We start from the raw sequence: 210,862 nt of genomic DNA, 5'->3' as shown, positions 1-210,862 counted from the left end.
TTGGTTTGGTTTGGTTTGGATTGGATTGGATTGGATTGCGGATCCGCCTTACGTGAATTTTTTTTTAATAAGCCGATTTGGTTTGGTTTGGATTGGATTGGATTGGTTTGGTTTGGTTTGGTTTGGATTGGATTGGATTGGATTGCGGATCCGCCTTACGTGAAGTTTTTTTTAATAAGCCGATTTGGTTTGATTTGGATTGGATTGGATTGGTTTGGTTTGGTTTGGTTTGGTTTGGATTGGATTGGATTGGATTGCGGATCCGCCTTACGTGAAGTTTTTTTTAATAAGCCGATTTGGTTTGGTTTGGATTGGATTGGATTGGTTTGGATTGGATTGGATTGGTTTGGTTTGGTTTGGTTTGGTCTGGTTTGGATTGGATTGGATTGCGGATCCGCCTTACGTGAAGTTTTTTTTAATAAGCCGATTTGGTTTGGTTTGGATTGGATTGGATTGGTTTGGATTGGTTTGGATTGGATTGGATTGGTTTGGATTGGTTTGGTTTGGTTCTGGTTTGGTTCCGGTTGGGTTTGGTTTGGTTTGGTTTGGATTGGATTGGATTGGATTGCGGATCCGCCTTACGTGAAGTTTTTTTTAATAAGCCGATTTGGTTTGGTTTGGATTGGATTGGATTGGTTTGGATTGGTTTGGATTGGATTGGACTGGTTTGGATTGGTTTGGTTTGGTTCTGGTTTGGTTCCGGTTGGTTTGGTTTGGATTGGTTTGGTTTGGTTTGGTTTGGTTTGGTTTGGTTTGGTTTGGTTTGGTTTGGATTGGATTGGATTGGTTTGGTTTGGTTTGGTTTGGATTGGATTGGATTGGTTTGGTTTGGTTTGGTTTGGTTTGGATTGGATTGGATTGGATTGCGGATCCGCCTTACATGAAGTTTTTTTTAATAAGCCGATTTGGTTTGGTTTGGATTGGATTGGATTGGTTTGGATTGGATTGGATTGGTTTGGATTGGATTGGATTGGATTGGATTGGATTGGATTGGATTGGTTTGGATTGGTAATTGGTTTGGTTCTGGTTTGGTTCCGGTTGGGTTTGGTTTGGTTTGGTTCCGGTTGGGTTTGGTTTGGTTTGGTTTGGATTGGATTGGATTGGATTGCGGATCCGCCTTACGTGAAGTTTTTTTTAATAAGCCGATTTGGTTTGGTTTGGATTGGATTGGATTGGTTTGGTTTGGTTTGGTTTGGTTTGGTTTGGTTTGGATTGGATTGGATTGGATTGCATATCCGCCTTACATGAAGTTTTTTTTAATAAGCCGATTTGGTTTGGTTTGGATTGGATTGGATTGGTTTGGATTGGATTGGATTGGTTTGGTTTGGTTTGGTTTGGTTTGGTTTGGATTGGATTGGATTGCGGATCCGCCTTACGTGAAGTTTTTTTTTTAATAAGCCGATTTGGATTTGTTTGGATTGGATTGGATTGGTTTGGATTGGTTTGGATTGGATTGGATTGGTTTGGATTGGTTTGGTTTGGTTCTGGTTTGGTTCCGGTTGGCTTTGGTTTGGTTTGGTTTGGATTGGATTGGATTGGATTGCGGATCCGCCTTACGTGAATTTTTTTTAATAACCCGATTTGGTTTGGTTTGGATTGGATTGGATTGGTTTGGTTTGGTTTGGTTTGGTTTGGATTGGATTGGATTGGATTGCGGATCCGCCTTACATGAAGTTTTTTTTAATAAGCCGATTTGGTTTGGTTTGGATTGGATTGGATTGGATTGGATTGCGGATCCGCCTAGCTTACGTGAAGTTTTTTTTAATAAGCCGATTTGGATTGGTTTGGATTGGTTTGGATTGGTTTGGTTTGGTTCTGGTTTGGTTCCAGTTTGGTTTGGTTTGGTTTGGTTTGGATTGGATTGGATTACGGATCCGCCTTACGTGAAGTTTTTTTTAATAAGCCGATTTGGTTTGGTTTGGATTGGATTGGATTGGTTTGGATTGGTTTGGTTTGGATTGGTTTGGTTTGGTTCTGGTTTGGTTCGGTTGGGTTTGGTTTGGATTTGATTGGTTTGGTTCTGGTTTGGTTTGGATTGGATTGGATTGGATTGGATTGGATTGTGGATCCGCCTTACGTGAATTTTTTTTTAATAAGCCGATTTGTATTGGTTTGGATTGGATTGGATTGGTTTGGTTTGGATTGCGGATCCGCCTTACGTGAAGTTTTTTTTAATAAGCCGATTTGGTTTGGTTTGGATTGGATTGGATTGGTTTGGATTGGTTTGGATTGGATTGGATTGGTTTGGATTGGTTTGGATTGGTTTGGTTTGGTTCTGGTTTGGTTCCAGTTGGGTTTGGTTTGGTTTGGTTTGGATTGGATTGGATTGCGGATCCGCCTTATACGTGAAGTTTTTTTTAATAAGCCGATTTGGTTTGGTTTGGATTGGATTGGATTGGTTTGGATTGGTTTGGATTGGATTGGATTGGTTTGGATTGGTTTGGTTTGGATTGGTTTGGTTTGGTTCTGGTTTGGTTCCGGTTGGGTTTGGTTCCGGTTGGGTTGGATTGGTTTGGATTGGTTTGGATTGGATTGGATTGGTTTGGTTTGGTTTGGTTTGGTTTGGTTTGGTTTGGTTTGGTTTGGATTGGATTGGATTGGATTGCGGATCCGCCTTACGTGAAATTTTTTTTAATAAGCCGATTTGGTTTGGTTTGGATTGGATTGGATTGGTTTGGATTGGTTTGGATTGGATTGGATTGGATTGGATTGGATTGGTTTGGTTTGGTTCCGGTTGGTTTGGTTTGGTTTGGTTTGGTTTGGTTCCGGTTGGGTTGGGTTTGGTTTGGTTTTGGTTTGGATTCTAAATGCTCTGTGGTGCGATCTGAGGCAATTTCTGACCCCAATTTTTTTTAGGAAAAGATGGTGGTGTACTCATTGCCTTCCTTTATTGCGATGTCACATCAAAAAAAAAAATTGGTTTCGTTTGGGTGGGGGGGGGGGGGGGGGGGGCATGGCCCCCCTTTGGCCCTCCCCCCCCCCCCCCGGATCCGCCTTACGTGAAGTTTTTTTTATCAGCCGATTTGGTTTGGTTTGGATTGGATTGGTTTGGTTTGGATTGGTTTGGTTAGGTTTGGGTTGGTTTGGTTTGGTTTCAATTGGATTAGATTGGATTGGATTGGATTGGTTTGGTTCCGGTTGGGTTGGGTTTGGTTTGGTTTGCATTGGTGTGGTTGGTTTGGTTCCGGTTGGGTTTGGTTTGGTTTGGTTTGGTTTGGATTGGGTTGGTTTGGTTTGGTTTGGGTTTGGATTCTAGATGCTCTGTGGTGCGATCTGAGGCAATTTCTGACCCCAATTTTTTTTGAGGAAAAGATGGTGGTGTACTCATTGCCTGCCTTTATTGCGATGTCACATCAAAAAAAAAAATTGGTTTCGTTTGGGGGGGGGGGGGGCATGGCCCCCTTTGGCCCCCCCCCCCCCCGGTTCCCCCCCCCCGGATCCGCCTTATGTGAAGTTTTTTTTATCAGCCGATTTGGTTTGGTTTGGATTGGATTGGTTTGAATTATGCTACCACTTTTCATCATGTCAATTAAGTTTTTAGGTCGTAAATCGTTCAAGTTCTGATGTAGTGTGTATCTTCAAGCTGTAGCGATAGTGTCACTGTCACATACAAAAAGGTAGCGGCGTCAATTATAATTAATTTATAAGTTTCCATTTTTGAATTGAAAAAAAGCAAATGAAAATAAATTAACGCTTGCAACGCGCGCGTGTTGTTTCACACCATTTGAAGTTGGTTTGGATTGGATTGGATTGGTTTGGTTTGGTTTGGTTTGGTTTGGTTTGGTTTGGTTTGGTTTGGTTTGGATTGGATTGGATTGGATTGCGGATCCGCCTTACGTGAAATTTTTTTTAATAAGCCGATTTGGTTTGGTTTGGATTGGATTGGATTGGTTTGGATTGGTTTGGATTGGATTGGATTGGATTGGATTGGATTGGTTTGGTTTGGTTCCGGTTGGTTTGGTTTGGTTTGGTTTGGTTTGGTTCCGGTTGGGTTGGGTTTGGTTTGGTTTGGGTTTGGATTCTAAATGCTCTGTGGTGCGATCTGAGGCAATTTCTGACCCCAATTTTTTTTTAGGAAAAGATGGTGGTGTACTCATTGCCTTCCTTTATTGCGATGTCACATCAAAAAAAAAAATTGGTTTCGTTTGGGTGGGGGGGGGGGGGCATGGCCCCCTTTGGCCCTCCCCCCCCCCGGATCCGCCTTACGTGAAGTTTTTTTTATCAGCCGATTTGGTTTGGTTTGGATTGGATTGATTTGGTTTGGATTGGTTTGGTTAGGTTTGGTTGGTTTGGTTTGGTTTCAATTGGATTAGATTGGATTGGATTGGATTGGTTTGGTTCCGGTTGGGTTGGGTTTGGTTTGGTTTGCATTGGTGTGGTTTGGTTTGGTTCCGGTTGGGTTTGGTTTGGTTTGGTTTGGTTTGGATTGGGTTGGTTTGGTTTGGTTTGGGTTTGGATTCTAGATGCTCTGTGGTGCGATCTGAGGCAATTTCTGACCCCAATTTTTTTTGAGGAAAAGATGGTGGTGTACTCATTGCCTGCCTTTATTGCGATGTCACATCAAAAAAAAAATTGGTTTCGTTTGGGGGGGGGGCATGGCCCCCTTTGCCCCCCCCCCCCGTTCCCCCCCCCCCGGATCCGCCTTACGTGAAGTTTTTTTTATCAGCCGATTTGGTTTGGTTTGGATTGGATTGGTTTGAATTGGTTTGGTTTGGTTTGGTTTGGTTTGGTTTGGATTGGATTGGATTGGATTGGTTTGGTTTGGTTTGGTTTGGTTTTTTGGTTTGGTTTGGTTTGGATTGATTGATTGGATTGGATTGGTTTGGATTGGATTGGATTGGTATGGGTTGGATTGGATTGGTTTGGTTTGAATTGGTTTGGTTTGGTTTGGTTTGGTTTGGTTTGGTTTGCTTGGTTTTTGTTTGGGTTTTTTTTTTTCGTTCATTTTCTTTTCATTTTTATATTTTTATTTGCATTGTATTCTTCTATTCATTTTCTGTGTAGACAATTCGAGCATGGATAGGCAGGCCTTAGGGCTACAGTGTTTCAGTACACTTTTGTTTACCCTGGTCGGTTTGAAATGTTATTTTGTTCCTATTTTCCGTCCCTCTATCTCCTCTCCCCTGTCAAACTGTCCACCTTTCCTTCCCTCCCTTCGCGGGGACGCGTCGACAACAAAATTTTCGACGGTCAGTCTCATATTTGATCAGGATTTGATTCCCCCTAGTAACGTACGTACCGTACCAGCGGCCACCGAAAACCGGGGGGGGGGGGGGGTCACAGCTAGTGTGTGGCGCATATGCATCGGACCAATTGGGCTCAGTTCAAGCATGGAGGTATTCCTCCATGGTTCAACTTTGGACGGCTTCGCTTGTGACCCCCCCCCCCTCCCCCCCTTCAGTCCCCTCGCCCTGCAATTGTGCAAACAGTAGGGCGGGGGCGCCTACGAGCGAATTTGGACGGCTGGCTCTGTGGGCCGGACTGGGCATATTGGACCAGAAGCTGGCGCTATTGAAAGGTGGCCAGTATCTGAATCATATTTATTCTACCTCCATGCGTCAATAAAGAGTCAAAATCAGTCTTTTCTGGGCATCAGGTCGAAAATGATATTTTTACATATTGTTAACATATGTTCTTTTTCCTTTAACACGTGGTTTAATTTTTGAAATCGGTCATTGCTGTGTAGAGTTATGCTATTTTGAAGTTCATTGTGTCGAAAAGTAGAAAACGGAGAAAATGGCCACGAACGTCACAAAACAGTTATTTCTTTAACTGATAATAGTGATATACCTTATCAAAATCATCCAAATAGTATATGTAGAGTTCAAATTAGGGTTTCAAACTTTTATAATATATTTTAGACATGTTCAGGATTACGAATATACAAAAAATTGAAAATCGATAAAAATCACCCCCACAGCGTTTTTTGGCCCTTTCTCAATTTCAACATCTGCCCAGAAGCGTCTGCTTTTGACAGAACAGGTCACAAATTTGGCTAAGATCTAAATCTGAAGCCTAGCCGCGTCAACCTCGTCCCCAGTGCTTACTTTATTTCCAACGGCGTTTCCAATAGTAAACCCTGGATAGGAAACTTTCTTCCTGTATCCTGATTGGATACCGCAATTGGCTAGTAATGGATTTTTATCGTGTACTTGGTGCTATATATTCACAACGTGCAGTACGTGTTTTCGCGATCATTCGTCCACGCCTTCTCGAAAATACTAATTTCCTTTCCAATTTGCTCATATTAATATGAAATATGATACTGCATGTTGTCTCGATAAGATCGTAACAGTTTGATTTCAAAAATCGTGTTTTCGTAACTCACGCCGTGCTCGCGCTGCTACGAATTGACTCTGTTTTTACCCCAGACACCGCATACAAAAACAAACGCTAATGTGTAACGCATATCCAGGCACCTGACTGTTCCTCATTTGCATACGTGTGCAAAAATCTTGCACATGCAAATGATCCAATACTAGGGTGAGAGAGCAGGTAGTGGTGGGCGCGTACTGCTCGACACCCTGGGGACGAGGCTGTATCCGCGTATGCCGAATAAAGCCGGAGTTTAAAACCTTACCGTATAGCGCCCTCAAGAGAGTTTTAAAAATCGATCGATACCCAGACGTCTCGAGTACTGAGAGGAGGTCATTAAGGAAAGAAGCCCAATCATTTCTAAAATGACACGACTTCTTAACAAATTACGGCAATATGTTAGTACCACCTTTCATCATGTCAATTAAGTTTTTAAGTCGTAAATCGTTCAAGTTCTGATGTAGTGGGTATCTTCAAGCTGTAGCGATAGTGCCACATACAAAAAGGTAGCGGCGTCAATTATAATTAATTTATAAGTTTGACATTTTTTAATTGAAAAAAGCAAATGAAAAGGAAGTGTCACGATAGTGGTAAATTAACGCTTGCAACGCGCGCGTGTACGCGTGTTGTTTCACACCATTTGAAGTTGGGTGCGTAGAAATAGGACTGCGTATAGGGGGTCTGACGATATATTTTTAATGGGCTTATTTAGCCGCTTTCTTTCACTACAGTCATGACACTTGACACTAATCATGCTAATGACAGTGCATAATTTATGAAAGTTATTCCGTATAGGCCTAGGCCTAGTAATAGGCGTTTTATCGGAAAATAGAAATAAAGTCCGAAATTGCAAAATGGTCCTACGGTAGGCTTACGTGTGCATCGTATCAACGCTTTCCACCCAAATATTCACAGATTCACCCAATTAACCAACTACAAATGGAAATTTCCAAAAATGTGGCACTTGACACATCTTTGGAAATAACATCCCTTTATTGTTTTCTTCAAAATGACAGCGTGCCAGAAGGAGTAATTTCACAGGAGTTTAGTGTCATTACTGTCTCTAAACCAAGTAAGCTTTTCAACAATAATTTGGTCGGTTACTTTTTGATAACTTCAAATTGTCCACCCTACCTTCAAAAACATGAAAAAAATCTTTAATTAATGTTGACATTTATATAAAACTTGTCCTTCATCCTCGCGTTCTTGTTACAGTGAAACAGTCTGCAGGGTTAGCCACTGATGATCCTCAACAGCTCTGTGTAAATCTGCATAAATCTGCCTGTATTGTGTCTGGTAGGATTAGCTGTTAATCCTAATCCCTTTGTGGCATCAGCTTAAGCCAAATCCAACATAATCTGAGGACTCCCAAATCGTCCAATCAGGATGAGGCGAGCAGGTCGTAAGTACTTAAAGGAAACATGCAGTCCAAAATTTTCATAACGTATTTTATTTTATATATACATTCATTTATGTGTATTAAATGTGAATTAAAAGCAGAACTGGTTCTGGTGTACGTTTAGTGTGGTAATTTGCCGTCCAAAATTGAACCCCCCCTTTTTGATTTTCGCGGCAACTCCAAATGAGGGCGCTGTTCATGACATAAACAAAGGCAGAGAAATCCAGGGCCCGTAAATGACGTCTGGGTACGAGACGGATTAGCGAAGCTACTGTGCTGTGTGTGTATGTGCAGCCGCCGCGTACCCGTACGTGGCATTATATGCACACGTACGAATGTGTCTACATGGGATATGTACAGTACACGTGGACGTGCCACGGTGCCACCGTTGTCGAATGAACACAACGACGACCGTCATGACCGTAAAAGTTCCGAAGACCGTCCTCTTCTTTCCTTAGCGAATCCAATGAAAATGGTACAGATTCGTCCGATTCGAATCAGAGTTCTAATGATTCAGACACTGACTCGATGTTTTTTTAGGGGCATGCCCAAGTTGCTGTACAGACCAGCATCAAAGCACGACGGCTCAAAGTGCAGCGCAGAGGGCAGCGAACTCACTGGGCCCGGACCACTTTGCTCTGGTATTTACCTTCACTTTGGCTCTCCAAATGCTCCGATATTTCGGATTTACTGGAAACAAATGAAGGCTTACTCCATCCTTGGTAGTTTTGCTACACCCAGCAGCCACACACCTTGTCGGCATGGCCGAAAATCGGGTGTTATTTCTCCTCGATTCCGAACGAAACACCAGAAAAACTTTCAGTGCCGCAATGTATATGTACATGTATTATGATGCACGCCGCAATGCCGGTGCACCCGCAGCGCGGCAAGTCTCTGCCTCCGCTTGCGTCATACCCCTCGCGAAGTTTTATGTTAATGAAGCTTCCCTTTGTGGGGCGGAGTAGTTTGACCAAACATGTTCACAAATTATTTTCCCCCATTTATCTTAGAAAATAAACACCGCCATACACAAAATATTGTTAAGAACATCATCCTTTATTGATTTAAGCAAAAAAAATGCAATCAAAATTTTATTTCATGTTCCCTTTAAACTGTACAATACTAAGAGAACACAGTACAGAAGCAAACATTTGGTTTAGTACAGTAATGTATCCGGGGGGGGGGGGGGGGGGGGGGGGGGCTCGATCTCCTTGCCCCCCCCCCCCCCGGCCTGATTTTTGTGAAAGCCATTTTTTCAGTAACTATTTTCATAAATGGTTAAAGAAAAGAGGAAATCACAAGCTCCAAAACCATTACAATGCGCCGTGAAAATGGGCATATATTTTCCAGTATGCATCATAATGGTCAGTTTTGATATTTGGCAGAAGGGTACCAGCCGCCCCCCCCCCCCCCCTCCCCCTCCTTTTTTGATTTTATGGAGGCCAAGAGTCCGGAGAAAAAAATGATTTTCGGAGCGGAAGTGCGGTTGAAATTGAAATCATTCACTTGGCTTCACTAGTCTCAGGTGCAAAAAAATGTTGAAGAAAGTCACTTTTAAAATTTGAATTAAAACCTCAAACTTGGCTGGTGAAATACTGAGGACCTTGTCTTTGCCTTATTAATATTGATATTTTGGAGAATTTGTCATCAAAAGAGAGAGTAAAGTTCAGGGATCCAACTTTTCCGCTGATTTCCTCGTTTTTTACTTCTCATGAATGCCATTACAAATTGAAAAACACTGTACAAAGTCTTGTGTGGTTTGGAATTTCCTTGTTTTTTTCCCCCCTAAATTTCCAGTTGCACGCCTGAAAGTTGGCCTGATTTTTTTTGGAATGTTTTTCTGCACTCACGGTCTGCAACTATTGTGAAGTTGTTTCTACACGGTTGTAAAGGACATGTGATGGCCGAAGACCAAGACAATACCTTTACTTCTTAGTTTTATTTAGAGGGTTTTCAATAATGTATTTGTGTTGGTCTTACAACATATTTACTTTGAAAAATGTGTGCCGAAACATTCACCAAAACACAAACTAAATTCCATTTTTAATTTAATTGTTGTGATGAAAGTGGAAGCCAGTGGCAATCACACCTACTCAGACTACAACGCAGTCGAAGATGAAAACGAGCGACTCGTGGACAGTCTACATGAAAAAGTCTCCACGCTCAAATCGGTAAGTTGACGGGATCACTTTGAATCAATTTTAGGTAAAAAAAAAAAAAATGTCCCGTGCAAGATTTTAACCAGTTACCTCAGGAATTGACCTATCACCGTTTGTGAGTTTAATAGCCCACCCCTTATTAGACAACCCTATGGAGTTTTTGTACACTAAGTTTTGTTCGTCTCAGATTATGCGCGTTCCGCGTCCATTTGTATATCATGTCATTGGACAATATTGCGCGAGCTGCGTTAACGCGATTCTACCGCGATAGGTCAATACCACAATGGCAGTACAACTGAACAAAAACACAAAACTGTAGTTAGTTGACTGTGGATAATTTCGATGCAACCGCAAATTTCCATGTGAAAGTAAAAACAAATGTGCTGTTGGGGGCGGAGATTAAAAACTATACTAGAGGGGGCTGCTTTTTTTTTGTACGAGGTTTTCGTTAGTAAGGGCAACAATTGAAATATCAAGTCAAACATTTCCCTGATAAAATATTGTATCAAAAAGATGACGAATACTTTATATTATCTACTAGAATTTTGAAAGACGTGTCTGCCATTTTTTTACCAATTTGTTGTTGGCTTTTCTGTGCAGCTTTCCATCGATATTGGGACTGAAGTACGAGAGCAGAACAGTTTCCTCAAGCAGTTGGTAAGTTTATGCTGAAAAGTTTATTCGACACTTTTGAGACTTGGGGTAGGCTGGCTTGAAAATCAGGTTTTTGTTTATCATGAAAAGTTTGAAGCATGCATGGCAAGACGAAGCTCACACAAATTCCAAGTTGCAAGAAAAAGTGTTCTGCAAATTGTTCTGCCTGATTTGTTTTGTTTGGGAGGGGTAATTGTTCATTTCAATCTTGTCTCCTTAATGTCCATCTCTTGTCACATTTATCAGAAATAAATAAGGAATTTGGCTTTTGTGCACCCCTGGTGCCTTTTATACACTTCTGTTGCCTTTTCTATGTCCCTATTCCCTCTTCTACACCCCTGTTGCACATTCTACACCCTTTTTACATTTTCTACACCCCTGTTGCCCCTACTTTACCCCTGTTGCCTTTACTTCACCCCTGTTGCCTTCACTACACCCTGTTTCTAAACCCCAGTTACCTTTTCTACACCATGTTGCCTTTTCTACACCCCAGTTGCCTTTTCTACACCCTGTCACCTTTCTACACCACTGTCACCTTTTCCACACCCCTGTTGCCTTTTCTACACCCTGTCACCTTTTCTATACCCCTGTTGCCTTTTCTACACCCCAGTTGCTTTTTCTACACCCTGTTGCCTTTTCTACATCCCAGTTGCCTTTTCTACACCCCTGTTGCCTTTTCTACACCCCAGTTGTCTTTCCTACACCCCAGTTGCCTTTTCTACACCCCTTGCCTTTGTCTACACCCCTGTTGCCTTTTCTACACCCAGTTGCCTTTTCTACACCCAGGCCCTGTTGCCTTTTCTACACCCCTGTTGCTTTTTTTCACACCCCAGTTGCCTTGTTTAATGCCCCTGTTGCTTTATCAACACCCAGGACACCTTTTAATAGACTGTTTTCCATGGTTGTTTTTTAGGATGACACCTTTGATACGTCGGGAGGCCTGTTGTCCTCCACCATGGGCCGGTTGACCAAGATGGCGCGGTCCGGCCACAACTGCTACCTGTGCTACCTCCTCCTCTTCTCCTTCTTTGTCTTCTTCGTCATCTACTTCATCATCCGGTTCAGATGACGTCACACGAGGGCGCTATTTGGAGCCTTCGGGGATTCGATCTTTACGCACGGGGTTACTGGATCCATCGAGTTAGATTGTGGATAACAGTGAAACATGGTTCAACATCACAGAATATCAGCAATGAACAATTAAGGTGCTGCGAGATTGAAAATGTGTTGCATCTTGATAGCGCCAGCTGTTGATTTGAGATGTCAACATGGCAGGCAAGAGGTCTATGAGTTCACGTGTACTGTCAGTTGATCTTGCTTTCATGTAATATCTTCACATCTAATTAACATTTTGCAGATAATGTTCCCCTCTTACAAAAACAAAACATAATGGAAATCACAGAAAAACTAGCCGATGGTAGATAAAAATTTTACGAGGCCACAAGAATGAATAGTGCCCATCTGCCAATTGGCGGCCACAATTCAAGAGTCATGGCGTAAGGGCCCGTTTCAATTCATATCTGGGACGAGTTCCGGACGAGTTGCGGGTAGAATCATTCACTTTGTCCGGAAGAAGCTCTGCATTTGTCCCGGACATGTTCCGGGGGAAATTTTCATCAGCAACTGCTTGACTCACCAATACTGATAACTTCATTGCGGGAAGATTGCGGGGAAGTTGTTCAGAATCCTGCAACTTAAAGGGAAAATACAACATTTGCAAACATCAAAAAATAAAACTACCAAATCATTTTGAAATACCTTGCTGGACTGTTAGTGAATGACAGTGTAAAGCATCCTGTAAAATCATGGCACCTGGTATACTGTCATTTTCAAGAAAAGTGGTATTTTTGTATCAATTTCCAACGCTGGTCGGCCGACCCGCGTTGGAAAAAAACTGGCTTTTTTTTCAAATACTGGCCTCAATTGACCATCGCACTTGTTTGCAATCGATTACACACCTATGAACGGGTACAAGCCAGCTAGACTGGTTCCCTGACCTTACAATTCCCCAATGTATGTAAACTGCTGTTTCTTCTTATATGGAGTCAGGGAACCAGACTACAGGAAAACGATTGTTTTTCTTGGTTTTTATAGCATTTTCGAACCCAAAACCTCAAAAAAGTCAGTCAGTGTAACTATATTTGCTATATATTTCCAACCCCCAATTCCATCCATTTCTGAAAATTACAGCAAAAGCAAATGATGTATATTCCCTTTAATATACTCGATACAATGTGCGGAACTTGTCCAGAAACGAAATGAGACAATGTCACATTAGAGACATTGTCACAGGTCATGTTTTAGTTCTCAAGGGAGAATTTCAATCGGCATTCATATTTTTTCCTTCAAAATGCTCTATTTTCAAAATGAGTTTCACATGACTGCATCGAGGTACTCTTTTTCTTTTCAATATTGGACAGTGGTTGGCAAGTTATAAATAAATAGTTATAAAATTGTAAATAAACAAAAGACACAAATTATAATATTCAAAACATATCAGTACAGATATACTGATAGGATGATAAATTTATCAAACTCTTTGACAGTTCTAGGAAGGGTATAAGGTTAGGTAGAGGTTTTGGATGTTTTGGGTTTATTTGTGAGGCAAAATGAGACAGAACTGGACAGAGGTCGAAATGAGGGTTTGCAGGTACATTGTACTAGGGAAGAGAATGAAAATCTCCTTACAATACTGTTTTATGAGATGAAATTTTGCGTCGGGGTGATATAAATCAAATTAGGTTTTGCCCTTCACCGACGTTCATGGGGTCCCGGCTGCTATGTACATCAGATTAGAACCAGCAAACCGATCCCGTTAGCTCGGTGGTCGAGTGGTAAGATGTCTGCACTTGAAAGCAGGAGGTCTTGGGTTCAAGTCCCACCCGAGTGATTTTTTCCATCTTTCACTCGGGAGGTAACACACTGAGTATACAGTGTTTAAACGTCGGTGAAGGGCAAAACCTAATTTGATTTACAATACTGTTTGTTGCATTTCAATCAGACATTCCGTTGACAAGTTATGGTTTTTCAAAGTTTGCATTTATCGACATGTTAAAATAAATAAAATACTGACAGAAAGGGCTTCATAGTTTTGAGTTTTGTAGCCGTAAAAGTGGAAGATGCCTATTGTTTTTTTTAAACACTTTTATTCCACGAATTTTATACTATTTCTTTAACATATGTGTAACAAACATCAAAGATTACAAATGTCAATACATTTGTACAATAAAAAATCACCCCAATTTAAAAAAAAAATTGAATTTTTTCTGCTACGTTTTTTTTCTCCAGTTTCGTCTCATTTTGCCAGAAACCCTTAGTTTTTTTTCCTTTCTTTTTGTTTTTCTTTAATAAATATTCTTCATTTAATTTTTGTCTTTAGAGAATAAAACTAAGCCAACCCTAGGGGAAACACGCAGCCTTGAAAATAGGCAAAAAGTGTGGCTTACCCATTTAACAAACATGGCTGCAAAATGGTGTTCCTTCAATCATGTACGAATTCACTGTGTATATCATCACAGCTATGTAAATCTGGTTTTATAACTAATAGAAATGTATATGGTGTATAATTCTTACTAATAAAGATTACATTGAAAATGCTAACTGATTAATTACTTTCTCTTGTGTTGATGTCACCGTTTTCATAGACTTTTTACACATAAATCGATTGAAATTACGTTTGATTTGACTCTTTTAATACATGGACATTTTTTCTTTAATTGAAATTAGTAAAATGCTGGAAATTGATTTTGTAGGTATGTCCATCACTGAAATAATATCAGTACTCTTTATAAAACAATCGCCTGCAAACTTTTTTTTGTTCAGACATACTACTGAGCAGTTCTCCCTTTGCTTCCAACCTCTTGAATTTTAAGTTCTGTCTTTCTTTTGTACAGATTTTATTGAATGGGGCAAGAAGCACGCCTACTCTGCCTTTATAAAAAAAGTACTAATGTCATTTAAATACAAGACCCCGCCCCTTTCGCCTACCTCCAGTACCTCCAGCATGCAGGGGACAAACTTGAGACTGGGATACAGTCTAATGTTAAAACCCATCACGCCAAAAGAGGGCGGTATATAGTTCGACCGTTCATCCGCGCGCTGCACGTGTTGTATATTTTACATGTTGATGACAGTATAGAAAAGAGCATCAAAATGACCAAACCCAAATCGAAGATGAGTTTGGCGGAGCAGATTGCTGCGCTGAACGATCCTGCTCCAAGTTATGACCCAGAGGATGCTTCAGATACAGGTTTGTGCAAAATTAAAATGGGCCAAAAATCGACTGTCGATAATTGCCATCAAATACTGTGCAACTTTGCTTTACCAGTAACGATATGGACTGAACACGCTGAAGGGTGCATACCTGCAAATAAACTCCCATAGACACTAGTGCTAAATGCCCGTACTTCAAAATTCTTTTAAAAATACTCAAAACTCTCACAGGTATTCAAGCTGCACAGAAAAATGATGATCAATGTGTCATCTTTCATTTTCTTTTCAATTTATGGTGGGTTGACCATTGACTTTTCGAGATATTTTCACGCAAAGAAGACGACCCCTATTTTCCCCAAAGCGGAAAAGTAGCCATCTTGAAAAACGATCCCTCCACAACATGGCAAAATAGCGCCACTTTCGAGCCCAATAGCATCCAAAATGCTCAGAATTGGAAGCCCCAAGTCCGGGCTAGAGGTTCACTACCATATCTCTTCAATTCCCCAATTTTACGGCGCTCAGAACTCTCTAATATAGAATATTTTGAGGGTATAACTTTTATTCATGAGCTTGGCGGATCGATTTACAGGTGTGTACCCTATAATAGCAGGCAACTTTTAAATTTTAACACAAAATCACATTCAGGACAAGCAGAATATCTCCAAAGTCAATATTTTGAAAAAAAAAATGAAAGAAAAATATTATCCGAGGTAGATATTAAGCCCGAAAATAGTGATTGTTTTGCCCCTGCTAAGCTGTAGAGCGCCCCCAGCGACAATAAATTGAGTTCCAGCTACTTTTAAGCTCAAAATGCCCCCCCCCCCCCTTTTCAAGTATCAATTGTTGTAATCGGGTGATAGCCTACTGCTCCCTTATGATTTGGAAGCATCCGTTACGGCAAAAAACCCTTGTTGATACCTTTAAAACACTTTTTCCCCCTCCCCGTAGGTTCCGCCCACTGAAAAGACCACTGCCGCGGCACAGCGCATGCGCGAAACGGCCATCTTTGTGATTCTTTATAGGGTGCATACCTGCAAATAAACTCCCATAGACACTAGTGCTAAATGCCCGTACTTCAAAATTCTTTTAAAAATACTCAAAACTCTCACAGGTATTCAAGCTGCACAGAAAAATGATGATCAATGTGTCATCTTTCATTTTCTTTTCAATTTATGGTGGGTTGACCATTGACTTTTCGAGATATTTTCACGCAAAGAAGACGACCCCTATTTTCCCCAAAGCGGAAAAGTAGCCATCTTGAAAAACGATCCCTCCACAACATGGCAAAATAGCGCCACTTTCGAGCCCAATAGCATCCAAAATGCTCAGAATTGGAAGCCCCAAGTCCGGGCTAGAGGTTCACTACCATATCTCTTCAATTCCCCAATTTTACGGCGCTCAGAACTCTCTAATATAGAATATTTTGAGGGTATAACTTTTATTCATGAGCTTGGCGGATCGATTTACAGGTGTGTACCCTATAATAGCAGGCAACTTTTAAATTTTAACACAAAATCACATTCAGGACAAGCAGAATATCTCCAAAGTCAATATTTTGAAAAAAAAAATGAAAGAAAAATATTATCCGAGGTAGATATTAAGCCCGAAAATAGTGATTGTTTTGCCCCTGCTAAGCTGTAGAGCGCCCCCAGCGACAATAAATTGAGTTCCAGCTACTTTTAAGCTCAAAATGCCCCCCCCCCCCTTTTCAAGTATCAATTGTTGTAATCGGGTGATAGCCTACTGCTCCCTTATGATTTGGAAGCATCCGTTACGGCAAAAAACCCTTGTTGATACCTTTAAAACACTTTTTCCCCCTCCCCGTAGGTTCCGCCCACTGAAAAGACCACTGCCGCGGCACAGCGCATGCGCGAAACGGCCATCTTTGTGATTCTTTATAGGGTGCATACCTGCAAATAAACTCCCATAGACACTAGTGCTAAATGCCCGTACTTCAAAATTCTTTTAAAAATACTCAAAACTCTCACAGGTATTCAAGCTGCACAGAAAAATGATGATCAATGTGTCATCTTTCATTTTCTTTTCAATTTATGGTGGGTTGACCATTGACTTTTCGAGATATTTTCACGCAAAGAAGACGACCCCTATTTTCCCCAAAGCGGAAAAGTAGCCATCTTGAAAAACGATCCCTCCACAACATGGCAAAATAGCGCCACTTTCGAGCCCAATAGCATCCAAAATGCTCAGAATTGGAAGCCCCAAGTCCGGGCTAGAGGTTCACTACCATATCTCTTCAATTCCCCAATTTTACGGCGCTCAGAACTCTCTAATATAGAATATTTTGAGGGTATAACTTTTATTCATGAGCTTGGCGGATCGATTTACAGGTGTGTACCCTGAAGCCAAGCTTTTCACGCACGATATGGGGAGTTCGGATTTTTTATCATTCTTGTTAAGTTGTTTAAAGATTGGAAAAAATGAAGTATGTTGGTGATCATGGTGATTGTGCACAAAAAGTAGCCCCCCCCCCCCTCCCCGTTGCGCACTGCCCATGGCGCCCAGCCCCTGCATTAGGCCTAACATTTCCAATAAAAATCGAAAAGTTTTTCGGCCTCGATTTTTATAATTTTTTTTTCAATATTTTTTAAATTAGGCCTAACGCTATAACATTGTATAAAGTGATGTCAGATAACTTTTTTTAAATTGTAGTCCTACCTAATCATGCTAATTTATGGTTCAGGGAATCTGTTAAAAAAACCTAAATAAATCACTTGTCACTACGCTTAATTTTTTTTCCAGAGACCAAAGCTAAACTTGCTGAATTTGAGGAAGAATTTGAAGACATCTCGGACATAAGGCCAAGCCAACTACGCAGGAAAGCTGCGGGAGTCTTAGCTGACGAAGACAAACGCTACGCTGGACGAACCACATCCAGGCAGACCTTGGACTTGTGGGATGGTAAGAAGTCCTCAACCCCAACGCCCAGTAAAAAAGGAAACAGTTTCTCATCCCCACCCGCTTCCTTTTCTGCCTGCCTGCTCTTTTATTTTGATTGCAAGATATTTAGCAAATTTGTCAATATGTTGTCTTTTTATTTGTTTCCAACAAAATTGTAGTTTTGTAGAAAGGGTGATGGCTCCTTTGGACACAATTTTGAATTGGCAAAAAAGTTGAGAAAATGGAACAATCCAACCGCCATCTTGGAAAATTCGCCATCTTGGGGGGAAAAAAGGGGAGGGCGCTGCCTCTTCCATTTTTCAAAAAGCCTGGTCCAATGTGTGCCTGTAAAGCCGAAGTGTTGTCATGTTTTTCATCAGACAGGGCTCTGGAGGCTCTGAAACGTGCAAAACTAAATCAGGTCCACTTTACTCACAGTTTAGCCAGCAAATTTCTCCAAAAATTCCACTGGGGCAAAGAAAATGTCCTCAGTATTTCACCAACCAAGTTTGCAGACTGAATTCAATTTTTAAAGGAGACTTTTCTTCAACATTTTGCACATGAGAAGGAAGTTAAGTGATTCCAAAATGGGGCTAAAGACTAGACTGGTACATGTCCAACCATGGTCCAAGCCGTCCAACTATTTGGAAAGACTGACCTCTTCATTCAGTGTCAATAGTCTGGTGGCTTTACTAAGGAGAAATGCGTAGTAAATCGAGACTAGTTCCCGCTTTCTTAAATTCTTTTGGCATGGCTGATTGATGCAGTACTGCAGCTGTGTTGGACTGGTTGTTTTAGGTGCCAGTCTATTTTCTTGTTTTGCATGTTTTCAATACCTTAAGTTTTGGGACTCTCATACACAGTATTGAGAGTCCCAAATTTTCGGACTAGATTTTCACATGCTCATTTTCTTCTCCCCGCAGATGACGTCGAACCGAGCTCCAAGAATGTACGCAATGTTATCGAGAGTGATGATGACGCTGTTGATAGTAACGATGACCAGACGTACCCAGAGTCCGGCGACAACACGTCCGACGAAGAGGAATTGGATATTGGTGATGAGAAGCGCAGAACGCGGTCCATCGAAGACGCCTTCAAGAAGATCCAGAGAGAATTGGATGAGGAATCCTCAGATGGCGAAGACGTTGATGATAATGATGATGCTGATGATGATGATTTGGATAATGATGATTTGGACGACGGCACTGACGGGGATGATGACAGTTATGATGGTGACAGTGAAGATGAAGATGACGATTACCATAGCGACGAGGAGGCGGCGAGCGGAGTGCAAGCATTCTCTTCAGTGAGCGTCGAGGAGGAGGTCGCCAAGGGCAGAGCCACCAAGGCTCAACTGAGTGAGTTGACTCGTTCCCATCAGCCGTACATGTACGGTACAAAAATGCAGACCCACAAGTACATCAATCCAATGTGCCTTCAGGACCATAATTGCCGTGTTGGATTTTTTGTAGATTACAAATGGTTCCGTGCAAAATGCCAAAGATTTACAGCATAAAGTACTGGAATGAATTGAATTGTAGAGTGGTTAGATTTTAGAAAGGTAAGACTTGCCCACGACAACCTACAAAGCAGGCAACGGGGAGAGAAGCCACCTCCCTCCCCACCACGAAGTGGGTCTGGGGAAGCCTCGCATTTCTCTGATCAGGTGTGTTTTTTCATTTGGCACAGCATTATGGGACACGTTCATCGAGAACCGGATCAAGCTGCAGAAAGCCCTGGCAATAGCCAATCAGCTTCCAGTGCATGACAAGCAGGCGGCCTTCGTCCAGACGGGGGGCCAAGCAGTTCAAGAGACGCTGCACTCCAGTAAGTTCCTGTTACCTTTCAACTAATTTCAACGTCGGTCGATTTAAGATTTTTTTTCAATAAAAGAGTCCTCCTCTCGTTATGTAAGATAGCTTTATTTTTCTCCTTCTTTATTTCAGTTTTTTAGTCGTCATCAGATATTACATTCCTTCTTTGTAGTATTTTGCCGTCAGCTTTTGTCTTGTCTTTTCTGTCTCGTCTGTCCCGTCCTTGTTTCGTTTGTAGTTGTTGTATTGCTCTTTTGTCTGTACGGGCTGTTTTTTTTTCACAAGCGTCGGCTTACTTAAACAGTGTCATGCTCTTTCTTTTCTCGCATACATAGATCGTAATTCTTATTATGCCCCGCGGCGAAGCCGAAGGGGCATACTGTTTCCGCCTTGTCCTTCCGTGGGTGGGTGGGTGGGTGGGTGGGTGTGTGGGTGTGTTTGTGGGTGGGTGGGTGGGTGTGTGGGTGTGTGTGTCCGGACAAATCTTGTCAGCACGATAACTTGAGAAATACTTAACATATGAACTTCAAATTTGGTCTGTGTATTGTTCTTGGTAATCCTAAGAGGCCTATTGCATTTGGGGCCGAAAGGTCAAGGGTCAAGGTCACAGTGGCTGAAACAATAGAAATTTTGTCAGCGCGATAACTTGAGAAATACTTTACATATGAACTTCAAATTTGGTTTGTGGATTGTCCTTGGCAATCCTGAGAAGCCTTTTGCATTTGGGGCCGAAAGGTCAAGGGTCAAGGTCACAGTGCCTAAAACAAAAGAAATTTTGTCAGCGCGATAACTTGAGATATACTTTACATATGAACTTCAAATTTGGTTTGTGGATTGTCCTTGGCAATCCTAAGAGGCCTATTGCATTTGGGGCCGAAAGGTCAAGGGTCAAGGTCACAGTGGCTGAAACAATAGAAATTTTGTCAACGCGATAACTTGAGAAATACTTTACATATGAACTTCAAATTTGGTTTGTGGATTGTCCTTGGCAATCCTGAGAAGCCTTTTGCATTTGGGGCCGAAAGGTCAAGGGTCAAGGTCACAGTGGCTAAAACAAAAGAAATTTTGTCAGCGCGATAACTTGAGATATACTTTACATATGAACTTCAAATTTGGTTTGTGGATTGTCCTTGGCAATCCTAAGAAGCCTATTGCATTTGGGGCCGAAAGGTCAAGGGTCAAGGTCACAGTGGCTAAAACAAAAGAAATTTTGTCAGCGCGATAACTTGAGAAATACTTTACATATGAATTTCAAATTTGGTTTGTGTATTGTTCTTGGTAATCCTAAGAAGCCTATTGCATTTGGGGCCGAAAGGTCAAGGGTCAAGGTCACAGTGGCTGAAACAATAGAAATTTTGTCAGCGTGATAACTTGAGAAATACTTTACATATGAACTTCAAATTTGGTTTGTGGATTGTCCTTGGTAATCCTAAGGAGCCTATCGCATTGGGGGTCGAAAGGTCAAGGGTCAAGGTCACAGTGGCTAAAAACAATAGAAATCTTGTATTTAATCTGAGATCATAGGGATTAGGGATTAATTCATATAAAACCTACAGAAGACACTAATGCTGTCAATGAACGTTCCATTTGACCAAGGTACATGTAAGTTGATGTTAGAGTGGTGTTATGTCATGGAAACAGTCACGGTTGCGGGGCATTTGTGTTTGTAAACACACCTGACTTGTTTTATTATTAGTTCCAAGCGTACATTATTTTGTTTATTATATGTTCGAAATATAGTGATTTGGTTATTTTCCTATGCACTAATTTGTTTCAATTATCGATGTATTTCCAAAAGGAGTATGGAATAAATGTGTTCTTGAATCTTTTTGAATCTTGACCAGTCTTGACCCAACTCTGGTTTTTTTTTTTTCTTGAAAATTTAGCTTGAAAAATAGGCGAATAAAAATACAGTGTCACGATAAAACAAAAACATACATGTAATTTCTATTGAACGTGTTTCATATCATAGGAATCAAATAAAATTGCAAAGTGATTGAATTTACTTCGAAATTGTGTCCTATTTTTTTTGTACAGGCAGCCAGCAGCTGAAGAAACTCTTGAAAAAGCTCATCAATCTACAGCAGGCACTGTTGCTAGGCAACCAAGCAACCCGCCACGTCGTTGAAGGTAAAGATGCGTCTAAAGAAGACAGGTAAGCAGTTCTTCCTTTTTTTTTTTTTTTTTTTTTTTTTTTTTTAAATTACTCTCGCAGTAGTGTACCCAAACTCTCCCTTTCTTACTGTTGAGGGGGTACCATACGGAACCAGCCTATCAACGTTCATTTTTTTTCTTTAATTTTTTACGATAGCGACGAGGAGATCTCAAGTTCTGACGAGGACGAAGAACTCTCATCCCCTCCTGGCCGTTCCCACAAAAGACCGACCAACCAACAGCGCAAGAGGAAACCAGACATCGGCGACTTGGGAGAGTTTCTGGCCAAGAGGCATAAAGACTTTGAGACGTTCCAGTACGACACGATCCAGAAATGGCACGACAAGACTAGACTGGCGACGGGCAAGAACAGTGGGAAGGTAAAGATGAAAAACATTAAAGCTAACTCCATCAATTTGCAGCTATCAAAAAAGTAACTGACGTTTGTTGAAAAACATACTTAGTTGAAAGATAGTAAGGGAACTAAACTCCTTGTGAAATTGTTCTTTCTGGCATGCTTTCATTTTGAAGAAATCAACGAAAGAAGGCCTTTCCAGTGATGCGTCTAAAGACACTTCGTTGGAAATTTCCGTTTTAGTAGTTTATTTTTTATTGGGCGAAGCGAGCGCAAGCGTTGACACGACGCACACACGCGCACCGTTGCTATAATTTGTCGGATCAGTGCGCGGCATCGCGTAGCTGCAATTGGCCCAGTGAGAACGTGTCTCAGACGCTGAATTCAGGCCCAAATCAAAACTGATTCAGCAACTTCTGATTTGAAATCGAGATCCTAGATTGTTGTTTTCTCGAAATATACAGCTGAAACTGAGCTGAAATTTCATCAGGTTAGTTGTTCAGCACCCTTCTTTAGATTTTGAGCACTTGTGTCGCTTCATGCGAACAAAATGCACAAATTACAAATGATGGACTGTACCTTTAAAGGGTTTTACCCAACCTCGTTCCTGTGGGTATGATCTTGTTAAGCGATCTTGTTAGTTCCAACCATGCTTTGCCCGATCTTAACCCCCGGTACTTTGTAATTTAAATATCCTTGTTTAGGACAATAGTCAATGCGTTTAACGCCCGACGCAGGGCTTTCAATTTTGAAGAATCAAATTTTAGAATCCATCCTTTTAAAGATGAGATTTCAACGCCATGTTGCTAGAATTTATAATGATACAGGTATTTTTATTGCATAAACAAGCCCTCCAGATTTTCCCTGTCGGAGATTAGTCGCGCAGTCTGGAAAACAATTTTGGAAGTGACGTGACGCGAGCACATGATGTAGGGCGTGCTGCCTTCAAGATACGCGCGCAGTAGCTCTGAAAAGCCAACTGATGTTGTTTTCGTATCATATACCAATTATATATAATTATATTCACCAATTTTTGTATGTCTATTCCGTCGCAGTCATTTTCGTCGTTTGAGAAATCGGCCGTGACACAAATACACCAGGTTCTGCAAGACAAGCCCAGGCTTATAAAACGGACCCAGTTGCGGCGAACGGTGTACACGCGCCTTGGAGACACAGAGGGAACAGACGATGCTGCAAACTCCTCGCAAGATACCCAGGTATAATCCTTGTAATCTCTTTGTTTTACCTAGCCCCATAAATGTGGCCTATTTACGGGACTGCCTGCGTAAACATAGGCCACACATCCACATGTACAAAAACGTGTCGCACTTTGCCAAATTTTGATTTTCACATTTAGGCTTAATTTGTAGGGTTTTTTGGCTTTAGAAGCATACTCACCCTCTTTATAGGCTAATCAGAAAGTGCTGCCTTTTTCAGATGTCTATTTTTCGTGAAATTTCCAGATTCATTTGCACACGTTTGCGTATCAAAATTTCAACATGAAATTTCACAAAAATTAGACATCTGAAAAAGGCAGCACTTTCTGATTAGCCTATACTGATTTCGTAGAATGCATTGGCCTTGTGTTGTTTATGCTCAGCCGTGCGTACATTTAGGCCTTGATTATGCTTGAAATCCTCCGCACTGCTCCAGGATGTCACTGGCTCTGCCTCAACATATTGACAGTCACTGTTGCAGGATTTTGCAGGATTCAGGCAGTGGTCACCCCTCCACGGACCATATTCAAGAAAAAATGGAGCAATTTGCAGGATTGAGGCTATTTGCAATGTTTCCCATGAGGCCAATTGGAGGATTTTGCAGGATTGAGGCTGCATCCTTGCACAAAGGCCTAGGGAGTTGGATTAATATATTATTATGCCAGTTAGCTTGATTGCCGATATGTACCCTTCACATAAAGGTTTTTTTTAACGACTTCATCACCCTAAACAAAGGCTAGGGTAACCCTCTTTATAGTGTAAAGTCAAAATTCAGAGCAATACGTAAAACCCTTTAAAACTCTGCAGGTCAGTTTCAGGCGAAGGGATATGAAGTGTTAAAGTAACCGTGTCACACAGAGAGTCACTGAACACAAAAACAGCACTGTGGAGAGCAGTGAAGCGTGACTGTATCTGCCTGCTTGCCCTGAGCTTAACCATACACAAAAAGTTTGCAGGGATTTGAAGTGTTATCCATACTCCACAGAAGATTGCCTCAAAGGAATTTGAAGTGTGGGTGCTAACCCTATGAGCGAATTGCAAAACTTGAAGGTTGTAAAATGCAGAAGACTAGGAGGGTTAACCCCTTAAAGGGAATATACATCATTTGCTTTTGCTGTAATTTTCAGAAATGGATGGAATTGGGGGGTTGGAAATATATAGCAAATATAGTTACACTGACTTTTTTGAGGTTTTGGGTTCGAAAATGCTATAAAAATCAAGAAAAACGATCATTTTCCTGTAGTCTGGTTCCCTGACTCCATTTAAGAAGAAACAGAGCAGTTTACATACATTGGGGAATTGTAAGGTCAGGGAACCAGTCTATAGCTGGCTTGTACCCGTTCATAGGTGTGTAATCGATTGCAAACAAGTGCGATGGTCAACTGGGGCCAGTATTTGAAAAAAAGCCAGTTTTTTCCAACGCTGGTCGGCCGATCAGCGTTGGAAATTGGTACAAAAATAGCACTTTTCTTGAAAATGACAGTATACCAGGTGCCATGATTTTACAGGATACTTTACACTGTCATTCACCAACAGTCCAGCAAGGTATTTCAAAATGATTTGGTAGTTTTATTTTTTGATGTTTGCAAATGTTGTATTTTCCCTTTAACGCCAGTGTTCGGCAACTGACAAAGCAACTTTGAATGGAATGCATACATGCAGGCATTCAGCCGTTGTCTATGAATGAACGCAGCCATGCAGCAGGAAGGCGGCAATGACAGTCCCTGGCTCATCGGCTTTCATCGAGCTGCGTCTATAGCCGTTACCCGGCGTCAAAGGGTTAACATTTAGCATGCCAAACTTCAAGAACAGGCATTTATTTTTTCCCCCAAACCAAAGGCTTTGAATGTGAAGTATATTTGACTTTTACTTTTATTATGTCCTTTTCGGGTGAATATTATTTCAGGATGGAGCTTTCCCTGGAAATTCTCATCTGAAAGATTTTGATGAAGAAACATTTGATGACGACGACTTTTACCATCAGGTTAGTAACTTGCAAAGAAATTGTTGTTCCGTATTTCGGTAAACTTAAAGATGATATACAACATTTGCTGTAATTTTCAGGAATGGATTTGGGGGTTAGTATTTATAGCAAATATTGTTAAAGTGACCTGTTGAAAGTTGTATGTTCACGGATGCTGGAAAAACCAAGAAGAAAATGTTGTTCTTGTAGTCTGGTTCCCTGACCCTACATCAGACGAAACAGAGCAATATTTGGACGTTGGGGAATTGTCAGGTCAGGGAACCATGACTTGCACACATTCACGGATGTGTAAACGATTGCAAACAAATCGTGGATAAAACTAAATTTGGGAATTGCGGGGCAGAGGTTGGAGAAAAAAGTTAGCTTTTTTTTCCAACGATGGTCAGCTGACCATTGTTGGAAAAAAAGCTAACTTTTTAAAGTGATTCTTAAGTGATTCTGTGACATTTTTTTTTTCAGTTGCTACGGGAACTGATTGAGAAAAGAACGTCCTCAACCACAGATCCTGTTCAGCTGACAAGGTACACGGAGAATTTTCCTGTCTCCTCCGATCCTCAAGAATATTAATTTTTCAAATTGTTTTCTGAAATCCATTATTAACTCAAAAACCTGTTTCTCAAAAGACATCTGATGACATCTTAAAGTCGTGAATCTTTGGATTTGATTATTTCAGGCAATGGTTAGAGGTTCAGAAGCTTCGACGGAAAATCAAGAAAAAGGTCAACACCAGAGCGAGTAAAGGAAGGAAAATAAGGTACGCGGATTTGCAGAATTTTTCACCGCCCTACAACCCAATCAGCTACAACCATAGAGAAAGAACGTGATATGCAGCTTTCTTAATTTTTTCGATATTCTGAAAAACAAGACATAATTTTCCATATAAAACAGAGATCCATAGGCCGCCACCTAAATGTATGCGCCAAGTATGTGACACATTTAAAGCATTTCTACAATGATGTACATGTACATTCCCTTTAAATTTAACCATTTTTGGGTTGTTTTTTTGGACTGGGCATATAGATATGACGTGCATCCTCAACTTGTAAGCTTCATGGCTGGAATGGATGCAGGAACGATGATGGAAAGTGCCAAGTAAGTCAAGCTCATGAATATGTATTACAATTAATTGTGTCTCATGAATATGCATACTTGAATATTCATGTGGCAATGCATTATTCATGATTAGTTGTTCCTTGCGAACTTTAAAAAAAACATTCTTCTGTGCGATTTCTTTTTCCACAATCAAGAATGAATTAATATTTGCTATGGACTGATTAATCATTATGGCGATTATCATGAATATGCATGAATTTTCATGCTCACAAGTTTGTACAGAAAAAGTGTGAAATAACTTTATTTGCAGTAAGTAAGATTTGAGGCTTTGCATGGTGGAGATACTAAATAATGAAAGGTTTGCGGAAACACCATGTGCGAATAATTTCTCAACTAAGAGAATGGTTCTGAAAAGAACCAGAGGTATAAACTCTGGTTCTTTTCAGAACCATTCTCTTAGTTGAGAAATTATTCGCACATGGTGTTTCCGCAAACCTTTCATTATTTATTTGCAGTAAATAGTTGGTTAATACTCTTAATTTGCCAGTTGTGTTGAAAGTCTGCAATATTCCCAAGACAGATTTTATTTTCATAGGAACATTTCCAGAGTTTTCCTTGTTGCCATCCTGTTCCCAAATCATCAGCAAGATTGACCAGATTTGTATTTTCTGAATGGCCCAGAATATACACAATATTATGATCATTATGCAATAAATTCAGAACATGAGTTAATCAAACTTTGGCATATTATTCTTTGGCATATCATTATTCTTCTTCTTCAATATTATGACCTTTATATCTTTTTTTTTTTTTTTTTAAATTTCAGGAGCGAGTTGTTCAGTTCCTTGTTTGGTAAAAGACCAAACCCAGCTCAAGATGTTCTTTAAGATGTTACCAATGTCGCTGCAGAAGTGCCTCGAGGGTAGATTTAGGGGATGGTTGGGGCGGCTAACCACAACACCTCCACAACACCCCCCCCCCCTCCTCCATCTGACCAATACTACTCATTTATGAACTGCTGGATAAAATTACAGTCGACTGCCGCTAAATATAGATTCAGTGGAGACTACGCAGAGTCACAGACGTGGCTAGAGAGGGCGAAGGGGTGTGGGAGTTTGTGATAACCACCCCCAACCCCCCCCGCAATTAAAGCTATAGTCCATCTTTTGCAGCTATCCGAAAAGAAACTGGCGTAAATATTGTTGAAAAACATACTTGGTTGAAAGATGGTAAGGGGACTAAACTCCCTGTGAAGTTATTCTTTCTGGGAAGCTGTCATTTTGAAGTAATCAACGAAAGAAGGCCTTTCCAACGGTGCTTCTCAAGACGCACCGTAGGAAAATTTAAATTAGTAGTTTGTTTTGTTATTCGGCGAAGCGCGCGCAAGCATTTGCACGACGCACACGCACGCGTCGGATCAGTATGTGTGACATCGCGTATAGCTGCAATCGGCTCAGTGAGAACGTGTCTCGGATGCTGAATTCAGGCCCAATTCAAAACACGATTCAGCAACTTTTGATTTGAAATTGAGATCCTAGAATGTTTTTCTCTGAATATACAGCTGAAGCTGAGCTGAAACTTCATCAGGTTACTTGTTCAGCATCCTTCTTTAGATTTTGAGCACTTTTGTTGCTTCAAACGAACAAAATGCACAAATTACAAATGATGGACTATATATTTAATCGTTATTGTTGGCAAAATTGTTGTCTTGTTAAAATTGTTTGTCTGTAGTCAATGCCACAGAAAGCGCCGCCTATTGTCCGATGGTGTCCAGATTGTCTAGGGTGTATATAGGGTACACGGACATTTGGGGGGGGGGGGGTTCCACTTTCAAATATCGTGTATGGAGTTGAGCTTGGGTGGTACCACAGAATAGTCACATTGACATATGTAGCGCGATATGTGACAGAAGGAACCCCCACTCTCTTTTGTGTTGGTCATTGTGTTACCAGAATCTCAGGAATTCTTTTGAGATATCTGGGGGGTGCCGGGTAGCAATAGTCTAGGGTGTGTATAGGGTATAGAGACACGGGGGTACCACTGTCACAACTCGTGCTGGGTATACACATTGAGGCACACAATAAGGCAAATTTTATGAGCTTATACATTATTATTTTATTGCCCCTGTAAGATTATTTAATATAAATTTGGTAACGCACACAAGTAAAGGAAAATTCCCCGTTTTACTTTTTTTCAACATCTTAAAATTACATTGTAAACTCTCCCTGAAGTTCTTTTAACTTCTTCAAAAACTATAAAACTACTTACATGCAGAAACAAAGCAAAGTTTTAATTTAGTATAAAATATAAAGATGTTAGTATTACAATTTTATTTTATTTGGTATCAAGGGTGCTAAAATACAGTGAATTTGTTTTAACAAATCCAAAAATATTTGCGATCTACAACAATAAAAATCAGAAATAATGCACCGAATTGTGTGTCTTTGAGTGTATTTTTTTTTTCTAATAAAAAGAATGACAGTTTTACATTGTCGCTTCGTTGCCTGTTAGATGTTCAAGTCAAGAGCTTGGTAACGAGAATATAGAAGAAGAACTCTTGCTGAAAAATGGCCATGAAATAAAATGTGATAGTCGTAGTGCAATCGTAGAACACTGCAGTTGTACTTTTTACATTATGCAAAACAGAAATCCATGTAATATTTCTTTGTGTTCTGAATAATTGACTCATTGGTAATAGGCCTTGCTCTTGAGCTAGTGAGTGCGCTGTTTCGAAGTAATTTTGGTTTACATGTTACAGCCGAAAACAGAGATGCCACTTTTCAGGTTTTCTCAATTCAGGGGTTTTTTTTTCTTCAAAAAATGTGATAAATTAAAAGTGCAGAATTTGGTCTGAAACGTCCAGAAAACACATTTTTGAAAGGGATAAGCGTAGTTTCAGGTTTTTTTTAGTAGTGTTTCAGGCTTTTTATTGATATTTTGATGGCATCTCTGCGAAAAAAGTACTCTTTTAACCTTTGTGTTCAATACTAATATTCAATAAATGGGATTTTTCTACATTTAAAACAATGTAGCGTATTACAGCAACAGCAGCTCAACAGGATTCCTGATTTTCACAATGTGGAAAAGATTACATTTCAATATTTGAAACTCAAACATTTAAATATAATTTTTCCCCCATAAAAAATATTCTACACATTCCACAACACATAAACTGATAAAAAAACACCATTTTATCAACAATAAACAATTATTTGGCTAATAAGTCCCTAAAATAGGCATAAACACTGTCTCAAATTATACCTCAGAGTTTTAAAATCAGGTCACTATGTTCAAATAAAGAACGTTCTTTACATCCAACAACTAAAAACTCGACCCCTACAAAGCCACAAAGAGCACCATATATTTCATCTCACAACTTCCAATTCCATCATACTATGAGCGCACTATATTGAAGATGAGAACTCTAAAACAACAAGTTACTGTGGTAAAAGAAATAACGCTCTGTCACATTTAAAAAGATTTTTTTTCAAAAAGTTTCTTGCAAGTTCTGTTAAAATCGATATTTAAAAGACTAAAAATGATCCGCAATATGTGTCTTATACACTCAACCAAAAAAGAAAGTCCCCCTTTAATACCTTTTTTGTCTAACTCAAAAACTACTGGGCACATCTTGATCAAATTACGAATGATCAGTGCAGAAATTCCTTAGCAATCCAGACATACTCTTTGTTTGGCCGAAAACAGTGATTATGTGTACAAAATTATGCAATTTATGACAACTGGTACCGAAAAAAAAAGTTGCACTTTTGTACACTTGCAAGGTGAGTGTGAACCGCAACATGCACGTATACAAAAGTGCAACTGTTTTCGGTATCATTTGTCATAAATTGCATAAATTCGTACACATTATTACCGTTTGGGGCCAAATAAAGAGTATGGCTGGATTGTTAAGGAATTTCTGCACTGATCAGTCATTATTTGAGCGAGATGTGCCCAATAGTTTTTGAGTTAGACAAAAAAGTGTTGGAATGGGGACTTTCTTTTTTGGTTGAGTGTACAATGTACATGTATACCACTCACACACGTACACCCAGGCTTGTTTATGGTGTAAATCGAGGATTTTCAATTGTTCATTTTCCCTTTCCCTTTGGTTATACTCCTTTTCCAACAGCTCTCATTGGTTTTGTAAACGTTTTCTAATCGAGGTCGTCCTCGATTTGGTCGTGGTCGTCCTCGACTTGGTTCCTGTCCTCAGTTCATTGATGATGTTGCACGTGTGTGTCCTCAATTTACACCATAAGCGAACACACAGACACGTTTGTTGATGGTGTAAATCGAGGATTTTCAATTGTTCAGAAAAGATGTTACAGAAAAGTTACACATGCGCAGCATTGGTAGTGTTCACTATACAGTAAAAACTAAACCACAGAGTCAAAACCTTCCTCTTAAACCACTATTAAAACTTTTACCTATTAAACAAAATTAACTGTGAAAGCAATGTGATAGTTACTGCAACACATTTTCCCTATTTTCTTCCCAGAAACAATGTTTCACATCAAAGTTTTGCATCAAAAATGTTTCCTGCAAAACAAAAAGGTTAATGCCTCGCTTGAAATGATCTTGGTGTTGAAATAAATTACTGGCTTAAGTAGGCAGATTTAAACGATGTGCCGTGACATTGGTCCGATAAATTGGCTAGTCTCGCACAGAGAGTTGAAAATCTGGAATTCTGGTAAACGTATTTTTAAAAATGAGTAAATATAATTGTTCTTATCAGTGAACATTCGTGTTCCCAAAAAATATGTATTTGAGGTTTTCAACAGATTATCATAAACCCTCACTGCCCTGAATCCTTCAAAATCATCTTTGCCAAAGTGGAGGAATTTGGAGGATTGAGGTTGCATAGCAAAAGTGTGTTACTGATTTCGCAGGATGCACTTTGTCGAGGTCTTGGGCCAGACCTTGTGTTGTTTTTGCTCAGCCATGCATAAATATAGGCCTGGATTATGCTTGAAATCATCCCTACTGCTCCAGGACGTTACTGGCCAAGCCTCAACATATTGACAGTCGCACTGCGGTAGGATTTTGCAGGATTCAGGCAGTGGTCACCCCTCCACGGAATTTGCATATATGCTTTCTTCCTGTTTTGACCTCAGGAGGTAGTGTTAACATAAAAAAATGTCCTTTCATTCTCATGTGTACTGAACTGGCTATGGCCTTTGAGACAGAGTTTTGGTCAGAAATTGCAAAATTCGATAGCAAATGAGTTACCACTTTACAATTTGTCTTAAGATTTTTTAAAGATTTTTGAGGTCATGGCAGTTTTGGATGTAAATCAATTGAATGGAATGTATCATTTTGATATAACGGATTTCAGAAAGCCGCTCCCAGAAAAACAACTTGGCACGTTGCCAAGTTTGAGCTGTTGTTACCTGCGCTATTTCAGCTACAGCCGACTTTGGATCTTCGCTCCCAGGAACTCCGCGACCTTGTCGATGAACTCGAAAGTGTTCAGGTAGTCAGAGCGCTGCACACTGCATGAGCGAAATAAAAAGATTACGAGACGATATTTTAGTCAGGTCCCTCACAAGTCCAGTCATAAGTACATTGGTGTATCCAGAGGGGGCAGGGGGCACCATGCCGCTGTATGGTCTGACGTTACCATTTTCTATTAAATTTTTGTCTCGACTATCAGAATTTCTCAAAGAATGTTCGTGTCAGTTGAGATCGTAAGTGGGTGCTGAATTCTCAAGCCTTATGGCCTTACTGAGGTCACCTCAAGCTCCACCCTGAAGGATATTTGTGAGAGTTTTAAGGGGATCGAAGTGTCATCTGCAACAACAGCCAACATTTGAGGAAGAAAAAAAGTAAGGGAGAAATAAAACCCTGCGTCGCCGCACCACTTTTGGGGCAAGCTCCATACCAGAAACCGGAGACTTTTTTTTTTGCCTTAACAAACATACACCACAGACCCTACTTTGCTCATCTGGGGCCAGGCTACGCAACCCTCAAATCCTCTGGAGATTATTTCTTGGATTTTACATTCAATCCCCCCGTCCACCCACCCCAACATACCCCCTGGTAATGATATTCTTACGAGTTATACATACCTGTTCATTCCTTTGACGCATATGGCCAGGTCTTTGGTCATGAAACCAGCCTCTATCGTATCCACGCACGAAGCCTCCAGATCCTTGACGAATTTGGCCAGCTGGGCGTTGCCGTCTAGTTTGGCGCGGTGGGCGAGGCCTCGTGTCCAGGCAAAGATAGATGCTGCAATAAGGGTTGAAACGATATCTTGATGAGGGTGACAGACAACAGATAACGTCAAAGTACCATCAAATGTGACCATCCATGTAGGCAAGCGTTTGGTTAGCAACTACGTCGTGCACTGTAAACTAGACAGTAGGGCTTATTTTCGCGTCAAATAGGGTCTGATCGTAAGACATAAATATGTGACCATCCAGTTTCCCCGTTATCGGTCACCATTGCAGTAGGCATGTGTTTTGTTAGCAACGTCGCGTCCCACATTTGTAAACTAGAGAGTAGGGCTTATTTTCATGTCAAATAACCGCAAATTCTTTTAATGGCATAATGATCGCTACCTATGCCGTGTTCGGTTGTCATAACTGCCCACCCAACATTGGGTGTATCCGCTCCGTTCACAAGCACCCCCTCACCGGCAAAGGAAGTACAGTTGGGGGTGACCGACCGACGCCATCTTGCCTGACTGCAATTCATTTGCCGCGAAGCACGGCCACTGCGTGTAAATAGAACAAATCCCCTGGTGTACACGCGTCACACACAAGGAATGGTGCGCGTCAACCAGCGAAATGTACCGCCCATGGGACGTCGTTGTTAGGTAAAAGGGCGCCCTCTTTTGGTAGCGCACGGAGCTCATATAGGCTCTGTGTTTTTCCCACAGTTATTTGCCATCCATTACAGCTTTGAAGGGTTGCCTACAACCTACTCCATGCGGCGCTATGCGATCTTCACCTTCTACAATGGTGACGCTGACTATCTAGTGAGTAAGTACAAAGTAAACGGGACGAACCTGTGTTCACAGGAACGGAGTGCTTATCTCTCTTTCATTAGCAATGGGGCCAGACTCATATGCCACTGTAGGGGGGGGGATCACCACACCTCCTCCACAGCGAGTCTGTTACCTTCCCAGCACTGAATAATGCCGGTACCCATTTAACACCTGGGTTAAGAGGAGTATTGTGGTAAAGCGCCTTGCTCAAGGGCACAACACGCATGGCCACGGCGGGGCTCGAACCCACAACCTCACGATCGTGAATCCTGTGCTAGACCACACGTGCCCACATCTAGGCCCAACTTCACAGCCCTGCTAAGTACAAAAATTTGCTTAGCACAAGAAAAATCTGGCTTATAAAAGCAGCTAGTTACCAGCCAAAACTCCATGTGATTTTCATGCTAAGCAAACAACAGCTGAATACTAATCACAAGCAATATACATCACGTGGAGTTTTGGCTGGTAACCTGCTTTTATAAGCCAGACTTTTTTGTGCTAAGCAAATTTTTGTGCTTAGCAGTGCCTTGAAATTGGCCCCTGGTACCCAGGTGTAGGCCAGATCACATAGGTGGATCGGTGAGACAGCCCTAAAGTTTAAGTACAGTTTTTCAGGAAATACGCATTTTGAGAACCTCAAAGCCGTTAATAAGTATACTCACCGACTGAATTGGTGGACGTTTCTTGGCCCTTCTCGTGTAGCCTATAGTGCCGTGTGACTGTGCCGTGTGCGGCCTCGGACTCGACCGTCTTCCCGTCGGGACAAACCAATACACTTGTCATCATGCCAAGAGAACCGTACCCTGGGAAGGAGAACAACGTAGATATTGGACAATGTAAATTCACGTTACTTGGCCCTTAAAGAAAAAATTACTTTTTCGTAGGATTTTTGATTAACTTCATTTTTTTTTAACTGCTGGAGTGCCACAATGTTCTAAATGATACCATTGTTCTAGTTTGGATGCAGATGTGTCTATTATTAGTTATCTTGCGAGCGCGAGTGGAACACGGACTAATGTAGTGCGTATGTGTCCCACATACCACGAGGCCGGAGGCCGAGTGGTATGTGGGACACAAGCGCACTACATTTTCCGTGTTCCACGAGCGCAAGCGTGATAACGAATTTATCTTCAATCAAACTTGACGCACAGTAAAGTTGGAATACGCATGCTGTGTAACCTACGCGCAACTTTTGAATTCACAGTGAATTGTGCAGCACTAATCGCGTCACGTATAGGCTTAGAATAGCGCAATACGCGGAGTGCGGTATGAACCGTGGCCGTGCGGTATGGTTATATGTAGCACGGCTTGTTGCCATGGATCGACCAATCAGGATCGAGGATTCAAGTTTGCTTGAAGATAAAGTTTATTATTATCATGGTTAATCATCCTGCTTATGGACAAATATTGTATCAGTGAAGTGGAATGATCCATTCTCAACAGAGGGGTGAGCACTCACCTTGTGCTACGCTGTCTGATTGCACATCGCCGTCGTAGTTTTTGCACGCCCACATGAAACCCCCCTCGGATTTCATGGCATAGGCCACCATGTCATCGATGAGTCGGTGTTCATACCAGATCCCCGCTGCCTCAAACTTGGATTTGTAATCACTGAAAAAAAATTCAGATAAATTCAAATATCTCGTTTATGTTGTCATTAGTGAACTAAAAATCAAATTCTTCATTAAAGTAAAAGTAAAGATTGGCACGAGCCAATATGGCCTATCAGGCTAGTGTATATTTCCGGAATTCCTTTGCATGAAACGACTGAGAATATTTCTATTTTCCCTTGGATTGGATGCTAGCCCATCGCAGGTTACTCCCCAGCTAATGCCGGTGCCGATTTATACTCCTAGGTGGCCCTGGAGAGAGAAAAGTGAGGGTGACGTTGAACACATTTCAACTCTGGTGAAGTTCGCAGCAACTGTTTCATGATGTCAAGTTCCCCACACTTCACATTCGCATGAAATATGAACTACATACATGTAGCCTTTCGTTGGCAATGCCTCTTTGCTAAAAATAGTTTCACCACGCACCAACTTGACCCCAGAAGTTGAATGGTAGAGAAATGTGAAACTAAATCACCTCCGATCTGGGGTCAAAGGGTCACTGTGGTGAAGTGTATCACACCAACCTCTCCATCCAACTCACTGAAAGAGAAGTTGTCACCACCGTGACTCCTGACCTCAGGTCTGGGGTCGAAGGGTCACTGTGGTGAAGTGTACTTCACCAATGTCTCCACCCACTCACTTCACAGAAGGTATATCACCACAGTGACTCTGGTATCCCAATGCCTTACAATCTCTATAAGAAGGTCATGCTGGTGAAATGACCAAATCACCACGCTGACCTCTTTTAACCAGATTTAGCATCCATCACTGACCTGTCGTATATCTCTTGGAAGATGTCCTTGAATCGACCATCATACTTCTTGAGGATTGTGTTCTTGGTGCTGTAAAAGGAACAATCCAAAATAGTCTTCTGTCAGTGTTTCTTTTTTCCTGAACAAAACATTGAAATTGGCTATGCACAGGTACAATTCTGGACTGAATTTGAGTTAAGAAAGATTCTTGCATGTAAAGTTTGTAATGTACTGGGTCGGCATGATTATGGCAACCGTACACTATTATGGCAACTGTACACGGTATAGGACATGACCATTGATATAAAATTTTACGTGGAAAATAACATCTACTAGCCATCTCATTTACAATGCACATTGGTGGCCCATCATGTGGAAGTCAGATGGTCCATTGACATCATACGATCGGACCCTTTAAAGGGACACTAGGTCCTGAAATCCCCGACAATTTAATGTTTTGGATTGTTTACTTAGCCTATTTCAAACATCTGGTTGAAAGGAAACCAACTTAATGTCTTACCGTTCCCGAGAAAAGACGAAAAAAAACCCGCTTGTTCACATCGGACACGACGGAGTACGAATACGTTTTTCGTGTCGTTCTCATACAGTGTACGATATACACGTTGTGTGTCTCGGAAACAGCGGTGACCAATCAGATCACCAATGCAAAAAAAATGGTTTCTTCAACGTCCGCAAAAGGCGAACACTTTACGAATGAAATCACAACTAGCATCCAAACAGCTCGAATTTATGGGGTCGCAAAAGTGGACCCCGAAATTCATTCAGTTTTGAAAGGATAGTTGTGTGGATGTTTATATCCTACTTTTAAATGTTATTTCCGATTAACATCATCAAATTCAAAGCGCGTTTTTTAGTCCAATTGGGCTGTTCCAGGACCTAGTGTCCCTTTAAAGTTACAAACTGGGAGACTGTCTACACATGGCTATACCACTGGAGTTGCATTCTAGAGGTCCCAGGTTCTAACCCTGCCTCTGCCAACCTACCTCAGGTACAGCGTGAATTTCCTCTCCAGCGCGTACTTCATGGAGCAGTGCGCAAAATCGCGGATGGATTTGTCGGTGTTGTACATCGCCATGGCTACACCGCCGCCATCTTTGAAGTCGTGCACGGTGAAGTTCAGGACCTCGGTGCCGTCGGACGGAGTGAATTTGATCTCTACCTTGCCGCAGCCGGGAATGACGAAATCTGTGGCTTTGTACTACGGAATAAAAAAAAATTATGAGTTTTAAAACTTAATGAGGAAATCTTTGATGTTTACCAGAAATTTGATGTTTCCACGAAGTTTGGGCTCTGCAAAAATGATCCCACTGCAAACAAAAATGTAATTGTTGTGAAAGTAAAGTCTGTCCACAGCCCACACATCAGGCAAGTGTGTATCATTAGGCAAGTGTGTATCTCCGGTTTCCCTGCCACTGAGAATATTTCTATTCGCCCTGGCCTGGATTGGATGCTAGTCCACCGAAAGTTACTCCCCAGCTAAAGCCGGTACTCATTTATACTCCTGGGTGGAGAGAGGCAAGTGGGGTGAAGTGGCCTGCCCAAGGACACAACATGTGACCAGCGGCTGGATCCTAGCTGGATTCGTTTACCTGTGGTTTCTTTAGCGTGAAATGACTGAGAATATTTCTGTTCCCCCTGGATGGGATGCTAGTCCATCGCAGGTTACTCCCCAACTAATGCAGGTACCCATTTATACTCCAGAGTGGAGAGAGACATGTTGGGGTGAAGTGGCTTGCCTGTGGACACAGCACACAGCCAGCGGCTGGATTCGAACCCCTGAGCCTTTGATGGGACAAGAACACCAACCACTAGGACACGCCCCACGAAGTTGTTTAGAAATGACTCAACCAACAGTTTTCCTGTGATAATTACCATTTCTGGGACTATACCTATTGTTGATTGAATGTTTACCTGATCTGCATGCGCGTGACGACCAATCACGATGGGTTTATTCCAGCCAACCACCAATCGGGGAATGTTCTTGCAGATGATGGCTTCCCTGAAGACTGTCCCGCCCAGGATGTTACGGATCGTGCCATTGGGTGATTTCCACATCTTCTTCAGGTTGAACTCTGTCGAGTAGACCAATCAGAAAGCTTGACACAGATATTTGGAGTCATCACAAGTCCATCACAAGTCCATCACAAGTCAAATCACGAGTCCATCACAAGTCCATCACAAGTCAAATCACAAGTCAATCACAAGTTAATCACATGTGAATCACAAGTCAATCACAAGTCCATCACAAGTCAAATCACAAGTCCATCACAAGTCAATCACAAGTTAATCACATGTCAATCACAAGTCAATCACAAGTCAATCACAAGTCAATCACAAGACAAATCACAAAAGATCACAAGTCAATCACAAGTCCATCACAAGTCAATCACAAGACAAATCACAAGACAAATCACAAAAGATCACAAGACTAATCACAAAAGATCACAAGTCAATCACAAGTCAATCACAAGACAAATCACAAAAGATCACAAGTCAATCACAAGTCCATCACAAGTCAATCACAAGTCCATCACAAGTCAATCACAAGACAAATCACAAAAGATCACAAGACAAATCACAAAAGATCACAAGTCAAATCACAAGTCAAATAGAGAAACACTTCATTTGAACAGCTTGTGACTTGACTTGAGACTGGACACCTTATAATTGAATTGTGATTTACAAATGGATTGCTTGAATCAAACTCCGACCTTTGATCTTCTCATTAAATATGCACTCACCTTTGACCCGCTTCTCATCCGGTGTTATCGTTGCGCATTTGATTCCCACATTGTGCTCTTTGATGGCTTCTGCGCATTCCACAGTCACTGCATGGAGGAAAATGTATAAATGTAATTATATGTGTATTAAAGATGTTTAGCGTTAAAGCAAAGGATTATTATTATTATTAATCATTTCTGGTAATGAAACCAAGGATTCCTCAAAAGTGCCCTAGGCACTGTAGCTCGCAAGCCTGAAGAAACCTGTGGAGAGAAGACAACGAGAAGAAGTTACAGTTTTAGAGGTGGGAGGAAAAGCCCAGAAGAATATTCTGGGGAAATCCTACGGAATCAGGTAGGGACTGAAAACCCAATCCACATATTGGCCCAGGCAGGATTCGAACCCGGGTCACAGCGGTGGAAGGCGAGGAAAGTACCGCTACGCCAACCTGACTCCCTTCATATGGTATTATCGCTACCATATTGTGTGAGTAAAACTTTTGTGCATTTGTTGTTACTAAATTATAAATGAAAAAGAACAGTCTATGAGATAAGGAGCTAGGATTCCTTTACTTAGTGACAACTGAGTTTGGGGGGCTTATCGTCCTTATTGCAGCAGCAGCTGAATTGTGAAGGACGCAGCTACAAGGTGGTTGAACTAAAGGCTTGTAAAGGCGCCTTAGGCTGCCGCCATACGACCCATGTCTAACTACCACTGAGCGCAGCCAGAGATTGAAAGTGATGTTTTTGCAGAGGGAGGAAAACCAGTGAACCCGGAGAAAAAACCTCAAGGCACAGGAGAGAATTAACCAACGAACAACTCTGCTCACTTATGATCTGAGCCGGGAATCGAACCCAGCTAGGCCACAGCAGTGAGAGGCGAGCGCTTTAGCGAGCGCTTTACGCACTGCGTCACATATGCCACCAAATTAGCCTTGTTGAGAAATAGTGGACACAATACAAGGGCACCTTTTGGAAATCTGTTGTATTTGCCCAAACCAAATTGCGCTTTAGTGCGCCCGCTTTATCTAAAAAAAGCCATGAAAATGAAAATGGACGACCCTTCTTTTGCTATCATTACCTCTGTCTTCAGTCTCATCTCTGTTCTGTATGCTCAGGTCGAAACTCTTGATGTCCAGGTCCACGTAGGGCAGGATCAGTTTCTCTTTGATCGTTTCCCAAAAAATCCTGCCATCCAGAGAGAAAATCAAGAATGAGAATTGAATCAAAACTTGAGACAATACTTGCATCTTATCAAAAGCTAAAGGTGGATGTCCAGCCAACTATTTGACAAGTCATAAGTAAGATCAGGGGCTGAACATTGACCAAGGAATACAAATGTATGTCTTTGTCACAACCGCTTTGACTAGCTTGTGACTTGCCTTGAAAGTGAAGGATATGAGGGCTTAATTGTGATGGACTTGTGATGGACTTGTGATGGACTTGTGTGGACTTGTGATTGATTTGTGAGGACTTGTGATGTACTTGTGAGGACTTGTGATGTACTTGTGAGGACTTGTGACTGACTTGGGAGGACTTGAAACTGACTTGTAAGGACTTGTGACTGACTTGGGAGGACCTGTGACTGACTTGGGAGGACTTGTGACTGACTTGAGAGGACCTGTGACTGACTTGAGAGGACCTGTGACTGACTTGTAAGGACTTGTGACTGACTTGGGAGGACCTGTGACTGACTTGGGAGGACTTGTGACTGACTTGAGAGGACCTGTGACTGACTTGAGAGGACTTGTGACTGACTTGAGAGGACCTGTGACTGACTTGAGAGGACCTGTGACTGACTTGAGAGGACTTGTGACTGACTTGTGAGGACTTGTGACTGACTTGAGAGGACCTGTGACTGAGTTGGGAGGACTTGTGACTGACTTGGGAGGACTTGTGACTGACTTGAGAGGACCTGTGACTGCTGACTTGAGAGGACCTGTGACTGACTTGGGAGGACCTGTGACTGACTTGAGAGGACTTGTAACTGACTTGAGAGGACCTGTGACTGACTCGGGAGGACTTGTGACTGACTTGAGAGGACCTGTGACTGACTTGAGAGGACCTGTGACTGACTTGGGAGGACCTGTGACTGACTTGAGAGGACTTGTAACTGACTTGAGAGGACCTGTGACTGACTTGAGAGGACCTGTGACTGACTTGGGAGGACCTGTGACTGACTTGAGAGGACCTGTGACTGACTTGAGAGGACCTGTGACTGACTTGTAAGGACTTGTGACTGACTTGGGAGGACCTGTGACTGACTTGGGAGGACCTGTGACTGACTTGAGAGGACCTGTGACTGACTTGGGAGGACTTGTGACTGACTTGTAAGGACGTGTGACTGACTTGGGAGGACTTGTGACTGACTTGGGAGGACTTGTGACTGACTTGGGAGGACTTGTGACTGACTTGGGAGGACCTGTGACTGACTTGGGAGGACTTGTGATGGACTTGGGAGGACTTCTGACTCACATGTGAGGACTTGTGAGGATTTGTGAGGATTGAATGCAACTCTGTAAAACTCAAAAACATTTAAGCTTACAAAAAGATGTATTCTCCATTTTCAGGGCTGGGTGGTGGAGGCTGAAGGGTGGAGGCGGGTGGTGGGGGCCGATGGGTGGAGGGGGGGGGGAGGAACGGGGACAACCGGACAAGCAGAGAAGGGTTCTGAGGGGAGGACTACTATTATAAAACAACTTACAACCCTGAGTGAAAGACAAAGCTGAACCAAAGTCATCACTTCACATACAATCTGTAAATGGTATTTGTGCAAATACATTCAGTGAGTCACTTTTGATGTATTATCAGCACCTTGACTTTACTGAATTTTACTTTTTATCATTCAGTGCAAGGACAACATGCGACCAGATTAATAACAGTAAACAAAATGTACTGCTCGGAGAATTTTGGTATGACTTAAAAAAAAAAAAATGTGCTGTCTGGGTTCTGGGAGTATATTTGGCAGAGCTAGTAATACACACTAAATGATTTATGAAGAATAAGGAGGATTCAGAGTGCAGTTGTCTTCAAAATAAGGGTAAAAGTTAACCAGTCATTTTTCTGTGGCGGACTTCCATGAATTTGCAATAACTGATAAGAAGGCAATTGTACCTTGCTCTATGGTTAAACCATTTGACTTTTTTATCATCACAAGGGCAACCTGTTCAAAGTTCAGTTCAATCAACAAATCTCAAGGTCCATAGTTTTCAACAATACCTTGGGCTAGATAGAGTCATTGTCAGAGATTATCGGTGATGATTTATAAATAACATAACGAAATGGAGAAGAGGAAATAGCAAAAAGAGCAATGTATGCTCTTCCTGTAGTGTGCAATTTGTAGTAAGAAACACGATGTGTATTTGGCATTTGATCTAGGCAGACAACCACATGTACATGTAGGATTTGGCTAAATGAACTTTTGGAATGATGAGGCAAAATAGATTTAGAACAATTTATAATTACCATTTAAGAACTAGGCCTAAGTGCATTTAAAGTGACTCATTTACCTTGTCATTTCATCTCCCTTGGCTTCAACTACTGTTCCTCCTAAAAGTGAAGAAAATAAACTGTGTTTGTTTGTGTGTTAATACGATCATCAAACATAGATCATTTACATTCAATACTAGGTTTTGCCCTTCACCGACGTATATGTTTCTGTATACTCAGGGTGTTACCCCAAAACCTAATAATATTGAATTTTTATCACCCCAACGCAAAATTCAATATTATGAATAAACATAGATCAGATAAATTTATAATTATATGGTAGAGAAACCAAATAGGCAGCTACAGTTACTTACAGGACCCTCCATTTTTTTTCGCTTGATGAAATTTTTACAGAAATCAATCATCGTGCACATGCAACAGTTGCAAACCAAATGATTTTGGACTTTTACTTCCCTTTATTTAACGCAGTGGCTATTGTTACGGCAGCCGTAACGCATTTCCCATTTTCTATCGTTACGGTAGACTGCAACCTGGCAACTTTTATAAAAAAACATGACAAGAAAATATAAAATTAGAAGGAAAAAAGTGAATTTGAACTTTATTAAATTCGGACTTTATTTCCCTTTTAAAAAAAATCCTCCAAAGCCTCAGGTTAGAAAAGGAAAAAAATTCGAGTGCAAAACTGAGATTCGAACCCGCAACCTCGCGGTGCAAAATCCTACCCTCTATCGGCTGAGCTGGCGCACTGCTCGATAAAACGTGGGGAAACAAATAATTATATACCTGCGTGCGTATCAAAAAAATATCGTAGAGGGCGCTAAACAACGAGTGCCGTAACGATAGCCACTTCGTTTATTTAAAGGCAGTGGATATTTTGCCGGAGACGGCAAACCTTCAGTAAACGTTAGTTTGCCGGATATGCACTGAACATGCGCAGTTACTGTTTTTTTGTACTTAAAACATTTTCCGGTGACAAATTTTAGTCTGGCTCCATGCCAATACTATCGTTGTATTTTTGTATTTACAAGATGGGAATCAGACCATTTTATAATTTCGGACTTTATTTCCCTTTAAAAAAAATCCTCCAGAGCCACAAATCTGAAAAAGAAAAAGTTATACTCTGCAAGGGCGGATCCAGGGGGGGGCCAAAGGGGGCCATGGCCCCCCCCAAAACGAAACCAATTTTTTTTTTTTTTTATGTGACATCGCAATAAAGGCAGGCAATGAGTACACCACCATCTTTTCCTCAAAAAAAATTGATTAAAGTGGTCAGAAATTGCCTCAGATCGCACCACAGAGCATCTAGAATCCAAAAATTTTTCGGGGCCCTCACGGGCCCCGAACCCCACGCCGTAATTTTTGAGACCCACTTTTTTTGGGGGGACCAAATTTTTTTTTGGCCCCCCCCAAAATTGTGTTCTGGATCCGCCCTTGATACTCTGCAATAAAATGTTTGAGACATATTAAAGAAGAATATTCTTATTTATTTGGGGATGGGAATAAAAACCTTAAAATAGTGGCGGGGATCAGGATTCGAACTCGGGACATCCCACTCTCTAGAGCCATTGCTTAACCACTGCACCGACTCAACTTTGGTGGGAATTTAATACATCTTATAATTCAGCCCTATCTTAAAGAGTACAGCGCCCTCTGTTGATATGGATTGCCACAGGCAAACAACTTTGGTGGGAATTTAATACATCTTATAATTCAGCCCTATCTTAAAGAGTACAGCGCCCTCTGTTGATATGGATTGCCACAGGCAAACCTTTAGTAAACGTTAGTTTGCCGGCGTTACCTCCGGCAAAATATACACTACCTTATTGAAACATTATCTTTCAGAGCCACGAATCTGAAAGAAAAATTTAATCAGGTTTTTGCCAACTGTTTTAGATGAGTTCAAAACATGAAAGACTCAAAGAGGGTCCTGCTAGCTAATATTAATAATAATAAAGTAAAACTATTTTTCCAATATATATATTATAAAATATGTTTTAATTTTGATTCCCCTAGGGATAGGCCTATTTCCTAAAAGTTCGAAGCAAGATAAATTAAATACTATATTTTCTGTGGGAATTGACAATTTCTCTAGATCCTAAATTGTCTTACGCCTTAATTTCCAAATCACGGACACGCCCACAACCAGTAGGCCTACAACATTGGTACAACTACAAGTACAACTGCATTAGTGTACTGTCACGGTAAATATCAAGTGAGTCAGCATTTTTCCCACACCGTCAATTCATCAAGTTCTGCCGATTAAACCACCGAATGTCAGCTCTGAAAAGGAAGTGAAAAGTGATCAAGTGTCCTACCTGAAATCTTCGACATGTTGGTACCGACTGCTGAATTCAAAATGAGGTTTTTAGGTTAAAACTTCGTGTCCTGTTGAAATGACCCGAGACAAAATCAGCTAAATGCGGATATATGCGTGTACCCTGAATCGACGACGCGTTTTTATGGTGTACACAAACTCATTCATCATTCTTTAATCAAGCATTTGGTACAGAACATACAGTTCGTACTGATATCCGTAACTATTCAGATAAGCGACGCACATTCTACACGTTCGTACAAAAATCGTCGCTAAGATGGGCGTCGTCCATTCGCTGTGTTTTGATTGGTCTGCATGCAACTAAACTTCATCTAGTCCACTGATAGTTAGGTAAAAATTTAATCGGAGAGCTCAATTATTAGAAACCTAGAATTTGTCATGATTTAAACTAATCCAAGCGTCATACTTAATACACTCTCGTAAAGAAAAAAACATTACGAAGCAGGAACAAATAATTATGTTCTTGTAAATCACATTTTCTTAATCATACAAGAACAAAATCCTGTGACCACAAGCTACCAACCACCCCCCCCCCGGCAAAAAACAACAACCTGGTATACCAGCATACCTGTGATTGCATCAGCTATTCAAACAGATCCAATCACTGCTAGCAATCCTTGATTCAGAGAATGAAGTCATGAAACAAGGACAAACATTGCGGGACACAGTTCACATGTCCATGGAGGGAAAATGATTAGAACAAGGCCTTGGGGGGGGGGGGGGAGGTAACGATGTTGGGGGTATTCTACACATATGTTGCTTTTCTACGTACATGTAATTACTTTAAATACAGCGTGCTCATTGAGCCTCGTGTGACTGACCATTCAATAGTGTTCATTGTAAGTTAATATTCCCTTCTCTTGGATTGGGTTTAATGAGCATGCCTGTCTGGGGCCCATGCTTAAAAGCTCTGCTTCTCAATGGGCCCATCTGCAGTGTCCCTAAAATATCACTTTTGTTGTATTATTTGTAATTCTTTTCTGTTTTGTAATTATTTCATGTCATTTATTGATTTGATACTGTGGAAAATAAATGAACCTTGAACCTTGTTATAATGATCCAAAGTGTGACTTTTTGGCTGTCTCTGTTATCTTGGTACTTTTTGATTTTCCATTCATGAAAATGAATTGGATTCAAAGGAATCTTTTAAAGGATTGTTTTTAGTAGTAGGGTAGTTTATTCTTTTACTATTATTCTTATTACTATCTATTCTTTTACTCCACCCGCCGCCTCAAAAGAGAGAGAGAGGGTAGTCTGCTATTCCTATATTGTATCATTGATGTAAGAGTAACTAGTGACAGGAACAAAAAGTGGACCCCAAATTTATTGCCTAGTGACCCCGTGTAGTTGAGTATAGACCTTGTGCATAAGGCCAAAGAAAAAAGTCTCCGGTTTCTGGTATGCGCGCGCGTCGCTGTAGCCATGCGCGTCGGCAAAATGAAAAAGTTTTTTTTTTCAATGAAAGATGATGTCTCAAAACCGCCAAACTCACTGGTTTGACTGGAATCGTGCTGCTGCACATTTTTAACGTGTTTTTAGATGGAGTTATGGTCGAGAATAAGCTTTATGTGGCCTCTCTAGACTCCCAATCCCATATAGGCCTATTTGTACTAAGTTTAGTCGGGCACCATTTGCAGTCATCAGCCGACATTTGAAGCAAAAAAGTCGGGTAAAAACCAAAAAAAAAGGCGCGTCGCCGCACCACTTTTTGGGCAAGCTCCATACCAGAAACCGGAGACTTTTTTTTTTGGCCTAACAGCCATCTTAGAGGGCAATGCCTTTGTTTTGCTGGGTATAGCTCCATGGGTATAGCCACGGCATAAACATGTTTGAGAACTAAGCAGAAAATGCAGGCGATGTTGTTGGCCAAAGAATGGAAAACCCTTTAGGTCATATATTATATATATTTTTTTAATACAAACTTTGTGTGTTTAAGAAAAGGGGATATGGGCAAATGACCTTATTTGGCTTCTGAAATACATGTATTATCATAATTATGCAAGTGCCCTAATATGTTTGTTTTTATGAAATAACATTAAAGGACTTCAAACACATTACTGTCTGAATGTTTGTGCTTCACTTTATTTCTATCAACGTATACCATAAATGTGACATCAACCATTATAAAGTCAATTTTACAGTGACTTCAACTGTTACAAGCAACATGATTTAACTGATGTTTTAAATGGCAAGTGATATTTGTGGAAGCTTATTTGTTCCAAGAATGCCTCGCCAAATTAATGGCATTTTTCAGCAAATAAAGACATTTTCTACAATAAGGCATGTATCTATAAGTTTAAGCTAAAACCCTCCTTCCTCCAAGTACATATATGTCAAAATCCACATATTGCCTTTTTTTTTTGAACAATCTTTTTTTCCTACAACTTTGAATTTTTTTTTAACAATCTCGGTCAAGTTTGCTAAAGAATAATTTATGAAATTGAATCATCTATTTGGGTACGTCTTCATCGGAATCAAACTCCACATCTTGGTCTTGCACCCAGCCTCCCTTCCAGTCTGTCTTCCAACCTGAACTGCAAAACAAATGAGAAAAACCAAAAACTCTTATCATTCCCGGACAGTCTGGTAGCTGTGCATCCTATTTCAAAAGTTTAAAGATGTTCTGTCTGTTCTCTTCAAAAAAATCGAGGTTTCTCTCCTTACAAAGTTTGACTGGTGTTATTATTGTTGCAAAGCATACTTGGTTGAAAGATAGTAAGGGGACTAAACTCCCTGTGAAATGATTCTTTCTGGCAAGCTGTCATTTAAAGAAAATCAACGAAAGAAGGCCTTTCCAACGGTGTGTCTTAAGAAGCACCGTTGGAAATTTGCGTTAGTAGTTTTTGTTTTGTTTTGCGAAGCGCGCGTCAGTGTTGACACAACGCACACGCGCGCGCGGTTGGTTTAATTTGTCGGATCGGTGCACGATATCGCATAGCTGCAATCGGCTCAGTGAGAATGTGTCTTGGACGCTGAATTCAGGCCCAATTCAAAGCATGATTCAGCAACTTTGGATTTGAAATCGAGATCCTAGAATGTTGTTTTTCTCGAAATATACAGCAGAAGCTGAGCTGAAACTTCATCAGGTTGGTAGTTCAGCACCCTTCTTTAGATTTTGAGCACTTTTGTTGCTTTAAACGAACAAATTGCACAAATTACAAATGATGGACTATATCTTTAAATGCTTCCATTGGAAATGCTGACTTATGAGCACACATGCATCCTCTGTAATATTGTATTCCTTCTCATTTAAACGGGTCAATGATCCCAAGGGCAGAATGCACTAAATAAAAAGGCAATATTCCCTAGTTACCTTGTGAGCTTGAGGTATTTCTCCCTGTCCATTCTGCTGGTGTCTTCGCTGACGCCGCTGGAATTCTTGGACCTGGTTGCTGATTTCGAGATCTTTTGAGAGCTCTTTAAGTCTTTGCTAGGAATCGGATGGGTTTGTTTTGTGCCTGGGTCACATTTGATATTGCCCGAAGCTCTAGCGCCACTAGCGGTCTCCTTTCCAGATGTACAAGATTGCAAAGCTGGTGGCGGTTTGGCAGTTCTAGACTCGTGTTCAGAAGTTAATGACATCTTTGTGTTTAACTGATTGTCACTCTGGGTGGTTGAGATTGTGACTGATTCGGAGTCTACATGTGCCTCATGTACTAGCCCCTTGTTTCTCTGACATTTTGGGATGTAGGGCTTCAACTGAAACAACGTCAGGCATCTCTTTTCGGTAACTGTCAAAGGTTCTGGCGGCCCATTTTGATCGCTTAATTTACTCAGTGAGTCTCCATCCGAAACATCATCTGTGTGTCCAATGGCATTGCTTGTCTTATCCCGACCCTTTGTATCATTGGAAGAGGGGCAATCTGCTGTCATCTCTGATTGGCTGATGGAGGAGTGAATCCTATTCCCTGGTAGATTACCGACGTGGGTTGCAGAAGTGGCTGGTCCCAGACATGATGAATCTTCTCGGAAAGAATTCTGTGACACTCTTTGGAAAAATGACCCTGTCGTCTTGCCCTGAAAACTGACAGTAAAAGATGCAAAACACTCAGCCTTATTGGATCTGGCACACAGGTGATTCTATAAATTTAGGGTTTAAGGTGCGACATTTCTCCTGTCCCTGTTACCTTGGAACTTCGTAATTTGCCTTTCAAGTATCATTAAAAATGACTTCAAACAATTTTGTATATATTGGGTAGGTAGTTCGCTAGTCATAATCACTCTTGGAGGATGACTTTATTAGGGAGTGTATCAGAATAACAAAAATCATAAAAGTTAAGAATGATTAAGAATGACCTCAAACAATTTTTTATTTATTGGGTTGGTAGTTTGCTAGTCATAAACACTCTTGGAGGATGACTGCATTAAGGAGTGCATCGGAATTTAAAAGAAATCATAAAAGTCACATGTAACAGGGACAGGAAAAGAAGTGGACCCCAAATTTACAGAATGACAAAAACACTATTCAGTGTATTTAGTGAGGATTAAAGGGATCTGTCAGTTTTTCACTGTCAGTAAATTGTCTTGTACACTGTATGGAAATATCCTGGCCAAACTCATTGCCAAAGTGTCCATCCCTTTAACCTTTACCTGTGACTGCTGCTCTCTTGTTTTCTGCTTGGTCCGCCGTAGCCTTTGTAAGGAGCTGCTTTCAGCAATGCATGATGGGTAGCTTTCCTGGTCTTCGTCAAAAGTGGTGCAACATCTTCAACCTTCAAATAAAACATCGTAGATTTCCTGAAAGTTTTTCAAATGTTTTTCGAAACCTTTGCTCCAACTCCTGTGGTTTTCTTCCATAGAACCTCCTGGAACCTCCAAAATTCACAATTTATCTGAAGCCCAATCTCACAAAGTTAGGAGGGAATGTGAAATTAAACAGGCAGCAACTCCAGGTTTACCTCACGTTTTTTTTGCGGTTTTATGGGATTTTGTGGGGTACCTCGAAGTTAAATCTCGAGTTACCGCTTGTTTAATTGTGCATTCTTCCCTAATAAATGCTGAGGTTTTACCTTCTTCCACCCCAAAATCCTCAACAACCTCTTGATGGGTTTTCAAGGATCGGGGAAGGTTGCAGTAAAATAATTCTTACACATTCCTCTACATTTCTTTCAAGCTTCTTCCAGTTCTTACATTATCAACTGTCCACAATTTACTTTCCATCATTCCAATAACTGTGGCTGGAATCTACCTTCTCTTTCTTACAAAATCCTTCAAAACTTCCCGATAGATTTTGAAGGATCTCGGAGGGTTGCAGTAAAATAATTTGTACACGTCCCTTCACAATCTTGCAATCTTATTACATTTCTTACATCATCCACTTTCCATAGTTTATTTCAATTATTTAATTAACTCTATTCCCAAATGCTCCAAAATCCTCTTTGCAAAATGGAGGATTTTGCAGGATTGAGGCTATATGGCAAAAATGTGTGACTGATTTTAGAGGATGCACTACATCAAGGTCTTGGGCAGAGCCTTGTGTTGTTTATGCTCAGCCGTGCATACATTTAGGCCTACATTATGCTTGAAATCCTCTGCACCGTTCCAGGATGTCATTGGCTTTGCTTCAACATATTGACAGTGATTGCTGGAGGATTTTGCAGGATTGAGGCAGCGGTCACCTCTCCAAGGACCACATTCAAGTAATAATGAAGGAGTTTGCAGGATTGAGGCTCAATGCAATTTTTTTACATAGAGGCAATTGGAGGAATTTGCAGGATTGAGGTTGCATCCTAGCAAAAAAAGCCTTGGGAGTTGGGGTTCATAGTAGCTGGCATCTACCTTTTTCCTTCTGCAAAACTTCCATGACCTCCCGACAGATTTTCAAGGATCTAGGATGGTACGTGGTTTAGGGTAAAAGACTTCTTATCCACCGTTCTCATCAAATCGTTGAATATTCTTTACAAACTTGTTGTCTTGTTGGTCGAGCCATCCACTCACCTCTTCCAGTGAAGAATTGTTTTGTTCTTGATTCATCAGGTACAGATGCTGTTTCCTCTTCTCGACTTCTTTCATCAGATGTTGTTTCTTCGCATAGTAACTCTTCACATCTATAAATGGTACAAAGATTGATCAATCATTATCAAGCCAATTGTGTAGATGCTGAGAGGAGCAGGTATGTAACTGGGCAGTCACATACAAAAAAGAGGAAATTTAAAGCTTTAAAAGAAAACAGAAATCTGATTCTGAGCTGTTCCTAGGAAAATTTGCAAATGTGTTGACTATTATGGGATGAGCAGAAAAAAGCGGAACCCAAACCCCAAAAATTATATTTCATATTTAAACAAATATGTAGCACCAAAAATAGTAATGACTGGAAAGCCAATTTCGTAAGCTACTTTTAGATGAAAAAATTACTGAAATTGCTCAATTCGTTCAAAAGAATATCACCATTTAAACACAATGACCATAAAACCTCTTTCATCCAAAATGCGATTTCAAGAATTGTTGTCACAATTGTCTTCAAACATCACCAGCGATAAAACCAAAGTTTCAAAGTTAAAAAATATTCAACAAAGTCCTTTTGAAGGCCCATCTTTTAAAAAAAAGTGGATTTTATAAATCATATTGTTTGCCTAACCAGGGTTGTTATTAAATAAAGATAATGTGTACTACAGTTGTTGACAGTTGTTGAAACGAGTATTCTGTGTCATTTCCTTTGTTGTTCCAAACAGTCAGAATACACAATAATTTATTTTGGACAAAACAGGTTTTATTTAGGGTCATTGCGTTCAAATGGTGATATCTCTGAACGGATTGAGCAATTTCAGTAATTTTTTTTTCATCTAAAAGTAGCTTATGATATTGGCTTTCCAGTCATTATTTTTTTTGGTGCTACATATTTTTTTAAATATGAAATATATTTTTTGGGGTTTGGGTTCCGCTTTTTTTAAATCACCCTTTATAAAGCCAATGTAGTAGCTGTTCTAGTTTTCTGTTCCGAGTGTTTTGCCAGTTGAAGCAACCAGAAAGCATGTGCAATAATTAGGATTAAAACTAGATCTCTCTGTATATGATGCATTGCACACATTTGTTTTTTTTTTGCCCAGGAGTTTAATGGGATATGTTCTATCCCAAGTTAAAGTACAGCTTATGTGACTGGAAGTCCTACAGCAAATATTTACATTAGTTCCTGTTAACCCCCCCCCCCCCCCCCTCTTCACCAAAAAAAGGACTTCATGGTTTCCTGGATTCATTTGGTACCAATAAAACAAACGCAGTGGCTATTGTTACGGCAGCCGTAATACATTTCCCATTTTCTATCGTTACGGTAGACTGCAACTTTTATAAAAACATGAGAAGAAACTATATAATTAGAAGGAAAAAGTGAATTTGAACGTTATGAAATTCGGACTTTATTTCCCTTTAAAAAAAAATCCTCCAAAGCCTCAGGTTAGAAAAGGAAACAAATTTGAATGCAAAACTGAGTTGCGAACCCGCAACCTCGCGGTGCAAAATCCTACCCTCTATCGACTGAGCTGTCGCACTGCTCGATAACACGTGGGGAAGCAAATAATTATATACCTGCGTGCGTATCAAAAAAGTATCGTAGAGGGCGCTAAACAACGGCTGCCGTAACGATAGCCACTTCGTAAAACAAAATTTCAGACTTACAACTCTGATGCTTCTTGCCTTGTCGATGCACTAATAGCATGGCTATCGTGTCCAACACAGGCCGATGGTGACAAACTGTGCAGGCATACCTGTATTAAAAGGGTGAACTTTGTGATCTTCACATTAAAATAGACGTTACTTGGAAGTAGAGTTTGCAAATGATGTGAAATTTGCACAGTTGCTAGTCAATAACACGTACTTATTATGACCGTTTTTTTAATGAAATGGTGGAGTCACATATTTTTTTAATATTTTCTCTCATTCAGTCACTTTATTTTTGACTCACCCTGGAGTGCGCTTGCACTGTTGACAGGTTTTGTTATTTAAATTCAGTGACAATGAAACTACATTGGGGCTACTCATGCGTATCGCTGAGGGACAAAGTCAAAGACCTGTCCACAGCGAGGGCGCTCCGTGCAAGCCCTCTATTGTTTGGCCCTACATTGAGTACTTGTTACCTTCCATTACTCATCAGGAATGCTTCATCCTCCGGTACATCATCGGCCAGAAGGTCAGATACGCGGCGTTTCTGAAAACAAAAACCCAAGAAATCCTTCAAATTCATTAAAATATTAAAAATGAGGAAATCACTATAGTATTACTGTCACGCCCCAACTATCGCATCTGTCCCAACTGTAGTTCCACAGTTGGGCTGGCCCAACTATAGTTGGGCCTGTCCCAACTATAGTTGGGACGGTCCCAACTGTAAGTTCCATTGTTGGGCTGGCCCATCTATAGTTGGGCCACTCCGATCTTTTTATTTTGCGGTGTCCCAACTATAGTTTACATTGATGTACAACTGTAAAACGTTCCCTTCAGCTCTGATACACGTCCGACTTTACTGGGGACCACTGAAATTAGTTATTGATGGGGCGAATCTATAGTTGGGCCACTCCAATCTTTTTATTTTGCGGTCCCAACTATAGTGTACATTGTTGTACGATTATAAAACATTCCCTACAACTCTAATACACATCTGACTTTACTTGGGACCAATGAAATTATCTATGGGTGGGGACCATCTGTAGTTGGGCCACCGCAATATTTTTATTTGGCGGTCCCAACTATAGTTTACATTGATGTACGACGACTATAAAACATTCCCTACAGCTCTGTTACATACTGTCCGACTTTACTTGGGACCTTTGACATTAGCTATGGGTGGGGCCCATCTATACTAGTTGGCCGGCCATGGCAATGAATTTTGCAAAATGTTGCTGGACAATCAACCCAGCAGCTGGACAACTCATCCAACTAGGCAGTACCACGTGACCGGCCAGCCTTGCGGCATGCATGCACGACGAATACACGGTGCCAGCGCCGCGGAACATTTAATCCAACAAGATCTATCAAGCATGAATTATCCGGCGCAACTCCAGTCCTAACTATAGTTGGGCCGACCCAACTGCCGCACTATAGTTGGGACAGTCCCAACTATAGTTGGGACCGATGCGATAGTTGGGGCGTGACATTTACTATTACTAGGCCAAGTACAAAATAATCCAGTTTCTCAAAAAACACCATCACGAATCTATATATTTATAACTGCCCTACCAACCAGACTGCTTTGGTAACAAAATAGGAAATGTTTCTCAATCTCCATGATCTCACAATCACATCTCTCAGTCCCAGATTCATATCTTTTCATCATTTTTGCAGTAATTCACTACACTATCTCAGTAACTGACCTCTATTGAGATGACATAGGCCTATGATAAAAAAAGGTGGTGGCGAGGAATGTAACATTCTTTCCTGACAAAATTTATTCCGAGGATAAGATTTATTTTGAATAAATGAGCTGAGGTAACCTATTTTGTCCGGATTCTGGGCCAAATGCATTCATAATGTGCAAACAAATGGGATCATTTTTTATTTGGCAATTGTTAAAGGTCATTAATTTAGGTAGTTGGTGGTGCTTACTTTCAGCAAATTTAGCTGACTTTGGTCATCTCCCTCTCTTTTAAACGACATATTTATGGACAAAGTCTAATCTTCCCCATTCAGTATATTTTGTTCACAAAATGAATTGGACTGTTCTGACTCATCGCTGCGTCGCTGGGCGCGGCCATGTTTTACCCACAATGCTTGTGCCGTCATCCGGGAGATTTCGTACTGCGCACGCGCACTAGCAACAACCCATGATCTGTTAACAGTTCCCGCTGTTGTACTCCAAAATTTATCGTAAGTAAATTCCGCCTTTTTTATTTAAGAGTATTCATATTTTTCTTTAATACTTAAATGGGTTTGTCATATTTAACCAGCGCAGTTGAAAAAAATAATATTCTGTGTAATTTTGGTCCAGTTCATTGAAAGAATTTAAGTTCTTTTTTGACGTATTCACTCCTTCAACTTTCTTTCTGTGCGTAGGGCCTATGTGCAGATGTGTGTGTATGTGTAAGAGGGCTATGACATACTCGTCAGTATTTGTACACACAGACAGTGCAACACAACTGTGGCGATTATGTAGTTTCGGGCCCTTTTAGTTTTTATCAAATTAAAGTCAAGAGGGTTTATTTTGTCATTCCAAAATGATTTTTCAAAAGCAAGGCATCCTTCTCTTAATCATGTTAATTCTAGAATGACACCATTTGTTTAATTAATAATGGCCTTATTTTGAACAGTTTCTTGTAGTAGAAAATGTGATTTTCTCACACGACGGGGGTGACACGTTACAGACGCTGTTGGCATGGTTGGTGCGCGATGCAAATTAATGCGGGTTTTTTAGATATTTTTTTGTACATCGCGGTGATCGTCATCTTTATTTCTAGTTGCGTTTTGCGTCTTCATTGTCGTTTTACCCCAAAATGTCCCTTAAAAAATCAAAACTATATATTTTCATGTTTTTAAAAACAATATTTGGAGGGCCACCAGTCAACACACATGGTAGGCTACATACATCAGTAGATCTCTGCTTGTCACTCAGAACTTTGTTATAGGAAAGCCTTCTTGGCGAAACCAGTTCTTTGATAAATATTGACAGGTGACTGTACAAAGTTTTTTTCAAAAATTATATGAATGTTGTGTTTTCTACATATTTGCATTAAATATCACTACACATGTCATTTTGGTTACACATGGTGAAAAGGAGGTATTAGGAAACTGCGGTGTCTCCCGACAAAATAAAAAATCCCGGAGTACTTGCAGAATACCCCGCAACTCGGAAATACACCCCTAAAATCTCTGGCTACGCGGTTGGAATCACTGGGAAAAGAAACAATTCAAGTCCATTGCCAGCTACGCGGATACTGAGTGGGGGTCCATTATTTGAGAACGAAGCAACACAAAAGGAATGGGAGTTGCTGAAAATAATTGTAAGTCCAAACCAACTACCCTGTTGCCGGCTACGCGGATACGGAGTGGGAGTGCAGTGGAGCATGACGCATAGTACATACAAGTAGCGCTGAGAAGGTTTATTGAGGGCAATCAACCGTGACTCCGTAGCCGGCTACCAGGTGGATAGATTGAGTGGCGGGGTATTCTGCAATTGTGCCGGGAATTTTCTGATTACTCATTCAAAACCAAAATCCTGCTTTCATTCACAGTAAATGAAGTAAACAATTTGGGGGAATCCCCTTAATGACTTGCACAGAGATTGCGCAACCATTTCTAGAATGACATTTCCTGAGAAATATAGGCCTACATGAAAATGTCTTTACCACAGCCTGGTACATGATGGCAAAATGGAATTAGCTTCCCACATCCCCCCCCCCCCCCCCTGTAATCTCTCTAGACAAGCATGATTTGTCATGATTTTTTTTTCCCTGTGGTTTTTTATTGTTTTTTAGAGTCAAAACTCGCAAGTACTTGTTACAAAGCACACTGTATTCCTTCTACTCTGTGGAATCCAAGAACGACAACAAAGATCACCAAAAATGAAGCCAGAAGCAGCCGCCAACAACATGAACAACATTCACGAACCAGACGATGTAAGCAATTATGTCTGTACTTTCTAGCAAAGTCTTTATTGATCTCAACTGAGATCCTTCACAAATTCTATTAAAGACTTACAGAGGGTTTGTAGGATTTAAATATAATATTCAACATTTGTTTTTGCTGTAATTTTCAGAAATGGATGGATTTGGGGGTTAGTATTTTATAGCAAATATTGTAACACTGACCTGTTTAAAGTTTTAGGTTCATAGGTGCTGGAAAACCAAGATAAAAAATGTTGGGAAAGATTTCCATATACGAAGTTCACTCAACACCCTGTGTACAAACCCTATGAGATTGGACTGAAAAATTCTAAGTGTTTTCTAAGAAAATGCTTGTATTTTCTCACTGCTCAAATTGACTTTGATGACACAAAATTGCTATCTGGGGGCTTGTTAGTCAATACAGAGGAAAATTAGTGAACTTTGTATGTATGGAAATCTTTCCAAATGTTGTTCTTGTAGTCGATTTTCTTGACCCTACTTCAGACGAACCATAGTAATTTATAGACGTCGGGAATTGTCAGGTCCAGAAATCAGCCCGAAAGGAGCTTGTTCCTGCTTTGAAATTCAAAGTACTTATTATTAGGCATGCAAGTTTTCCGCGGATCCGCTGATTTCCTCGTTTTCTTGTACTTCTCATGAACGCCATTACAGATTGAGAAACATACAAAGTCTTGTGTGGTTTGGAATTGCTAGTTGCATGCCTGTATATTGTGCCCTCGGGTTCCCCAACATATGTTGTCATTCTTTGTTTTGTTGTTGTTGTTGTTGTTGTCAGTGCCCACTATGCATGGAGCCACTGGAGATCGACGACATCAACTTCTTCCCTTGCACCTGCGGGTATCAGGTAAGCCAGGCATTTTCTTGAAGAATTTTACAGAAAATAGATGTGATGTTGTCAATCATAAACTGACAGGGGCCAATTTCATAGAGCTGCTTAAGCACAAAATTTGCTTAAGCACAAAAACGTCTTGCTTAATAAAATCAGGTTACCGGCCAAAACTCCATGTGATTGTTATGCTAAGTAAACAACAGCTAAATACCAGTCACAAGCAATGTTCATCACATGGAGTTTTGGCCGGTAACCTAATTTTACTAAGCAATGTTTTTTCGTGCTTAAGCAAATTTTCTGCTTAAGCAGCTCTATGAAATTGGGCCCAGGTCTTGGTGCATAAACATATATGACTTGAAGCTTTGCATGGCGAATGACATAAAATAGACAACATTGCGGGCCACGCCATGTGGAAAGAAATCTCTTCTTGGAAGAAGTGTGGTTCTGAAAAGGAACCGGTTGGTTGAGTGTAGAACTCGAACTTTTCGGACAGTGTGCTCGGTCCGCCCTGAGGGCAGCAGACTGTCCGAAACGTCGAGTTCTACACTCAACCAACCGGTTCTTTTTCAGAACCACAATGCTTCCAAAAAGAAATTTCTTTCCAAGTGGCGTAACCCGCAATGTTGTCTATTTTATGCAAATAAATGGTCGAAGATTTATCCCCTTTTTTTCTATGTTGTGAAATTGTAGATCTTCCCCTTTTAATACGCTGACAATTTCATTTTTTGCAGATGGGCTTTCCGTGACATAGTAATGCCTATTTTAAGTTAATGATGTCACAAAGATAAAAAAGAGAAAGAATGTCTGTTGAAATAAAAAAAAAATTAAAAATCACCTTTATAGGCACAATTATAGTCTGACAAATGAAGTACCACTACTTTGTAAAATCTAAAAATGGATTTAAAAAAAACAAAGCTTGGGAGAAGAAAGTTGACTTTACGTTGTGATCTCTCCTCGGCAGATTTGTCGTTTCTGTTGGCATCGGATCCGGACGGATGAGAACGGCCTGTGTCCCGCCTGCAGGAAAGCCTACCCAGAGTGCCCCGCAGACTTCAAGCCACTAACGGAAGAAGAGTGAGTCCAAAACGTCTGTCTGATAATACACTAGACTGATTCAGTAATCCCTAACAGAACTCAACCCATCAAACCCCAACGGCATGTTTAGTTGGAATCTGTCAGGATGGGTACATACCCGTGTTATATTTTATTTCCAACTTGGAGAAATTACATAATCAATACTTTTGTTGACTTGTCTTTCAGGCTACAACGAATCAAGAACGAGAAACGTCAGAAGGATCACCAACGAAAACAGAAGATCACAGACAGTCGCAAACACCTCGCTAGTGTCAGGTAAATGCACATAGACTCATTAGCATTATAGACCATTATCATGTTGCGGCCATCTTGATTTTTTTTTCATTCAAATCAACATAACCAAAGCGAGGCTGGAAGGAAAAATAGTCTGGTTCCTTTTTGCACAATAAGAAATTATTCATTCAGTACTGTTATTGGATACTGGGAACATGACTGAAATGGTGGCAGCATGATAAAGGTCTATCGACTGTAAAGAAACACTCGCATATGTGCCAAAAAGTCAAACGGTTCCGAAAAGTCTTTCAAATTGAAATTTCGTTGAGAATGCCTGCTGAACTTGAAATGTCTTTGAGCTTGCACAGACTCGCGCAATGGGCCTCACTATATCATCGCATCAGTGCAACAAGGTCGTAACTCCATTCCGCAACAGAGTCATATCTTGCGCGAATACGCCCCGTGCAACAACGTCCATTGACTTTGTGTGTACATCCGGGCTATTTTAAGTGAGATACGAACATTTGACATTCTGGAACTCTTGTTCTACGTACGGCCCATTTTAGGAGATACAACCTTGCTGCATGGACACGACTTAATCTAAGGTGCAGCTGCATGTGCATGTCACTATGTTTGCAAGAATGCTGATTAATTACGTTGATTTGTAATTTGTTTGTGAATGTCTTTGCAGGGTTGTCCAGAAAAACCTGGTGTTTGTCGTGGGTCTCTCTCAGAGACTTGCAGATACGGAGGTAGGAATACCGTTTTTAGACCAGAGATCGATTATAATAATCGTAAATGAAAGTTGTATAATCTGTTGATGGCTACTTTAGAAAAGAATTGAGAGAGTTACTTTTTTTTCTCTCCGTTTTCTTTTTCAGGTTTTGAAGAAGCAGGAGTATTTTGGCAAGTTTGGGAAGATTGTTAAAGTCGTCATCAACCAGAACACTTCCTACGCCGGCTCACAGGTAAAGCAGCCGTTAACCATAACTCACTCCAAATCCGGCCAAAGCTGTTGATTGGTCAATAGCTGTCATGTTTTTCTTGTATAACATTGGGTTACCGAAGACCCGATAGAAGGCGCCTGCTGATTGGTCAGAATCTGGAGGTCCAGACGCAGTGTTGTTTTGCATAATCTAAATACATATCGTAGACACGTTCCGTAGGCAAGCGTCTGTTCCATAGACTACTGCTTCACATGGCGTAGCTGCAAACTTCTTCCAAGTTGCACTCCTGACAACTCTAAACCTCAAGCTGCGATAATCCTAACTCCCTTGGGTGATTTACTAGGAACCTTCCTCATCCTTGCAAATCCCAACACCATATGGTAAACTGTGCACATTAACAGTTGGACTCTGTTTATTTGTGGTATGCCTAATCCCAAGTAAAACACAGTAAGTTTAGGGCCCGTGACCATTCAGCCCCGGTATGAAAAGGGCCCCCCGGTAAGCTCGTCCCCTCCCAAGAAGTCCTTTCGTACCGTCCCAGCTACCGGCCCAGGAGCTGGTCCGGTTGCTAATCAGGAACTCCTCTATCCTGGGGTCTGTTGTTTGCAAGTTTTGACACATGTAATATATTCCAGAAGAAACCTGCTTGTGGTTTTCATCTCTCAGCGCTAAACAATAGAACAGTAGGAATTTATCTTTAATCCGGTAAGTCTGCTATTGTTCTGCTCTGGCTGGTCTCTGAAGGGCAATAAATTGATGCGCCTGACTGACTTCAAAACTTCTGGTCAGACAGGACTATGTACCGGACGAGACTGGGCTGAAGACCGGACTGGCTCTGGACCGGACGAGGTACCGGGGGGCCCTTTTCATACCAGGGCTGAATGGTCACGGTCCCTTACTAGTGCAGTACTTATCCTAACAGATTCCAACAAACCCTGGTGTTGGAGTTTGACTGGTTGGGGATCTTTAGAGTTAATCAAAAAGTCAGGTTTGTTTGTTTTTACTTTGAAGTTTCACAACTCTCTGTCGTTTGAATTTACACTCAGGGGCCCAGTGCAAGTGCCTACGTAACGTACCACAAATACGAAGACGCGCTGAAGGCGATTCAGGCAGTCAACAACGTGCACGTGGACGGGAGAACCCTCAAAGCCTCGTTAGGAACGACCAAATATTGCAGCCACTTCCTCAAGAACTCCCAGTGCCCTAAACCGGTAAGGCTGACCCCCCATCCGACCCCCGCCACCCCCCTTCCCTCCAACTTCCTGAATTTGCCTGAGGCATTGTGGATAACCACTTAAAGGGAATATACATCATTGGCTTTTGCTGTAATTTTCAGAAATGAAGTATTTGAGGGGTTAGTATAATAGATCAAATATTGTTACACTGACATGTTTGAAGTTTTGTGTTCGATAATGCTGGAAAAACCAAGAAAAAACAAAACAGTTCAAGTAGTCTGGTTCCCTGACTCCACTAAATATAAAATGGATCAATTTATAGATGGCGGAAAATTGTAAGGTAAGGTTACCAGTCTAGCTGGCCTGCACCCGTTTATGAACATGTAACCAATAGCAAACACAATTTGAACGGAATTAATGGTAAATTTGGAGCAGAAGCTGGAAATCTTTAAAAAATACCATTTTCTTGAAAATGACATCACACCAGGTGCCATAATTTTACAGGATGCTTTAGACTGTCATTTACCAACATCCAATTAAGGTATTTCGTAAAAACCTGGTAGTTTTATTTTTTGATGTTTGCAAATGTTGTATATTCCCTTTAATGTTTCCTGTAATTTTACCTTTTTCTCAAGATACTTCAGTTTCTTTGACCAGTAAGGCCTACCCCCCCCCAATGCTCGACCCCCTCCACCTTAACCACTTCCCCTACCCCATCTCCACCCCCTCCCCCAGGTATGTCTTTGTAATTGTTCATGCCCCGCCCTGTTCCTTGTGAACAGACCTGTGACCTAGCTGACCTGTGATGGTCTTGTGACATGTGTTGTGATGGACTGAACTGCAGCGCTTGTCGTAATTTTTAATTATCTCGATTTGATTTCAGGACTGCATGTATCTGCACGAGTTGGGCGACTCAGCGGCTAGCTTCACTAAGGAAGATATGCAAGCAGGGTAAGTGCCGAGGAGAGTCTTCATTTTCCCAAAATCTTCACGAAATTGTCAGAGTTTTGTTCAATAAACAGAGCTGTCAACTGTTAGGGTGATCAGGAATCCTTAGTGTCTACGATTTTCTACATCCACAGAAAATAGGATGGACTTAATGTTAGTTTTACTTCTGAAATGGAGCACAGATTCAGTGAATGCACAAAGAAAAAGACAAAAGTTTAAAAATCAAATTGTAAGAACTTTGTCAACTTCAGAGATGCTGTCTTCAAAAGACCATGGAATCAGCTGTGTCATGGAAGTTGGTCCAGAAATCACTGACTTATAATAAATTTTCCCTTTTGTCATACCCTTAACAGGAAACACCAAGAATACGAACAGAAACTGGCCCAGGAGGTGCTAGGCGGTGGTACGAGTCAGTCTTCGCAATCAACACACACACCTGCAACAGCAGCAGCAGTAGCAACGCAACAACAACAACAACAACAACAACAACAACAACAACAACAACAACAACCACAGCAGCCATCACAACAATCACAACAGCAACCACAGCCACAGCAACAACAGCAGCAACAGAAACGGCAAGCAGAGACACCGCCGTTACCCCAGCAGCAGCCCAAGCAGAAAACGAGCGGCAGCTCCAGCAACGAGCACAGCAAGAAGCATTCGAAAAGCTCAAGGTACTGTCTCCAATTCAACCCTTAAACCTAACCCCCCAGGCCCTTTTTGCTAAGAACCATCCTCAGTCCTCCAAAATCCTCTCAACATTGTCAGACAGTCCTGCTACTCAATATGCATTGATCCTCAATCCTCCAAAATCATCCGTTTTCTTCAAACACCATTCATCCTCAACTCTCCGAAATCCTCATGTGCTTCAACACCATTCATCCTTAATCCTCCAAAATCCTTGTTTTTCTCAAACACCATTCGTCCTCAATCCTCCAAAATCCTCCAAAACTGCTAGGAGGATTTTGGAAGATTGAGGTGGGTTAGGGTTAATTACCCCCGCTTAATTCTTCAAAATCCTCGTTGCACATTTTGGTCCTAGCAGTATCTTGCAGGGATGTAGTCACGTCCATCACAAGTCCCTGAAAGTCCCCGCAAGTCCCAATTCACCTCACGAGCTGTTCAAATGAGCTTTGACAAAGGCATTCCTTGTATTGTTATGGGCTCCGTGCACCGACAAAAGAGGGCGCTCTTTTACCTAGCAACGACGTCCCATGGGCGGGACATTTCGTTGGTTGACGCGCACCGTTCCTTGTGTGTGACGCACGTACACCAGGGGATTTGTACTATGTACACGCAGTGGCCGCGCTGAATTGCAGTCAGGCAAGATGGCGTCGGTCGGTCACCCCAAAGTGTACTTTCTTAGCCGGTGAGGGGGTACTTGTGATCGGAGCGGATTCATTCATCCACTGTTACTTTCTTTCTTGATTTGTGCGCAGAAAAAAGCCTTCAGCCTCGCCTGCCAGCAGCCAGAATAACTCGCCCCCGACGAACCACGCCGACGCCTGGCCGGCCACGAACCACGGGGACCCCTGGCCTACTACGAACCAGGGGGACCCTTGGCCGGCGCTCGCCACCCAGCCCAAGTCCAACGACGTGTACTCGCAGTCGCCGGTGGACACGCCCCCGATCGCCAACAGTCACACGCCGGACAGTCTGAGCGAATCCCCACCCAGGGGTATTAACACACAGACACAAGGGGTCAGACAACCCCCGACAGACGGTGAGCCATTTGAGATATTTTTATCCCCAATTTTCGTACAACCTGATGTTCTTCGTTATCTCTGACCCTGCCATATACAACAGTGTGCAACAGATGTCCAGATCTGTTGGACATTATACCATTAATGCAGTCAACAATTAAAAAAAACTACCTGTCACACGAGGTTCTGGCATCATACTTTTCATGAAATACCTTCTTCTTTTTTTACCATAACATGCACATATTAAAGATCTATGCACCGTGCTCTTTTTGAGTTTCATCCTGAAAAAATAGATTCCTTTTCTAAATTGCTATTTTTAAAGCAGTACAAAAGTTACTCGCTTTTGAATGAGATATCCACTGAAAAAAATGGGCCCATATTGAGTTATTCAGGCATGCAACTTTTCCTCGGATCTGCCGATTTCCTCGTTTTTTTATTGCGCATGAATGCCATTACAAATTGAAAAACACTGTACAAAGTCTTGTGTGGTTTGGAGTTTCCTCGATTTTTCGAAATTCAAAGTTGCATGCCTGCTATAACGAATTATTACTTTAAAATTTCAAATTATTGGCTGTCAGACAATAATTCCTGTTCTTGCGGGGTTGGCTGGTTCCCACCCCACAATCAGTACGAGTCTTGCAGACATCAAAAAAATGGGGGAAAAAGGGAGGGTTTTTGGTTGAAAATTTCGAAAATTTATTAAAAGAAAAAATTGGAATTTGTTCAAGAGCACGCGGAACACACAATTTTAAATTGATTTATTTTGTTCTTTTCTTTTTCCATATCTAGGCTTACCCCCTCCCAGTTCCGTGCAATCACAACCAATTCCTACAGACGGGGTGTCGCAACCGAAACAGCAATCGCCGTTTGAGACGGACGAGTCGTTACCGTCGTTCTTTGCCGCTAACGGTTTCATGGCACAGGGCATCATACCGGGCCTTGTACCGCCAAACCCTCACGTACAGGCACCAGTCAATGGTAAGCTTCTGCACTTCCTCGGAAATTTGCTTAGAACTTAGAGCATTTTCATTCCTTTTGAAACATTCCAATTCTAACAAACCAATTCCAAGTGGGCAGAAAGCAGTGTTTCCAGCTGAGACCCAGCTTTAATAGGCTAGGCCCTCTTTTTATTAAACGCAAGCGAAGAACCTTTATTAAACTACAGCAGAAAAGTTTGAGGTAGCACTACAGAGAGGTCCCCCAAAAAAGTTTACACTTTTTCAGACGCAGATTTCTCCAAATAGGGGAGACATGTTGAAATTGTTTTAAGATATTCCTAAACTACAAGATCTTGGTGGCATATGGTAAAAAATGACACTAAAATTAAAGCTCAAGATAAGAAATAGCGGCCATTTACAGAAAATGGTCAATAAAACGCATAAGTCTATGGCAGTCATGTAAACCTAATGACATTATTGCAGCTCTTTTTTCACACGCAGTGCTATTGTGTTTACCATATCTCTTGAAACGTTTTTAACATGTCTCCCTAATTGAGATCGCGGTAGCATTGCGTCAACGCAGCCTTTGAAATATTGTCTAGTTACATGTTATACAAGTGGACGTGGCACGCGCGAAATCTGAGACAAACAAAACTTAACCTACAAAATTCCATAGGGTTGTCTAAGGGGTGTGGCTAAGTCGCAAACGGCGATAGGTCAATTCTGAGAAATCTGCATCTGAAAAACGGGTAAAACTTTGTATGGCTAAGGTTTGCAACAAGTGGCTGTAGCCACTTCCCATAGACATGTGTGTTACTCCTAGCCGTAGCCAATAACTCGGATGCGGCCTACTATTGATTAAAACCAAGCCTAGTCAGGTCCCTATAATTTTGTGTTTATTTGTCACTCGTTGCTTCTAGGTACCGGTTTTCAGGGTGGTAGCTCCATGCCCCCGCTGATCCCCCCTCACCAAGGCCCAACATCAGCAGGAGGCAAGTTCTACATTAATTTTGTTTTGTTTGATATTGTACCGATTTGTCTTGCTGTATTCTCTAGTGGGTCATTCCGTGCCAACTCAACCATGGCACGGCAGTGTCCGACTCAGATTTTGGCGAATTTTTTTTTTTTAAACACACCAAATTTTGGCAAACAAACGGGAGTTGAGAGTCAAGATTTGGTGTGTGTTCATTCCATCCATAAAAACCAGAAAAAGTATCTGCCAAACCTGAGTCGGACACTGACAAATTTGTGAAAATTTGGGTGAGTTGGTACGAAACAACCCAACTTTATCACTTGCCAGCTAAATGGTTTGATTGGTTCAACGACTGCACTAGTAAGCAATAGGTCATAGGTTCGAGTCCCACCCAAGGAAGCCTGTCAATACTTTCATGCAAGGCCTCAAACAACACCGTGTAAAAAGTGCTTTAACCCTAACCTTCCCAAATCCTCCAAATCCTCTTTGCAAAATGGAGGATCTTGCATGATTGAGGCTATATGGCAAAATGTGTGGCTGATTTTGGAGGATGCACTGTGTCAAGGTCTTGGGCCGGACCTAGTGTTAGGCCTAGCTTACACTTGAAATCCTCCGCACTGCTCCAGGATGTCACTGGCTCTGCCTTAACTCATTGACAGTGATTGCTGGAGGATTTTGCAGGATTGAGGCAGTGGCCGCCCCGCCAACACGTCCAAGGACTACATTCAATAAATAACGGATGATTTTGGAAGATTGGGGCTGTATACGATGGAGGCAGTTGGAGGATTTTGTAGGATTGAGGTTGCATCCCAGCAAAACTGCCTAGGGAGTTAGGGTTAATAAATTACATCTGTGAAGGGCAAAAATTCCAGTAATTTTTTTTCCAGTTTGTAATTTCAGAAACTTTCTTTTCCCATCACAGATTGGAGTGAAGGTGTCATACTGAACAACGACCTGCTGCCTGTGGCTAGTCACACCGACTGGCAAGCTGCGTTCGGGTTCAGCTCAGATACAAAAGACCTACTCAACGAAGACGACTTAGGTGGGTACAAAACAGGAAACACATCCCTATGGCCATCTCCAAGATGCTTATAATCACGTCTGTGATTGGTCGAAGTTTCAAGGGGCAGGGCTTAAGAGATCGGTCAATTATTTACATTTCATTGAAACAGAGCCTTTGTTTTTGTAGAGATTTGTTTTGTTTTTTGTAGACTCGTGTCCATGGCATTTTACAAGTTTCAGGCATGCAAATTTTCCTCGGATCAGCTGATTTCCTCTTTTTTCATTTCCCATGTGTGCCATTGAAAATAGAAAAACACTGGACAAAGTCTTGGAAAGATGTAAATTTCCTCTTTTTTGTTGACTTCCCAGTTGCATGCCTGAAGTTTTCTTTCTGCCTGGCATTTTTGGGTCTTGTTTAGGGGTGTGCATTTACGGTCAGTACAGGAATCGGATACCCGATTGAAGAAAACATGGGTACCCATTAAAGAAGGCAATCCCAAAATGTCAGTCTCGGAAGTTCCTGTATAGATTGTTTATAAAGGTCCGCACGATAATACCGCCACATCTGTGGGTCGATACAGCAAGATACAAGTGCGTACAGTCAGCTCAATACATGTAGCTTCATGGTGTAAGCTGCATTTTCGCAAGCGTCGTGAACATGAATCTGTTTTGCTTTTCCATGTGGACTTGTTTTCATTTTGAAAATTCTCCACAAATGACATTCGAAACTTTCTTTTTCATTGTCTGAGAAGTTACTAAGACTAGTAATATGTCAAGTTGGTTACGGGTACTCAATTTCATATTCGGGAACCGGTTCCTGACATCAGTGGTCGGATACTTCGGTACCCGGTTCAGATGCACAGCCCTAGCCTTGTTCTATTAAACAGGCATGCAACTTTTCCTCGGATCTACTTATTTCCTCATTTTTGTACTTCTTATAAATGCCATTACAAATTGAAAAGTACTGTACAAAGTCTTGTGTGGTTTGGAGTTTCCTTGCTTTTCCTAAATTCCCAGTTGCATGCCTGTGTTAAACCCTCCAAAATACTTCAGTAGTCACTTAGATAGTCTGTCTTCTCGCATACATGTCAGGTCAGACGTTAATCACGGCTGTAATTGATCAAAGCTTCAAGGGGGCGGGGCTTAATGGATTAATGTGTTTTTTAAAATTCCGTCAGATGTTTTTTCTGTTTATCTTTTGTAGGATTTGACCCATGGAACGAATCGAACAAAGGCCTAGCAGACTTACTGGAGAAAGAGCTGCAACTAGGAATAGCCATGACCTCTGACCCCAATAAGATGACGCAACCCCCTCCCGGTTTCACTACCCCGGCAAACCACGGCTTGAACTCAGGTCCGTCTCTCGCATATCGCAACCATTTTTTTTCCGTTTATGAACAAAACAAAAAAATAGCATTGCAGTATAGAGGACATTCACATTTGATTTGTAACATTGCATATTCCCATGTTCTCAAAAGGAAACATCTAACAGTATTTGAAAAAAAGGTTGTAATTTCTTTTCCATCACAAGTAGTCCAGTCTGAATTCAATTAGCAAGCTATTCAGATGAACTGTTCTGAAGGCATTCCCTGTTTCATTTGTGGCCTGACTCATGAGTTAACTTGTGAGTTGACTTGTGGTAGACTTTCTTAAAATCTGATTAGAACAGCTCGAGACACTGTTAACCTAAACCATAGTTTAACAATGATCGAACCATTTGTCTTCTTGCAGAAGTTAGCGGCAGTAAGATGCTGAATTGGCTACAGATGGATCGACCAGCAGACTCCAATCCACAGAACATTGCTCACCCTCTCGGCTTCAATAACCACAATCCCAGACCGCACCATTCACCCTCGCAAGTAAGACGTTGAGCCCATTATGTCTGTTTGTTATTCTGATGACGATTCGCCAGTTGACGATTTCGTCACTACAACTCTTTATTTCCAAAAAAATCAGTCAAGTGACTGATCGATGGAAATCACCAACATTTCTTGCTTTCTTCTAAATGACAGCAAGCCAGACGGAATAATTTCACGCAAGGGATCCTATATGCCTTTAACCCTAACTCCCTAGCATGATTCACTAGGAACCATACCCATCCTGGCAAATTCCAACACCATATGGAAAACTGCATACACATGACTTTGATTCTGGCGGTGTGCCAACCCAGTGTACTAGACAGTAAGTTTAGGGGTACTGTTAGGGGAGTGTGTGGCCTAGTGGTTAGGGTTCGTGACTCATGATCAGAGGGTCCGGGGTTCGAATCCAGCCGCTGGTCATATATTGTGTCCTTGGGAAAGGCACTTCATCCCCACTTGCCCCTCTCCACCCAGGAGTATAAATGGGTACCGGCATTAGCTGGGGAGTAACCTGCGATGGACTAGCATCCCATCCAGGGGGAGTAGAAATACTCTCAGTCGTTTCATGCTACTGAAACCGGAGATAAACACCGGCCTGATGAGCCACATTGGCTCGCGACAGACTTTACTTTTTTAGGGGTACTGTCAGTACCCATCCTGACAGATTCCAACAAGACATGCCGTTGGGGTTTGATGGGTTGAGTTCTGTTAGGGTTACTGAGAAGACTCCTATTAAAGGCGAATGTTGAAGTGTTTTTGGAGGTTACAGCACAGCAAGGGTTTTAAAGTCTTTACTGTTTGTTTTTTCCAACAGCAGACCAAACACCCAGAGTCCGTCCAGAGTTGGCAGGACGGCCTGAGGGCGCTGCTACCCAACATCAACATCAGCTTCGGTGGGGCCAACGCTGCCACAAACTCCGCACAGTCAGCCACACAGAAGAACTCAGGTGTGTGATTTAACCACACCCCCCCCCCCCTTCAAGCTCCCCCCCCCAAAAAAAAAATAATATCAAAGACTATTGATTATAAAACACTGATTACTTTGTGACATATTTTGCATCTGTTCACTGATGTTACAGTACCAGATTTCACAAAAATTCATTGCAAAACTTGTTTAAATCAAATTCATACAATCACCTGTACAGTACAATTCCGATTATTAATTGGCAAAAAAAGACGAGCAAATTTGGTGAAAGATCGTTGGTTCGTAACATAATCTCTGCACTGATAATACAGTGGCGAATTGGTCCAGACTATGGTTCAAAATCACTGCAAAACCTGCAAATACCAACTCCACACATTTCTTGACAAAAGTCCAGTAGTGAATTTAGTCAAAGAACATTGACCAAAAGACCTTTTCTTGTCCCGTTTGCAGAGGTTTGGCCCGGAATTCAGTCCCAGACCTGGATGGTGCACGACCCGGCAATTATCAGCGTCAACTCCCACAATGCACATGCGCCCGGCTTCACAGAAAAAGAAGGTCAGTTTCTCTCTGTCTTTCTGTTACTCCCATTAACACCTGTCCTACATTGTATTGCATTGTATTTATTCCTTGATTAAAGCATAGAGTGCATGGGGCAGTGTTTCCCCTGGCTAATGAACTGAGCGAGGTGGTAACAATTCAAGTTGATGATTGAAACAAAACTTACAGTCTGCAAACTGAAAAGAATGCAGCGCTCACAAAAATGCGCGATGATTCCAAAAACACATCAAAATTGTGAGTTCTTGATACATGGAGGTAAAGGAAAATGCTCATATATTACACAAAATGAAAATTTGTCAATTGATAATTTCTTTTTTGCCAATCTTCACAGCGAGGTGGTGATATTGGCAAAAATTGAGCGAGGTGGTCACTGAAAGTAGCGAGGTGGGCCACCTCACGTTTGAATGGACAGGGGAAACACTGGCATGGGGTGTTTTGGGGTGTTGCAGGGACGAATGGTTTTAATGTTACACAGTGTATCAATCTGTTATATCGTCACAGTTCCCAAAGAGGAGACATGCTTCCCTAATTATAGTACATTTGTCCCTGCACAAGAAAAGCAATGATCTGTGTGTTTAGTTTCTATGTCCACTTGAGTTCCCGTTTTCAGAAGCGACGTCATGTAGACTGGCTTCAACGCATTGCTAATCTTTAGAGATGATCCATTACTGTGGCCAGTTACTTTTGTGGTCTTGTTTGTCGAGAGAATGTCTCCACAAGCAGCTAACATTTTTCTTCTGTCATTGATTATATTTTTTTTTATTTTTGTTTTATTTTGATCTGCAGTTCCCACAGAAGAACAGCCACACTGGTTAAAGTCATTACAAACGTTGACAGATGGAGACACGCCCACTCACCCCTCAGCCAATCACCTATTCCCAGCTCATGCATATGCAAACAGAGGTAAGGAATGCAATGCCTTCATAGGTCAGTAGTGTGCCAACTTGTGGTATGATAAGTTTTAAACGTTCAAAATGATTTGTGGGTTGTGACGTGGCAGAAATTTGTTGTCAAAAGGGAAATAGATATTAGAAGAATTTAAAACCATTTGAACCAAATCCTCAAGCATCCACCAATCACCCGTTCTCAGCTCATACATATTCATATTTTAGCTCATGCATATTCATATTTCTTTTGTTTGTTTTCAGGTCCAGCCTGGACGACACATGCCCCTCCCCCCGGCCTCAGACCCCCTACAAATTCCTCCGATACACACAGTCACACATTAACAGAGAGTAAGTAAGAATTCAAAGTCTGAACTTGATAAATTATGTATTAAATGTAACTAACATTTCGGATCCAACGCAGCGGTTCATTAGTTGGTATAGAGTGCCGAAGTGTGACGTCATTTAGAACCAGGTAGCGCATTGCAAACGAATGGAGTACGCACGCGTATTGGTTCACGGACTGAATGACGCGCTAACGTCTTTGACACACATATGTGTGCGTGATGTATTCACGTCGGTACTCTATAGTGTTGTCTGTTGTCCAGTACTACTTTTTGAGTGGTCAGGCACAACCCAACCAACCAAACCACTGTTTAGAATTGTTTTGATCAATCTTCTTTCTTTCTTTCTTTCTTTCTTTTCTCTGCGGGTTTTCTCCTAAACGGTTTATGGTGTGAACTTGTGACTTTCAACATATATCGACCCGATCTTGAGAGGTGCATGTTACTCTGACATCATAATGATGTCATCAGGTGTCAAATTACAAGATTTAATCTAATAACATAGATTTAATCTTTGAAAATCAATGTAAAATCAACCGTGAGAGACCTGAACTTGAGTTTTGCAGGAATTGATAGAAAAATCCAGGATCTTCATTTTATACTGTGTACCTACATGTAATCATGTGACACTTCCTTCCGGTCTAAACCAGATGTGCTTTTATAACTTAAAAGTGGAAAAATATGTGAACTTGCTTTCGATGATGATAACCTCTGGCTAGGTTGTACTTTACCAAAAAATTACAGGTGAAGTCATGAAATGTTAGAGTGACCTCTAGCGGCAGGTTGAAAATGTTTAGAACGAATTTTCAGTTGATATTTGTGGCAACGTTTATGACATTTGAAATAGATGTGAGCCCGACCTCTCTGCATTTGTTTCTCAACAAAAGCGAACCTCTAGTTATATTGTTTTTATTTCTTTTTTTCTCCCACAGATCATGCAGTTTAAATCCCAGAATGTGTTCAAGAATGCTGCACTATAGCCACAGCAATGGTATCTCAACGTACCCTAACGCTAAGATTTCGTGCAAAATTAATTTTCATTTGATTGCTTTTCACTGTTAAATCCAGAGGGTTGAATTCATCGATTAAAATAATTTATGACTGCGAGACCGTTAATTATTTAAACTATATCATTTAGAACATTGAGACTAGTCACACGCATTTAAAAATATATATTCTATTCATATAAAAAGAAAGAAAATGCATGATTTTTGCATGTTGTGATGATTATTTTTTACTATAACTCCAACTACGGTATTTATTTTTTCACTAATTTTGATTAAAAATTGGAAGGTTGAAATATTATTTTAAAGAGACTGCCTTTTTTTCCCTCCATTTTCCTTTTCTGAGATATTTCTGAAATGAGATGTTTGCAGGTCGAGCCCTATTGTCATAGATTTAGGATTATTTGTCAAAAGAGTTTGCCACGATTTTACCGTGATATCTTTATTGACGTCTTATTGACGTAAATAAAACTAATGCTAGGACACAATATCTCCCAGAAAATCATATATATACATAAGACATACAGATACATGTTTAGCTGCTAACTTTTCAATTTGGATTTACTAACACTATCTCATAAAATTTTTTGTCGAATTTGTCAGTTGGCCATAAAAATAAACTTTTTATTTAAAAAAGATTATTTCAAAATTCCCTCTCAATATAAGAAAACGTCGCCCTCCATTGTAAAAAAAAAGTAAAATCTTTGTTCCTTCATAAGATCAAGCTATGGAAAGTTGTATTTGTGTGAGTAACATGGTCCAATAATTTGGGAAGAAATATATATGAACATTTAAACTTTATAAAAAATATGTATGGAAGGACAGTAGAGATTATTTTTTTAAAAGAAATGAAAAGGAGTGTTTTTTTTTCTTTGGATTCATCTTTTATCAAAAAAAGTAAGGTGGTAGGTAGATTTAACATTTGTGAGAAGGAGAAATGAACTTCTCTGTGTGTGGCTAGTTTCAAAGAATTAAACCCTCTGGATTTCACAGATTCTAAGCAAGTTGGTTAGATTCCACAGGCTTAAAGATATAGTCCATCATTTGTAATTTGTGCATTTTGTTCGTTTGAAGCAACAAGAGTGCTCAAAATTTAAAGAAGGGTACTGAACAACTAACCTGATGAAGCTGTATATTCTGAGAAAAACAGCATTCTAGGATCTCAATTTCAAATCAAAAGTTGCTGAATCATGTTTTGAATTGGGCCTGAATTCAGCGTCCGAGACATGTTCTCACTGAGCCCATTACAGCTACGCGATGTCGCGCACTGATCTGACGAATTATAGCAACCTCGTGTGCGTCGTGCCAATGCTTGCGCTCTTCGCCGAATAACAAAACGAACTACTAATTTAAATTTCCTGCGGTGCGTCTTAAGAAGCACCGTTGGAAAGGCCTTCTTTCGTCAAAATGACAGCTTGCCAGAAAGAATAATTTCACAGGGAGTTTAGTCCCCTTTGCATCTTTCAACCAAGTATGTTTTTCAACAATAATTACTCCAGTTACTTTTCGGATAGCTGCAAATGATGGACTATAGCTTTAAGGGAGAACTTAAGGGAGAAGCTTATGCAAACTTCAAACAGGCTAGGGGTGTGCATTAGAAATTCACACCACTAAAACAGCAGGTAACTTGAGGTTCACCTTGAGGTTCAACTGCGAGGTTACTTTGAGGTTACCCGAGGTTACCGCTTGTTTAATTTTGGTTAGATTCCAAAGGCTTAAGGAAGAACTTCAGGGAGAAGCTTATGCAAACTTCAAACGGGCTAGGGGTGTGCATTAGAAATTCACACCACTGAAACAGCAGGTAACTTGAGGTTTACCGTGAGGTTCAACTGCGAGGTTACTTTGAGGTTACCTGAGGTTACCGCTTGTTTAACTTTGCATTCTTCCCTTACCTGGTGTAACAAACCAAAATCAAAGCCAACACTTTATAAGTGTTTCCATCAAGGATGCTTTCATTTTATCAACTCTAATTCCCTAATGAATTTTGCGAAAAATACTTCCTTAATCCTCCACAATCTACCGTTGTGCTGACAACCTTTGCATGCTAATTAATAAAGGAAGTCAAGCCTCCAATTAATTTATATAACAAGGGCTGGACACTACCTTCCCAAATCCTACAGAATCCTTCAAAAGCTTTCATGTGGATTTTGAAAGTCTGGGAGAGTTTCGGTTCAAGAATGGACAAAGTCTTGTGGAGAGCACAGGCAAACCAATGTGAGAGTTGAAAGAAAATGCTTCCATTTAATAAATACACTGTGGAGGTGCCAATTTAAGATCAAAATACAAGTTTGGGTCACTTCCTTTTTTTTGAGGGGGGGATGTTACGATTAGCCTAAAAGTTCCCATCCCTTCAATGTCTTTTTTAAATTATTGCCTGAAGGTCTTTGTGATATGGACTGTGTATAATGTTGCTTGAGATCACTGATTTGTCACCATTCTCACCCTAAATTCATTGGTTCATTCTTATTCATTGGTTCGAGAAAGGAACAAGTAAAACACATAATTAAAAGAAATGTCGACCATTGAAGAATACATTTCTGCAGCCAGTTTAACATGCATGAGCTAGTCAGCAAGTGTTATTATCAGTGTTGCATTTTGAAATGCAAGATATGTTACCCAAATTGGCAATTTCAGAATTCATTAAGTTTGGCTGTAGAGCTTTCATTTACCATTACCATCCCAAATCCTACAAAACCCTACAAAACGTTTTGCAGGATTTTCAGGGATACCATGCTGCAAGCCTCGGACACCATTACTTTCATTAAGCTTGAATCAGTATTGGATAAAGTACCAAGGACAGCCCATTGCCTCACCGCATAGTGTTGGGTTTTGAAGGGTTTGGGGAGGTTTCTATCAAAAAAACCATTGAAATTTAATTGGTGGTTCCAATTGCAGTGTGTTGAAGGGGCTTTGGCCTTTAGGTTGGAAACGTTGATTTTTAGATTGGTTGTTGCTACTTTAAACCGGGGCTTCAGAAGAAAAAGAAATTGATTGCTTTCCTAGGCAAAAGATAAGTTATGGTGCGAGATCTGAATAGTAGTACACAAGCCCTATGGTAATTAGGTGCAAATTTCGGCCTTCTGTGGGCTTGGAAAGTCAAGTCTAAACTGGGGCGTGTCTTGTCTAGACAGGGGCGTGGCTCAATTTGAAGCACAACCCCTTTCTCTTGAAGTTTTGAGACTCATGAACATTATGTTGCAGAGCGTGCATTCTAAATGGACAGGATAGAATTTAGCACCCGGAATGGAACAGACTTTGGTCGAAGACACAAAATAATTGAAAGATTTCATCTTATTTCTGCTGGGCATTGATAATGCAATAAATTAAGAGCGGAAAACAGTGGTTAATATATTTATGAACAATTTATTTCAAATAATGCTTTCTGTTGGAAGACTTTCACTCCAATTCAATTTACCATTATATACAGTTAGTTTTGTTCCTTCCCATTTTGGTCTACGCATGCAAAGACTACAAAGTTTGCGAATGACATGAAGCGGGTTCCTTAAATTGCGTCACAATTTCCTTCAGAGAGACAGAAAGAGGGAAGAACACAAAGGAACAAATAAAAAAGGTCTATGATACCTAAATCCCAAAATGAAAGTTTTGTTGTGGTCTTTGTTGATTTTTGTTAAGGCTTTCAGCGGTTACAAACGTACACCTTTGTAGGTGTACTACATGTACACCTTTGAAGGTGTACCAGGGATTTGTATGAAACTGGGTCCCTGCATTGTAGACCTTTGTGTCAGACCGGTCTGTGACACCAAAAACTCGCCCGAAAGTTTTGTTGTGGTCTGTGTTGATTTTTGCTAAGGCTTTCAGCGGTTACATACATGTACCCTTTGTAGGTGTACCAGGGATTTGTATGAAACGAGTCCCCTGCATTGTAGACCTTTTTGCCAGACCTGAAATGTGCAATGGAGATATACAGACCGCTGCATTGTGGGACAGTTCTCAAAGCGCGGGAAATCCCAGAATGCAGTGCTATACACGCCTGTACTGCAATGGTTACATCGAGATTTTAAACCGATTTGCCTCGGCTACGATTCTGCTCTTAGAGATATTAATAACGCCATTACGTTTGGTGAATCCGGTCCGGCGCATTTACATGCTACTTCGTGTAAATAAAAAAAACATGGGGCTCATGTTATCAAAATTATCAAAGGCTTAAATTTATTAAATATTGTACATGCAAATGACATTCGGCCCTAAAAAAAATGCTCTATTTTGAATGGAGAGCGAGTATCATTTTTCAAAATGGCGATGGGCTTCAGGACTACTTTAAGGGATGATCATCTTTGGATGGGATTTTCTCCCAAAAGTCATCGGTTTGCCGCCCCCCCCCCCCCCCCCCACAAAATTGAACAGAAATTTAAAGATGATGAAAATGCTTCAATTTGACGTGTGTCTCAATGAAATACCAGTTGGAGAGTTGTGAGTAATTTCCTTGAATTTCGGAATTGGGCGTCTTTATAACTAGGGTCCATGGCGGTTTATTTACTGGTCTGCAACCTTAATAAGCAATTTTCAGAAGATCCACGAGCTGGCATTAGCAATGGAGGGTCAACGCTTTGATCCCTTGGTAGAAACCTTCGTTATGGTGACCACCGGAGCGCTTGATCGGTTTGCCGTATTTGTCGCTGCACCAACACCTGTTGTAAGAAAAGAAAATAAGCACTGAAATAAATAAAATATTGCAATGCTTTCCTGACTTTACATTTCATAATTAACCGCAATAATGAGAAGTATTAACTATGTACGACGGTGCGTAGGTTCGAATCCTGGCAGGAGTATGGTGTTTGTGCCCTTGGGCAAGACACTTAACTACAATTGCCTCTCTCCACCCAGGAGTATGTATGGGTACCTGTGAGGGTAGAGGACCGAATGTGCGCTGATATCGGCTGCCGCATGGTTTCGTGGCCTGATGAACGGGGGAATAATCGTAAAGCGCTTCGAGATTGTTGATACGATATGGAAAGCGATTATAAGCACTGCAATTTAATTTTGGTTTAATTTATTTATGTACAACTGAAGGGCCCTGGCGTGGTTTTGAAAAAAAAGGTGTTGTCTTAATGCTGGATGTGTACATGTATTAATTAAATAATATTATGTCTGTCCAAGATAGCTCAGTGGAAGAAGAAGAGCACGTTGCACACAAGTTAAGCAACGTTGACTGTCGGCAGTACTTGGATGGGAGTATTAATATTAAGAGTATCATTAATATTCTGAATAATATGGGCCGATCCATGAAGACCCGCCCACTATACGCAACAGCACGTGCTCCTCTTCAGTACCGCACTGCATAACGTGCGCGCATATTTTAATCCCGACCTGTTATTGGTCAAAAGTGTCATGTGGGCGGGGCTCATTTCTTACCGTTTCCTGTGGCACTGCTTGGGGCTGTAGGTGCCGTCCTCGTTGCAACTCGGTTTGAATAATCTGCCGACCATGGCCTGCATCCAGCAGTTACCCAGGAGACGCTTGGGTAGGGAGAATTTGATTTCATCTGGGGGAAACGAAGAGTTTGATCGATACAAGAACTAGAAGTGGGCAAGCGTGCATGGGAGAAAATTATCGAACTACAATCCTCACAATAAATTCACCTTCAGAGATATTATAAATTAATTAGGTGTCCCTAGTAATTATAAGGAACTGCACAGGGTGAGTCAAAAAAAAAATCGAAACCCAAATGTCCGGACTATTGTTTTAGTGAAGTTGTGCATGTAGCACTTTGAAATCTAAGATATGAAAGCCCAATTCATAAGCTTTCTTTTAATACAAGAATTATTCAAATCACTAATGTACTTGTCAAGTTACGGAGTTTTAAACACAACCTCCGTTTTAAGGTTCCGTCCGCGGATCACAAAAAAAGGTGTGCGTTCTTTCAGCATAACGAAAACAATTTACACACATCCCTATGTGGTTTGTTTTTGTTTTGCTGAAAGAACACTTACCTTCTTGTGATCCGTGGACAGAACTTTAAAACGGTGGTTGTGTTTAAAATTCCGTAACTTAAATAGTACAAGAGTGATTTGAATGATTTTTGTACTAAAAGAAAGCCTATGAATTGCGCTTTCGTATCCTAGATTTTGAAAGGGCTACATGCAGAACTTCACCAAAACAATAGTCCCGACATTTGGGTTTCGCTTTTCTTGACTCACCATGTACAGGCAATTTCAAGAGATATCTGGTAGTCATGATTATGAACTCTCCTGCAATTTTTATACATATATGTTTGACAAAGGTGTCCTGAATACGGGCGATTCCCAATAGTGCGCCTCCAAGAGTTTGCAACGCGTTGGCCAATCACAATGCGCAAAATCTGTCGACCCAACGCCCGTTTGGAAAAGGTCGACTGATTTCGCGCATTGTGATTGGCCAACGCGCTGCAAACTCTTGGAGGCGCATTATTGGGAATCGCCCGTATTTAAAGACAAATGCCTTTCTTAATTAAGGGTGATTTACATAATGGGGGGATAACTTTAAATATTTGAAGTAGGGCCTACGTTGAATAAAATTTCATTGGAATTAGCCTATTAGACGTGGCTTGTTATTTTCAGGGATTTTGACGTTTTTTGAAACGAAAACAATTCACTCGCTTGTCACCGACGAAACACTATAAAATACACGGACAAACACACACAATTGTGTATTTGCCTGCAATCGGGGACCATAGTCCCTCTTTTGTTTGTGCACTTTAGGAAGACCTCCCATATGTTTTGTACATAAATCCAAATTGGGGACCTCTCGGGAATTGGGGACCCTATATTGTTCAACGTCCCCTATTAAATGCAGAAACAAACTCATTGCCACATATAATATGGCCTTAGTGTGTATTTGAAACCTTGCATCATCACCCACCATCTTTGTCGTTGAAGTACTTCCCGTACAGCCGACGCATGCGTTTCTCTTCCTGAATAGGCCCAACCGGAGCAGCGACCCCAAGAGGGGTGAAATGAACCCGGCTCTTCGGTAGCCTCCTTCCGGTTACTGCACCCTTACCGGCCCCGTACAAGTCCGATTTCTTCGAGTGCTTGAGCCGTTGCTGGTTTCTCTGGTACTTGAGGATGTCCTGCTTCTGTTTCTGCCATTGTCTGGCCCGAAGCGAACCCTGCTTTGCCGAGTTGGCTTTGGGAAAGTGGTGCCGTCCAAGTTTCTGTTTCAGTTGCTCCCCCTGCCTCTGGAGATGGTGGAGATATTTCCTTTTGGGGCTTTCGGCCGCAGAACTGCGGCCCTTTTGGATGGGGTTATAACCCCCGCCTGCCTGCCGTCGAGGGCGAGTTTGCTCGGTCGAGATGTCCTTCATGAGTTTGTCCCACACCGCCATGGGGTCAAGTCCGCCTGCCGTGTTTGGGGCAGATTTGCCCGGGGTGATCTGCGGCTCCTCCCCGCCACTTTTCACACCCAAGCCGTGCTCGGTTGGTGACTCGGTCTTTGTGTCCTCCGTTTTGACGATGACGACATTGATAAGGATTGTCGAAAATAACAGTGGCAGAATCATAGATGCCAGCGATGCCATTTTTTTGTAGCAAAAGTGAAGTTTAGAACCACGTCTGTCCTATCAGAGAACGAAAGTATAGGTATACTTGAATGTTACTTTATACTGGACTCAACAAAATGCACGAGTGAAAATTAAAAGTAATAAAACTTTATAAAATGGAAAAACAATCATAAAAACAGCATTAATCTTGTAAGTGTAGGACCCCGTTCCATATAAGAGAACGAAAAGACACTTTTATGTTTTGGGACTATATGCCTACCTGAACATTTGGCGATTATACAAGCGTAGGAAAAAGTCACTCTATGTGTTGGAATCATCTAAACACAATACATGATGTAGGCCTAGTTCGTTACTAATATATCATCTCACTTATTTGGTTTAAAGAGGGCCGGGTTTTGATTTATGATCGCAACTTGTAAAAAACATAGAGGTGTCCTAAACTACACGATTTACCAAAACCGCATTATGGTGTCAGTTCATCATGTAGGCCTACGCCTTCGAAAATCGAATTTATATCCAAAATCGTACATTCGACATGTTTTGTTAGCTAGATACAAACACAAGTAACTTACGTTATACGTGCTTAGCCCAGACGCGGCTGAATTCTATTTACGGATGGATCGTGGGCATTGGTATCCGATGCGTTCAAACTTTTTTCTTATTCTATCCACCAAAGATAACCAAGGGATCTGTTTTCAAGATAAATATCAGATAAAATGGATAGGTTGTTCTACTGTCAGACTGTAACTGTTCTAGCAGCGCAGTCTGTTAAAGTTTGCTGTGCGCGTTTTTGGATTTACTGACGCGCGTTTCATGAGCGCGCTGCACGCGTGTGTAAACGGGAAACTTTAGAACAATTTTATAACGCGTGCCAAGTTTAAAACTCGCGTACAAAGCGGACGCAGAAAGCGTGCACATTACATCAGTACACAAAATGTGGGCAGGCACGCACGGGGCTGGCTAAAGCGACCCAGTTTATGCCATGTTTCTTCCATAATAACCGCTCTAAAAAAAAATGACGACGAAATGTCAGGGTTCTGTGCATCTGTGGCTGTTCCTTCTGGTGATGACATTTGCCGGTCTTGCTTCCCTGACGCTACTGAGCCTTAACGCTGCGAAAGGGAACTCCACGCCGCTCGAAACTGGATTCGGCGGTCGATTCGATAAACTGCTTGGAGTAAACTCGGACGGCAGTGGTGAGTCCGATTGTTTGCTGGTTCCAGGGTGCTAGCATGGTGTCCTCGTTGTTTAGGGCCTACCTGTAACTGATTGGCGGACTCAATTTCACTTGTGATCCGGGCAGTGCTATTGTATAGGATAACACGGCATTTGCCGACGAATGCGCTTAATCATGGGCGTTCTTGTTGTGCAGGGTAGCGGGCCCCTGTTTTGTTTCGATCAAAATAGAGTCAATTTTTTTCTTTTATCATTCAAAAATGACCCTTTCAACCTACTAATGCTGCAAACATAGTATTACTACGAAGGCCTACGTGATCATGTCATATAGGATCTAGGTGATTATGCCTGGTTACGAATACGATCCAAAGAGCTATATTATATTCCATCTAGAGCTGTATATTGCGCACTTAAGATCTAACTTTCTCATTTCCACTAGGCAGTGTCAGTTTTCCTAATCTGGTCGAATAACTCCTCTCTTTGCCCCTAGAGTAGACCTAAATCTCCGCAGTTGTTTTATTTTCCAGGATTTTTTTGGGGAGGGGGGAGGGGTAGCCCAGTTGGCCTCCCTTACCGCATTACGTTACAGAGGGAATGCAATGAAGACGTCGTCCAACCTTGGCTATGGGGGTGCTGTCAACAGTCAAAATGGAAGTCTAGCTAACTAGGCATGTGTTGTTGTTTTTTAGGCCGCCATGCTAGATCTTTCCCCTGGGATCCCGACCCGCGGGACGACAACACAAACCCGGACGAACCCAACCCGAGAATCTTGATACGGGTTCCGCGGAGAGACACCCTTTGGGAGACGCTCTTCGGCCGGGCGTTCGGAAGACGTGACGGCAGCGATACAGCGAGAAACACGGCGCCTCGACCTCAGGCCTTAACCAATGACACCGTTATCCAACACCCGAAGGCGAGGAGCAAAAGGTAGCCTCAATTTAACTGGACGTTTTATTCCCACACTGATATCTTAATAAATACCTAGGAGGTATAAATTATTTCCAGAAGTTGTTGTTGTTCACAGATTAATCTCAGCAAATGGTTCTCGCCTGTACATAGGCCTATATCTCTTGAAAATATAATGTTTTTTTTTAAGTACTGTTGACAAAACAATTCTTGGCTGGCAGTGATGTGGGATATGACGTTTTGAACACCCACCGAGGGGCGCTGCGCAACAGAGGCCGAAAGCCGGGGTGCATGATGCGCCCCGAGGGTGTTCAAAACGTCATATCCCACATCAGACGGCAGTCAACAATTGTCTTTTTTATACCTCTGTCTTGGATTCTTTGGATTTCGATGTAAAAATAACGAAAACTTTTATGGCGGTAAAAACACAACAATCATAACAATCAAACGGCAACTCACATGTATGTCGCGTGCTCGAACTGATCGTCTGCTAGTTCGCTGCTCCCGCTCATGTGTGAAACATGGTGAAAATAGAGTGGGTACCAACGATACAAGCGTTGCACGTACCGTACGTACAAAGTCATAGCACACTCTTGCCTCGCGTACATGACATTCCAAGGGGAGACTTTTTATAAGCTTAACACGTGATCGTTCCAGGCCAATGAAAATACAGTATTCAAAGCAGAGGTATAACAAAAACTGTTTACGGGGCCAAATAACATGAATAAGATACATCCAATGTTTGGGTTGCATGCCCGGCGGTTTCTTAGTGGCATGACGTCATAGGGCACGTGGTCTCAAAGTCCTCTTAGTACCTGACTGACTCACTGACTGACTGTCACTTTGTGAAGTGGCCTGGTTGTCCGCTGTTAATGAGAGCCGGGCAGTGTTATCGTATAGGACTATGTACACCAGATGCATGTCTGAATTAATGACAGTGAAAAGCCATTAATATGTGCGCAGTGGTACCAACTTTGTCACACTTTTGCATTGTTTTCATTTGAGGGGTCATCATAAGTAGAAGCGACAATGAACAGACCGGCGCTCCACACAATGGCGTCACGCTTGCTCTCGTCCCAACCCGCAGGGCTCAATTTCACGGCTCTGCTAAGCACAAAAATTTGCTTAGCACAAAAAAATGACGCTTATAAAAGCAGGTTACCAGCCAAAATTTCTATGTGATGTATATTGCTCGTGATTTAATAGTATTCAGCTATTGTTTGCTTAGCATGAACATCACATAAAGTTTTGGCTGGTAACCTGCTTTTATAAGCCAGACTTTTTGTGTGCTAAATTTTTTTTTGTGCTGAGCAGTGCCGTGAAATTGGGCCGTGGCTCCCATAAGAAAGCGCACGCGTCTCAAGTCTTGGCACTTATCTTAAAAACAAAATACAACAACGCAACGAAGATGGTACGAAGCTGAAATCATCTGGCTTATGGTGTTTTTTTTTTATAGTAAAGTACAGTAGGCTTACCAAGTTTAAAATTTAAAATTCATCATGAAAATGAGTTAGACCAACGGGTGAATTTTAACACGCTTCCATGCATTGTCATCTTGAGATCATCCCGTAGTGAAATTTGTTGCCAACTTTCATCATGAACTTGATGGGTAATTCAGTGGGGGTTTTTTTTCAAGAAATGTTTACTTGATTTGATTTTGTTGTCTCCCTTTATCTGTCAACCTTTGACCTTTGCAGAGCACCCCGCAGAATGAGACACCGCCCAAGGAAACACCACCGGAGTCGCGCCAGAAAACAGTATGTGGTCAACGGGAAAGTGTACGGCCAAAAGGCAAGGCTGGAAGAGGGCGCTACCGAACCGCCCCCTAGAGTTATCGATCGGTGTAAGTATAAAGCAGCACGGCCTCCCTGGCTGGCACAAGCGCCCTCTTGCGGTGAAATGGACACCGAGGTGCTGATGTCCAAGCAGTTTTTGTATAAAAGTCAGCATTTTAGTCAGCAAAAAGATACGAGCGTCGCGGTACACAATTTCGTGGACGGATTTGCATATGTATTTATGTATGTCCCTGTGTGGCACGTTCCTGAGCGCAATTATTTTTGTATGCAACCAAGTATAGTCAGACCAAAATGCGCATGTGCCAGTTGGTAATGGTACTGGGACTTAACTTTCCTTTAAAACAAAAACAATCCTCCAGAGCCATGAGAAGAAAAGGCTGAATTTCATTTTATCGATCATCACGAAGTTGATTAAATAATTAGGGAACAGATTCACTTTTTGGGGGGAAAAATGGAAATTGAATTCCCTCCAGGAATTGAAACTGCATGGAACCTCCAGCATTCAGATCAGCGATGTAACGCACACGCCACAGCGAGACCACACTGACCGTCGATTCGTGGAATAATAAGCTATAAGAAATGTATTCCGGGTCACATACTCAGTTGTTTACGTGATATGTTTCACGCATGCGGATTATGGTAATAGACTATACTTGGTTGCATAAAAAAATGCCCTCTGTGCTACAGTCTTTTTCAAGCTAATCCAAGATGGCGGTATAAAGTGAAGCGGCCTTTTTACATCGTAATTTCCTTTGCACTCCCTGCTTGGCCCAGTCACTAGTTTTCCAAGAGTAATTTGATTGGTAACGGTTCAATAATGAGGGCCATGCATCCTTCGCTGCCCAGTAATAGGATTTCCCTGTTTTGAATTGTTGTTTAATGCTTCAGTGCAACACATGCGTCGCCGGTTCCGGAAGCCCAAGAAACAGCGCCACCAGCGGCGAAAGAAGAAGAAAGGGAAGAGGAAGAAGAAGAAGAAAAAGAAGGCCAAGAAGAGCCGCAAACAACTCCTGAATGAGATGATTAAACGGCAGAAGGCAAAGAAAAAATGTAAGAAAGTCAATATCAATTATACATTAAGACTTTATACATTAGGCCTGCTAGAAAGCCAGGTTCCTTTCTTGAAAATGGATTTCCTGAAGCCTTTGGTCCGCAGCCACCCAATTTGAAAAACAAATTCCTTAATGCCCCACTTACGGCAGATAGGTGATGGGATTGCGCCTTTGACCTTTATACAAGCACGAAATTTGGCACACAGTCAGAGTATGTCATGAGAAAGATATTTGGCTATAGAGCCATCGCAGATCAGTCCTTTGAAATAAAAATATTGGTAGAATAACAAGCAATGGCAGCCATTTTGAAAATTTTGAAAATTGCTTGTTATTCTACCTATTTTTTTTTCAAAGGACAAATCTGCGATGGCCCTATAGCCAAAAATATTTTAAGACATACTCTGACTGCATGTGTGCCAAATGCCATCCATGTATCATCAAAGGCGCAATTTGCCGAAATATTTTCCCCTATCTGCCCCAGAAGGTTATGATGTACGCCTGTCCGGTTGCCGAAGACAGGTTCGATCGAACGTCATTATAGGTATGCATGCACAATTGATGCCGCCCCGTGCGTCCAATCGGAGCGAAGAGAAACAACATAAAGACTGTTGAATGGCCGATAACTGTTAGTTACCGAAGTCACCGTAAGTAGACGCCCACTGATTGGTCGTAATCCGAGGGCCAATTTTGGGCCGGCCATGACTTCCATGCATAGTAAACTTGAACACTGAATCAGCATGCACATCGCACTGCGACTGCGCGACAATTAACTCAAAACTTGGACGCTGCCACACAAAGTATACAAACGATTACACGAAATTACAAAGTTTCTTTCCTTAATACTTCGATTTGCTTTTCACAGCAAAACCGAACTTCAGGGGCCGGGCGTCTGCGAAGTACGCCAGACATCAGAAGCGTTTCCGGTCCAAAAAGATGAAAAGAAAACGTTACCGTCCCGCCACATACCGAGTCGCGGTTCGCAAGCCGAAAAAGGAACCCTGGAAACAGAGAAGGAAGTGGACACCGAAGGTGATCAAGAGGAGGAAACAACGGCGAAGGAGACCGATCAAGGAGGGATATCGACGCCGGAAGCAAAAGAAGCGGTATTTCATGAAGAAAAGAGACGACCTTACGCGCGGCGTAGGAAAGGATAGACCGGAACCATGTAGGCCTTATAGGAACGAGGGTGCTCGTTGTAATGTTGTCGAAAAGTGTTTAGTGAAAAGTTTAATGGCAATATAAATAGAATCAAATATCGTTTACTGAGCAGTTATTTGGTAAATAAAGCGCGCGGCTAGTGACAGGAAGTGGGCGTACAGACAAGCCTGGCACCACACGGTAGTACGTACCTACATCTAAGGCCAAGTTCGGGCAAGGACCATTAGTCGACTAGTGGTTGATTTGTGACGTACCTTACGCCTGCGCACTAACAGCAACGTACAACGGCTCTAGTCGAACGCTGGTCAAAAGGTCATCGCAAAACTTGTGGGCTCCCTGCTGTACGTTAGGAATGCGTGCGGCTATTGATTACCAGCGATGCAACCCGCCCCAGTAGGTTGGTTCCAAATAGTCGACTATAGCGCAGTCACCCAACAGAGTTCGGGCAAACTTTAGTCAAACTATGGTTAACTAATGGTCCACAATAGTTCTTGCGCAAACTTGCCCTTTATTGCTGTCACTCGGCGAATCTCACTTAGCTCTAAGAATAATTCACTCAGCATGATTGGCTTACCAGCCAGAATGCCATGAACTGGTCCTCACCGTTTACATGCTTAAGCATTATAAGTATGGTAAGCAATGGAATGGAGACGCATGGTGGCAGCAAACACTCGGGTCATTTTGAACATGCACACATCAGGCCGTGTCCGAATTACTTGGCTACGGCTTCAAATTACACAGAGTCTATGGTAAGTGGCTGCAGCCGCTGCCATAGACACGACCGTGTGTAATTTCAAGCCGTATCCAAGTAATTCGTTCACGGCTTAACTTCAGGACAGGCGTGTTTGTGTTTGCTGCCACCAATCGTCTCAAAAGTCTCCCATTTGGGCCTTGAGCTGTCAAGCCTTATTTTGCGGTCTTCCAATGTATTTCAAAAGTTTTTTTTTTTTTGTTCACTCGGTGCGGCGCTTGCAAGAAAGCCATGCGGCTGTTTATAATTAAAAGTACACAGTGTCGAATTCCGTCTGTGCTTTTAGTTTTCGACAAACAATGAGTTTTACGTACGGCGGATTATACTAATTCAATTTGGCTGATTCCATACCGAACGAAATTGTTTACGATTTGCTTTCAATTCGCTTTTCACAGCAAAACCGAACGTCAGGGGCCGGGCGTCTGCAAAGCCTGCAAAGCGTTTCCGGTCCAAAAAGAAGAAAAGAAAACGTTACCGTCCCACCACATACCGAGTCGCGGTTCGCAAGCCGAAAAAGGAACCCTGGAAAAAGAGAAGGAAGTGGACACCGAAGGTGATCAAGCGAAGGAAACCACGGCGAAGGAGAAAGAAACAACGGCGAAGGAGACCGATCAAGCGGAGGAAACCACGGCGAAGAAGGACGAAACCACGGCGAAGGAGATCGATCAAGCAGAGGAAACCACGGCGAATGAGACCGATCAAGCGGGGACAACGCGCTCTACGCCGGAAACAAAAGAAGCGATATTTCATGAAGAAGTTAAGAGAAGACGACTTTACGCGCGGCGTAGGAAAGGATAGACCGGAACTATGTAGGCCTTATAGGAACGAGGGTGCTCGTTGTAATGTTGTCGAAAAGTGTTAGTGAAAAGTTTAATGGCAATATAAATAGAATCAAATATCGTTTACTGAGCAGTTATTTTGGTAAACAAAGCGCGCGGCTAGTGACAGAAAGCAGGCGTACAGGCAAGCCTGGCACCACACGCGGTAGTACGTACCTACATCTAAGGCCAAGTTCGGGCAAGGACGTACCTTACGCCTGCGCACTAACAGCAACGTGCAAACGTCTCTAGTCGAACGCTGGTCAAAAGGGCATTGCAAAACTTTTGGATCCTGGCTCCCTGCTGTACGTTAGTAATGCGTGCGGCTATTGATTACCAGCGATGCAACCAGCCCCAGAAGGTTGGTTCCAAATAGTCGACTAGCGCAGTCACCCAACAGAGTTCGGGCAAACTTTAAGCCCGGTTCATACTCCACGCGAAAGCGAAAGCGAAGCGAAATTCGTGACGTCAACAATACATTCGAAGCGCGTCCACCATTGTTGACGACATGAATTTCGCTTCGCACACGACTTCGCGTGAAGTATGAACCGGGCTTTAGTCGAACTATGGTTCACCAATGGTCAACAATAGTTCTTGCGCAAACTTGCCCTTAATTGCTGTCACTCGGCGAATCTCACTTAGCACTATAGAATAATTTACTCAGCATGATTGGCTTACCAGCCAGAATGCCATGAGTATACACTGCTTGTGACTGGTCCTCACCGTTTACATGCTTAGCATTATAACTATGGTAAGCAATGTTTTCTGAGTAACAGCTCCATGGAATGGAGACGTATGGTGGCAGCAAACACTCGGTCATTGTGAACATGTGCACATCAGGCCGTGTCCGGATGACTTGGCTACACGAGTCGATGGGAAGTGGCTGCAGCCGCTGCCATAGACACGTGTGTAATTTCAAGCCGTAGCCAAAAAAATTGTTCACGGCCAAACTTCAGGACAGGTGTGTTTGCTGCCACCAATCGCCTCAAAAGTCTTATTTTGCGGTCTCCCAATGTATTTCAAAATTGTTGTTGCTTTTTTGTTCACACGGTGCGGCGCTTGTCAGAAATCATGAAAGCCATCCGGCGGTTATAAATTAAAAGTACACAGTGTCAATTTCCCTCTGTGCTTTTATCATTTTTTTGACAAACATGAGTTTTAGGCATGTAGGACTGTTCTAATTCAATCCGGCTGATTCCACTCCGCTGCAAAAATAAAAACAGTTGGGCTCTTTTGCCAAGTACCGAGCGAAATTGTTGTTTAAAATGCTGTTGATGTTCAACGTTAAAGGACACATGCAATGTAATTCTTTTAATGCCATCCAGGAAATGCACCTTTGCGACCCATTAAACCCCATTTTCAATTATCGTTTTGCCATTTTTGAAGGTATTTTGGTGGATGCCTTTTTGTTTTTTATGCTAATGACATTGTCCATATTCATGAGCAATACTGTGATGTCATTTTAGGCTGAAACCTCATTGTTGCAGCTATTTAATTAAACACCAACGGTTGCCACAATTTTGGATATTTTGAAGTCGTAAGTTTTCTTTTCTCTGGTGATTTGCTGTGTAAGTGAATGGCAGTAAGCCAGTGCGCAAACTTTTCTCAAAAATATGTACAACTATAAGTACATTTTTGGGTTCACCATTTGAACAGGAAACCCCTACACTATAAAAGTGTCTTCCTGAAATGGCATCACAGCAATAGCGCCTTCAGTGCATGGAATTTAAAACAAAATATTTAAAGAAGTGCATTTTTAAAATAAAATTTACCAAAAAGGGATGTCAAATATTTGTCATACAAAAGAGGAGTAGCAAATTGCACAAAATATGTCCCTCAGAAAAATTTACTTCATGGACCCGGCGTTAACATTGTGCATCGCTAATTAGTCGTCCTAATTAGTAAGTAATAAAACAGCCTTATACACTGGGTCAGAAATCAAATTCCATAACGCGTATTTAATGTTTTATTATCTTTGTAAGTTGTCTTTACATATAGCAAAACTTCAGCAGACTTGAAAAATAAATGGCTATACTGAGAAAAGTTACAAGATGACAGCCTCTAGCGAGTTATTTACAATAAAAATACCTTTATAATTCATAAAAGAAATTTACCTAATAACAAGTACAAAAGAATTTTGTTTGAATAGGCAAAAAATTACTGAACAGTCTAGGACGAAGTAGGTCTATACACACGCCTGCACTGCACTAAAACAAGCATTGATAATGGCAGAAGAATACCCACAATCCGTCACGTTTCCTTTGCTGTGAGCGAATTACAGTTGCACTATTCAAAATGGCGTCCATAATGCCGAAAGACCTTTTTTATCACATAAACTGGTTTTGTGAACACTAATGGCAACTGCATTTGGAATATCAACTTTAATTTAGCATATATTTTGATGAGTTGCTATCGAATTGATTGTACTTATAATTGACTCTGTTATATTTGAATTTGATACAGAAAATATAATCAAAAACAATAAGAACATCAACTAATATCAAGTAATTAAAAAAACTGCACGACAAAGCACTCTGCATGATTATTACTAATTAGTATTATTAATTGGGTTAATTATCAACAGTTAGCAGCTCAAAGGCTGAATTGCACAGTCATTTACAAGAAAAAGGTAAATTGAATTAAAAACATACACAATTCAAGAGAAATTCTGGACGGAATCTGAAATGGTTGATATACTTTAGCCCATAAGAGTTTTTATAATACGCACACAAAGTGACAAGAGAAGGAACAATATCATATATTTACAAATTGAAAATGTAATTGTCGTATGTTGGGGAAGGGCGAGGCTCCTTATTTAATTGATGAGAGCTAGTAAGACCGTCTTGTAGTTACCGGAGCAATCATCTCGTATCATGTTACCGAGAGTCTTGCCGAACTTGTTCTTGAAAGCCTCCTTGATCTCAAGCATGTCGGTCTGAAAGAAGAGAAAATGGAAAACAGAATGAAAGTTGTGCTTGGAAAGTTTATGACGTGGCCGCGCAAGAATAAAAGTAGCTACTTTCTAGGTCACCGGCAATAGACTGATCCTTAGGCCCCGCCTCTCCCATGTCACTCTGCATGTTCTAGCTGCGCGTGTCAGACGCGCGTGGGCGCATGTCAGACACTAGTCACGCCTGTGATTGGTCAAAACGCCATTGGGCGGGGCTTAATGGATGATCGGTAGATTACAACTACATGGACAAATGCAGACAAATAGACGTCGCGTTGTAGCTCCGGATGCTCCGCTCCAGCCTCGACCTTTTCAGCTGAAGAGCGGGGGCTAAGAGCGCCACCAAGCGTTTGGTAAGCCTCTCAGCAACTAATTGATGTTGACGTTATTCATAATCATCCTGCATTTTCACCCTCTCTTCATTGTTTACATGCAGCACCGCACGCTAAAATACGGCCATTAACGGGAAAACCTTAACAACCGGCGAATCAGTGTGCAAATGGAAAAATGATTCGAGCACAGCATCATACGAACTGCAAATAATTATGTCTCTACTACCTCTTGGCGGCGCACTAGGCCTAATCCATTGACGAATGAGAGCGCAATTTTTGGGGTATTAAACAAAAAAAAACATTTTGACAATTTTTAGATTTAAGTACAGGTACTAAAGGCATGCCCCAATAAACGGAACTTCTCTATTAGTGTACACAGAAACTATAATGTCGTTGCAGCGCCCTCTTTCGACCTAAGGCTTGTCGACGTCCTTGTGTATGAAGCATCTCGTTTAGGGATAGTCTGGTAAAAAAAAAAACTTACCTCACAGTGGCTGATAACGAGCCTCTGAAGCGCCTCGTCGTCCGTGCCTAGACCGCTCAGACTGCTGTACAGCTTGGTGGCGAAATACTCGGCTCTGTCTCGCGCAAAGGCAACTGAAGGGGAAACGCAAAAACAAAATGGATAATTACGATAGCCTAATTGGTGGATGTAAAGGCCAAATGATAGATATTCGTAAGAAGAAATATAATTTTAGCAAGAAGCACTTAACAAGAAAACCACACGGGCCTGTGTTTTCGATACAATGCTACATGTACTGAATGTGCTATCTATTATAATACCAAGGATACCACCAAAATGTATCCATAATTTCACTTCAATATCTTTGCACCATTTTGGTATTTTAGTTTTGGATTGTAGTGCGGTTTCAAACTATAAAATGAACCTTATAGAATATGGATAAGCTCGTGATTTGCCCTGCTTACCAAGTTTCTTCAACCCAAAGAGAATATCTCCCGAGAATTCGTTTTCCAGTGCTTCTTCTATTGTCTTGCCGTACAGCTAACGAGAAAAACAAGTTCAGATTACTTAACATTAATTTACATGCACGGTTAACATTTCAATTTTTCACCAGCATTATCTTCGTCAGGGATCATTTTGGCAGAAGAGGCTTGTCTCACGATTTCGCTATTTCAGTCGTTGATTGTCGATCACATCATCGTCGCAACCATAATATCAAAAGTTTTAACTTCTATCGTAGTGTCGGAACGTTCTTGATGCTGTGATGTCAGGTGGTCCAAAACGGCCAATGGCTACGGCTGTTCACCGTACTGTACCGATGGCAAAAAGGCAATGCCGCAGCCACGAAATGCCCTATATCATATACCTTTTTGTAAGAGTCGCAGACACAACCCAGTTGGTCCCAGCTCCTCGAGGTGAAGATGTCTATAAATAGATCATCCCACGTTCCGATTCTGTCCTCGCCTTCCTGTAGTTTGAACAAAAAACAAATGAATTCACCCTAAATTGACCTATGTCGCATTACGCCGATTGGGCCTACGTACACCTAATGGCAAGTTGAGAAGTATCATTGTGTACTTCATTTTTCAGTAATACCTTTTAAACTGATTGACAAGTAGGAGGCTCGATATTGTCGATTTGTAGAGTAGGCTTAAATTAATTCATGTATCATAGCGTCACTCGTAATATGTTTCGACTGCTCTCTTTGAGTAGCAGTCCCCCCAAAAATGTGGTTCATCAGGACGTTGTCAATATCTCTCCTGGATGGGATGACAGTCCATCGCAGGTTATCCCCATCTACAGGTTCCCATTTAAACTCCTTGGTGAAGAAGGGTATGTTGGGGTGAAGTGGCTTGCCAAAGGACACAACATATGGACAGCATCTGGATTCGAACCCCTTACATACCGAGTCACAAACAATAACCAATTGCCCTAACTCCCCCACACAAATTACTGGTCATTGACATTTGACATAATGCTGACTAGTCTGGCACTTTCGCAAATCAATCACCTGATACAGAGTCTTGGCATCGGCATCGGCAAAGGACGCCACCAGGACGTGGGGAGCATCCCTGTTGCCCTGCAAAAATAACCAGCCAATCAAATGGACGAAAGTCAGTGACGTCAGGCATAAAGCTGCCATTCAGGAATGCAAAACAATCAAAACAAACACTCGGGTTCGAAGTCGTGCCAATAATAGACAATATAGGTACCACATGATTTCATCAGACACCAAATTGAAATGGTAACAAGAAATCACATACATGTAGTTCCATTCACAGAAAGACTATAGTAAGACAGTACACTAGCGCTGAGTTCAATAACAAAAAAAAGCGTCTATTTTGTTCAATAAATAAGCGTCTATCTTGGCAGGGCACCATTTTTTACAAAACTTTTTGATCAAAGAATAATTGTACAAAATTAATTAATTAATCTGCGATGATTTTTAAAATGTGAAAAAGAGCAAGGTTGCACCTCCATTAACTTGAGACAGAGTTTCTCAAAGTTGCCGCTGGTGTCGCCCTTGATGTCCTCGGATAACTGCCTCTGGTATCCTAGCAAAAAGAAAAATCAGTTTCATTAAATTTTATCGATACATGTTTGTATATGTTCTGCTTTTTTTGATATTGATACGGGAGGGGAGTAGAGTCAGGGGACTGGCGCTTGTTAGTTGCTCCTCAACTGAGTTATTTTGACCCAAATTTAAGAAAACTTATGCGGTCTTCAACCAAACGAAAAAGAAACTGGGTCTTCATAAAATTGTGGTGTCCTTTTAACCACGATTAATATATATTTCAACATAAAGACAAACAAGTTAATGCTAGCTACACAACCGCTTAGACATTATGTTGATTAGAGCGGGGACTTGTTAAATGTCCCAGGACGCTTTCTAAGACATTGCAACAATTTTGTTTTTAATGAAATCGACCCTTTTGTTATTGAGTACATGGTTTGTCGATCAGTTGTTTTAAAAATGATTAGTTTTTTTGCAAACCATTTGCTTTTTCAAATATTTTCTGATCCCTATTTTGGTTCATACAAGCTCGTCGCAGTGTACATGTAGGCCTAATAGCATCTATCCAGCTTACTGTTCAGGTATTCTTTCTGTATCGCCTGGAGTTCCTCTTTGCTTCGGAAACTTAAAATCTCAATCAACGCGTCGTCATCCGTCCCAAGTCCCTACAAAACCAAAAGAAATTCTAATCATTAAAGACACCGGAAAACTAGCTAGAAATGCAGTTGAGTTACATGTATTTATAATCCACTTTGTCTTTTAAATGGACCCTGATATGCGTCGTCGAAAATAATGACCACGCATCATTCTCCCCAAGTGACTCACTCCCGAATATGGTAACATTTTTCGAAAGATTACAAAATATAACAAGTTTTGCGCCATCTCACTGAAATACACAGCAAAATATTTGGAATATTTCATTTTGGAGTTTTTTTGCCAATATGTAAAGCACTGCAGCTCCATCGAAAGACTACATATTTAAGGAGTCCAAAAATAATCCTCCAAACTTAACTGATGACTAATTTCAAGTTTGAAAACTAGTTTATATGAGTACTTTTCCTAAAATGATTATATTTGTGTTAATGAGAAAATATGAATTGACGTACATCCATTGTTTCGTGCAGCAGCCAGGCGTCGTACTGGGGCCCTGCCTCCATCAGTTTCTCCACTACGCTTTCATAATCGCCACTGACCTCTGATTTAATTTCTTTTAGGAGATCCTGAGAAAAGACATAGAAAAAAAAGAGATCACAAGTCGAAAAAAGAACTCCAACTTACAGACTTATGTTATCGAATGATGGTTGGGATGACGTCATTGGGGTGGGGCGGAGTCAAGTCTTAGAATTGCATCATGGGTAGAACTGACCTTGCCGTATTTCTGTTGGTACGCCTCGGCAATAAGTTGTCTCTGGCAACGGTCGCATGACGTCAGCACGTCAATCAAGAGATTGTCTTTAGTTCCTGAAAGGTTTTTGAAGGTCAAAAATTAATATCATGTTTGGTGTTTTTTTTTTACAGTCGGAAACAAATTCTTGACAATTCAATCTCGACGGGTTATATAAATGATGTATTTCGGGATTGTAGATGATACGATTGGTCCATTTTTATTTTACCTTTTAAAATGGAGGATCGGTTTGGTTTGGTTTATTGTTCCGATCCACATCATCAGACATAATTCTGAAGACTTTTATTTGAAGGTACAGTGGTGAAAATAAGACAAATAGGCGGCATAATCATTGATTTAGATGAATTTTGAAGAAGGAATCCGAACGAACAGTGTCAGTAATGAGTGCATGTAAAGACATAATTCATCACAAGCTAGGAAGCCATTTTCAATCATGTTCCCTGAATCTATTTTATAAATTGTAAATTATTGAACGGTGTGGTGCCAGACTATCATAATGATTGGAGTGCAGCAAAACCTCACTTTCAATGTTGTTTTTCAACTTGGCTTTAAACTTAGGATATGTTTTATCATTCAATCATGAATTATTCATCAGAGCAGACTGGTTTTTATTTGTAATGAACCTTTATTTCATTGCTTTCATTCCTACTATCAAGTTCCAAAAATGAAGAGTTTACCTCGCTTTTCAGTAAATATGGCCGACTCTTGAGTAAAATCTATTGGTGGAAAGGATTTACTCATCAACCAAAGTTTTTTTCCTGTAGGTCTTCGTAAACTCTCCGTTGATTTATTGTTAAGAGAGGTAGGCCGTATACAGTGCACTTTAATTTATTTATTTAAAGCTTATTTCTTACCTGTTCCTTGCATGGCTATCTTCAGATTCTCCGCTTCCTTGGAGGGTTCGAAGTTGGGCTTGGGTCGGACGGTCCCGTGATAAATGGCCTGAAATCAAAATAAACGCCACACCTAAATAATGAAGTGGGTGGTGGTTTTGTTTTCTTTGGGGGGGGGGGGGGCTTCGGCGTTGTCTCGTGAAGGAAAGGGCGAAAGGGAACAGGTAAAGATATATAAATTTGCCTCTTAAGAAAATCTATTTAAGATCGCCTCTTAAGAAGATCTTGTTAAGATCGGAACGTCAGCTCAGGCCGCTTTAATTTTTAGATTTGAATATTTCAGGTCAATCCAGTCAGAAATCAGTTTGCAGCAGTCTTGTTTATTTTCATATTTAAGTAATGGTGAGGTGGTTATGAGAAGAGACAATGAATCATCGCTTGACGTTTCGACTTGCAGTGTGCCGTGATCTTCTTTAATTGACCACGCCCTCCAAACAATAAGGCCTACAACCGGGACGGTTTTTGTTGTTGGATTTCCCCTTTTTTTGTCTTTTTTTTTTTTAAATTTTACTTTTTAATAAGATAAAAACTCAGAGTAGACCTTCCTTTACTTTTACACAAAAAAAGATCGCTCACCACAATGTCGTTTCGCGAAACCAGTAAAATGGTGGAAAGTTCTCGATTGGGGGTAATTAAAAAGCCTTTAAATCTGGTATTATAGATTCTTTTCCAGATCCAGTTTTTATCGGTTCGTTACTTTTGATGTTTGATTTTCCACAAGCTAAATAGACCTACTACAATGACATTATTGCAACCGTTAATATAGCAGCTCCACAATGTCGCCACAAAAAGTAAGTCGCATATTCTACACTTCAGTCATCAACCCCTTAGGCCAAAAAAAAGTCTCCGGTTTCTGGTATGCGCGCGCGTCGCCGTAGCCATGCGCGTCGGCAAAATGAAAAAGTTTTTTTTTTCTATGAAAGATGATGTGTCAAAACCGCCAAACTCACTGGTTTGACTGGAATCCTGCTGCTGCAAAATTTTAACGTGTTTTTAGATTGGGTTATGGTCGAGAACTTAGCTTTATGTGGCCTCTCTGGACTCCCATATATTTGCACTAAGTTTAGTCGGGCGCCATTTGCAGTCATCAGCCGACATTTGAAGCAAAAAAATCAGGTAAAAAAAAAAAAAAGCCGCGTCGCTGCACCACTTTTTGGGCAAGCTCCATACCAGAAACCGGAGACTTTTTTTGGCCTTATCACTTAAAATTCTAAAAAAAAAAAAAAAAAAAAGTTATTTGTTATAAAAAAACCTATTATTTGTTTCATAGTCTCAGTGCGATTTGAAATCCCCCCCCCCCTGTAAATTAAAATTCTACTTATCACATCATATTCTTGTCATAAGTTTATTCGTCTTTAAAGAAAGGCGAATTGTTATTGTAATTCGGGGTTGAGCGCGGTTAAGTTGTCTGAGGGAAATACATGCAGGAAAAAAAGTAAATAATTAAGGCGACACTTACCGGCGCCCCTGCGGGAGCATACAGCTGTCGGACCACCTGTGTGGGTCCCCGTCTGCCTATATCTGTGTCCGTATTCGTCACATTGCCGGTGCGTCCCTTGGGCGGTTGACCGTTAGCTCTAGCCGCCGGTTGCGCCGACGACGAACTGCCTGATCCCATGTTAGTCTCTTGAATCCGATTCCTATTGAATGGTTATTTAACTTTTACCGTAAAAGTAAAAGTAAAGGTAAAAGTAAAGGTAAAAGTAAAAGTAAAAGTAAAAGTAAAGGTCAAAGTAAAGGTAAAACGCATTTAGAAAACACTTTTTCCATGCAGTCGATCATAACCTCTCGATAAGGGATTGTATTTGTAGCAAATATTTATTCCCATTCAAAAATACGATTTCGGTCAAAATTCCATTTCTATAAATACGATTTTAGTTGTATTATGGCCTACATTAAACTCTTTCGTCCACAAGAGTTTAAAAAGGGTCATAGGAATGTATGTGAATCGTTTATATAGTGCCGGAAGGGATGCTAGTTGTAATATGACTAGGCCTACCACATCCATGGATACAGTGTGATAGCATCGTGGGATAGGATAATAACGATTATTTTAATCCCAAAAGGGCCGGGCGGAATCCGCCCCCCATACGTCAGTTCCGCGATGCCCTTGAAAAAGATTTCGCGACTGAGCTGTTCTGACCTTTTAGCCTCGAGTCTTGACGCATCTTTTGGTACCAAAACCATAAAATTCGGACCACGAAATTAAAAATCCGTGAAATACATAGTGTATACATAATATACAGAGAGCATGCAGATTTACCATATTGGTGCATATGAATAATGCCCATAATTCCAAAACTCTTTGACCTATAATCATGAAAATTTCTTGGGTATGTTCATGTTAAGTTGTTCTATGCATTTACCGAGTTTCATACTTTTTCGTCACTCGATGGCCGAGATCTTGCCCCACCCCCCGGCTGTGAGATGGTCAAAACATGGTCAAAATAATCCGGCCATTTTAGAGTTAAACATAATGTATACGGGTGTTTGCTACTGTAGGGCTTAAATGTACCCAAAAAGTTCCGTCAACAAGAATCAAATGTTGAAATATATGTATATAACGTATCACTGGCACTTTACTGGAATACGGATGAATGAGGACGATCGTACTCACCGTGGCTTGACACTAGGGTGCTTAAAGCTGTCGGTTCTTCTGCAGTTATCAAGTTGGAATTGTTGTACGAGACTCGAGAGTATTTTTCTTGCCCAAAATAGTGTCTCTACGCCGTGGACAACCTACTAGTCATCAATGGTACTATGCATGTGTTTACCGTTGCGATTTATGCTTCAGGTTCCACATGTTTACTTGTTAAATACTCAACTGTTTTATGTCCGCACATTTGCTGTCAACAATATAATTATGATCAAAACAAATGGTGTAAAACCTACAGCCAAAAGGCCTTTGTGATTGATATCAGTACCGATGCAGTTGTTTGATACATGATATCATCTTTGGTATCGTTTGGGCGTGCACTTACAAATGAAGGATGGGCATAAAAAAGATGCACACGGAACAGTCGTCGTTGAATGTTACAGTTGATTGCACCCATTCTCTGTACGTGTGCGGCAATGGGTTTGTGTGCAGTGGATACCAGGCAACCATAATCCGTATACAAACGGATGCCATGCGAACAACGTCAACTGAGGTATACATTTGTACGTCCTCGGCTAGACTCGTTACAAGTCGCCTTTTAAGCAAGTCAGCCGGTCAGTGAGTCATTCGGTGAGATAGGTACAGCTAGACTAGAGGCCAGTATGTTCACTTTTCCCTTACGTTTTTTTTGGCATAAAGATGAAGGCAAGACACATTTTTTTTCTCATCAGAAATAATAACCTCATATTAAATTTATTTTTTAACAATATGACCGACAATCAATGAACAGAGTTTGTTTTATCATTTTTCAACAATGAATAAAATTTCCAAACACGCTACATGTATATAATTTGCTACCATTGAAGGTAATATACAACATACATTTTCTGTTGCTGTAATTTTCAGAAATGAATGGATTTGGGGGTTAGTATTTTATAGCAAACATTCGACCTGTTTAAAGTTTTGTGTTTATAAATGCTGGACAGAACAAGAAAAAAAAGCATGTTCTTGTAGTCTGGTTCCCTGACCATAATTCAGACAAAACAGAGGGATTTATAGACGTCTGACAAGTTTCAGGTCAGGAAACCAGACTAGCTGGCTTGCACCTGTTCACAGAAGTGAGACTGATTGCAAACAAAATGTGCACTAACTAAATTTGGTAAATTGGGGGCAGTATTTGCAAAAAAAGTAAGTTTTTTCCAACGATAGTCGGCCGACCACCGTTGGAAATTGATACAAAAATTCCACTTTTCTTGAAAATGGCAGCACACCAGGTGCCATGATTTCACAGGATGCTTGAGACTATTATTCACTTACAGTCAAGTAAGGTATTTCATAATAATACGGTATTTGTGTTTAGTTTTTTGATGTTTGCAAATGTATATTACCTCTAAACGCGAAGAAACAATATTGGCAAGAAAAAAATCAGTAATTTTACAAATTTACAATTTGATAGACAGAAACACAGGAAAGTTTTTAAAGGAATGTCAAATATAAATTCTAAAATACAGTTCTGAATATTTCAGTGACTTTTCTGTTAAATATTTGCATACAATTCATCATTTTCGAATAATAATTATTATATCACAAGTTTTGATCTCAATCCCAAAAAATCTATTAATATTTTGAGCTCAGCTGCAAATTAGAGTACATTTAATGACACTCTTGTGATAAAATTTACTTTAAAATAAAAAAGTTTTTGGATACTTTAATATTTGGTTTTACTCGTGACTGAAGTAATTTTAAATTAAAAGCCAAATTTACATTCACTGAAATGCACAAATCTATCAATAATTTCATATTTATTCTCAGAAGAGGGTTTTAATCAATCAACTTACGGAAAAACTCTTCTTCTGTCCCGAATATACAAAACATTTCAATATTCAATTATCAACCGAGTATTCCAATAGCTTTTTTTTTCGGATTGAATATTCAAAACGAGTAACTCGTGATACAGTCCCAACCTTCCTGTTACTCCCTGTACTGCCCCAAACCGCCCTGCCTGTTACTCCCTGTACTGCCCCAAACTGCCCGCCTGTTACTCCCTGTACTGCCCCAAATCGCTCTGCCTGTTACTCCCTGTACTGCCCCAAACCGCCAATAGCTTTTTTTTTCGGATTGAATATTCAAAACGAGTAACTCGTGATACAGTCCCAACCTTCCTGTTACTCCCTGTACTGCCCCAAACCGCCCTGCCTGTTACTCCCTACACTGCCTAAATCGCCCTGCCTGTTACTCCCTGCACTGCCCCAAACTGCCCTGCCTGTTACTCCCTGCACTGCCTAAATCGCCCTGCCTGTTACTCCCTGCACTGCCCCAAACTGCCCTGCCTGTTACTCCCTGTACTGCCCCAAACTGCCCTGCCTGTTACTCCCTGTACTGCCCCAAACTGCCTTGCCTGTTACTCCCTGTACTGCCCAAAACTGCCCTGCCTGTTACTCCCTGTACTGCCCCAAACTGCCCTGCCTGTTACTCCCTGTACTGCCCCAAACCACCCTGCCTGTAACTCCCTGTACTGCCCCAAACTGCCCTGCCTGTTATTCCCTTTACTGCCCAAAATCTCTCTGCCTGTTACTCCCTGTACTTCCCAAAACCGCCTTGCCTGTTACTCACTGTAGCGCCCAAAACCGCTCACACACTCTGTGGTTTTATATGGATGTATCAGTGAATAAACACAATGTAATACAATGTAGTACAAATGCTAATAGGTATACGATGATTCTATCTATGTATCTCAATTCAATGCTTGCTTTCTGCGAGCAGGTTATCTGCGTAAGTCTGTATCCACTTTCGTTGCTTGTCATCTCTCAGCGTGTGTATCCAGTAGTGTAGGCAACTCCTCTCGGCGTTGGCTAGCGTCCGCTCCACGATCGCCTCGTGGAGAACAAACTTCAGGAAGGGAAGCTTCAGATGTTCATGGCCGAGCTCTCCCAACGACTTGAGAATCCGGGTGATCCGGAGGTAGTTGTGGGACGACCTGTGTTCAGTTGAAAAAAAATTCACAAATTAATAAGTGTTTTTGGGCTATTTACACATGACCAGCGGCGGGATTTGAACCCCTGACACTCTGATCATGAGTCACAAACCCTAACCACTAGGCCACATTCTCTCCTGGGGGTCTCCTCCAACTCTCCCTCTCTCACCATAGAGGGGGTGCTTGTGCACGAAGTGTATACATATATTTGCCGTTTTTTAAACCTAGTATTCACTTCAACTTTTGCTCGACATCCCAAAAATTGGGTCCCTTTTATCCATGAAACCGGTCGACTGAATGAGAGATACTTCTGAACTTTTTTATTGGCTGACCTGTTGAGATTACGGAACCTCTCCTTCCAGTTGTCCCCTCGTACGATCTCCCCCGTTCCTCTGTCTTTGAGATGCATGCCCCAGAAATGAAGCATCAACTCGTAGGATTTGACGACGCGATCCCTGCACTTCGGATCCTTACATATCCTCTGACAACAAAAATTAACATATTAAAAACATTTTGCCAACGGTTCTTGACGGCCAGCCTAGAATTCCCTTTGTACCTTTCTCACTGACTGGCTGGCTGACTCCCCGACTCCCCCACAGACTGATTGACAAATAATTGTACTACAGCTGGGCAGTGCTATTGTATAGGAGTACCCTGTAACATCAATGAGTGGGCTACATTTTGCCCATCGTATAGACCAGTGAAGCGTTGTGGCCTAGTGGTTGGTCTGGAGCATTGAATGTGTGGTCTGCGGGTAATTCTGCAGGTTGTGGGTTCCAGTCCAACCCGGGGTCATGGTGCCTGTGCTCTTGAGCAAGGCGCTTTGTCACTCATTGCTTCTCTCCACCCAGGAGTAAATGGGTACCTGTGAGGGCAGTGTTGGTGACTGTGAGAGGTTGATTATGACCAAGAGCGCCGAAATGGCTGCCTACTGGCAGAGTATTCTCCCTAGGGATTTGAGAAGGTTTTATCAGGCGCGTTTGTCCGTTGAAATCAATTGAATAGATTTGTGTGCGCTCTGGGACCTGCTTTACTAGGCTTGCATATTACAAATTTTTTTTGTTGAAAAATCCATAAATCACACTTTTTTGTGTAGGTACTCATATAAACAAAAGCAGGGTAGCAAACAGGGACGGTGAAGAAATTTGGCAGGGTGGGCCGCCCTCCAAAAATACCCTCACGGAGAACAACTATTGCTTGAAGATTATGTAGGAGAATGAAAGCTGACTGAACGTACCTCTGCCTCATGCAACTGAAGCTCCTGGGCCTGCCAGTTCATTCCCATCTCTCGGATGGGAAACAACCTGATGAAAAGCCAAAATAAAAAGCATATTTTGTTTAACTTGCAGGGTAGGGGTGACCACAAATTTGTATCCTTGTGGAGACACACACAATAGGGAACAAAACATTGTAAAGGTCTCCACAGGGCAAGTTCTATAGCTGAATAGGTCTCCACAAGGTTTTCACGAAATAGATATATGGGTTTTACTCAAAAACTAGGAATTTCCAAGGTGGGTTGATTTGTCGCCAATGGAAGAGTTTTAGAAAAGGGATGTTAAGTCCAAATTTCAGCCAAGGAAACTAATTCTGGTTAAAATAAGAGCATTTTGAAACTTCACTTTCAAAATTGAACACTTTACTACAGTACATGAGAACAAAGAAATGTCTCCACAAGGATACAAATTTGAGAATATGTGTGGGGTGGGGTGTGTGGAAGGGTGGTGTAAGGGAGGCACGTGGTAGCACAAGAAGTAGTCAATTTAGGGCGGGAGGGTGGGTTTGGTCAATTTCGACAAGCTAGGGTTTTTGGACACTGCAGAGTTAGGTTGAACACAGTGGGCTAGCCCCATCCTTTCATGTGACCTGGGTTCGAATCCGACCCAGGCCAAGACAGAGATTTTTTTTCTCTAGTTCCTGCCTGATTTCAGGGGTCATCCCTGAACTAACTTTCCAGACTTTCCTTTCAACTTTGCAAACTGAAAAACTTGTGATCACCTCTTTATTGTTGCCTGTTCACGGTTGAGAAATGCACGATTTCTGCTCTGATCATTCTTGGCTTTTCGAATTTATAGATTTTTGAACCAATTGTTAAAGGGAATGTACAACATTTGCTTTTGCTGCAATTTTCAGAAATAAATGGATTTGGAGGATTAGTATGTAATAGCAAATATTGTTAAAATGACTTTTTTTTTCACGTTTGGGCTTGTAGATGCTGGAAAAACCAAGAAAACCAATCATGTTCTTGCAGTCTGGTTCCCTGACCCCACTTAAGATGAAACGGAGCAATTAATAGACTTTGGGGAATTGTAAGGTCAGAGAATCAGTCTAGCAGACTTGTACCTCTTCACAGGTGTGTAATCAATTGCAAAGAAAATGCGGAATAACTAATTATGAAAAATTCGGAGCAATCTTTGAAAATTAGCGAGTTTTCTCCAACACTGGTCGGCCTACCAGCTTTGGAAAAATACCATTTTTCTTGAAAATGTCAGTACACCAGGGGCTACGATTTTACAGGATGCTTTAGACAGTCATTCCCTAACAATTCAGTAAGGTATTTCACGATAATTTGATCATTTCGTTTTGTGATGTTTGCAAATGTTGTATCGTCCCTTTAACAAAATGTCAACTTCTCCATTGTTCATTGTTAGCTTTTTTTCACAGACTTGTGAAAACTTGTGAAAAAAAATAAGTCCTTTTTGTGAGGGAATTATTAACTTACCACTGAATGTATCCATGGTGTTCCTCTAGTAGGCTATAATCCATGTACCAATGCTTGTGCATTGTATCAATATAGGCACCTGCAAAAGATATTGAAAAAAAAATAAGTTATTTTGATATGTTGCTCCAAACAAAACTTAATAAAGGCCAGAAATTCTTTTAAAACTCATGTCTCATGAAATCACATGAAACAAGCGGTGTCTGACTACCAGGACCAACAAATATGATTCTGTAGTCGAGTGTTATTCATAGTAAAATATCAGCTACGTGTACAATGAGTGTATTAAGAGGAATCCCAATTTGATAATTTTTTTTTTTTTTATTAACCCTCCTACGTCAAAACGTACATTCTGTGCCAAGTTGTCCTTGCAGTCAAAATCAATCAAGTGACTGTTTCCAACAGTTGAGAGCTCCCAGCCTACATAAAGCAGGATTGACTGGCTGGGACTGTTTATGCAACTTGATACAGCCATGCTATGACTGTCAGTGATTGATAAGCCAGCTGTGCCTACCAGTCGCCTGCTTTTGTCGGTTGACTGAATTTGACTAGTCAGAGTGCTTGCTTGAAATATGATCTGACTGTTGGTGACTAGCCTGTGTGAAAGGCATGGCAGGGGAAGGGGATGGATTTTTTGACTGTCTCTGACTGTTCAAACAGCAAGAGGGTTAATAAATAAATGTTTAAAAAAAAATACCTCTGGGCTTAGACTCAATCTCGTTGTTGTAGAACTTCCAGTTGTCATTCAGGCTCTTGTTGTCCCTCTTGTTCTGAGCAGAAAAGGAAAAGAATGACATTCTAAGTTACAATTTGATTATTAAACCCTTTTTTTTAAAGTTCTGGCAGGATCTTCTACATGTCACTTGGTGGTCGGTCGGGCAGTCGGTTCCTGACAATTGACCAAAAATATTAGACCAGCACCCGATTTCACGAAGCGCTGCGTCGCAACTCGAGTTACGACGTGTAACACGTCGCAACTCGCGTTAAGACGTGTAAGTTAAGACGTGTCTAGTGGTCGTCGCAAAATAAGAAGAGTCATTTCTAAGCCAGTTTTATGCCATAAACATAACGTGGTTAACGAGATTATAATACCGAGGCAATGTGTGTAAAGTTGTAAATAGAAAATTCATTGAATAATTATGAATTAGACCGGGATATGAGAATTGAAATTTCAAAGTAGCTATACAGTCCAATGAGAGCTTGTTTTCCTTCGATATTGCATCGCACGCCCGCCGTTTTGTTTTACGCTTTAACCAATTTCAAGCTGAAATCCGACGACTCTTTGTTGAAAATCAGACGACTATTTACTGTACGCTGACTAAATACATAAAACAGTCACTGAGTTGTGCTATAAATACACCAACGACGCGTCGCACTTACGACGTGTTTCGTGAAATGGATCGCAGCTGCGACGCATCGTAGAGATACGACGCGTCGCAGCGCTGCGATGCATCGTAAGTTACGAAGAGTTTGATGAAATCGGGTGCAAATGCCATGTCTTGGTCATATAAATGCACTGTTGCCAAAACTTTTCGGAAGGCTAACTTTATTTCGATGGATGAGCATTCGCATCTATTTTGCAAATGAGGTGAAACATTCCCAAACTTGGCCATAGCGTCATTGTGCACTCCCAATTGTTGAGTTAATGAAGCATAAAGCTTCTATTTGTTTCATTTGATGTAAACAAATGCATACATCATGAGCCCTACGTGTTGTAAACGTTAATTCCTTACTGCTTGAATCCGTCCTGTATCCTACAAAATCCATCAAAGTGACGGGATATTCTTTGTACTTCAAACTTTCCAGGAATATCACGTCCGAGGCGTGGCCTCCGTGCACAAGCACCCCCTCAACGGCAAGGAAGGGAGAGTTGACTTGGGGGAGACCAATCGGAATAGGCATGCGAATGCATTGCCGACGACGCCTTACGCTGACGCGAAATCGCAATGGCTTTGTGCACATAAAGGATTAATGGAAAGATTTCCATATACGAAGTTCACTCGACACCCTGTGTACAAACCCTATGAGAGTGGACTGAAAAATTCTAAGTGTTTTCTAAGAAAATGCTTGTATTTTCTCACTGCTCAAATTGACTTTGATGACATGAAATTGCTATCTGGGGGCTTGTAATGTTAGTCAATACAGAGGAAAATTAGTGAGCTTCGCATATGGAAATCTTGCCGGATTAATAACTGGCATGCAACTGGGAATTTAGAAAAAAAACGCAGAAACTCCAAACCGGAGATAACAGTGTTTTTCAACGTGTAATGGCATCCATGAGAAGTAAAAACAAAATGAGGAAATCAGCGGATCCGAGGAAAAATTGCATGCCTGTAAGTTAAGTGGTGCGTACTTCGTGCTATATGTGCGCGGACCGGTACGGACATGCAACCACGGAGCTCTCCGAAGTGGTAAAAAAAGCACCCTCTTTTGTTGGTGCAAGGAGCCCATACATTCCTCAGTCCAACACAATCCTCAAAAATTTCCAAAATGTTCAAAATTCTGTAAGACTTGCCGGATAGCGGTTGCGGTAGGCCTCTGTGTCCCGTGCACTCCATGCAGATGGCGACGTTGTGCGGGGTTGCTGCCTTTTCGGCGAACTAAATACTGATCCCTTTTAAAAGTAGAAAATTGTAGCATATCATACAAAAGTGTAACTTAAAGCTATAGTCCATCATTTGCAGCTATCCGAAAAGTAACTGGCGTAATTACTGTTGAAAAACAAACTTGGTTGAAAAATAGTAAGGGAACTAAACTCCCTGTGAAATTATTCTTTATGGCAAGCTGTCATTTTGAAGTAATCAACGAAAGAAGGCATTTCCAACGGTGATTCTTAAGAAGCACCGTAGGAAAATTTAAATTAGTAGTTCGTTTTGTTATTCAGCGCAGCGCGCACAAGTATTTGAACGACGCACACGCGCGTGCGGTTGCTATAATTCGTCGGATCAGTGCGCGACGCCGCGTATAGCTGCAATTCAAAACAATTCAAAACATGATTCAGTAACTTTTGATTTGAAATTGAGATCTTAGAATGCTGCTTTTCTCGGAATGTACAGCTGAAGCTTAGCTGAAACTTCATCAGGTTAGTTGTTCAGTATCCTTCATTAGATTTTGAACACTTTTGTTGCTTCAAACGAACAAAATGCACTAATTACAAATGATGGACTATAGCTTTAAACAGCTGATTTTATTTAATCACAACGGGAACTGCTGCATCAACTTTTAATTTTTTTACTGTTTTACCACTTGCTTGGATATCTTTCCACATAAAACAGTCAGCTCTGATAGGCCATTTTGACTGCTGCTTTTTGGCATTATTCGTTAAAAATGGTCAAGAAAATATAATAATGTATAAAAACTTCTGACACTTAAGTTCAAAAGGAGCTGTGGCAAGTCATCTGGCTTGTGTAGGCTCCTCTCAAATCCTATTCATGACTTCACTTCCAAGTCAAATGTTGGCCTTGTCAAAAGACTAGTTTCTGGGACTAAGGACTATCCAGAGGTCAAACAATTCTCCAATAAACCAGTTGCCGGCTGATCATTTGGGAATACTCACCAACCAGGTTTTTCTCGGCGTTACCGGCTGCGTATCCGTTGATGTGTCGCTCTCCGAATCGCTGATTGCATGATCACTCTTTCCCCGATCGTCGCTGCGATTTCTTCCCTCCTTTTTTGACCCATCACGGACCACGAGGCCACCACTTGTTCCTGGGAGGGAGGCCGGATCTGTAGCTTTCATCTTCGAAGACGTTGAAGTTGCAGCGCCTTGTTTCTGTCCTTTCTGCGATTTGGGCGTGGTTCCCTTTCCCGACGACAGTTTATTATTAGCGCTGGATCCATCTACAGAGTCGTGCTGGTCCCCGTTTTCAGCCGGTCCCGCCTCTGGAATGTTCGCCCTTCCGTGATTTCTTGTCAGTGTTGAAGTTGGACTCGGAGCTGGCCCTGCTGCATCCTGCCCCTTCGTGTCACCTCTGTCAGCTTTTTCCCTACCTGTGCCTTTCCCTTTCATGCCTTTGGCCTTGTCTTTGGCCGGGCCGAAAATATCGTCCAGTTTTGTTTGGCCCGAATCACTTGACTGGTTGCCTCCGACAAACTCCAGAGGCCCCTTCACCTTCTTGTTTCCTTTCTTATCCTGCTTGCTGGCTTGCTTTTCCGATCGTTTTCGCTTGGCCGGCATTGCTCTTTTGCGTCCGCGTCTCCTTTTCCGACTTCGACTTCGTTTATTGACTTGCGGATCCTCGTCACCCGTGCAGTACTCTACAAAACCGACACACTTGGAGTGCAAGAGTTGAAACGGACAAAGTAACAGATTACAAACAAGTTTAACACTCATCCTAACGTGTCCAAACAACGAACAGATACACTTCCAGATATACAGGCAGAATTTTAAAAGTAGTCGAAATGAAAGTGGCATTTTCAGTACAGCTACTAGCCTAGGCAAGGAGGACAATACTGAAATCGTTTTATGACAATGTCATCATTGAGAAGTAAAAACAGAAACACGGCTGCGAAACTCGGTTTCAAAAATAAGTTTTACTAGGGCTAACTTGAATGACTTGTGCAACTGCAAGTGCAACACCGAGTAACACACACACGTACACTAACCCGCCTATTATTTTTGGAATTGCATTGCACATTATGGATTTCCCCCTCTCCACTTCAAGTTCTAGTTATAAAAAAAGAAATCTATAAAATAGCCGATCATTGTAATACTAAGATACAAAAGTATTACAAACGAGCGGAATTCCCCTTTACAGTCCCTCACCTGATTTTGCTCCAATCAATTTTTATTTACAAATGAAGTGCCCCCTCAACGATCATGAATACATGATCAAAGATCGTATAATTTGTAATGAAGATCGGACAGTCCGCTGAAAAAAATGAAACAGGAAGTACTTGCCCATGGGAAAGGGCGCCACAAGCGTTGGATAGGTAAAAACCGAAGATTTTGCTCCTTCCCTGCAAACAGAAGAAGGGGGGGGGGGAATTTGCTCCGGCAAACGTGTGAAAAACTTTGGGTGCGTACGAGTGGCTCACCCGGATCGACTCGGGTAAAGGCAGACGGGTTAGCCACAACAGCCGGGCTAATCGAACGCTGAAACCGCGGGCCATCACGCGTCCGATCCTCACGTGACGCCCGCATAGCCACTGACAAATAAATCTAAGCCTATACAGTTTGAGATCTACTGCTTTTCAGACAATTGCAAAAAAAAAAAAAAAATTGGGCTGGAATTCGCAATGAACTCAACAAATATTACCTTTATTAGTCTTCAAATAAGCTGGAGATTCCAGCTGTATACATCTGTTAGGGACCTGGGAAATATGCCCAGGCTGGGTCCACTTAAAGGGAATATACATCATTTGCTTTTGCTGTAATTTTCAGAAATGGATGGAATTGGGGGGTTGGAAATATATAGCTAATATAGTTACACTGACTTTTTAGAGGTTTTGGGTTCGAAAATACGATAAAAACCAAGAAAAACAATCATTTTCCTGTAGTCTGGTTCCCTGACTCCATATAAGAAGAAACAGAGCAGTTTACATACATTGGGGAATTGTAAGGTCAGGGAACCAGTCTAGCTGGCTCGTACCCGTTCATAGGTTTGTAATCGATTGCAAACAAGTGCGATGGTCAATTGGGGCCAGTATTTGAAAAAAGCCAGTTTTTTCCAACGCTGATCGGCCGATCAGCGTTGGAAATTGATACAAAAATACCACTTTTCTTGAAAATGACAGTATACCAGGTGCCATGATTTTACAGGATGCTTTACACTGTCATTCACCAACAGTTCAGCAAGGTATTTCAAAATGATTTGGTAGTTTTATTTTTTGATGTTTGCAAATGTTGTATTTCCCCTTTAACCCTCCGAGCAGCTTATACAAAAAATCACAAAATGGAACCACATGGAGAATTTTATCACCACATGTGTTTATAGGTCAATAACCCTGGCATGCCTGTACATGTACAAGATATAGGTCATTCACATGGCCAGGGATTGTTTACAACCTGTCTGGGCTCCTGGCGGCACGAGGGGTTGACACATCGGCGGCACTGGGTTGGCCACTAAGATCTCCAATTACTGCACAAAGGCATTGGGCGCCATCTTGGCTTCTGTCTTTCAACACTCCTTACTCCGGATTGGGTAGGATCTGGCCAATGGGAGTCTACAGGCTTGTGGTGTATAGTAGGGGTGAGGATTACATGGAAGCTTGGCCTTATTGGCCCATTGAAGAAAAAATGCCCTATTTGGAAAATGTGGAGAATCAAATCGCCACTTCGCTGCTCGGAGGGTTAGTGTGCAAACCCGACCCGAAACTGAAACATCAAATCACTCAAGTACTTTCTAAGTTACGGAATTTTAAACACGGCCACTGCTTTCAAGTTCTGTCCACGGATCACAAAAAAAGGTGTGCGTTCTTTAAAAAAAAACCAACAACAATAAAACAACTTAAACACATCCCTATGGGATTTGTTTTCGTTTTGCTGAAAGAACACTTACCTTTTTTGTGATCCGTGGACATAACTTTAAAACGGTTGTTAATGTTTAAAATTCCTTAACTTAAAAATTACATAAGCGATTTGAATGATTTTTGTACTAAAAGAAAGCTGATGAATTGGGCCTTCATATCCTAGATTTTAAAAGTGCTACATGCAGAACTTTACTAAAACAATGGTCCCGACATTTGGGTTTCGCTTTTTTTGGACTCACCTCGTACAATGACAGTTTGTTGACAAGGAAGGTTTGCATATACGAGTGCGAATTTATACTTCCGCCTAAAATGTACATAGTCAATGGGACTTAATCGTCTAAAACTATTGTGGACAATACAAGAAAACCCGACCCAAGTTCGTAGTTACGGAAGGAGATATCAACAACCTCATCATAGAAGTGGTTCCACAGAATAAACCCAAATGCTAAAATTTCAGACTGGACAAAATGCAACAAAATGAAACATGTATATCATTTTGAAGCATGTATTTTGTTTTATGTTTGCATGTATTAATTTGAAAGATAGTTCTTTTTTTAACAATGCTCTTTCAGATCGACTGTACTATAGAAGTCATGTATAACTGGAAAATTAATTACTGTGTACATAAAAATAAAAAAATTTGTCTGAGTATCCTACGTATAACACCATGGTATTTCGAGCCGATGTCTTCATCAAAAACAAGAAGGCGGCCTTACGTACGGCATATAAATAAACTGAGTTAAAGGGAATGTACAACATTTGCTTTTGCTTCAATTTTCAGAAGTAAATGGATTTGTAGGGTTAATATGTTATAGAAAATATTGGAAAACTGACTTGTTTCACGTTTTTGGCTTGTAGATGCTGGAAAAACCAAGAAAACATATCAAATTCTTGTAGTCTGGTTCCCTGACCCCACTTAAGATGAAAGGGAGCAATTAATACACTTTGGGGAATTGTAAGGTCAGAGAATCAGTCTAGCAGGCTTGTACCCCTTAACCCTAAAGGGGCCGGGGGGGCGGAATCCGCCCCCCCCCTCAACATTTTCCGCGATAGCTTCTAAAAAAAAATTTTTCGCGACCCAAGCTGTTATGACTTTTTAGCCTCGAGCTTTGCGCATCTTTTGATACCAAAAACATAAAAATCGGACCACGGGTTGGCCCGTAGCGAAAAATTTTCCGGCGCTACGCGCCGTGAAAACTGAATTTTCGCATATACGTCGTGTACACCGAGCAGAATTGCCATTCATACATATGAATAATTAATTAGCCATAATTCCAAAACCCTTTGACCTATAGTCATGAAATTTCTTGGGCATGTTTAGGAAGAGTTGCTCTATGCATGTGCTGAGTTTCAACATTTTTCGTCACTCGATGGCCGAGATCTTAGGGGGGGGGGCGGAATCCGCCCCCCCCCCCCCGGCTGAGAGATGGTCAAAATAACCCGGCCCCTTTAGGGTTAAGAGGTGTGTAATCAATTGCAAAGAAAAGTCAGAATAACTAAATATGAAAAATTAAGAACAATTTTTGAAAAAAGCCCGTTTTCTCCAACGCTTGTCGGCCGACCAGCGTTGGAAAAATACAGGTTTTCTGGAAAATGTCAGCACACCAGGAGCCACGATTTTAAAGGCTGCTTTAGACTGTTATTCCCTAACAATTCAGTAGGGTATTTCGTGATAATTTGATCATTTCGTTTTTTGATGTTTGCAAATGTTGTAACTTCCCTTTAAATACTGAAAGCAATGCAACTTAATTCAACGATTATCATCGATGTTGTATTTCAATATTTGGCAATATCTGATTACATGATTATTAAGAATGGTTGACGATAGTTGTAAAAGTTGAAAAAGTTTTACAATAGTAATACTATTTGTTATACGCATTGATTACATACGCTTGATTGATTTTAGTGTATTGTATTTGTAATTGTACTAAATAATAAACTAACTACCTGCACACAATCAGATAACTTGCAAACAGATTCCCACGGATAAATATGTGCTAAAAGTATCTAGGTATATAGTTCATAGACTCAAAACAATAGCGATACTCAAAACAATAGCGATGCAATAGGAATTTAAAAAATGGATTAAAAATGGATTGCTAAATACTTCATTCTTAGTCATCTTATTTCATTCCTCAAGTTTCCCTTTCTAAATAGATTTTCAAGGAAAGTTTTGTGGTTTTATGCGAGTGCTAAACTTGCATATTCATGAGCGAAATACTGGCGTCATCTTTCAGAGAAGCCTCATTGGTTCAGCAGAAAAGAAACTTCTAGGATGTTTGTTTTATCCTGCTGTCGTGAATCATCTGTTGTCTTGTTTCCTTGTTGATTAAGTGCATGAAAGTGAAAACCATTCATTCAGCGAGTCAACTTTATCAACTATTGAAAGGACATCCTATTATTTTCACACAGTTTAAATGTACGGCTGTTTGTCATCTGAAATTGTATATTATGTTGGATCGAAATCTGATTATTCATTTTATCATCCCTTCAAGCACCGAAGAAACAATGCAGCTGCAAACCTTAGACTCGCAAAGGTCATAATAATGAATGCATACAGTATGTCCATATTTACAGACTGATAATTGGGCCCAAGTGTGGAATGAGAATACTTTGCTTTTATACAGCGCCTCAATAAATCCCTGTCATCCAATTGGCAGTTCGTTGATCACATGTCATTGAATTGTTCGTCTGAACCCACGTGGCCCGGCCGCACCGCAAAAAGAAGAAGTTCTATTCCACGGTAAATAGAAATTCGATTCCACGGTAAATCGAAGGTTAGTCCACGGTAAATATAAATTCTATTCCACGGTAAATAGTTCTATGCCACGGTAAATACAAGTTCCAATGCAGAGTCAGACAGTGGCTCTGACCAATCAGATGACGAGGATTTATTCACGTGTTTCATAACACAAATAATGAATGTTTCATATTCATGCAATGGACAGAATAATTTCATTCGGTGACAGATGGAATGGTCCATTAACATTACACCTGTCACCGAATGAAATTATTCTTACCATTGCACTCATAAACGTTCATTATTTTGAAAGCATCGAAAAAAAAAACCATTTGATAAAAACAAAGCACTGTAAGCTGCCAGCGACAGATAACATCAAACGACTACTACATTTTGAGCGGAGGGTGAAACGATGTAACTTTCTGGGTACAAAAAGTACACATTTCCCATTAACTAAAGAAGCAATTTTTATCTTAATCTAAAGATTAAAAAGTGTTAAATGTATTTTTTAACTCCGCATTTTTTTTAAAAGAAACTGGAAGATGATAAACAATAAGCAGACTTATACATATTAAGTGTCTCTGTTGTCATCAAATGCTCATTGTGCCCCCCACCCCGACTGGACCTTGGAAATATTTTTAAAAATCAAAATGTTCACAAAAACAAAGCCAGGAAACATCTTTTTCCACCCTCAACTCTCACAAATTCTCCATCATCATCAGAAAATTTCTCAACTCCTAATATTTCTGTTCACCGTCCCTAAGTTCATAATGACAGTAACAACGGTTGAGACAATCAAAATGATGCCGATGCGAAGCCCCACATAAGAGTAGATCTTGGCTTCCCTGGAGGCTTGCTCCGCGCCGGCGATGTCCCCGGCAAGGAAACGGTTGCGCACCTGTTGAAGTTATACAAACGGAATAATATTGAGACAAATCAGCGACACAATATTGTTTATTCCCCCCTTCGTATGATGCCTGTCAATTGCAAGTTTACTACCCAGCTAATGCTGATTGCCATTCTCATGTACTCCTAGGTGAAGAGAGAGGCAAGTGGGGTGAAGTGTCTTGCCCAAGGACACGACACAGTATGACCAGGAGCTGGCAGGATCTGAAACTCTGACGCGAGGTACGTGTTGATCAGGAGTCACACACCTAAACCAAAGGCCCCATTCCCCATATCTGGGGTACACAAATTGCATAGAACAAAGGGCTTAAGTGGGGGACGATTGGGTGCAATTCCACCAATACTTACGTCATTGGACCTGATCAATCCCACAATGCCGAGGGGCAGGCAGCAACAGAGGGTCACAAAGAGCGCCAATCCGAAGTAATCTTGAGGCATGACATGGGAAGTGGATATGATGGTCTGAGGCTGAGGCGGGACTGCCTGGACGGCCTTAAGTAAGACAAGGCAAATGTGACTTGAAACTTTGCATGACGGAAAAATACAAAGAAAAAGAGATGACAATTATTGCATGCCGTGCTGAAGACGGATATGACTACATTTAAACATGTTGAGACGTTTGAGAACCATTTTCTTTTCAAAATGCCTTCCATTTTTTTTCTTCAAATATTTCATTAATTTGTCCTCGGAGTTTGGGGCCGTATCGTAAGTCCGACGCCTCATAAGTCCGACGCCTCATAAGTCCGGAATTTCGGAATTATGAGGCGTCGGATTTAAGAAGCAATGGACTCAGGGATTCGGCTTCATAGCTCCGACGCCTCATAAGTCCGACGCCTCGTAATTCCGATAACGGACAAACGATGTTTTGGACTTATGAGGCGTCGGGCCTATGAGGCGTCGGACTTATGAGCGGACCCAATTTGCCAGATAAGGTTGCTCACTGCCCAATATTTGTATATATTTGATTATGCAAAAAGAAAAAACTTCAAAGACCTATATTTCATTGATTATTACATTAATATCATGGGAATCGTTTTTGGAGTTTTTGGTTGTTGAGAATAAGTTTATTGGAAATAATATCAAAACATTTGCTCAAATTTTGGGGACAAAAGTGAGAGTTATTATTATAAAAGTGGATTTTTATCTTGAACACTGTGACTAGTAAATACACTTTTTTTGTAGACTTCTAGAAGCCTCTAACAAAATTTTCCGTCCCAGATTCAGGTTTTCTTAACGTTTGCAATGACTTAGTAGTATAGTCTGAGTATCACCCGTTATCCACGGAGCCAAGTCTCCTGTATAACGTCTGATGTGTCTAAGCATGCAGATATATGGAGGCCGCGCGCCACCAATCGGAGTCGACTTTACTAAATCGTGACGTCATTTCATTCCCAAATCAGGACTAAAACCATTGGTAAATTCGAGTCCAGTGTATTGTAATCATTGATCTCCATTGTCTTACTAATGGAGGTCAATAATAATGCAACAACAGCCGCGCGCGTACGTGTCGCGGGGGTCCGCTCATAAGTCCGACGCCTCAGAGGTCCGACGCCGCTTAAGTCCGACGCCTCATACTCGAAACAGCGTTTGTCCATTGTGGGACTTATGAGGCGTCGGACTTATGAGGCGGAATTTATGCCTCATAAGTCCGACGCCTCATGAGTCCGAAATTTCGGACTTTTGAGGCGTCGGACCTCTATGAGGCGTCAGACTTATGGTACGGCCCCGTGTCGCGTATAACATAATAGCGCGTGACCAAAGCCTTTGTTGCTGTGTCTGGCGGGGTTATTTTGTTATCCATGTCTACACGCGACAAAGGTAAATGACCGAAGACCCGACTTAGAAAGCGCCCGCTGATTGGTCAAAATCTAGAGGTCAAGATGCGGCTGTCTTGCCTAATTAATCAGCGAATCTGTTCATATGCGTGGCTTTCACCACGGTCTATTACATAGACTAATGACTGACATTTATTGATATATAATAAATGCATGATTACAGAAAAACGTGGCATCAGGATGTAAATTTTTTTCTCCTATGGTTACATGTATTATCATTGTGAAGTAATTTTAAAATATCAATATCTCTGGGGCCAATACTATAGGGATGGAATTGACAAATACCGTGACTGAAGGGGGTGATGCGTTGTACTGGGGCGGGGCATAGCCCTGTGCAGGTTGCGGCTGGGTGGGCGGATAGTAGGCCATATCATCAACAGCACCCTCTTTCTGGAACTGTGGATGTCCTGCAATCACAAATATAATAAATTAGACCAAAATTAAGAATGGAAAGTTTGCATTGTGAGGATAACAGCAATGGTTACAGTTTGCGGCGGCACCATGTGAAATCAATCTCTTTTGTGAGTAGCTAGGTGGTGGTTATAAGAAGAACCGGTTAAACCCAACGTTTCAGGCAGCATACTGTGTCCGTCGTCAGGAGACTGAGGCAATTCCAACTGGAAGTTGAAGTATTTGTAAACTAGGCAGGGAGGAAGAGTTGAAGCGGGGAGGTGTGAAAGATGGGATCCTGCTGACCAAGTTGGGATGCATGCTCACTGGTGTGAGTCTGAGTCAATCGGGATGTAATTTCACTGGAGCGTGTTATTAACCCCTTAAGCACGGTTTATAATGGGGACATTCCTCCACACATAGAGCAAGTGGCCCGCATGACTGCACAGCCTTTGTGTGGTAGCGGGACTGCACAAAAGCAGCAGCTGTGGAACTACCCACTAGTCGTGTGCCACGGCATACCACAGCTGGCAACTGCATTCCAATGAGGATTAGCGGCCGCGGCCATGACCGCTTCCCGGGCCCATGGGGTTAAGGACCGGGGAAGCAGAGAGGTGGGTTGCCATGGGTATAGGAGACCCATTTGCCGAGGTGGGTCCTTGGGTAAAAGAGACCCATTGGATCCGTGGGTTTAGAGGGGGAGGTAGATGTCGCTGATGGAGAAACCGATGTCTTGGGGCACTGTATTGTGTTTGATGATCTGGATGGCCTCGCCGTAGCGACGCCAATACAAACGTTTCATGCCGGTGATGAGCTCTGCTTGTTGCCAGTTGATCTTGATGTCTTCTGTATGGGAGTGCTTGACGATGGATGATTTGTCTACGACGGTCCCCGTGTTTGCCATGGGCTTGTGTTTGTTTAGTCTGGTCCCGACCAGTCTGCCTTAGACCAAAATATTCTACTTAAGGTGGTTGTGTATACAAATTCGGTGGCGATCAACAAAAAAATGTCGTCCCTACTGCATATAACCTGACAAAAATAATTAATAAACCACATCATTATGATTAAACACGATGTTCTTTTTCAAATTTTGAATAAATAATCAAATGTATTTACCTGTTGACATGATGGTGCTCTGAAAGATTCAGCCTTGACATTTACTCAGTTCTCAAGTTTGGAGAATTTGTATATTTTTTATAGAGTACATCAACGTGAAACCGAATGATCAACCAGCCAAGCACCTATAAAACCCATGCAGGAAGTGACTGGAATTACACGTACATATCATTAATGTTACGCCCCAACTATACGGCATTGGCCTAACTGTACATGGTCCCGGCTCCAAGTGTAGTTGGGACCGAATTCAACTGCGACGGAGTAGTTGTTAAATCCCAACTATCCAACCTCGTCCCCAGGGTGTCGAGCTGTACACGCCCACCATGCCACTACCTGCTCTCTCACCCTGGTATTGGGTCATTTGCACCACATGTACGCCCATGCTCTGCATACATGCACACGCATATACGTATTGAATACGCGTGTTGTACAATGTACATACAGCAGTGGTTGTGTTTACAATTCCGTAACTTAGAAAGTACTTGAGTGATTTGATGTTTCAGTTTCGGGTCGGGTTTGCACATCATTAAGTGGGACCCGGCCTGGGTACTATTTCCCAGGTCCCTAACAGATACAGCTGAAATCTCAAGCTTATTTGAAGACTATAATAAAGGTAATATTTATTGAGTTCATTGTGATTTTTGAGGCTAAAATTCCAGCCCAGTTTTTTGGAGTTTTTGCAATTGTCTGAAAAGCAGTAGATCTCAAACTGTATAGGCTTAGATTTATTTGTCAGTGGCTATACTAGCCTTGGTCAAAGCTCTCGTCGTTATTCGTCCCGTACGCGGTCAATCGTCGGCATATATCCTCACGCGCTATGCACACATGCATGTAAAAATACAGCGCGAACAGCGACCTCACGCGGCCACTATTTTTATATGCAAATCAGTTGGGGACGATCGAGAGTCTTGGTTCAATCGTCCATGTGAGGTTTTGGGGTGGTGCTCATTATGTTAATAGTCTTAGCTGACCTTAAATGTCGTTTTCTTATTGGTCGATCGTTGCGTGGAAACTTGCATAGTGAAACGTGGCACCGTACATAATCCATACACGTACACGGTGTGTGTCTCTGCACACGGCACCAATGCACAAAAACTGTGGTTCCTGTCACGTCCGCAAAAGGCGAATAGCTGCAAATAATTTGATGACGTCCGGATTTACCAAGGTGTGATTGGACACTCCACATATTAGCCCCGCCTACACTTATCTGTATTCGCATACGAGGTCGTGCGCTAGAAATCCAGCGCAAAATAAAGAAAAACATAAGCTTTTGCCGACGATTGAACCAAGGCTATCGATCGTCCCCAACTGATTTGCATATAAAAATAGTGGCCGCGTGAGGTCGCTGTTCGCGCTGTATTTTTACATGCATGTGTACGTGTTCATAAGGCGTGAGGATATATGCCGACGATTGACCGCGTACGGGACGAATAATGACGAGAGCATTGACCAAGGCTATGGCTATACGCTGGTCGGCCGACCAGCGTTGGAAAAATACAGGTTTTCTGGAAAATGTCAGCACACCAGGAGCCACGATTTTAAAGGATGCTTTAGACTGTCAGTCCCTAACAATTCAGTAGGGTATTTCGTGATAATTTGATCATTTCGTTTTTTTGATGTTTGCAAATGTTGTATCTTCCCTTTAAATACTAAAAGCAACGCAACTTAATTCAACGATTATCATCGATGTTGTATTTCAATATTTGGCAATATCTGATTACATGATTATTAAAAATGGTTGACGATAGTTGTAAAAGTTGAAATAGTTTTACAATAGTAATACTATTTGTTATACGCATTGATTACATACGCTTGATTGATTTTAGTGTATTGTATTTGTAATTGTACTAAATAATAAACTAACTACCTGCACACAATCAGATAACATGCAAACAGATTCCCACGGATAAATATGTGCTAAAAGTATCTAGGTATATAGTTCATAGACTCAAAGCAATAGCGATACTCAAAACAATAGCGATGCAATAGGAATTTTAAAAATGGATTAAAAATGGATTGCTTAATACTTCATTCTTAGTCATCTTATTTCATTCCTCAAGTTTCCCTTTCTAAATAGATTTTCAAGGAACGTTTTGTGGTTTTATGCGAGTGCTATATTTGCATATTCATGAGCGAAATACTGGCGTCATCTTTCAGAGAAGCCTCATTGGCTCAGCAGAAAAGAAACTTCTAGGATTTTTGTTTTTTCCTGCTGTCGTGAATCATTTGTTGTCTTGTTTCCTTGTTGATTAAGTGCATGAAAGTGAAAACCATTCATTCAGCGAGTCAACTTTATCAACTATTGAAAGGACATCCCATTATTTTCACACAGTTTAAATGTATGGATGTTTGTCATCTGAAATTGTATATTATGTTGGATCGAAATCTGATTATTCATTTCATCATCCCTTCAAGCACCGAAGAAACAATGCAGCTGCAAACCTTAGACTCGCAAAGGTCATAATAATGAATGCATACAGTGTGTCCATATTTACAGACTGATGATTGGGCCCAAGTTTGGAATGAGAATGCTATGCTTGTATACAACGCCTCAATAAATCCCTGTCATCCAATTGGCAACTCGTTGATCACATGTAATTGAATTGTTCGTCTGAACCCACGTGGCCCGGCCGCACCGCAAAAAGAAGAAGTTCTATTCCACGGAAAATAGAAATTCTATTCCACGGTAAATAGAAGGTTATTCCACGGTAAATATAAATTCTATTCCCCGGAAATAGTTCTATGCCACGGTAAATATAAGTTCCAATGCAGAGTCAGACAGTGGCTCTGACCAATCAGATGACGAGGATTTATTCAGGTGTTTCATAACACAAATAATGAATGTTTCATATTCATGCAATGGAAAGAATAATTTCATTCGGTGACAGATGGAATGGCCCATTAACATTACACCTGTCACCGAATGAAATTATTCTTATCATTGCACTCATAAACGTTCATTATTTCGAAAGCATCGAAAAAAAAACATTTGATAAAAACAAAGCACTGTAAGCTGCCAGCGACAGATAACATCAACAGACTACATTTTGAGCGGAGGGTGAAACGATGTAACTTTCTGGGTACAAAAAGTACACATTTCCATTAACTAAATAAGCAATTTTTTCTTAATCTAAAGATTGAAAAGTGTCAAATGTATTGTTTAACTACAGCAATAGTAAAACTACAGTCAGTAGCTAGTTATTCATATCTGCTTGTATCCCAAAATGCCCTCAATACTTCCTAACTCCCATACTTAGTTACATAATCTTCCCCCTCCACACTTTCAGATCACCCTAATCCGCATTTTTATTTAAAGAAACTGGAAGATGACATACAATAAGCAGACTTATACATATCAAGTGTCTCTGTTGTCATCAAATGCTCATTGTGCCGCCCCCCACACCGACTGGACCTTGGAAATATTTTTAAAAATCAAAATGTTCACAAACACAAAGCCAGGAAACATCTTTTTCCACCCTCAACTCTCACAAATTCTCCATCATCATCAGAAAATTAATTTCTCAACTCCTAATATTTCTGTTCATCGTCCCTAGGGACCGAGAAGTCGATAATTAAAGCAACGATGGATACGACAGTCAAACTGATGCCGATGCCAAGCCCCACATAAGAGTAGGTCTTGGCTTGCCTGGAGGCTTGCTCCGCGCCGGCGATGTCCCCGACAAGGAAACGGTTGCGCACCTGTTGAAGTTATACAAACGGAATAATATTGAGACAAATCAGCGACACAATATTGTTTATTCCCCCCTTCGTATGATGCCTGTCAATTGCAAGTTTACTACCCAGCTAATGATTTCCATTCTCATGTACTCCTAGGTGAAGAGAATTAAAGGCAAGTGGGGTGAAGTGTCTTGCCCAAGGACACGACATAGTATGACCAGGAGCTGGCAGGATCTGAACCTCTGACGCGAGGAACGTGTTGATCAGGAGTCACACACCTAAACCAAAGGCCCCATTCCCCATATCTGGGGTACAAAAATTGCATAGAACAAAGGGCTTCAGTGGGGGACGATTGGGTGCAATTCCACCAATACTTACGTCATTGGACCTGATCAATCCCAAAATGCCGAGGGGCAGGCAGCAACAGAGGGTCACAAAGAGCGCCAATCCGAAGTAATCTTGAGGCATGACATGGGAAGTGGATATGATGGTCTGAGGCTGAGGCGGGACTGCCTGGACCGCCTAAAGTAAGACAAGGCAAATGTGACTTGAAAATTTGCATGACGGAAAAATACAAAGAAAAAGAGATGAAAATTATTGCATGCCGTGCTGAAGACGGATATGACTACATTTTAACATGTTGAGACGTTTGAGAACCATTTATTTTTTCAAAATGCCTTTCAGTTTTTTTTTCTTCAAATATTTTATTAATTTGTCCTCGGAATTTGGGGCCGTATCGTAAGTCCGACGCCTCATAAGTCCGGAATTTCGGAATTATGAGGCGTCGGATTTAAGAAGCAATGGACTTAGGGATTCGGCTTCATAGCTCCGAGACGCCTCATAAGTCTGACGCCTCATAATTCCGATAACGGACAAACGATGTTTTGGACTTATGAGGCGTCAGGCCCATGAGGCGTCGGACTTATGAGCGGACCCAATTTGCCTAATAAGGTTGCTCACTGCCCAATATTTGTATATATTTGATTATGCAAAAAAAAAAACTTCAAAGACCCATAATTCATTGATTATTACATTAAATATCATGGGAATCGTTTTTGGAGTTTTTGGTTGTTGAGAATAAGTTTATTGGAAATAATATCAAAACATTTGCTCAAATTTTGGGGACAAAAGTGAGAGTTATTATTATAAAAGTGGATTTTTATCTTGAACACTGTGACTAGTAAATACACTTTTTTTGTAGACTTCTAGAAGCCTCTAACAAAATTTTCCGTCACAGATTCAGGTTTTCTTAACGTTTGCAAGACTTAGTAGTATAGTCTGAGTATCACCCATTATCCACGGAGCCAAGTCTCCTGTATAACGTTTGATATGTCTAAACATGCATTGTACAATGACTCTGTCCATGTTTAATCTATATTAATTTTTTTTTTTTTTTTTTTTTTTTTTTTTTTAATGAAGCTGAACTTTTTATCGTTAACTTTTTTTTACTCATTGTGAATTCAATGCAATTTTGCCTCTGGCAACCAATTTGAATTTTTTAATAAACCATGAATAATAATAATAATAATAAAATGCAGATATATGGATGCCGAGCGCCAGCCAATCGGAGTCGACTTTACTAAATCGTGACGTCATTTCATTCCCAAATCAGGACTAAAACCATTGGTAAATTCGAGTCCAGTGTATTGTAATCATTGATCCCCATTGTCTTACTAATGGAGATCAATGATAATGCAACAACAGCCGCGCGCGTACGTGTCGCGGGGGTCCGCTCATAAGTCCGACGCCTCATAGGTCCATCGCCGCTTAAGTCCGACGCCTCATACTCGAAACAGCGTTTGTCCATTGTGGGACTTATGAGGCGTCGGACTTATGAGGCGGAATTTATGCCTCATAAGTCCGACGCCTCATTAGTCCGAAATTTCGGACCTTTGAGGCGTCGGACCTCTATGAGGCGTCAGACTTATGGTACGGCCCCGTGTCGCGTATAACATAATAGCGCGTGACCAAAGCCTTTGCTGCTGTGTCTGGCGGGGCTTTCACCACGGTCTATTACATAGAGTAATGACTGACATTCATTGATATATAATAAATGCATGATTACAGAAAAAAAAGTGGCATCAGGATGTACCTTATTTCTCCTATAGTTATACATGTATTATCATGTGAAGTAATTTTAAAATATCAATATCTCTGGGGCCAATACTATAGGGATGGAATTGACAAATACCGTGACTGAAGGGGGTGATGCGTAGTACTGGGGCGGGGCATAGCCCTGTGCAGGTTGCGGCTGGGTGGGCGGATAGTTGGCCATATCATCAACATCACCCTCTTTCTGGAACTGTGGATGTCCTGCAATCACAAATATAATAAATTTGACCAAAAATAAGAATGGAAAGTTTGCATTGTGAGGATAACAGCAATGGTTACAGTTTGCGGTGGCACCATGTGAAATCAATCTCTTTTGTGAGTAGCTAGGTGGTGGTTATAAGAAGAACCGGTTAAACCCAACGTTTCAGGCAGCATACTGTGTCCGTCGTCAGGAAACTGAGGAAATTCAGGATGCATGCTCACTGGTGTGAGTCTGAGTCAATCGGGATGTAATTTCACTGGAGCGTGTTATTAAGGACCGGGGAAGCAGAGGGGTGGGTTGCCATGGGTATAGGAGACCCATTTGCCGAGGTTGGTCCTTGGGTTAAAGAGACCCATTGGATCCGTGGGTTTAGAGGGGGAGGTAGATGTCGCTGATGGAGAAACCGATGTCTTGGGGCACTGTATTGTGTTTGATGATCTGGATGGCCTCGCCGTAGCGACGCCAATACAAACGTTTCATGCCGGTGATGAGCTCTGCTTGTTGCCAGTTGATCTTGATGTCTTCTGTATGGGAGTGCTTGACGATGGATGATTTGTCTACGACGGTCCCCGTGTTTGCCATGGTCTTGTGTTTGTTTAGTCTGGTCCCGACCAGTCTGCCTTAGACCAAAATATTCTACTTAAGGTGGTTGTGTATACAAATTCGGTGGCGATCAACAAAAAAATGTCGTCCCTACTGCATATAACCTGACAAAAATAATTAATAAACCACATCATTATGATTAAACACGATGTTCTTTTTCAAATTTTGAATAAATAATCAAATGTATTTACCTGTTGACATGATGGTGTTCTGAAAGATTCAGCCTTGACATTTACTCAGTTCTCAAGTTTGGAGAATTTGTATATGTTTTATAGAGTACATCAACGTGAAACCGAATGATCAACCAGCCAAGCACCTATAAAACCCATGCAGGAAGTGACTGGAATTACACGTACATATCATTAATAAATACCTTGGAGAGTTGATGGTTTCTGATTGGTCGAGACTCGATCACGTGGCCGGGCATTAACGGTGATAATGAAACGACTTTAAAGATCAAGCGAATAAATGGCCCCTGAACCAGCATTATGATCCAGCCCCGTTCAGCCCCATGCAAGCCAATGATTGGTCAAAATATAGTAACCGTCCAGCCTCGACTCCAGGGGCGCGTGCTCGTTCCTATACACTAACCCCTGGCTGTGATGATGACGTAAATGACACTGAATGGCTATTCACAGCGTACTGCGCGGGCATTTCGAAGATTGCACGCCGCGCGCGCCCATAATGCGTTCGCGCTCGCGTGCTAAGCTTTGCACGTAACGTCACGTACGAAAAAAAATTATGATTCAAAAGTCGCGAAGCCTGTACGATATGGATTATGTCAGCCGTGTTTTTCGCTAAAAAAAACCCTGTATCTGTGGTTGTAAAGGCACGAAAGGGGTACGTACATTTGATACAAATCTTTGATAATTAACACAACGTCCAAACGTTGTGTTTGAAAGGATTGATTCTTCAAAATCACAACTTTTAACATTTTAAAGATGGCGTAGGCACGTAAAACGGATAAACTGCAGCCCTAATTATAATGTACCGTATTTTGGTATATTTAAATTACACAATTCCAGGGGGCGTAATTTTTATTCCTAGGAGGGTTAGGGGCAATGTCATGAATAATTCATGTTTATCCATGAGAACGGACAATGACATCAACAGCATTGTTGTTAGTTACTCAACTAGTAACAATACATTAAAGCATTTTAAAGAACGGTTGTCGTCGAGCTACCACACAGTAGCCTAGTGGATAGCGAGATGAACTATGGATACAAAGATCCCTGGTTCGAATCCACGTCGTCGCTGCTCATTTTCATCAGCTATTTTTCTTCTCCAAATTTATCACTGGGATAATTTTAAATTAAGGGGAAAATAGAACGAGAACCTAAGTCTTGCAATGATTCAAAGGAAAAACTGAATTATTCATGACATTGCCCCTAACCCTCCTAGGAAAAAAAATTACGCTTCCAGGGGTTACGATCACGCAAGGCATGATGGGAAACAACATGGTGCTGCAAGATCGTACCCACGGGGCACAAGGTTGCTCCAATGCCACAGCGCATCATACGCGCGTGCACGCATGTCGGACTTTTGTGCACGCATGTCGGACTTTTGTGCACGCATGTCGGACATAAATCACGGCTGTGATTGGTCAGAATACCATGGGGCGGTGCTTACTGGATCGGACCATTGGCAGTCGAGCTCTAATATAGAGATTGAGAATAAGACTTCAAGTTGACATGCAGCCGAATCGCTGACGAAGCCACGTGTGTGTTATTGATGTTTGTCCAGCCAGGTTGTAGCGCCGTCCATGCAACGACTGGACGTTTTCAGCCCGCCTAAACATATCACATTTCACACGTTGAGTCTGAGAACATGAGTCCGCAAATTCTAAGCCAAATGTCCGAACTATGAGGCATGACATTTTCACGGAGTCTCTTTTTATACATGGAGTGGCTAATTATTCATGGAGAGAGTACTCGTAGACTGAAATTCAAAAACGCCATAAAGATCCCACGACTTTGCAAAGTTAGACATTATTCAGTGAAGCACAATAGCATAACCCTAAATCTACTTTGCGATCTCAGTCAGAGTCAGTTACAGTCTGGTGAACCGTGCCCCGTGACTGTGACGTTCGAGCTTCCGCATTGTGACAACTATTTGCATCATAGTCCCGTGCGTTGACATTAATGTTTGTCGTATTAATGCTATGTACGGGCATGAAGAGTGCCAGTGTACTGGTAGTGGTTGGCTGGTCGTGTCTGTCCTGTTCACGTCGGTGTACGCTCTCAAAGACAAACCAATTCTCCCAACTTGAGAACTGAGTAAATATTAAGGCTGATTTTTTTTCAGAGAACCATCATGTCGACAGGTAATACATCTTGATTATTTATTCCTATATGAAAAATAACATCGTCTTTGGTTAATGATGTGGTTTGTTGTGGTATGAAGCGAGTACTAAAAGAAGTGTTCCCTGCAGATTGTACACACACAACCACCTTGTAGTTGCGTCTTGTTAGTGTAATTTATTATCTTTGCGATTGCAGGATATAAAACGTTCCAGGATGAGGGTGGTGATCAAGTAAATCATCCACCCACCCAGCCCACCCGGTACCAATCTGCAGTGGGCCATGATCCGCCCAGGTACAACCCAACCTATCCTCCTGGACACACGGTACATGCATGTCAATTCTCATCACTACTAGTCTCGTAGTTATCCCAGAGACTAGTCTCGTAGTTATCCCAGAGATGCCCTTTACTTAAGTTACCTGTAGAAAAAAAAAATAAACTTAATAATTTTATTGTTTCTTAATTTCTGTCATGCAAAGTTTCAAATAACATTTCCTTTGTCTTACGTCAAATGGTCCAGGCAGTAGCGCCTCAGCCTCAAACCATCATATCCACTTACACTGCTGTCTGCCAGCCTAACGATTACTTCGGATTGGCGCTCTTTGTGACCATCCTTTGCTGCCTGCCCCTCGGCGTTGTGGGATTGATCAAGTCCAATGATGTAAGTGTATGTCCCTGTACAAACACTGCCTTGTGGGGTACCGGACAAGGAATCACCGACTTGCGGGGTACCGTTTTGGTACCCCACAAGTTTTTCACGAAAAAAAATTATGAATTTTACTCAAAAACTAGGAATTTCCAAGGTGGGTTGATCAGTCGCAAATGGAAGAGTTTTAGAAAAGGGATATTAAGTCCGAATTTCAGCCCAGGAAATTAACTACGGTTAAAATAAGAGCATAAAAATTTTGACCTAAGTGTTTTTGTGTGCGACGTTGCAAAATTTTAGTACACGAGAACAAAGGAAGTACCCCACTTCTATGCCTATGTAAGCGTGCGCGTTATCACGTGGGGGAGGTTGACACACGTCTGTACGTACGTGACAATACACATCCTATAGGAGTTGGCCTGGGTCCGATCTTTGCCTCAGACATTCTGGGTCAATAGTGTAATCAGGATGAAAGGGGCACTCACGATGCTCTTTAGCTATGTTCAATAGGGAGCTCGTGGCGTGTTATTTTTTTTGTCTAAACAATGACGAAGTAATAACAAAATTATTTTAAATGTAATTACAGTGTAAGTATACTGCCGCACACCACAGAGTTGACCCTCTTGTTGTTCGCCCACTGACCCTGCAAATTTGCCCCAGTTATGTGGGACGGTGGGGCCTTGCGGTTGGGGTTTGATCAGATAGGGGCCTGGGGTTCAGATCCTGCCAGCTGCTGGTCATATGCTGTGCCCTTGGTGAAGCCACTTCACTCCACTTGCCTCTCTCCACTTAGTCTTTAAATGGAGATCCCCACTAGCTAGGAGAGAACTTGCAACAGACAGACATTACATCCTGGGGGATCGGGAGTAAACAATATCATGTGTTTTTGTCTCAATTAATCCGTCTATATATAACTTTCACAGGTGCGAAACCGTTTCCGATTCGGGGACATCGCCGGCGCGGAGCAGGCATCCAGGGAAGCCAAAACGTTCTCCCTCGCTGGGCTTATCATCGGGATCGTTGCACTGGTCCTAGCCATTATTGGCACTATAATTGCAGCGGCGTAGCAAGGTCATTTTGATTTTGGGGGGAGGGGGGGGGGGAAGGGCACTTGCATATCCGTGGTGAAATGTAGACACGTGTTTTTCTAGGGACACTTGGCCTCCGTAAAATCAAAAAGCGGGGTGCGGGGGGGGGGGGTAAAGTCTAGAGTTTGCAGCTGCATGTGTTTCTCCGATGCTTGAGGGACGATGAAATGAATTTCAGATTTCGATCCAACATAATATACAATTTTAGATGGTAAATGGCCTCACCTTTGAACAAGTTACTAACTATACAAAATATTGGAAAGTCCTTTTTACTGTAATAGTTGATATAGTTTGCATACTGCATAAATGCCTTTCAATTTCATGCACTCAACCAATGAGGTATCACGACAACAGAAAATAAGTGAAAGTATAGGGAAAACAACGATTCGAGAAATTTCTTGTCTGCTGAACCAATGAGGCTTCTCTCAAAGATGACATCACTATTTCGCTCATCAATATGAAAATTGAGCATTCGCATAAAAACAAAAAAAAATGCCTTGAAATCTAATTAGAAAGGGACACACGAAGACTAGGAACGAAATAAGTTGAAACGAAAAATGAATTTTCACAAATCCATTTTTGCAAAATTCTATTGCATCCTGATGCGTTTTGAGTATATGTTTTTAGAACTACCCAGATGATTTTCGTAAATGCTTCTTCTGTGTGATCAGTATACAGATTTTTCAACTTGTGCAAGTGATTAGTTTTTATTTTAGGCCAAAAAAAAAAAATAAGTCGGTCTCTGGTCAGCGCACGCGACGATTTTAATCATGCGCGTCGATCTTTTTTTTTCCAAAATGTTCCGCGGTAGCTCCAACAGCGCCCTCTATTTCCGCACCTCCTCAATTTTTTTTTTACCAAAGAGCACCAAGGAATGAGAAATTGCACCAAGGCAAATGATCGAAAGCACCAAGGCAAATTATGGAGGACACCAATGTACATGAGGACACCAAAAAAAGCAAAATAGTACCCACCTTGTCTGTACAATCCAAGCTTGAAGAAAAAAAAAAAAAGCCGCGTGGCCGCGTCAATTCCGGAACTTTGGTCTGACCAGAGACCGAATATTTTTTTTTTTTGGCCTTATACATATTTTGTATTTTCTGTAGAGTATTTTTCTAAGAAAGAATGTATGCTTTGAGACAATTGTGAATTTATGCTACTTATATTCATTTTTAATCCAGTGTATATACACCTTAAGATTGGTTTCCACTGGGGCCATGCTTACATTAAAAAATACATTTATTACGAATACAATACAATAAAACATAAAGACGTAGAATAAATGCGGCAATATTAAACAACTGGTATAACAATTGTAAAACTATATTGTCAACTATTACGAGACAATTTCTCTGTCTGAAACAACTTTATCCTTTTCACAATCATGTCATCATTTTTTTGTCAAATATTGAAATGTGACACCGATGATAATCGCTGAATTAAGTTGCATTGTTTTCAGTATTTAACTCTGTTTATTATATACCGTACACGTACGTAAGGCCTTTTTTTCTGCAGTAGACATCGGACGTACTCAGACAAATAGATTTTGTTTATGCGTACACAGTAATAAGTTTTTCAGTTACACGTACTGAGTTACAGCCGACCTATTGAACATTAATTGTTGTTGTTAAATGAACTATCTTGCAATAAAATACATGTACAGATACTAGATGTAAGCTTCAAAATGGTATATATGTTTCATTTGTAGCATTTGATCCAGTTTGAAACTTTATGATTGAGCTTTATATTTGTGTGGGACTATTTCTATGATGAGGTTGTTGTTTTCGCCTTTCGTAACTTCGAACTTGGGTCTGGTTTTCCTGTGAGGTCCACAGTAGTTCTATACGAATGCCCATTGACTGTGTACAATTTAGGCGGAAGTACATGCACTTAAAATTCGCACTCGACTATGCATTGTGAACATTTTTTGCACTGCTCTTTGCATTATGGTTTGGTTCAGTTGTTATCACGGCCGTATGCCATGCTATACACTGGTAAACGTAATACGGCTTTATTGAAAAGCGTGATGGCAGGTTACCAGTTTTGTAGGTTTTTAACTCCAGTGTAGTGTTACTGCATGAAAACAAGGGCAGTTCACGCTAGACTTGAATCAAGTCGGAATTGCCTTAAAGCCGGAGTCCATCATTTGCAGCCATCCGAAAAGTAACTGGCGTAATTATTGTTGAAAAACATACTTGGTTGAAAGATAGTAAGGGGACTAAACTCCCTGTGAAATTATTCTTTCAGGCAAGCTGTCATTTTGCAGAGTTGTAATGACTCGAGTCAATGACTCGACTCGAGTCCGACTCGAGTCACATTTTTTGGCGACTCGACTCGACTCGAGTCCCGACGGGTAAATGACTCGACTCGACTCGAGTCACTGCGAGCAAATGACTCGACTCGACTCGAGTCCCTCATCAGAATGACTCAACTCGACTCGAGGAAGGCTATTAAGACTCGAGTCCCAAAATAAAAGCAAAAGTTACTTGCGAAAAATATTTGCAATGACTTACGCTGCGCCGTTCGCGTTGCCAGTTTTTGTTCACGTCACGTTAATGTTCGCGAATAATGTACGTTTATATACAGCGGCAGTCTGTTTCCTTCCTCCATAATGAAACAACAAACATACACCGTGTCGCGGACTCCCACCTTGTGGTTCTATAGCATGTAATGCTAAACCCGGAACCAGACTTAAAACGCATTTCTCAATCCGTGGTTTCATCATTGGTTTCGGGCGATTTTGAAGTTCTTGGTGGAACGCTGGCTAAATTCATGTCCCGATTTCACACAAAAAAATGGATACGGACGGGCCCACCTTTAAATAATCAGAAACAGTTTTGTATAATGCAATTAGGTTTTAACGTTGTCAGCGATCAGCGAACAACAAAATCTAGACCCGAAGCCAAACCAGTTATAAGACTGAAGTTTCACATCTTCTTATCTGTGACGTGAGCTAGCAATGGAAACTGTTGGTTGGGTACCATACAGCATACTTTATGTCTTTGGATTTCCGTAATAGACTGGTACCTTGTATTCTTTCTCTCTTGTGTTTGTTGCTTTTTATTGTAATTTAGTGTTCAAATATTTGTGACTCGAATTGACTCGAGTTAAGTACTTGACTCGACTCGACTCGACTCGACTCGACTCGACCTTGTTGACCTAATGACTCGACTCGACTCGAGTCACTTCTTTAAAATGACTCGACTCGACTCGAGTCACAAAAATCAGTGACTCGTTACAACTCTGTCATTTTGAAGTAATCAACGAAAAGAAGGCCTTTCCAACGGTGCGGCTTCATAAGACGCACCGTAGGAAAATTTAAATTAGTAGTTCGTTTTGTTATTCGACGAAGCGCGCGCAAGCATTGGCACGACGCACACGCGCGTGCGGTGTGCTATAATTCGTCGGATCAGTGCGCAACATCGCGTATAGCTGCAACCGGCTCAGTGAGAACGTGTCTCGGACGCTGAATTCAGGCCCAATTCAAAACATGATTCAGCAACTTTTGATTTGAAATTGAGATCCTAGAATGCTGCTTTTCACGGAATATACAGCTGAAGCTGAGCTAAAACTTCATCAGGTTAGTTGTTCAGTATCCGTCATTAGATTTTAAACACTTTTGTTGCTTCAAACGAACAAAATGCATAAATTACAAATGATGGACTCTGGCTTTAAGTTTAAGTCGGTATCTCAAAAAAATTGTGGGTTTTTTATCACAAGCTTAAAAATGTATAAAAAAAAAAATCATGACCCTTCACAAAATGTGTTCACAATTATCATTGATTTTTGGTTCAATTATCTGCGTGATTGTGGAATAGCCCTAAATGAGGGTGATGCTGATGATCCAACCTCGTCCCCAGGGTTTCGAGCAGTACGCGCCCACCACTACCTGCTCTCTCACCCAGGTATTGGATCATTGGCATGTGCACAATTTTTGAATGCAAATGAGGAATAGTCTGGTGCCTGCATGTGCGTTACATTAGAGTTTGTTTTGGTATGCGGTGTTTAAGGTAAAATAGCATCAATTCGTCGCATCGTGAGTTACGAAAACACGATTGTTTTCGAAGTTAAAATGTTACAATCTAATATCCCGCCAATATGCAGTATCACATTTCATATTAACATAAGCAAATTGGAATGGAAAGAACACGTGATTTCAATACATGAATTCAGGGCTACGTTACAAGATATGAATATAGCAACTTCAAATGTGATGCTGTGGACACAATTTTAAAACTGTGTTTATGTTCAAAATTATTATTATTATTATTTTTATTATCATTATATATGGCTTATGAAAAATACAAACAATGCAAACTTTTCATATAACTTTTATAATAGTACTGTATAGGATCAAACATTACATTTAAAAGAATACCAAAAAAATGCGTTTTTACACTAGATCTGGGGTTTTTTGGTCCGATTTGGGGTTCTAGCGTCCGTTTTTCTTCAAATCGCCAAATCTGGTGTTTTTTTTGAAAAATCAGAATTTCAAATTATACAAATGTATGAGAAACATAATTTTTTATACCATTCACAAGAAGATAACTGAGAGAAAAAGGTTACACCCATTTGAATTAGCCCAATATTTGAACAACAAACCACTTTCAGACAGGGTTACCAGTCTCGTCACAGTGGCTGGCCGGCCGTGCTTGACGCGTCGCGTGATGACAGACATTGATCTCCATTAGAAAGTCAGATATGGGCATTGTCTTACATGTCTTAGTTCATGGTTCATTGCACTGAGCATGCACTGATCGAGCTTGTGCTTCGGTGTAGCATACACATGTGTACCAATTAATCATGTTTTACTATCTAGTGTTTTTCTAGTGTTTTTTCCGAGCAAAATCTGGGGTTTTTTTCAGATTTTGTGAGTGGTAACGCTGCATATAAGATGAGACAGGCTCACTCTGGGCCTGACCTTTCAATCCATGATGTTAGTCCCACATTAGAAGATTTTAAACTAAAAAGGGTTTGAAATACACGTTAGTGCGTTTATTCAGTGATAGATGATTAAACACAACCAGCCCTTCAAAGGGAATATACAACATTTGCAAACATCGAAAAATGAAACTGCCAAGTTTTTATGAAATACCTTAATAGGATGTTGGTAAATAACAGTGTAAAGCATCCTGTAAAATTACGGCACCTGATGTGAAGTCATTTTCAAGAAAATGGTATTTTTGTAAAAATTTCCAGCGGTGGTCGGCCGACCACCGTTGGAAAAACCTAACTATTTTTCAACTACTGCTCCAAATTCACCATTAATTCAGTCCAAATTTTGTTCGCTATTGGTTACATGTTCATGAACGGGTGCAGGCCAGCTAGACTGGTACCCTTACCTTGTACAATTTCCCGGCATCTGTAAATTGATCCATTTTATATTTAGTGGAGTCAGGGAACCAGACTACTTGAACAGTTTTGTTTTTCTTGGATTTTCCAGCATTTTCGAACACCAAACTTGAAACATGTCAGTGTAACAATATTTGATCTATTATACTAACCCCTGAAATAGTTCGTTTCTGAAAATTACAGCAAAAGCCAATGATGTATATTCTCTTTAAATGCATAGACACATTATCTCACACAAAAGTGTTTAATTGTAAAACGCATTAATGTCAGGTTATTCATTTTATGAACGTGTTAAGTGTTTATTACAATAAGGGTGTTTTTCATTTCACTGAACTTGTGGATTTTCCCCGTTTTATCACAAAAAGCAATTGTTTTCATTATGTAAGGAGTGAAAAATAGTAAAATGTATTTCTGAATCTACAGCAATATTATTATTAATAGGGGTCAATAACTAAAGATTCATATCGCCAGAATGCCACACCATGCTCGTTATACAGCTGTCCTCTCCACAACTTCAGATCCCCATAATATTCACAATTTTTTAAAAATGGGAAATACAACAAGTACACTGATGCAATTTAAGTGTCTGCGATGAACAGTTTCATCACATGCTCATTTGTGGCCCACAATAAAAATGGACTTTTGAAAATAATTTTTTCCAAGACACTGAAAAAAAGTTTTAAAATTCCGCAGAAAAACATAAGAATCTTTTTCTACACTTAACTTTCACGATTCTCCAACATCATGCATCATTATGCTCATTTCTTTAAGTCATATAATTTGTCAACGCTTTCACGAAGGGACGATTTTGGGCCACGGGACCAACAGTGGTTTTGCGAAAAACGGAATTTAAGTAAAAAAAAAAAGAAAAAAGATTTTTCCTATTTTTTTTTAGCACATGCCGACTAATTTTTAATACAAACAGTAGCCTAGCCTAAGCTGAGATCTTAAACTTCAAAGATGTGCCAATAACAGTATAATAGAAAAATTAATTGCGGAGTAATTAATCTCCGTAGAGATTTGACTCTTCGTGAAAACTTAAATTCCACACGAGCATTGTGTTTTGCCCCATAGAACAACGTGATAAGGTTTGAATTTGTCCGCGCGTTTTTTTTGCCCCATAGAACAACGCAATAGAGTTTGAATTTGTTTCTTCGTGAAAACTCAAAATACGATTCAGGTGAAATTTTCCGAACAGTGATTGCCATGATTTAGTTGAAGTAAACTGATTTTGACAAAAACACTTCGCCAAAACGTTCGTTGCTTGAAAAAAAAAAAATTTGAAAAAAAAACACAACGTTTTTTGGGCCTAATTCGTCCCTTCGTAAATAGGCTGAAGATTTTCAATGGCGTTTATCTCCATGATGACCAACAAAATAGTAGCAATCATGGTCCCAACCAGTACAACGATCCCGATGCCTAACCCCCAGAAGGAGTATTTCCTGGCCTCCCTGGAGGCTTGCTCCGCGCCGGCGATGTCCCCCAATCGAAAACGGTTGCGCACCTGTTGCAGTTATAGAAACGGGTGATAATTGAGACCAATTAATTATCGACACAATATTGTTTATTTCACCTTCATGTGATGCCTGTCCGTTGCAAGTTACTACAGTCGAATCTCGTTAGTACAAACTCTGTTAATACAAATTTCTGGTTATAACAAACATAAAGCCTTAGTCCCGGCTGTGCATTTATGTGCACAATGAATGGGACTGATGTCCTCTTAATACAAAATTCTGATATAACAAACAATTTTGCTAGGTCCGAATGAGTTTGTATTACCGAGACTCGACTGTACATAGCTAATATGCTGATACCCATTTCTTTATACTCCCAGGTGGAGAGAGACATTTAAGTGGGGTGAAGTGGCTTGCCCAAGGACACAGCATATGATCATCAACTAGCAAGATCTGGACTCCCGACCCTCTTATCATGAGTTACTCAGCCAAACTGGGGTAATTAGTGTGCAGGGTCGGCACTGGGGAGAGCAATTCGGTCGATTCACAATGCAGTGCGCCACCAAGAGTTTGCTACGGAGAGTTCATTTTTCCCAGTGCATTGTGGGAGATGGTCCCATTGTGGGAAATTGTTCGTTTTTTCGGTCAGTAGTTTCGTAAGCGTGTGATTCGAGTATCTGTTTGCCCTTTTCTTTGCTTTTTTTTTTTTTCAATATGGTGTTTTTTGTAAGGCGGAAGAACGCTATTATGCTCAATCTATAACATATTATTAGCTCAAATTGTCTACTGATACTCATTCAAATGGTTTTGTCGACAGTAAACTTGAAAAATGGACTCTCCGTGGCAAACTCTTGGTGGCGCACTGCATTGTGAATTGCTTGAAATGATTAAGTGGGGAGGATTGGCTGCAATTACACGTCATTACTTACGTCATTGGCCTTGATCAATCCCACAATGCCGAGCGGCAGGCAGCAACAAGCGGTCACAAAGAGTGCCAATCCGAAGTAATCGTTAGGCTGGCACACGTTGGGAGTGGATATGATGGTTTGAGGCCGGGGCGCCACTACCTGAACCTCCTGGTATGAGACGAGAGAAATTTAATTTTTTTTTAAAGCATATATACTTGCATGTACACGGTTCTTATAAAATAACCTTTTACGAACCCGGCTGTGCACCATATCCAGCATCCACACGCAGATTCCGATTACTTCCAAAAATCTAATCGATTTGTATCGAGGACCACCCCTAAAAAAATTCATTACAATCCATCCAGAACTTTTTGAGTTATCCTTTTCACAGAAAAACACACTAAAAAATAACATGGAGGAAGGAAATTCCTTCCTCCATGTTATAACCAACCAACCAACCAACCAACCAACCAACCAACCAACACACAAACCAACCAACACACAAACCAACCAACACACAAACCAACCAACACACAAACCAACAACGGTGAAACATAACCTCCTTGGCGGGGGCAGGCGCGGATCCAGAGGGGGGTTTTGTGGGTCAAAAGCCAAGCCCCCCCCCCCAGCTCTGTCAAAAAATTTTTTCATACAAATTCCTAAAAAATAAGTTGAAACCCCCCCCCCCCCCCCATGCTGTGTCACCCCCCAAAGAATATACTCGTATAATGTCTTCCTGTTCAAACTACGGTACACCATTCTGTAATCTAGTGTTAAAGGGAATATACATCATTTGCTTTTGCTGTAATTTTCAGAAATGGATGGAATTGGGGGGTTGGAAATATATAGCAAATATAGTTACACTGACTTTTTCAAGGTTTTGGGTTCGAAAATGCTATAAAAACCAAGAAAAACAATCATTTTCCTGTAGTCTGGTTCCCTGACTCCATATAAGAAGAAACAGAGCCGTTTACATACATTGGGGAATTGTAAGGTCAGGGAACCAGTCTAGCTGGCTCGTACCTGTTCATAGGTTTGTAATCCATTGCAAACAAGTGCGATGGTCAATTGGGGCCAGTATTTGAAAAAAAAGCCAGTTTTTTCCAACGCTGATCGGCCGATCAGCGTTGGAAATTGATACAAAAATACCACTTTTCTTGAAAATGACAGTATACCAGGTGTGCGTGCCATGATTTTACAGGATGCTTTACACTGTCATTCACTAACAGTCCAGCAAGGTATTTCAAAATGATTTGGTAGTTTTATTTTTTGATGTTTGCAAATGTTGTATTTTCCCTTTAATAATTGTCGGATTTGAACAGCGCCCCCTATTGAAATATAGTAACCCCCCCCCCCCCCCCCCCCCCCCCCCCCCCCCCCCCGTTTTTGATTTTACGGAGGCCAAGTGTCCGAAGAAAAAACCCTGTGTACATTTTCAGATTTTTTTGCTGATGAAACCCCCCCCCCCTCCTGCGACAATTCCTGGATCCGCCCCTGGGGGGTAATTATGTGAGATTAGTTATGAGGAAAAGCAGACATGTACCGTGTCTCCTGGAGGACATTTCGGGTAGTCAGTGTATTCGGGTGGCGGTCCGTAGTCCTCATCGGCATCGTTCTCATTCGTAAGTAACTGCTTATAATGGTATCCTGCTGTCAAAAAGATAATTAGAACAAAAATAAATGATGCTATATAGATTATAGGCGTTGGGATTGGGCCTTTGATGATACAAGCATGACATTTGGTACACATGCAGTCAAGAGTATGTCGTGAGAAAGATATTTGGGTAATCCTTACTTTTAGGACCCCGTTCATATATAGGAAGGGAAAGACTCACCAAAACAGTTGACTAAATGACACTCAAAATTGACATTCTGATATTTCTTGACACATCTGAACAATTGGCAATGACACCTTCTTGAATATTAGTAGGTTTAATTTTGTGGACAGGAGCAGGGCTTTGATTTTAAAGGGAAATTGAGGGATAAAAGACGACGATGACAACCAGAAAACAGACTAAAAAACCAAGATGGCACAGGCAATTTCCCCTATTTACCCCACTACAGAACTTAAAATGACGGTTGTTTTCTACAGTAGTTTCTGAACAAACTTCGCACGTCCCCATTGCCCTGACTAATGAACCACATCATATTATTTGAATAATCATACCTGTCGACATGATGGTAAAAGCATGGAGGAAGGAAAACAGAATCAACCTTGCTCATTACATTAATTGCGACACTGAATCGGAGAGTTTGGTTTTCGTGATTTGAACCGATACGACGTGAAATTGATGCATGTACACATACGTACGTTGCCCGGGCCGTACGTACGTACGTAAACAACGAATTTTAAGAACGTCACGAATCAAGGTGCACTAGTTTACTAAACTAAGGATCCATTAGCGAATCGACTGCATGCCTTCTTCGGAATCCCTAATTGTCCTTACAAATTTGAAACAAATGTAAATGATAGAACCCCGAAATCACAAAGTAAACAATTCCATTTGATTTGTTGCAGGAAATTGACATTTGCATTTTTTAAGCAAAAGACCCTCCATTTAATCTCCTCAAGCCGAACTGTTGATGAGGCCGCAGTCTAGTAAACTAGTTTACCAAACCACCATTTCTTCGGCGTTTCGCCTTAAGCCCTCGCAAACTATACAAATGCAATTTTTATTGCCCAGAACATTCTGCGCAACCGTTGAAAAGCGTAATAGCGTAATAATGTAGGAAAACCTGTAAAACTTATCTGTTTTGTAAGTGTTCAACTCCTTGCACAGACTCACTAGGGTAGAAATGCCTATATCATTCGACGTTCAAAATTTGTCCACATTGTCCGCAATGAAAAAAATCACATCCGGTATGGAATGTATGCATTTCTATGAGAAACTTTTCGGTTATAGCATTTGCGCGCATAGACCGCTTGCAGACGCGTTCGATAATCGACGCGCGAAGGCGCGCGACGCCATGTTGTGGGACAGGCGTATATCAATTCACGCACATTTTGTCCCATAACATGGCGTCGCTCACCTTAGCGCGTCAATTATCGAACGCGTCTGCAAGCGGTCTATTGGCTAACCGCGGTTTTAAACACTGAGCTGCAGCCAGATGCTTTATACATAGGTCATGATAAATTACCCAGAATGCAATCCCCACTTCCTTTACCAGATTCTGTGAAGTTCATCAGCCCTTCCCCGGCGTCCTAGCTGTTTGTAGGGCGGTGGGTACGAGCGATTTTGCGATAATTAAGGCTCAGTATGGATCATTACGTACGTATGACGTATTTAGCCTTTATCGCTCTCCTTTTCCCTAATTTGATTGATATATCTTACACATTTTGCAAATTGTAATGGAAATAATATTTATTAAAGTTTGTATTTACTTTTTTGTTAAACAAAAACAGCGCCAAAACAATTACTATTTCATGAACACTTCGGTTTACACGTTGGAGCTCCAAATCGATGTGCCCGGAAGTTCAGTTTCTCGTAAAATCTCGTCCGTTTTCGGGGTCAACTTAATTACACCTTATTTTAATTGGCACAACGTATATATTATGTTCCGAAGAAGGCATGCAGCCGATTCGCTAATGAAGCCGTGGTTTACTAAACTAGTCTACGTTCGACCGACAATGCGTGATATTGTTATACTTTGACCTCCTCCTCATCTCATTGTGTGCGGCGAGCGAATTATGCGTGGAGCGTTTCTTTGACATTGATTATACATGTACCAGCAGGTGTATATGGTGCTACACAGGCCACCATAATGACCATTTTAGCCGATTTTCGGCTAACTTTGACAGATTTTTTTGTAAAAAATAAACGAGTTTGACAGAAAATTTGACGGAATGGATTTTGTTGGCAGATTTCTGGCAGAATTCTGCAAAAATGTTTTTTTGACAAAAAAATAGCAAATTTGAAAAAAAAGTAGGCCCAGATTTTTTTTAAAAAAGCTTCAATCTTTTCAAAACAAACCCTTGCAAAATAGGACTGGTTGCCTTGTCTATGGGCTGAGGTGGGAATCGGATTTCGTCGCGACGCAACCTCGTTTTGACTGAATTGATTTACGCCATTTTATAATACCTATATGACTATAGATTGTTTATAATGTTATTTGAACCTTAATTAAGGCAATGATTACAACATCTGCTTGTGATTTTAAGTGTTTATAGTGTATTTCGAGTAATTCACGGGAATTTGGAAGAGTTTTGATAAATCTGACAGATTTTGAAGTTCATTTAGCAGAATTTGGCCATGAACTTACGGTCACCCTGCTGGCCACCTTAGCTAGCGCTAGCTGCATCAGACTCGCATCACTTCAGTACGGTATACGAACAAGCTCACGGAACCAATATTCAGACTTTGAGCGCCGAGTGTAATTTAAAGGTTGAATCTCTTTGCCTTCTGTTCCACGCAAACCATCATGTCGTCAGGTAGGCCTATGGTATACTTATTCAAAATGTATGATGTGGTTTATTACTTTGGTCAGGGCAATGGGGACGAGTGAAATCTGTTCAGAAATAAAACAGAAAATGACAGCCCGTCTTTCACTGTACTAAAAATGCGCCATCTTGCTCTACGTGTCAAAATGTACACGCGCTTTGTTGTGTACATGTGTCGCATCGCCAACCGACACTTTTGCGCTTCCAAGTCATCGTCGTGCGTTCATTGAAAAATCAAATGCACCCGCGTTCTTGTTCTTGTTGCCCCATGAACAAGATGGCGCACATTATACCGTGAAAGTGCCACTACAAAACCAACAAGAGATTTTTGATCTAACTAATTTGAGACGGTAGACTTGCATATATATTATCTTTTTGGTATAGGGAGTCCAGTGTCTTTCGTTTTTTTGTACCACGTAAAATGAAAGTTTGTTGTAATTGTTCCCTTTAATTTGATACATGCCCACTGGTTGTGGTGGTGCTTGTAGTTCTGAAGATATACATTTTTATTTTTCAGCCATGTCCAGTTTTCCATGAAATATTACCCATATTCAACTCACAAAAGTTATATACAATCAGCATCACCCGGGGGTAGTATTAGTTCCTAAGGAGTCAAGATTTAGATGAATAAGGGAATAACAGTGTGAGGAGCCGGTCTTCACTGCGTGATAATGACCGGGTGTGGGGGTGACCGCTGTTAATGGACCGAGACGTCTCGGTCCATTAACAGCGGTCACCCCCACACCCGGTCATTATCACGCAGTGAAGACCGGATCCTCACACTGTTATTCCCATTAATAAATACCTTTTTAACGAAATAAACAATTACAATGCTCCAATTTTTTGACTTTCTTTCTGCGATATTTCCTGACTTTTTTGTGTTCATGTTCATGCATCATGGGCCATATTTTAGCTTAACAGCTATAACGACGTTAAGTCAACAGAAACTGCTGCCGTAGCGAAACAAATTACAACAATGTTTTCATATCTGTACCTGATGGAGGAAGCTGAAATCTTGTTTACACATACCTTGTGTCCGGAATTACAAAAATGCTTGGTTTAGGAAAGGTAAATATGTCGGTGGGTGAAGTGTTCAAAGAAAAAAATTAATCGTAGATCTACGCTTTCGTCGTAAACATCCTCAGTATATACTGCACTGCTGTACGATGTCGTTTCAAAACTTCCTTACGCGCGCGCACGCACGCATGCCTAGCAACTGTGTTGCGTACGCGCGCGTCAGTCTCACGCGATGGGGGTTCAGCGCATGTGCAATGCTCTATTGTTACAAGCTACCGCAGGACTGTTACTATATTTTGACCAATCATTGGCTTGCATGGGGCTGAACAGGGGTTGATCAATGCTGGTTCAGGGGCCATTTATTGGCTTGATCGTTGAAGCCGGTCCATTATCACCGTTAATGCCCGGCCACGTGATCGAGTCTCGACCAATCAGAAACCATCAACTCTCCAAGGTATTTATGAATAACAATAACAAAGTAGAGAGATGAACGATCGGAAAGAGAACAGGTTATTAATCAAATTGCATTTAGTATAAGTATGAGATTAAAGTACCTGATGGAAAAAGGAACTAATTATAATACCATGAATAAAACAAACGAAATAATTATATGACTTAAACCGTTTTGTTATGCATGAATAAAACAAACGAAACAATTATATGATTTAAACCGTTTTGGTAGTCAATAAAGCATAACATCACCAGGTCTATAACTAATCAAAATGGTCATCTTATATTTTCAAATTATCGAGATGATAGTAAACAAAAGCCACTTGACCAAACAATAAAGGTCAATAATCTTATGGATCAGATTAAATTATGTATTACATTTATTCTAATAAGGGAATAAATGTGTGCTCCGGAGGTTTTTATCACTTTGTTTAATACCACTTAGAGTCTGGGTGCTGATAATTACCCGAGCCGGAGGCGAGGGTAATTATCAGCACCCAGACTCTAAGTGGTATTAAACAGAGTGATAAATACCGACGGAGTACATATTTATTCCCATTCATAAATATCTTTTCGGTAAAAAAAAATCATATAATTCGTTCAAAACATCCCGATTTTGTTCAACAAATTCACTTTATGCTTTTTGAATCATCCCTCCTGCAAAATAATGGAGTGTTCAGCTGGCGAGTAAGATGAAAACAACCCTTTTATGGAGATTGACGCGCGCGTATCATGTTCTATGCGATGTCGCGCAGAACGCACCTGGCGCGTTGCGTTTTGAATTTAGAACTATAAAATTCTAACTCCCTGGTAGTGTTGCGCATGCCTACGTGAGGATTGTGAACGTTCAACCAATGAAACGATAAGAGGCACTGGATTTTTAGGAGTCCACATTTTATTGTGACACTGGAAAAGTGTTTAAGACCAGCTAGCCATGTCTTTATCATCCGTTTAATACCGGCCACGTGACGGGCTCTCGACCAATAGGAATGGCTAAACTGTCTGAGGTATTTATGAATATGTATTAAAAAAAAGCTAAAGCAAAGATGTGTAACTTTTTTAAATGTATCAATATAGTAAAAGTTTATAGTTAGGAATTATACAATGATGACAAGGGCTCCTTTACCCGGCCCAAAGTCATGCTGTAGTTCAGACTGGGACCTGTCGTGCCCTGAAACGTGCAAAACTATAAATCAGGTCAACTTTACTCACTCTTTACTTTAGCCAGCAAATTTCTCCAAAAATTCCATTGGGCAAAGAAATGTCAGTGGCGTAGCACGGTCATTTTTATTGGGGGGGGGTAATTTTTTTGAAAAGGGCACTTTCACATCCGTGGTGAAATGTTGACCATTTTTTTTCTCCGGACACTTGGCCTCCCTAACATAAAAAGGGGGGGGGGGGCCTGGTATCGTCTGTCGATGGGGGCGCTGTTCAAAACGAAATATATATGGTGCTTTTCTGGGCGATACATGTGCGAAATTCAGAAAAAGGCACCCAAAACGGCAGATGCCACAAAAAAGGCAACAACTTCTTTTTAAAAAAGGGCACTTGTTCAGAAAAAATGGACATTCTTAAAACAAAGGGCACTCTTTAAAAAATATTTTTTTGGGGAGGGGGGGTAAGCCTGTTGTAAAAAAGGGCATTTAAATGGAAAAAGGCAGTCTTTACAAAATATTGGTGGCTGTGGAGAAATGTGCAGAAATAAATAGAGACCAGTTCCCGGTTCATGCCACATGTTCTTTTTGGCACAGTTTATTGAGGCAGTATACTGAAGCTGTGTTGGACTGGTTGTTTCAGGTGCCAGTCTATTTCTTGTATTGCATGATTAAAAATCGTTAAAAAGATTGGTTTTTTGGTATCAAATGAAATCTTATTAAAAATCGAATTAATGTTTTTTATCGTGACTTTAGGTTAATTGACCTATCGCCGTTTGCGAGTTAGCCACGCCCTTTAGACAACCCATTGGAGTTTTTATTGACTAATTTGTGTTTGTCTCAGATGTTACGCGCGTTCCGCGTCCAATTGTAAATCATGTAATAAGACAATACAGGATGAGTCAAAAAAAGCGATACCCAAATGTCGCGACTATTGTTTTAGGGAAGTTCTGCGTGTAGCACTTTTAAAATCTAGGATATGAAAGCCCAATTCAAAAGCTTTCTTTTAGTACAAGTCTAGAATCATTCAAATCACTCATGTACTTTTTAAGTTACGGAATTTTAAACAAAACCACCGTTTTAAAGTTCTGTCCACGGATCACAAAAAAGGTGTGCGTTCTTTCAGCAAAACGAATACAATTCACACACAGCCCTATGAGATTTGTTTTCGTTTTGCTGAAAGAACACTTACCTTCTTGTGATCCGTGGACAGAACCTTAAAACAGTGGCTGTGTTTGAAACTCCGTAACTTGAAAAGTACAAGAGTGATTCGAATGATTCTTGTACTAAAAGAAAGCTTATGAAATGGGCTTCTATGTGTTAGATGAAAGTGCTACATGAAGAAATTCGGTAAAACAATGGTCCCGACAATCACTTGGGTTTCTTTTCTTTTTTGTTCAGTCACCCTGTATTTTGCAAGCTGCGTTGACGCGATTCTAGCGGGCGATTCTACCGCGATATGTCAATTTCCCTTTATAATACGTGTCGGGCTACGATCGTACAACATTTTGAGCCAATCAGACCCCAAGAAAGACATAATGGACCGATCCAGTAAGCTCCGCCCACTGCGCACTTGAGCAAATTACCACGTGCTCCTCTCCAATGCCACACTGCATTTTCCTGCCGCGCGCATCATACGCGCGTGCACGCATGTCGGCCTTTTGTGCACGCACGTCGGACATAAATCACGGCTGTGATTGGTCAGTACACCATGGGGCGGTGCTTACTGGATCGGTCCATTGGAATGGGGTATGTCCTAAACTACATGATTGCCATCTCATTGATTACAGGATATACACAGTTCCAGAATGAGGCTGAAGCTCCGGGGCCCACCTATCCGCCCAGCCAGCCCCAACCTGAACAGGGCTATGGCCCGCCGCCCCAATACAACTACCCAACCTATCCTGCTGGAAATGCAGTACCGGTAGGCTAGCCCGAGTAACTAGTACTTATACGATCTAGGTGATGAGTAAAAATTAACCATTTACTTTGATGAAAAGGCCTTCCATTTGTTTGTGCACAGAGGGGCAAAGAGCAGTACAGAGTGAGTAAACAAAAACCGAAACCCAAAAGGCAGGAACAATTTGTATTTTTGTACTCATGTTCTTTTCACGTTTTGTATATCTTTAACTAAAAAGCACACAGGTAGCAAACTGTAATGGTTATGCCATGAAGGTTAAAAATTCACTGTTTACAAAGAAAAAAATCATATAAATTCAAAAGTATGTTGTTCAAAATATACTTCATGCAAAAACATTGTACCTTCCCACCATGCAAAGTTTCAAACCACATTTCCCTTGTCTGATATCAGATGGTTCAGGTAGTAGCACCAGAGCCTCAAACCATCGTATCCACCACCACTACCTGCCAGCCTCAAGATTACTTCGGATTGGCGCTCTTTGTGACCATCTGTTGCTGCCTGCCCCTCGGCATTGTGGGATTGATCAAGGCCAATGACGTAAGTATTGACGTAATCAAGGCCCTCCCCCTCCCTTCACACCCCATCCTCCCCCACTTGACTCCTTTGATGTTCGCCTCCTGCAAATTTTGCCCCAGTTAAGTAAGGCAAGGGAGAGTGGGGCCTTGGAGTATAAGGTTTTTGACTCGTGATCAGGTGGACATGAGTCAGGGGTTCAGATCCTGCCAGCTACCGGTCATAACTGTGTCCCTGGGCAAGCCACTTCACCCCGCTTGCTTCACTCCGACTTGGAGTATAAAAATGGGTGCCAGCAAATCACCTAGATAGTAATTTGCAATGAACAGGCATCACATCCAGTATTCGGGCGATAAGTATTCGGGTGATTTGCAATGCAGTGCGCCACCAAGAGTTTGCCATTGAGAGTCAATTTTACGATTGACAAAACACGGCCCATTTGAATGAGTGCCAGTCATTGGTCGCCATTAGTAAGACTTACTAATGGAGATCAATGGTGCCAGTAGACAACTTGAGCTAATTTGTTATAAATTCGGGTATAGCTTTCTGCCGCCTTACCAAACAACACCATATTGATGAAAAGAAAAAGAAGAGGGCAAATGTAGTCTCGAGTCATACGATTATGAAACTACTGACGGGAAAATAAACTACCAATTTCAATTGACGTCCCGCGCTGCGAATTTGTCGACCATCTCCCACAATGCACTGTGAAAACTCTCCGTGCCAAATCCTTGGTGGCGATTCATTCTGTCTCAATTATTCCGTTTGTATAATTTCGTCAGGTGCGCAACCGGTTCCTCGTCGGGGACATCGCCGGCGCCGAGGAGGCCTCCAGGCAAGCCAAGACCTACTCTTTCGTGGGTCTTGGCATCGGCATTGGTTCGATTGTCGTAAGCATCATTACTGTCATTATCATTGTGGTAGTGTACGCGAGTGAGGCAAGTTATGTTACCAGTGAATACTACGGGTGAGGATATGTTCTGATGACATTGGAGATCTTGTGAGAGTTGAGGGTGGAAAAATATGTTTATTTCCTTTTTTTTTCTGTGAACTTTTTGATTTTTTTTTTAATATGTCAAGGCCTTGGAGGTATTTTGAAAAGTCCAGTTTTCTTTTTCTTTTCTGTGTTTTTTTTTAAAAGTAGGCCTATGCTTGTTATGTCATCTTCCAGTCGCTCAAAACATGCTGAAAATAGGGGGAGGGGACAGTTATAGTTCAAAGTGGGGAGTGGGGGAGCATTCAGTTTTGGGGTATGTAAATCTGTGCTAATCGTTTCTACTTTTAATGTTCCTGTAGATTAAAAAAAAATATATACCTTTTAAACTTTTGTACTCTTTAGAAAATAAAAAAAAATGCTTCTGTCGATATAAACTGTTTGAACATATATACAGACAATTACATTGTGTTAACCCCCGCACAAAAAGATAGACCGTTGGGTGTCGGTCACTTCGCCGAATTTCCACTTCGCCGACAACCGCTTCGCCGAATTACCACTTCGCCGAATTACCACTTTGCTGAAGTGGCACTTCGCCCAGGTTGTCGGCGAAGTGGTTGTCGGCAAAGTGACGGTAAAACTGTCCAAACGATTATTGATGTTATGTGCCACTGGCGGATATACAGAGTGTTTTAATTATATTGATCAATTGGCTTTTAAAATGGCTTTAAAAAAAAATGCTGTTAATGTTTTTGAGTGCAATGGTAAGAATAATTTCATGAGGTGACAGACGGAGTGCAAAATTGCCCATTCCATCTGTCACCGATTGAAATTATTCTTTCCATTGCACGAATGGGAAATGTTCACTATTTGTTGTATGGAACACCTGCATAAATCCTCGTCATGTGATTGGCCTGAGCCACCGATCACGTGACCACGCAACGGAACTTCTGTTTGCCGTGGAATAGAATTTCTATAATTTTAGCAAACATTTATCCAGCCGCGCTCAAAAATCAGAAAATATGGGTACTGATCGTACGCATATTTTCTGATTGTTGTGCAGGTAATTAGTTTATGTTTTATGTTTTATTGTTTTTAAGAATGAGAAAGTATTTTTCTACTCAGACTATTTTTAAGGTATTCAGTACTAGTATTCTATTCTTTTATATTTAACCAGGATATCCTGAAATAGTTTAAAAGTTACCCACTGGGGCCCTCCATACTTTAGAAATAAAAGGACATGGAATTAATGCATTACAGTTTAAAAAAAACACTATTGTGTATTGTAAAACTATTACAACTATAGTCAACCAGCACTTGACAATTTCCTTGTCTGATTAAAACTATATATTCGTTACATAATCCTGTAATTAAATTTTGCTAAATATTGAATATAACACCGATTATAATCGTAGAGTTAAGTTGCACATTTTTTCAGTATTTTACTCAGAATTTATTTCTATACCGTACGTAAGGCATTTTTTTATGGACAGGGTGAGTAAAAAAACCAAATGTCGGGACTATTGTTTTAGTGAAGTTGTACATGTAGCACATTCAAAATCTAGGATATGAAAGCCCATTTCATAAGCTTTCTTTTAGTACAAGAATCATTCGAATCACTCATGTACTTTTTTACGTTACGGAATTTTCAACACAAACAACGTTTCAAACTTCTGTCCACGGATCACAACAAAGGTAAAAGTGTTCTTTCAGCAAAACGAAAACAATTCACGTACATTCCTATGTGAATGGACTGATCCAGTAAGCCATCGCCTCATGGTGTTCTGACCAATCACAGCCGTGATTTATGTCTGACGTGCGTGCACTGAAGTCCGACATGCGTGCAGGCGCGTACGATGCGCGCGGAAGGAAAATGCAGTGTGGCATTGAGAGGAGCACGTGTTAATTTGCCCACGTGCGCACTGGGCGGAGCTTACTGGATCGGTCCATTGTTTTCGTTTTGCTGAAAGAACACTTACCTTTTTTTTGTGATCCGTGGAGAGAACTTGAAAATTCCGTTACAAGAGTGATTTGAATGATTCTTGTACTAAAACAAAGCTTAAGAATCGGGCTTTGGTGATGGATTACTCATAAATATTGATTTGATTTTGTGTATCTGTACACAGGAATTGTTCGGCAGAGTTTTAACCGATCAGTTGAACATAAAAAATGAAATATTATACCTTTCAATACAATACACGAGGACTTTAATAACTAAGGTGAAACTTTGTATGAGCTTTTGTAGCAACTACTACTTCATCAGGTGCAATGAAGAAAAACATCAGGCAAGGTTACATACAATACATTGTACAGTATATAAACATTGCCTGGTGAGGTTTTTCTTCATTGCATCTGATAAAGTAGTTATTGGTACGAAAGCTCATGCAGAGTTTTACCTAAGTTAGTCACAAAAGCGCTATACAACGTTTTCATTTATTACTGTCTTCAATACTAACACGGCTTCCCAGTACTTAATAAAATGCATGTGTAGATTTAAGCTTCAAATTGATAACGCATACATGCTTTCTTTGTGGCATTTGCACCATTTTGAAATTGGAGCATTGAGGTTTATATTTTTGTGGAAGTACTATTTTTTTATGATGAGGCTGTTGACTTTTAACTACCTGGTCTGGTTTTGGGGTAGTTATACTGCCATTTCTATACTGTATATAGTTCCATACGAAGTCCTATTGACTGTGTACATTAAGGTGGAAGTACATGCGCTTCAATAAATTCGCCCTTTACTAGCGTTGTAATGCAAAAATACCTTGTCAACAAACTTTCTTTGTACATGTACTGCTCTTTTCCACATACTACAGTAACACATGGATTTATTTCATAGGCGGTATTTGACTGTCCTAAATTCACAACGCAACGCCCCAGGTGCATTCTGCGCGACATCGTGCATTATACGCTCGACGCGCGCGCCAATCTCCATAAAAGGAGTGTTTACATCTTATTCGCGAGCTGAACGATCCATTATTTAGCCAGAGGGGTGTTTAAAAAGACATGAAGTGAACTTGTTGAACAAAATCGGGGTTTTTGACGGAAAAGTTTAGATTTTTTTTTTTTACCGAAAAGGTATTTATGAATGGGAATAAATATGTTCGGCTCGGGTAGTTATCAGCACCCAGACTCCAAGCGGCCTTAAACAGTGTGATTAAAACCTCAAAAGCACACATTTATTCCCTTAGGCCAAAACAAGTCTCCGGTTTCTGGTATGGAGCTAGCTTGCCCACAAAGTGGTGCGGCGACGCGGCTTTCTTTTTACCGTTTGTTTTTCTTCAAAATGTCGGCTGATGACTGCAAATGGTGCAGGACTAAACTAAGTGCAAATACGTGGGAGTCCAAAGAGGCCACATAAAGCTTATACTCGATCGTAACCCGGTTTTGAGACATCATCTTTCATTGAAAAAAAAAACGTTTTCATTTTGCCGACGCGCATGGCTACGGTACATACCAGAAACCGGAGACTTTTTTTGACCTTTTTCATAAATACCTAATACAGTTTACCGATTACTATTGGTCGAGAGCCCGTCTCGCGACTGGCCTAAAGCGGATGATAAAGACATGGGTCAAGTTCGTGTTATTAGACCTATTGCTGACCGGTTAACCATAGTTCGACTAAAGTTAGCCTGAACTCTGTCTAGTCGCCTGATGGGTAATAATTACCCATCCGGACCCCAACTGGTCTTAAACAGTGAACCTCCCAAACACACCTTTCTTCCTTATTAATACAACTCTCCAAGGTGTTTGAGATACGTACACATAATATTAAATCTTATTTCATCATCTTAAATTCTCCGTTCAATTTGTTTGGGGTTAAAAACCAATGACTTTTGGAAAAATTCCATCCAAAGATGATCACCCCGAAAAGTATTCCTGAAGCCCATCGCCATTTTGAAAAGGGACGCATACGATCCATTGCAAAGTAGAGCCATTTAGGGCCTTATTCATCTCTCCACAGCTTCCAACCTTTTTACAAACCCTCTTTTAAATTTCATGGCCCTTAAAATGCTCTCATACTGGATAATTTGAGGGCATGCAAATTGTGATTTGGCCGACAATTTCGGGCCGATTCACTGACAAGCTGTACCCTGAACTCCAGTATTTAGACCAATAGCCCAACAAACATTAGGTAAACTGGCCCATAGTGGTCCTATGACTGCCGGTGCGAGCCCGATACTGGTCGGTACTGGGAAAATTACCCAATGTTTGCTGGGAGACGACATCATGGAGCCGCCATCTTGTTTACTGTTAAGTGTTCAAGAATGTTAAGTGTTCAAGAAGGTTCTGCGCGATAAAAATTGTATCTATATGGATCATGGTTTCTGGGTGTGCAGCCAGGGTTGAAGTCGAAACGCCGACGAATTCGTGGTTTGGTAAACTAGTTTACTTGACTTCGGCCGCATCAACATATTAGCTAGGCTGGAAGATATTGATGGGGCACCTTGGCTCATAATGTCAGTTTCCTACTTCAAAACAAATGGAATCGAATGCGTCGTGATTTTGGATACAAGTATTTTCGTTTGCTTCAAGATTTCGAAGATAATTAGAGATTCTGACGAATGCATGCAGCCGATTTGGTAGTGAAACCGTGGTTTAGTAAACTTTGGCACCTTGACCGTGACATTCTTACTTTCGCATTAATGTTGACCTCGTCGTTTGCGCGTGCGCGTACAGCTAGCTAGACATGGTCATGCATGCGGAACGATTGGGATTTGTTATGTACGGGACGTGTCGATTTCAGTTTCTCGTCGGTATACAAGCTCATGCAAAAAATCTATTCTCCGAATTTGCCGAGCACTGAGCAAAAGTTAGGTTGAATCTGTTTGTCTTCCTCAACGCAGTTTAACCATCATGTCGACAGGTAAGTTATATTTCATTCAAGTATGATGTAGTTTATTACTTTATTCCCCGAATTGAGCAATTTAATCTGTTTTCCTTTCTCCACGTCTACGGCTCCACAAAAAGAGGGTGTATGTCGCAAAAAGTGATATTGTGTTTATGCATGGTTGGAAAGCCCTTAATGTTACTTGTGGTGGTCTGCCCGGCTTTGATTCTAGGGATGGGGTCCGTCCAAGATGGATGAAGCTGGACACCAATCTGTTCTCATTGTTTATTCAAAGTTGCTAGGAAAACAGAAAAACGCCCCCAGTGTCAGTCTAGCCTTAAAGAGACACTAGGTCCTGGAACAGCCCAATTGGGCTACACAACGCGCTTTAAACGAGATGATGATAATCGGAAATAACATTTAAAAGTAGGATATAAACATCCACACAACTATCCTTTCAAAACTGGGCGTTTTTGTGTTATTCCTGTATAATGCATGCGAGAACGAATTTCGGGGTCCACTTTTGCAACCCCATAAATTCAAGCTGTTTGCATGCTAGTTGTGATTTCATTCGTGCGCGTAAAGTGTTCGCCTTTTGCGGACGTTGAAGAAACCACAATATTTTTTCGCACTGGTGATTGGTCACCGCGCGCTGTTAAATTCCCGAGACACACAACGTGTATAGCGTACACTGAGAACGACACGAAAAACGTATTCGTACTCCGTCATGTCCGATGTAAACAAGCGGGGTCTGTTTTCGTCTTTTCTCGAGAACGAAGACATTAGGTTGGTTTCCTTTCAACCAGATGTTTGAAATAGGCTAAGTAAACAATCCAAAACATAAAATTTTCGGGGATTTCAGGACCTAGTGCCCCTTCAATGTCTCGATCATAAATGGAGTAGTGACTGCACATTCTGCCGTGCCTGCCTTCCTGGAAATAGCTGGCGTTGTTGTCGAACATTAGAACGATGCACACAAAATGCTTGTTTTTTCCCCACTTTGTTCATCAAAATCAACATTTCTGTGAATGAAACCTGGAACTGTGGATATTAAAGATGTCTTCACGACAAAAATGAAAATCACATTTTTCACCCTCTCAATGTCGAGCGGGCCATTACACAATAATGCTCAGCGCGACTTAATACCTTCTTTGTGGAATCGGTCACATATTTTATTCAAATGTATGATGTTGTATATTATTACGTTTTTCTCCGATTTTGAGCAATGTGTAATATGTTTTGCTTCCACGCTTATTTAACCAGCATGTCAACAGGTATGACATTTTTATGTATTCAAAATGTATGATTTTATATTTGTTATTTACTTTATTTTCCGAATTTGAACAATTATGAGCAAGGTTCCTTCCGCCACGTATGCTTTAACCACCACGTCGACAGGTGTGGTATATTAATTCAAAATGTATGATAGCGTGTTTTTTCTTACTTTTTTGGGCAATAAGCCAGGTTGAATCTTTAGAAACCACCAAGTCGACAGGTATGGTATATTTACATGTACGGAATTCAAAATGTATGATTTAGTACCTTAGTCGTGGCAATGGGAACAAGTGCAATTTGTTCAGAAAAAAACCCCCAAAACCTATTCATCACGACCCCACATAATTTGTACACGACCATCTAAGAAGTGTCGTTTATTTTTGGTCTAATAATCTTTTTGATTGCAGAATATAAAGAGTTCCAGAATGAGGCTGATGCTGATGATGGGGCCAACTGTCCGCCCACCCAGCCCCAACCTGCACAGGGCGATGCCCCGCCCCAACCAGAACAGGGCTATGATGCGCCGCCCCCGTACAATGACCCAAACCATGGAGCTCCAGGCCTGAACTATCCGCCTGAGCACGCGGCGCCGGTAGGCCTGCATGTCAAATTCATCCTCATCACTAATCTCACATAAATGTACCTACTTGGTCCGTTGATAATTTCACCATGATATCCCAAAGCGCTCTAAAAAAAATGCCATGGTTATATTTTTTTTAAACAAAATGGGTTACACACTTAGGCCTAACCTGCAGCTAAAATTGGGCTTGGCCAATGCAATACATCAACGAAAATAGGCCGACCTAGCTCTTTCACAATGAGTACGAGGTTGCTGCGCCATGTTGGTTCATATCATGCTAATTGCTTGAGCTTTGGGAAGGAGCCCGCAGGTTCCAGCCTATTATGTTTGAGCTTGTAGTGGTAGCCTAATGGAAATGGACAACTTCATAATATGGAGACTCGTCATTCACCGAGCTGTTTCATGAAATTACATGGGAAAAAATGGAGCCAGGCTATTGGTGCCACATAGACCTATAAAGGACAAATACTCGACATACATTATCAGACAAGCCGTATGTTCTTGGACAAGCTTTACAGGCCTTGCCTGCCTTTTTTTCAGCGAGTCTCAGAAACCTGTGAAACTCACAATCCATGTTGGCTGTCGGTCGGTGAGAAAGCCACAGAAAAGCTATTAACATATGCAAATGTCCATAAAAAGCCTCACAAGTGATGTGGTAGTTAAGTCATTCGGTCCATTATTGCGAGGTAAAGAGGACACTAGACCAAGTTCATGTTGCGGCCTTCTTGATTTCCCCCATTAAAATAAGCGTATCCAAGGCGAGGCTGGAAGGGAAAATAGTCTGGTTCCTTTTTTCACAAAAACTTTATCATTCAGTACTGTTATTGGATACAGGGAACATGACTGAAATGGAGGCAGCATGATAAAGGTCTATAGGCTGGCCACTCTCGTACCTGCAAAAAATATTTGAAGGCATTTACAGATGTCATTTCCTGCGATGTTTCTGAAAACAAATTTAGGGCTAGAATCGTTCATTTCTAAATATCATGTCGGACCCATCCTCAGAAGGTCACGCAAACAATGTCACCTTTTAATTAGTTCTTTTCAGAACCACACTTCTTCACAGAACACACATTCTATGGTGTACCTGCAGGAACCCTATGCCTTCCCACCATGTAACGTTCCAAATCACATTTTCCTTGTCTTACATCAGACGATGGTTCAGGTAGTCGCGCCTCGGCCTCAAACCATCATATCCACTACCGCTGTCTGCCAGCCTAACGATTACTTCGGATTGGCACTCTTTGTGACCTTCTGTTGCTGCCTGCCCCTCGGCATTGTGGGATTGATCAAGTCCAGTGCTGTAAGTATAGTGGCGTAGTTAGGGGCGGGGTCGACACCCCATCCTCCCCCACTTTAACACCTATACTCGCCCCATTGCCGATCCTGCACATTTTACCCAAGATATACCAGGGTGAGTGGCGCCTTGTGGTTAGGGTTTGTGACTCGTGATCAAAGGGTCAAGGGTAAGGCCTTCGATCCAGCTGCTGGTCATATGCTGTGTCCTTGGGCAAGCCACTTCACCCACTTGCCTCTCCCTCCACCTAAGAATATATAAAGGGAAAGCAGCATTATCGGGGGAGTACCTTGCTCTATGATTTTACCTTATCCATTCTCAGCCCTTGGCCTCACTTTCACTTGCACGATTCCATAAACTACACTCGTTTGAATGAAGGGAATATGGTTCAAATCCAGGCTACCTCATTTTTTTGTTGTCTGTCAATATTTTGGCTGTGATAGTGTTTTTAGGCGACTGCAAACAGCCGTCATTTTGAACTTGCTGGCTAGTCTTGTTTGCAAGATAATTTGTTATCCATGCCCTACGCGCGGCGAAGCCGGCCAGACTCATTGTGCCCCGGTTATGTCAGGGAGGAGTGGGCCTAAGCTTGTGGTTTGGGTCGGCGTGCCGATGCCGACAAGCCGCTACCCAGCCACCGGTGGTCGACAGTGGCTTGCGGACTTGTTGTTCGCCTCAGTTCTACCAGGGAGGAAACAGGCTAGGGTTTGTAGACTCGTCATCAAAGGGCCACGAATAAGGGGCTCAGATTCTGCCAGCTGCTCGTCATAGGCTGTGTCCTTGGGCAAGCCAATTCACCGCCACTTGCGTTTGTTCCTTGCTCGTTGTTCCACAAAAAAAAAAAATCTGCATTGGCTGGGAAGTAACTTGCATTGGACAGGCATCACTTCCAGGGGGAGTAAACAGTATTGTGTCGCTGATTTGTCTCAATTAATCCGATAACTCCAACAGGTGCGCAACCGTTTCATGGTTGGGGACATCGCCGGCGCGGAGCAAGCCTCCAGGGAAGCCCAGACGTACTCCCAGTATGGGCTTGGCATCGGCATCGGTTTCTTGTCCCTGAACGTTGTTGTTGGTGTAGTGTACGCCGCGACGATTTAAAACCACGTGCATGTGTGACTGCTGAGAGTGAGCATAGTTCTGATGATGTTGGAGAATTTGTGAGAGTTGAATGTGGAAAAAGATGTTTCCTTCCTTTTTTTCTGCGAACATTTTAAAATTAAAACTTTTTTTGGCCACTTAATATGCATATAATGCATGTCATCTTCTAGTTTCGCCACAAAATGGCTGTTTGCGGGATCTGGAAGGATCTGGAAGTGTGAGAAGTGACAGTTATGTATATAACAGAGTGTATGAGTGATTGAGCATTTGGCATTTAGGGAAATGAATATCTGTTTATTGGCTCTAGTTTTAATATTGGCGTAGATAAACGTTTTACTCTTAAGATAAAAATTGCTTCTTTTATTTGTAACCGAGAACAGTGCCCTGTTTTTGCCCAGAAAATAACATTGTCACACCCTCCGCTCAAATATATAGCCTTTTGTGTTATCCGCCACGGACAGATATTCAGAGTGTATTTTCTTTTTGATAATTTGTTTTTTCCTTATTGCTATAGAAATAACCAATGTTTATGAGTGCCATGGTAAGAATAATTTCATGCGGTGACAGATGGAGTGAAATGGAACATTCCGTCTGTCACCGAATGAACTCATTCTTTCCATTGCACGAATGTAAAACATCTATCATTTGTTTTATACAACACCTCGTCATCTGATTGGTCAGAGGAACTTATATTTACCGTTGAATAGAACTTCTATAATTTTAGCGAAGAGTTATATGTAGGATGAGTGTGTAGACGTTCTGATTTTGTGCAAGCATTTAGTATATTTGTAGGCCTATCATATTTATAAAGCACTTTTCTAAGAAAGGAACAACAAAGTGTTTTCTTCTTTAAGACTATTGTGAATTTATTCCGAATTTGTATTCTTTTATTTGTTTACACAGGGTATGCATGCACAAACAGTTTACAACTGGTTTCCATTTGGGACATTCCATACATAAGAAATGTTCACATAACTACACTTACAAGTACAATTTCATAAAATAAAAGGACATGGAATTCATGCATAACTATTCAACAACTCTATTTACTACTTACAACTATTGTCAACCATTCTTTAAATAATCATGTAATCAGATTTTTGCTAAATATTGAAATATAACACCGATGATAATCGTAGAATCAAGTTGCACTGTTTTCAGAAACCAACTCAGTTTATTTTATACCATGCGTAGGCCTAAGGCCTTTTTTCTTTGGTAGACACCGGCTCGAAAGACCATGACGTTGGACGTACCGTCGGACAAATTGATTTGATTTCGTGTACACAGTAATTAATGTTTCACTGACATGTACTGAGTTACAGCCGATCTGTTGAACATAATTGCTAAAATGAACTTTCAATAAAATGCATGTGCAGATATAAGCTTCAAACTGATATATACATGTTTCATTTGTGGCGTTGGGAACATTTTGAAATTTCAGCATTGAGGTTTATACTTCTGTTGAAGTATTATTTTGATGATAAGACTGTTGATTTCTCCTAACTTCGAACTTGGGTCTGGTTTGGGGTTAATTTTCTTGCCTTGTCTGTAATAGTTCTGTACGCAGTCCCATTGACTGTGTACATTTTATGCAGAAGTACATTTTATGCCCTCCGAAAAATTCGCTTTCGACTATATGTATTGTGATGCAAAAATGTCCTTGTCAACAAACTTTCTTTTGAACTGCTCTTTTCAACATACTACCGCACAGTTGTTAGATGGGTACTCTACACTGGTAAACGTAATACAGTTGTTTAAATGCGCGCTGGCAGGTTGCCAGTTGTGTAGCGCTCGTGTGTAGCCGTACTGCACGAAAGCAAGGGCCGATGTTAACGCAGACCCCATAGTCTGCGCCATTTGAAGCTATTTACACAAGAGCTTTCGTACCTAGCATTATATCGAGCCCCTTTTGACCTCTTTGCCATTGTCAATTGCACGCATATATTTCAATAACTGCAGAAATCAGTAGCGGCAGACAAACTGCTACTCTGCATTTCAGGGGAAAAAGCCAGCAAGTGCATGCCATTATTATTAATAATTTATTTATTTATTTGCAACAAAACATCAAAAGAAGTGATTGGATTAAAAACAAAGACACATCAAAATCTTACACAACTTGTAACATTAAACCTTAACAAAAAGTATAGTTTACAATGAACCGAAAAAAATCGACAAACATGAAAATGAAAAACAAAGACAACGAAATGTCTTTCAAACACAACCCCCCCCCCCAAAAAAAAAAGAAATCTCAGGAATCGGGAGGTTTCTGTATTTCTTGTACAGTTTCTCTGTTTTGGGTCCATTTTTTCACCAAGGTCCCTCAAAAGTGCTATTAAAGTATGCAAACCACCAAAATTAAAGCTGCACATTTCCCATACACAGATAATTTTGGATAAGAGGTCCTTCCGGCCTATACTAATTGGGATTGATTGTATAATTATGTCTTATCCCTAAAAAAAAAACCCATGATTTTATTTTGGCAATATTAGACCAGAATCTTCACGAAACTATATATTGGTAGCAAGAACCAATCAAAACATTAGGTGTTTATTTAGGAAAGAACATGAATGAATGCTATGAATTAATTTGGGAAGACAAACTAACAAACTGCACGAACTTAGTCAACAAATGGAAAAGACGAAACTTGACAATACCAGGTAAAGTATCCGGCATTGTAAACAGCTTGGCAATACCAATATGTACCTTTCAAGGCATCATATTCCAACTCCACAAAAACTGATTTCGAAAATGGAAAGTCTTGTATTTTCCTTCAGTTTGCAAGGGAAAATAGACACAATTTCAAGAAAAACTTTGATGTGTGGTTTGGATTAAGAGGGTCTTAATTTAATTGACTTTGAATCACACAATGCAGCGCTAAAATACAATTGGATCATTAAATTGATAAACAAAAAGCTGGTAAATGGAACATTTTTGTGATTCCTACCTAAATTTATTTTGCCCTGATTTAGCTGTCCTAAATATGAATCTTAAAAACGCAAAATGTCTTTAAAACCTTCCAGGAAAACTACCACAATATTACAAAGAGTTAATACATAGTTGGTAGAAACTTTACAAACGGCAGAATATGCAAACACATGTATCCCGAATTGAAATAAAGACACAAATACTTTGGGGTAACGAGTACATCAAGTAAAAATGACAAACCTTCGTTTTCCAAAATTTGGATCAAATCAAATGTTGTTTATGTTAACGACATATTGAACGTAAATGGCGAACTGTCCAAAAAACTAATTAAAAAAACCAAACAGAATTGGTTAGGCCAAAAAAAATAAGTCTCCGGTTTCTGGTATGGAGCTTGCCCCAAAAGTGGTGCGGCGACGCGGCTTTTTTTTTTTTTTTTACGTGTTTTTTTTTTTTTTTTTTTTTGGGCTTCAAATGTCGGCTGATGACTGCAAATGGTGCCCGACTAAACTTAGTGCAAATATATGGGAGTCCAGAGAGAGGCCACATAAAATTTATTCTCGATCATAACCCCATCTAAAAACACGTTAAAATTGTGCAGCAGCAGGATTCCAGTCAAACCAGTGAGTTTGGCGGTTTTGAGACATCATCTTGTATTGAAAAAAAAAAATTCATTTTGCCGACGCGCATGGCTACGGCGACGCGCGCGCATACCAGAAACCGGAGACTTTTTTTTTTTGCCTTAGTTATAATATATGTATTAACTTGGCCCTGCCCAAAGAATGGTCAACAAAACTCTTTAATAACGATATAATTTCAGTTGAAAGACATGCTTGCGTCAGCGATTGTGTAGGTAGGTTAGATAAACATAATTACAAGGATAAGGTTTTATAAAAGCAAAAAAGGTTTTATAAAAAATACCTGTCGCACAAAAACGTTGGAATGAAATACTGCAGACTGATGGAATTAATTGTGGAAAGAAACAGTTATGAATCTATAAAAGAAGTTTAGTTTAGGAATTTAATTTCACGTTTATGCACCACATAATTAATGTTTACTAAATGGAGAATCGAAAATAAAACTATTTTTTTAATTCGTTCCCTGTAAACAAGTTACCAAAAAATTGACCGTTTAAAATTGAGGGCTACAGAAATGGGTTAAAAGTGAAACTCGATTTGAAAGTAAAACTTGACTAGGCCCATGGCGTTGATTATTCCCTAAATAACTGAGCCAGACGGAAAGTGCAGCTCGCTATATTTTTCTTGCATATAACATCAACAAGTGCCCATGACCATTGACCGTGCCCATTCACAACATGAATGTATACAGAGCAGCACGTAAATAAAAGAAAATCCACCTGTTTTGTTGATGGGACGTCTGTTGAGCGAATACGCGTAACCGTGGTGGAATTTGGGTTTACCCATTACACCTGAATTCGACGAAATGTACCAAAATAGATCTGAAACCGACGATGTGTTTTCTGCGTTGGGATATTTGTGTTGTGACGTTTCCGTCATCATTGTGTTGTTGCTAGAATCCTAGCGTACACACGTATACAAGTTGATAGGAAGGAAACACTGACCAGGAACAAGATAAATTCTCCATAGCATTTTGGGTCTACACGCCACTGATCTCTATATAAAGACTGGATAGCTAATAAAGAGCCGCACAATGTACGAATTTGACGCCATATTGGTGAGACCGGCTGGTGATCTCCAAAGGACAACTTGTCGTTTTTATAGACGGCATGATTTCTTTTGTAACGTCGCGGTTCACTTGACTTATATTTTGACCACCACCACTGACCAAGGTTAACTACAATTTTTCTAACGTCGTGGTTACTAAAATGCCGCAAATACTTTTTTGGTGTTTTGAAATAATAATCACTACGGAAATGTGTCCCTTTTAGAGCATCATAATATGTGTACGTGACCAAAATGCGCGTCAACTGTTGATACAACGCGCACGTATTTACGCGTAGAACGTTCGTATTATACGCGGCCATCTTCGTGAGACCGGGGGCGAATTGGTCAATATGCAAAGTCTACTGTGTGAATGTCATTGATCTCCATATAGATCAATGGTGAATGTTGTATGCATATCCGCTATCCAGTCTTTATATAGAGGTCAGTGCTACACACCCGTGATATGTCATACATCCGACAATGCACCGTATCGATTTTGCCTCAACATTACTTTGAGAGCGGATGTCAGAGTTGAAGTAATATTGAATCGATTGTCACAAGCTGAATGTTGAAATTCATGCAGTTGTCTGCAGTGGCAGATCTAGGAGGGGAAAGGCGATGTGCCCCCTCCCCCACCCTACCCCACCCCACCTCGGCTGCCTATATATATGCCACATCCGTCAAATGATAGTATATAAATGAATTTCTAAATGTCAAATCCTCCTAACTCTCCAAAAATTAAATCAAGACACGGGCATGATAGTACGCGATGTTTAAAAAAGATTTATATATATATTTCTGAAGATCAATTATTTGTGGCTAATTGTGGCTTCAGCTTCCGATTCAGATGGGGGGATTTCATTCGCAAAAAGCCCAAAATTAATTCATGGCCTATTTTGCATAGAGGAGGGGGCTACATTTCGACTTACTCCAGACTTCTTTTTTTTTGGGGGGGGGGTCACATTTTGTGTTGTTTTCTATGAGCACGTATTTTGTGGAGTGAAACTACAGGAAACATTCTTATTTCGACAGCGGAAAATCGAGAGGGCGCTGTACTATTTTATTGGCAATGCAGGCGACCATGATGAATACTACTTTAAACAATTGGGGAAATACAACTGGCAGTGGTGTTGTAAAACAACATCACTGGCAGTTGTATTTCCCGTCTTGTACTTCCGTTTGTTTTCTTTTCTTCTTTGCGGCTCAAAATTGTTTCAGAATGTTCTGCGCAATAAAAATTGCATCTTCAGATCTGGTTTCTGGGTGTCTCTGCAGCGCAGCCGGCGTTGAAGACGAAACGCCAACGAAGTCGTGGTTTGGTAAACTAGTTTACGAAACTTCGGCCTCATCAACAAATTAGGCTTTAGGAGATTGAAGGGAGTCTTTGGCTCAAAATATCAATTTCATGCAACAAAATCAATGTATTATTTACTTTGTAATTTCAGGTATAGTGGTATTTTCATTTGGGTCAAGATTCAGAAAGAAAGGCATGCAGCCGGAGCGCTATCGAAGCCACGGTTTGTTAAACTGATGCACCTTGAACGTCACATGACCTTCTACATACACTGACGTCAACTAATCGTGCACTGGCATGTATGATATGTAGGCTATTAATATGCTGCAGCTGGAGCATTGGGCTTACGGTGTTTAATCACGCGCCAAAATTTTACTTTGGTATAAGCAAAACGAATATTGCTTCTCCGAATTTGAGCACTGAGCAAGGTTGAATCTTTCAGAATCGTCATGTCCACAGGTATGTACATGTATACAACTGTTGATTTAATATGTATGATGTGGTCATAATTACGTAAGGCAGGGCAAAGAGAACGAGTGATATTGTACAGACAAAACTCTGAAAATGTTAATGGCCCCGGCCCATGGAATTTGTACACAACCACTTAAGTACCGTCATTTATTATTGTTGGTCTAATAATCGTTTTGATTGCAGAATATAAACAGTTCCAGAATGAGGGTGAGGATGATCACGCGGCCAGCTATCCGCTCAGCCAGCCCCAGCCTGCCCAGGGCTACGCCCCGCCCCCGCCCCAGTACCCCAACTATCCTCCTGGAGGCACGGTACGTAGGCCTACAAGTTAATATCATCCTTATAAGTTATAGACCTCATAAGCGGTATCCATATCGACATTAAGCTAACGCAGACTGCGCAGACAGTAAACATGCCGAACTAACTGTTGGCAAAGTTCAATTCAATTCAGTTGACATGTATTTAGCACTCTCCAATAAACCAATACAAAGTTGGATAATGTTAGTTCAATACAGTTATATTTAAATAAACGGCGATGACAAATGTGAAGGTAATTTCGACCAGAAAAGGTGATGCTTTGAATCTAATTATTTAAATTAAGATTAATAGCAGGCGAAGTTGAGAAAGAGTAGAATAGGAGAATGCAAGGCTGTTCACATAAGCCAAGGCTTGTATAGGTGGAACAGCCTGGGCAGACTATACAACGTAATCACACAAAATAGACAGACAGGATTGGACACAAAAGACAAACAAAACCAACGTAAGTCCGATTTTATAAATCAGGCTGATGCAAGATTAAAGAACAAAAATGCACAAAGATAACAATGAAAACGAAGGAAAGCCTTATATCGGGTTCAACTCAATTTGCTGGGTCGTCTACGATGTTGCTTGCGTATGTCCTCACTCAGTGAAAAATTGTCTTGGTTAATTTCACTTAACAAAGGGTGGCCTGTTCTATAACCAATTGTTTTGGTTAGAATTTCTGTTTAATTCAGTCAAAACTTTGGTCATAAAAGACCAATGCCCCCCCGCCCCCAACAAAAAAACTTCTTTTTTTTCAGTGACCTCGCAATAAATGTAGGTAGGCGTAGGCCCCTTAAGTGGGCCCCGAACCCTACGCCATAATTTTTGGGACCCACTTTTTGGGGGGACAAAATTTCGTTTTTGGCAACCCCCTCAAAAAATTGTTCTGGATCCGCCCTTATTAAACATTTCCATTGCAGTTTGGGCCCTGCTTGCGTTTCAATTTGCGTTAACTTTCTTACGTCGATGTAGCCTCGAAAAAACTTTAACATTTCGTCACCGTTTTCACGAAGAGCCACATATCTCCAAAATTACAATTTTTTTCGATTTTGATTTTTTTCGATATTTTGCATTAAAACAATGTACTTAACCATTTTGACATGTTTCTGTAAGCAAAACATCATTAATTTCTAAGTTACATTAATATTGCAAGGGGCAGAAATCTCGATAACTGCATTTTGCGTTTTCACGAAGAGCCACATACATTTTGGCCCTTTGAACGCGTACAAAACCCATTGCACGGAAATACGTAAAAGTAGGTCAAATGAGATTTGCGTTTTCACGAAGAGCCACATATCTTTGTTACATTTTAAGGCGCGCGCGCGTACTCACGCGCGCCTATGGAAATACACGTTGAACAGAAAGGGCCAATATGTCGGAAACGTGAATTTGCGTTTTCACAAAGAGCCACATATCTTTACTAATTAATTTCCACTAATTAACTGCTTTATTAAGTCTTATTACCGGGTTAATGTAAAACTTCAGCTCACGTAGAATCGTGTGATGGTTTTCTTGCTGCACAAAGTTGTTGCAAAGTAGTATTTCTTGCAGTTTTAAAATATGAGAAACTTCTTTTGTGATTATCTCGAAAACACTTTACTTCAAAATCAACATAATATATATAGTATGTGGCTGTTCGTGGAAACGGTGACGATTTGATAAATTAAAACAACTATGGTAATAATATCTACATATTATGTCCGCCTCTCTGCAACAATCGGACATCAAAAAATAATGACGAGCCCGAAACCCCCCCCCCTCGCAAAAATTCTTGGATCCGCCCCTACAATGTACTTTGATTCATTGTTCATTGCACAAACGAACTGAAACATTGCATGGGTTAATGTTTAACCAAAATGGGTTAAACTTTAACCCAGGCAATGTTTCAGTGCGTTTGTGCAATGAACAATGAATCAAAGTTCACCAGGGGTTAAAATTTAACCCAAGTAAACTAAAACTGTACAGTTGGGCTGCATCAATCAAATTATATCGACGCAAAACAGGCCATCCTCGTTCCCATGCATTATCAACCTCGTCCCCAAGGTGTCGAGCAGTACACGCCCACCCTTACCTGCTGCTCTCTTACTATTGGAAACGCGGTTGGAAATAAAGTAAGCACTGGGGACGAGGTTGATGCATTACAGGCCTTTATTTTGTTTGTAAACATGTACACCATTTTATATGGGCTGCCGCAAGCGCATTATTTGAAGCCGTGGTCGGCAACATGTTTTTCCCAAAAAAGTCCTCATAACGCCCTCAATACAAAGTAAAAAAAGAACATGTTTAGGAATTATGTTGTAACTTTATTGACAAATGTTATATATTTCCAACGATCAAATAAAATTTTGGTTATCTGTAATAACTCTTCTTCACTTTTGCAGTGTTGGACCTTCCATAATTTTGCAACCCGTGGTTGGCAAAAATACAGTTTGCCAACCATGCGTAGAAAGGTCTATATGCGCCATATGTTGGTTCCTATCAGGCCTTGTACAGTGAAGGAACGCGCGCACGCAGCTCGTGAAATCGATAGTTCTACGTGATTTTCGTGTTGAGTAGACCTTAGACCTAATGACGTATGACTTTATTTACGTATGCGCTTTTCTATGGGAGCGAAGTCGCGACGCCATACGAAGTGACCGCCTACCACATTATAAAAGCACACATGTAAAAAAAGTGGTGACGTCATTAAGTCTCAGGCGTATTCAGTGCGTGAACGCAAAGAGAAAAAAACGAGAGGAAAAGTAAGGGAACAATAAAGGTTTGATGCAATGTAATTGTTTTAATATGCAGTCCGTGTAAGTGTACCATTGTGTCCCATTTAACCTTATTTTCAATCATCATTTTGCCATTTTTTTTTAGAGCATTTTGGTGCCATTGTGGTTTTTATGCTCATGAGAGTTTGTAAATTTATCAGCAAAAGAGTGACGTCATTTCAGGCAGAAACGTAAAACCTCAATACCTCACAGCTATTCCAGCACAAGTGTTTGTTGTCGAAATTTTTCTTTGCTACGTAATTCATTGTTGTTTCAGTATATGGCAGTAAGCAATTTTTTTTTTCAGAAACGTTTTCAATGATCCAACTTTAGGTTAATTATTTTAACAGAAAACTCCGAAACTGAACACTGTCTTTCTGAAACGACTTAACATCAACAGCCCCCTCAATTGCCAGGAAGAACATGGGACATTTTTATGTAACAGAAAATGCACTTGCCAATAAAATTAACTAGACAGGGATGTTAAAATAGTTTCTATACATTTAAGAGGAGTGGAGAGTTGCACAAAATATTCCCGAGTTAAATTCACGTCATGAACCTTAATGTGTATAGTCTCCATGCAGTCGTCAGTTGCTTATATTTTTGGTCAACATCACAATTATTGACAGCAGTTTGTGCATTTGTTGATGGTGTATACCGAGGACACACCGGTGCAACATCATCGGTGAATCGAGGACACGACCAAATGGAGGACGACCTCGATTAGAAAACGTGTAAAAATGAGATCCTCGATTTACACCTGAAACAAACTCACAAAAGTCAATGAGTGTGAGCCAGTGAGTGTGAGTCAGTGGAGGAGTGAGTGGGTGAGTATGTCTGTTAGTGTGTCATTTAATCAGTCAGTCAGCCCTTGAAACTCAACTTCAAATAATAATAATTACTATTGTAGCGGGATCCTACCATGGGCTCTTGCCCGCCAAGTCCGGCAAAACGCAAGAAAAGTGAACACAAACACGGGATTTCTAACTCTGTAGGAAGATCTCATTTATTTCGCCAAGCGGACTCTGCTGGCAACGTGCCGCACCGCTGCCAGAACTGCAACTGATCAATTCCCAGCATAGACATGCACACAGTCTGAACAAATGTATACAATTGTAGCAACTTTACCCAACCCTGGAATCAAGCCAAGCCCTACCCGCGAAAGTGAACAAAAGAACCCCACTTACTTAGCCAGCCTATTTGTAGAGCCTATTTCCGGAGCGCGCGCTAGCCAGACCAAAAACCAGGTCAGGTGCGCGCCGCCGGAGCCCCTCCGCCGGAGCACTAGTGCTAGAAAGCAATGACAACAAAAGTGCTGAATAGACTGTCCGTTTAATACACTATGATAGATCTTTAAAATCTAGCACACGGTATCATATAAGCACACTGAGTGTAAAAGATTCTGTGGTGTACCTGCACAAACCTATCCTTAACTTATACCTTAATTTCCAACCTTGCAGATGATGCAGACAGTCGTGCCTCAACCTCAAACCATCATATCCACTTCCCACGTGTGCCAGCCTAACGATTACTTCGGATTGGCACTCTTTGTGACCATCTGTTGCTGCCTGCCGCTCGGCATTGTGGGATTGATCAAGGCCAATGACGTAAGTAGTGCCGTTATTCCACCAAATCCTGCCCATTTTTAAGCAGTTGTACGTTCTCTCCAGGGCTCACCCTGCAAATTGTAACCCCAGTTATGGGAAGTGGGCCTAGCAGCTAGGGTTTGTTCTTGGTACTTGGTTCTTCTCCTCAATACTCCGCGGGGAAGTTTAAAAATCAGGAGGCCAGAAACACCCGGAACAAACCCCTTGTCAAGTGTTTCTTGTACGTGCATTGCATTACACGACATACGGGACCTCCGAAGGACGAAGTAATAATGGTTACGTGCCTTGCTTAAGTGTTGCCACTGTTGCCTCTTAAAACACCAGAGCATGAGTCCGGTGCTCTTGACCGCTATGACACTCCACTGTGACTCGTGATCGGGCCCTCGGGTCAGGAGTTCAGATCCTGTTGGCTGCTGGTCATGTGCTATGTCCTTGGGCAAGCCACTTTACCCCAGTTGCTTAAAGGAGTATATAAATGGCAATCAACATTAGCTGGGGGAGTAACTTGCAATGGACAGGCATTACATCTAGGGGGAGTACACAATAATTGTGTCGCTGATTTGTCTCAAGTAATTATCCGTTTATAACTTCAACAGGTGCGCAACCGTTTCCAGGTTGGGGACGTCGCCGGCGCGGAGCAAGCCTCCAAGGAAGCCAAGATGTACTCCTTCTGGGGGCTTGGCATCGGCATCGGCATACTGGTGGCAGCCATTATTGTTACCATTGTCCTGCTGGTCGTCGTGTTTAACAGTGTGTGAGTTTGCAGTGGGATCAATATAGACCTTATTCACGAGTAAGCCATTTTTGGATCGTGTTCCCTGAATCTATTTTATGGGTTGTGAATTGTTGAACTGGATGGTGCCAGACTATTTTATGATTAGAGTGCATTCCAAGCCTCACTTTCAATTTTCGACCGTGTTCCCTGAATATATTGTATGAGTTGTGAATTGTTGAACGGGATGGTGCCAGACTATTTTATGATTGGAGTGCATTCCTATAGCCTCACTTTCACTTTTCGATCGTGTTCCCTGAATCTATTTCATGGGTTGTGAATTGTTGAACTGGATGGTGCCAGACTATTTTATGATTAGAGTGCATTCCAAGCCTCACTTTCAATTTTCGACCGTGTTCCCTGAATCTATGGTATGGGTTGTGAATTGTTGAGCGGGATGGTGCCAGACTATTTCATGTTTAGAGTGCCTTCCAAGCCTCACTTTCAATTTTTGATCGTGTTCCCTGAATCTACTTTATCATTTGTAAATTGTTAAAAGCGGGATGGTGCCAGACTATTTTATGATTAGAGTGCATTCGTAGCCTCACTTTCAATTTTTGATCGTGCTCCCTGAATCTATGGTATGGGTTGTGAATTGTTGAACGGGATGGTGCCAGACTATTTTATGATTAGAGTGCATTCCAAGCCTCACTTTCAATTTTCGATCGCGTTCCCTGAATATATTGTATGGGTTGTGAATTGATGAACGGGATTGTGCCAGACTGTTTTATGATTGGAGTGCATTCCTATAGCCTCACTTTCAATTTTCGATCGTGTTCCCTGAATCTATGTTATGGGTTGTGAATTGTTGAACGGGATGGTGCCCGACTGATTTATGATTGAATTGCTCTCCAAGACTCACTTTCACTTTTCGGTCTTGTTCCCTGAATCTATGGTATGGGTTGTGAATTGTTGAGCGGGATGGTGCCAGACTATTTCATGTTTAGAGTGCCTTCCAAGCCTCACTTTCAATTTTTGATCGTGTTCCCTGAATCTATTTTATGAGTTGTGAATTGTTGAACGGGATGGTGCCGGACTATTTTATGATTAGAGTGCACTCCAAGCCTCACTTTCAATTTTCGATTGTGCTCCCCGAATCAATGGTATGGGTTGTGAATTGTTGAACGGGATGGTGCCAGACTATTTTATGATTAGAGGGCATTCCTAGCCTCACTTTCAATTTTCGATCGCGTTCTACTTTATGGGTTGTACATTGCTGTCTAGTATGGTGCCGGACCATTTTTCAAGTTTAAAGTGGCTTACAACACCACGGTGTGTTCACTCACAAATTTTAAATTATTTGTCATAGCAGACTGGTGCAAATTTGTATTATGATCTTCATTTCATTGATGTAATTTCCACTCGCAAATTTCAAAACATGGAGGGTTTACCTCGCTTTCAATTCAATATGGCCGACTCGTGAATAACGTCTATTTCTTCTGAGGTTGGAGAACTACTTGTGAAAGCTAAGAGTGGGAAAAGATGTTTCGTTAATTATGTCTTCTGCAAAATATTTCAATTTCTAAACAAAAAAACTGTATTTTGATTTTGGTCAGGTGAGGAAACGGGAAACTAAGGCAGTTTCTACGGAAAATGACAATTTTCCTAAATGTTTACGACTTTTTTTCCATTTAACTGAAATAGCAAAAATCAGGTAGGAGGTAGGGTTGAAGAGAGGATTTTTTTAACGATTGTTGCCATCTGCTAAGCTTGCCAACAATTATTTTAGTCAGGCGGATGGGTGCAAAATATGATGGAATTGTTAATTTGATGAATAAAGCATGAAATTTGGCACACAGTCAGAACATGTCATGGAAAAGATATTTGGCCATGGCATCGTAGAGTTGTCCTTTGTAAAAAAAAAATCATAGAATAACATGCAGTGGCCGCCATTTTGAAAATCTTGAAAATTTCTTGTTATCCTATGATTTTTTTTCAAAGGACCAATCTGCGATGGCCCTATAGCAAAATATCGTTCCCATGACATACTCTGACTGTGTGCCAATTTCATGACTTTTTTTTCAAACAGAACAATCTTATCATAAATCTGCTGTACTATTTTGCTTTTTGCGTGCAAGATCTTAAGGTTTTTTGGTTGTGGAATAACGAAGAAGAGGGCCTGAGGTGGCATAGGCCCTACAATTTATTTGCTTAAAATTGTGCTTGTTATAGATGTGCGCAAGGATGGTATCAGCTACAGAATGTGCAGCTCTGAGAGAAATGCTTTTAAATTATTTTTAAGAGAAATGGACAATAATTATATATAAATTGGGTATATTTATATTTCGTTTCGATCAGTGAGTTTACAATATTTATTGAAAGTAACTTTAATAGGAAAATGGTGTGCTTCGACAAACGTATAACTTTTCACTGTCTTTTGCGCAATTCATGTTTAATCCTTCACCGCGAGATATCAAGTGTGCTACGACTTACCCTTTTTTTATTTTGATTTCATTTTTATCCTTATACTGTTCCCTGAGACAGTTTGAAGACGATTGTATACAAATTATGAAAGTAAAATGTAACTTACTGTAACAATTTGAATACAGCAAAGACTCTCTGAATCTTGATATAACCAAATGAACAATTAAAAAAAATTGTTAAGTGAAAGAAAAAACAGTACTCTTCTAGCTATTTTAGTTTACTTTATTTACTAATTTTATTTGCTTGCTGAAACAGCATTAACAGTTGACGTATTTTCTTGTACAAATTTGGAATCTGAAACTCAGTACACTAATAGTTTAAGTTTAGTCACTGAATTAATGACTTTCAGGTACTAAATCAACAAGGAAACGAGGCAAAATATGGCTAACTAAAGTAGGAGAGCTATATTATTCAAGAACTATCTTTTGTGCATATAGACGATCATTATGTCCGACTCACTGCGCATGTGTGTGCGTGACGCATGACACGCGCAACAGTCATCTCCAATGCCACTTTGCATATTCCAGACGCGTGCGTCACGCGCATGTGCACGCACGTCGGACATTAATGTTCGTATACGGTTGGTCAAAACGTCATGGGGAGCGGAACTTTATGAATAATGAAGCTCCTTCCAATAGACCTTGATCATGCTGCCACCATTTCAGTCACGTTCCCTGTATCCAATAACAGTACTGAATGGTAATGTTTTTGTGCAAAAAGGAACCAGGCTAATTTTCCTTCCAGCCTCGCTTTGGTGTAACTTTGATATGAAAGGGGAAAAAATCAAGATGGCCGCTACATGATAATGGTCTATGAGATGACATCACTATCTCAGTATCTCACTCCTCAATGTGGAAATTTAACATATGAATACAATTTCATGAAGACTCGACATGGAGGAAGATGACAACAAAAAAATTAAGTTAAAACGTTCACAATAAGAACTATATTGTTATCACGAATTTTCTGAGATATTTGTTTTAAGATTTGTGTTTAGCTTACAAAATTTGTGAGATGTAATGTTCCTTTGGGATCAGTGTGCACATTTCTGGGGTTTTTTTGCAGATGATTATTTCAGTTATTATTTATCCAATTAATTTTTCAGTAACAATTTATTCAGTACTTGTTTGTGACAATTGCCATTTCTGAAATAATGATATTCTGTAAATAATCGTGTAATATCATGCAGCTTTTGCCAAATATTTAAAGACAATAATACCGATGATAATCGTTGTATTAAGTTGATTTAAAAAAGAAGTTATTCTCCCAATTTTTCTTTTAGCTGTGCTGTACAGGGTGAGTAAAAAAAAAAAACGAAACCCAAATGTCGGGAGTATTGTTTTATTGAAGTTCCGCATGTAGCACTTTCAAAATCTAGAATATGAAAGCCTAATTCATAAGCTTTCTTTTAGTACAAGAATCATTCAGATCACTTATGAATTGGGCTTTCATATATCCTAGATTTAAAAAATGCTACATGCAGAATTTCCCTAAAACAATGGTCCCAACATTTGGATTTCGGTTTTTGTTTACTCACCTGTATAGTAGAAACAAAAACACCATGGTGACGCATATGCTCATCTTGTGTTTTCCCTAATAATAGATTTTTTTAGTTACTGAGTAACAGCCGATCTGTTTAACATTAATTGTAAAAATCAAAACATAAATGAGGCGCATGTTTCAATAAAATACGGATATAAGATTCAAAACGATATAGGGACGTGTCTCATTTGTGACATATTGGGCTTCCAATTCTGAGCATTTTGGATGCAATGCGGCCCAAAGTGGCACTATTTTGCCATGTCAGTTGTGGAGGGATCGTTCAAGATGGCTACTTTTCCGCTTTGAGTAAAAAATAGCGGTCGTCATCTTTGGGTGAGAATTCCTCGAAAAGTCCATGGTCAACCCGCCAAAAAATGAAAAGTATGACGCGGTGATCATCATTTTTCTGTGCAGCTTAAATAGCTGTGAGAGTTCTGAGTATTTTAAAGCAGATTTTTGAAGTATGGGCATTTAGCACTAGTCTCTATGGGAATGTTAATGCAGGGTTCACCCTTCAGAGTTTTCAGCTCCATTCTGATCCGACTTCTCAGTGGCGGGTGGCGTGGTTTAGTCCATAATGCATAACCGATAACAAAGGGTGCCTGCTTGTGGAGGGTATTGACTCCTCTTTCCGGTGTGCCGCAGGGCTCTAGTTTGCCCATTCTTGAATCGTTTGTACATGACCGACATATATAACCGTCCAAAATTCAATTATTGCATTCTTTGTCGACAATTCTAAGCGTTTGAATTTTGTTCAGCATATGAAACCCCTGCCGCCTAGATGACGTCAGTGTCCCGTGCTAATGACTACAGAGCACAATAGCGCAGTTGTGACAACTGCCTTGAAATTCCCCCAGAAATAGCTACGTACGTGAAGTAGGAACTTTTTCACAATATCACAATGAAACTCTTGCCAGAAAGATGACATCACTTTCTCGTGCTCTGGCACAACGGAAGTTGATATTTTCCCAGAAATGGCAACTTACGTGAAGCAGGGACTCAAACAAACTGACATTTAAAGCATTCCAGTGAATTTTCTGTTGCATCTCAAATGTTCCGAGTATATGGACCTTATTGCACAATTTGGCCATTTTTGTTGAGTTCCCTGAATGTATTTAATTAATTGTTAACTGTTCAATGGGATGGCGCCAGACTATTTAAGCAGGCAAACTTCAGCCTTATTTAACGTCAGTTTTTTTTAATCAGGCTTTAAACACGTTAAGGTTCATAATTTGCACTAAAAGAAATATTGAAGTTGGTTACTACAATTGATTACCAAAAAAAAAAAAACCGATTCATCAAACTTTTTTGCCGTAGTAGAAATCAGACGTACTCAGACAAATTAAGTTGTTTTTGTATACTCATTAATTAATTAATATTCAGTTACAGATTACTGCCAAACTGTTGAGCATTGTTCTAAAAAAAATCGTCAAATAACAGCTTCCTGTCTGTATCAATACAAGGCAGACATTGGGTTGAAACAAAAATCATGTTTCATTTGTGGTATTTGGCCTATTTCCAAAATTATGACAACTCGAAGTTTGTAATTCTGTGGAATTGACCTGCTTTTACATTGATGAGGCTGTTGATTTCTCCTTTTGTAATGCTATAGACTTGTGTCTGGATTGAGGGTGAAGTCTCACTGACTTTTGCACTTTTCAGGCGGAAGTGCACTTGAATAAAATTCGCACGTTCCTCTGTGTGATGCAAAACATATCGACCGAACAAGAAAAGGTTTGAGTTTCTTTTTGTCTGGCGGGCGACAACACCTGCACTGGATCTGAATACCTACATGTACATCTCACAATACCTACTGCTGACCTAAGTATAGCTATGACCTACGTGACGAAAATAGCAGTGACAAATCGTAGGTTTAAAAGGAACTGGCTGGGTGTATTGGCCTACCATATACCAGACTGCAGCGCAACGGACAAGGAGTGTTTCGTCTATGCTCTGAACGGTTGGATTTTTGTCTTGAGATCGCCCAAACTCAAAAACTGAAGAAAAAAAATGGCAACAGGTAAGGACTAACTTCGTCTTGGATCATGGAGGAATTGGGGAAAGAATGTTACAACCTGACGCTACTTCAGCGGTTGTGTACAAAGTATATGGAGAGTCAAGAAAATTTTCGAAGTACTTCCTAACAAAATTGACGCAATTAAGCACGGGCTCCGCCATGAGACAGAACTCAAATCTTAGGCAGATTTCGCCTGTTCATTTGGGAGTGTCAAATTTAGACGTGCATTTGAATTAATGCTGCCATAATTTATAGTATAGTCTGTACACGAACTGCAAAGCATGAAAGTACACCAAGGGTCTGACAGCGCACACTTTTTATGTAAGGACAACGAGGACAGCGACAAAAGCCACAATTCAAAGCAACAAAAGTGACAACCGACAATGGTGACAACTACGACAAAGACGACATTTGAGGCAGCGACAACTGTAACATACGCGACAATAGCGACAATTGGTAGCTACAACTACGAAACAATTGTGACAGTTAACATCGACAACAACCGCAAAGAAACACGCTTACTACAACCATCGACCATACAGCAAAGCAACTACGACAAAAACAAGAGAATTTGCATTCGCGTCGGTCATTTGACAATTTCCTCTTTAATTTATTCCAGGCAGGAACAGTCACTTATACGGATTCCTTTTTTTGTTGTCTTTTAGGTTACACACGGTTTGAGAATGATGCCACGCCCCATCCCAGTGCTGGGCCCCCAGCGGGGCAAGTTTATGGCCCGCCCCCACCTTACTTCGGCGGACCTCTAGGTAGCACACCGGCCATTTGCTCTCAGCCTCAGACTATTTACGCGAATGTAAGTAGGCCCTACTTAATTCTAGTTCAACTTCAGTCTGCCAGGAAATTTAGAAGGCTTATGCAATGTAATTTGCTTGTTCGCCATTAATGGCGGGAAAGCCATACTTTTTCTTCTGATTTTTTTTTCTTCTTTTTTTCTATTCTTGTTCTATCCTAGATCCCGTAGACTTTGCACACGATTTTCTAATCGGCACTTTCGAAAGTGTTCATGTTCAGATCTTGACTAAACTTTACACAATGAAAAACATATGGTGAAGATGGTTCCCTCGGATGGGCGTATAATGATGATGTCATCACAAGTCATTTGAAGTGTGCAATTCCAAGGGCCTATATCTAAATAGCTACTGGGTTAATTGGATTCACATTTTGTAATCCTTGAAATTTAGCCATGCCCAGTCAGTCAGTCAGTCAGTCAGTCAATCAGTCATGAGAATTTCAGCCAAGAGTCAATGAAGTATATAGATAACTATAGGCAGGCCCCTGCGTAACCGGCACAAATGTGTACGAAATAGGCTGATCTATAACATGAATTGTCGTTTGCCTAACACAGGTGGCGCCCATGCAAACCGTAGTAGATGTTCGCGTCCCGGTCGTCGTCAGGAATTACATTGGGTGTGCCGTCATGGCTCTGCACTGCTGCCCCCTGTTTGGAATTGCAGCCTTGATCTTTTCTTGCATGGTAGGTTTTATCGTACAATTCGGGCGATTCACAATGCCGTGCGCCACCACTAAGAGTTTGCCACGCAGAGGACTTTTTCCCAGTGCATTGTGGGAGATGGTCGACAAAATATTTCGCAGCGCGGGACATTTGAAATTGTTAGTTTATCCGGTCAGTAGTTTCGTACGCGAATGATTCGAGTATAAATTATGTTTGCCCTTTTTCTTTCCTTTTTACCAGCATGTTGGGGTTTTTATTGTAAGGCGGCAGAACGCTATGCCCCAATCTATAACAAATTAACCTAAGTTGCCTGCTGACACTCATTCAAATGGGCCGTGTTTTGTCGACCGTAAACTTGAAAAAATGGACTCTCAATGGCAAATTCTTCGTAGCGCACTGCATATTGAATCGCTCGAATTCGAGGAATAGACGACCTCGTCCTCATGACCTGGAGCAGTATGCTCCCATAGCAGGCTTCGGTCTGATCGCTCTGTTTAAAAAGAATATGATCTAGAGAGCTCATACAGTCCACTGCGCGCTGTACACATATTTGAAGCTACGCGCTGGTTCCGAATAGTTTAATTTGAATATGCTGCGGGAACCAGTGTAAATACTATCATCATACATTTTATTATCAAAACAAAATTACAGTTTACCGGTATTAAACAACTTTTCTCTTACTAGAATAAAAAAAGATCGAAACCCAAATGACAGGACCGATTTTTAAATGAGGTTTTGCCTGTAGCACTTTCAAAATGCAGGATAGAAGCCCAATTGATCAGCTTTCTTTTAGTACAAAAAATCATTCAAATCGCTCATGTACTTTCAAGTTACTGAATTTTGAACACAAACACCATCTTAAAGGTTCTGTCCACGAATCACAAAAAAAGGTAAGTGTTCTTTCTGCAAAACGAAATACAATTCACACACATCCCTATAACAATTGTTTTCGTTTTGCTGAAATAACACCTACGTCTTTTGTGATCCGTGGACAGAACTTGAAAACGGTGTTTGTGTTCCCAATTCGGTAACTTGAAAAGCACATGAGTGATTTGAATGGTTCTTGTACTAAAAAAAAAAGCTTAACGACTAGGCTTTCGTATCGTATGTTTTGAAAGTGCTACAAGTAAAATTTCATTGAAAAACTGGTCCTGCCATTTGGGTTTCTTTTTTTTTTACTCACTCTGTATTTGGCAGACAAGTTATACTGTAAAAATGTCTTAATTTTGGCTTTTTTGGTTTTCTTCGATAGGTGCGCCCACGTTTGCAAGCTGGAGACATCGAAGGCGCAAGGTGTGCCTCGAAAAGTGCGCTGGTTCTCAGTCTCCTCAGTGTTTTGTTTCTCATAGTAACGACCATTATCGTGGTGATCATTTCGATGGTCGTGATCAATTCTGCCGCTGGGCTAAATGATGATTCGGTTTATGAGATACCGTCATCAGAGAGGATTATTTAGCTTTTTTTTTGCTCGTTTCGAACGACTCCACTCGAAGTTCACAGAAAAATAAAGAAAAAAAAACTGTAGACATTTTCAACTCGGTGAAGTAACCTTTGTTTTTCTTGAAAAAAAAAAAAATAAGCCATGAACATTCTTGGTATCACGGAATGCGATGTCTTCTATAGAACTCCATATTGAGGACCAATGGTTGGAAATCAATTACATATTGCTTCTCAAACGACAGCAAGCCAGTTTTTTTTTAATACTTATTCGCTATGTTACTTTTGGGATACATGTTAAGTGTTATTGTGCTGATCATTCTCACCGAATAAAACGTCCTCTGGGTTTTTTTTTACTGCCTAGGCCCTATTAGCCGAAAAAGCAATAAGGATACAGAACGGATTTATTTTACATCAGGTAAATATTTGTATAAACATGTGACAGGTCTTTAAGAAGTGTATTAAATAGGTAATTGTTTTATATATATATATACATTTTTACAAGTGTATTTTCTACCTTAAGACCATTGTGAAATTTGTCGAAACCCTTATGCGATAAGTTTCATACTTCAAATAATAATATTCTTTACAAAATATTGTATTTTGCCCAATGTTCAATGATATATAATTGCAAATTGTTATTCTTTAAATAAATGTGTATATAGGTATTAATCTGAATTTGCCAATATTGAATAAAATAACACCGATTGTAATCGTAAATTTAGCTTGAGTTTGTCCAGTATTGAATTCAGTCTGTACCTTTATTAGTTTCTTTGTCGTTGTTTTTTTTTTTTGGGGGGGGGGCGGGGGGGGGGGGCCTTACAATCCTTAAGAAAACATTACAATAATCAATGATATGCACAACATTATTGTTAATGTACTATATACATATACAGGGTGAGAAAAACAAACACGAAACCAAAAACCAAAAAAAATAACAAAAAATATGTATTTCATATTTAAACAAATATGTTGCACCAAAAAATTATAATGGCCAGAAAGCCAATTTCATTAATGGAAATTAATTGAATAAAAATAATCCGTGGATCACAAAAAGGATTGTGTTCTTTCAGCAAAACGAAAACAATTCACACACACATCCCTATGTGATTTATTTTCGTTTTGCTGAAACAACACTGAACTTTTTGTGATCCGCGGACAGAACCTTAAAACGGCGGTTGTGTATAAAATTACGTAACTTGAAAAGTACATAAGTGATTTGAATGATTCTTGTACCAAAAGAAAGCTTATGAAAGGGGCTTTAATATCCTAGATTTTCAAAGTGCTATATGCAGAACTTCACTAAAACAATGGTCCCAGCATAAGGATTTCGTGTTTTTTACTCACCCTGTATAGTAAGAAAAGAAACATCCTGGTGTCGTATGTGCTCATTTTGCGGTTTTTTATTAATTGATTCTTCAGTTACTGAGTAACAACCGACCTTTTTAACATTAACTGTAAAAATTATTTAAAAAAATAATAATAAATTGGGCGCATGTTTCAATAAAATACGGATATAAAATTCAAATCAATCTAGGGATGTGTCTCATTTGTGGCATATTGGGCTTTCGATTCTGAGCATTTTGGATGCAATTGAGCTCAAAGTGGCACCATTTTCACATGATGTCAGTTGTGGAGGGATCGTTCCAGATGGCTACTCAGGCCATAAAAAAAAGTCTCCGGTTTCTGGTATGCGCGCGCGTCACCACAGCCATGCGCGTCGACAAAATGAAAAAAGTTTTTTTTTCAATACAAGATGATGTCTCCAAACCGCCAAACTCACTGGTTTGACTGGAATCCTGCTGCTGCACAATTTTAACGTGTTTTTAGATGGCGTTATGATCGAGAATAAGCTTTATGTGGCCTCGCTGGACTCCCATATATTTGCACTAAGTTTAGTCGGGCACCATTTGCAGTCATCAGCCGACATTTGAAGCCAAAAAAAAAAAAAAAACCAGGTAAAAAAAAAAAAAAGCCGCGTCGCCGCACCATTTTTGGGGCAAGCTCCATACCAGCAACCGGAGACTTTTTTTTTGGCCTTAGGGGTCGTCATTTTGGGGTGAGAATTCCTCGAATAAGTCAATGGTCAACCCACCCAAAAATAAAAAGTAATTGAAAGCTGACACGATGATCATCATTTTTCTGTGCAGCTTCAATACCTGTGAGAGTTCCGAGTATTTTAAAAAGAATTTTGAATTATGCACATTTAGCACTAGTCTCTCTATGGGAATGTCAATGCAGGGGTGCAACCTTTTCAGCTCCATTCTGACCTTTCGGTGGCGTGGTTTAGTCCATAATGCATAATCGCCAACAAAGGGTGCCTGGTTGTGGAGGGTACGATTCCTATATATGGACTCCTGTTTCCGGTGTGCCACAGGGCTCTAGTTTTGTCCATTCTTGAATCTTTTGTACATGACCGACATATGTATATAACCGTCCAAAATCCAACTATTGCATTCTTTGTCGACAATGCTAAGAATTCTGTTCAGCATATGAAACTCCTGCCGCCTTGATGACGTCAGTGTCCCGTGCTTACGAGTACAGAGCACGACAGCGCAGTTCTGACAACTGCCTTGAAAATTCCCCAGACATAGCAACGTACATGAAGTAGGGACTATAGTATATGAACCTTATTGCACAATAATTTAGCCATTTTTGTTGAGTTCCCTGAATGTATTTAATTAATTGTTAACTGTTCAGTGGTGCCAGACTATTTAAGCAGGCATACTTCAGCCGTCATTTTTTTAATAAGGCTTTAAATGGTTTAAAGTTAATAATTTCCACCAAAAGAAATATAAAAGTTGGTTGCTACAATATAATTGATTACCAAAAAAACTGGTTCATCAAACTTTATGTCGTAGTGGAAATCGGATGACTCAGTCAAATTAAGATGTTTTTGTGTACTCATTAATTATTTAATTTTAGTTTAGATAACTGCCCAAATGTTGAACATTGTTAAAAAAAAATCGCAAAATAAAAGCTTCTTAATGTATCAATAAAACGCAGACATTTAAGAAAAACAGAAATCATGTTTCATTTGTGGCATTTGGCCTATTTCCAAAATTGTGACAACTCGAAGTTTGTAATTGTCCTGCTTTTGCATTGATGAGGCTGTTGATTTCTCCTTCTGTAATGCTATGGACTTGTGTCTGGTTTGAGGGTTATGTACAAAGTCTCATTGACTGTGTACTTTTCAGGCGGAAGTGCACTTGGATAAAATTCGTACGTGCCTATGTATAAGGCCAAAAAAATAAAAAAATAAGTCGGTCTCTGGTCAGCGCGCGCGTCGATTTTAATCATGTGCGTCGATCTTTTTTTTTTCCCAAAATGTTCCGCGGTAGCTCCAACAGCGCCCTCTATTGCCGCACCTCCTCAATTTTTCTTACCAAAGAGCACCAAGGAATGGGAAATTGCACCAAGGCAAATGATCGAGAGCACCAAGGCAAATTATGGAGGACACCAATGAACATGACACCAAAAAAGCAAAATAGTACCCCACCTTGTCTGTACAATCCAAGCTTGAAGAAAAAAAAAAAAGCCGCGTCCCCGCGTCAATTCCGGAACTTCGGTCTGACCAGAGACCGAATATTATTATTTTTTATGGCCTAATGCCAAAAAATCAACCGAACAAGAAAAGGTCTGGTTTTTTATGTCTGGCGGGTCACAACACCTGCACTGGATCTGAATACCTACATCTCACAATACCTACTGTTAACCTATGTATAGCTATGACCTACGTGACGAAAATAGCAGTGACGAATCGTAGGATTAAAAGCAACTTGCTGGGTGTATTGGCCTACCATAAACCAGACTGCAGCGCACCGGACAAGGAGTGCTACGTCTATGCTCTTTATGGTTGGATTTTTGTCTTGAGATCACTGAACTTGAGGCTGACATAATGGCAACAGGTAAGGACTAACTTCGTCTGATCATGGAGGAATTGGGGAAAGAATGTTACAACCTGACACTACTTTAGCGGTTGTGTACAAAGTATATGGAGAGTCAAGAAAATTCTCTAAGCACTTCCTAACAAAATTGAATTCTTTTTGCAGTCCCAGATTCATGTTTTATCATCATTTTTGCAATGACTGAACTTCATTGAGATTATGAAGAAAACAAGCATCGTCAGGTTGCAACATTCTTTCCGGAATGTGGGTTGTTGTGGTCCAATGGTTACGGTGTTCGACTCGTGTGCCGTGGTACACGGGTTCAAATCCTGACCGTGGGAACACGGTGCTTGCGCTCCTGAGCAAGGCGCTTTACCATTATTGCTTCGTCCTTCGGATGGGACGTGAAGCCGTAGGTCCCGTGTGTTGTGTAATGCATGTTAAAAAAGCCGCAAAAAACCGCAAAAAAAACACACACTTACTACAACCATCGACCATGCAGCAAAGCAACTACGACAAAAGCAAAAGAATTTGCATTCTTGTCGGTCATACGACAATTTCCTGATATTTTACTCCACGCAGGAACCGTCACTTACGGATTCCTTCTTTTAATTGTGTCTTTCAGGTTACACACGGTTTGAGAATGATGCCACGCCCCATCCCATTGCTGGGCTCCCAGCGGGGCAAGTTTATGCTCCGCCCCCACCACCTAACTTCGGCGGACCTCTAGGTGGCACACCGACCAGTTACTCTCAGCCTCAGCAATTTTACGCGAATGTAAGTAGGCCCTACTTAATTATAGCTCAACTTCAGTCTGTTAGGAAGTTAAGAGTGTTTATGCAATGTAATTTGTTTGTTCGCCATCAATGGCGGAAAAGCCATACTTTTTACTTCTATTTTTCTTTTTTTCTTCTTTTTTTTCTTCTTCTTGTTCTATCCTAAATCCCGTTGACTTTGCACACGATTTTCTAATCGGCACCTTCGAAAGTGTTCATGTTCACATCTTGACTAAACTGTATTCACGAGTAAAAGTGTGATGTCATTTCAGGCAGAAAACCTCAATGTTACAGCTATTTCAGCACCAAAAGTTACCAGAATTTTGGATGTGTTGCTATCGTAAATATCCTCTTATTTGGTGATTCGTTGTTGTGCCGGTGCATTGCCGTAAACCAGTGAGCGAACTTTACACACATTTATAATAAGAAAAAACTGTTAGGGGTCACAATCTGAACAGAAATCCCAGAAAAACTGAACAGCGTCTTTCTGACGTAACATCAAAGCTGGTAGTGACATCAAGCAACAGCGCCCTCAGTTGTCCAAAAAAAAAGATTACATGTTTAATGTTTAACGAAGTGCAATTTTCAATACAATTTCATAGGGGATCATGTGAAATATTTTTTTCATGCCTTTAAGAGGAGTAGAAAGTTGCACGAAGTATATGTTCCTCAGAGAAATTCCTGCCATGAACATTATTGTGAAGTCGTCGTAACGTACGAAATAGGCTGATCTAAAACGTGCATTCTCGTTTGCCATTTACAGGTGGCGCCCTGTGTAGTAAATGTTCGCAGCCCTGTCGACACCACAAATCCTTACGCAGAGGTAGCTGGAACTGCACTGGGTTGTTGCCTTCCAGCCCCGTTTGGAACGCTTTTAAGCCTGACCATGTCGTCTCAGGTAGGTTTTATCGTACAATTTGAGGGTAGACAACCTCGTTTTCATGACCTCGAGCGGTGCGCTCCCAATTCGGATCGCTCTATATAAACAAAATCTATTAGCTCATAATAGGCCATTATACAAACATTGTGTGGCTAAGCGTGGATTGGGAGGAACATTATGCCAAGGTAAATTCTGGACTTTTCCATTTCACGAGGCAGTATAGTGAACGGGAAAAGTCCAAATTTTACCAAGCGATAATATTCCTCCATTTCAAAATTTAAAGCCACTCAATATTTGTTTTATATAACTGACTAGATCCTTGCCATTTGATTTTGTTTCTTTTATTTCAATACAAAATTGGTAGAAAATGTATTTCCCTCTTCCAAACCACCCCTTCAGGAAAAATGTTTGAACCTAACGTTGTAGCGCAAACTCTTTGGAACGCGCACATCAGCATACATTAACTGCACACAAATATACCGCAAAAGAATGATGATCCTAATAACACTGTTCAAAAGTATGTCTCATGGCGTTTAATGGGAGCAATAACGAATGACACGTGATGTGAGTTCCACTAATCAAATGACAAGGATCTGCATGTCAGTTATATAATCATTAATATTGGGCATGCAAGTTAAAATACTTGGGTAAAATTTCCGTCTTAATTTTGGCTATTTTTGTTTTCTTCTATAGACGAGCACACGTGAGCATGGTGGAGGCAACGACGGTGCACGGCGTACCTCGAAAACTATTCCGATTGTTGTGTGTGTCTTAGTAACGGTCGTTATCTCTGTGGTCATTGTAGTAATCTATATGATGGGTAATAAGTAACTGTAGACATTTCCAACTCGGTGAAGCTTTGTTTTTCTCGAAAAAAAAATAAAATAAATAAGCCACGCACATTCTTTATATCACGAAATGTGATTTCGTCTATAGAATTCCCTATTGACCAGTCGTTAGAAATTCATTACACATTTCTTCTCAAATGACAGCAAGCAAGGTTTTTTTTATTATACTTATTCGTTATGTTACTTTTGGGATACATGTTAAGTGTTATTGTGCAGATCATTCTCACCGCTAATTAACACTCTAAAAGGCCAGTACAGTGGCTGGTGGTATGCGAATATAAAGGCATATATTATAAAGCTTTTCATTCATGTTGCTGGTTTTAATTCCAACAACACAACTGGAAGTTTAAAGAAGACTGTTCAAAATCTAAACTGTTAAATGTTCAAAACCTATAACATGTAGTCGTTTTCAACTCAGTTAAGACACTTCATGTTTTGTCCCCGAGAAAATAGTACATACCATGCATATGCATATGCATAAGCTTTTGATATCACGAAAGGCGATTTCGTGTATACACTGTAAACAAAAAAAGATGGCGAAATGTGCTGATTATTCCACCTACTATGTACGAATAGTAAACAAGTTCAACTATTGGGCAAACTTGCTTTACATGCGTTGTTTGTATCTAGCCCAACGATTTATTTGCCCTATACAGGGTGAGTAAAAAAAAACGAAGCCCAACTGTCGGGACCATTGTTTTAGTAAAGTTCTGCATGTAGCACTTTCAAAATCTAGGATATAAAAGGCCCAATTCATAAGCTTTCTTTTAGTACAAAAACTATTCGAATCACTTATGTACTTTTTAAGATACGGAGTTTTAAACACAATCACCGTTTTAAGGTTCTGTCCACGGATCACAAAAAAAGTTCAGTGTTCTTTCAGCAAAACGAAAACAAATCACATAGGGATGTGTGTGAATTGTTTTTGTTTTGCTGAAAGAACGCAATCCTTTTTTTTGTGATCCATAGACAGAACTTTAAAGTGGTAGTTGTGTTTAAAACTCGAAAAGTACATGAATGATTTGAATGATTCTTGTACTAAAAGAAAGCCTATAAATTGGGCTTTCATATCCTAGATTTTGGAAAGTGCTTCATGAAGAACTTCACTAAAACAATGGTCCCGACATTTAGGTCTCGTGGGTTTTTTTTTTACTCACCCTGTATTTTATACAGTGTAGAAACTTAATTCCAACCAGAGTCAACTTGACGGATCGTTTGAAAGCCCTCACCTTTTTTGAATTCTTCTTAAAATGACAGCAACCCAGAGGACGTTTTAATAGTACCAACAAGATCTTTAACCCAACTCAGAGCTTTTGACAATAATTCGGTAACTTACTTGTGGGATAAATGTGAAGCGTTCTGATCGAAATGAGGAGTTGCAGGTATAAGGAAAGAAAATAAAAATCTCCGTATAGAATACTGTAAAGGCCAACGCAGATTTGTTTACCAAATATTTATTCGTCCGTGAGAATCTGTATGCATATTTTTCGATACATTTGTATTAAATAGGTAATTGTTTTATATATATATATATAATTTTTCAAAAGGGTATTTTCTACTTTAAGACCATTGTTAATTTTGTCAGAACCCTTATGCGATAAGTTTCATACTTGAAATAATAATATTCTTTACAAAATATTGTATTTTACCCAATGTTCAATGATATATAATTGCAAATTGTTATTCTTTAAATAAATGTGTATATAGGTATTAATCTGAATTTGCCATATAGACCGCTTGCAGACGCGTTCGATAATTGACGCGCGAAGGTGCGCGACGCTATGTTGTGGGACAAAATGTGCATGGATAGATATGCGCTTGTCCCACAACATGGCGTCGTGCGCCTTCGCGCGTCGATTATCGAACGCGTCTGCAAGCGGTCTATTGAATAAAATAACACCGATTGTAATCGTAAATTTAGCTTGAGTTTGTCCAGTATTGAATTCAGTCTGTACCTTTATTAGTTTCCTTGTTTTTTGGGTGTTTTTTTTTTTTTGGGGGGGGGGGGCCTTACAATCTTCAGGGAAACATAACAATAATCAATGATATGCACAACATTATTGTTAATGTACTATATACATGTACAGGGTGAGTGAAACAAACACGAAACCCAAACCAAAAAAATATTAAAATATGTATTTCATATTTAAACAAATATGTTGCACCAAAAAATAATAATGGCTGGAAAGCCAATTTCATTAATGGAAATTAATTGAATAAAATTAATCCGTGGATCACAAAAAGGATTATGTTCCTTCAGCAAAACGAAAACAATTCACACACATCTCTATGTGATTTCTTTTCGTTTTGCTGAAACAACACTGACCTTTTTGTGATCCGCGGACAGAGCCTTAAAACGGCGGTTGTGTATAAAATTACGTAACTTGAAAAGTACATGAGTGATTTGAGTGATTCTTGTACCAAAAGAAAGCTTATGAAAGGGGCTTTCATATCCTAGATTTTGAAAGTGCTACATATGCAGAACTTCACTAAAACAATGGTCCCAGCATAAGGGTTTCGTGTTTTTTACTCACCCCGTATAGTAAGAAAAGAAACATCCTGGTGTCGTATGTGCTCATTTTGTGTTTTTTTATTAATTGATTCTTCAGTTACTGAGTAACAACCGACCTTTTTAACATTAACTGTAAAAATTATTTTAAAAAAAATAATAAATTTGGCGCATGTTTCAATAAAATACGGATATAAGATTCAAATCATTCATTCATTCATTCTTTATTATTTTTACCACATCTCATTTCATTATGTGACAAGGCATAAATACATACTTGTAGTTTTGGGTATTATAAAGTTTGAGCTTGTTTTACAAAATATATTTGTAATTAATACAAACATTTAATGAAAAACAAATGAAAAACAATCGAACGTATTAATTTTAAATTGTACATAACACACGGAAAAACATAATATTGCTGATCAGAAAAAAAAGAAATACAGAGTAGTAACCCAATAAGAAGATTAATCTGAGCTATTATAATTTGATAGTAAATTCGATTTAAGTTTGGATTTAAATAATGGAAGGCTACGAGTGCCCTGGAGTGATTTATGTAAGGACTTCCAGTACTAATATATAGGGCCTTCATGCCTAATTGTCTTTTTGCAAATGAAAAGTGAAATTCTCTACGTTGTCGGGTAAAATGGTGATGTATAGTTTCGTTTCTGCAGAACATTTGTGCAATGGGATTTGGAAGTAAATTATTATTCAAACGATGCATGAAGGCTCCACGCTGAAGTGAATAAATGTCATTGACCTTGAGCGTTTTATGTTTACAGAAAAGAGGATTTGAATGTTCAAGTCTGTCGACAGAATTAATAACTCTCAATGCCCGTTTTTGTAGGTTAAGAATTCTATTCACATAACTAGCTGCACAATCTAGGGATGTGTATTATTTGTGGCATATTGGGCTTTCAATTCTGAGCATTTTGGATGCAATTGAGCTCAAAGTGGCACCATTTTGCCATGATGTCAGTTGTGGAGGGATCGTTCCAGATGGCTTCTTTAGGGGTCGTCATCTTTGGGTGAGAATTCCTCGAAAAGTCAATGGTCAACCCACCAAAAAATAAAAAGTAAATGAAAGCTGACACGATGATCATCATTTTTCTGTGCAGCTTAAATACCTGTGAGAGTTCCGAGTATTTTAAAACAGATTTTTGAAGTATGCACATTTAGCACTAGTCTCCATGGGAATATCAATGCAAGGGTGCACCCTTTTCAGCTCCATTTTGAGTTTTCGGTGGCGTGGTTTAGTCCATATTTGCATAATCGACAACAAAGGGTGCCTGGCGATGGAGGGTACGATTCTATCGACTTCTGTTTGCGGTGTGCCGCGGGCTCTAGTTTGCCCATTCTTTAAAGGGAAAATACAAAATTTGCAAACATCAAAAATAAAACTACCAAATCAGTTTGAAATACCTTGCTGGACTGTTAGTGAATGAAAGTGTAAAGCATCCTGTAAAATCATGGCACCTGTTATACTGTCATTTCAAGAAAAGTGGTATTTTTGTATCAATTTCCAACGCTGACCGGCCGATCAGCGTTGGAAAAAAATTGGCTTTTTTTCAAATACTGGCCCCAGTTGACCATACATGTAGCACTTGTTTGCAAACGCTTTTTTTGTACATGTACAAGTAATACTTACAGTTATCTCAAGATATGGTATTTGGAATATATTGTTTCCTCCAACTTACACAAATGTTCACCACCCCTCTAAAAGAAAAGCCTATCATCATTTCCTGAAATGAAAAACAGGACGTGTTTCATCGGTGGATCTCTTCACTTTATGTTTTTTTTTCGGAATAATGTAGAAGTCGCGAACAGTATAATTGCACAAAAATGCAACCAATCTTATGCAGCAAGCATTGGAAACTTGTTTACCTTTAATATCTCACTGGGTTCTAGTCATGTCAAAATATACCCATTGGCTGCCTGTAAGTAGTTTGTGTATATAGTCCCTTGGTTATCAATGTATACATGACCTACGTTTGTTGCTAGTATTTCATCAGCAGGGATTCCCCTGTATTGTGCAATACACAGGTAAGTACTGTATTTCCATAGAGGTTACTAGAAAGGAAGGGTACCCGAGGTGACAGCTTACCTGGGAGCTGTCCAAGTCTTTTTTTGGCTTTTGTGAACATTGTAGATTTCTCACAGTTTGTCATGTGTGGAAAATTACTGGACCAAAGTTTGCTTTTGAATTAATAAAGCAAAATGATATTGGATCCTTTAATACTGGTATGCAATAAACTTCCTGTTCCTGCATGAATCTAAATTTTCATTTAATTCGTTCTGAAAAATATTACTTTTTTTCTCAGAAATATTGCTCGTCTTGTTTTACTTGTGCATTCACTGTAATTGCTGATATCTGAAAGATCTATATGTGTATACATACATGCATGCTTTGAAAGTGAATATCATAGATGTGCAGCCTCACAGTTGTATAGCCTGATGCTGTAACATAACCCTGCATATCTTCGGATCACTTTGCTATAAATTTACGTAGCGTTCCAAATTCATGTAGAGTACCGGCCGATTTAATGACAGAAACCTTGCTGCAACTGTAGATAGACTGGTATCAAATACCTTGTGAAATTTTTCACAAGATACACTGAAATGCTATACTTGTAAACAAAACAAACACTGACTGTTGCTTCACAAAGAGGGTGCATGTTGGCTCGCTTTTATAACATACATTAGCAACGGAATCCGATACGAAGCCAATGGAGTTGCCACTGTTTTCTCAAAATATGTAGTACTTACTGAACTAAAGGTTCTGCAGGTTAGGTGTTATGCACCCTGATTAAGAAACTGAGCACTTTTGCTGCTTCAAATGAAAACCAAATGGGAATTATGTGTGCCAGCTATAGAGACTGTGTGCCAATAAGGAAATTTGTATCCTGTGTGAATGTCAAAACCATCTGTTATGGTCACATGATCTTATGCTTTCTGTAGTTCATATAAACAGTAAACAGTGTTGTTTAAACATAACTGAAAACAATCCCCAATGTCCAATTGTGCAAACTCAAACATGATTGCAAAGCTCAATTCGTTGCTCATAACATCAACCTTGAGGTTGATTAAAACAATTGAGCCCCCACCCCACATCCCTCTTGAAATTCGTGGACTACAACTTCTCAACATCCCCCAAAATCCTCGATCTGATTTCCTGACTTCGTTTAATAAACATTGAGCATTGAGCATTAGCCCTACTTTAGACTATTAAGCATAATCTTTAGACTATTAAGTATAAGCTTATGTTTGATTTTATTTTGTATTGTTTTGCTTTGGTTTCTTCTTTCTACTGAAAAATGTCGGATTCTTTAAGAAGTTGAAAACAGTGCAGCCACTTGCAACAGTTGTATCCTGCTGCATTCGGTGACCACAGACTCTGAGGCATTTGGCCTTGAGACTTTTGACATGATGGATATCTTGCTACACTGAACAGGCTTGTCATTTCAACAGATGTTGCATGTTGCTGCATTTAGCATTATACAATGTATTATAAATAGAACTACCATGTATGTGTACATGTATGCATGTTTGATTTTAAAAGTGCTTTTTTGGTTACTCCCTTGTAGCTAAATAGCTGCAAACGACACTTTTTGTGGAGGGTGCAATTGTTTAAATAGATTCTTTGCACAGTATGGTAAAAAATCATATTGGAATTTGGGCTTTTTAGGTTCAGGTTCAGGTTCAGTTTCAATTTTATGTCCACACTATAAGTTAAGTTGAATACTGTAAATTTGGGCAAATTTTAACGGAACCTTAAATAATAGCATGGGGAGGTCAGACAAAAAGCCGAAGCTTGTACTGGGTATTCCCCTTAACGATTAATTGAAAGAGTGATTAATAACAATAATAGATGTTATTATATTAAATTAATGAAACAATGACCTAATACATTTACCATATGAGAGCCTTGAAATGTATGATTCCCACGATATTCTATTTGGATATGAAATGCGTACACAAGTGTTCCTACATTCATGTTAAAGTGACGCACGCTTTCATCTATGTCGGTGCTTTCCCTGCATGTATTGTGCAATACCAAGAGGGATTTTTCTGAGGTAATGTATTGTGTTGGTTTCTTTGCATCTGTATGGATTTCTGCAGGGCGATAGCCTTTCATTCTGTGCATCCAGGGATGCAATTAGAGCATAGTTGAATCCCTAGCTGTTATTGTCATGGGGCTATTGACGACAGTTGATTACCCGGCTTCAGTTAATGGTACTTGTCCTAGCCTTGCTCAGTTGGAAAAAAATGCATTCCATGTATTTCCCCCAACGAAAGGGAAAGACCAAACCCACGACCTCCTGCTTACTAATGCAGACGTCTTACCACTCGACCACCGAGCTTGCTGAGGTCGGCTGGCTAATTTGCTTTCCTTTTGAAGCTTGATACACCCTTCCTGTATTAATAAGAAGGATGAAGAAAAAAAAACAATTGTGCGATGCGACGTTTGGAAGGATCATAACCTACATTATCCTAAATTGTAATTTTGCAATTACATTAAAAACAGTGTTGTTTTTGGTTGTGTTCGTCATACATAATATTAAAAAAAGGATATGTACAAAAACAGTAATTTTAGGATTGAATAACAATGAAGGATACAGAAAGATGCATATGTTATTATTGTGGAGGCAGTGATGTTGTAGTCCTCTTTCTATTGAAACGTCACAGTCACATACCCCTGCCAAGGAATGCTTAGAGATGAGTGAAGACGCAGCCGTGCTGAAGCCAGCACTAGTAAGGAAGGGATCTCAGTTGATCAGCTTCCTACAGCAGGATTCTTTCTCTTCCTTTGCTCTCGGTGCAGAGCCTACTCAGATCAGTCCTCTATCAACCAAGGGGCTTTAATATCCTAGATTTTGGAAGGGCTACATGCAGAACTTCACTAAAACAATGGTCCCAGCATAAGGGTTTCGTGTTTTTTACTCACCCCGTATAGTAAGAAAAGAAACATCCTGGTGTCGTATGTGCTCATTTTGTGTTTTTCCCTATTAATTTTTTTTTTCAGTTACTGAGTAACAACCGACCTTTTTAACATTAACTGTAAAAATTATTAAAAAAATAATAATAAATTGGGCGCATGTTTCAATAAAATACGGAAATAAGATTCTAATCATTCATTCATTCATTCTTTATTACTTTTTACCACATCTCATTTCATAATGTGACAAGGCATAAATACATACTTGTAGTTTTGGGTATTATAAAGTTTGAGCTTGTTTTACAAAATATATTTGTACACTTTGGACGCATTATTTTCTAATTAGAGATGGTGGAAGGGGATCCCCAAAAAGCGGAGCTTGTCGAGTAGAGATCCCCTTTAACATGGATTAATACAAACATTTAATGAAAAACAAATGAAAAACAATTGAACGTGTACATTTTAAATTGTACATAACACACGGAAAAACATAATATTGCTGATAAGAAAAAAAAAAGAAATACAGAGTAGTAACCCAGTAAGAAGATTAATCTGAGCTATTATAATTTGATAATAAATTCGATTTAAGTTTGGATTTAAATAATAGAAGGCTACGAGTGCCCTGGAGTGATTTATGTAAGGACTTCCAGTACTTATATATATATGGCCTTCATGCCTAATTGTCTTTTTATAAACAGTTGTTCTTGCAAATGAAAAGTGAAATTCTCTACGTTGTCGGGTAAAATGGTGATGTATAGTTTCGTTTCTGCAGAACATTTGTGCTATGGGATTTGGAAGTAAATTATTATTCAAACGATGCATGAAGGCTCCAAGCTGAAGTGAATAAATGTCATTGACCTTGAGTGTTTTATGTTTACAGAAAAGAGGATTTGAATGTTCAAGTCTGTCAACAGAATTAATAACTCTCAATGCCCGTTTTTGTAGGTTAAGAATTCTATTCACATAACTAGCTGCACAATCTAGGGATGTGTATTATTTGTGGCATATTGGGCTTTCAATTCTGAGCATTTTGGATGCAATTGAGCTCAAAGTGGCACCATTTTGCCATGATGTCAGTTGTGGAGGGATCGTTCCAGATGGCTTCTTTAGGGGTCGTCATCTTTGGGTGAGAATTCCTCGAAAAGTCAATGGTCAAGCCACCAAAAAATAAAAAGTAAATGAAAGCTGACACGATGATCATCATTTTTCTGTGCAGCTTAAATACCTGTGAGAGTTCCGAGTATTTTAAAACAGATTTTTGAAGTATGCACATTTAGCACTAGTCTCCATGGGAATATCAATGCAGGGGTGCACCCTTTTCAGCTTCATTTTGAGTTTTCGGTGGCGTGGTTTAGTCCATATTTGCATAATCGACAACAAAGGGTGCCTGGCGATGGAGGGTACGATTCTATCGACTTCTGTTTGCGGTGTGCCGCGGGCTCTAGTTTGCCCATCCTTTAAAGGGAAAATACAACATTTGCAAACATCAAAAAATAAAACTACCAAATCATTTTGAAATATTTTGCTGGACTGTTAGTGAATGGCAGTGTAAAGCATCCTGGAAAATCATGGCACCTGTTATACTGTCATTTCAAGAAAAGTGGTATTTTTGTTTCAATTTCCAACGCTGACCGGCCGATAGGCGTTGGAAAAAAATGGCTTTTTTTCAAATACTGGCCCCAGTTGACCATACATGTAGCACTTGTTTGCAATCGATTACACACCTACATGTATGAACGGGTACAAGCCAGCTAGACTGGTTCCCTGACCTTACAATTTCCCAATATATGTAAACTGCTCTGTTTCTTCTTAAATGGAGTCAGGAAACCAGACTACAGGAAAATGATTGTTTTCTTGGTTTTTATGGCATCTTCGAACCCAAAACCTCAAAAAAGTCAGTGTAACTATATTTGCTATATATTTCCAACCCCCCAATTCCATCCATTTCTGAAAATTACAGCAAAAGCAAATGATGTATATTCCCTTTAATCTTTTGTAATAGTTGGTCTCGTGCATATGAGAACAGAGATTTCCCAAGTAGGGACTATTGTACAATTGTTGCAGCAAAAGCAAATGATGTATATTCCCTTTAATCTTTTGTAATAGTTGGTCTCGTGCATATGAGAACAGAGATTTCCCAAGTAGGGACTATTGTACAATTGCTGCCAGAAAGATGACTCGCTTTCTCGTGATCTGGCACAACGTGCTCTGGACATTTCAACATTCCAGTGAATTTGGCCTACCATAAACCAGTCTGCAGCGCAACGGACAAGGAGTGTTTCGTCTATGCTCTGAACAGTTTGATTTTTGTATTGAGATCACTGAACTTGAGGCTGACATAATGGCAACAGGTAAGGACTAACTTCGTCTGATCATGGAGGAATTGGGGAAAGAATGTGACAACCTGACACTACTTCAGCGGTCGTGTACAAAGTATATGCATAGAGTCAAGAAAATTATCTAAGCACTTCCTAACAAAATTGAATTCTTTTTGCAGTCCCAGATTCATGTTTAATCATCATTTTTGCAATGACTGACCTTCAGTGAGATTGTGAAGAAAAGAAGCATCGTCAGGTTGCAACATCCTTTCCGAGAGTTGGGTGCTGTGGTCCAATGGTTACGGTGTTCGACTCGTGTGCCGTGGTACACGGGTTCGAATCCTGACCGTGGGAACATGGTGCTTGCGCTCCTGAGCAAGGCGCTTTACCATTATTGCTTCGTCCTTCGGATGGGACGTGAAGCCGTAGGTCCCGTGTGTTGTGTAATGCACGTTAAAGAACCAGTAACACTTATCGCCAAGAGAAGGGGTTTGCCCCGGTGTTTCTGGCAGCAGTGGCTGCTTAATGCGCTGCAGCACCTTGTAAAGGTGCTACATAACGGTTCTCATATTTCTCATGTACTTCATTTACCTGTCTCTAATAATAGACATAATTTCCTGCACCTTGAGTACCTAATTGTTGGTAGATACGTGCGCTATATAAGACTTCGGTATTATTATTATTATTATTAATTGGCAGGGGGGCCTTACAATCTTCAGGGAAACGTAACAATAATCAATGATATGCACAACATTATTGTTAATGTACTATATACATGTACAGGGTGAGTAAAACAAACACGAAACCCAAACCCCCCCCCCCCAAAAAAAAATATGTATTTCATATTTAAACAAATATGTTGCACCAAAAAATAATAATGGCTGTGCCAGACTATTCAAGCAGGCATACTTCAGCCGTCATTTTTTTAATAAGGCTTTAAATGGTTTAAAGTTAATAATTTCCACCAAAAGAAATATAAAAGTTGGTTGCTACAATATAACTGATTACCAAAAAAACTGGTTCATCAAATTTTTGTCGTAGTGGAAATCGGATGACTCAGTTAAATTAAGATGTTTTTGTGTACTCATTAATTATTTAATTTTAGTTTAGATAACTGCCCAAATGTTGAACATTGTTAAAAAAAAAATCGCAAAATAAAAGCGTCTTAATGTATCAATAAAACGCAGACATTTAAGTAAAAACAGAAATCATGTTTCATTTGTGGCATTTGGCCTATTTCCAAAATTGTAACAACTCGAAGTTTGTAATTGTCCTGCTTTTGCATTGATGAGGCCGTTGATTTCTCCTTCTGTAATGCTATGGACTCGTGTCTGGTTTGAAGGTTATGTACAAAGTGCATATGTATAATGCAAAAAAATCCACCGAACAAGAAAAGGTCTGGTTTTTTATGTCTGGCGGGTCACAACACCTGCACTGGATCTGAATACCTACATCTCACAATACCTCCTGCTGACCTATGTATAGCTATGACCTACGTGACGAAAATAGCAGTGACGAATCGTAGGATTAAAAGCAACTTGCTGGGTGTATTGGCCTACCATAAACCAGACTGCAGCACACCGGACAAGGAGTGTTTCGTCTATGCTCTGAACGGTTGGAAAAAAAAACTGAAAAAAAATGGCAACAGGTAAGGACTAACTTCGTCTGATCATGGAAGAATTTGGGAAAGAATGTTACAACCTGACGCTACTTCAGCGGTTGTGTACAAAGTATATGGAGAGTCAAGAAAATTATCTAAGCACTTCCTAACAAAATTGAATTCTTTTTGCAGTCCCAGATTCATGTTTTATCATCATTTTTGCACTGACTGACCTTCATTGAGATTATGAAGAAAACAAGAATCGTCAGGTTGCAGCATTCTTTCCGGAATGTGGGGCGCTGTGGTCCAATGGTTACGGTGTTCGACTCGTGTGCCGTGGTACACGGATTCGAATCCTGACCGTGGGAACATGGTGCTTGTGCTCTTGAGCAAGGCGCTTTACCATTATTGCTTCGTCCTTCGGATGGGACGTGAAGCCGTAGGTCCCGTGTGTTGTGTAATGCACGTTAAAGAACCCAGTAACACTTATCGCCAAGAGAAAGGGTTTGCCCCGGTGTTTCTGGCAGTGGCTGCTTAATGCGCCGCAGCACCTTGTAAACCATTATAAAGGTGCTTTATAATGGTTCTCATATTTCTCATGTAGTTCATTTACCTGTCTCTAATAATAGTCATAATTTCCTGCACCTTGAGTACCTAATTGTTGGTATTATTATAGACTTCGGTATTATTATTATTATTTATTGGCAGATTTATACGCACGGGCTTGACCAAGAGACAAAACTCAAACCTAAGGCAGATTTCGCCTGTTCATATGGGAGTGTCAAATTTAAACGTACGTTTGAATAAAGTTTTTGATGCTGCCATAATTTGTTCACAATTGAAGAGCTTGAAAGACACTGAGGGTCCTACAGCAGACAATTTTTATGTAACAACGACGACAGCGACTAGAGCAACAACAGCGACAAAAGTGACAACCGACAATATTGTCAACCACGACAATGACGACATTTGAGGCAACAACAACTGTAACAATAGCGACAATTGGTAGCTATAGCTACGAAACAATTGTGACAGTTAATATCGACGACAACCGCAAAAAACACACTTACTACAACCATCGACCATGCAGCAAAGCAACTACGACAAAAACAAAAGAATTTGCATTCTTGTCGGTCATTTGACAATTTCCTGATATTTTACTCGACGCAGGAACCGTCACTTACGGATTCCGTCTTTTAATTGTGTCTTTCAGGTTACACACGGTTTGAGAATAATGCCACGGCTTATCCCATTGCTGGGCTCCCAGCGGGGCAAGTTTATGCTCCGCCCCCACCACCTAACTTCGGCGGACCTCTAGGTGGCACACCGACCAGTTACCCTCAGCCTCAGCAATTTTACGCGAATGTAAGTAGGCCCTACTTAATTCAAGTTCAACTTCAGTCTGCTAGGAAGCTTAGAGGGTTTATGCAATGTAATTTGCTTGTTCGCCATCAATGGCAGAAAAGCCATACTTTTTTCTTCTATTTTTCTTTTTTTCTTCTTTTTTTCTTCTTCTTGTTCTATCCTAAATCCCGTAGACTTTGCACATGATTTTCTAATCGGCACCTTCGAAAGTGTTCATGTTCACATCTTGACTAAACTGTATTCACAAGTAAAAGTGTGATGTCATTTCAGGCATAAAAACCTCACTTTTACAGCTATTTCAGCACCAAAAGTTACCAGAATTTTGGATGTGTTGCTATCGTAAATATCCTTTTATTTGGTGATTCGTTGTTGTGCCGGTACATGGCCGTAAACCAGTGAGCGAACTTTACACACATTTATAATAAGAAAAAACTGTTAGGGGTCACAATCTGAACAGAAATCCCAGAAAAACTGAACGGTGTCTTCCTGACGTAACATCAAAGCTGGTAGTGACATCAAGCAACAGCGCCCTCAGTTGTCCGGAAAAAAAGATTATATGTTTAATGTTTAACGAAGTGCAATTTTCAATACAATTTCATCAATAGGGGATCATGTGAAATATTTTTGTCATGCCTTTAAGAGGAGTAGAAAGTTGCACGAAGTATATGTTCCTCAGAGAAATTCCTGCCATGAACATTATTGTGAAGTCGTCGTAACGTACGAAATAGGCTGATCTAAAACGTGCATTCTCGTTTGCCATTTACAGGTGGCGCCCTGTGTAGTGAATGTTCGCACCCCTGACGACACCCCAAATCCTTACGCAGAGGTAGCTGGAACTGCACTGGGTTGTTGCCTTCCAGCCCCGTTTGGAACGCTTGTAAGCCTGATCATGTGTTGTGCGGTAGGTTTTATCGTACAATTTGAGGGTATAGACAACCTCGTTTTCATGACCTCGAGCGGTGCGCTCCCAATTCGGATCGCTCTATATAAACAAAATCTAGAAAGCTCATAATAGGCCATTATACAAACATTGAGTGGCTAAGCGTGGATTGGGAGGAACATTATACCAAGGTAAAATCTGGACTTTTCCATTTCACGAGGCATAGCCTATAGTGAACGGGAAAAGTCCAAATTTTACCGAGCGATAATATTCCTCCCATTTCAAAATGTAAAGCCACTCAATATTTGTTTTATATAACTGACTAGATCCTTGCCATTTGATTTTGTTTCTTTTATTTCAATACAAAATTGGTGGAAAATGTATTTCCCTCTTCCAAACCACCCCTTCAGAAAAAATGTTTGAACCAAACGTTGTAGCGCAAACTCTTTGGAACGCGCACATCAGCATACATTAACTGCACACAAATATACCGCACAAGAATGATGATCCTAATAACACTGTTCAAAAGTATGTCTCATGGCATTTAATGGGAGCAATAACGAATGACACGTGATGTGAGTTCCACCAATCAAATGACAAGGATCTGCATGTCAGTTATATAATCATTAATATTGGGCATGCAAGTTAAAATACTTGGGTAAAATTTCCGTCTTCATTTTGGCTATTTTTGTTTTCTTCTATAGACGCGCCCACGTGAGCTTGGTGATGGAGGCATCGACGGAGCGCAGCGTGCCTCGAAAAGAGTTCCGATTCTCATCGGTGTCATTATTCTGTGTCTCTTTATAGCAACGTTCGTTTACTTTGCGGTCAAGTGGTATGGTTAAAAGCCTAAGAAGAAAAAAACAACTGTTGGATGATAAAAACTTTAACTGTAGACATTTTCAACTTGGTGAAGCTGCCTTTGTTTCTCTCGAAAAAAAATTAAATAAATAAGCCACGCACATTCTTTGTATCACGAAATGCGATGTCTTCTATAGAACTCCATATTGAGGACCAATCGTTGGAAATTCATTACATACTTCTTCTCAAATGACAGCAGGCCAGTTTGTCTTATACTTATTCGTTATGTTACTTTTGGGATACATATGTGTTATTGTGCTGATCATTCTCAACGCCGCTAATTAACACTCTAAAAGGTCAATACATGGGCTGGTGGTATGCGAATATAAAGGTATATATTATAAAGCGTTTCATTCATGTTACTGGTTTTAATTCCAACAACACAACTCGAAGTTTAATTTGTTCAAAATCTATACTGTTTCATGTTCAAAACCGATAACCTGTAGACGTTTTCAACTCAGTTATGGCACTTCATGTTTTGTCCTTGAGAAAATAGTGCATACCATGCATAAGCTTTTGATATCACAAAAGGCGATTTCGTGTATACACTGTAAACAAAAAAGATGGCGAAATGGGTTGATTATTCCACAAACTATGTACGAATAGTAAGCAAGTTCAACTATTGGGCAAACTTGCTTTTACATGCGTTGTTTGTATCTAGCCCAACGATTTATTTGCCCTATACAGGGTAAGTAACAGAAAAACGAAGCCCAAATGTTGGGACCATTGTTTTAGTGAAGTTCTGCATGTAGCACTTTCAAAATCTAGGATATGAAAGCCCAATTCATAAGCTTTCTTTTAGTACAAAAACTATTCGAATCACTTATGTACTTTTTAAGATACGGAGTTTTAAACACAATCACCGTTTTAAGGTTCTGTCCACGGATCACAAAAAAAGTTCAGTGTTCTTTCAGCAAAACGAAAACAAATCACATAGGGATGTGTGTGAATTGTTTTCGTTTTGCTGAAAGAACGCAATCCTTTTTGTGATCCATAGACAGAACTTTAAAATGGTAGTTGTGTTTAAAACTCGAAAAGTACATGAGTGATTTGAATGATTCTTGTACTAAAAGAAAGCCTAATTGGGCTTTCATATCCTAGATTTTGGAAAGTGCTTCATGAAGAACTTCACTAAAACAATGGTCCCGACATTTAGGTTTCGTGGGTTTTTTTTTTTACTCACCCTGTATTTTATACAGTGTAGAAACTTAATTCCAACCAGAGTCAACTTGACGGATCGTTTGAAAGCCCTCACCTTTTTTGAATTCTTCTTAAAATGACAGCAACCCAGAGGACATTTTAATAGTACCAACAAGATCTTTAACCCAACTCAAAGCTTTTGACAATAATTCGGTAACTTACTTGTGGGATAAATGTGAAGCGGTCTGATCGAAATGAGGATTTGCAGGTATAAGGAAAGAAAATAAAAATCTCCGTATAGAATACTGTAAAGGCCAACGCAGATTTGTTTACCAAATATTTATTCGTCCGTGAGAATCTGTATGCATATTTTTCGATACATTTGTATTAAATAGGTAATTGTTTTATATATATATATATAATTTTTCAAAAGGGTATTTTCTACTTTAAGACCATTGTTAATTTTGTCAGAACCCTTATGCGATAAGTTTCATACTTGAAATAATAATATTCTTTACAAAATATTGTATTTTGCCCAATGTTCAATGATATATAATTGCAAATTGTTATTCTTTAAATAAATGTGTATATAGGTATTAATCTGAATTTGCCAATATTGAATAAAATAACACCGACTGTAATCGTAAATTTAGCTTGAGTTTGTCCAGTATTGAATTCAGTCTGTACCTTTATTAGTTTCTTTGTTGTTGTGGGGTTTTTTTTGGGGGGGGGGCCTTACAATCTTCAGGAAAACATAACAATAATCAATGATATGCACAACATTATTGTTAATGTACTATATACATGTACAGGGTGAGTAAAACAAACGCGAAACCCAAACCAAAAAAAAATTAAAATATGTATTTCATATTTAAACAAATATGTTGCACCAAAAAATAATAATGGCTGGAAAGCCAATTTCATTAATGGAAATTAATTGAATAAAATTAATCCGTGGATCACAAAAAGGATTATGTTACTTCAGCAAAGCGAAAACAATTCACACACATCTCTATGTGATTTCTTTTCGTTTTGCTGAAACAACACTGAACTTTTTGTGATCCGCGGACAGAACCTTAAAACGGCGGTTGTGTATAAAATTACGTAACTGAAAAGTACAAAAGACATTTGAATGATTCTTGTACCAAAAGAAAGCTTATGAAAGGGGCTTTAATATCCTAGATTTTGAAAGTGCTACATGCAGAACTTCACTAAAACAATGGTCCCAGCATAAGGGTTTCGTGTTTTTTACTCATCCTGTATAGTAAGAAAAGAAACATCCTGGTGTCGTATGTGCTTATTTTGTGGTTTTTTATTAATTGATTCTTCAGTTACTGAGTAACAACCAACCTTTTTAACATTAACTGTAAAAAATTATTAAAAAAAAAAAAAAATTGGGCGCATGTTTCAATAAAATACGGATATAAGATTAAAATCAATCTAGGGATGTGTCTCATTTGTGGCATATTAGGCTTTCAATTCTGAGCATTTTGGATGCAATTGAGCTCAAAGTGGCACCATTTTGCCATGATGTCAGTTGTGGAGGGATCGTTCCAGATGGCTACTTAGGGGCCGTTCATAATTATCAACATTTTCACGAGCGTATAAACCGTATACAATGGGGGGGGGGGAGTTAATGGCCGCCGTACGTATTTTTTTTAAATGTCGATATGTTTTCTCGCCCGTCGCCGCAGCCGACAGCCGCAACCGATGCCGATCGAGCACTTGCCGAGCCAGTCGCGCCCCGCGCCAGGCCCCGCATTGCATCCCATGAACGTATTGTGTACAGCATTGTCCTACACATGTATAGTCGGACTCCCTATTATCGCGGCATCCCTATTATCGCGGCATGGGAAATTTCTCTTTTTACAGTGTCAAAACTCCTTCAAGTGGCGATTTTTATCCAGTTCACCAGTCATCAAGGATTTTCTACCGAGTTGTATAAAAAGGACGATTAAAAAATGTTGTGTCTTTTGGGACTTTTAACGATTTTAATAAATATTAACGTTTTCCAAAACTTGCAAAATTTCCCTCACCGTGTCTGCTAAAAGGTACCGTTCATATTTTAACATAAATCTTTAATTGCACTCTGTCCACGAAAGTTCCATTGTCTGGTTCCCATTCTTCAGCTGCAAATGTAAAATGAAGTCGAACGACGATATTTGCAGCGCGAAATCGTAACAACTTTTACGGGATCAAAATAAGCACCGCGCGTTAGCGAAAATAAAACGGCACACCTTGTTAAGTGAATGGCGCCCTCAATCGCCGATCAGTAGACTTGCCTCAGGGATTTGTGTTCTCCTTTCGGGGGAAGGGCAGGGTCTTAAGAAATCATCCTGCAGACATTTTGTCTTTAATCAACTTGAACGTTACAGGGAAAATATCAGACTTTATTCAGGGGGTGTTTTGGTCAAAGATAAACTATGAACAAAAAAGTTGGGATCATTATAAAAACCATTTCCCGCATACCGCGATAATAGGGAGTCCACCTCCGTTCGCACACGCCGCGCATGTCTATTTTCACAGGCATCGTACACGGAATAAACCACACCACCCGTCAGATTTTTTTATATTAATTTAAAAAGGAAGAGTTATACTACACATAAGACAGGATAATTCTGGAAGGTTAGTGGGCAATCTCTATTCCGAACGAGAAACGTGATAAGTACCGCGATAATACGGCGTTCCATCCTACATGGAAATGTACTGTATGTACATGTACTGTACATGTACATGTATAGTCCGTATCCACTGCGTGTTTTTAACGGCCGGTGTCACATGAAAATCCGACTCCTATGAAAATCGGACCCCTTTTTCCCTTTTATTGGTTAATCCCTCGCACGTGACAGGTCACTCTCCCCAAACGATCCTAAAAAAAGCATAGTATTGTACTCACGCGTTCGCACTACTACCAATGAGTCCACATTTCATGGAGTCGGATATTCACGCTACACCTGTTGAACAACACCGCACTAGCAATGGCGGACAATAAATATTCTAGCCGCGCCGTTGACTTGGATCAATTGTTGAAATTCCTCATTCGACAAGGATGTATTGTCCACAAGAATCCGACCAACAAATACATGGAGTTTTGAGAAACAAGTTAAACAATTTCACGCAAATTTTTTTCGTCTCATGAGAAAAAAATTATGTACAACGGATTTACGCGACTCTCCTGAAAAAAAAATAGCTCTGTGATTTTCACTTTTTTCTCAAAAACTTCACGACTTACATTGTATGAAGCTGAAACTTCTACAGGTAAATTATAATACATACATCTTCGTTCACACTGAATAGGGGTTCATGTCATGGCCAAAAACTTGATCTACAAAAGTTACAAAAACCCTTTAAATCACATGCAAGTGTCTATATATAGACTTGTGTGAAAAAAATCAACATTTTTTCCGTACACTTTTAGGGGGGAGGGGGGGGGGGTCTTGAAAAAGTGTCCTCTTGTACACTTGTGAAAATGTTGATAATTGTGAACGGCCCCTTAGGGGTCGTCATCTTTGGGTGAGAATTCCTCGAAAAGTCAATGGTCAACCCACCAAAAAATAAAAAGTGAATGAAAGCTGACACGATGATCATCATTTTTCTGTGCAGCTTAAATACCTGTGAGAGTTCTGAGTATTTTAAAAAGAATTTTGAAATTTGAAGTATGCACATTTAGCACTAGTCTCTATGGGAATGTCAATGCAGGGGCGCACCCTTTTCAGCTCCATTCTGACCTTTTGGTGGCATGGTTAATGCCATATTTGCATCAATAATCGACAACAAATGGTGCATGGTGGTGGCGGGTACGCTTCTATTGACAGTGTACAGCAGGGCTCTAGTTGCCCATTGTTGAATCTTATGTATCACCGTCTCGTGCTTATGAGAACAGAGATTTCCCCAGTAGGGACTTTTTCACAATTTCGCAATGAAACTCCTGCCAGAAAGATGACACATTTTCTCGTGCTCTGGCACAACGTGCTCTGGACATTTCAACATTCCAGTGAATTTGGCCTACCATAAACCAGAGTGCAGCGCACCGGACAGGGAGTGTTTCGTCTATGCTCTGAACGGTTGGAAAAAAACTGAAAAAAAATGGCAACAGGTAAGGACTAACTTCGTCTGATCATGGAAGAATTGGGGAAAGAATGTTACAACCTGACGCTACTTCAGCGGTTGTGTACAAAGTATATGGAGAGTCAAGAAAATTATCTAAGCACTTCCTAACAAAATTGAATTCTTTTTGCAGTCCCAGATTCATGTTTAATCATCATTTTTGCAATGACTGACCTTCAGTGAGATTGTGAAGAAAAGAAGCATCGTCAGGTTGCAACATTCTTTCCGGAATGTGGGTTGCTGTGGTCCAATGGTAACGGTGTTCGACTCGTGTGCCGTGGTACACGGGTTCGAATCCTGACCGTGGGAACACGGTGCTTGCGCTCCTGAGCAAGGCACTTTACCATTATTGCTTCGTCCTTCGAATGGGACGTGAAGCCGTAGGTCCCGTGTGTTGTGTAATGCACGTTAAAGAACCCAGTAACACTTATCGCCAAGAGAAGGGGTTTGCCCCGGTGTTTCTGGCAGTGGCTGCTTAATGCGCCGCAGCACCTTGTAAAGGTGCTATACATAATGGTTCTCATATTTCTCATGTACTTCATTTACTCTAATAATAGACATAATTTCCTGCACCTTGAGTACCTAATTGTTGGTAGATACGTGCGCTATATAAGATTTCGGTATTATTATTATTATTATTAATTGGCAGATTTATACGCACGGGCTTGGCCAAGAGACAGAACTCAAACCTAAGGCAGATTTCGCCTGTTCATTTGGGAGTGTCAAATTTAAACGTACGTTTGAATAAAAGTTTTTATGCTGCCATAATTTGTACACAATTGAAGAGCTTGAAAGACACTGAGGGTCCTACACGAGACAATTTTTATGTAACAACGACGACAGCAACTAGAGCAATAACAGCGCAACTACGACAAAAACAAAAGAATTTGCATTCTTGTCGGTCATTTGACAATTTCCTGATATTTTACTCCACGCAGGAACCGTCACTTACGGATTCCTTCTTTTAAATGTGTTTTTCAGGTTACACACGGTTTGAGAATGATGCCACGCCCCATCCCATTGCTGGGCCCCCAGCGGGGCAAGTTCATGCCACGCCCCCACCTTACTTCGGCGGACCTCCAGGTAGCACACCGGCCATTTGCTCTCAGCCTCAGACTTTTTACGCGAATGTAAGTAGGCCCTACTTGATTCTAGTTCAACTTCAGTCTGCCAGGAAATTTAGAAGGCTTATGCAATGTAATTTGCTTGTTCGCCATTAATGGCGGGAAAGCCATACTTTTTCTTCTGATTTGTTTCTTTCTTTTTTTCTATTCTTGTTCTATCCTAAATCCCGTAGACTTTGCACACGATTTTCTAATCGGCACTTTCGAAAGTGTTCATGTTCAGATCTTGACTAAACTTTACACAATGAAAAACATATGGTGAAGATGGTTCCCTCGGATGGGCGTATAATGATAGGCCTATATCTAAATAGCTACTGGGTTAATTGGATTCACATTTGGTAATCCTTGAAATTTGGGGAGTCAGTCAGTCAGTCAGTCAAGAGTCAATGAAGTATAGGCAGGCCCCTGCGTAACCGGCACAAATGTGTACGAAATAGGCTGATCTATAACATGAATTGTCGTTTGCCTAACACAGGTGGCGCCCATGCAGCCAGTAGTAGATGTTCCCGTCCCGGTCGTCGTCGAGAATTACATTGGGTGTGCCGTCATTGCTCTGCACTGTTGCCCCGTGTTTGGAATTGCAGCCTTGGTCTTTTCTTGCATGGTAGGTTTTATCGTACAATTCGGGCGATTAACAATGCCGTGCGCCACCACTAAGAGTTTGCCACGCAGAGGACTTTTTCCCAGTGCATTGTGGGAGATGGTCGACAAAATATTTCGCAGCGCGGGACATTTGAAATTGTTAGTTTATCCGGTCAGTAGTTTCGTACGCGAATGATTCGAGTATAAATTATGTTTGCCCTTTTTCTTTCCTTTTTACCAGCATGTTGGGGTTTTTATTGTAAGGCGGCAGAACGCTATGCCCCAATCTATAACAAATTAACTCAAGTTGTCTACTGATACTGTTTTGTCGACCGTAAACTTGAAAAATGGACTCTCCATGGCAAATTCTTCGTGGAGCACTGCATTTTGAATCGCTCGAATGCGAGGAATAGACGACCTCGTCCTCATGACCTGGAGCAGTATGCTCCCATAGCAGGCTTCGGTCTGATCGCTCTGTTTAAAAAGAATGTGATCTAGAGAGCTCATACAGTCCACTGCGCGCTGTACACATATTTGAAGCTACGCGCTGGTTCCGAATAGTTTAATTCGAATATGCTGCGGGAACCAGTGTAAATACTATCATCATACATTTTATTATCAAAACAAAATTACAGTATACCGGTATTAAACAACTTTTATCTCACCAGAATTTAATATAAATTGAAAAAAAAAATATGGCACTGCTGGTACTGAATCACAATTGCCAAATTCAATAAAACAGGGCGAGTAAAAAACGATCCAAACCCAAATGACAGGACCGATTTTTAACTGAGGTTTTGCCTGTCTAGCACTTACAAAATGCAGGATAGAAGCCCAATTGATCGGCTTTCTTTTAGTACAAAAAAATCATTCAAATCGCTCATGTACTTTTCAAGTTACTGAATTTTGAACACAAACACCGGCTTAAAGGTTCTGTCCACGAATCACAAAAAGGTAAGTGTTTCAGCCAAAACGAAATACAATTCACACGCATCCCTATGACAATTATTTTCGTTTTGCTGAGATACCACCTACGTCTTTTGTGATCCGTGGACAGAACTTGAAAACGGTGTTTGTGTTCCCAATTCGGTAACTTGAAAAGCACATGAGTGATTTGAATGATTCTTGTACTAAAAAAAAAAAGCTTAACGACTAGGCTTTCGTATCGTATGTTTTGAAAGTGCTACAAGTAAAAGGTCATTGAATAACTGGTCCTGCCATTTGGGTTTCTTTTCTTTTTTTACTCACTCTGTATTTGGCATACAAGTTATACTGTGAAAATATCTTAATTTTGGCTTTTTTGGTTTTCTTCTATAGGTGCGCCCACGTTTGCAAGCTGGAGACATCGAAGGCGCAAAGTGTGCCTCGAAAAGTGCGCTGGTTCTCAGTCTCCTCAGTGTTTTGTTTGTCATGGTAACGACCATTATCGTGGTGATCTTTTGGATGGTCGTGGGCTTTTCACATAAATGATTCGGTATATGAGACACCGTTATCATCATCAGAAGAATAAAGAAAAAACAATGTAGACATTTTCAACTCGGTAAAAGTACCTTTGTTTTTTCTTGAAAAAAAAATAAGCCATGAACATTCTTGGTATCACGAAATGCGATGTCTTCTATAGAACTCCATATTGAGGACCAATCGTTGGAAATTCATTACATACTTCTCAAATGACAGCAGGCAAGTTTGTTATATACCTATCCATTATGTTACTTTTGGAATACATGCTATGTGTTATTGTACTGATCATTCTCACCGCTAATTAACACTCTAAAAAGCCAGTACAGTGGCTGGTGGTATGCGAATATAAAGGCATATGTTATAAAGCTTTTCATTCATGTTGCTGATGGTTTTAGTTCCAACAACACAACTGGAAGTTTAAAGAAGACTGTTCAAAATCTAAACTGTTAAATGTTCAAAACCAATAACATGTAGTCGTTTTCAACTCAGTTAAGACTCTTCATGTTTTGTCCCCAGCTATATTATGTGTGCCAGCTATAGAGACTGTGTGCCAATCAGGAAATTTGTATCCTGTGTGAATGTCAAAACCATCTGTTATGGTCACATGGTCTTATGCTTTCTGTAGTTCATATAAACAGTAAACAGTGTTGTTTAAACATAACTGAAAACAATCCCCAATGTCCAATTGTGCAAACTCAAACATGATTGCAAAGCTCAATTCGTTGCTCATAACATCAACCTTGAGGTTGATTAAAACAATTGAGCCCCCACCCCACATCCCTCTTGAAATTCGTGGACTACAACTTCTCAACATCCCCCAAAATCCTCGATCTGATTTCCTGACTTCGTTTAATAAACATTGAGCATTGAGCATTAGCCCTGCTTTAGACTATTAAGCATAATCTTTAGACTATTAAGTATAAGCTTATGTTTGATTTTATTTTGTATTGTTTTGCTTTGGTTTCTTCTTTCTACTGAAAAATGTTGGATTCTTTAAGAAGTTGAAAACAGTGCAGCCACTTGCACCAGTTGTATCCTGCTGCATTCGGTGACCACAGACTCTGAGGCATTTGGCCTTGAGACTTTTGACATGATGGATATCTTGCTACACTGAACAGGCTTGTCATTTCAACAGATGTTGCATGTTGCTGCATTTAGCATTATACAATGTATTATAAATAGAACTACCATGTATGTGTACATGTATGCATGTTTGATTTTAAAAGTGCTTTTTTGGTTACTCCATTGTAGCTAAATAGCTGCAAACGACACTTTTTGTGGAGGGTGCAATTGTTTAAATAGATTCTTTACACAGTATGGTAAAAAAATCATATTGGAATTTGGTCTTTTTAGGTTCAGGTTCAGGTTCAGTTTCAATTTTATGTCCATACTATAAGGTAAGTTGAATACTGTAAATTTGGGCAAATTTTAACGGAACCTAAAATAATAGCATGGGGAGGTCAGACAAAAAGCCGAAGCTTGTACTGGGTATTCCCCTTAACGATTAATTCAAAGAGTGATTAATAACAATAATAGATGTTATTATATTAAATTAATGAAACAATGACCTAATACATTTACCTTATGAGAGCCTTGACATGTATGATTCCCACGATATCCTATTTGGATATGAAAGGCGTACACAAGTGTTCCTACATTCATGTGAAAGTGACGCATGCTTTCATCTATGTCGGTGCTTTCCCTGCATGTATTGTGCAATACCAAGAGGGATTTTTCTGAGGTAGTGTATTGTGTTGGTTTCTTTGCATCTGTATGGATTTCTGCAGGGCGATAGCCTTTCATTCTGTGCATTCAGGGATGCAATAAGAGCATAGTTGAATCCCTGTTATTGTCATGGGGCTATTGACGACAGCTGATTACCCGGCTTCAGTTAATGGTACTTGTCCTAGCCTTGCTCAGTTGGAAAAAAATGCATTCCATGTATTTCCCCCAACAAAAGGGAAAGACCAAACCCACGACCTGCTGCTTACTAATGCAGACGTCTTACCACTCGACAACCGAGCTTGCTGAGGTCGGCTGGCTAATTTGCTTTCCTTTTGAAGCTTGATACACCCTTCCTGTATTAATAAGAAGGATGAAGAAAAAAAAACAATTGTGCGATGCGACGTTTGGAAGGATCATAACCTACATTATCCTAAATTGTAATTTTGCAATTACATTAAAAACAGTATTGTTTTTGGTTGTGTTCGTCATACATAATATTAAAAAAAGGATATGTACAAAAACAGTAATTTTAGGATTGAATAACAATGAAGGATACAGAAAGATGCATATGTTATTATTGTGGAGGCAGTGATGTTGTAGTCCTCTTTCTATTGAAACGTCACAGTCACATACCCCTGCCAAGGAATGCTTAGAGATGAGTGAAGACGCAGCCGTGCTGAAGCCAGCACTAGTAAGGAAGGGATCTCAGTTGATCAGCTTCCTACAGCAGGATTCTTTCCCTTCCTTTGCTCTCGGTGCAGAGCCTACTCAGATCAGTCCTCTATCAACCAAGGGGCTTTAATATCCTAGATTTTGGAAGTGCTACATGCAGAACTTCACTAAAACAATGGTCCCAACATAAGGGTTTCGTGTTTTTTACTCACCCTGTATAGTAAGAAAAGAAACATCCTGGTGTCGTATGTGCTCATTTTGTGTTTTTCCCTATTAATTGATTCTTCAGTTACTGAGTAACAACCGACCTTTTTAACATTAACTGTAAAAATTATTTTAAAAAATAATAATAAATTGGGCGCATGTTTCAATAAAATACGGATATAAGATTCAAATCAATCTAGGGATGTGTCTCATTTGTGGCATATTGGGCTTTCAATTCTGAGTATTTTGGATGCAATTGAGCTCAAAGTGGCACCATTTTGCCATGATGTCAGTTGTGGAGGGATCGTTCCAGATGGCTACTTAGGGGCCGTTCATAATTATCAACATTTTCACGAGCGTATAATCCGTATACGATGGGGGGGGGAGGGAGTTAATGGCCGCCGTACGCTTTTTTTTTTTAACTGTCGATATGTTTTCTCGCCCGTCGCCACAGCCGACAGCCGCAACCGATGCCGATCGAGCACTTGCCGAGCCGGTCGCGCCCCGCGCCAGGCCCCGCATTGCATCCCATGAACGTATTGTGTACAGCATTGTCCTACACATGTACATGGAAATGTACTGTATGTACATGTACTGTACATGTACATGTATAGTCCGTATCCACTGCGTGTTTTTAACGGCCGGTGTCACATGAAAATCCGACTCCTATGAAAATCGGACCCCTTTTCCCCTTTTATTGGTTAATCCCTCGCACGTGACAGGTCACTCTCCCCAAACGATCCTTAAAAAAAGCATAGTATTGTACTCACGCGTTCGCACTACTACCAATGAGTCCACATTTCATGGAGTCGGATATTCACGCTACACCTGTTGAACAACACCGCACTAGCAATGGCGGACAATAAATATTCTAGCCGCGCTGTTGACTTGGATCAATTGTTGAAATTCCTCATTCGACAAGGATGTATTGTCCACAAGAATCCGACCAACAAAATACATGGAGTTTTGAGAAACAAGTTAAACAATTTCACGCAAAATTTTTTCGTCTTATGAGAAAAAAATTATGTACAACGGGTTTACGCGACTCTCCTGAAAAAAAAAATAGCTCTGTGATTTTCACTTTTTTCTCAAAAACTTCACGACTTACATTGTATGAAGCTGAAACTTCTACAGGTAAATTATAATACATACATCTTCGTTCACACTGAATAGGGGTTCATGTCATGGCCAAAAACTTGATCTACAAAAGTTACAAAAACCCTTTAAATCACATGCAAGTGTCTATATATAGACTTGTGTGAAAAAAATCAACATTTTCTCCGTACACTTTTAGGGGGGAGGGGGGGGGGGGGTCTTGAAAAAGTGTCCTCTTGTACACTTGTGAAAATGTTGATAATTGTGAACGGCCCCTTAGGGATCGTCATCTTGGGGTGAGAATTCCTCGAAAAGTCAATGGTCAACCCACCAAAAAATAAAAAGTGAATGAAAGCTGACACGATGATCATCATTTTTCTGTGCAGCTTAAATACCTGTGAGAGTTCTGAATATTTTAAAAAGAATTTTGAAAATTTGAAGTATGCACATTTAGCACTAGTCTCTATGGGAATGTCAATGCAGGGGAGCACCCTTTTCAGCTCCATTCTGACCTTTTGGTGGCGTGGTTAATGCCATATTTGCATCAATAATCGACAACAAATGGTGCATGGTGGTGGCGGGTACGCTTCTATTGACTTCTGTTTGCAGTGTGCCGCAGCGCTCTATAGTTTGCCCATTCTTCAATCTTGTGAATCAGCGTCTCGTGCTTATGAGAACAGAGATTTTCCCAGTAGTATGGTGTACTATAAAGGACACCTATCTGTTATCGTCGTGCGTGTGGGGAGCTCCGTCGTGCCTGTGAGCAGGTCCGTCGTGTTTGTGAGCAGACCGTCGTGCGTGTGAGCAGACCGTCGTGCGTGTGGGGATCTCCGTCGTGCCTGTGAGCAGGTCCGTCGTGTTTGTGAGCAGGTCCGTCGTGCGTGTGAGTAAAACCGTCGTGCCTATGAGCAGGTCCGTCATGTTTGTGAGCAGACCGTCGTGCCTGTGAGTAAAACCGTCGTGCCTGTGAGCAGGTCCGTCGTGTTTGTGAGCAGAGCGTCGTACGTGTGAGTAAAACCGTCGTGCCTGTGAGCAAGTCCGTCGTGCCTGTGAGTAAAACCGTCGTGCCTGTGAGCAAGTCCGTCGTGCCTGTGAGTAAAACCGTCGTGCCTGTGAGTAAAACCGTCGTGTTTGTGAGTAAAACCGTCGTGCCTGTGAGTAAAACCGTCGTGCGTGTGAGCAGGTCCGTCGTGTTTGTGAGCAGAGCGTCGTACGTGTGAGTAAAACTGTCGTGCCTGTGAGCAGGTCCGTCGTGTTTGTGAGCAGAGCGTCGTACGTGTGAGTAAAACTGTCGTGCCTGTGAGCAAGTCCGTCGTGCCTGTGAGTAAAACCGTCGTGTTTGTGAGTAAAACCGTCGTGCCTGTGAGTAAAGCCGTCGTGCCTATGAGGCGCCATGTGTAAATAAATTACTTAACAAAATTATTTTTATATAATTCATTATTTATTATATAATTCAGTTTTGCGGACAATTATATGTAAATAACTGTTTGGCAGTTTGCATAATATTTAAATACATTTATTTGCCACTGCATTATTTATATATATGATTTTTTTTGCAACCTTATTATTTATGTATAATTTATTTGGTACCTCATTATTTATGTATATATTTTTGCACGCTTTAATTATTTGTTATATGATTTATTTGGTACCTTATTATTTAAATATAATTTTTTGCACACTTTATTTATTTATATATAATGCATTATTTATTATATAATTCATTACTTATTATATAATTCATTATTTATTATATAATTCATTATCTATTATATAATGCATTATTTATTATATAATGCATTATTTTATTTAATCACTACAAGATAAAATGCATCATTCGGCACAGACACACACTGTTGATCAGTCACGTAGTTTTCTTCAATCAGCTGGTTGTTGCCATGGGGTACGTGTGCGCGGTAAACAGTAGCTTACTCGGTGGGCGCGGCCAGGGAACACCTGGCCGCCCCACTTATTTGCGGACGTGACATATTGAGGCCAGAGAAATTGTTCATATCGCTAAAATGATATGGATCGCGCGCCCAAAGGGGTAAAAGAAGCAATATCTATACAGTGTATTAAGTCAAGTTCATTAATTAGGCCCAGAAAGTTCACTTCGGCTTAGCTTTTCGAAGCCGCTATACATGGAAAATAAACCCACCACCTCCCCTTCGCCTCCAACATTCAGAAATTAATTAAGGGCGAGAAGTTACTGGGTACGACGGGCAGTGCCTCAATCCAAAAGAAATAAATAGTTCTTAAGTAAGATGTTGAATTTTGACCAATTTTCACAAGTTCGTTTTAATCTTTAGAAACACTACGCCTAGCACCCTCTAGTACTGGTGGGGCTATTATTATACATGTATATAAATAAATAAAGTGCACACAAATTATATATAAATAAAAAGGTTGCAAATAAATTATAAATAAATAAAAACGTGTGCAAAAATTAAATATCAATAAAAAGTTTGCAAATAAATTATATATAACAAATTCTAGTTTGCCCAAAATTATATGTAAATAATTAGGTTGCAAACAAAATTATATATATCAATATTACATATAATGCAAACTGCCAAACAATTATTTACATATAATTGTCCGGAAAACTGAATTATATAATAAATAATGAAATATATATAAATAATTTAGTTAAATAATTTATTTACACATGGCACCTCATAGGCGCGACGGTTTTACTCACACGCACGACGGTTTTACTCACAAACACGACGGTTTAACCCACAAACACGACGGTTTTACTCACACGCACGACGGTTTTACTCACAAACACGACGGTTTTACTCACACGCACGACAGTTTTACTCACAGGCACGACGGTTTTACCCACAAACACGACGGTTTTACTCACACGCACGACGGTTTTACTCACACGCACGACGGTCTGCTCACAAACACGACGGACTTGCTCACAGGCACGACGGTTTTACTCACACGTACGACGCTCTGCTCACAAACACGACGGACCTGCTCACAGGCACGACGGTTTTACTCACACGCAGGACGGTCTGCTCACAAACACGACGGACCTGCTCACAGGCTAGGCACGACGGTTTTACTCACACGCACGACGGACCTCTCCACAAACACGACGGACCTGCTCACAAACACGACGGACCTGCTCACAGGCACGACGGAGCTCCCCACACGCACGACGATAACAGATAGGTGTCCTTTATAGTACACCATACTATGCAGTAGGGGCTAATTTCGCAATGAAACTCCTGCCAGAAAGATGACACATTTTCTCGTGCTCTGGCACAACGCGCTCTGGAAATTTCTAGCTGAGCATTCCAGTGAATTTGGCCTACCATAAA

General features: G+C 40.5%; 19 protein-coding genes across 29 annotated transcripts; 11 read left to right on the top strand and 8 right to left on the bottom strand.

Annotated features, from left to right (window-relative positions):
* Positions 1–3,499: 3,499 nt before the first annotated feature.
* LOC119725524 (BET1 homolog) lies at positions 3,500–12,028 on the top strand. 3 transcript variants are annotated; one of them, XM_038196946.1, is made up of 5 exons: positions 3,500–3,617; positions 7,531–7,717; positions 9,782–9,885; positions 10,474–10,530; positions 11,441–12,028. In XM_038196946.1, the coding sequence occupies exons 2-5, from the start codon at positions 7,702–7,704 to the stop codon at positions 11,594–11,596; spliced, it is 333 nt and encodes a 110-aa protein (XP_038052874.1). In that variant the 5' UTR covers positions 3,500–3,617; positions 7,531–7,701; the 3' UTR covers positions 11,597–12,028. The 3 variants fall into 3 exon arrangements, with proteins under 3 accessions (XP_038052874.1, XP_038052873.1, XP_038052875.1); XM_038196945.1 differs by lacking the exon at positions 3,500–3,617 and adding an exon at positions 6,633–6,821; XM_038196947.1 differs by lacking the exon at positions 3,500–3,617 and adding an exon at positions 7,285–7,387.
* Positions 12,029–14,585: 2,557 nt separating this feature from the next.
* LOC119725522 (protein AATF-like) lies at positions 14,586–27,353 on the top strand. Its single transcript, XM_038196943.1, has 12 exons — positions 14,586–14,776; positions 17,500–17,658; positions 18,561–18,995; positions 19,327–19,464; positions 21,489–21,606; positions 21,763–21,985; positions 23,016–23,177; positions 25,084–25,161; positions 25,621–25,682; positions 25,835–25,915; positions 26,182–26,253; positions 27,041–27,353. Exons 1-12 carry the CDS (start codon positions 14,680–14,682, stop codon positions 27,099–27,101), a joined length of 1,686 nt encoding a protein of 561 aa, XP_038052871.1. The 5' UTR covers positions 14,586–14,679; the 3' UTR covers positions 27,102–27,353.
* LOC119725523 (isocitrate dehydrogenase [NADP] cytoplasmic-like) lies at positions 17,348–44,233 on the bottom strand. The gene is made up of 13 exons (XM_038196944.1): positions 44,077–44,233; positions 41,821–41,860; positions 39,393–39,499; positions 38,333–38,419; positions 37,503–37,663; positions 36,575–36,789; positions 35,592–35,660; positions 34,668–34,819; positions 33,871–34,011; positions 32,286–32,448; positions 31,293–31,709; positions 25,147–25,148; positions 17,348–17,361 (listed from the first exon to the last, which is right to left on the bottom strand). The coding sequence occupies exons 1-11, from the start codon at positions 44,090–44,092 to the stop codon at positions 31,622–31,624; spliced, it is 1,239 nt and encodes a 412-aa protein (XP_038052872.1). The 5' UTR covers positions 44,093–44,233; the 3' UTR covers positions 17,348–17,361; positions 25,147–25,148; positions 31,293–31,621.
* Positions 44,234–46,154: 1,921 nt separating this feature from the next.
* LOC119725521 (sodium channel modifier 1-like) lies at positions 46,155–53,782 on the bottom strand. 2 transcript variants are annotated; one of them, XM_038196941.1, is made up of 7 exons: positions 53,628–53,782; positions 52,166–52,236; positions 51,708–51,796; positions 50,034–50,143; positions 48,687–48,802; positions 47,410–48,120; positions 46,155–46,630 (listed from the first exon to the last, which is right to left on the bottom strand). In XM_038196941.1, exons 1-7 carry the CDS (start codon positions 53,676–53,678, stop codon positions 46,546–46,548), a joined length of 1,233 nt encoding a protein of 410 aa, XP_038052869.1. In that variant the 5' UTR covers positions 53,679–53,782; the 3' UTR covers positions 46,155–46,545. The 2 variants fall into 2 exon arrangements, with proteins under 2 accessions (XP_038052869.1, XP_038052868.1); XM_038196940.1 differs by having other exon boundaries at positions 48,687–48,808; positions 53,628–53,780.
* An 8-nt stretch (positions 53,783–53,790) lies between these two features.
* LOC119725520 (CCR4-NOT transcription complex subunit 4-like) lies at positions 53,791–72,056 on the top strand. Of its 2 annotated transcripts, none has more exons than XM_038196939.1 (21): positions 53,791–53,888; positions 55,493–55,633; positions 56,418–56,486; positions 57,433–57,545; positions 57,732–57,821; positions 58,471–58,531; positions 58,661–58,747; positions 59,773–59,937; positions 60,785–60,852; positions 61,203–61,526; positions 62,292–62,575; positions 63,345–63,533; positions 64,414–64,485; positions 65,389–65,508; positions 66,673–66,822; positions 67,200–67,327; positions 68,145–68,274; positions 68,703–68,807; positions 69,597–69,713; positions 69,959–70,045; positions 70,971–72,056. In XM_038196939.1, exons 2-21 carry the CDS (start codon positions 55,580–55,582, stop codon positions 70,982–70,984), a joined length of 2,427 nt encoding a protein of 808 aa, XP_038052867.1. In that variant the 5' UTR covers positions 53,791–53,888; positions 55,493–55,579; the 3' UTR covers positions 70,985–72,056. The 2 variants fall into 2 exon arrangements, with proteins under 2 accessions (XP_038052867.1, XP_038052866.1); XM_038196938.1 differs by having other exon boundaries at positions 68,142–68,274.
* Positions 72,057–75,485: 3,429 nt separating this feature from the next.
* Positions 75,486–79,321, bottom strand: LOC119726085. Its single transcript, XM_038197701.1, has 4 exons — positions 79,113–79,321; positions 77,901–78,597; positions 76,416–76,545; positions 75,486–75,691 (listed from the first exon to the last, which is right to left on the bottom strand). Exons 2-4 carry the CDS (start codon positions 78,556–78,558, stop codon positions 75,589–75,591), a joined length of 891 nt encoding a protein of 296 aa, XP_038053629.1. The 5' UTR covers positions 78,559–78,597; positions 79,113–79,321; the 3' UTR covers positions 75,486–75,588.
* Positions 79,322–79,425: 104 nt separating this feature from the next.
* On the top strand, positions 79,426–86,600 carry LOC119725518 (serine/arginine repetitive matrix protein 1-like). 3 transcript variants are annotated; one of them, XM_038196937.1, is made up of 6 exons: positions 79,426–79,736; positions 80,406–80,643; positions 82,320–82,465; positions 83,307–83,468; positions 84,333–84,432; positions 85,866–86,600. In XM_038196937.1, the coding sequence occupies exons 1-6, from the start codon at positions 79,556–79,558 to the stop codon at positions 86,239–86,241; spliced, it is 1,203 nt and encodes a 400-aa protein (XP_038052865.1). In that variant the 5' UTR covers positions 79,426–79,555; the 3' UTR covers positions 86,242–86,600. The 3 variants fall into 3 exon arrangements, with proteins under 3 accessions (XP_038052865.1, XP_038052863.1, XP_038052864.1); XM_038196935.1 differs by having other exon boundaries at positions 84,333–84,635; positions 85,775–86,600; XM_038196936.1 differs by having other exon boundaries at positions 79,427–79,736; positions 84,333–84,573; positions 85,775–86,599.
* A 1,528-nt stretch (positions 86,601–88,128) lies between these two features.
* Positions 88,129–97,150, bottom strand: LOC119725517 (annexin-B12-like). 2 transcript variants are annotated; one of them, XM_038196933.1, is made up of 12 exons: positions 96,872–97,150; positions 95,714–95,913; positions 94,216–94,303; positions 93,323–93,417; positions 93,063–93,176; positions 92,531–92,621; positions 91,917–91,996; positions 91,453–91,521; positions 90,808–90,909; positions 90,407–90,482; positions 89,964–90,076; positions 88,129–89,132 (listed from the first exon to the last, which is right to left on the bottom strand). In XM_038196933.1, the coding sequence occupies exons 2-12, from the start codon at positions 95,870–95,872 to the stop codon at positions 89,013–89,015; spliced, it is 1,107 nt and encodes a 368-aa protein (XP_038052861.1). In that variant the 5' UTR covers positions 95,873–95,913; positions 96,872–97,150; the 3' UTR covers positions 88,129–89,012. The 2 variants fall into 2 exon arrangements, with proteins under 2 accessions (XP_038052861.1, XP_038052862.1); XM_038196934.1 differs by having other exon boundaries at positions 95,714–95,894.
* A 2,183-nt stretch (positions 97,151–99,333) lies between these two features.
* Positions 99,334–107,398, bottom strand: LOC119725516 (opioid growth factor receptor-like). Of its 2 annotated transcripts, none has more exons than XM_038196930.1 (8): positions 107,306–107,398; positions 106,097–106,813; positions 105,056–105,154; positions 103,238–103,310; positions 102,544–102,622; positions 101,062–101,128; positions 100,157–100,305; positions 99,334–99,827 (listed from the first exon to the last, which is right to left on the bottom strand). In XM_038196930.1, exons 2-8 carry the CDS (start codon positions 106,715–106,717, stop codon positions 99,590–99,592), a joined length of 1,326 nt encoding a protein of 441 aa, XP_038052858.1. In that variant the 5' UTR covers positions 106,718–106,813; positions 107,306–107,398; the 3' UTR covers positions 99,334–99,589. The 2 variants fall into 2 exon arrangements, with proteins under 2 accessions (XP_038052858.1, XP_038052859.1); XM_038196931.1 differs by lacking the exon at positions 107,306–107,398 and adding an exon at positions 107,273–107,294.
* Positions 107,399–112,481: 5,083 nt separating this feature from the next.
* LOC119726070 (proline-rich transmembrane protein 1-like) lies at positions 112,482–114,948 on the bottom strand. Its single transcript, XM_038197687.1, has 3 exons — positions 114,778–114,948; positions 113,006–113,149; positions 112,482–112,649 (listed from the first exon to the last, which is right to left on the bottom strand). Exons 1-3 carry the CDS (start codon positions 114,859–114,861, stop codon positions 112,482–112,484), a joined length of 396 nt encoding a protein of 131 aa, XP_038053615.1. The 5' UTR covers positions 114,862–114,948.
* Positions 114,949–118,956: 4,008 nt separating this feature from the next.
* LOC119725515 (proline-rich transmembrane protein 1-like) lies at positions 118,957–122,006 on the bottom strand. Its single transcript, XM_038196929.1, has 3 exons — positions 121,868–122,006; positions 120,055–120,198; positions 118,957–119,697 (listed from the first exon to the last, which is right to left on the bottom strand). Exons 1-3 carry the CDS (start codon positions 121,949–121,951, stop codon positions 119,527–119,529), a joined length of 399 nt encoding a protein of 132 aa, XP_038052857.1. The 5' UTR covers positions 121,952–122,006; the 3' UTR covers positions 118,957–119,526.
* Positions 122,007–124,572: 2,566 nt separating this feature from the next.
* Positions 124,573–126,607, top strand: LOC119725514 (proline-rich transmembrane protein 1-like). The gene is made up of 4 exons (XM_038196927.1): positions 124,573–124,916; positions 125,092–125,219; positions 125,415–125,555; positions 126,464–126,607. The coding sequence occupies exons 1-4, from the start codon at positions 124,907–124,909 to the stop codon at positions 126,605–126,607; spliced, it is 423 nt and encodes a 140-aa protein (XP_038052855.1). The 5' UTR covers positions 124,573–124,906.
* Positions 126,608–132,240: 5,633 nt separating this feature from the next.
* LOC119725513 (proline-rich transmembrane protein 1-like) lies at positions 132,241–136,673 on the bottom strand. Of its 2 annotated transcripts, none has more exons than XM_038196926.1 (4): positions 136,510–136,673; positions 135,886–135,989; positions 134,364–134,510; positions 132,241–133,484 (listed from the first exon to the last, which is right to left on the bottom strand). In XM_038196926.1, the coding sequence occupies exons 1-4, from the start codon at positions 136,517–136,519 to the stop codon at positions 133,290–133,292; spliced, it is 456 nt and encodes a 151-aa protein (XP_038052854.1). In that variant the 5' UTR covers positions 136,520–136,673; the 3' UTR covers positions 132,241–133,289. The 2 variants fall into 2 exon arrangements, with proteins under 2 accessions (XP_038052854.1, XP_038052853.1); XM_038196925.1 differs by having other exon boundaries at positions 135,886–135,992; positions 136,510–136,672.
* Positions 136,674–138,636: 1,963 nt separating this feature from the next.
* On the top strand, positions 138,637–145,133 carry LOC119725512 (proline-rich transmembrane protein 1-like). The gene is made up of 4 exons (XM_038196924.1): positions 138,637–138,771; positions 143,192–143,325; positions 143,713–143,859; positions 144,618–145,133. Exons 1-4 carry the CDS (start codon positions 138,762–138,764, stop codon positions 144,804–144,806), a joined length of 480 nt encoding a protein of 159 aa, XP_038052852.1. The 5' UTR covers positions 138,637–138,761; the 3' UTR covers positions 144,807–145,133.
* Positions 145,134–149,629: 4,496 nt separating this feature from the next.
* LOC119726068 (proline-rich transmembrane protein 1-like) lies at positions 149,630–153,856 on the top strand. Its single transcript, XM_038197686.1, has 4 exons — positions 149,630–149,639; positions 151,286–151,470; positions 152,612–152,761; positions 153,707–153,856. Exons 1-4 carry the CDS (start codon positions 149,630–149,632, stop codon positions 153,854–153,856), a joined length of 495 nt encoding a protein of 164 aa, XP_038053614.1.
* Positions 153,857–160,102: 6,246 nt separating this feature from the next.
* Positions 160,103–166,104, top strand: LOC119726095 (proline-rich transmembrane protein 1-like). The gene is made up of 4 exons (XM_038197709.1): positions 160,103–160,216; positions 160,412–160,539; positions 164,745–164,891; positions 165,488–166,104. The coding sequence occupies exons 1-4, from the start codon at positions 160,207–160,209 to the stop codon at positions 165,647–165,649; spliced, it is 447 nt and encodes a 148-aa protein (XP_038053637.1). The 5' UTR covers positions 160,103–160,206; the 3' UTR covers positions 165,650–166,104.
* A 5,430-nt stretch (positions 166,105–171,534) lies between these two features.
* Positions 171,535–175,061, top strand: LOC119725510. Its single transcript, XM_038196923.1, has 4 exons — positions 171,535–171,649; positions 172,312–172,460; positions 173,013–173,141; positions 174,373–175,061. The coding sequence occupies exons 1-4, from the start codon at positions 171,640–171,642 to the stop codon at positions 174,574–174,576; spliced, it is 492 nt and encodes a 163-aa protein (XP_038052851.1). The 5' UTR covers positions 171,535–171,639; the 3' UTR covers positions 174,577–175,061.
* A 3,226-nt stretch (positions 175,062–178,287) lies between these two features.
* Positions 178,288–180,931, top strand: LOC119726067. The gene is made up of 4 exons (XM_038197685.1): positions 178,288–178,465; positions 179,070–179,221; positions 179,984–180,118; positions 180,794–180,931. Exons 1-4 carry the CDS (start codon positions 178,456–178,458, stop codon positions 180,929–180,931), a joined length of 435 nt encoding a protein of 144 aa, XP_038053613.1. The 5' UTR covers positions 178,288–178,455.
* Positions 180,932–190,603: 9,672 nt separating this feature from the next.
* LOC119725509 lies at positions 190,604–206,130 on the top strand. 2 transcript variants are annotated; one of them, XM_038196922.1, is made up of 4 exons: positions 190,604–190,744; positions 201,646–201,794; positions 202,264–202,392; positions 203,688–206,130. In XM_038196922.1, the coding sequence occupies exons 1-4, from the start codon at positions 190,735–190,737 to the stop codon at positions 203,838–203,840; spliced, it is 441 nt and encodes a 146-aa protein (XP_038052850.1). In that variant the 5' UTR covers positions 190,604–190,734; the 3' UTR covers positions 203,841–206,130. The 2 variants fall into 2 exon arrangements, with proteins under 2 accessions (XP_038052850.1, XP_038052849.1); XM_038196921.1 differs by lacking the exon at positions 190,604–190,744 and adding an exon at positions 200,582–200,653.
* The last annotated feature ends 4,732 nt before the right edge of the window (positions 206,131–210,862 follow it).

Source organism: Patiria miniata, unplaced genomic scaffold (genome assembly GCF_015706575.1).
Source record: "Patiria miniata isolate m_02_andy unplaced genomic scaffold, ASM1570657v1 HiC_scaffold_19, whole genome shotgun sequence".
Lineage (NCBI taxonomy): Eukaryota > Metazoa > Echinodermata > Asteroidea > Valvatida > Asterinidae > Patiria > Patiria miniata.
This window is presented reverse-complemented; position numbering and strand designations above follow the sequence as displayed.

What these genes read in the sequence shown, in the direction of transcription:
- LOC119725524 (XM_038196946.1), top strand. An exon ending in AAGTCTCCACGCTCAAATCG is followed by an intron (nt 9,886 to 10,473) that starts GTAAGTTGACGG and finishes TTTTCTGTGCAG; the next exon opens with CTTTCCATCGATATTGGGAC. An exon ending in ACAGTTTCCTCAAGCAGTTG is followed by an intron (nt 10,531 to 11,440) that starts GTAAGTTTATGC and finishes GTTGTTTTTTAG; the next exon opens with GATGACACCTTTGATACGTC.
- LOC119725522 (XM_038196943.1), top strand. Translation starts at nt 14,680, where the DNA reads ATGACCAAACCCAAATCGAAGATGAGTTTGGCGGAGCAGATTGCTGCG. An exon ending in GACCTTGGACTTGTGGGATG is followed by an intron (nt 17,659 to 18,560) that starts GTAAGAAGTCCT and finishes TTCTCCCCGCAG; the next exon opens with ATGACGTCGAACCGAGCTCC. An exon ending in GATCCTGTTCAGCTGACAAG is followed by an intron (nt 25,683 to 25,834) that starts GTACACGGAGAA and finishes TGATTATTTCAG; the next exon opens with GCAATGGTTAGAGGTTCAGA.
- LOC119725523 (XM_038196944.1), bottom strand. An exon ending in GGATGAGAAGCGGGTCAAAG is followed by an intron (nt 37,664 to 38,332) that starts GTGAGTGCATAT and finishes TCTACTCGACAG; the next exon opens with AGTTCAACCTGAAGAAGATG. An exon ending in AAATTCACGCTGTACCTGAG is followed by an intron (nt 35,661 to 36,574) that starts GTAGGTTGGCAG and finishes TTCCTTTTACAG; the next exon opens with CACCAAGAACACAATCCTCA.
- LOC119725521 (XM_038196940.1), bottom strand. Translation starts at nt 53,678, where the DNA reads ATGTCGTTTAAAAGAGAGGGAGATGACCAAAGTCAGCTAAATTTGCTG. An exon ending in GTCAGCTAAATTTGCTGAAA is followed by an intron (nt 52,237 to 53,627) that starts GTAAGCACCACC and finishes TTTTGTTTTCAG; the next exon opens with AAACGCCGCGTATCTGACCT. An exon ending in ACAATTCTTCACTGGAAGAG is followed by an intron (nt 48,809 to 50,033) that starts GTGAGTGGATGG and finishes TTTTATTTGAAG; the next exon opens with GTTGAAGATGTTGCACCACT.
- LOC119725520 (XM_038196938.1), top strand. Translation starts at nt 55,580, where the DNA reads ATGAAGCCAGAAGCAGCCGCCAACAACATGAACAACATTCACGAACCA. An exon ending in AAGCATTCGAAAAGCTCAAG is followed by an intron (nt 61,527 to 62,291) that starts GTACTGTCTCCA and finishes ATTTGTGCGCAG; the next exon opens with AAAAAAGCCTTCAGCCTCGC. An exon ending in CAGACAACCCCCGACAGACG is followed by an intron (nt 62,576 to 63,344) that starts GTGAGCCATTTG and finishes TTCCATATCTAG; the next exon opens with GCTTACCCCCTCCCAGTTCC.
- LOC119726085 (XM_038197701.1), bottom strand. Translation starts at nt 78,558, where the DNA reads ATGGCATCGCTGGCATCTATGATTCTGCCACTGTTATTTTCGACAATC. An exon ending in GTACTTCAACGACAAAGATG is followed by an intron (nt 76,546 to 77,900) that starts GTGGGTGATGAT and finishes CGTTTCCCCCAG; the next exon opens with ATGAAATCAAATTCTCCCTA. An exon ending in AAGCAGTGCCACAGGAAACG is followed by an intron (nt 75,692 to 76,415) that starts GTAAGAAATGAG and finishes TTCTTACAACAG; the next exon opens with GTGTTGGTGCAGCGACAAAT.
- LOC119725518 (XM_038196935.1), top strand. Translation starts at nt 79,556, where the DNA reads ATGACGACGAAATGTCAGGGTTCTGTGCATCTGTGGCTGTTCCTTCTG. An exon ending in GCAGAAGGCAAAGAAAAAAT is followed by an intron (nt 83,469 to 84,332) that starts GTAAGAAAGTCA and finishes TGCTTTTCACAG; the next exon opens with CAAAACCGAACTTCAGGGGC. An exon ending in AAAGGATAGACCGGAACCAT is followed by an intron (nt 84,636 to 85,774) that starts GTAGGCCTTATA and finishes CGCTTTTCACAG; the next exon opens with CAAAACCGAACGTCAGGGGC.
- LOC119725517 (XM_038196933.1), bottom strand. Translation starts at nt 95,872, where the DNA reads ATGGGATCAGGCAGTTCGTCGTCGGCGCAACCGGCGGCTAGAGCTAAC. An exon ending in ACCAACAGAAATACGGCAAG is followed by an intron (nt 93,177 to 93,322) that starts GTCAGTTCTACC and finishes GTCTTTTCTCAG; the next exon opens with GATCTCCTAAAAGAAATTAA. An exon ending in CTTTGGGTTGAAGAAACTTG is followed by an intron (nt 90,077 to 90,406) that starts GTAAGCAGGGCA and finishes TTTCCCCTTCAG; the next exon opens with TTGCCTTTGCGCGAGACAGA.
- LOC119725516 (XM_038196930.1), bottom strand. Translation starts at nt 106,717, where the DNA reads ATGCCGGCCAAGCGAAAACGATCGGAAAAGCAAGCCAGCAAGCAGGAT. An exon ending in GATTGAGTCTAAGCCCAGAG is followed by an intron (nt 102,623 to 103,237) that starts GTATTTTTTTTT and finishes TATCTTTTGCAG; the next exon opens with GTGCCTATATTGATACAATG. An exon ending in TTCAGTTGCATGAGGCAGAG is followed by an intron (nt 100,306 to 101,061) that starts GTACGTTCAGTC and finishes TTTTGTTGTCAG; the next exon opens with AGGATATGTAAGGATCCGAA.
- LOC119726070 (XM_038197687.1), bottom strand. Translation starts at nt 114,861, where the DNA reads ATGGCCTACTATCCGCCCACCCAGCCGCAACCTGCACAGGGCTATGCC. An exon ending in CATCACCCCCTTCAGTCACG is followed by an intron (nt 113,150 to 114,777) that starts GTATTTGTCAAT and finishes GTCTTACTTAAG; the next exon opens with GCCGTCCAGGCAGTCCCGCC. An exon ending in GATTGATCAGGTCCAATGAC is followed by an intron (nt 112,650 to 113,005) that starts GTAAGTATTGGT and finishes TAACTTCAACAG; the next exon opens with GTGCGCAACCGTTTCCTTGC.
- LOC119725515 (XM_038196929.1), bottom strand. Translation starts at nt 121,951, where the DNA reads ATGGCCAACTATCCGCCCACCCAGCCGCAACCTGCACAGGGCTATGCC. An exon ending in CATCACCCCCTTCAGTCACG is followed by an intron (nt 120,199 to 121,867) that starts GTATTTGTCAAT and finishes GTCTTACTTTAG; the next exon opens with GCGGTCCAGGCAGTCCCGCC. An exon ending in GATTGATCAGGTCCAATGAC is followed by an intron (nt 119,698 to 120,054) that starts GTAAGTATTGGT and finishes TAACTTCAACAG; the next exon opens with GTGCGCAACCGTTTCCTTGT.
- LOC119725514 (XM_038196927.1), top strand. An exon ending in CCTATCCTCCTGGACACACG is followed by an intron (nt 125,220 to 125,414) that starts GTACATGCATGT and finishes CAAATGGTCCAG; the next exon opens with GCAGTAGCGCCTCAGCCTCA. An exon ending in GATTGATCAAGTCCAATGAT is followed by an intron (nt 125,556 to 126,463) that starts GTAAGTGTATGT and finishes TAACTTTCACAG; the next exon opens with GTGCGAAACCGTTTCCGATT.
- LOC119725513 (XM_038196925.1), bottom strand. An exon ending in AATGTCCTCCAGGAGACACG is followed by an intron (nt 134,511 to 135,885) that starts GTACATGTCTGC and finishes GTCTCATACCAG; the next exon opens with GAGGTTCAGGTAGTGGCGCC. An exon ending in GATTGATCAAGGCCAATGAC is followed by an intron (nt 133,485 to 134,363) that starts GTAAGTAATGAC and finishes TAACTGCAACAG; the next exon opens with GTGCGCAACCGTTTTCGATT.
- LOC119725512 (XM_038196924.1), top strand. An exon ending in CTGCTGGAAATGCAGTACCG is followed by an intron (nt 143,326 to 143,712) that starts GTAGGCTAGCCC and finishes GTCTGATATCAG; the next exon opens with ATGGTTCAGGTAGTAGCACC. An exon ending in GATTGATCAAGGCCAATGAC is followed by an intron (nt 143,860 to 144,617) that starts GTAAGTATTGAC and finishes TAATTTCGTCAG; the next exon opens with GTGCGCAACCGGTTCCTCGT.
- LOC119726068 (XM_038197686.1), top strand. An exon ending in CGCCTGAGCACGCGGCGCCG is followed by an intron (nt 151,471 to 152,611) that starts GTAGGCCTGCAT and finishes GTCTTACATCAG; the next exon opens with ACGATGGTTCAGGTAGTCGC. An exon ending in GATTGATCAAGTCCAGTGCT is followed by an intron (nt 152,762 to 153,706) that starts GTAAGTATAGTG and finishes TAACTCCAACAG; the next exon opens with GTGCGCAACCGTTTCATGGT.
- LOC119726095 (XM_038197709.1), top strand. An exon ending in ACTATCCTCCTGGAGGCACG is followed by an intron (nt 160,540 to 164,744) that starts GTACGTAGGCCT and finishes CCAACCTTGCAG; the next exon opens with ATGATGCAGACAGTCGTGCC. An exon ending in GATTGATCAAGGCCAATGAC is followed by an intron (nt 164,892 to 165,487) that starts GTAAGTAGTGCC and finishes TAACTTCAACAG; the next exon opens with GTGCGCAACCGTTTCCAGGT.
- LOC119725510 (XM_038196923.1), top strand. An exon ending in CTCAGACTATTTACGCGAAT is followed by an intron (nt 172,461 to 173,012) that starts GTAAGTAGGCCC and finishes TGCCTAACACAG; the next exon opens with GTGGCGCCCATGCAAACCGT. An exon ending in CCTTGATCTTTTCTTGCATG is followed by an intron (nt 173,142 to 174,372) that starts GTAGGTTTTATC and finishes TTTCTTCGATAG; the next exon opens with GTGCGCCCACGTTTGCAAGC.
- LOC119726067 (XM_038197685.1), top strand. An exon ending in CTCAGCAATTTTACGCGAAT is followed by an intron (nt 179,222 to 179,983) that starts GTAAGTAGGCCC and finishes TGCCATTTACAG; the next exon opens with GTGGCGCCCTGTGTAGTAAA. An exon ending in GCCTGACCATGTCGTCTCAG is followed by an intron (nt 180,119 to 180,793) that starts GTAGGTTTTATC and finishes TTTCTTCTATAG; the next exon opens with ACGAGCACACGTGAGCATGG.
- LOC119725509 (XM_038196922.1), top strand. An exon ending in CTCAGACTTTTTACGCGAAT is followed by an intron (nt 201,795 to 202,263) that starts GTAAGTAGGCCC and finishes TGCCTAACACAG; the next exon opens with GTGGCGCCCATGCAGCCAGT. An exon ending in CCTTGGTCTTTTCTTGCATG is followed by an intron (nt 202,393 to 203,687) that starts GTAGGTTTTATC and finishes TTTCTTCTATAG; the next exon opens with GTGCGCCCACGTTTGCAAGC.